General features: G+C 43.0%; 6 protein-coding genes and 1 long non-coding RNA gene across 12 annotated transcripts; 4 read left to right on the forward strand and 3 right to left on the reverse strand.

Moving 5' to 3' along the window:
• Positions 1-4,446: 4,446 nt before the first annotated feature.
• Hsd17b13 (hydroxysteroid 17-beta dehydrogenase 13) lies at positions 4,447-19,257 on the reverse strand. The gene is made up of 7 exons (XM_021163518.3): positions 18,944-19,257; positions 14,158-14,265; positions 12,377-12,508; positions 10,333-10,439; positions 8,182-8,319; positions 6,919-7,035; positions 4,447-4,846 (listed from the first exon to the last, which is right to left on the reverse strand). The coding sequence occupies exons 1-7, from the start codon at positions 19,151-19,153 to the stop codon at positions 4,756-4,758; spliced, it is 903 nt and encodes a 300-aa protein (XP_021019177.1). The 5' UTR covers positions 19,154-19,257; the 3' UTR covers positions 4,447-4,755.
• Positions 8,296-45,470, forward strand: LOC147005304 (uncharacterized). Its single transcript, XR_015046961.1, has 3 exons — positions 8,296-8,346; positions 9,882-9,969; positions 45,430-45,470. It is a non-coding gene; the product is annotated as an uncharacterized LOC147005304 (long non-coding RNA).
• Hsd17b11 (hydroxysteroid 17-beta dehydrogenase 11) lies at positions 31,555-93,395 on the reverse strand. Its single transcript, XM_021163520.3, has 8 exons — positions 93,239-93,395; positions 63,442-63,748; positions 60,139-60,246; positions 49,915-50,046; positions 48,713-48,819; positions 44,492-44,629; positions 34,629-34,745; positions 31,555-32,295 (listed from the first exon to the last, which is right to left on the reverse strand). The coding sequence occupies exons 2-8, from the start codon at positions 63,649-63,651 to the stop codon at positions 32,211-32,213; spliced, it is 897 nt and encodes a 298-aa protein (XP_021019179.1). The 5' UTR covers positions 63,652-63,748; positions 93,239-93,395; the 3' UTR covers positions 31,555-32,210.
• A 26-nt stretch (positions 93,396-93,421) lies between these two features.
• Positions 93,422-111,858, forward strand: Nudt9 (nudix hydrolase 9). Of its 4 annotated transcripts, none has more exons than XM_021163515.3 (8): positions 93,422-93,692; positions 97,399-97,638; positions 101,098-101,193; positions 102,304-102,390; positions 104,777-104,888; positions 106,330-106,476; positions 108,158-108,242; positions 111,448-111,858. In XM_021163515.3, exons 2-8 carry the CDS (start codon positions 97,442-97,444, stop codon positions 111,624-111,626), a joined length of 903 nt encoding a protein of 300 aa, XP_021019174.1. In that variant the 5' UTR covers positions 93,422-93,692; positions 97,399-97,441; the 3' UTR covers positions 111,627-111,858. The 4 variants fall into 4 exon arrangements, with proteins under 4 accessions (XP_021019174.1, XP_021019173.1, XP_021019175.1 ...); XM_021163514.3 differs by lacking the exon at positions 93,422-93,692 and adding an exon at positions 93,749-93,993; XM_021163516.3 differs by lacking the exon at positions 93,422-93,692 and adding an exon at positions 93,998-94,068.
• A 10,111-nt stretch (positions 111,859-121,969) lies between these two features.
• Positions 121,970-155,911, reverse strand: Sparcl1 (SPARC like 1). 2 transcript variants are annotated; one of them, XM_021162708.3, is made up of 11 exons: positions 155,512-155,911; positions 140,284-140,348; positions 137,129-137,257; positions 135,190-136,173; positions 133,233-133,302; positions 132,443-132,561; positions 131,378-131,498; positions 129,992-130,128; positions 128,661-128,809; positions 127,967-128,115; positions 121,972-122,473 (listed from the first exon to the last, which is right to left on the reverse strand). In XM_021162708.3, exons 2-11 carry the CDS (start codon positions 140,335-140,337, stop codon positions 122,445-122,447), a joined length of 1,941 nt encoding a protein of 646 aa, XP_021018367.1. In that variant the 5' UTR covers positions 140,338-140,348; positions 155,512-155,911; the 3' UTR covers positions 121,972-122,444. The 2 variants fall into 2 exon arrangements, with proteins under 2 accessions (XP_085693064.1, XP_021018367.1); XM_085836938.1 differs by lacking the exon at positions 155,512-155,911 and having other exon boundaries at positions 121,970-122,473.
• A 62,323-nt stretch (positions 155,912-218,234) lies between these two features.
• Dspp (dentin sialophosphoprotein) lies at positions 218,235-222,934 on the forward strand. 2 transcript variants are annotated; one of them, XM_021163941.1, is made up of 5 exons: positions 218,235-218,291; positions 219,106-219,192; positions 219,348-220,289; positions 221,069-221,721; positions 221,842-222,934. In XM_021163941.1, exons 1-5 carry the CDS (start codon positions 218,235-218,237, stop codon positions 222,932-222,934), a joined length of 2,832 nt encoding a protein of 943 aa, XP_021019600.1. The 2 variants fall into 2 exon arrangements, with proteins under 2 accessions (XP_021019600.1, XP_085692436.1); XM_085836310.1 differs by having other exon boundaries at positions 221,069-222,934.
• Positions 222,935-246,266: 23,332 nt separating this feature from the next.
• On the forward strand, positions 246,267-257,865 carry Dmp1 (dentin matrix acidic phosphoprotein 1). Its single transcript, XM_021163789.2, has 6 exons — positions 246,267-246,353; positions 250,675-250,749; positions 251,190-251,237; positions 253,490-253,525; positions 253,697-253,741; positions 255,397-257,865. Exons 2-6 carry the CDS (start codon positions 250,696-250,698, stop codon positions 256,726-256,728), a joined length of 1,515 nt encoding a protein of 504 aa, XP_021019448.1. The 5' UTR covers positions 246,267-246,353; positions 250,675-250,695; the 3' UTR covers positions 256,729-257,865.
• Positions 257,866-288,358: the final 30,493 nt, after the last annotated feature.

Genomic DNA, 288,358 nt, shown 5'->3' on the forward strand with positions numbered 1-288,358 from the left:
GCTTGCCTCCCAGGAGTGTGGACAAGCCTTTGAACTCAGGTAAAACCACCACTGCTGCTCAGAGGGACCCTCCTGGAACTCTCAGGACACAGGAACCAGGAGCGGCCTGGGACAGAAGCTTTCTGGTTTGTGTCTGTGCCCGGAGCTGATCCTGTGCCACACCGCTACATACCCAAATACGGCCAGGAGAGAGCTGGTCTGCCAGGATTGCTGACACACCCCCGAGCACAGGTAAGAGCACCACTTCTGTTCAAATTCGTGGCCCAAGAGAAACCGTCCCACCGCCATCAGGACACAGGAATCAAGGAACAACCAGGCACAGGATCCTTCTGGTTTCTGTCTGCACTGCAGAGCTGACCCTGTGCCACAGATCTCCATACCCAAATTCCTTCTGAGAGAACTGGTCTCCCAGAAGTACTAACAATGCAGGCTTGCAGAAGGGACAAGCCACAGTCAGAGACAGCCAGACCAGCTAACACCAGAGATAACCAGGTGGCAAGAGGCAAGAGCAAGAGCAATAAGCAACAGAAACCAAGGCTACTTGGCATCATCAGAACCCAGTTCTCCTACCACAGTGAGCCCTGGATATCCCAACATACCAGAAAAGGAAGACCCTCATCTCATGATGATGATAGAGGACTTTAAGAAGGACATAAATAACTCCTTTAAAGAAATACAGGAGAACGCAGGTAAATGTCTAGAAACCCTTAAAGAGGAAACACAAAACTCCCTTAAAGAATTACAGGAAGACACAACCAAATAGGTGAAGGAGTTGAACAAAACTATCCAGGATCTGAAAATGGAAATAGAAACAATAAAGAAATCACAAAGGGACAACCCTGGAGATAGAAAACCTAGGAAAGAGATCAGGAGTCATAGATGCAAGCATCACCAGCAGAATACAAGAGGTAGAAGAGAGAATCTAAGGGGCAGAAGATACCATAGAAAACATTGACACAACAGTCAAAGAAAATGCAAAAAGCAAAAAGCTCCTAACCCAAAACAGGCAGGAAATCCAGGACACAATGAGAAGACAAAACCTAAGGATAATAGGTATAGAAGAGAGTGAAGATCCCCAACTTAAAGGGCCAGTAAATATCTTTAACAAAGTTATAGAAGAAAACTTCCCTAATCTAAAGAAAGAGATGCCCATTGTACTGGTTAGTTTTGTGTCAACTTGTCACAGCTGGAGTTATCACAGAGAAAGGACCTTCAGTTGAGGAAATGCCTCCATGAGATTCAACTGTAAGGCATTTTCTCAATTAGTGATCAAGGAGGAAAGGCCCCTTGTGGGTGGGACCATCTCTGGGCTGGTAGTCTTGGGTTTTATAAGAGAGCAGGCTGAGCAAACCAGGGGAAGCAAGCCAGTAAAGAACATCCCTCCATGGCCTCTGCATCAGCTCCTGCTCCCTGACCTGTTTGAGTTCCAGTCCTGACTTCCTATGGTGATGAACAGCAGCATAGAAGTGTAATCCCAATAAACCCTTTCCTCCCCAACTTGCTTCTTGGTCATGATGTTTGTGCAGGAATAGAAACCCTGACTAAAACACCCATAAACATACAAGAAGCCTATAGAACTCCAAAGAGACTTGATCAGAAAAGAAATTCTTCCCATCACATAATAATCAAAACACAAAATGCACTAAACAAAGAAAGAATAGTAAAAGCAGTAAGGGAAAAAGGTCAAGTAAACGGCAGACCTATCAGAATTACACCAGACTTCTCACCAGAGACTATAAAAGCTAGAAGATCCTGGGCAGATGTCATACAGACCCTAAGAGAACACAAATGCCAGTCCAGGCTACTATACCCAGCAAAACTCTCAATTACCATAGACAAAGAGACCAAGATATTCCATGACAAACCAAATTTACACAATATCTTTCCACAAATCCAGCCCTATAAAGGATAATAGATGGAAAATGCCAACACAAGAAGGGAAACTACACCTTAGAAAAAGAAAAAGAAATCCTCTTTCAACAAATCCAAAAGAAGATAACCACACAAACATAAAAATAACATCAAAAATAACAGGAAGGATCTGTGGTCAGAAACTCAGACCTCACCCATCCTGTGGGGCTTTCTTTATCACAAGCATCTGTTGTGAACACATGGACAGGGAGCTAACTGGACTGAGGCTATGTGAGTGTCAAGGCCCCACAGGGCACTATCTTCCTGTGTTTTGTTGAATCTTGAAATGAAAGTGGTTTAGCAATGAATACAGGACTTCCCAAAAGCTAGATCCACACTTAACATGAAGACTACCTGATTTTAGTGGCAGCCAAGGATAGTTTAATCTCTTTAGTGTTCTGCTAAGGTGGTTGTAACTGGGTATTGAGTGTGGGGCTTTGTTACATGACATTCTGTCTGAATTCCATGGTGTCTTTGGGCTTTTGGAATGAGACATTGAGGGACTGAAAAACATCATGAGGACCCTCAAGACTGCTTATTTTTGAGAAAATGCCTTCCCTTTGCATATGATAGCTAGAGCTATTCAAAAGGAAATGAGAGGCAGACAGAGAAACAGATGAAAATAGATGATTAATAGAAGAAAGATAAGTGATAATTAGATGGTTAAAAGATAGATCAATCACAAATACATAAGTGATTGATATATTAATAGTTTGATAGAATGAAGGGGTAGATTAAAAGGTGATTGATAGACAATAGCTATACATGTGTGATAGATGGATAACTGATAGATGATAGATCTATTAGCTGACAGAGAGATTAGATAGATGATACATAGACAGACAGATGATAGATTGATAGAAAAATATACACATACAAAGGCAATTACACATATAAATGAACTCACCCTATAACAAAGGAGACTTGTTTCTAACAGGGTACCTCTCCTCACCAAAAGAAGCTTCCAGTATTCAAACTCAATTACATCTTACTGAGATGTTGTCCAAATGGTTCACATGGGAATCTGCAAAGAACTCAAGCGGTTACCATGGCTTTATGTTTCTCTCCACCACCTGTCAGCAAGGTCCTATTGCTAAAGACAACTGAACTCACTGAACATCTAGAAGTCAATCTGGTGACTGCATAGACTCTTCACTCCTATCTGCTAGTATCTTAGGTGCAGGAAGTCATTCTGCACGCTCCTAGGAAAAGAACAACAAACAAAGCCACAAACCCTTGGATCAACATTGGTGTTGTGCCTAAAAGATATGGTAGGAAGATGGTGGCCCAATGTTGTGAGAGTAACCAACCAAATCTGTTTTGACTTAAAGCCCACTACACAAGATGGAGCTTGTACCTAGCACTGCTTGGGTGAACAAAAACCAGACACTAGATAGCCCAGGGACTAGTATAAAAGATATTCTTCTATTCTTTAAAAAGGAAGAGCAATAAAATTATATGCTCTGGAAGAAGAAGAAGAAGAAGAAGAAGAAGAAGAAGAAGAAGAAGAAGAAGAAGAAGAAGAAGAAGAAGAAGAAGAAGAAGAAGAAGGAAACAGTGATACTTATATTCAGCTATGTTCAAAATGTGCTTATGTATATGCAATATCATATTCTACCATTAAAAAAAAAAAAGAGGAGATACTGTCTGCTTACCAAAAAGGATGTTTCCATGAAGTGAGTAGACAATAAACAAATACTTCCACCATTCCGAAATACTCATCAATAAATTATGACTCCGTGCTCGCAGGGACCTAGGAATTCTATGATGTGTCTCTAACTAAATGATTTGTGTAGATGGGGTCTTACTTAGGGATCTGTGCTTCCTGGGGTAGCCTCAGCGGCTGCAATGGTTGGCAGGAGTGAGAACTGTGACTGTGAAGATCATCATAGAAAAATATTTAGAAATGGAGCTGGACCTTGTAGGGAAGATATCTACACTCAAAATATGCAGACGTGGGCAAAAGATATCATTGTCACATGCTGAGGCGTCCCTCTGAGCTTCACTTGAAAGGTATCAAAGCAAAAGGTGGAAGTAACTCTGCAAGTTGATAGACAGGAGGTCGACGCAGACTGCCTATGTAACCTGCCTTAGTCTGTGGGATTGGTCCCCTGCAGCAAAATACAGAAGCCAAAGGAAAACTCAGGAAGGTTTCCTGCTTCATAAGGGGATCTGTGTGGGAGGTCATGTCGCTGTTACTATGTATACGGGTGGATATTTTCAGTTATTGCCTAATAGAATAAAAAGAAAAACAAATGTGTCCAAGGTCTTTCTAAAGCAAAGAACAAGGTGTTGAGATTTCACAGTTGCAAATCTGTGTCAATATTTGCTTCCCCAAGTTAGGTAAATAAAGTGACCTCATTATCCATTCACATGATGTGAAGAAAACCGCACACTGAGAAAAAATGTGGAACAAAAATACTCCTTCCTAATTCATATGTCAAGGACACCAGGCAGAGTTTTCATCCTGTCCACAAAGAGCAACCTTAAAACACCATCAACCTCTCCATTGAAAGAGAAATCACTACAGCGTGCCAACATTTGCCCAAGACTTTATTATCTTGCCCTTTTGCCCACATTTCTATTTAGTAATTTATTTTATAAAAACACACGGATTGCCTTTTCCCTCTTTTACATATCCATTGCCAGAACCCACTACCAGGAGCTGATACATCTATAAGTATAGGAAACCAGAGGACAGTTGACCATGCTTATTCACTCAATGGCTGCTAGGGTCAAGCCTACATGTTAAACATGTGGAACACTTAAAACATGTGAAAGAAAGCTGTGTGTCCCCTCTAAACTTGGCTTCACATCATTGGTGTCCACACGTCTCTGCATGCACTACTTCATCTTGGTTTTGTGGCCCACAATTGCTTCAAATTGAATGTTCTGTATACGACTGATAGCTTTTAAGGCACGCTCAGGAAGAAACCTACATTAAAAAAAATGAGAAATTTCAGTTTGAAATTTTGATGCCAGTGTTCCTTTATGTTGTCAATTTAAAAAGCGCCGAGAGCATACTTACTCAAGTCCAGTTTTCCACTACTCTTTGCTTATTGTTTAGTCTCCTCTCCCCCACCCATCTACAGTTATCTATATAGTGTTGTTCTCTCAGAATAGCAAAATTGGATTACATCTTCTACCAATGACAACCTAAAACCGACACCAAACTCACTTCCAAAAAAGTGTATTCTGGGGCCAAGAACTGAGAGTCCACCACATACACCCCCTTCCCCCCTCTGCCTGTGTCCAGACCTATTACTTTATAGAAAGAAAAACTAAAGAGTCTTTTCAAAAGCTGCTGCTTCTTAGTGTATTGTGCTGCCCAGCGGTTAAACATGGCCAACTGGAAATGAATACAGAAAACCATCAGCTGACTATAACAAGATGTGGAAGGAAGGGTTTACAGGGGCTGAATACCTCTCAGCATGTCGGAGGGTTAGGTCTGAGTTGACAGAATAGGGAAGGGTGTGAGTGAAGTGAAAGAGGCAGGAGGTGCGCTTTCTACAGAGAAAGCCACATTTCAGATCACATCGGTATTGTGTACTAAAGCAACATTTACTTCCCTGGATAGAGGTCAGAAGGTGGGAGAAGAGACTGAGAGGTGGGGACCCTGCTGTGAGGAGGTAAGGGGAGAGCTTACTCAGGCCATTGAACAACAAGCCCAGAGGCTAGTGATTGCTTCTGATCACAGAACTGTTTCTCTCCAAAAGGAGTTAAATGCAAGGAGCAACAAAAATCCCTGTTGCCAGGCTTAACAAATCACCCACAGTGCGGCAAGGGCTTTGAGACAGGTAACTGGTCCTATCCCAGGCAGAGCAGTCAACCATTTTTGCACTTTGGTCATATACATGCCAATTTTGGAATTTTTTTCAACTTTTAATGAGACCTGTTTTGAGCTGTGTTGAGGAAATTCGATTTGTGGGATTTTGCTGTCTTTGGGGGCTCACAAGCCTGAGACAGAAAGGAGAAGTGATTCTATCGATAAGCCTCTTGGGTTATAAATGAAGTGAAATAGAAACATGTGGAAGCATGTTATGAGACATTCGAGATGCACACTGTCACAAAGAACCGCAAAACTGAGCACCCAAGGGTTTTAGGGAGATTGCTGCGACAACAGGAAGACCTGAGTTCAATCCTCAGAACACACACACAAACACTTGGGCATAGCTGTCAGCACTTGTAACCCCAGTGCTGTGGGAATAGAGGGCCTGGGATATCCCTGGTGATGAATATCTATTCTAGCCAAGCTGGTGAGTCCAGGTCTCAATAAGAGATTGTATCAGAAAAAAAGAGAGAGAGGGAAGAGAGGGAGGGAGGGAAAGAGGTAGGAGGGAGAGAAGGGAGGGGAAGAGAAGGGAAGGAAGAGAAGAGAAGAGAAGAGAAGAGAAGAGAAGAGAAGAGAAGAGAAGAGAAGAGAAGAGAAGAGAAGAGAAGAGAAATAAACCTAAATCAGAAACCTAGGTGGATGGTTCCAGAGAGCTTCGCCTCTGCCTCCACAAGTACCACATCTCTATCCCCCACATGTACCACATGAACACACACACAGACAGAGCCTTTATGGTGTGCCCATACCCTGTAGTTTTTCTTTCTTTCTGTTAAATAGACTTGAGCAAAATTTGGGCCAAGATGGTAGATGTATTCCAGAAAGGGTATCAGAGAATCAAAGACTCATGGGTAAGGCAACATGGAAAATGTGACTTTCACTGCAGCCATGGGGAGTTTCCATAGCAACATTTCTTTTTTTATTTTTTATTTTTTATTTTTTTTTTAAGATTTATTTATTATATGTAAGTACACTGTAGCTGTCTTCAGACACTCCAGAAGAGGGCGCCAGATCTCGTTGCGGATGGTTGTGAGCCACCATGTGGTTGCTGGGATTTGAACTCTGGACCTTCAGAAGAGCAGTCGGGTGCTCTTACCCACTGAGCCATCTCACCAGCCCCCATAGCAACATTTCTAACATTTGTGTTTGAGTGTTTCAGGGTTCTGCGAGGCACTTACTTTTCCAGGATCAGAGAAATATTGATATAGGATGGAACGAAGATCATTTTCTTGTTGGTAAGTATTCCATTGATCAGACTCCTTGCAACTTCTTCTGGCTCTAATACAGGCCATAACCTGAAGGAAAGGGGGAAAGAGTTTATCTCCGTTTATATTTTATTTCTTCCTTTGGATGCTGGAATTGAATCCAGAACTTTCACATATACCCTGATGTTGAGGTAAAACCCCAGCCTCTTGATTTATATTGTTTTTAATTAACAAATGAAGGAAATTATCCTGTCTCTTCACCAAATTTAGAATTAGGATTTACAATGTTCCAGGCTTCCCCTTCCCACATCGCACACTGACATCTTGTTATCATGTTCTTGTGCTCTTGGGTTCAGTAGGTCTGTCTGTTACCTCACCAGGTCAAAATAATTAAATCACAACAAGGTACAAGATGGAGAGACTGAGGAGCCAGGGGACAAAATGGCCAGGAAGGAAACACCGGATCTCCAATGCCTGCTGCATGTAAAAAGAATATTCTCTGTCTGAGTACACTTCCTGTTGTGTGTCTATGTCTGAGTACACTTCCTGGTGTGTGTCTCTGTCTGAGTACACTTCCTGGTGTGTGTCTATGTCTGAGTACACTTCCTGGTGTGTGTGGGTATCCATAGAGCTGAATTGTTTTGAGGCGTCTCGTACTTACGATTTGCTTCTCCTGCAGTTTTAGGGAAATTTAAGGTTTGTATAAGGAGTGTTCTGTTACAGCTGGCAGTGGAGCATTTCTTGATTCAAAAGTTGCACCCGTGTATAATTGAGAAATGTGTATAACCTATGTCCAGTGTTGGAGTCTTGCCCATTAATGAAGATGAGGGAAAACTCAAAGCATAAAAATGGATTTTAGGTGTCACAGCAAGGTTAGCATGCCTAGGCATGGCTGTGTGGGTGTTGGAACTGAATCCCATGAGATAGTCTGTGGTTTCCGCAGACTCCCGTGCAATTGAGATGCCTGTGATGTGGACAAGCAAACCATCACACAGCAGCACAAATCAATACTTTTTAGATTATCCTGGCTCTGTCTCTCCCCTTCCTAATTTTGCAATGGAGTCTTCAATCCAGCCTTAGAGCCACATCTGACATGGGCACCTCAGTGTCAGCCTCGGGTTGAGGTCATGCTACTGGACTTACTTAAATGATTGTGACATACTTGTTAAGTACCTATGACCTACTCAAGACTCCACTGCCTGGGGGGGCTCCTGCTTAGAAGGTCTTCCATCTCACCTTGTACTCGGGTTTTTGGTGAAGCCAGTATTCACGAACACAGGGCAGAGACACGAGGTTTTGATACCGTTTTTTCCCAAGGTGTCCAGTTCTGCAGTCAGTGCTCGGTGGAAACCCACAGCAGCAAACTTGCTGGAGCTGTGAGAAAATCAGCCATCAGCAAAGGTGTGTGTGTGTGGGGGGGTGGGTGGTGGTGGTGGGGACAGTCTCAGCTGCCTGAGAGAAGGCAGCTTCATGTGTCCAGACATGCTAGCTGCCGCTCGAGTTTTTATGAGAAGGCAAATGACCATTCGGTTTTATTTTCTTATGTAGTAAGCAGAATTCTGAGCATGCAAAATACCTGTTTTTTTTTTCTTTTAGGGTGCTGGGGATTGAACTTTGACACATGCTAGTCATGTCTTCAACCATTGCTAACCCCGAAGCCCCTGTTGCTAATTTCTAACTAGCAGAGATAGCAAAAGGACCACTTGCAATAGGCTTAATGTTTCTCACTGTACGTGTGACCCTTCTCTATGGTCCAGGCAACCATCCAAGTGCTTCTTAAACAGGTTTTATTAGTTTTTATCTCCAAAAATGTGAGTCAGAAAAAGATACTTAAAACACTGTGAAGCCAACATCGACAACCGTGTGGGGCTGAACTCATTTCTCTTCTCTTGATTAAAGAGCTGATGTTTTCTCCCTTGGCACTGGCAACCTCATGGGTTTCCTAATGTCACAACGAGTATTTGGAGCAAAGGGGCTCCAGATGGCGTTGGTAGGGTTGTGTTTGCATGTGCAACCTTTAACCTTTTGTTCTTTCATTTTTCTGATTATAAAATATAGATAACAAACTATAAGGCTGTCTTTGAGAATTCAATAAATTAGCATATGCATATATGGATCTATATAAGTTTTAATTGTAGTTTTTGTCCAGCTGACAAAAAATATCAGTGTTAGAAGTTATTGCTGTCTCTGTCTTCCTCTCCTGTGTGCGTGTGTGGTGTGTGTGTGTGTGTGTATGTGTGTGTATATGTGTGTGTGTGTGGTGTGTATGTTTGTGTGTATGTGGTGTGTATGTGTGTGTGTGTGTGTGTGTGTGTGTGGTGTGGTGTGTGTGTATGTGTGTGCATATGTGTGTTGTGTGTGTATGTGTGTGTGGTGTGTATGGTGTGTGTGGTGTATGTGTGTGCATGTGTGTGTGTTGTGTGTGTATGTGTGTTTTGTGTGTGTGTGTGTGTGGTGTGTGTGTATGTGTGTGCATATGTGAATGTGTGTTGTGTGTGTATGTGTGTGTGGTGTGTATGGTGTGTGTGGTGTATGTGTGTGCATGTGTGTGTGTTGTGTGTGTATGTGTATGTTGTGTATGTGTGTGTGTATGTGTGGTGTGTATGTGTGGTGTGTGTGTATGTGTGTGCATATGTGAATGTGTGTTGTGTGTGTATGTGTGTGCATATGTGAATGTGTGTTGTGTATGTGTGTGTGGTGTGTATGGTGTGTGTGGTGTATGTGTGTGCATGTGTGTGTGTTGTGTGTGTATGTGTATGTGTGTGTTGTGTGTGTGTGTGTGTGTGTGTGTGTGTGCATGTAATGGAAACCTGAACTACACTGAAATTTAACTCATCTGTGACCATGTATAGTGTGAGAGATTGCTTAGTCCATGGTCAAGTTTAGCTTTGAATATGCCTATAAAGAAATAACACCTGCATCTGCTACATCCACAGATCTTGGTAAAATTGTTTCTGAGATCATCGTATAGCAGTAAGGAAACAAGATGGCAATAGCAGACTTCTCAGAGATATGCTGCAGACTGTGAGTGTGCCTGGGTCCCTGGGACATGGTGTGCAGTGTGTGCATCTCCTGGGAAGGCAGGGCTGCTCCGTTCTCTTCTCTCACACATGCACACACATAGACCACGCTATACCTCTGTGCTCGTGTTAGCTTCTGGGCACTTTACTAGTCTGTGGGCATGGAGGCCTGAAAACTAATAATCCCTAATTATTTCCTATAATTAATCCCTATAATTATTTAGTTATATAATATATGGATATATTTATAAAATTATAGTATATAATATTTATAAAACACATAAATATACTAATTATAATAATCCCTATAAATAATCCCCAAACTAATAAGCAGAAATGCACAGCGCCATGAGCAAGGGACACCTACCAATAAGGGATAAGATAAGGAATCACTCCGTGGCCGCACACCGAAGCCACTGTGACAATGTGGCCAGAGTTTCTTCTCAGCATCGATGGAAGGAGTGCTTTGATGATCTTAAGGTCCACGTAAAAAGAACAGAAACAATGACACTGTTATTAGGTGGATTCCAGGCCAGGCTCTTTCATTTCCAATGCCTCCACCATAGCAGAGGAGGGGGCATTGGAAATTACACACTTGCAAGACCCTGAGGTTCCTTACACACAGTGACAGAAAGAGAGAGTAACTGTGATGGTTGGGGCAGTTCTCAGAGTGTCCCTTAGATCATGCAGAGGACCTGTGCGAGCGTGCATACAGCACTCGGAGCTGTGACCCCTCGACTGTGCTGAGGACCTGTGCTAGTGGGCGAGCATGCCCCTTCATCCCTCCAGGAAGAATTAAGTAGCTCCTTCCGGGATTTGCCACATAAGCAACATTGTTATTTCTCTGCCGTGCTAGGAATTAGCCAGAGGACTTTGTGCATGCCAGGCAAGCCGGGTGCTGCTGAGCCCTAAGCAATATTGTCAAGGGAGAGATCCACCAGTGCGGGAACTGGAGGATGGTTTACCGTTTTACAAGTTCTTGGCTCCAATTTGAAGAATGGGGATCTTTACTCACATCAAAGTGATGGAAGTTCTATCCTGGCCCAAAACCACCGTGCACAGGGAGCAGACCCAAATCTCTCTCTCGTAACAGTATACATTATAGGATACATTATGGCAAACAAAAGCCTCACTGTACAGTGGGAAATATCAGAACATTTTATGAGAATTTTACAGACCTACTCTTCAAATTCTGTGTAAATTCCTAGAGCCCAGATGGCCAAGCTAATCCCCCCTATCAGCCCTGCCTGCAGATCTGTATGGAGGTAATGAGGGCTCCTGGTTCTCTAAACCTCTACCTTTTGATATATTTTGTGACATAGTTATAATTTCCTATTAATTATTAGATAACTAGTATATAGGGTCTCTGTATTGTGTGACTGTCATGTTAGCTGGGTCCTGAGGATGAAGGATGCTCTTCAAATCCAGGTTTGTTCCAGGTGCTATAGTAATTTTGAGGCCCCACGGTATTAATTCATACAAATGTTCCCTCCAAAGGGCTGAGAAGGGTACTTCAGTTTCTCACAAACTCCCAATAGTAAGGAATCGGATTCACCTCTCTACACTCCAGAATTAATAGGCATGCTCATCCCACCGCCCATAGGCTGCTTATGACTGAGATTCGCTATGAATATAGATCAATGCAAATTTGTGAGCTACAGTAAAACATTTTGAGATTTTTTTCCCCCTACTGGGAACTCAATTGTGAACTTCTCAGGCAGGAACTTTGTAAATAATAATGTTATGTCAAAATGTCTACTTATCTCAGAGCCTAACCCTAAGTGTCCCCAACTTCTGCACAGATCTAAGTAGTTACTCTATGTCCTTTCAGCTCTAAACACCTATGAAAGGAAGATGCAGACCAATGTATGCAGCATACCTTTCCTCTAAAATAGTGAAAAGATGTACAGAGGAAATATCAGTAAACCTTTACAAATATTTTTAATTAATAAATGTATTTATTATTAATGGTACTCATCAGGCCCTATGTTAGATTTTGTTTGACAAAATAAACCAAATGGCTCTCTCTTTTGGGTGTCCTGTATCTCCTTGAACTCTGAACCCTGCTGCCAGAGACCTGTGGCTCTTCTACTCAAACACATTACACGATTCCTGACTTACGAAACAAAAAACGAGGCTGGAGAGATGGCTCAGTGGTTAAGAGCATTTCCAGAGGTACTGAGTTCAATGCCCAACAACCTCATGGTGGCTCACAACCATCTGTAACGGGATCGGATGCCCTCTTCTGGTGTGTCTGAAGACAGCTACAGTGTACTCACATACATAAAATAAATAAATAAATCTTAAGAAACAAAAACAAAAACACTCCCACACACAAATATTGTGACCTCAATGAGTTTCCTGTACCGAAGAGATGTCAGACACACAACCCAGAAATGTTTCTGACTTACCCAAAAATGTCCGAGGATATTGACCTCAAAGGTCTTGGTGATCTCCTCATCCTTGGCACTAAGTAGGTCTGCTGGATATATCGCCCCGGCGTTGTTTACCACGATCTCGACATCACCTACTTCTCTCTTTACCTTTTAAAATGCACACATAGGACAGGTCATTCTCACAAAGCTCATGTTGATAGGAGACAGATGGATAGAGGCATTTTTATGTTCTATATTATAAGGATATATATACTCCACCATGTAAAAAGGAACCAGAGCATACACACTATTTATAGCTCAGCAATTCCACACCATGTGTTCTGAGCTAACCACTGCACACACCTATCCCAAGAGTCTAAGATTGATACCAGCAGAAACTAGGCCAACTCAACTCCAAGAAATGCCTGAGCCCAATGACACAGAAGGAGGAAGTTGTCCAAGGGATGATAATGAGAGACACACAGACATCACAGGATGACATGGAAGACAGATATCCAAGATATCAATCTGACTTCCAAGAATAAAGAATAGCTTTACGATGCAGTTTCTGTCTGAGCTCACTGGCTTTGGTGACAGCTAGCTTGGTCACTATACCATCTAAGTTTTTGTTATTCCAGTGTATGAGGTCTCAGAGTTCAGGTGTGAACCAGTCCAAGCAGTGACAGGAAGGGAAACCTGTCATGAGGTAGGGCTAAACTGTTTTGGTTAAAATCCTAAATTCTGTGCCCAGTGTGTGATAGGTAGTGTGAAAACTTATGAACTTAAATAAACAAGAATTAATGTTTGTGCTGGTAAATAATACTTAAGTTCTGTTAAGATATTTTTAAGGTGTTAAGTAATTAATCTTGGTTTTGCTATCCACTGGCCACGTGGTCTTTGTCTGGGCCAAACCTTCCAAGCTTTTATTTGCTTATCTATAGTGAGTCTAATGGGATTTTAAAAAATTAAATCAGATTAAAGAAGGCAGTAGCTTAGCGGAGGGTTTTTTTTTTTTTTTTTTTTTTTTTTTTTTTTTTTTTGTAAGCACTTGATGTTCACTTTTTGAAAGAGTAGGTATAGTGGAGACGGCTCAGTGGATAAAGGCATTTTCTTCTCCCCCTCCCTTCCTCTGTCCTCCTTCTCCTCTTACTCTTCCCCTCCTCCCCCTCCTCCTGCTCCTCCTCCTTCTTCACCACCACCACCACCACCACTACCTCCTCCTCCTCCTCCTCTTCTGTTTTTGCCATACCTGACAACCCCCAGGATCCCCATCATGGAAGGAGAGACCTGCTTTCAAAATTTGTCATCTAAATTCTACATACACATTGTGGGGTGTGTATGTGTATGTGTACCCACCCCCACCATGCGCGCGCGCGCGCGCGCGCGCACACACACACACACACACACACACACACACGATGCAGTAAATAAAACAAATACAATGTTTAAAAAGTCATTAACTCTGTTTTTCATAAAAGACTAGATTATACACAAATCAATAAAATCTCAGAGGGAATAAGTTAAAGAAAAAGCAGAACAAAATCTAATTTTAAAAAAGTTAGAAAAGAGATCAAATTTTCTGCTGATAAATCATCTTTCGTTTCCTCTGGGCCAAACTTTTTAGTCACAGCAGATTTGACTCAGAATATGAAACAGTGACAGAGGCCAGAGCTGAGTGGATATTAATACCCACTCCTTCGGTCACACAGCAACTTGACAGAGCAGCTGACGTCTACCGGAAGTCAAGCTTCCCTAGCCAACTTTTTCGTTTCCCAGCTCAGTGTCAGCTGATGCGACACCTGCACCCGGGTTCTCACCTGATCCACAGAGTTGTAAATCTCGGCCCGGTTGCTGCAGTCCACCACAAACACGTGCACGACGGCCCCCAGTTTCCTGCATTTGTCCGCGGTTTCCTCAACACCACGCTGGGTGGGGTGGGGGGTGGGAGGGGGGAAGGCAGGGGAGGCAAATTTGAGAAAAGATCAGGCTCTTTAAAATACTTTCGGATCCTTGTCCAATAAGCCTCGTTATGTGAACTCATTATCTAACTACATTAACTAATTAGCTGGCCATAGCAGCAGCGGAACCAAAGAGAAACAAACCCTTCGGGTTAAGGCTTTTGCAGCTTCGCATCTTGTCCTGGGAGTGCCTGTAGGTGATTTGTCTAGCGTCATGCTGTGGGAGCATGAAGGGCTTCCCATAAGTTCTCGAAGATGTTGCTCCTCACAGTGTCAGAGATGATGTCTGAGCACGGAGGACAGAAGGAAGACTAGTCCACAGTTGCCGGGCATCACCCATTGTTGTCAGTAGAGTGCTAAGCAGCCCTCTAGAGTGACACTAGATGGCTTATCACAACTCGGATTCACCCCCGCGGATGCGAGGAGAGAATCTTATCCAGGAAAAGCTTGCACGAGGAAACTGTAACTTACTACACGTGACAGTCTTTTTTTTTTTTTAATATTTATTTATTTTATATATGTGAATGTGCTGTCACTGTCTTCAGACACATCAGAAGAGGGCATCGAATTCCACTACAGATGCTTGTGGGCCACCATGTGGTTGCTGGGAATTGAACTCTGGACCTCTGGAAGAGCAGTCAGTGCTCTTAACCACTGAGCCATCTCTCCAGCCCCCACTGAGCCATCTCTCCAGCCCCCTCCACGTGACAGTCTTAACTGAGTATTTATTCTTCTGAAGCTCTGGAGGGAAAAAGGCCAAGAGCCAACGGCTGAATTCTCACGAAAGTGAGAATTGCACACAAGTCCTCCAAGACATGGAGACAGCTAATTTTTAGCCTAAATCCAGAAGCCTCTTACCCGAGATTGTCCTAATGTGGTGTGTGTGTGTGTGTGTGTGTGTGTGTGTGTGTGTGTGTGTTCTCTCTTGGTGTTTTAGACCAGGTGTCATTCTCTATCCCTTGCTTACTATGTGAACCCTAAGCGGGTCTCCAACTCAGGCCAATCCTCCTGCCTCAACCTCCTCAAGCACTTACAGGTGTGAGTCACTACCCTTGGCTTTTTTTTTTTTTTTAACCTACATTTCAGGAACATTTGGACTCTTTCCAAGTTTTGACACCTATTGATTTTATGGGGAGTATTATGGAGTTCAAATTCTTTTTTAAAATCATACTTTTCCCTCTGATGGTTGTCCCCACTTCTCTGTGAGAACACCCAGGATGCTCTTTCTTGTGCAAGCTGGGATGGCAATAGTGTAGCCATCATTTGGGCCGTCCCTGAGTGGATGGTAGGTTTGGCTTACACTGGTTGCCTCCCTCCGGCCCCTTTGCATTTCCTTATCTTGGCTAAACTACAAAGCAACAATAGAAGTCTTAAAGAACAGACTTTAAGGAGGATTAAGGTGTCACTACAAAACCAACATCGTCTTCATATAGACTTGGGATGGACTGCTGCATAGAGCATAGGTCCAAGTGGGGCTGTGGAATAGAGCTGTGCTTTGGGTAGGAGAGTTTTCCACTAATATTGGCTTCATTTCCACTAATGAAGGCTGCTTACTGTCAGATGGCCCAGCTGCCCTCCTCACTAGCCTCATACAGAAGTCAGAGCTGTAGAGAGAGGCAGTAACCAGAGCCTCAAGCAAAGATTTGACTGAAGAAGAAACAATATATCAGTGTTACTTTCTTCAGTAGCGTAAGCAAAAGATCTGACTGAAGAAACAATATATCAGGGTTACTTTCTTCAAGTAGCACCACCACCAGCAAGCCATCCTACTCCTGTAACAAGCTCTCGTTCAAGGTCAAGTTAGCAATCCTAACTAAAGTCATTAGCTCACACACATGAAAGCACAAGGGGACACTTAGAAAGGGGGTCAGCAAGAATGGGAGGGGATCAGAGATAATGATGGGTGAACAGTGAATATGACCAGAATATACACATCTATGAAAGCTCACGGTGAAACCTAGCATCATGTATGAGTGATAGATGCTAATAATTTGCAAACTGTCCAGCCTTATAATTAATCTGGAGCATGGAAGAATGTATCTCTTCATCACTTTTGCACAAGAAACACCTTCTGGGGTGTCACCCCCTCTGCCCATTGCTAATCCCCGTGTCCTTTTTATTCATGTACAAACTAGTATGTTCCATGATGGCATTTCCACACACGAGGCATGACAGAGCCCATGCTTGGTGCCTCTCCCTACCCTCTTTTGTCTCTTGCTATAATTTCGTCTGTAGCCAGGGCTGGGTTCTAACTTGCAGCAACCGTCTTGCCTTGGTTCCTCCAACGCTGGGACCAGAGCAGAGTGACCATTACCTCTCCCCCCCCCCCCCCACACACACACACACTGATGCTTCCCTTTGTGAGTCTGGCTCCCTTTTCACCTAAAGTTGTGACCGCCAGTTTTTCCCACTGTCTAGCAAACAGAATGATGTCATTCTTCCAAAAGACTGAACAATGTCCTGTGTGTGAAACCACATTTTCCAACCCACATCTCTGGGTGGGCACCTTGGCTGGGTCCACGGTTTTGCTATTGTGTCATTGCATTCTTCTTAAATTTGCTTTTCATTCCTTGCATACATATACCCTGTTAGCTTCCTGCAGCCCCTCCCTCTCCACTGCTGAATTCCCTTCCTAACAGTTGTGTTTCACATCTCTGTGCCACTGTTTTTAAAGCTGGGGGGGGGGCTTCTCTGTGGCCTTGCTTCTCAACTTTTAAGGAAAAGGAGCCAGCTTTGATGGAAAGCTAGCTGGCCCCTCAGTGAACAGGGAAACTGGAGTTACATTCGCAGCTTTTCAGTCAATCATTTGATGTCTTAAAGTTTCATCATGAAGTTCAAGAATTCAAAGAGAAATTTACAAGGTTGAGTTACTCAGTTTTCAGGCACAGGGAAAAAAAAGTGGAAGTTATCTTTATAATGTGACCTCATTCTAGTTTTACTCTTTCTGTGTCTGAAAACTTTCAAATTAAAGGCAGTCTACTAAGTATTGATGTCTTCCCACCATGCACACTTGGGAGGTGATCTGAAGACCCGTGGACCATCTTCATGATGTATTCTCATTCTCGTTTATATTTTTTATGAGGGACTGAGAACAGCTGACTCAGTTTTCTCAGCTCCAAGAAGACTGCCTAGGACCTGTGCAGGATTTGATAATCTCAGAATCATCTCCAAGTACCGTGTTAGCTCATCTTGCCCACCAATGCCTGTATCTGCTAAGCAAAGATGCATGGTGCCTCTCGGAATTCTTCACTGCTCAAAGGAACCAACTCGGATTTAGCTCCTTATGTTCAAGAGCGTTCTGAAGGCTGGGAAAAGTGGTGTTAACTGCAGATGGCAAAAACGTAACAGGGTTACCTGCAGCCGAGCAAAAAACCCCAAGGAAAGCTTTGGAAACTCTGCTTCTCAACAAACAAACAAACAAACAAACAAACACCAACACCCCGGGTCTCTCTAGTCTGAGCCACTGTATCCGGTACATGACAGCAGCGGTTTGTGGTTTCCTTGTAGTGCTGGGGCTCACACCCAGCCACAGCTGGATCTAATATCTAGTTTATGTATTCTAGATAATTGTTGTACCGCTGGGCTACATCCCCAGTCCAGTTCTTCAAAGATTACAATCCCAGAGACAGTTTGTTGTGGCACATCTTTTTCATGACCTTTCGGGAATGTGCGTGTTTAGGAGAAAGTGACACAGGACGTCAACACTTTCAGACTTAAGGGTAGTTAAGAGCATTTATAAATAAACAGAGATCAACAACCTCGTGAACGTCCTAGTGACAGCCAGGCACTGGTGTAGCCATCTCCATATGCGATGCTGCGTGTACCAGGCCATACTAAGCACTTAAGTACTATTCTTTTCTCTTCTTGCTCAGGACCTTGCAAGTCTTTTCTTTTTTCTTTTTTCTTTTCCTTCTGCTAAAGGTCAGATGTAAGTATTTTAGGATTGCTGGAGTGTGAGTGGAGGTACCATGGGTTTCTGCTGTTAGTTCTTCATGTGGTTTTGTTTGTTTGTTTTGAGAATCCCTCAAATGTGTAAAAACTTGAGCAGTTGCTCCACGGTAGAGTGCTTGCCTGGCACGTGCTAAGGTACTGTGGCTCAGTGGTAGGTACTAAGACCCAGCTTCAGTCTATCACAGAAAGGAACAAATGAATAACAGAATAAATGAAAATCTAAAAGTATAAAAGTCACCCCTAGCTGTAATAAACTGCATATTGGCCAATTTGGCTGCTGGCAATCATTACCTGTAGATTTTGTCTCCCTCTGAGATTTTATCCCAATGGTAGAGTTTTTTGTTTGTTTGTTTTTTGTTTTTTAAAATTGAAGTTGAGGTAAGTTATGTGGCTTGCCTAATTTCAGCAGCTGGGAAGCTCTCTGGCTCCTGCGTCTCTTGTTATCAAGTTGTACACCACAGTAGAACCAACCAACCAACCAGTCAAACAAAATGAAACCCCCCAGGCTTAGTTCTCCAGCTCGTTGGTTCCATCTTGTTCACCTGTCGCAGGGATCCAGAAAGGACCCAGGAGTTTATTAAAACTTTGAAAAAGGAAAACACAGAGAAAAGCCAGCACTAAGTTAAGTCACTAGAGAAACATATGCCTTGTTATTTGGTGACTTTAAAAGATTGTCAGAAACACCTATTATTACCTTATTGATATCCCATAGGACCAGTCTGCTTTTCTGCTTTGCAAATTCATATGCAGTCAGCCTGCCTATTCCGTGTCCGGCCCCCGTGATGAGAACCGTCTGCCCGGCCACAGATTTCCTTCTCCGGGGAATGAAGACTTTTACCAGTGACTCCAGGTAGGAGTAGATGATGATGCCTACCAGGAGGAGAAATTCCAGGATGAGGTTCATGGCTCTGCACTGCCCTCTCCCTCGGGCTCTGTTCTCACAACAGACACCTCTGCTCAGATCTCCACAGAGAGCCCTGTCAGGTATTATGGGCTGCTGCAGAAGAGGCAGACTTTGACTGTGTCCCCTGACGAATCAGATACACCTTTGGTTTTTGAAATGATGCCAGTCTCTAACACAAGCGCAGCATAGGTCAGGGAACCCAGTGGGATGTGCCCTTTGGACCTGGTTATCTGAAAAGCAGTCGTGCACCGTGTTTCGACATGAAACTTCACCTCTCAAAGCTATTCTGGAAGTATTGCATCAGCTAATGGTCAGTTATCATTTGAATGTGTGTGTGTGTGTGTGTGCGTGCACGAACACAAGTAAGCATATGTGTGCATTCACGTTAAATCAGGGTTGGGGGAATTAGAAATAGAAACATTATATTAAAGAAACTTTAAGGGATCAGTGACATGGCTTAGCAGTCAAAGTGCTTGCCATGCAAGCCTCTTACCTGAGTATGATCCCCAAATCCATAGTGGAAGGAGATAGCCAACTCTATACACACATACCCACAGAGAGGGAGACACACACACATACATAGACACACACTCACATACACACACAGACACAACTTACATACAGATGCACACATACAAACGTACATGCATAGATACATACATACACACTCACACACATACACACATGCATAGACACATATACATGTACACACACAGACACACATGCACACACATACACAAATGCATACACTCACATACATACAGACACACATGCACACACGCAAATGCACATACACACACACACATACACACACATGTATATAAAGTAAAAATGAGGAAGCTAAAATATGGGTCAACAAAGCCTAGCTATTCAACTCATGTATTCACAGTTATGCTCTTCCTCTGAAAGCCCTGAGGTGGAGGAGAATGTAGGTTATAGGAAACAGCCAGTTCTCGCCATAACACTGGGAAAATCACCAGACCAGATATCATACACCTCAACTTAAAAGTGCTGGCACTGTCTCAGCCTGGGCGGTGGTGACAAATACTGTGGGCTAGGTGGCTTATTACACAGTCCTAGTGTCTGTGTAACCTAAACTACACATGGGTTGTGTGTCAAGTAGGAACTGGCTTCTTGGTTTGCAGACAGCTGCCATTTCATGGCCACTGCACCCCAAAGAATGAGGAGGGAATTCTCTGTGGTCAACTTTATAAAGACCATAGATGGCCATCATGACGTAATCACCTCCCAAAATTCCAACATTCTAATTCTATAGTAATAGGAGCTAGATTCCAGCATAAGAAATTAAGGGGACACATTCTGCATAGGGTAACTTCTAATAGTGGAAAAGTAGAGATAACCCTTGTCCATCAATGGATGGGTAAAATATCAAACATGCATACGATGGAATAGTATTCTTCCTTTTAAGGAAGAAATTCAGATACATGCATGGTGATCCTCAGTTATAATATGCAAAAGGAAATAAGCCAGACACAAAACATCACACATTCTGAATCCGTTTATATGAGGCATCTAAGACAGTGAGAGGCCAAACCTACTCCATCTTGGGACCAACCTCCATCTTAAAGGAAAAACCAAAAGCCTGAGAACTTGATCTGCAACAGAACCCAAGCTGGACCCACGTACCAGGATGGACCCCACGGCTTGTTCTTGTTCTAGATACTTCCTAGCAACAGTTAATCAAATATCAGTCTGATTGTTTCAGATGTACTTTCAGACCATTTGTGATTGTCTACAGCCTTGCTTCAGAGCACCCACCTGTCGGCCTACAGTAGACATTCAGTTAGATACTTGCCAGGATAGACACCCCCTCACTTACTTCCATTTCCTATAAAACCTTGTCCTGCTGAGGGTTCAAGGAGGGCCCAAGCCCGAGCTTGTAATAAGGAGACCCTAATACTATTACATTTGAAACGGCTCCTTGGTGGTCTTTTGGCCTTGATGAACGCTTCCTGGCACTACAGTAGTCAGATGAACCACACATGTTCTGACTTCATTTACCTGAGTTACTGAAGGTATTCAGCTATATAGAGACAGCCACTACCCCGACAACCAAACCAAAGCTGTATGAAGCTGGGTGTGTGGCACTTGCCTGTAATTCCAGCATTGAGGGTGTGGAGACCAGAGTATTGAAGGTTCCAGACAAGCCTGTTTACATAGTGAGAGTCTGTACCTCGACCCACAAAGCTCCCCAGCAAAGTCAGTTACGAACAAAGCAAAGAAGAACTAACTGAAAAAGCATACACACACACATGCACACGCACATACATGCATGCATGTAGACAAAAGAAAATTTGTAAGTAGTCAAGGTTATAGAGATCAAATAGTAATGGTTTGAATTTACTAAGCACATGGTGAGCTGATTTAAGGACTTTTCACACATACATTTATTTACTCCTCACAAGATGAGTTTGGTGATATACGATTAAAAGCTGTACTGGGGTCTCGAGAGATGGCTCAAGGGTTAAGAGGGTATATGGCTCTTGTTGAGGAACTGAGTTCAGTTGCCAGCGCCCGTGTCTGGCAGCTTACAGTTGCCTCTGACTCCAGCGCCAGGGTGATCCAAGGTCTCTGGCCTCTTTATGCATCTGTACCCACTCATATGTGAACACAAATTCACATAATTAAAAATCATTAAAAAAAAATCTTTAAAATATGCAGGAATAGTCAGCTGTAGTGGTATATATCTTTAATCCCAGCACTAGGGATGCAGAGACAGGCAGATCACTGTGAGTTCAAGGACAGCCTGGTTTACCTACTGAGTACCAGGCTACCTGGAATAACACAGTGAGACCCTGCCTCAAACAAAACACCACCACCACTGTCTACTATATGTTTTGGGGCTGGAAGGCTGGCTCAGATAATAAGAGGGCCCGCTGCTCTTCCAGTAGACCTGAGTTCAGTTTCTAGCATCCACACTTGACAACTTACAACCTGAAACTCCAACTCCAGGGGGTCTGACACCCTCTCTTATCCCTGCTACCAGCACATGGACGCACATGTCATAAACATACACAAACACATAAGCAAAAAGAACAAGTCATTTAAAAAAAAATCTGCAGTGGCTACAGAGATGGCTGGGTGTTTATTACCCATGCAAATGACCTGGATTCAGCTCCCAGCACCTACAATCAGGCAGCTAAAACCTCTTTACTTTAACTCAGCTCCACGGAATTTAGTGTCCTTCTCCAGCCTTCCAGACACCTGCACACATAAGTTGCACACAAACTCACACAGCACATGTGATGGCTTGTATATGCTCAGCCCAGGGAGTGACACTATTAGAAGGTGTGGCCCTGTTGGAGTAGGTGTGTCACTGTGGGTGTGGGCTTTTAAGACCCTCATCCTAGTTGCCTGGAAGCCAGTGCTCTGCTAGCAGCCTTCAGACGAAGATGTAGAACTCTCAGCTCCTCCTGCACCATGCCTGTCTGGATGCTGCCATGCTCCTGTCTTGATGATAATGAACTGAACCTCTGAACCTTTAAGCCAGCCCCAGTTAAATGTCCTTACAGGAGTTGCCTTGGTCATGTGTCTGTTCGCAGCAGTAAAACCCTAACTAAGACGGCACACATTTCCTCATTTGGAAACAAGAGAACTCAGGCTAGCGTGGGAAGCAGCTGGTTGAAAGCCAATGTGCCTCTGGATTAGGGTTACTTTTGTACCCCAGGGCACGCTTTGAGATATTTTTGGTTGCCACAGATCAGGCATGCTATTGACATCAAACCAACCTTTTGTCACTAGAAAATGGCACTGTCATCTACAAACTACAAGCTGGAGAGCCACTTGAGCCAGTTATGAAGCAAATCAGAAAAAAGAAAATCTCATAATGTGTGAAGTTTAGGGTTTCTTGTTGGTGGAAAGAGGCCTAAGGGCGGAGGGTGAGCTAGGCTGGGCATGAGCCTGAACATCCAGCAGTGCATAGCACCAGACTGAAACTAAGACATGCTTTTACAGAGATCACAGAACTGTCAAACATTAACATGGTTTAGAGCAGACCTTGGGCTGAGCTGCCACGAAGCAGTCTGCCTTCAGCTTTGTGTGTAACGGCCAGATAGCATCCAAGGTGACACACTCTCACAGGCTATAGAAAGGCAGCCTTAGGTTTATAGCGAGACTTGTATCTTACTTCTAGAGGCCACTCAGTATCTAAGAATTGAGAAACACCAAGAAAAGCGCAAAACAGCTGTGTGTTTCTCAAAGAGCTGGGCTGTTAGCTTATGAGAGAAATCAGTGGAGCAGCTTTTTTCTCAGTATTTTCCATGGACCAGGGCATTGATGTTCATCATACACAGGATTTTTAACTGTTAGAAACAGATCTGTCTCCTGATTAAAAAACTTTATCTTTTGTGTGTTGTGTGGATTGTTTGTTTGTTTGGAGACAGAATATAGCTATGTAGCTCATTCCAGCCTGAAACTCATGATCTTTCTGCTTCAGTCTTCTTGGGATTACAGGCTTGCAGCACTATGCAGAGCATATATTTTTATAAAATCATTGTCTGTAATACATGTTCATTACAAGTTTAGTCTGTCCGTGATTTAGATCAATTGTTTGCTTCTGACATGAGTCTGGAAGCATAAGTGTTCATTTTTTCATAGCGCATCTCAGGCCAAGTCACGCTCTGTAAAACTTCCAAACTACGCTAGAACCATCAACCATACTTAGAATCTTATTAAACTGAAATAATTGCTGAACTCTGTTCTTTTCTTTTCATACTTGAAGGTCCCTGTTGGTCATACCTGTTGGTCAAGAAACCACTTGGATGTGTCTCTGAAGATCAGAGGAGTGCTGTGAGATTAGTGTCCATCTCTGCCTAGGGTGTGTGTGTTGTGCGTGTGCCTGTGTGTGTGTGTTAACATTCAGTAAATGAGTTTCCATTTTGCTGGTTTCATGTGTAAAAAAGGTGCTCACTTTGTATACTGCTCATTGCTAAAATTGTTAATTTCTGATGAGTGTTTTGAAAGCTAAAACATGTAGAGCCAGAACAGGGACATGTTATCTGTATCCTGAGCCACCTACTGAGTTCTGGAGGCTTCCACCTGACCACTTCACTGGTAGCTAAGGCTGGCAAGCTGGTACTCATATACGCTAGCCAAATGGATAAAGCTGTCTGGAGGCAGCAGAGGCTACTATCAGGCTCTTCACATCCGAGCCTCATTTCCTTTTAAAAGTAGGGTCCCAGGTATCCTGGGCTCCAATCACTACATAGCTGAGTGTGACCTTGAGCTGCCCCTGCCTCCAGCTGCAGCCTGATTTGGGAGTACTGGGATCAGTAGCTTGAGCCTGTTAGGTCAGCACACTACCAACTGAGCTACATGCCCAGTCTATCTGAAGTCATCTACAAAGACCATCCTTTAGCAGCTACTTAACAATCTACTAGCTCTTTCGAGCTTTGGCTCCAAGATGGCCATAAAAAAAAGAAGAAATAATGGTAGTGCCAACAAGGACCACAGCCTCTGCCGTGGAGCAACTGGGGGAGCCATCTTGGAAGTGACTAGTCTGCACAGTTGAGTGTGTGGACCACAGAAGCAACACAGCTTCTGGGACAGGCAGAAGCGACACAGCTTCTGGGACAGACCCCGTTTCGGGCTCCAGACATCCGGGCACCTTCCCCACCAGAGGAGAGGTGCACGCCCCGCTTGGGAGGGCTCTGCCGAGGAGCACCTGTGGAAGCCATCTTGGGTTCCGGATCCCTCAGAGACTAGTCTGTGCAGGTGAGAGTGCAGACTACAGAAGCTACACAGCTTCTGGGACAGGCAGAAGCGACACAGCTTCTGTGATAGGCCCTGTTTCGGGCCTTCATCTTCAGCCAGGAGGCAGGTCCGAATGCCAGATATCTGTGCATCTTCCCTGCAAGAGGAGAGCTTGCCTGCAGAGAGTACTCTGATCACTGAAACTCAGGAGAGAGCTACACTTCCATGTCTGCTGACAGAGGCTAACAGAATCACGAGAGGAACAAGCTCCAACCAGAGACAAATATAACAACTAACTTCAGAGATTACCAGATGGTGAAAGGCAAAGGTAAGAATCTTACTAACAGAAACCAGGACCACTCACCATCATGAGAACCCAGTACTCCCACCTCAGCCAGTCCTGTATACCCCAACACACCGGAAAAGCAAGACTCGGATTTAAAATCATATCTCGTGATGCTAGTAGAGGACATCAAGAAGGACTTTAAAAACTCACTTAAAGAAATACAGGAGAACACTGCTAAAGAGGTAGAAGTACTTAAAGAAATACAGGAAAACACAACCAAACAGGTGATAGAATTGAACAAAACCATACAAGATCTAAAAAGGGAAGTAGACACAATAAAGAAAACCCAAAGTGAGAGAACACTGGAGATAGAAACCCTAGGAAAGAAATCTGGAACCATAGATGCGAGCATCAGCAACAGAATACAAGAGATGGAAGAGAGAATCTCAGGTGCAGAAGATTCCATAGAGAACATCGGCACAACAATCAAAGAAAATGCAAAATGCAAAAAGATCCTAACTCAAAACATCCAGGAAATCCAGGACACAATGAGAAGACCAAACCTACGGATAATAGGAGTAGATGAGAATGAAGATTCTCAACTTAAAGGGCCAGCAAATATCTTCAACAAAATTATAGAAGAAAACTTCCCAAACCTAAAGAAAGAGATGCCTATGAACATACAAGAAGCCTACAGAACTCCAAAGAGACTTGACCAGAAAAGAAATTCCTCCCGACACATAATAATCAGAACAACAAATGCACCAAATAAAGATAGAATATTAAAAGCAGTAAGGGAAAAAGGTCAAGTAACATATAAAGGCAGGCCTATCAGAATTACACTAGACTTTTCACCAGAGACTATGAAAGCCAGAAGATCCTGGACAGATGTTATGCAGACCCTAAGAGAACACAAATGCCAGCCCAGGCTACTATACCCAGCCAAACTCTCAATTACCATAGATGGAGAAACCAAAGTATTCCATGATAAAACCAAATTCACACAATATCTTTCCATGAATCCAGCCCTTCAAAGAATAATAAAGGGAAAACACCAACACAAGGACGGAAACTACACCCTAGAAAAAGCAAGAAAGTAAACCTTCAACAAACCTAAAAGAAGACAGCCGCAAGCACAGAATCCCAACTTTAACAATAAAAATAACAGGAAGCAACAATTACTTTTCTTTAATTTCTCTTAACATCAATGGACTCAATTCCCCAATAAAAAAACATAGACTAATAGACTGGCTACACAAACATTTTGTTGCTTACAGGAAACCCACCTCAGGGAAAAGGACAGACACTACCTCAGAGAAAAAGGCTGGAAAACAATTTTCCAAGCAAATGGTCCTAAGAAACAAGCTGGAGTAGCCATTCTTATATTGAATAAAATTGACTTCCAACCCAAAGTTACCAAAAAAGACAAGGAAGGGCACTTCACACTCATCAAAGGTAAAATCTACCAACAGGAAATCTCAATTCTGAATATCTATGCTCCAAATGCAAGGGTAGCCACTTTTATTAAAGAAATTTTAGTAAAGATCAAAGCACACATTGCACCTCACACAATAGTAGTGCAAGACTTCAACACACCACTTTCACTAATGGACAGATCCTGGAAACAGAAACTAAACAGAGAGACATGGACACTAACAGAAGTTATGAAACAAATGGATTTAATTGATATCTACAGAACATTTTATCTTAAAACAAAAGGATATACCTTCTTCTCAGCACCTCATGGTACCTCCTCCAAAACTGACCATATAATTGGTCACAAAACAGGACTCAACAAATACAAAAATATTGAAATTATCCCGTGTATCCTATCTGATCACCATGGACTAAGGCTGATCTTCAATAACAACATAAATAATAAAAAGCCAACATTCACGTGGAAACTGAACAACACTCTACTCAATGATTCCTTGGTCAAGGATGAAATAAAGAAATTAAAGACTTTTTAGAGTTTAATGAAAATGAAGCCACAACATACCTAAACTTACGGGACACAATGAAGGCAGTCCTAAGAGGACAACTCATAGCCCCGAGTGCCTCCAAAAAGAAACTAGAGAGAGCATACACTAGCAGACTTACAGCACACCTATAAGCTCTAGAACTAAAGGAAGAAAATTCACCAAGAGGAGTAGACGGCAGGAAATAATTAACCAAGTGGAAACAAAAAGAACTATTCAAAGAATCAACTAAACCAGGACCTGGTTCTTTGAGAAAATCAACAAGATAGATAAACCCTTAGCCAGACTAACTAGAGGGCACAGTGACAGTATCCTAATTAACAAAATAAAAAATGAAAAGGGAGACATAACAACAGAACCTGAGGAAATCCAAAACACTATCAGATCCTTCTACAAAAGGCTATACTCAACAAAACTAGAAAACCTGGATGAAATGGACAACTTCATAGACAGAGACCAGGTACCAAAGTTAAGTCAGGATCAGATTAACGATCTAAACAGTCCCATTTCCCCTAAAGAAATAGAAGCAGTCATCAATAGTCTACCAAAAAAAAAAAAAAAAAAAAAAAAGCCTAGGACCAGATGGGTATAGTGCAGAGTTCTATCATCAGACCTTCAAAGAAGACCTAATTCCAATTCTTCTCAAACTATTCCACAAAATAGAGACAGAAGGTAGCCTACCAATTCATTCTATGAAGCCACAATTACTCTGATACCTAAACCACACAGAAGGTAGCCTACCAATTCATTCTATGAAGCCACAATTACTCTGATACCTAAACCACACAAAGATCCAACAAAGAAAGAAAACTTCAGATCAATTTCCCTTATGAATATCAATGCAAAAATACTCAATAAAATCCTCACAAACCGAATCCAAGAACACGTCAAAACAATCATCCATCACGACCAAGTAGGCTTCATTCCAGGGATGCAGGGATGGTTTAATATACGGAAATCCATCAACGTAATCCACTATATAAACAAACTCAAAGACAAAAACCACATGATCATTTCGTTAGATGCTGAGAAAGCATTTGACAAAATCCAACACCCCTTCATGATAAAAGTTTTGGAAAGATCAGGAATTCAAGGCCCATACCTAAACATAATAAAAGCAATCTACAGCAAACCAGTAGCCAACATCAAACTAAATGGAGAGAAACTCGAAGCAATCCCACTAAAATCAGGGACTAGACAAGGCTGCCCACTTTCTCCCTACCTATTCAATATAGTACCTGAAGTTCTAGCCAGAGCAATTTGACAACAAAAGGACATCAAGGGGATACAAATTGGAAAGGAAGAAGTCAAAATATCACTATTTGCAGATGATATGATAGTATATGTAAGTGACTCCAAAAATTCCACCAGAGAACTCCTAAACCTGATAAACAGCTTCAGTGCAGTAGCTGGATATAAAATTAACTCAAATAAATCAATAGCCTTTCTCTACACAAAGGATAAACGGACTGAGAAAGAAATTAGGGAAAAAAAACCTTCACAATAGTCACAAATAATATAAAATACCTTGGTGTGACTCTAACTAAGGAAGTGAAAGATCTGTATGATAAGAACTTCAAGTCTCTGAAGAAAGAAATTGAAGAAGATCTCAGAAGATGGAAAGATCTCCCATGCTCATGGATCAGCAGGATTAATATAGTAAAAATGGCTATCCTGCCGAAAGCAATCTACAGATTCAATGCAATCCCCATCAAAATTCCAACTCAATTCTTCACTGAGATAAAAAAGGCAATTTGCAAATTCATCTGGAAAAATAAAAAACCTAGGATAGCAAAAACTATTCTCAACAATAAAAGAACTTCTGGTAGAATCACCATGCCTGACGTTAAGCTGTACTACAGAGCAATAGTGATAAAAACTGTACCTGTACAGTGACAGACAGGTAGATCAATGGAATAGAATTGAAGACCCAGAAATGAATCCACACAGCTATGGTCACTTGATCTTTGACAAGGGAGCTAACACCATCCAGTGGAAAAAAGACAGCATTTTCAACAAATGGTGCTGGCACAACTGGCAGTTATCATGTAGAAGAATGCGAATTGATCCATTCCTATCTCCTTGTACCAAGGTCAAATCTAAGTGGATTAAGGAATTCCACATAAAACCAGAGACACTGAAACTTATGGAGGAGAAAGTAGGGAAAAGCCTCAAAGATATGGGCACCGGGGAAAAATTCCTAAACAGAACAGCAATGGCTTGCGCTGTAAGATCAAGAATTGACAAATGGGACCTCAAATTGCAAAGCTTCTGTAAGGCAAAAGACACTGTCAATAAGACAAAAAGGCCACCAACAGATTGGGAAAGAATTTTTACCAATCCTAAATCTGATAAGGGACTAATATCCAATATATACAAAGAGCTCAAGAAGCTGGACTCCAGAAATTCAAATAACCCCATTAAAAATGGGGTTCAGCTGGGCATGGTGGCGCACACCTGTAATACCAGCACTTGGGAGGCAGAGGCAGGTGGATTTCTGAGTTCAAGGCCAGCCTGGTCTATAAAGTGAGTTCTAGGACAGCCAGAGCTATACAGAGAAACCCTGTCTCGAATTAAAAAAAAAAGGGGGGGGGATTCAGAGCTAAAGAAAGAATTCTCAACTGAGGAATACCGAATGGCTGAGAAGCACCTGAAAAAATGTTCAACATCCTTAATCATCAGGGAAATGAAAATCAAAACAACCCTGAGATTCCACCTCACACCAGTCAGAATGGCTAAGATCAAAAATTCAGGTGACAGCAGATGCTGGCAAGGATGTGAAGAGGAATACTCTTCCATTGTTGGTGGGATTGCAAGCTTGTACAACCACTCTGGAAATCAGTCTGGTGGTTCCTCAGAAAACTGGACATAATACTACCGGAAGATCCAGCAATACTTTTCCTGGGCATATACCCAGAAGTTCCAACTGGTAATAAGAACACATGCTCCACTATGTTCATAGCAGCGTTATTTATAATAGCCAGAAGCTGGAAAGAACCCAGATGTCCCTCAACAGAAGAATGGATACAGAAAATGTGGTACATTTACACAGTGGAGTACTACTCAGCTATTAAAAACAATGGATTTATGAAATTCTTGGACAAATGGATATATCTGGAGGATATCATCCTTAGTGAGGTAACCCAGTCACAAAAGAAATCATTAGATATGCACTCACTAATAAGTGGATATTAGCCCAGAAACATAGAACACCCAAGATACAATATGCAAAACACAAGAAAATCAAGAAGAGGGAAGACCAATGGGTAGATACTTCATTCCTCCTTAGAATAGGGAACAAAATACCCATGAAAGGAGTTACAGAGACAAAGTTTGGAGCTAAGACGAAAGGATGGACTATCCAGAGACTACCCCACCCGGGGATCCATCCCATAATCAGCCACCAAACCCAGACACTATTGCATAGGCCAGAAAGATTTTGTTGAAGGGACCCTGTTATAGCTGTCTTGTATGAGGCTATGCCATTGCCTGGCAAAGACAGAAGTGGATGCTCACTGTCATCTATAAGATGGAGCACAGGGCCCCCAATGGAGAAGTTAGAGAAAGTACCCAAGGAGCTAAAGGGAACTGCAACCCCATAGGTGGAACATTATTATGAACTAACCAGTACCCCAGAGCTCTTGACTCTAGCTGCATTTGTATCATTTGTATAGGGTCGGCAACCCTATAGGTCGAACAACAATATGAACTAACCAGTACCCCTAGAGTTCGTATCTCTAGCTGCATATGTAGCAGAAGATGGCCTAGTTGGCCATCATTGGGATGAGAGGCCCCTTGGTCTTGCAAACTTTATATGCCCCAGTACAGGGGAATGCCAGGGCCAAGAAGCGGGAGTGGGTTGGTAGGGGAGCAGGGCGGAGGGAAGGTATAGGGAACTTTCGGGATAGCATTTAAATGTATATAAAGAGAAAAAAAAAAAAAAAAAGGGCCGCGGCCATGTGTAGTCAGTTCGCTGCGCCGGGTGCGTGACCAAGGGTAAGACCTTTGAGAAGTTCATCACTGGAACGTTGTAGAAGCCGCTGCTGTCAGGGGCATATCTGAGGCAAGCATCTTCGACACTTACGTGCTTCCCAAGCTCTATGCCAAGCTGCATGACTGCGTGAGCTGTGCCATTCATAGCAAGGTCGGCAGGAATCGATCCCGTGAAGCCTGGAAGAACGGAGCACCCCCACCACGATTTAGACCTGCTAGTGCTGCACCACAACCTCCACCAAAGCCCGTGTAAAGAGGTGGTTTCTCGAGGGCAGAAGGAAAAATACCTTGGAAAAAATAAAACGGAAATTATACTTAAAAAAAAAATCTACTCATTTTCAACGTGAAGTCCCACCTCATTGAACTTCACATCCAAGAAATTTTGGAGGCGCATGCACATGAGAGAAAGACAGAGGGACAGAGACAGAGACTTTATCGAGTCATTGATTTTCCTTTTATTTAAAGGTCAAGCCATGGTCTCTGCAGCAGATGGAGACACTAAGCGTGAGATTTGGTCCATTTATTATTTCCGTCTGTCCATCTGTCCGCGTGTTTTCCTGTACCCAGACTGCAGTCCCACGGACGCTTTTCCTCCAAGCTCCCTTGGGCTGGTATCTCAGCAAACAGCGCTGATCCACGGAATGGAACGTTACAGAGCACATGACTCCGCTGTGAAATGACACCAGACTCAGTCCTTCATTCCACCTTGAGAGGTTAAGGTTTCTAATTTCATATGGGGTAGAACAGGAAGTGTGAATTATACAAACTCAAAGTGCAGTTACAGATCCTGTAAATGAAAACCGACAGTACAAGCTCTGAAAACCTGGCGATGAGCCACAGAATCTGGGGAAATTATCATCACGAAACCAATCGTCCCCCGCCCCTTTTCCATAGGCGCAACTTCCTTAGGGCTGTTTGGGTCTAGGACATGAAACTGGTTTTCATGACAATGGTCACAGCTTCAAGAGGAGACAGTGAAGAAACAAGATACAAAGAAAACATTAAAAACATCAAACTTTTGATTAATATTAGAAGAAATCAACTTTGATCCAGTCAATCGGCTTTCAGGGAATCGGAACAGGCTGCGTCACTTGTCTTTGTACCCAACAACTGCATCGAACTTGACGTTGATCCTGTGTTTTAGGACTTGCAGGAACCTCTCAGGAACAATCCTGAAAGAGACGTGTAAATATGATCAGGAGAGGGATGCTAAGTGTGCTTGTAAAGCGTATTCATTTAAAAATGCTTAATATTTGATTTATGATATATCATCTCAGATTCATTATAGACATGATTATGAGACTTGGACTTAATTTTTTTCCATTTAAATTAACTTCCTTTTTTAACTATTATCTAAAAAGTTCTATAGTGCAATTATCCAGCCTTTTAAAAAATCATTAAAGAATGTTTGTAAATTACAAATAAAAAGGGAAGACAATTAAAAAAAATAAAATAAATTAACTTTCTTTTTAAATGAGAAACAAGGGGGGTTAACTTTCTCTAGGGTACGACAAATATCTTTAAAATAAACAAATATCTTTTTAGGTTCCCAAATACCTTTTAAATATACACATATATGCATTTATTTATTTTTGAAATAAATGTACTCTGTTCTTCTTTCCCAAAAGATCTCAGAGTGGAGGTATACAAAATTGAATAGTAGATACATTAAAAGTTTAAAAACAAACAAACAAACAAACAACCTAAAGCTGAGGAGAAAGTAAAATTCAGAGCTAATTTGATGTTTTATAATTCAGAACATCACCGAATGTTCCACTAAGGCCCAGAGAAGGGGAGCCATTTAAGGACAATGCAGGCAGTGCCCTTACTTTTGAGCATAATGTTGAACAAATTAATTGAACTTCGCATTTAAATTTCTCACATGTATACGAAAAAATTCATGTCCAACCGCTCTGGTGAACAATATTCATGTTAGTATAAAAGGTGATGGGCCCGCCTCATTTTTCTCTCCCTGTGCGCTCATGTTTAAAAGCCTGTCAGAGTCCAGGGAGAGAAGGTACATGGAATTCTAAGTCAGCATCATGACACACAGTGATCTACTAGACCTCATTTGCAGCGGGTTTGGAAGCTGCTTGCCTGGTAATCTAACACAGTTAGAACAGTGATGGTGGCAGACAGCGGCCATGGCTCCCAGGGAGTTCCCAGGGAGCACTTTAGTTTTTTTTTTTTTTTCAATAAAAGATTTCTTTATTTTTCTTTTATGATGAGTGTTTTGTATGTGTTTAAGTGCACTGTGTGTGTGTGTGTGTGTGTGTGTGTGTGTGTGTGTGTGTGTGTGTGTGCCTGGTGCCAGATCCCCTGGGACTGGAGTTATGGACCTCTGTGCATCTCCATGCTGGGAACTGAGCTGGGGCCTCCTGTAAGCAGCAAGTGCTGCTAACCACTGAGCCATTTCTCCAGCCCTTCCCTGGAGCTCTTCTACCTAAACCCTAGAGTGTGTCCAACTGGCTTTTGAGCAGAAGGTAGTAAAACACTTGTAATAACTTAAATCTCTTAAGTTTTATTCTTTTAATTTTTAGTTCAGTAATTCTTTTTTTTTTTAACATTAAAAGAAACACTCTTTTTATTACTAGCACAGAGTAGAACACTCAGGCAATTCAAAATTAACTCTCTATTCAGTAGCGTCTGTTTTAAAACATTTTTCTTCCAGCTATAACCCATTGTACACTTTTATTTAAAATGTGCATATGAAAATACATAAGAGTAAGGACATACAGTATAGCCAATGAAAGGAAATACGTGGATAAGTTCTTTCTGTTTGCATTTAGAACATCACCTCCACTGAGGGAAACAGTATTGTTTTCTTTGTAAAAACACAGTTATAATGTAGTCTAATATGTCTAATATAGAACTACACATGAACATTAAAAGAGACACTCTTAGTCACCAGCACAGAGTAGAACATCAGAGACATTCACAATTAACTCTCTTTTCTGTAGCGTCTTCTTTAAAACACTTTTCTTTGAGCTATAACGCATTGTACAGTTTTACTTAAATTTGCATATGAAAATACATAAAATAATGACATACAGTGTAGCTGACTAAAGAAAATAATAGGTCAGTAATTCTTAAAATATGATTTTTTTGGAACAGCTGTTGGTAGCAGTTACCTGTTAAGATACAAATTTCCGAGTCCAGATTCAAATGTCCTGAATTAAAACCTAAGAATCTAACCTTGTTCTCCTTCCAAATCTTATTGTCTGATGATTCTACTATCAAAGTGCTTTAAAAACATTCTTGCTCATTGATAAGGTACATACATAAAAACAAAACCAATAAACCTTAAAAAAAAACATGTGAGAACGTTTCAGTAGCTATTCTAGTCTTCCTTGGTGACCAGCACCCCCAGTTTTAAAAGCTGATAGAATCTCTCAGCCTATAAGTTTTTGTTGGTTTACTCCCACATAACTGCATTTTATCAATGGATGTTAAGTCTAACATGAGCGTGTTGGCTTCCCGTGCAGACAAACACGCTGTCGCTTACCTTTCCAATACTGTCAAAAGTGCTATGGAACTCGGAACGAAAATCATTTTCTTTTCAGTGAGGATCCCATGCATGAGATGTTCCACCACCTCCTCAGGTTCCAGGGTGGGTCCTAAACTGAAACACACACAGGCTTCAGAAACCAGGTATCTCACTGAAGCGAAACTTCTGTGTTGAACATGGAATTACGGTGTGGCTTGAGCCTTAACTAATCCAGGATGCGGACCCCACCACAGGCTCTCAGAGAGGCACACGTTCCCAATAACACCAGCCACCTAGTAAATGCCTGCTGTGGACCACACCCTGCATAAAGCCTTCCATGGAGGTGCTCCTGCTGAAGCCTTACAATGACCTAATGCAAGAGATAATACAGTCCTAAGCATGACAGTTAGGGAAATGGCTCGCTAAAATAGCTAACAAGTTCACCTTTAAGACTTCAGTCATCTTGGGAACTAATATAATTTTGAAATATTACCATATGTTGAGCATCTTTTTTTTTTTTTTTTGGTTTTTCGAGACAGGGTTTCTCTGTGTAGCTCTGGCTGTCCTGGAACTCACTTTGTAGACCAGGCTGGCCTCGAACTCAGAAATCCCCTGCCTCTGCCTCCCGAGTGCTGGGATTAAAGGCGTGAGCCACCTCGCCTGGCTATGTTGAGCATCTTTATTGGACAATGTCTAACGTCTCAGAGGGATGACTGTGTGGCCTGTGCCTGGCTCCAGGCCCCGGGTGTCCATACAAAGGCGTTACTTCTCAACAGCTCTCAAATCCCTTTCCAGCCTTCCTTTCTGGTCCATGTCACACCTTCCCTATATGTGCAATATGACACGCAAGTGTTCCCTCAAAGCAGCTTTTAGCAATCTAGGCATCGTTGTAAGTCCTCCTAGGAGAGCTTGCAGGAGAGCTGATCTTTATAAAGGGTGCATAATCACACACTCACTAAATATGTCAACACCCCCAAAGCGTGGTATTTCAGGAAGATGGAACTGAAATGTGATCAATGCAAAGAAATGAGAGTACTAGAAGTAGTTACAAATAGTTCATTCGGGAAAGAAAAATTACATTGTGAAATAAAACTGGAAAGGATGTAGCATTATACTTAAAAGTGAGCACAGTAATTGGACACAGAAAGGAGATTTTAGTTTAGCCATACACAATGTAATTCTTCATTCTTAGCATTTATTAGAAGGCCATGTTCACTGTGGGATTCTCAAACAATAGTATTACATATGACATCGTGGCCTGGTAGTGCACACTCCAGCCTGGTACCCACCATCAGGAAGTGCACACTGTGACCTGCTACCCACCACCAGGGGGTGCTGTAGCAACTGACTGAACACTGCTTGATGTACCTGCACTGCCTACGGTCAGACAACTTCTGCATGAAGTGCAGTAACTCTCAAGCCTTGTGGTTTAAAAGGCTGAAAGGACTTTGAGAAAAAGTTCAATCTCTTCCAGGGTTCTTATGTTGATAGAAAGTGCAATTATATTTAAAAGTGCTCACAATGGCTTTTGTACACAGTACTGATGTATGGTACACCACAGTACTGATGTATGGTACATCATAGTACTGATGTATATTACGTCATAGTACTGATGTATATTACGTCATAGTACTGATGTATATTACATCATAGTACTGATGTATATTACGTCATAGTACTGATGTATATTACATCATAGTACTGATGTATATTACGTCATAGCACTGATATATATCTCATCAGTACTCTGAGACAATCATTCTCGGTCAGGAAGGAGGGTGTTATAGACCAGGAGGAAGACTGAGAAGGATTTCCAGGCCTAAGAATTGAGTTTGATTGACTTAACACAAAAACTCGGGCTTTCAGGTTTGTTGTTTCTTAACCTGTGGGCACAAGGCAGCACGTGGTGGCTTCTCCAAAGGACAGACTTTCCAGTTTTGCAGGGCTTGGTGGTTTCCATGCTACTAAGGTTCCCCCCATGGAAGGCTTCAGATACACACAGGGCATCACCTGGTGAGTGTGGTGTGGGCAAGACCAACACTCATGGGTTGTGACGGTGGTGAAATGGCTTTTGCTGTTAGCACGCTGTACAGCTCTGCTGCAAAAGCACCACCTTGTGACATAACAACTACCTACAGGTCAGCTGAGATAAAGTAATCTTTCTGTCACACACACACACATACACACACACACACACACACACACACACACACACCCTTGTAAGTGTCTAGAGTAAGAAGAGCTATATTCGAGAAAATGGGATATTTTAAGAGTTGACTATGAAAAACCTAAGGGCTACCAATTACACCTCGTCTAACACTTTAGATTATGCTGCATTGTTTATCACACTAATTGAAAAAGAGGGGATAAATCTCCAGAAGGCTTTTAATTAGAAAAACAGCTTGCTCTTGAAACACCAGGGTCTCTAGGGGGTCCCTGTGACCACCAGGGCTGGCCGAGTATTGATCAGAGTAAGGAAAAGAAGGAAATTTGGTTCACTATGACTTAACTTAGTTAGCCAGTGTTGGCTCAAACTTTTACCGTCTGACTCGAAGCAGTTTATTGTAAGCATATTTAAGCACAGTGCGATTTGGTGGAGTTTCCTGGTGTAATACAATCCCCTGTCCACAAGGGGGCACAATGACATTAAAGCTCAATTTAGAGTCCATGTCATTTCTTCCGAGAAGGCTACTGTATGTGCTTATGGGCCTAGGGAAGGATTGGATGTGGTCTCAGTCATAAAGATAGTATAGAGGTCATTTGGGCTATGGTTCTGGTTGGGGGAGCTCCTGGCCCTACAGATAACACAGATAACCAGTCATCTCTATTTCCAGTGGAAGAGAGAGACTTTTCTCTTCCACTGTCTTTAGCCTGGAAAGACATGTCCTCCTCCTGAGTTTCCTAGAGCGGGGGGGGGGGGGGGGGGGGGGGCGGGCAAGTCTGACCCATGGTTCAAGTCTGAAAGCTGCCTGTCTTTATATTTATATGTAAATTAAGAATAGGTTTTATATTTTAAATGGCTTAACAATTCATGTGAGTATTATATTGTGTTCTAATTTCAATGTACATAAATAAAGTTTTATTGGGACACACACTCACAGAGGCGGGGGGGGGGGGGAGAGTAGGGAGGGGCTTGCGTGTATAACATTCCTGGTTTCCTTAGTGGTGACTGTAAGTCTAAGGACCCCTTTCTCCCAATAGATCTCAAATTATTGGAGAGTTTATTCCCCACTTTCAACAGTGTATAAAACCATGAGACAGAAGACTTCAAAAGTCTTGAAATCAGCTAGACTGACCCAATGTGGATAACGAACTCCCTTAGCAGTAGCAGACTAGATTTGCTTTCTAAGAGCATATAGAAAAACCCTCTTTATAGTAGTCCATGTTTAGGGCACAAGACAAATCTTAGTAAGAGCAAAAAGACTGAAATCGAACAAGATACATTCAGACTCTAATGGAAGAAAGCTAGAATGGAGTGTAATTAGAAATCAGTGACAAAGGGGACTGGAAAGTTCACAGTCACAGGAAGTGAGCGGCATCCACAGGCACATCCCGTGCAATAGAGAAGACGCTGCTGACAGCCAGAAATGCTTTGAGATGAAAAGAAGCCACACCATAGGAAAGTGTGTGACATATAGCACTTAGAGGAGAACCCAAGGCTGGGAACATCTGCATTAAAAAAGAAGAAAAATACCAAATCAACTGAGGTGAAAGTCCACTTTAAGAAGCCACCAATAGGGCTGGTGAGATGGCTCAGTTGGTAAGAACACTGACTGCTCTTCCAAAGGTCCTGAGTTCATTCAAATCCCAGCAACCACATGGTGGCTCAAAACCATCCGTAAAAAGATCTGGCGCCCCTCTTCTGGAGTGTCTGAAGACAGCTACAGTGTACTTACAATAAATAAATAAATAAATAAATAAATAAATAAATAAATAAATCTGAAAAAAAAAAGAAGCCACCAATAGTCCTCCCCCAAACTATGAACCAGAGAACCCTAAGGGGCAGCAGTGGCACACTCACTTACCTTGGGAGTAACCAACAGCTCTCTATTTGGACTTAAGTCTCATTCAACAAGAGGGAAATTGCGCTGGTACTGGAAACCTGGCCAACTATTGAGGACTAGTCAAGTCATGGCTCTCAGAGCACTTGTAACTGCCACTTTACTAAACCAGTAATTCCTAACTACATTCTAAATGGTTATCCTTCTACACACAGGTAAGTGTGGTTCTCAAGCCTCAACAAGGGGTGCTGATATGTTCTGTCATGTAACCATGACAGAAGTTACGGCCCATGAAGATGCAGGGTTGTGGAGCCCAGTCACAGCAGACACATCTGGAACACAGTCACACAGACACATCTGGAACACTACCCTAGGCCTAAAGCTTGGGATCATAGCAGAGGAGGGGGACAGAAAGATCACCACAGCCAGAGGAACAGACTGGGTCTCCTAGAAACGTCAGAGTCCACACCATAAAGCACTAACAGGTCTGCTTCAACAGAGCTTTACAAGAGCAACAATGAACTACTGTGGAGGGTGGAAGCTCACGAGCCCTCAACCTTAGGCAAAGAATTACAGGCAACCGAGGGCAGGAGAAACCACTTCCAAGTGGTTATCCAATACCAAATGGTCAGCCCTGAAACCAAGTAACATCATACAGGCTGAGCAGACTGTACTCATACATTAAAGAACACACACACACACACACACACACACACACAACTACTTTAACAATTAAGGAAAAGGAGGCCACAAATTTGAAGGTGGGAGAATGTTACATGGTGAGGGTTTGGAGGGAAGGAAGAGAAAGTAGGACATGATATAATTACATTGTAATATCAAAAGAAGATTAAAAAAGAAGCTACAAGTCATATTAAACCAAGCAGAAGGCAAGACGACTGAGAAACAGCAAAGACTTAATTATAGGGAAGTGGACAGAGACCGGAAACAGCAGAGAAGCCATGAGTAAGTGGACAGAGACCAGAAACAGACGAGAACCCAGGATTCTTTGAAAAGAACCACAGAATTAACGTTCTAAGTTAGGATGGCCAAGGGAGCTAAAATACACAGACTAGGAAAGCAGAGTACAGCACGGGCAGTACTAGGAGGACCTCACAGAATAACGACTCTGAGAGCACCGTGAACAGCCCTGGGACAAAGTCCACATGAGATACACAGACCTAAGGAATGGCAGCCACTGAAACTGACTCACGAGGAAACTAAAAACTGGAGCAGGCCTTTAGTAAGAAATTCAATCAGCACTCAAGACTGCTCGTTTAAGACAGTCAGGGTCTGACTGTGTAGCCCAGGCTGGCCCAGAGCTCTCTACATAGACACATCTGAACTGGAAATCCTAGCTACCATGCCCAGCTTCTTTTTTTTTTTTTTTTTAACGTTTAAAGGAGAACTGACAGAAATCTTTTAATAATTCTTCCAAGAACAGATGGCAAGGAAGCTTTCTGTTTTGTTTCATGTTGGATCTCAGTATTTAAGCCCAAGCTGGTCTTTAATTTGTGATAATGAGTTTAATGTGCACTAAAATTAGAGGCATGAGTCACCACACTTGGCTTACTGGCTGCTACCTTGAACTGTTACCTAGCTAAGTGCTGGAAACTGTGAGGCCAACCAATCACAGGCGTGAATCTCCAAAACTGTGGACAAAAATAAACGTTTTCTCTGTGTATGTTGATTATCACCAGTATTTTGCCAGAGTGACAAAAAGATGACCAGCTGCAGAGCTGTTATAGAAATTAGAAGCGGAAGAAACTGGAAGACGGGGCAGGCAGGAAGGGCAGAGGCTCATGTCATCTTTGCTTCATAGCGAGCTAAATTCAGCTTTGGCTGTATGGATAAGAGGGAGCAGGAGAAAGAGAGAGAGGGAGGGAGGAGAGAGAGAGAAAGAGAGAGAAAGAGAAAGAGTGAGAGGAAGAGAAAGAGAGAGAAAGAGAGTCAAAGAGAAAGAGTCAAAGAGACACTGAGAGGCAGAGGCAGAGACAGATTATCAAACCATGGCTGGAGGATCAAAGCTGGCATGCAGGATCAGATCAGAGAATAAAGGTAAACAGAAAGAACCTGGGACTGCTTTTGGTATTTAGCAGGTGAATATTTTGAAATAACCCTATTGCTATCCAAGCTTATTTAATAAAAATAATTCTTAGTTCTCAAGAACTTAATCAGGGGGCATGACAATATTTAATTCCCATAAATTCAGACTACAGTGAACTCTTGCCTTTATGGAAAGCCTGCTTCTTTGCAGTGTGTTACATGTGTAACACATGTAAACACAAGTGATAGATGACATATGAGTGCCCTCAGAGGTGGACTTAAGCACCAACAGTCATCTGGGACACAGCATTTCAAATCCATCCACTTAGAAGCCGTTCCAGTTTCTTCAGAGAGAAATCTGGCTCTGGGTAACTGGGTCTGAGATTCCGTTCTGCTGCTCACGGGGAATAACTGTAAGCCTCAGACGACTCACCTATCGGATAGCTAGACAGCATCTACCCCAGTGCTCCAGATGTAAGAAAGACTGTTTAGTGATCAGCCGGGGCACACACTGCTAGTCTCTAATTATTTCTCCTCGGGATACATTGCTCCAGCAGAGGGCGCTCTTGCCTTGTCCAGCCATGTCCTGGGGCTTGCAAGGTTAAAACAGCAATAGCTTTAAAATGTAGTACCAGGTTTTAACAAATGAAAGATCACCTGCTTTTTATTTTATTTTATTTTTTAAAAACGAATGCCAATATGCTATTTCAGCATCTAAATACTGAGATAGAGAGGAAGTGGCAAGGGGTATTTTGGTACGGCTGCTCCCCAACTCCAGCCTGACCTGTCGTTTCTTCAGGGTTAAGCTAGGGCGTCATAGTTCATACAGACGGAGTTAAGAACTGGCTTTCTGAACAGATTGTCTTGCCTTCTGTTGTGTGTTTCTTCTGTTGTTGTTGGCGACACATCTTACTTTGTTGCCTATGCTGGTGTGAAATTTAGCCTCCAGAGTGCTGGGATCATGGGTGGTGCTAGAAAACCTAGGTTTAGTCTTACTTGTATTTTCTAACAAAATTGTAGCTTAACATAGATTCTTTTGGGGTGAGGTCTTGTGACACTAAGAAATTCTGCCCAGAAAAGTTACCAAGTAAAGACAGATGGTGGCTGAGGAATGGGACACAATCCTAGCTTGCTGTACATCCGACAGAAGACTAATATCTAGACTGTACAAAGAACTTAAAAAACTAAAATTTCAAGATACCAAGTCCATGCAATAAATGGGTTAAAGAAGAGATATTTCTGAAAAGATAGAAGTCAAATGGCCGATAAACATGAAAAAAATAATTGCTCAGTTTCAGCAGCTGATGAGAGATGCACACGGGCTACACTGAGGTTCCCACCTCCCCCAGTCGGATTGGCTGAGTTTCAAAAACAACTCAGAGCTCAAGTGAGGTCCTGTCAGTCATTCAGAATGCAAATTCAAGCTCCTTCTCTCCTCACAGAGGCGCTGGTGAGAATGTACGCGAGAAGACAGACACTTGGCATGGTGATCTACCATAAGGCCCAGCTAGACTACTCCTAAGATGACACGTGGCAATGTTTATCACAGCTCTACTTACCGGAGCTAAGGGATGGAACCAACTTAGGCATCCGGCAACATGTGTGTGTGTGTGTTAACGAAGGTATGGTATACGCGCACTGAAATGTTCTCAGCCGTAAAGACCAAGTTACAGTGTTTACAGGGAAATGTGAATTGAGCCAGTCTCAGAAAGACAAATGTGCTTTCACTCATCTGTGAATCCCCAGGATGTAGATAGATACATACAATTGTGTATGTGCATAAGGCACAAAAGTACAAGCAAGGGCCGGAGAGATGACACAGGCAGTGAAGGGCTTGCTGTACAGGTATGGTGATGTGAGTTCCATCCCTGGGACCCAGGAAAACTGTAAAAAGCCAGGAGGAGAGAAGACAGAGACAGAGAGAAAGAGATAGACAGAGACAAACAGAGACACAAAGAGACAGATAGAGACAGAGACAGACAAAGAGACACAGGAAATGTAAAGTGTCTGTTACAAATTCAAGTAGCAACAATGAATACATTAGTCTTATGTATTTTTGTTTGTTTGTTTGTTTGTTTGTTTGTTTTCGGTTTTTCGAGACAGGGTTTCTCTGGCTGTCCTGGAACTCACTTTGTAGACCAGGCTGTCCTCGAACTCAGAAATCCACCTGCCTCTGCCTCCCAAGTGCTGGGATCAAAGGCGTGCGCCACCACTGCCCGGCTGACACATCTTTACAGGATGTTAAAAAATACATAAGAAGCCGGACAGTGGTGGCGCACACCTTTAATCCCAGCACTCAGGAGGCAGAGGCAGGTGGATTTCTGAGTTGGAGGACAGCCTGGGCTACACAGAGAAACCCCACTGTCTCGGAAAACAAAACAAAACAAAACGTGTCTATATTTATTAACAACATCACAAATTCCCTTTGTGAGGTAGACATCATAGCTATGATTTTATTAGGAAACCTAGTTGATTTGACTCAATGCTATTGATTTTTATCAGCCATTTCCCTGTAAATATCTACTTCTGGATTCCTAGCGTCATGCACAATTCTCTTAGTAACTAGAAGACAGGGAGGTTCTTTGATTTTCTGTGTTGGAATCCATTGACTGACAATGTAAGGTTTCTTTATTAACTTCTAACCACACTGTAAATCACCATGATGAATTTTACATTTCTAACTTTGTGGCAATCTGTTATTAGTGTAGACTGTAAAAGTGTACAAATTTTTGTAAAATGTTACTAGCTCACTATCACTTGCATATTGCTTTGCAAAAACTTAGTAGTTTCAACATGATTAAAGAAACAAGACAGAGGTTCCTAGGTTAAAAAATGTTTAAAAAGAAAGAAAATGTCCTTATTTAATATAATACCATGAACAATGACTACACACCAATGGAAAAACTAAAGAGAAAAACCTTATCCTACCGTCAGACTTAGATGGTTCAGGGCTTAAGCGTGATCTTTTATCTCTACAATGGTTATACATTCTGTACACACTGTTTCAAATGTTAAGTTTGGTCTTTTCCTGGCTGATATGGGTAGATTAAGTGTAGAAGGAGAGAGAGGTGTTAACCTCACATAACTTAAAGGCCATGGGGGAGCCCTTGGGAAAACTTTATGCAGCCAATGGGACATGTAAAGGGGTCTCAGATACAGGAAGGGCTATTAGATATTCGCTTTAAAATTCTGAGGCTCCCTAGACAAGTAAGCAGATACGGCGAGCCTGACGCGCGCCCACAGCAGTTGTGTGAGCTAATGATTACTATGCATACAAAGACTCTCCACCTAGGGAGTTGGCGGTGTTTAAAAGGTAAACAGCAAGGAGCTGATACCCTCTGGTAAACTGTAAGCTGGTGCTGTCCTTCTGGAGGGGCACTGTGGCGGAACAGCCACACAGCATCACCGGAATCACCCCACGTGGCTTTTGACCAGGGATCCAGGCGCCCTCCTCACCACTACTCTACTCCAACCAAGCGATGTAAATCATCTCTGGGATTCAGGAGCCCAGATTTTGTCCCAAGCACCCCAGGAGACAAAAAATGTGTATGTGAGTCTGAAACTGCTGATCCGGGGTTGAAGGAACAAAGGAAAGATTAACCAGTCGTTGTTTCCCCCACCCCGACCCGACCCTGTCATTCAGGTCTGCATTTACAGCTGTGACCTCCTGTCTTTCTCTCCTTGTTTCCCCACCTGTTTTCCCACAAGCATCAGGAACTGAAAGCATCAGGTATCAGGCGGTTCAGGGATTAATCTGTTTAGGAAGTCCACAGAGCGAAATCCCCAGCAAGCACCTGTGCTCCCAGCTTACTCTGGTCTCACCCTGGGCCAGCTTACTTGGTGCTAGGGTTCTTGATGAAGCCGGTGTTTATGAAGTTGGGGCAGAGGCACGATGTTCGCACTCCTGTGCGTCCCAAGGCAGCCAGCTCATCAGTCAAGGCTCTGTGGAAGCCAACGGCAGCAAACTTGCTGGAACTGAAAGGAAGGAGTTCACAAATGAATTCAAGAATAGTGGGGTTAGGTGAGCAGTTAGGTGAGCCCCTCCCACCAGCAGTGTGCGGTGTGGGGAAGCCCTGAATAACAGGCCTGGTGTAGCTTTAGCGGGCAGAGCTTCATTCCTAAGTACACGAAAACCTCAAGCACGTGGCACAGAACATTTCCTATGTGTTGAGTCCCTAACCAGGTGGATTTCTGTGCACTGAAGAAAAGACCAGAAACCTGTAGAGTGTTTGCTTTGATTGTTCTGTTTCCAGAAATTCCAGTGTCACCATAATCTGTTTATTATTTATCCTAAAATGGTGGCGGAATTCAAGGGGAAGTTCTTCTGTACACATCCGGTCTTCTTTAAGTCACAGCTTAGTTCCTCAGAGTCCTATCTTACCCCCAACCCCACCTTCATTACATAATACTCTTAAGTTTTCTCGGATAGAATATTTCAAATTTGTAATGCATGCATGTGCCTGTGTGTGTGTGTGTGTGTCAGTGTGTGGTGGGGGTGTAGTATGTATGTATTTGGGTAAAGATAAGATTTTAAGATTGGTGTTTTCCATTAATGCCTGCTCACGGTTAATCAGATGGTTCATTTTTATTTAAGCCTCCCAACAAGTCCACGATGTAGGTATTATTATGAGTGTTGTTTGCACTCATAATAGGAATTGAGGTTCGAAAAGCAAAGTAAAGTTTGGTAGACTAAAGGAAAGTAGAAGAAACCCCACAAGATAAATGTTTGTGAGATAAAACAAATTAAAAACTAACTACAGCTTCCTGTTTTCCAGAGCCTGGGTTACACTGTTCATTTCTGGAAGGCAGTTTGACAAGAGCATGAAGTTCGTTAAAGTGGAGTCAAATTCACCATGCCCTGCTCTGTGATTGAGAGTCACGTGCAAGTGTTTGCAGCAAGAAACTGTCAACCGGGCTTCCAGAGAGTAATGTTGGGGGAAATCTCATGAGAGTAAATAGTGGAGAACATTTAAAATGGCTGTGACGGGCAGCATTAGATCTCCCTGTTCTGGTCACATCACAGTCACCAAGCCGCCAAATCCAGTGATTAGATCCAAGTTGGTTGAGATCCCAGAGCCTAGAACTTGCTTGTGTGAAGGCGCTTTGGGGAAATGATGGTCTTGCTGAACCTGAGGTTTAAAGAGGTCAGCTGACCTGCTGGAGGCTAATCCTTACCAAGAGAGGGAAGAAGCCAGCCAAAGACTCGCTCTGAGCCCTTCCTGGGTCTGGAGGTTTGTATTCCTATTAACTGAGGGAATCATGCAAAAGTCTCAATAATTGAGTAGTGACATACATAGTATCATGTCACAGGAACTGAAAATGATGCTGGCATATATTATAAATATGTACAGCTTAATAGTTTTAGATTCAAAATGCAAGATTATAATGTAGCTGGGTTTTTGTAGGTTTTCCGTTTGTTTTAAGACAAAGTCTCACTATGCCCTGTATGTTGGCCTTGAACTTTTGATGCAGCCCAGGCTGGTCTTGAACTTGTGATCTTCCTGTCTCTGGGTCACTATACATTATAACTATAGGTTTCCTTTCTTCCTCTCTTTTATTCTCCCCACTCTTTACCCTGCCCCTCTCTTTAAACTTAGGACCTTGTACATACTTGGCAAGTACTCTATGACTCTAAGCCCTTGTTTTCGAAAGTATCTGTACAGCCTAGACAGGCTCTGAACTCATACAGCCTGATTTTCTTGCTTGTAGCTCCCACGTCCTGAGATTACAGGTGTGTACCACCCACCACGGCAACGACTCACTATGGATTATTTCTTACATGTATGGCTATGTGTCCAAAAAGGTTGTCCCCAAAGTTGTACCAAACACTTAACATGCTAATTTGTGCTTGGTGAGATTATCAATAATTTTTGCTTTTTTACTAAATTCTATTTTCTGATTTTTTTTGGTGAATCAAAATGCAAAAAAAAAAAAAAAAAAAACCAACCAAACAAACAAAAAAACCACTCAGAGTTTATAGTCTCAAGTGTCTAAGGGAGGAAGGGCATGATTGATTACAAGCATCAGGGATTAGCTCTGAGCCATCAATAACGCGTCGGTGTGGCTGTAAGGAATGGTACTTCCCCTTGGAGTCTGTCAGGCCTGAGCCCTGAGATTTGGATTTTCTACTTCATGTTCCTTCTGTCTTCCATCCCTCTGTCTCTTGTATGAGTCCGCGCCTGCCTGAAGGCTGAGAACTGTCCTTGTTTCTATCTTTGACAGTGTGTGACTGTGTGTGTCTGTCTCTATCTAACAAAGGACTTTGCTCTGTATTCATTGAACAGCACAGAAAATACCCCATGGGGAAGGGAATGAGGCTGTTACAGAAACTTTTACAGAAAAATGTTACAGAAATCTTTAACAGTTTTTACAAGGGATGAGGTCACTGGCTCCAACTGATGCAGATAACAGACATTACTGTTAATTAATCAGTATCTGTAAGTGGATGCTTTCAACCTTTATGGTAGGTTTTAGGACATTGCTTTCAACAAATGATGCGTATTCACTCTGGGTCAAGGGCATGGAAGAGGGAGATAAGCCTGCAGCTGTGCATTAGCTTTGCTTGTGCAAGGTGATTCCATGGGAAATCCAAGGCAAGTAAGGTTGGCTGTCAAACTGTTCTGCTAAAGGCAGGTTAAACGGTTTGAGTGCACAGTAGGACAGCAGTCTTAAGTGACGGTAAGGGGTGTTATTAACTCTGGCTGTGAGGTCCAGTCTCTTAGGATGTAAAAGATCTCTTCAGAATAGTGAATGGCAGTAGAGTCGGTTTGAGCTTTAGGGTGAACCTAGATACGAATGTGGGAAACCTAAGTGAGTAGATGCCTCCCCGCTTAACCTTGGCAATTTCACCTCAGTTCTTCATGATAGTCAGAATTGTTACTTCTTTTTAAATCTTTAAAAAGCAGCATTTCATTGTAAGCTAATTCTTATGCTGACTATTTGTGACAAAATAAAATTTCCAGCTAATTGTTCTCTTTTAAATGTCAACTTGGAGGCCAGGATGTGGCTCAGTGTAGAGTGCCCACCTAGCATGCCCAAGGTCCTGGGTGTGATTCCCCAGCACGGTGTGGACTAGGCACAGTGACACACCTGCAAGGTCAGGCCTTGGGAGGTAAAAACAAAGGGGTCAGGAGTTCAAGATCATTTCTGGCTGGGCTACAGGAGACCCTGTCTCAAAAAAACAAAAAGGAGGGAGGGAGGGAGGGAGGGAGGGAGGGAGGGAGGGAGGGATAGAGGATGAAGGAGGGAGAGGGAGGAAAGAGGGAAGAGAGGGGGCACAAAGAAGAAAAACGAAAGTGATGTGTTTGCTTAGAAGCATCCAGGTTCAGTTACCCACTTGTCAACAATATCTGAAGGGAAGGTTTTCTGCTAGGAGAAATCATAGTTTCTCTGTGAAAACTCTAGCACCGAGCAGACACTGATCAAAAAAATGGAACCAATGAAGACGCTGTGGTAGGTAAGGCCCGCAGCTGGGAACTGCAAGGGGCACTCTGCACGGCTCAGAAACCATGGAGCTGTAGTTGGCTGGAGGTGTACCCACTGCTCTATGCTTCCAGCTGTCTCAGACGACACCCTCTGTCGATTTTAAAGAGCCGTTCCTCTTTATAAGCTACTTTATACTGCCATCTTCATGGTGCAAAAACATTACTGTTGTGTTTCCTTATGGCTAGAAGTCATGGAAAATGTTTTAAGTGATTGTCTGACAAGTAATTCCTCCGGAGACTTCCAGAACAGCCCTTGAAGTGAACTGAAAGAGGGCTTAAGAGTTGATGACACTGGTAATTCCAAGACTTTGTGGCGCTCTTTCTGTTTTGGCAACTTTGAGTATATGATCAGGATGAAGATAACCCTCACTAGATAGGATAAGAAAAATTAAGCACCCAAACTCAGATTATGTATATATCTGGACACGTAACTATAGGTGTGTGTAAACATGCAGACATGTATATGGGTAGATAGGTAGTTTATTTTTATGTAAGATATGTGTGCATCTTATGTAAAAGTTTCCAAGCATACAAGTTAAATGTTAGAGTTGATGAAGGAGAAGTACTCACGTACCAGTAAGCCAGCAAGAAGGGGACCACGGTGTGGCCTGCTGCTGATGCCACAGTGACAATGTGGCCATGATTATTCTTCATCATCACTGGGAGAAATGCCTTGGTGGTCTAGAAATAATTTTTATTCAAAAGAAACCACGTATTATTTCTGGTTCATAGCCCACGGAGAATACTTTAAAACAAAGTCATACTTCCCAAACATTGTTCCTGATACAAATGAAAACCTCTGATTGCCAAGACCAGCTTAAGACAAATGGACAGCAGGTCACATCAGAAAAACTGCAACACACACCAAAGCGTCGAGAACTCATCTCATTTAAACTGCTAACTACTTATATCCCTGACCTCTTACCATTGATACCTTCAACCATTTTATATATTGAATAGACAGGACACACTAGAGTACAAGAAGTAACAATATTAAATCACTAGACAACAATTTGATCATGATCTCAAAATACCATGAAGAGCAATCTTCTAATGGCTACTAATTAATTTGTACATTAAACATTTATTGAGTAACCACTGTGTGCTGAGGATATATAGAAACAAATAAGATAATACACTATATGTTACCAAACACAAACATAGGCGCATTTTCAATAGCTCCAATCACCCTAAGCTCATAACTAGGAATATACCAAGGGGTCTTTTATAAACTAGCTCTCTGGGAACTACTTGGTGTCTTCAGAAACATACAACTAATGTCCTTGAATGGCGAGCTCCATTATAAAGTCTGAAGCTTTTGAGGAAATAATATGGGTCTGAGTCTTATGAGATTTGGAAAGCATGCCACACTCACCCTCGTTACATTGTTATAGACTTGGGTGGTCTTTGTCTCCTTGCTGTATTCTCTATATTATCAGAGTGGTGTGCAAATCTAGTTCAGAGTCAAATCTAGTTTAGCATGGTGATACATGCTTGCAAACCCAGAATTCTGAAGATGGGGCAGGAGGATCAGGAGTTCAAAGCCAGACTCAGCTATATATTGAGTGTTAAGGCCAGCCTGAGGTACCTGAGACCTTGATGCCAAAAGCCAGAAGGACCAAAACACACACAATAACTGAAACTTACAATGATTTACCACCTCATTATTAATTTTGGAAGTGCAGTTGTTGGTAAAACGTAGTCACATCACTAGAAACGAACTCTCAATCTTTGAGTCTTCCAACAGGAATGTTCTGTAAAGTCAATCACACTCACCCAAAAGTGTGCAAGCACATTGACTTCGAAAGTCTTTTCAATCTGAGGGTCCTGCGTAGCAAATAAGTCTGCAGTGTAGACAACACCGGCGTTATTTACCAGAATGCTAACATCTCCAACTTCTTCCTTTACCTTAAACCATGAAAGAAGAAAATGTATCCATTAAGTGGTTTGACTGTAGTTTTGCATATTCTGACTATTAAAAGAGCATACATTTTCTTTTTGAAGAAATATTCATTTATTTTATGTATGTGAGCCCACTGTAGCTGTCTTCAGACACACCAGAAGAGGGCATTGGAGGCCATGTGGTTGCTGGGAATTGAGCTCAGGACCTCTGGAAAAGCAGTCAGTGCTCTTAACTGCTGAGTCATCTCTCCAGTCCCCATGAGGATAGATACATTTTTATCTAGTAGACATGGGGGAAAAGCAATTTTGTTACCTCTATGTCAGCATGGCCTACAAGACACTTTCTGTCTTCCTGCTTAAGCCCAAAGTGGCTCTGTTTAGAATTCTTTTGTAATTTAGTCTCTTGACCTTACTCTGTGGATTATGGCTACAGGGATATTTGGATAAACAACAATGATTTTTAAGTGCTTCTTCAAAAGTTACGCAGAAACGAGTTAAGTCTATTGGCAGATTCTAGGCGCAGAAACGAGTTAAGTCTATTGGCAGATTCTAGGACAGCTGTGAGGCATCACGAGACACTGCTTACACTATTAAGACGGTCACATCTTATGCTCCCTTATTTTCATGATTTCTTTCCTCCATTGCCGGTCTCCATCAGGTGGCAAAAGGCTTAGGAGTGTCGGCTAGGGGATCTTGAGTAGAGTTTTAACTCTGTTCTCTGGACTTTAAGTAAGTGATTCTAAATTTCCATTGCTTAAAACAGTTAAGAATATAGCTTGTTAGCCGGGCGCACGCCTTTAATCCCAGCACTCGGGAGGCAGAGGCAGGCGGATTTCTGAGTTCGAGGCCAGCCTGGTCTACAAAGTGAGTGCCAGGACAGCCAGGGATACACAGAGAAACCCTGTCTTGAAAAAAACAAAACACAAAAAAACCAAAAACAAAAACATAATATAGCTTGTTATGGGGAGAAATGAAACATGTAAATGAGCTATTTGGTGTAAATGAGCTATTACTATTATGTCATCGATACACATCCATTTATACCTATGTCTAAGTGAGTATGTTTGTAGATTCTTTTCTTGGCCTTATGAGGTATCTAAGAAGGTCTTTATATGGAAATATATATGAGGTAAATAATATGAGTATTATATGTAGCTGGGAATGGTGGTATACTTCTTTAATTTCAGAACTCCAAAGACAGAGAAAGGCAGATCTCTGTGAGTTTGAGGCCAATATGATCTATAGAGAGAGTTCTAGGCCAGCTGGGGCTACAAAGCCTCAAAACAAAACAAAAGCACAAACAAAAATTACACACCTGGTTTCTCCCATGCAAGTCTTTGCCCTTGGTGATTAACTTCTTCCTTTGGTATTAGTCCAGAAGGAAGAACATTTAGGAATCCAAAGGGATTATATTGGAGTATTATATAAGCCACTGCAGCTTTCAAAGGTTATTGCAGCTATGGGTTAAATAATTTCAGTTGAGGAAATATAAGCAAGATAACAGGGCTGCCTGCCAATGGCTTCACAAGGCATCCTTTGAGCAGTGAAGTCTATTCATATTCAAGAAGGAAGAACTTGGGGTGATGTATTTTTTTCCCAAGTGATTGCTGCATCTTCTGGCGTCTACTGTAATCACTAACAGCAACTATAAATAAGAAAGTTTGCAGACTCCCAAAGCTTAGGTTCCCTTTCAGAAGACCAGAGCAGCATAGCGCTCAGGTCTAGCAGTGCAAGGAAATCATGTAAGAACTTTTGTTTAGCTTGCGAGCAGCTAAACTTATTGTGTACACCCTAGAGTCAGCAGCATTCGGATATATACTGGGCTCTAATAAACAGCTAAGCTTCTCCCAAGAAAGCTGTCATTGCTTAGCACTAGGGCCATGGTATGATGGGGACTGAAGGGAAAGTGGCGAACGCCCCGTGGGATCATTTGCTCCCCTGCACGGTTTTCAGGTGGTTTCATCTTCTTTGTATTTACTGTTCTCCACAATACTTAAGGTGATGCTCTTGTCTGCCCACCTGAGAGACAGGAATCAATAGAATGGTTTACGCTTCTAAAGGTTCAACCTGAACTGTTCCAGGTCTCCACAAAGAACTTCTCATAGAGAGGCTGCCAGGGAACAAAGGTTCACCAGTGCCCAGGGAAGCTTCAGTTGGCATGCCCAGGTCTCATTAGTAGGGCTGAATCACATCAGGGTGTAAGCAAGGTGGGAAGGGCCATGCTATAGTAAAGTATCTGTCCTCCATCCATAGTCACTCCTCACATCTCTATCACAGAAGGAAAATTATTAATAATGTCCTTAGACTGATGTCTCATGTTACTAAAGAATGTCACATTTTTCTCCTTTAGAAATATTTATTTAGAGGATGTGTGCTTAGTATATGTATCTAGTAAAACATTACAGTTCTGTGTCCGTACGAAAGATTTTTTAAACAAAACAAAACAAAACTTTCTCTTCTTCATTATCTATTCTCTTTTCAGGGTGGGAATGCTGCCAAATTTGCATTGTTTTCTTAGTAAAGAAAACAAGCTGACAGTTGAATTGTTAGGTAGTTCGCATAGCTAATTAATTTAATAATCACCAATATCCTTGTGGCTATGGTGTTCTATTCTACAGTCCAGTATACTTGGTAGACACAGATTGTTATACTACAATCTGAATAAGTAAACTTCAAACTAAAACTAGTCAGAAGAGATAAAAAGGGACACATTCTAATGTGTCCCCATTCTAATCAAGGGGACAGTTAGCAGAGAAGATGTTATTATCCTAAACATATATGTACCAAACTCTGGGGCACCCAATTTCATAAAAACAAACAAACAACTACTGCTGCTGGATTTAAAGACACACTTTAATAGCAATGCAATATTAGTAGGAGATTTCAATACCCACAGTCCCATACTCTCCATGAGCCTTTGAACCAGAGAAATACCATTATTAACTACATCATACGTTAAATGGACTTAATGGATATTTACAGAACATTCCAATCAAACACCAAAGAACATACAAGCTACTCAGTAACACATGGACATTTTTCTAAGTTGTACCACATCTGTGAACACAAAACAAACCTTTAAAATTCAAAAAGATTGAAATCACTTCTTGTATTCTATCTGACCACAAAGCAACGAAACTTAAAACTGACAGCGAACAGATCTTTAGTAAACACACAAACTCATGGAGATTAAAAAGCACATTACTGAATGACGAGTGGGCCTTAGAAAAAAATTCAAATATAAATAAAAAATGTCCTAGAACTAAACAAAAATGAGCATAGCTAAGCCCCGGGTACAGTGTGAATGCATCTCATAAGGGAAACGCACAGCTCCAAGTGGCTGTATTAAAAATCAGAAAGAGCATAAATAAATGACTTAGTGATACAACTAAGAAATGTAGAACAAGTACAAACCAATTCCAAACCCAATTAATGGGAAGAAAAAAAAAATCACAGCAGAAACCAATGAACCAGAAACAATAACAACAGATAATACAAAGAACCAACAAATCTAAGAGCAGTGTTTTTGAGACAACAACCAAGATAGACAGATCCTTGGCCCAACTAGCCAAAAGAGAAGACTCAAATTAACAAAATCAGAAATAAACATGGAAAATTTTTACAAAAGAGACCAAAGAAACTCAGAATAACACAAGGGAATATTTTTAGAAACCTGTATACCATTAAGCTATTTTTGAAAACATGAAAAAAAAAAAGATGAATTTTTATATTCAGTCAAACCACCAAAATTAAACCAAAAGAACTCAACAATCTAAACAGACCCATAGCAAACAAGGAAATCAAAATAATAATGAAAAGCCTTTCAGCTAAAATTAATAAATAAAAATAACAAAAACACAAAAGAAAACAAAAAATTCCAGGGCCAGATGAATTCACAGCAGAATTCTCCCAGACTTTCAAAGAAGACCAATGACCAGTTCTTCTTAATCCACTCAAAAAACGGAGACATTAAGGAGCGCTCCCAAACTCAATCCATGAGGCTAGTATCACTGGAACACCACAACCAGGAAACACAGCAAAAAAAGAGAAAACTATGTGCTAGCATGCCTGATGAACACAGACTCAAAAATGCTCAGTAAAATACTGGCAAGCAGAGTACAGACAGACATCAAAAGGATTACCCAGTATGACCAAGCTGACTTTATCCCTGAAACATTTTATAAATCAATAAATGTAACCAACCACATAAATAGACTTAACAACAAAAACCATACGATCATCTCAACAGATGCAGAAAAAAGCCTTTCACAAGATCCAATATACCTTCATAATAAATCCTGGAGAATGTAGGGCTAGAGGGACCACACCTCAACATAATGAGAGACCCACAGACAATGCCAGCATACATGGAGAAAAGTTTGAAGCAGTCCTACTGAAGTCAGGAACGAGACAGGGATGTCTACTCTCCCCACTCCTTTTCAATGCTGTGCTTAAAGCAAGAGAAGGAAATCAAAAGGATACAAATAGGGGGGAAATCAGACTATCCCTATTTGTAGATGGCATGATACTATATATTACAGATCCCAAAAACTCTGCCAGAAAACAAGAAATGATAAACTCAGCCATGCAGCAGGACACAGGATCAAGCTGTACAAATCAATAGCTTTTCTATACACTAAGAACAAACACACCAAGGAGATCATGGACATGCGAATTCCCATTCACAACACCCTCAAAAAAATAAAGTATCTAGGGTGTACTGGCTATTTTTGTGTCAACTTGACACAGCTGGAGTTATCACAGAGAAAGGAGCTTCAATTGAGGAAATGCCTCCATGAGATCCAACTGTAAGGCATTTTCTCAATTAGTGATCAAGGGGGAAAGGCCCCTTGTGGGTGGGACCATCCCTGGGCTGGTAGTCTTGGGTTCTATAAGAGAGTAGGCTGAGGAAGCCAGAAGAGGCAAGCCAGTAAAGAACATCCCTCCATGGCCTCTGTATCAGCTCCTGCTCCCTGACCTGTCTGAGTTCCAGTCCTGACTTCCTTTGGTGATGAACAGCAGCATGGAAGTGTAAGCGGAATAAACCCTTTCCTCCCCAACTTGCTTCTTGGTCATGATGTTTGTGCAGGAGTAGAAACCCTGACTAAGACAAATTGGTACCAGCAGAGTGGGGTATTCCTGTGACAACCTGGCCATGTTTTGGGGAGGACTGTGGAAGGACTTTGGAACTTTGGGCTTGAATATCCATTCATTGTTAAGAGCTCTGTCAGATGTTTTGTAGGAGCTTGGAAGATAATGTTGAGAACAGTGCAGAAGATGGAGGTCTGGTTTGTGAATTTTCAGAGGGAAAATTAAAGACTCTTTTCAGGGCCATTGCTGTTTTGATTGTGAAGATTTTGTAGTTCTGGTTAGCTGGGGCTGAAGAATCAGCTGTGATTAACAAGATACCAGAACTACTAAAGCAAAAACTTTGCATTACTGGGACTATTGATGCTGGTTAGCTGGAGCTAAGAAATTAGCGGTGATTAAGAAGAGACCAGCATTGTTGAGGTGACATCTTCTGGGAAGTGTTTTCTGAAAGCACAAAGAGGCTGTGTTCCAGAGATAGGCAAGGTTTTACTCCTTCTGCAGTGGGACTTGGTAATGTGTAAGGGTCACCCAGGTGGTACTGGTTTTGAAGGCATGAAGGGGTCATGCAGAGGAGCTGAGGCTCGGCACTGTGAGAGGCCATGGAAGGCCATTGGTGAAGGTGCAGCCTCAGTTGTAATTGAAGGCCCAGGACTGAAGGGGTCATGCAGTGTTTTGGAGATGCCAGTACCATGAGATGACCACCAAGAGCAGCAGCAGCAGTGGAGTACAGGCATCTGGAGCCCAGAGGACGACGTGTGTGCTACAAAGGGCATGGCTGGAGAAGTGACCCAAGCCCTTGGAGGAGCCCAGAAGATCGTGAGTTGGATCCCAGACATTGGACGGTTGGAGAATGATTTTTGCTTTGATTGTGACTGTGCCCTGATATTTTCCCTCTTGAAGGAAGAAACTGTTTTAGTGGAGCCCACAGTTAAGAGACTTTTAATTGTAAAAAAGACTTTGGATTTTAAAAGAGATGGATATTTTAAAGAGGTTGAAATTTTAAGAATATGTAAAGACTGTGGGACTTTTAAAGTTATTTAGATCTTGGGGATGAATAAGAATGTAAGGGTTGAGGCTTACTAGTGATGTGTTTGTGTGTCAAGTTGACAAGGGGTCAATTGTACTGGCTATTTTTGTGTCAACTTGACACAGCTGGAGTTATCACAGAGAAAGGAGCTTCAGTTGAGGAAATGCCTCCATGAGATCCAACTGTAAGGCATTTTCTCAATTAGTGATCAAGGGGGAAAGGCCCCTTGTGGGTGGGACCATCCCTGGGCTGGTAGTCTTGGGTTCTATAAGAGAGTAGGCTGAGGAAGCCAGAAGAGGCAAGCCAGTAAAGAACATCCCTCCATGGCCTCTGTATCAGCTCCTGCTCCCTGACCTGTCTGAGTTCCAGTCCTGACTTCCTTTGGTGATGAACAGCAGCATGGAAGTGTAAGCGGAATAAACCCTTTCCTCCCCAACTTGCTTCTTGGTCATGATGTTTGTGCAGGAATAGAAACCCTGACTAAGACATAGGGATAAACTCAGCTGAGAAAGTGAAGGACCACAGAAACAAAAACTGTAAGCTTCTGGAGAGAGAGAGAGAGAGAGATAGAGATAGAGATAGAGAGAGAGAGAGAGAGAGAGAAGAGAGAGAAGAGAGAGAAAAGGACAATAGAAAGTGGAAAGACATCCCATGTTCAGGGATTGGAAGAATTAACATTAGGAAAGTGACTGTTTTAGCAAAAGCTGGTTTCAGATTCAACGCAATCCCAATCAAAATCCCCATCTCATTCTTCAGAAAAATAAAAAAGTCAAAATCCTAAAATTCTTATGGAACCACAAAAGATCTCTGTTAGCCAAAACAATCCTGAGCAAAAAGAACTATGCTAGAAAGAATTACCAATCTAGACCTTAAGATACATCACAGAGCCATAGGAACAACAACAACATGCAGACAAGCAGACAATGGAACAAAATCAGAGACCCAAACATGAGTGCACTTAATATTTGGCAAAGATTCAAAAAACATAACCTGGAAAGAAGAAAGCATCTTCCACAGACGGTGCTGGGAGAACTGGAGTCCACATGCAGAAGAATGACCCATATCTATCGCCTTACCTAAAACTAACTCCACATGGACCAAAACCACTAAACCCGAAACACTGAAACTGGTAGACAAACACCACAGGCAGTACCTAGACTTTCTGAATTGTATTCCATTTGCCCAAGAAAGACGGCCAACATTTGAAAAGAGGGGCTTCAGGAACCTAAAAGGCTTCTGCATAGTTAAAGGAATTAATCATCTGAGTGAAGAGGAAGCCCACAGAATGGAAGAGAACCTTTGCCGGTTACACATCTGACAGAGAATTCATAGGCAAAATATATAAAGAACTCAGAAAACAAAGAATCAAGAAGACAAATTGTCCTAGTTGTGGTTCTATCTATTGTTGTGAAGAGACCAAATAGGTAAGTCCTTATTGCTGAAGATACCATGCATTTTAGACACAGGGCCTAGATGCATCTGAACAGGAACTGACCTGAATGCCTGTCCCTGAAGCCTAGCTTCTATGGTACCAGATGCCACCTTGCAAGCTTCTAAAGGAGGGAGAAAACCAACAGTCCTATCCAACTATGATACCCATGAACCGTATCAATGACCAGCAAGACATGAGAACTATAAGGTGTGGCAGTGGCACTCATATCTTGGGGGTGACTGTACCGGCTGGTTTTATGTCAACCTGGCACAAGCTAGAGCCATCAGAGAGGAGGGAACCTCAATTGAGAAAGTGCCTCCATAAGATCCAGCTGTAACACATTTTCTCATTTAGTGATCAATGTGGGGGGCCCAGCCCATTGTGGGTAGTGCCATCCCTGGGCTGTGGTCCTGGGTTCTATAAGAAAGCAAGCTGAGCAAGCCAGGGGAAGCAAGCCAGTAAGCAGCACCCCTCCATGGCCTCTGCATCAGCTCCTGTCCCGTGTTAGTTCCTGTCCTCACCACTTTTGATGAACTGTTATTTGGAACTGTGAATGGAATAAACCCTTTCCTCTCCAAGTTGCTTTTGGTCATGGTGTTTCTTCACAGCAGTAGTAACCAACACCTCTCTAACTGGACTGAAGACTTGTTCAACAAGAACGGAATCATGTTTTATACTGCAAACCTAGCTAAATACCCAGGGATAAGTAAAGTCATGGATCTCGGAGGGGAACCTACACATGTTACTAAGCCAGCATAATCCCTAGGAATGTTGTAAATACTTGTCCTTATCCCACAGATAAATGGAATCCTCACCACTCATGAAGGAAACCTCTCTTTGCAACAGATGAGACCACGACCAAAAACTGCAACCAATCAAAGCACAGAATTGTAAAGCCAAGTCCCAACAGGTAGATCTATAAAACTATCTTGATTCTAAGACTCAGGAAACCTTGTAGAAGAGAGGGCCGAAAGACTTTAAGAGCCAGAGAGTCTGTGAGTTCGCTGTGAGCCTGTGTCTCCTAATGTTAGAAACCACATCGATAGAGTCTCATCAACCCAACTGCCTAAACATGCATTTGGAAGAGACCAAGATGGAGTGGATGGGAAGTTTCAGAGGAGGAAAGAGAAGGGAGAAATGATGTGATCATATTATAATGTCAAAAAATTTCAAATAAAAAAATCCAAAATAACAAAACTATTTAAAACAGAAGGAAAAAAAATCAACCATATCTAAATCCAAACAAAGAGGCTCTCAGTTGGGTTGAATTGGGATCTTTGTGTCCACTTAGCTGAGGGAGAGGTCAGATTGCTCTAGTAGAAATGCAAGTTTTAGAGACCTTTGCCTATTACTCTGATGACCCTCCTCCACAAGGCACAAACGAGAGCACATTTCATACAAAGAGCATTTCAAGTGTAGGTAGAGGACAGCCATGCCTTGTGGGTCTAGATCAACCTGCCATTCAAACAAATCCCTAACACTGTGAGTTTCAGACCCATATCCTTGACTGGGCTTCAGAGGACACTGTCAGTGCTGGGATGTGGCTGGTGACAGGTAAGGGCGTTCCTCAGTGTCAGACCGTGGCAGAGTGAGGGAATTGCACAGGGTGCTGCAGTATAGAATCCTGGACTCTGCTCTACCCTTAATGAAAGAAAAACACTGGAGCATGTTATGCATGTTTCTACACACGCACGCGCCTGGTGGCTTTTCTTGAGATTGAGACTCAGGCCTTCTACTTGCTAAAGTTTGCCATATAGTACCCACCCCCAAATGTGTGTATAGTGTGTGTGATGTGATGTGTATTGTGTGTGTGATGGTGTGTAGTGTATAATGCATGTGAAGTGTGTGTAGTGTAGTGTGTGTGATGTGATGTGTGTGTTGTGTATAGTGTGTGTGTTGTGTGTGTTGTGTATAGTGTATGTGATATGTGTGTTGTGTATAGTGTGTGTGATGTGTGTTTTGTGTGTGTGCTTGTGTATAGTATATGTGATATGTGTGTTGTGTATATTGTGTGTGATGTGTGTGTTGTGTATATTGTGTGGTATGTGTGTGTATATGTGTATAGTGTGTGTGTGTGATGTGTGTGTAGTTTACATGTAGGTGCATGTGCCTATGTACACACACAGAGGCCAGAGGAGGATGAAAGAGTCCTGTTCTACTGCCCTTTGCGTTATCCCCCTGATAGTCTATCACTGAGCTCCAAGCCAGTCCAGCAGCCAGCAAACCTTAGGCACATGTGGCTGCTTCACATATGAATGTTGTCACGCTTGTGCAGCAGACATGCTTAACCACTGAGCCATCTACCTCCCCTACTGAGCCATCCCTCCTTCCCCAAGAGAGGGTACAGTCAGTGAGCACACCGAAGTATGAGTCTCAATCACTCTGTGTACTTCCAGGTCTGTCACTGACCGGGCACACAGTCTTGGGGAATACGAACCGAGCCGAAACATTTTTTCAATGATTCTGTGTAACGAGTGAATGCAACCATCTCCAACATACTTCCTAGCTGTCCCCCGTGACATATTTCTAAGTACACATGGGATCTCACCTTTTTTGCAGCACTGTAAATCTCTTCCCGCTGGCTGCAGTCCACCACAAAGGGATGGGCCTGGGCACCCAGCTTCCTGCACTTGGCAGCTGTTTCCTCAATGCCGTTCTAGAAAAAAAAAACCACGAAGAGAGCAAACGGAGAATGTAAATGATGGGGACACATTCCCCCAAAGCTGGGGATCAAGTAGGAAGACATACTAGTAAAGTGCCAGGTGGTTATTTAAACTAAGCTAACCTAAGCAGCTCACTGGTCTTTAACGATGAGGACAACTGGTCATCCGGGCGTCCACCCTCTCTTGAGTGACGTCAGCTGTCAGAGTCTTACCTGCTGTCCTTTACTCCCTCCTTCATGCTCCTCTCCACTCCCCTCTGCGTGGTGGTCAGAGGACCCCTCCTCAGTAGTAACCATCTTCAAACACTCCTCCAGGAGTCCAAACCAAAGTCCCCCAAATGGAGGCTCCTGGCCTTAGGCCTCCAAAAGGGTAATACGAGTCCTATTCCTCTAATTTTTCTAGTAGCATATTACAAAAATAAAATTTAACCCAGCAGAACATTCTGATGAGTGGAACAGTTTGTTTCTCAAGTGCATTTAATTAAAGACATTTCTCCCAAATATTTGTAATAAAATACTGCACGGCCAAAAGTCAGAATGGGACAGCACTCTGACGAGCGCAATAGAAGCTTGTCGGATCGGATCAGTCAAGTCACAATAATTAGGATAGTAAAGGGGACTAGAAGTGTTGTTTCCCAATCAACTGCAGGACACACTTTAGCTGACATACAAAGACCAGCTCCTTTGTGTGTGTGTGTGTGTGTGTGTGTGTGCACGCATACGAGTGTGCCTGTGTCCCTGTGAGCACATGCACTGCATGAATGTGCTTGCATTGATGTGCATGGTGTATGTATGCATTCATATTCACGTGCGAATGTCTGTATGAGTGGTTTACATGCACATAAAAACTATAGGTCAACAGTTTATTTTACAACCACTTTCCATTTTATTTATTTATTTATTTAGAAACAATCTCTCACTGAGCCTGGAGTTTTTCCTCTCTCCTAGGCTGGCTTGCCCACAAGGTCCACAGATTCTCCAGGGTTACTCCCGACTCCCCCTGCCCCCCCCCCCATAGTGTCACTCCTTCTACAGATCCTGTAGGCCCCACCCACCCACCTAATGCCAGCAGGGTCCACAGATCCTCCAGGCTCCCCACTCTGACAGTCCTTACAGACCCTGGCCCCCTTGCCCTTGGATCTTTAAGTGGGCACTGTGGGTCCAAACTTGGGTCCTCATGCATATCAACCAAGCTGTCTCACCAGGGCTCCTCTCCCAGCACCTCTCCGCCCTCCCCCCCCTCACCCCCCAGCGTTCTTCCCTCAGCATCCTCCCTCAGGGCCCCTGTGGCCTTGTGCCTATCTCTGCATTGTTCCCTTGGGTCTCATGTTTTGGTTGTATACATCACAGATGTTGGTAATGTTACAATTACCCTACAAATGTTAGAAAGCATGGTGAGGCAGAATTAAAACATTATGTGCAGCCCACAACCAGAGGGAATTAGTAGAAGCAGATAAAACAGGTAACGAAGTTCAGGCAGAACCATTACGATTTCTCAACATCCAACTGCCGTCTGATGGCAGTTTCTCCAAGCCTGTGTGTTAGTACACTCCGTCCTTTTATCTAACCCAGTTTCCCCACCAAACTCCTACTGCTTCAACATTATCAATATAGTATTCTGCATCCCTCTTTCTATTCTAAATGTTTGAAATCAAGTGGGTTATCCACACTGAACAGCCACGAGGGTGGGTGTTGTCTGCTTCAGCTCTGACCGTGATCAGATCTTAGACTTTTCCTCTCTTCAGTCTGTCCCAGGCTTTGAATTTGCTGTCCCTGTGTTTTTATGTTGTGTTGGTCCTGGGAACTGAACCAGGGCCTTGTGCATGCTGTGGTAGCACTGTAGTACTGTAGCACTGATCTGCAACCCCAGCCTCTCTTGACCCCATCTTCTGATGCCTTCCTTGGCCGCCTAGCCGACCTGCAGTCTGCCTTTCCTACCCCACAGTCCTAAGCTCCTTTCATGCTTCCTTTTGCTATGTCACCCGATTGTGCATTTTATAGTACAGGTTGCCTGTTGACTGCCTTTAGCTCATGCAGGCTGCTTTCATCACTGGTATCTGTAGTTCTGTATTATAATACTGTCCAGAAGGCAGTAAGAGTCATCAAACTTTTTTTTTGGATAAACACACTTTTTTAGAGAAAATTGTGTATATTAGAAATGATAAACCCAAATCATTCTTGTTAAAGAATAAAATTTCAGACTAGTTTGTGTGCTACCTGCTAGACTCTTGGCTAAATCACCTCACACATTAACTTACCATCTCCCTGGCCTTCTGAAACCTAAAGGCCTGGGAAGCCTCGTCTTTCTCAGTTAAGAAGCAAAGAGCCCATTTCATATGCCTGACCATATGCCTATGCTGGGCCTTGGCCAGCTGACCCATGCTGGCCCAGTTTGCATTGTTAATCCATCGTATACATACCTAATTATCTGTTTTCTCCACCAGACGTAGCCCATCTCCTGTTTGCCACCAGGTCTTACCATCTGGGCTGTAGATACTATGGAGCACTGGTTACTTGTTGTCTCAATCACTCTAGAGTTAGTTCTTATTTAATCTCATGAACCTTGACCTCTTGTTTATAGAATGGATGTACACAGTGCAGTCAGGGGCACGCTAAGCCAGAAGATGCCTTCAGATTCCCTCTGTCTTCCATCAAAAGCCAGACCAACACTTCACTGCTAGCTCCTTCTAACTCGCCTCCCACCTCAACCTGAAGGTACAGGAGACCGCACTGAAGTTATTTCACTTTTAACTATTTTTTCTATAAGGTGACTTAGATGACTCCTGTAGGCAACTGGCAGTGCAATGGTGATCCCTGTAGGGTGTCATTTCGAGCCCATCTCAGCAGCTGCAAATGAGACTTGACAGCTGCACACATCTAACTCTTGGCATAGCACCTAAAACTGCTGCATTTCCCAAGAGTTTATGAGGGTCAGTAGGAGGAGATTATAGGCCACTTTCAGGATGGATTTAATGTAGTGTTAATGTAGCGAAGGGAGGTAGCCAAGATTCTCATTGTCCATAGGTCCGTTCATCGTGTGGTCTTAACAGATATCAAATTATGCCTCTCTTGTAATCTGAAAAAATATGAATAGTTACTATATGCCGTATGGACTCTACAGAGAACTGCAAAGGGTGGTTGTTTGCCAGTGTGGACCACAAAGAAAAGGCAGCGACGAAGCGCGGTTACCTTATTGATATCCCAGAGAACCAGTTTGGTGTTAAGTTTGGCAAATTCGTAGGCAGTCAGTCTTCCAATCCCATGACCAGCTCCGGTGATCAGGACGATCTCTCCGGCGACAGATTTTTTCTTCTTGGGAATAAAAAGCTTGACAAGAGACTCAATGCAGAAGACGATGAGCAAAGGCAGCAGCAGGATCAAGTCAAGAAGATACTTCATCCTTTTGGAGGCCCGGTGCTCTCGTTCCCGGTCCTAAACGGCCTCTGGAGGGTGTCGGTTACGCACAGAGTAAAAGCTTAAGCAAGGCAGAGTTCCCCTATTAAAGAGAAACAAACAACTCAGAAACCATTCCTTCCGCGGGGCCGGGCTTCAGGAGGGTTTTTGCCATTGGCTCGGACTGCAGTCACAGCAACTGCTCGCTGGCTTGGAAATCTGGGAGGGACGAAGTTCAGAGGCAAGCCCTAGGGCGGTGCGACCCTGATAGCTTTCGCGGACTTCCTCCTAGGAGGGCTAGTTACCTCACGCTTTCCTAAAATGGAAAAATCCCCTCCCTGTCTGCCGCAGACCTAGGAGAGGAGAGGTCGTCACGCTGCGCAGCAAAAGATGAAGGGCAAGTGCTAGTAGTTCTCAGGCTGCGGTGGACAGTTGTCTGTTTCTGCATAAGGGTTGCAACAATGTGGAGCCACACCTTAAAGGACCAAGAAACAAGGAAGGGGACTCTTGGGGGAAAGGAAGAGAAGTAGCAAGAGGGGGATGGGAGGACGGCTATGGGGGAGGGGCGGGTTAGAACACCTGGCACGTTTGTGTATAAAAGTCACAAACCCATTTCTTTGCACGCTAACCAAAAATTAATAACAAAACAAACAACCCTTCAAGCAAAACAAAGCACAAGAGGGAAAACCAAGCTCCTGAATTAGAAATGACCCTACATCACATTTTAATTTGAATTGAGCATTTCTGGAGGGCAGAGGAGAGTGTATCCTCCCAAGGCATAATCAAGTTTTAGGAGAAGCAGTAAACCCATCTCCCCAGGGAAGAGCCGTGTAGCGGGGCAACCAGCTCCCACTCGGCCTCTGAGAATCTGAAAACAAGAAACAAAACATATATTCAAGAATGGTGGGTGGTTTGCCTACCTGTGTGCACACTATTTTTGCTCCCGGTGTGGGGAAAGGGCAGATGAGGGTTCTGGGTTTCCTAGAACCGAAGTTACTAGGAGCTGTGAACCTGCATGTAGGCACTGGGAATTGAACCATTGTCCACAGGAAGAATGGCCAGTGCTCTTAACCACGGAGCTATAGCCATCTTTCCAGCATTCTCGTCCCCAGTACACACTTTTTGAGACAGGGTTCCTCTGTGTAGCTCTGGTTGGCCTGGAACTCTCTCTTCCCCAAGTTGTTTTGAGGCAGTTTCTCCTCATTTAGCAGCAGGAAGAAGCTAACAGCCTGTCTGTTGAGTGGTTGGTTTAGGAACTATAAATGTTAGCCGTTGACTTTCCTCCTGTGACACTGAGGATGTGGCTTGCTTTGCTTGCTCTTTATCGTCCCGTCTCCTACCATCCCAATATAATTCTCTCTCCCTTTGCTACTTCTGTTAAGTTGTATTTGTAACTTTAGGCAACAAGGTTCTATTTTTTTTCTCTCTTTCTTGTTCCAACAACTATAGGCTACAGATGTTGGCAGAGAAAAAAATGTCCCATCCTCTCCAGGAGTCTGATAGGTTATTTCTCCACCTCCAGTTTACAGAGCCAATTTAAGCCAGATTAAATTATATTAAAGTCAGCTCATTGCTGCTCTCAGGAGGCTTAAGTTCACTGGCCCCAAGGACCAAGGCTAGAGACAGCACCATGGGTAAAGTGGAAAGTGGGGGTAGAAGGGGGGGGGGAGAGAGAGAGAGAGAGAGAGAGAGAGAGAGAGAGAGAGAGAGAGAAGAGGAAAAGAAGAGAGAGACCAAAATGTCTGAATTATACAGAGAGGAGCCTCTGGGGGAAGGGCAGCCCAGCCTCTAGGCTGGAAAGTTCAAGACTGGGGGCAGGGTATGCCAGGTAGGGACTGAAGGATGCTGGGGAGACTGAAGGCAAAGTCTGCTTTGGGTATGTGTAATGTGCACCTCAGCCCCTTGTCCCAGGGTCCGAGATCGAACAGTTTCTTTCTAACTCCCAGTTTCTGTCTTCGGTAGCTTACTTCCCCATTGTCAGGACGGATCAGACTTACTTTCTGTCTTGCAGCCATTGCTTTTGTTCCCTCTCCCGGTTCATTTTGAAAACTGAAAGTCAACAAGAAACATTTACATTCCTGTGGGTCAGAAGTGGCTTTCCTCGGGTGTGGCTCTGTCTAGAGGGTTGACTGCCTGGGACAGCACAGCAGAGGAAAGCAGTGTTAGCCTGAAATGATGAACTATGTAGACCCCCTGGCTGGACGTCAGATCTGAAGGAGTCTGGTGTGCAGGCCAATCTTCTTCTTATCATAAGTTAGGATTTTGGTTTTCCCGGGACATAGTGGCACTCACATACCATCCCAGTATCTGGAGGTGGAGGCAGGAGGATTCAAAGTTCCATGTCACCCTGAGCTACATAAACAATCCTGTTAGCCAGGGTTGGTGGCATGCTTCTTAATGCCCAACACTTGGGAGGCAGAGGCAGGAGGATCTCAATGAGTTTGAAGCCAGCCTGGTCTGCATAGTGAGTTCTAAGACAGCCAGGGCTATGTAGAGAGAATTTGTTTCAAAAACAGAAATATCCAAATAAATAAAACACAAATAAAGGATGCTGTTTGTGTCACTTTCTTGTTGGATGAATCTGAATTTAACAAAGCATTGTGTCTCGTTTCTTTACTCTTAAAATTAGGACATTAATAGCTACCTTATAGGGTTTCCAGAAAGATGAAAAGGCATTTATAAAATGTTCAGAATAATGATAAATTTTAAATGCCTTATAAATTTCGAGAGGATAAATACAAGAATCCTCTGGGGGAGTAAATGAGGTAAGATTTAAAAAGATTCTTATTTAAAATACTATTCTGCCTGCTGTCATTCGTCACAGGGACGTTCTTTTTTAAAATAGCCATCTTACGATTTCATGTGTATACGTGTTTTACTTGCATGGATGTCTGAGCACTACATGCATGCCTGACACCTGCTAAAGTCCGAATTGGGTGCTGAATGCCCTGAAACTAGAGTTACAAGATGACTGTGAACAACCACGGAGGTACTGGGAATAGAGAGAGCACGAGGTCTCCGCAAGAGCAGCAAATGCTCTTAACCACTGGGCCAACTCTTCAGTTGTTGTCTTAGGAGGTTTAATTAGAGGATTTGGTTTTTGCCTTCGATCACCTTAGCCCTAAGGCTTTACTGTGGGAATGCTGAGGAGCAGCCCAACAGCCACACCCAGAGCCCAGCCAGCAGTCGCAGGCTCTCGAAAAGAGGCGGATAAATACTAAAATATCAAGGCAAATTGTTCTGATTTCCAGTTCTCCAGAAGCAGGGCAGCTCCTCAGATGTTAACTATTGACAGCTTTTGACGAAATACAGGTGTAAGTGATTCACTTGCGGTGTCTCCGGAACACTCACACACAGAATTTGAGGTCCAGAGGCTCAGGGGTTGTTTCAGTCTTGGAGAGCTGCCCTGCTTAAAACAAAGAGAAAAGTGACCTCCGTATCTGGGGCAAAGGGAAAGAGGGGAAATGTCGAGCAGGGATTCCTTATCACACCTTAGGGCCAGGGAAGGCTGTAGAAGCTGCACGCAGGAGGAAACAGGGCCTCTTCTGCTGGGGCACTGCCCTTTGCTCTCCCTTGGGGGATTCAAACACAAGTATTCCCACTTCCTCCCCAGTTGAACAAAAGACTCAGTTTCTCTAAAATGTGGGATTTCCCCCAATCATGTTTCCAACCACATCCTGAATTTCCAGGTTTTAGAAGGGAGAGCTGAACTATTGTATTTCGGCCCTACTCCCCTATCCCCAACCACCACCGCACATCAAGATACAAATAGTCCCACAATAAAGATCATTCTAGAAAGTCACACGATTTCACTGATTCATCCAAGTTCAGAATTTACTTACTGAAAAATATAATTTTATGTAATCTCCTGGCTTAATTTTTTTAAACTGAAACTCAAAAATTAAAAATTTAGCAATTAAAAATGAAAGGAACCTTTTCTAATACAAAAGAATCAAGGAAAATGCCACTATCATGGGAGCCTCAGGGATTCTTCCTTTTCATTATTCTGAAAACAAACAAAAAATGTTTGTGTCTTTATTCTTCCTATAGCCCCCAAATAGGACAACTGTCGATTCCATCTAACCCACTTCAGTAAGGGTTGATATAAACGCTTCATGTAAGGCAACTGGAGGGGTACAAAGAAGAGATAAAGATCTCTCTTTAGGAGCCCATGGTCTAAGAACCAGGAAATTCATCCTAGAGAAAAAGGAATGAAGAATATTTGAGTAGAAACTAAAGCAACTGGAGGTGGAGGGGGGGGGGAGATGAGAGGAGAGAGAAGGGAGGAAGAGGAGGGGGGTGATAAGAAAGGGAGAGAGAATGGTTAATCCTAGTGAGGAGAGGGGCGTTTGTTTTGTTTTTGCTTTAAAATAGTCTTATTTTGTTCAAAATCATTAAAGGCTTTACTAGTTCAATATTATTAGGATTGCTTGTTTCAGTGATAAGAGATGACTGAATTGTACAAGGATTCAACCCCTAGTACCTTCAGTGTGGCTCACAACTCTCTGTAACTCCAGTTCCAGGAGATCTGACATCTACTGGTCCTTGCACACTGCACACACGGTGCACAGACATTCATGCAGGCAATATACTCATAGTTAAAAAAAATTACTTGTTTTAGCTCTAACAAAGTTAATTAAAGGAACTCCAGTCAATTGGGAATGAAGCTATACTAACATTCCAATCTAGCATTGTGAAATTTGTGCACCAACATCTACAAAGTTAGAGAATCAATTTTATTGCCAAATTAATTTAGAAGATTATACTTAGTATTTAATCAACTATGTTAATAGAATCTTTGCAGCAAGTACCCTAGGGTATTGATCGGTAAGTTCTACTGCGACTTGTATCTCACTTTTTATAAAGGGAGGTGGGGTCTAAGAGAGGACTTATGTATACACCTATTACAATGTTCACTTTGGAGATGACAGAGTGTTACTGAGACTAGTCTCTGGCGCTAGGTGGCGGGAGGATCAATCTTTGTTTAACTAACTACTATCTGTGGCCCAAGGCAAGTATTACTTCTCTTTGGGTTTTGCTTCCTCATAAATGAAAGAGGGGTAATTATAGTATTAGCTTTATTGTGGTGAATAAATGAGACACTTACAAAATGTTCAGAGTAGGGCTTGTTCCATGACAAGCTTGTTCATGTGACCAAGAGCCTCCTTCTTGCTGGGTCTGAGTGAGTTACCCCAGTACAACAGCCGCTTGACTGTTCATAATCACTTACGGTGAAGATCTAGTTGAGATATAGCCCTGGCTGTTTAGTTTCCCTTTCAGGAAGATAGGAAGAACATATATTGAACAAATGAGGAGAAAGATGTTTCTGAGAGAAGTTAAACAAAACTCAGTTTCCACAGAGACGGCTCTGGGAGAGTAAATGACTTGCCCAGGAAGTGACCGCCTTCCATGCGCAGGGCGTTTTAAAAGCAGCTTCGCTAAGTCACAGCTCACACAGCATAGCTCAATGGATCTTAGCATACCCTCGGAGTGAGTGTATGATCGTCATGAGAAATCAGATTAAACCCTCGCTGTCTCACAGAGAAACCTCAGGCTCACAGACAAGCTCATGTGCTTCCACGTTCTCTTCCCCATTGTAACACAACCGCTGGTCCATTCTCAGTGCAACACAACCGCTGGCCCCTTCTCAGTGTAACACAATCACTGGTCCCTTCTCAGTGTAACACAACCGCTGGCCCCTTCTCAGTGCAATACATCCGCTGGTCCCTTCTCAGTGCAACACATCCGCTGGTCCCTTCTCTCAGGATGCATTTGCTCATTCTGATTACTTCATACGGTTCAATCACACTGTCAATATAAAAACTACTCTTTTGGGGCTGGAGAGATGACTCAGTGGTTAAGAGCACTGACTGTTCTTCCAAAGGTCCTGAGTTCAAATTCCAGCAACCACATGATGACTCACAACCATCTGTAATGAGATCTGATGCCCTCTTCTGGTGTGTCTGAAGACTGCTACAATGTACTTATTTATGATAATAAATAAATCTTTGGGCTAGAGTGAGTGGGGCGGACTGGAGCATTCAGTGGTCCTAAATTCAATTCCCAACAACCACATGATGGCTCTCAACAACCTGTACAGCTACAGTATATTCATATACATTAAATAAATAAATAAATAAATAAATAAACAAACCTTTAAAAACTACTCTTATAATGAAATAAGAATTTATTTTGAGTCAAGTATAGGTCATCACTGCCTGGGAGCATAAAGTGAAGAAGTTACACTGACAACATGTTCCAACGTAGAAGAATTTAATAAAGTTTAGTAATCACAAAACAAGGACATAAATCAATATATTTGCCAATTACACTGGTGTGGCCATCAGATCTGGTGAGCTATAGAAAGGCAGGTAAGTCCTTTCTATATTTTCCTGATGTTATGCAGTCTTGGCTTTAGGGGTGATGGAGGTGATAAGTCTTTGAGACTTAGTCATATGACTCAGAAGTTTTATCTACAAGTCAGAAGGCTTAGGTCAGACACAGTGGTGACAGCGAATGCCTTTTGAAAGGTACAATGTTAGCCCAGTGTAAAGCTGGCTCTTGTTCGGAAATATTTCATTTCTCCTTAACTGGGGTGCTCTTGTTGGCCAATGTTTGATAGACTGCTCTCAAGTGAATGTGGCTTCTATAGAGAATGTTAGCTGACAACATAGTAAGTTGTCTTTTGAGACTGGTTTCTTTCACTTATCATAGGGTTCCAGGCGGTCTCAGATCCTACCCCTTGCTCCCCTCTCCAGATACTACTCCACTGAATAACTATAGCACGTTTGCTTATCCACTCAGGGGGGTTACTTAGTACATTTTTAATGCCTAGCTTTTACTAAGAGTTGTTCCCATAGGGGCAGCAGGTTGGCTCGGTAGACAAAGCCTTAGTGCACAGCCCTAGTGGCCTGAGCCCCATCCAAAGGGAAAGAAGACAATAGACTTTGCAAAGATGTCTTTGATGTCTACACATGTGCCATGGTGTGCGTGCTCACACTCACAATAGTGGTGTTAACAGAATTTTAAGTGTTTGTTTAAAATTGCTACTATGAACACTTATGAAGACGTTTTTGTGTGTCTTCAATTCTCCTCCCTCCTCCTGGCCCCAAATAGGAACAGGCACAGGAATAGGGGTGTAGGCCATAATATGGTATCTGTTTAACATTTTGACTGTTTTATATCTCCACCATCAATGTATGAACGCTCCTATTTCTCCACATCCTGACTTTTATTGTTTTCTATTTTAAAAATTATTTTTATATTAATCCTGTGAATATGATGTGATATCCCACTGTGGGTCTGGTTTGTATTTAATAAAAAAATGATGTTGAACATAACATTTTAATGAATTCTTTGAGGATTTCATACACAAACTTTGATGATATTCACCCCACTCCTGCCCAGACATCCTCCTAAACCCGTCCCACTCCTCTCAACGTTGTATTCTCTTTTAAACACGTCTTTACTGGCCATGTATTTTCTTTGACAAGTGTTGACAAAATTCCTTTTCTTTTAAAAACAATCTTTTAGTTGCTGAGTTTCCAGAATTCTTTATATGTTCTGGATGCCTATATCAGATATTTGCTTTGTCAATATTTTTTCCCATTCAATAGGTTGATTCCCCCCCCCCCCCTTTGTCAATAGTGCCTTTGGAAGCACTAAATGTTTTTAATTTTCGTAAAGTCTAATTCATCTATTTTTTCCTTTTGATGCTCTGCATTGGGTATTACAGTAGCCTAGTAAGGAATTCTTCTCAGCTGTAACCTTTACAAGCAGAGTGACATTGAAATCTTTTTGTTATTTGTTCTGTTTTTGCTCAACCACTCTCCATACCTTCTTTTTTACCGTGGGGAAGGAACCCAGGACATTGTTTATGTTGCATGTACCATTCCTCTGTAACACAACCACAGATTAGTCAGTATCTCCTCTGAGACCAAACTCTTTTACTTAACTTATCTGAACATGCTCATAAAATGAGATGCTTCCCAAGTCTAGAATTGCCCATGAAAGTCAATCTTTAAATGTGTTATTATTTTGCCTTTGATGTAAAGATATAATGAAAACATACTGCTACTTAATCTTTGTTTTCCTTTATCTCAGGTAAAAACATTTTTATTTGTGGATCACAGTTATGAGCAAGAAGAGATCTGAGTTAAAAACTTTAAGAAAATACCACTGTAGCTTGTTTTTCTTCATATTTTTACATAAGCTATACCAACTGTGATATACCTAATAAAACAATTTCACAAGAACATAAACTATGAAAGAAAATAAAAAAGCAAGGCCAGGTAGTTAATAAGATGCTAATTTATCAAAAGGTAATGCTGTCCAGGCTCTGCTTTCTAGCAGTGGTGTGAGTGCCCCACCACTGCAACCAGTGGAGGGCAAGCTGGTCTGGAGCGAGGTGACCTCAGGCGATGGTGAGCAGTGAAGTGGTGAGGCAGCTTCAGTGAGATAGTTCGGTTTCATGGGGGGAACAAAGGCTCTTTAAACCTTTGGGGGGGGATGAGTAGGGGCTCTGAAGTGAGTGTACAACATTGGCAGGGTTTAGGATGGCTCACTTGCATAAGGAGGGATTTCAGGTACCGCTGTACATGACCTTATAAGGAGAAAGGAACTTTGACTTGGCTACTGGTCTGACTTTCTGAGGTGGGGGAAGAGGCACGGATGGGAGTGAAGGGGAAAGTGTGCAAGGACACACAGGCCCGGGGGGTGGGGAGGGGGGGAGTGACCCTACTCTTGCTGATCTCAGGACAAGGTTTCTGGGGGTTGGACATGCCTCAACCTCATTCTTACTGCAGGTCTGCTCCCCCAAGTTCCACAGCTCCTCAGCCTCACAGGCTGGCTTCTTATTCAATTACAGTGGCTCTGTTTCTAGAAGACGCAGGTAGGGGAGAGCAGAGGAGTGGAGGTAACTGTCAGGTCACAGTACCTTTGGAGCATTTCCTATCTGGATGCACAGAGTAAATTACACTTAGACCTCAAACCTCCTGCAGAGCTGGTGCCTGGGTGCTGCCTCTGCTCCTTCCCTTGTGTCAAATACAGGAAGCATGTCAAGTCATCTTACCTACGGTTCCTCAGGCCCAAGACAAAGAACTCAGGATTTATTTATAGATGTTTCGTTTTAAAATTGTGATCCTTTGGATTTAAAGGTCTTTGTTTATTCTTTGTGCTTTCTTTTGTTAGCATTTTTTAAAATAATTTTTATTGATTCTCTGTAAATCTCACCTCAATCATGTACCCCAATGCCACTCATTTCCCCAGCCTTTCCGCATCTGCCCTCCATAACTAGTAACCTCCCCCATAAAAGAAAATAAAAAAGAAAATATATTTAAAAAAATCTACAGTGTGCCATGGGTGTGTCACACAGTACATCCTTTTGCACACACAGCTTTACATGCAAACGCTCATTGCAGTGAGTCATTGGTCTTGTTTAAGGCCTCTGACTTCTGCTACACTGTCAATACTGGATCCTCACAGGAACTCTTTTCCGATATCCTGTTGTTGGTCTGTGTCCTAGAGATCTTGCAGCTTTGAATCTACAAGAGTGGCTATTTCCAGGAGCTCATAGGTGGGGCGGATGTTAGGGTGGGCCAACTCAAAGTCCTGGATCTGAGCCTGGGTGGTAGTTGAGTTGGTCAGCCTGCCAGCTCTCCTGCTCCCACACCACCAGGGTCAGCAATCCTGCATTGCCCAGGTGAGAGGTGGGGTCAGCTCTCCTGACTGTCACAGTCAGCGAAAACCTTTAATAGTTTTTAAAAATGAATGAACAAAATTAATAGCTGTTAGGTTCCAAGAAATTCCTTTTCCTAAAGTTTGACATTTAGACAAAAGCCAACATCGTTTCTCAGATACTTAAGAAATTAGTTCCTACTTGCTTAAAAAAAGTCATTCTCTTCTCTCTGGCAAAAGGGACATATTGCTCTTCCATTAGCCTATGCCTGTGGTACCTCCCAGCATATTAAGGTCTTTGCTAGCCTCTAAGCTCCGTAAGTCCCTACCCACAAGAACTTGTTACAGAGTCATTCTGGTGGGCATACCTTAATCCCTGCCTTAGCCCTCTCCAGCCCCTGAGCTTCCCTTCCCTTAGCATCTCTGACTGCTATGTAACCCAGCCATTTTGGCTACATGCTCTTGGCTTCTCTCTTGGTTTTTCTCTTGGCACCTTTTCTGGATCTCTCTTTGTCTGCTTCCCTGGGTGTTGCAGGGTCTCAGCTGTTTGTGGTCTGAGCAGTTTGTCTCATAGTCTTTATACAGTGCATTTCCTCTCTGGGAAACTCTTTGAGAGTCATCCACTCTCTGGCAAGTCTGATGAAAACTCCTCAGTCTTTGTCTTCACATCTGATCATACCTTAGCTCCGGTGTGATGACAACAGAAGGGAAGGGAGCTACAGAGAACAACTTTCCACTCATCTGCAGCTGTTTCACTTTAATTTTATAGCATAATATGGAGTTATAGCCAATGTGTTTGAGTTTCTGTGTGTGTACATATGTGTGTATGCTCATGTGTATACTGGTACATGCATGTGTGCAAGGATATAAACATGTCTGCACTCATGTGAAGGCCAGAAGTCAGCCAACTTCAAATGTTCCTGAGAACAGTTGTCCATCTTGGTTTTTGACATAGTCTCTGGGGCCTGCCAATTAAGCTGGGCTGGCCCCAGGGATCCCTGTCCCTGCTTCCTCAGCACTGAGATTTGAACGTGCAACACCAGCTTTTTATGTTAATTCTGGGAATTGAACTCTGGTCCTCACACTTAATGTGGCAAGCACTTTGAGGACTAAGCTATCTCTCAAGCCCTTGACTGTATTTATTGGTAGCTGGGCAATGGATAAGTTGTGAGTAGCTTTTGGAGTACAGCTGAGCTGACATTCCTCGGGTTCTTTTAAAATGTACAACTGTCACTGACCTGGAATATCAGCCCTGAATCTATGTTTTAAAGATGAAATCAGAGAAAGGGTGGTCACACAAGCTTACATGTTAACCATTTTGAAGACTAACTCAGCCACAGAATAATTTCAGAAAATCATGATCGATCAGTTCTTAAGTATGGGGATACTTCAGAAGGACATTCATTGAGAAAAGTAAATTAATTCCTGACCGATTCTAAAGTGGTGAGGCCAGCATTGGACTATATACATAAAGATCAAGTGTGATGTGGATTTAGATCTAGATGTCTTATTTAAGAATTTCACTACACCAGGTATCCAACATATACCTCTTTGTTCTTATCTTTATTATTTTCAGTACTGAGTCAAACTATGGACTTGAGTATGCCAAGGAAACACTCCACTACCAAGCCCCCTATCTAGCCAAAATGAATCCATTCTTAACTAAAAACATTGGAAGGAATGAGCATTTATGCTTTGTGCCAGCACATCCAGATCCTGTGACTACGGACCCAGGCAGCACATGAGGAGGGTCCAGCCTTCTCTGTGTCTCCACCTCTTTAATCCTTGTCATTCCTTCAAGATTACCATGAATAGTCACCATATCTTACTTGGAATAAAAGCATTCCCACTTGGGGGGAAGTGAGAGTAAAGGAGAGGCTAAAGCCCTTGACCTGTTGCCTGAGGGGCATTCATTATTGAGCTTAATACACTTCCTCTTTCCTGATCCTGCTGTCACCTTAACACTGGGCCACCTGACACTCACTAGTCCTTACATTTTCAAAGATCACCTTTGTTTTTTGTAAACTTCCAAGCCCCTAAAGACTTATCTGTTTGATTTCCCTGAGGGCTTTAGGGAACTGACAGAACCCTTGGTCCCCTTATTATCATCACCATTAAATAAGAATTGACTTACTGGTGTTATCTGCCAATGATGACCTGTAATAACCCTTGGGAGTTCACTGCTCTTTGGTACACTGGGGAAGGGGGAAGCTCACTCTGGGTGAAAACATTACACAATATTATGCATTAGAGGCCAATCTATGTAGGGAAGTGTCCCCCTTGACCCCCCACTTTTATCTGGTTTTATTACTCATGCTTTTATTCATGACCTTGAGCCTCCCAACTACTGTACTGATCTCTAGTTCAACTTGGAGCCCCCCTTGCTCAGCACTCCAAGCCCTCTACCTTATTCACTTGAGTGAACCTACTAAATTCTCTGCTTGTCTTACTCTATTGAAGAGTCACTTCCACATTCCATCTCCTGACGTCTTCTCTGCTCTCCTGAGTGAACCCAGGCTGGTTGTTCTAATGTGCTTTTGTGGTTCTTGCCATTTTCTCATACGCCTGCTGTAAGCTGAACCCTCCCCAGACCAACCAACCCCCTCAATCACAGCTGATGGGAGATTTCAAAGCTCATGGAGAGACTGCTGTCACTCTTGGAACTGCCTGTGTACATTTCCCACCCTTACTCTCATCTTATGACATCATGGCCTATGACGAAAATAGAACTGATCCAAAGGAGCATCCCCATCTCATCACCAAACCCACCTGAGTCTCTGAACCAGAGTCCTAAGAACTGTCTCCTCCATTGTTGCCATGGAGAAGTGATCTGGCTTCACTACCCTGCCCCCCAGCAAGCATTTCTCATCCCTTCCAGCCTTCTGTAGATGCTCCCTCTTCCTGATAGAGCTGGGTTTTTGTTGTTGTTGTTTTGTTTTGTTTTGGAGACAGGGTTTCTCTGTGTAGCCCTGGCTGTCCTGGAACTCACTCTGTAGACCAGGCTGGCCTCGAACTCAGAATTCTGCCTGCCTCTGCCTCCCAAGTGCTAGGATTAACGGTGTGAGCCACCACCGCCCGGCAGAGTTGGGTTTTAAACAGCAAGTGATTTTCTGTCCTTGAAAGACAGTCTTTCTTCAAAGCCCAAAGGCTCAGTTGTCAGAGAGGAAATACTTTACACACTCTAGTTGCTGACGTTTGAGGGCCTGTGAACTAAAAAAAGACTATTTGAGAAAAAAGGTTTTTTTTTTTTTGTCCTTTATTTTGTTGTTGTTGTTTTTATTTTGTTTTGTTTTGTAACAGAAAAATGTGACTCTCAGAGGCAGAATTGAAGGTACACACACCACTGTTGTCAGGGAGGGAAGGTTGGGGTCCTAGTTTGCCTTTCTGCTGCTATGATAAAACATTAACCAAAAAGCACTGGGAGAGGAATTATTTACTGATTTTACAGAATTTGGAAGAGCATTTGTAGAATCCTTCACTGGGTATTAAATATTATTTTAACAACCTGATGGACCACAGTCACTTGAGTTCCCATGGTTGGCAACTGGTAATCCACTAAGGCTGTGTAACAGGCCTGGAGTTGGTTTCCAAATATTAAATCTGTGCCAAAAATTTCACAGTTGTGCTCCAGTGCCCCAGGACCTCCTGCTCTTCACTCTCCACTGGAAGATTTCATTCCATCTCTTATGCCCATTCACAAATTAAGTCCTGGGGCAAAACCACATCCTTCAGCAGAGACTGGTTTGATCTAGAACACTGAGTTCCTCTGGGTTTTATCCAAAAGTAAAACTGTTTTGAGATAATAAATCTGCCAAAGGCATTTCCCCAATGGTTGTGTGTCTGTGTGTATAGATATTCAAAACCTAAAGAGCCACGCTGTCACCTATTCTTAGTAGGACATGACAGAAAGAGCAACAGCATGCATCTTACCTTCAAGGACACCTCAGATTGTTGGGCATCTATACACTTTATAGATGTGACAGATGTTTGGATTCCAGTGGGGTTTAATCTCCTTTCTCTGGTACTTGTATGTCTCATTAGCACATACAGATTACAAGCTGTTTGCTGACCACTGAACCCATGCAGTTTGATGTTATCAACATAATGAGCCAGAAGAGTGCTCTGCAGAATGTCACTTGATGTAAGGTCTATTGGTGGAAGAGTTGAAAGGGTCACAGGGAATGTGTGTCTGCCCTTTGTGAAAGGAAACCACTTGCTACTCCTTAAAATGATTAAGACTGGAAGGAAAGTGTGCATCAGGTCAGCAGTTATACACTGAGTGCTGCAGTTGGAGTAAGATTGGTACCACAGTGGAAGAGCTCCTAAGATGGAGCTTCTGTCCGATTAATTCTGAGAGTCTATCTACTAGTACCTACCATCTGCCTCTGATTTGGCAGTGGAACTGAATAGAGATTCCGATGAAGATGACCCCCTTATGCTACAGAATCTCTTGATAGTGGTGCTATTCTTTGCAGCACTGTGAGATTAACTCTGACTCACTTGGCCCTTCTCTCCCCAATGGCTCTTCCTGAGCTCAGGTATCCTAATTTCTATTAGTGATCAAGAAAATAACTATAGGGTGGGCTCAAAGAGCCAAAAGACCCATTATGCCTTGAATGTAGCCAAGATTCCATGTATTACTTAGTGTGGGTGAATTTCTAGTAGAGAGATCATGAGTTATCAGAGCAAATACTTCATCCCTAATACTTCAGCCCTAATAAAATTTGTCTGTTACCTTTGCCTTATATGCAATTACTCTGTTGAATAGTCACAAACATGTTTGGAAAAGGACTGGAGGGATATGTTATCTGTATTTTTGTAGTGTCAGTATAGTACTCTCCTTTGATCAGTGACTCTGGGTCAAAGTTCACAGTGACCAACTGGGCAAAAGGTCATGATTATCTACTGTGACTTCTGATGGCAAGTCTCTCCTTCCCTCCTCCTCATTGCCTTTCATGTCCTCTTTAATTCAAGTTAAACCCAAATATGTCTTAGGAATCTTTTAGTGTCATGGTCATGGTTCTCTGTGGATTGGCAATGATTCTCCTTTGGGCTTGTTGCCCTTTGTGGCATTTATGCCTACCTTGCCTCTGTGGTGCTAGTCATTTTGAAGTCTTTTTTGCTCCTCTAGCAGAAGGATGCACAATTCCTTGGCAGCATCTTACCAGGAACTTGGCTATCAAGTTGCAGAACACACTAAGGTCTTCTTAACTTTCTGCTTCACCGAGGGAGTCTTCTGAGGTCTCCTGGACCGTCTTAAAGGACACAGATAGTGGGTTCTTTCAAGTCATATATGAACTCGTTCAAATATGCCCACATCCCCAAGCCTTCTGACAGTTTTTCCAAATGCTAAGACAATGCTAACATTTTAATCTCATTTCTGCAGGCTCTCGTGGCAAAGTTTAACAGAGGCAGGCCTTCCAGCAATATACTAGAACCAACTCCAAGGGTTCATGGACCGTAGAGTCACAACGGGGTGCTGCCAGGTCAATAGCATGTCCCTATCTATCACATCTGCAGTTACAGTTTGCTTCTACTTTTAGTTTTGCCTACTTGGGTGATATATGTGTGATGTGCATGTGTGGTATGTGTGCTTGTGATGTGTGTGCATGCATACGTCTGTGTGTGTGTTTATAGAGGCCATTAGTAGTGTTCCTTGATTGATCCCTCTCTACTCTATTTACTAAGGTAGGCTCTCTCCCAACTCTCCTAAGTTTCCCAATTTAGCTAGTTAATTAACCAGCCTTCCCTGGGGATCTCCTTTCCCTGCCCCATAAGCACTGTGATTATAGGTGAGCCACCTTGTCTACCCAGTTTTATGCAGGAGTTGGGGACCTAAACTCCTGTTCTTGGCTTGTGCAGCAAGCCACCTGCCCACCCTCACATTTTTCTTTCTGGAGTCTGTTCCTTGCTTTTATGCTGCCTTCTGACTTACTGCTTTTCATTCCAAAGTCACCCTTCTCTACCTGACTCATAAAAACACTTGATTCCTTTAGATCTTTTCTTTTCTGCTAGTTAAGCCTCACAGGTAAGTTATGAGAGGAAAACCAAACAACAACAACAAAAACAACAACAACAACAATAACAACAACAACAAACCCAACCAACCAACCAACCAACCATTCCTGATCCTGACTTCTCTCTGCAGGTTTTTGAGGCCACCTGTTTCCTGCAGTGCAAGAGCAGCCAGCTTCCAGAAGCTAGTGACATTCACTGTTAACCCTGGGGAAGAAACCAGTCTCTGGACGGATTTTTCTGGCAGCCTAGATGGTAGTCTCCATAAGACAGAAGGAGGTAACCTCCAGACGTTTCTGTGAGTGGATAAAGATCACTGGTCCCCTCTTCAAGCAGGCCTCTGCCTCAGCCTGTAAAGAAACGCTCTTCAAGACTTGAGCATCTGTTCCTATCATATCAGAACCTGCACATACCTGCTGTGCTTCTCTTCTTGGAGACCTCCATTTCTCAGGAGCCAATCCTGCATCGTGCTAGCTCCCTCTTAGAATTATTTTCTTCTTTGAATTTTTTTCTTTTTCGAGACAGGGTTTCTCTGTATAGCCTTGGCTGTCCTGGAACAATTCTGTAGACCAGGCTGGCCCTGAACGCAGAAATCCGCCTGCCTCTGCTGGGATTAAAGGCACACACCACCATTGCCTGGCCACTTTGCACTTTCCAGGAGGACAGATGGCCTCTAGCATAATCATATCGGGTCCTTGTGGGTACAACCTTGGCACTAGAAAAGCCCTATGGCAGATAGATATGTTGTCCAGGTGAGTTTGGTGTGTTGTAAGTTTAGGCCGTGGGCAAAACTGATTGTGGCAGCAGTTACTAGATAAAAGCTGTGATAAGAGAGAACATGGCTGACATAAAGGCTGATAAAGGCGGTGAGTGTCATAAAGTGAAGTTCTAAAATGAAGCTGAGGCCAGAGTATGCACGATCTTACAAGTTGTGGTAATTTGATTTCACTTTCAAAAATTGTGTGTCTGTGTGTGAGTTGCTGTGCATTTGTGGAGGACAGCTCTGTGCAGCTGGTTCTCCTTCCACCTTTACATAGGTCCAGGGTCATGTGGCAAGCACTTTAAGGACCCCTATCTGAATTCTAAGTGCATCTGAAATCATTAAGTCGGGGTGTGGGAGTGTGGGGTAGGGGTGGGGGTGTAGGGGTGGGTGGGGGGAGAGGGGCCTGGAAAGATGGCTCAGCTGTTTCCCAGATCCTTTATGGTGACTTACAACTCTAGTTCCAGGGGATCTGCTGTCCTCTTCTGGCTTCCATGGGCACTGCATGTACCTGATGCCCTTATATACATGGAAGACAAGTAAAAATAATCACAGAAGAGCAAGAAAAAGCTGATGATAGGTTTCACTAGAGTGACTGAGGTAGACAGAGTGAAAATGAATCTGAGCAATAAGAGTCTGCTAATGGCTTACATGTGGAGATTAGAAAATAGGAGTCCTCAAGGATAATTCTTGGGAATTCACATAGGTCATATACTACACATGGCTTATGGCTCCATTTAACCGTATATACGCAAAATAACTGAAGTGATGCCAGTCTTTTTTGAAATAGGTCTTGCGAGAAAAGCACCGGGGCAGCTGGGGCGCAGGGTCGGCTGACACTCGCCAGCTACCCACAACACCCGCCACAGGATCTTAAGACTGCGGGTGAGTGGAGCACAGCTTCTGCTCCAATCCAATTGCGCGGGACCTGAGACTGCATTAGTTAGGGAAGCAGAAACCGGCCTGAGTAGGGCCACAGGCCTCATCCTGCCGGATCAGCGCTGGGGTAGCGGGAGAGCAGGGTTGCCTGACACCCGCCAGCTACCCACGACCCCCGCCGCAGGATTTTGGGACTGCTGGTGAGTGGAACACAGCTTCTGCTCCAATCTTTAAACAGTGACAACGATAACAACTAACCCCAGAGATTACCAGATGGCGAAAGGTAAACGTAATAATCTTACTAACAGAAACCAAGACCACTCACCATCATCAGAACCAAGCACCCCCACTTCGCCCAGTCCAGGGCACCCCAACACACCGGAAAAGCTAGACACGGATTTAAAAGCATATCTCCTGATGATGATAGAGGACTTCAAGAAGGACTTTAATAACACACTTAAAGAAATGCAGGAGAACACTGCTAAACAGGCAGAAGACAATAAAGAGGAAGCACAAAAATCCCTTAAAGAATTGCAGGAGAACACTGCTAAAGAGTTACAAATCCTTAAAGAAAAACAGGATAACATAATCAAACAGGTAGAAGTCCTTACAGAAAAACAGGAAAACACATCCAAACAGATGATGGAAATGAACAAAACCATACTAGACCTAAAAAGGGAAGTAGACACAATAAAGAAAACCCAAAATGAGGCAACACTGGAGATAGAAACCCTAGGAAAGAAATCTGGAACCATAGATACGAGCATCAGCAACAGAATACAAGAGATGGAAGAGAGAATCTCAGGTGCAGAAGATTCCATAGAGAACATCGGCACAACAATCAAGGAAAATGTAAAATGCAAAAAGATCCTAACTCAAAACATCCAAGAAATACAGGACACAATGAGAAGACCAAACCTACGGATAATAGGAGTGGATGAGAATGAAGATTTTTAACTCAAAGGACCAACAAACATCTTCAACAAAATTATAGAAGAAAACTTCCCAAATCTAAAGAAAGAGATGCCCATGAACATACAAGAAGCCTACAGAACTCCAAATAGACTGGACCAGAAAAGAAATACCTCCCGACACATTATAATCAGAACAACAAATGCTCTAAATAAAGATAGAATACTAAAAGCAGTAAGAGAAAAAGGCCAAGTAACATATAAAGGCAAGCCTATCAGAATTACACCAGATTTTTCACCAGAGACTATGAAAGCCAGAAGATCCTGGACGGATGTTATACAGACACTAAAAGAACACAAATTCCAGCCCAGGCTACTATACCCAGCCAAACTCTCAATTAACATAGATGGAGAAACCAAAGTATTCCACGACAAAACCAAATTCACACATTATCTCTCCACGAATCCAGCCCTTCAAAGGATAATAACAGAAAAAAACCAATACAAGGACAGGAACCACGCCCTAGAAACAACAAGAAGGTAATCCCTCAACAAACCTAAAAGAAGACAGCCACAAGAACAAAATGCCAACTTTAACAACAATAATAACAGGAAACAACAATTACTTTTCCTTAATATCTCTTAATATCAATGGACTCAACTCCCCGATAAAAAGACATAGACTAACAAACTGGCTACACAAACAAGACCCAACATTTTGCTGCTTACAGGAAACTCATCTCAGAGAAAAGGATAGACACTACCTCAGAATGAAAGGCTGGAAAACAATTTTCCAAGCAAATGGCATGAAGAAACAAGCTGGAGTAGCCATTCTAATATCTGATAAGATTGACTTTCAACCCAAAGTCATTAAAAAAGACAGGGAGGGACACTTCATACTCATCAAAGGTAAAATCCTCCAAGAGGAACTATCAATCCTGAATATCTATGCTCCAAATACAAAGGCAGCCACATTCATTAAAGAAACTTTAGTAAATCTCAAAGCACACATTGCACCTCATACAATAATAGTGGGAGACTTCAACACACCACTTTCACCAATGGACAGATCATGGAAACAGAAACTAAACAGGGACACAGTGAAACTAAGAGAAATTATGAATCAAATGGATCTGGCAGATATCTACAGAACATTCTATCCTAAAACAAAAGGATATACCTTCTTCTCAGCACCTCATGGTACCTTCTCCAAAATTGACCACATAATTGGTCACAAAGCAGGCCTCAACAGATACAAAAATATTGAAATTGTCCCATGGATCCTATCAGATCACCATGGACTAAGGCTGATCTTCAATAACAAAATAAATAATAGAAAGCCAACCTTCACGTGGAAACTGAACAACACTCTTCTCAATGATACCTTGGTCAAGGAAGGAATAAAGAAAGAAATTAAGGACTTTTTAGAGTTCAATGAAAATGAAGCCACAACATACCCAAACTTATGGGATGCAATGAAAGCATTTCTAAGAGGAAAACTCATAGCTCTGAGTGCCTCCAAAAGGAAACTAGAGAGAGCACACATTAGCAGCTTGACAACACACCTAAAAGCACTAGAACAAAAGGAAGCAAATTCACCCAAGAGGAGTAGACGGCAGGAAATAATCAAACTCAGGGGTGAAATCAACCAAGTGGAAACAAGAAAAACTATTCAAAGAATCAACCAATCAAGGAGCTGGTTCTTTGAGAAAATCAAGAAGATAGATAAACCCTTAGCCAGACTCACTAGAGGGCACAGGGAAAGCATCCTAATTAACAAAATCAGAAATGAAAAAGGAGACATAACAACAGATCCTGAAGACATCCAAAACACCATCAGATCCTTCTACCAAAGGCTATACTCAACAAAACTGGAGAACCTGGATGAAATGGAGAAGTTCCTAGACAGATACCAGGTACCAAAGTTGAATCAAGATCAGGTTAATGATCTAAACAGCCCTATATCCCCCAAAGAAATAGAAGCAGTCATTAATAGTCTCCCAACTAAAAAAAGCCCAGGACCAGATGGGTTTAGTGCAGAGTTCTATCAGACCTTCAAAGAAGATCTAATCCCAGTTCTTCACAAACTATTCCACAAAATAGAAACAGAAGGTACTCTACCCAACTCATTCTATGAAGCCACAATTACTCTGATACCTAAACCACAAAAAGACCCAACAAAGATAGAAAACTTCAGACCAATATCCCTTATGAATATTGATGCAAAAATCCTCAATAAAGTTCTTGCTAACCGAATCCAAGAACACATCAAAACAATCATCCATCCTGACCAAGTAGGCTTCATCCCAGGGATGCAGGGATGGTTCAATATACGGAAATCCATCAACGTAATCCAGTATATAAACAAACTCAAAGACAAAAACCACATGGTCATCTCGTTAGATGCGGAAAAAGCATTTGACAAGATCCAACACCCATTCATGATAAAAGTCTTGGAAAGATCAGGAATTCAAGGCCCATACCTAAACATGATAAAAGCAATCTACAGCAAACCAGTAGCCAACATCAAAGTAAATGGTGAGAAGCTTGAAGCAATCCCTCTAAAATCAGGGACTAGACAAGGCTGTCCACTTTCTCCATACCTATTCAACATTGTACTTGAAGTCCTAGCCAGAGCAATTCGACAACAAAAGGAGATCAAAGGGATACAAATTGGAAAAGATGAAGTCAAAATATCACTTTTTGCAGATGATATGATAGTATATATAAGTGACCCTAAAAATTCCACCAGAGAACTCCTAAGCCTGATAAACAGCTTCGGTGAAGTAGCTGGATATAAAATTAACTCAAACAAATCAATGGCCTTTCTCTACACAAAGAATAAACAGGCTGAGAAAGAAATTAGGGAAACAACACCCTTCTCAATAGTCACAAATAATATAAAATATCTTGGCGTGACTCTAACTAAGGAAGTGAAAGATCTGTATAATAAAAACTTCAAGTCTCTGAAGAAAGAAATTATAGAAGATCTCAGAAGATGGAAAGATCTCCCATGCTCATGGATTGGCAGGATCAACATTGTAAAAATGGCTATCTTGCCAAAAGCAATCTACAGATTCAATGCAATCCCCATCAAAATTCCAAATCAATTCTTCAACGAATTAGAAAGTGCAATCTGCAAATTCATCTGGAATAACAAAAAACCTAGGATAGCAAAAACTCTTCTCAAGGATAAAAGAACCTCTGGTGGAATCACCATGCCGGACCTAAAGCTCTACTACAGAGCAATTGTGATAAAAACTGCATGGTACTGGTATAGTGACAGACAAATAGACCAATGGAATAGAATTGAAGACCCAGAAATGAACCCACACACCTATGGTCACTTGATCTTCGACAAGGGAGCTAAAAACATCCAGTGGAAGAAAGACAGCATTTTCAACAAATGGTGCTGGCACAACTGGTTGTTAACATGTAGAAGAATGCGAATCGATCCATTCCTATCTCCTTGTACTAAGGTCAAGTCTAAGTGGATCAAGGAACTTCACATAAAACCAGAGACACTGAAACTTATAGAGGAGAAAGTGGGGAAAAGCCTTGAAGATATGGGCACAGGGGAAAAATTCCTGAATAGAACAGTAATGGCTTGTGCTGTAAGATCGAGAATTGACAAGTGGGACCTCATGAAACTACAAAGCTTCTGCAAGGCTAAAGACACCATCAATAAGACAAAAAAACCACCAACAGATTGGGAAAGGATCTTCACCTATCCTAAATCAGATAAGGGACTAATATCCAATATATATAAAGAACTCAAGAAGGTGGACTCCAGAAAGTCAAATAACCCCATTAAAAAATGGGGCTCAGAACTGAACAAAGAATTCTCACCTGAGGAATACCGAATGGCAGAGAAACACCTGAAAAAATGTTCAACATCCTTAATCATCAGGGAAATGCAAATCAAAACAACCTGAGATTCCACCTCACACCAGTCAGAATGGCTAAGATCAAAAATTCAGGTGACAGCAGATGCTGGCGAGGATGTGGAGAAAGAGGAACACTCCTCCATTGTTGGTGGGATTGCAAGCTTGTACAACCACTCTGGAAATCAGTCTGGCAGTTCCTCAGAAAATTGGACATAGTACTACCGGAGGATCCAGCAATACCTCTCCTGGGCATATATCCAGAAGATGTCCCAACCGGTAAAAAGGACACATGTTCCACTATGTTCATAGCAGCCCTATTTATAATAGCCAGAAGCTGGAAAGAACCCAGATGTCCCTCAACAGAGGAATGGATACAGAAATTATGGTACATTTACACAATGGAGTACTACTCAGCTATTAAAAAGAATGAATTTATGAAATTCCTAGCCAAATGGATGGACCTGGAGGGCATCATCTTGAGTGAGGTAACACAATCACAAAGGAACTCACACAATATGTATTCACTGATAAGTGGATATTAGCCCAAAACTTAGGATACCCAAGATATAAGATACAATTTGCTAAACGAATGAAACTCAAGACGAATGAAGACCAAAGTGTGGACACTGTGCCCCTTCTTAGAATTGGGAACAAAACACCCATGGAAGGAGTTACAGAGACAAAGTTTGGAGCTGTGATGAAAGGATGGACCATCTAGAGACTGCCATATCCAGGGATCCATCCCATAATCAGCTTCTAAACGCTGACACCATTGCATACACTAGCAAGATTTTGCTGAAAGGACCCAAATATAGCTGTCTCTTGTGAGACGATGCCGGGGCCTAACAAACACAGGAGTGGATGTTCACAGTCAGCTATTGGATGTATCACAGGGCTCCCAATGGAGAAGCTAGAGAAAGTACCCAAGGAGCTAAAGGGATCTGCAACCCTATTGTTGGAACAACATGATGTACTAACCAGAACCCCGGAGCTCTTGTCTCTAGCTGCATATGTATTGAAAGATGGCCTAGTCGGCCATCAATGGAAAGAGAGGCCCATTGGACTTGCAAACTTTATATGCCCCAATATAGGGGAATGCCAGGGCCAAAAGAATGGGAATGGGTGGGTAGGGAAGTGGGGGGCGCTATGGGGGACTTTTGGGATAGCATTGGAAATGTAATTGAGGAAAATATGTAATAAAAATATTAAAAATCAAAAAAAAAAAAAAAAGAAATAGGTCTTGCTGTTCAGACTCAGCTGCCCTCAATATCATCATCCTCCTGCTTCAGACTCCTGGCTGCTGGAATTACAGGTACATGCTCCATGTCTGGCGTTAGGATGTAGTTTTTAGTTGATCTTAATATATCGATGGGAGTTTCCTTATGGAACACACACTACAGGGAACAAAATTATTAAAAACAAAATTCATGCATATTTACTTCCAACTAGTTGCTTAAATACTTTTATTTCTTTCATGTAAGAAATGTTGATAAAAACCTTGAAAAGTACTTATTTTCAACTACAAAAGTGCATTTCCTGAAATCTCTTTCTTGCAACACATAGCAAGCAACACACCATAAACACTGTCCTTGAATGAGTCTGTCTTGCCTCACAATGACTCTGAGAGAACCAAGGCTGTTCATATGTTTAGTTACAAAGTGTTTCTTGGGCTCTTTGAATATCCTTGATGTGTTCCATCTTAGAATGCCATGTAACTGAGAAATACTTGTTTCTTGGCATGGGACACTCAGGATTTGCTTTTTGGTTTCTGCTCTGCTTGGGCAACAAACAGTACATATTTATTAAAATTTACTCAACTATGAATGTTGGAGACAATGTTGTGTGGGGTGCTGCAGTGCAAGTTAGAAAAACTTATGGGGTGGGTACTCTACAGGCACACTGTACTGGTTAGGAAGACTCAAGGGGAGGGGATATTGTATAGCCACCCTGTATTGGCAATGCACTAACTAGACTAACCCTGCAACTGCTCTAGTAGATTCTTTCTCATTAGTAGCACTTTTATTATTTATTTTTATGTATGGATGTTCTGCCTGTATGTATATTTGTACACCAGGTGCCTGTTTGGTGCCCTATGAGATCAGAAGGTGGCTTAGGATCCCTCCAGACTGGAGTTACAGACAGCTGTCTACGACTATGCGGTGCTGGGGAACTGAACCCAGCTCCTCCAGAAAAGGAACCATTTTTCTTAGCCCCAGCCTTCTCGCCAGCAATGTCCTAGCACATTCTTTAAGGAACAGAGGGAAAGAGGGAACTTGGTTTTCTGAGCACTTAATGTGCTGCGTCTTCTGCAGCACAAACTGTTCAAGGTTTTTCATTTTCTCTACTTTATGTCCAGTGATCTTTACCCTTCCTTAAGGTCTCAAGTGTTGCTTCTTAGAGTGAACCTCCCCAGCCCTGACAGCTCTCTCATTATCCCTCCTCAGAGCAACGCGACTCTTTAGTCAGAACATATGTCATGCTTGAGCCTTGATGTTTCTTTGTGTGACTGTTATTTTCTTTTTAAACCACTGTCTATCCCCTCACTAGCCCACTGGTTTGTGGGGTAGCCTGATCAACTAGTGTGATTGATTTCACTCAGTTTACATCCACACTGTCTGCTACAGTACTTACAGAAATCAAGTGTTTAATAGTGAACACACACACATATTTGGTTAGGAATCGAAGCTTCTAGTTATTCAATCTAAATTTTAATCATGGCATAGTAAGCTGAAACACTATCCCCAAATGTACTAGGCACAAATCCCTGGACCCTGTAAATATTTACTGATATGGAAGTCATGGCTTTCATGGGTGTGATTAAGGATGCTGAGATGGGCTTTTAATCCTGGATTGCCAGGATGGAAAAGGTGGAAGGCAGTTGACCACAACAGCAGGGACTGGAGTCATGTGACCACAAGCAATGGAATGGTGAGAGTAGAGAAGGTAAGTATAGATTTTCCTGTAGAGCCTCCTGAGAGTGAGGTCCTGCTGCCATCTTGAATTTGGAATGGTGAAACCGATTTCTGACTTTTAGAACTGTGAGCTAATAAATTTCTGATTCAAATTAACAATTTGTTATGGCTATAAAGGAAAATGGCCACCCCAGCCCTTTCAAACTATTAGGTATTTTGTATGAACCTGAACAAGTTACCTCACGTACAACTTGGTGCTGAGTCTGTATCCTTTCTGGCTCCCCCCTGTCCCCACAGGGAAAACCACAGCAGAAGTCCTAGAGAGTGAGGTAGCACTTGAGTTGCATGGCTGTCTGTAGAGATGATACTGTACATCCCTGAAAAGCCCAGCTCCTAGGGTATTTATTCGTTAGGCACTTTATGACCTGTTATGCTTGGTTCTCACTGTTCCACTGTGCTGACCATCACAGCTCCTCGTTTTACAGGTGAAGAAGCAGACATGGGGAGGTTAAACAGTTTGCTCAAATTACATGATCAAAATGAAAAATACCACGGGAGTAATTTTTTGAAATATTCTAGATGTGTTTTTAAAATATTTTCGTATCTTATTGCCAGATGCACTCTGTCCATTGAAATAATAGTTGCAGTGTTTCAGAGGGAGGAAAGATATGAGTTAGAAACAAAGGCTTGACTGTCAAGTGGGATTTTCAAGTCTCTAGCACAAAATTAATCTTGAAAGCCAAGCTTTGTTAAGTGAAAGTTTAAAAAATTCTTTCATTGTCCATGAACTCACCAAAAAGCAGAACCTGTGGGTGCAAACCTAAAGAACACAGTAGGCAAGAGGAAAGTCTTCTTGTCATAGGGCAGAGAGGGAAGCGTCTGACCTGGTACATGATCTCAGAGGGGAAGTGAGAGTAAGTGATACACCAAGAAAACAGTCACTGTCCCCAGGAGGCCCATGTTCAAGCCTGGTTCCCAGACTGCATTGCTACTGAGAGATGGCGGAACCTCAGGGAGGCAGACCTGTTGGAAGGATGGTTTGGCCATTGCCCTTCAAGGGGTATTAGAACCTTGTCCCCAGCCCCTTCTTCTCTCAAATCCTAGCCATGAAGTGAATAGCTTGATTGTACTCTGCACACAGCGTGCTGCCTGGGCACAAGCCCAAGAGCAACAGGGTCAACCAGCCATGGGAAACCATGTGCCAAACTAACCCTTCCCATGTGTTCATGTATTTCATGGAGGTCATGGGAAGCTGATTGCCATGGAAACCCTGTGCCAGACTAACCCTTCCCATGTGTTCATGTATCTCATTGAGCTCACGGAAAGCTGAATACCAGGTTCTCAGCCCTACCATGATAAATTCTGTTTATCCATTTTTAACTTTTTTTTTTCTTGACTGCATCTCACTATTTAGCCCTAACTGGCCTTGAACACAGATCTGCCTGCCTCTGCTTCTGCTGGGATTAAAAGCAACACTACCATTCCCAGCCACTTCTCTATTTTGTGAAGGCTAAATCTGTGGTGTGGGGTCTTAATGGCTTTTAGAGCATGAGGATCTAGAAAAACTTCACTAAATGTTTCACTCTCATGTCAGAATTTCTCCCCCCCCCCCACCCCCGACCGTGTGTGTGTGTGTGTGTGTGTGTGTGTGTGTATAATCCACGATTTAGCCAAGTAGAAATTTGTTTTCCTCTGTTCTCCTGGCAGGTTGTCCAGGCCCGAGGCAAATATTCCAGGACCCATTAAACTCTCAATTTCCTTCTTATACCCTACTTGGCACAGCTTCTGACAGGGTAGTCAGATAGCTACTCCATTTTTAGGTGATCTGACCCCTTCCCAGCAGGGATAAGCATGGACTTAGAAAGTACTTGTGAAGCAGGTCAGACCCTCTCTCTCACCAGGGAAACAGCAAGTTCTCACAAGATCACAAGATCCACACAGTTTACACCTTAATGTCACTGACCACAGAGGGCCACGTGGCCCCTTAGCAGCAGGGAGTGTAGGAGAGATTACTTTCTACTGTAGGTATTCTCCACAGGAACCACAGCTGGGAAGCAGCTGCTGGTGTCCACCCAGGCTTCCCTCTCCGTGTCTTTACAGATTAACCTCTGATTATAATGGTTCACTGTGTCCACCCTCCTCTCTTTAGAAGGCAAGCTTTCCTACCCCAGAGCAGGTGACTTACAGCCCTCTTAAATGGACTGTTCTTCTCCCAGTTTGTCCAGTGGCTAGTAGCTTCATATCATTCCATCTCTGCCAACCATTACTGCCTCAGGAAAGCCTCAGACATTTCTTTTACAATGGAAAGTGACTTCTTCCTCAACCAGTAACTTTCCCCCACAGGAAATTATCTATTCCTTCATAGGCCTTCCCCACCTTCTCCTCCAGCCCTTCCTTCTCCTTTCTCCTTTCTTGAGGCAGCATAGCCTCTGAATCGTGCTTTGTGGTCAAGGATGACCTTGAGTTTCTGATCTCTTAAGATGGCCACCAGGCATCTCCAGGGCTTTGTGCAAGGAAGCTCCATGCTCAGTCACTGAGCACTCCCCCTAGTCTAATGTTACTACTTGCTTATCATTCATTTATTTTCCTTTAGTAGAGAACAGCGCTTTGTGATACAGGGTCTCTCTATGTAGTGCTGGTTGTTCTGGAACTCTCCATGTAGATCAGGCTGGCCTCAGACTTGGAGAGATATATCTATCTCTGCCTCTGGAGTGCTGGAATTAAGGGTGTGCACCACCATGCCCAGTTTGGTATTTATTTTTAAATACAAACATTTTTGAGACAAAGTTTTGTATGTAGCCAGGCTGGCTTTGATCTTCTGATCCTTCTTCCCCAGCTTCCAGAGAGCTGGAATTTACATTCATAAGCTACTAGGGTCTGCTTTCAAATGCACATTGAACTGATATTCCTAGAAAAATGTCACAACTACATTAATATTCTATAGGGCTGATTAATTAGGAATCAATAACTGTGAAGAGTTGGAATGTTGCAGGTCTAGAGTCAAAATATCTAAATAACTATTTACTGCCTTTCTTGTGACTACTATATAAATCCCATTTTAATGCATAAAGAGACTCTATCCCAAAGAAGAGCAGATAACATCTGAGGTCTTTATCAGCGATTTCACTAATTTGCTGTAACCTAGGCTTACCTGATGTTTCCATTCATGTATTTAAAATGTCTTAATTTAGGATTTTGTTCTATTGCTATTGAAACTTTATAAAATTGTTATCACCTGGGAACATGATATTTGGGATAACCAAAATCTGTGTTCCCGGGGCCAGAGGAATTCATATTTTGCCCCAGAAGAAACTAAGACCCTTTACAGTGTGAACTATGCTTTTTTGTATCAACAATACTTTAAGAAAAATGCTATCTGAAAGAGCTGCCAAAGACAATGCCTGGGCTACAGAGACAGCTCAGCAGTTAAGAGCACTGGCTTGCTTCTCTTCCAGAGGACCTGGGTTCAAATCCTAGCACCTATATGGTGGTGCACAGTCGCCTGTAACTCCAGTCCTGAGGAATCTAAAGTTCTCTTCTGGACTATACAGGCACTAAAGACTTGGGGTGCACAGATACTCAGGCAAAACCCCTGTACATATAAAAGTAAGTAAATCTTAAAACAAAACAAAACAAAACCAAAACCACTAGCCTGTTTGAGGATACTAGTTAAAGTCACAAGGAAAGATTTTATTGGCTACTGCTGCCTTAGGAAAGCCTACATTATGAACTGGATTCTAGTTTCATTAAAAAAAAAAAAAAAAAAAAAAAAAAAAAAGGATAGAGATCTTGAAGGCCGGGGAATGGTGCTAAAGGATCTAAGGTGTTCGTGTGTGTGTGTGTGTGTGTGTGTGTGTGTGTGTGTGTGTAGAAACAAACGTGTTTCTTATGACAGGAGCAGTGGAGCAAGCTGAAGACAACCATCTCTGGAAGGGGCTGGAGCCCAAGGTGATTTATCTTCCTGAGTGCTCGATCACACCTCAAAGACATGTCTACCACATCTCCAGGAAACTGTGGGGTGGTAGGCTTATGCCCCACAGTGCAGAGAAAGAAAATATAATCTTTACTTTGCTCCAGGAATCTGCCTCTATCTGTCACCAGGTTTGGGCAGGGGTGGGGAGGAAATTTCCCATACTTTTAGTTTTTCTAAGTGGACATTTTAAGGGGTGTAGTATAGACTCGAAGGCAACGCCCTTAAGTGTTACTGTAGAGTCCTTTCTTCTTGCTGTCCCATCCCAAGAGTGCTGTGGATTTCGGGATACTGTTAGAATTTGATTGGCCTGGCTTTAAGAGCCAACGCCTTACGGTGTGTTTTGCAGGGCCCAAAGTTGATGATAGGCTTAGAATATGTCTCATCAACAATTAAACGAATGAAACCTGGAGTGCAAGCCGCGATGCACGCCTACCTTTACCACTTTCAATCTGGCTAACTTTAGTCCTTCGTTCGTTATTATCCAGACCGCGTGCCAGTTTCACAGCTTGTCTACACGTTTTGGCTTTGGGGTTCGAAAGTGGGAAACCGAGGCCAGCTTTCCTTTTGGACAAGAGGCTTACCAGAGACACCAACACCAACGACAGCACCATGAAGGGGGCTCTGGGGAGCCCAGGCTGCGTTCCAGGGTTGGGGGGGGGTCCTTCCTTAAGGGTTGGGGGCCACGTGACTGGCCCGATCACGTGACCGGCGGGACACCCACATTTTGTTGTTCACAGGCGGTCTCTGAATCCGGTATGCGGGCAAGTTTCGAAAAGCAAGTTACTTGGCTTCTGGAAACCAAACCAAGGTGTTTCATGACTCGTCACTGACTCATCCTACGTCTTCTCAAACCTCGCATGGCTCACGTGACTCCTCCGTACCGCCCTCCTCTCCTGGAAGCACGTGGTCGCAGCGTCGGTCCCATCACGCCCCTGACCCTCCTTCCGCTCAGCCTCAGGGTTCTGGGTCTCCGCGTTCCGCCGCGCGCCGCGGCACTCCAGTTCGCCTGCGCAGACCGAGAGGCCTGGCACACAGGTTAGTTTGCGGCGTGGCCGTAAAGCGCGGTCGCGCGTCGGGTACGTCGTGGGGCTGTTGGCGCCGCGGGCCAGCGGTGCTGGGGGAGCGCGGCCGGGTCCTAGTGCCCGCTGGCTGCAGGTTCGGGGCTCGCGGCGGGCCTCCGGGCGAGGCCGGCCACCTCCGAACCCTCGCGGGCCGCGCGCCAGGCGCCGATGGCCGGCCGCTCCCTGGGACAGGCGGTAGCCACCGTGTCGCTCTCGGTGGCCCTCGCGTCAGTGACTGTCCGGTCCTCAGGCTGCCGCGCCGTCCCTGCACCCAGGTACCCCGATTCTAGGACGGACTGCGGTTCCGAGACCTAGAGTGGACCTGCGATCCCCTCCTTCCTTTTCCAAAGGTTATGTAGGCTTTACTGGATTTTGGGAAGCCAATAGCAAGGACCCTTCTCGATCTCTGACTTTTTAATTTGCCCATCCAGATAAGGCGCCAACGCTAATTCATAGGTCACCAGAGTTTGAAGAGCATTTATGGTGTGTTGCTCCGTGCTAGAGGTGATACCGAGTCCATATAATGGAATATACTGTTAATATATACTGTTAATATATACTGTTAATCTGAGTAGCAGACAGTGTTCTCTGTGCGCTGGAAGGCGCTGATTATTGGCTCTTGGGTAGACAGGAGATGAAGTGTGCGCACAAGTGCCTCAGTACTGGGAACCTCGTTCTTTCCCTTCTCTCCTGGGCGAGGTGGCCGCAACTTTATTTCCTAGTGACTTGGAAAGTTTGTAAGTTTGGTTCTGTTAAGTTCTCTGACACCAGTGTCTTCCTTAAAACACATACCACCCACGCCTCGAACTTGACTTTTATCCAGGAGGCAAACTCACCAAGCTTCGGTTCTGACGAGGAAAGAGGTTAGTTCCCTGGCAATTTGGTCTCCGTGAGTTTGGAATTTCTGTGGGCTTCCCAAACAGGAGTGGCATATTCCTTCACCTCATTGAAAATAGAATTACTTCTGCTGTGGTTTGTAGGCCCCACGGTGCCATCCCCTTTCTGCCTTCCTGACAGTGCTTAAAACCCCTCAATCAGAGTGTCCTCTCTCTGCTGGTGTGGGTTAACATCCTTTATACACCTTCTTCAGTGGGGTTTGCTGAGGGGAGAACTTCCTGCTCTCTGGAAGTCACTAATGGCATTTTTGTTGGTTGTTACCAGAACAGCGAAAAGCTCATTGGTGATTATTCTTTAGCACGACAGGGAAAGGAACACTTAAAGTAGTATATCCAGAACTGAAACTGCTTATTCCAAAGAAAAACCCAAAGCTAGGTCAACAAGTGTTTGTTGAGTGCCTGCTGGTCTAGCACTGATTGTAAAACATCTGTGGAGACACAAAAGTGTAACTTCAAGAGTTTCTTGTCTACCGTGTTCTTTAGGGGCGTGGCCCATGACTATGAAGGAAGCAATAATTAGACTATCTTAAAAGGCTATCTAAAAAGAAACAGAAGGAGCCAGAAGAGGGGGCTGGAGAGATAGCTCAGCAGTTAAGAGCTCTAGTGGAATGGAAGACGATCCCTGTTCATTCTTGGTTGCCAGGTCAGGTGTAAACTCCTGCTCCATTGTCAGCTCTGCGCCCCTGTGCAGGACCCATGCATGAACACACACATGTAATCAACAATAAAATATAAAAATGTAGGAGAACATGACTGATGGGGTGGAAAGCTGGGAGGAGTTGGGAGGTGGATATGATCAAAATATATTTATGTGTATGTATTCACTCCTAACTCCAGTGTGATACACCTATATGTATAGAATTTTCTAAGAATAAGTGAATAAAAACATATTAAAAACAATTTTGTGACTAACAATGGAGGGAAATCCAGGGCACAGGAGTTTTGTAGTTAGAATTTGTGATTTACGTAGTTTCAAAGATCTTTATTAGTAAAAACTGGAAAGTCAGGTTTCTGTTTCTCAACAGGTTTTATCAGTGACATAAGTTTGTTCATGTGCTCACATGTAACATGTGTGACCCAAAAATTAAGCAGAGGTGCAACAGGAAATATTAGACTTATTTCCAAAGCAAGGATTTGTGTGGGTCAGTTGAGTGGGCAAGTATTGCCAGCACTTAGGAGAGTGACTTGCAGGTGTACACTTACCTCTTATAAATTATAGTATTGAAGATTTTCTTCAGTTCATAGCAGCATGCAGCTATTGGATTCCTTTCCTTTCCTCTCCCTTCTTTTCTTTTTTCTTTCTTTTTTCTTTTTCTTTTTCTTTTTTTTTTTTTTTTTTTTGGTTTTTCAAGACAGGGTTTCTCTGTGTAGCCCTGGCTGTCCTGGAACTCACTTTGTAGACCAGGCTGGCCTCGAACTCAGAAATCCGCCTGCCTCTGCCTCCCTAGTGCTGGGATTAAAGGTGTGCGCCACCACGCCCGGCTTTCTTTTCTTTTCTTTTCTTTTCTTTTCTTTTCTTTTCTTTTCTTTTCTTTTCTTTTCTTTTCTTTTCTTTCTTCCTTTCTTTCTTTCTTTCTTTCTTTCTTTCTTTCTTTCTTTCTTTCTTTCTTGCCAGTCTTAGGAACTGATCTTTGCTTTGTAAGATGCATTTTAATAATTTCCTAGTTCCTTTCTGTTAATTGCACAGTCCTGTAATGCAATAAAAAAGATTTAGGCTCTGGTTATGTACATAGTAAGTATTCTTGTTCCAGTAGCCAGTGTGGTCCCATAATGGAGAGCAGACGTAAGTGGATTAGCATTCCTCTGTGGGGAAGATGTATAGTCTGATTATATTTTGCTATTTATTTTTAAAAAATATTTATGGGTGTTTTGTGTGTGTGTGTATGCATGTGTGCGGGTGTGTGTGCGTGCTCGTGTGCAGGCACAGTTGTGTGTGTCTGTGCACCTATGCGGTGCCCTGAAGACGATGTTGGTGACTTATTACTCACTGTCTGCCTACTCCTTTGGGGAAGATTCTCTCCTTGAACCTGGGGCTTGTGTCTTTTTGGCTAGGCTGGATCCTTGGGGTCAGAGGTGTGTGTGGGACTCCTGGCTTCTTACATCGGTACTGGGCTCTGAACTCTAGTCCGTAGTGATTGCCTAAGTAGCTGTCCTAGCGGAAGTGTCGCCTCTCCAGCTAATTTTGACAAATACGTGTGTTATATACACTCAGGTTTGAGTGAGGAAGAGTTTCATTTTTCAAAGAATTTGTAACTTGGATTTCCAGATCTAGAGCAACTGAAGCAAGCTTGTCCTCAGATAGGAAAATGGTGAAAACCTACCACTTTCATTTGTTTGTGAGGCAGCCTTGCTGAGCAGGCCAGGCTGGCTTTGATCTGGTGGCTTGTCCAGGGATTGTAACTTTCACTTTACTTAACAAGTCATCTGTCCTACCTCACACTTGCTCCCAGCCTCTTAGGGCCGCGGGCCTGCCTTGTAGATGCAGGGCACATGCAAATGAAGCAGCAGGGTTTTGAGAGCTTGCCTTAGAGGTCAGAGGCCTTGGATCCCTGGAGCTGGAGTTATAGGTGGTTGTGAGCTGTGTGGCTTAGGTGTTGGGAATCACACTTGGGTCCTCTGGAAGAGCAGTACACACATGCAGTTGTCGTTGTCGTGTTATTTTCTGATTTTTACAGGTTTTTGAAATTGACAAATGTTTCTGGATCTTTGAACTAGGTTCCTTAATTCACATGCTTTTGGAATGTCTATAAGATGCTTATCTTTTTTTTTTCTCTCTCTCCTTAGAAACACATTTCCATCCTGTGGGTTCCACCTTAACGCCAACATCATGTCTGGTTCTAATGGTGCCAAAGAGAATTCCCACAACAAGGCCCGGACTTCTCCTTACCCAGGTTCAAAAGTCGAGCGAAGTCAGGTTCCGAATGAGAAGGTGGGCTGGCTTGTCGAGTGGCAGGACTACAACCCAGTGGAGTACACCGCCGTCTCCGTCCTGGCTGGACCCCAGTGGGCGGACCCTCAGATCAGGTAAGCAGACTTATGGAAAGCCAGGGTTTTTAAGTTATCATTTGATATTTGAAAAAAAAAAATCACATTAATCCATGCTGGGTGTTGTTGCAAGTGAGTTTCTGCTTTTGCTTGAATCAGTCCACGCTTGTTTATTCTTCGCCAAATTTTGTGAGGACTTCCCCTAATGGGCAAATCTATTTGGAATCGCTGCTGTTTGTTTTGGAGTAATAACAACTGGTGGTATCTGTTTTTTGCATGTTCTTTTTGGGTAAACAGTTGTGCACCTCTTGTTTCTGGCAGAGGTAGGCTGGTATTAGAGGTTGTGGAAACATTTGTCACATTCTTTTCCAGATGACCATATCCGAGGATGAGCTTGTGAGCATGGAAAGATGGGAAAGAGAGAGGAGGGCTGTGCTTTGATTCTGTCACTACGAGAGCTGGACTGCTTCCTATTTTATGATTATATTCTCTTTCCAGCTTTGCCGAGCTGTAATCACAAAAATTATATGTATGTGCAGCTCAGGAATGTGATTCATGCATACATTGTGAAATGATTACCATAGTAAAACAGTTAACATAGCCATCTCTAGCCCATAGATGTCTCCTGCAGTAGGGACGTTCAAGCTCTGGCTTGAGCAAGCTTCAGGTGTTGTCTTCAGAACTAACTGTGGTCACTGAGCCGGACAGCAGATCTTGAGAATTAACCCTCCCACAGAACCAAAACCTCATTTATGCCTTTTCAGAAATGTCATTCCCACTTTGCCTGCTTTTATGTTTCTTGTAGCGATAAATATAACACCGTAGTAGAATGATTTCCTTCTAGACTAGCACTCAGGAGCTGGAGAGAGAGCTCAGTAGTTCAGAGGACTTGTCGCTCTTGGGGAGGACCAGGTTTGGTTCCCAGCACTCACATGTCGGTGCTCAGTCATTCATAACTCCAGCCTCAGGGGCTCTAACTCCTACTTTTGATCTCCATGTGCACCAGATGCCCACATGGAGCACTTAATAAATGCAGGCAAAACACTCATAAACATAAAATAAACTCAATCTAAAAGTTATCTTTAAAAGTTGTTTATTCACTCTCTTTATTTTAACTATTTTAGTTTACTTATTTTGTTGCCAGGCATTGCTAAGCGTCCAAGTGGTCTACCCCTACGGTCAGTTCTCAGCCTAAGTTTATAAGACTGCACATATTGATGTTTTGATGCACGTGCACATTTGAATCAGCTTACACAAACATAGCCTTCTCCTTACACATCCTTACTTTAAGTTGAATACATCCCATATAATTTCTTCTAGCCTTTTGCAATAGTCCATTGCTGCTCTGAGGTCACTGTAGTGTGCAATAGTACCAGGACCTTAACCCTATGTAAGTGTTCCTCAGTGACCCTTGAGTGGGCTGTCCACACAGTCCCCCAACCCCTGTTCTATTTTCAGTCTCTGGGGACCTCCAAACTGCCCTCAGTCTCCCCAAGGTTTGTAGGTTCTACAATACTGAGACCATGCAATGGTGATGTTTTCTTTTCTAATGTATTAACCATGAGCTAGTACTACATACCATCCTTATGAACATTGTTTTTATTTTCATATCTGGGAAGCAGACCGTCCATTGGTCTGACGTTTTAGGCTGGGTGGGGGCTGGGGGTGTTGCTCAGGTAAAGTGCTTACTGTGAAAGCAGCTGGGCTCCAGCACCAATGGAAGAAGCCAGGAGGCTGGCATGTAACCCCAACACGGGAGAGGCAGGGCTGTGGGATCCTAGAGCTTGGCCAGCAGCCCGGCATGTTTGGTCAGTTTAAGCCAGTAAGAGGCTCTTCAGTGAGTAGATGAGACTCCTGAGAGTGACCACCATTGGGGTTAACACAGCAACCCCAGCACCTCTAACAACGAAAGTCAAGCAAGCCAGTATATTGAGGTAGATGTTAGGAGAGTGCTAACTACTGGCTAGGAAGCAGAAGTGGACCACTAGATAGCCAGCAGTTCCCCACGTCCAGGCTGAAGGGAGAGTAAGTTCTGCTGTCTATGGCATAGTGGGTGTTGTTGTTCACAATACTTTGTTAGATATTCTATAAGGAGCTAGAGAAGAGAATTTCAGAAGTTCTCTATGTGAAGAAATGGCAAATGTGTAAGAAGATGCTAATGACTCTAATGTGGTCATTACATTAAAATCAGTTTTATGTGTATCAGATCATCACTCTGTACCCATAATATTTACAGTGATTGTCAATTAAAAAGACAAAGGGAGCAGCACTGTTTGCCTGGTGACGGCTGCGGTGTATAACTTGTAGGAGAGCCTCAGGTCTCCCTCATGCTCAGTCTGTCTTCTACCGGATGTCCATATGTAAACAGATGTCCATGTAGGGGACGGTATGGAGTGAAGAGAAGAGGAAAGGCTGAGAGTGAGGGACCAGGGAGGGATGGGGAAGGGATGGGTGCAGGTGGCAGATAGAGTTACAAAAGAGCACTTACAGCTAGTCTTCGCTTGTTTCTTCTAGTTCTCATGGAGTTTTTGGCTTGGGTGGTAGATAAGTACCTAAAATGTATTTGAAACAGAAAGTATAAATGCAATATAAAAATTCACAGCTTCTGTTCTGAATGCTTTTGCTAACTGTATAGAAGTTTATTGCATTGTGTGGGTTCTGGGTCTATTTGCAAAGGTGGTTTTGTTTTGTTTGTTTGTTTGCTTTGTTTTTGTTTGTTTTCCAAGGCAGGGTTTCTTTGTGTATCCCTGGGTGTCCTGGAACTCACTCCGCAGACCAGGCTGTCTTCAAACTCAGAGATCCCCTTGTCTCTGCCTCCCAAACAGAGACTAAAGGTGTGCGCCATGCCTGGCCTATTTGCAAGTTTCTTAACACTGTTTATTTACAAAGTGTTTCTGTTGAGGCATGACCTAAGTGTAGTCAGTGCTCATTTCTGAAGTGTGCAGGTGCAGCTCAGTAAATATTGAGGTTCAGTCCAGGATCTCCAGCATTTCCAGAGGATTATGTCTTTTTAAATATCATATTTCTTTTATAGTTGATGGGATAAATTCACTCCTTGTGAATTTTGAGAATACGAATATTTGACAGTATTAACCAATATGCATTAAACTAAAGTAACTAGGGTTACTTTGGAACAGTAGAGGAATCACAGTGTTCAGAGAAATCTTGCATGTGGAGTCTTGTGGGAGCCAGCAGTTGGCATAGTGTGCTCACAGACAGTTCTGTATTGCAGACATTTCTGTTCATGTCGGAGGGGCTTCCAACCTCCTTACAAGAAGCATACCACAGCTCATAACACTACATCCTTTTCTGCTTTGGCTGAAAGATTTTTTTTGCCCCTAGAGCTTTTTTTTTTTTTTTTTTTTTTTGACTAACTAAGATGATTTGTAAATCAGAACTCAGTCCTTCTGCATTTATTCTGAGTGGCAGTGAGTTATATTTTCAAGCTGCGGGTGACATCTTATCATTGCTCTATGTGCCTTGTCATTCCCACTGCAGTGAAAGCAACTTCTCTCCCAAATTTAATGAAAAGGACGGGCATGTTGAGAGAAAGAGCCAGAACGGCCTGTACGAGATTGAAAACGGAAGACCCAGGTAGGTGCTGGGGTGAAGGGGCCGAGTCTCAAAGGGAAGAGAAGGTGTTCAGAGTATAACTGTAAAGCCAGATGAGGTGCAGAATTTATATATGCGAAGTGATTACATTTTCGCTGAAGTCAAACTGGGAAAGACTTAGCAATCTGCATACAACTAGTTAAGTGTAGGAATTAAAGGCATGGCTTCACAATTTTATCTTGTAGGTTGAAGTCATTAACTGAATAAATTATAAAAAGGATTAAAATGATCTTTTCAGTGGTTATTTATTAAATGAACTAATGGCTGAAAGTAAGAATTTATCTAGACATCTAAGCCTTGTAAGACTAAAACTACTTTGTTTGTGTTGGGGTAAGATTGCCCAGTGGGTAAGTAAGGCCCGAGACAAGGCTGACTGCCTGCATTGGATCCCTGGGACATACGTGGTAAAGGGAGACATTGACTCCTATAGGTTGGTCTCCAACACGCACATGTGCGCACACACACACACACGTAATTCACAAGTCAAGTAAAGCCCAGTAATGTTAACATCAAGTCTCCTTTGCTTCACCTCCCATTCCTGTCCTGTGATTTTGAAAAAAAAATTATTGTCAGTTTTCCTGGTGACTTTAAAATAAAAACAAAAAAACAATGCTTGTGAGTTTAGTACAAAACAATCTAAGAAGTCACTCAGTTTTATCAGCAGTAAAATACATGGGCGTGAGTGCCTTGTGAACTAGATTAAGAAGTTAGTTGAAGGCTGGGAAGATGGGCTGTTGGATAAAGCTCTCATACAGGCTTAGAGACAGGACTTTGGACACCCAGAGCTCACAGGAGAGCCGGGCAGGCATGCTGGCTTAGGACTCAAGAAAGGAGCAGAGACAGGGTGTCCCAGGGGGTAAGCTGGCTAGCTAGGCTGCCTTAAACTGGCAGATTGCCCCTCTGTCATTAACTGGAGAGCTGTTGATAAAGACACCTCAGGTCAAACATCAGGCTCATGCCTGCACACATGTACACACACCTGTCCACACACATTCACATGTGTATACACGTGCATGCTGTGTCAAGCTAGATTTTAAAAGGTGAATGCATTCCATTGATTGTATGGTGGTCTTTTATTCTTTTCTACCCTAGAAACCCTGCAGGGAGGACAGGACTCGTTGGCCGGGGTCTTCTGGGGAGATGGGGCCCAAATCATGCTGCAGATCCTATTATAACCAGGTAAAGACCGGGAAAGAGCTTCAGTAGTAAAGAGCTAAGTGACCAGAAAAATGGAGGCAGCAGCTCTGTGTTTGTGTGTGTGTGTGTGTGTGTGTGTGTGTGTAGAACTATATGTTTGTTCTATAAGGACATGGGACTTTGAAATCACCGTGATGGATACAGACAAAGCTGTGGTTGTAGCTAGGTGTTGTGGCTTATGTTTGTAATCCCCACATATGGGAGACTGAGACAGGAGGATTGCTATGAATTTGAGGCCTGACTCCAAGCCTCAGAATCAGCAATCAGCAGTCCGTTAGTCCAGCAAGTGTTATCTGCCAGGCATGTCCAGCTACTGCCCACAAGCTTCACGATGTGCCCAGAGATTGTGGCCCAGCATAACAGGATACCCTCACTTTAAACATGACATGTTGTTGGGTGGGGCGGGGGCGGGGAGCGGTAACTTGAGAGCCCATTTCTCAAACATGAGGTTTGTAAATGACAAAGTCATGTTGCAGTGTCAAAACTTTGAATGCACCCAACAGATATTGATTAAACATCTGTCTTTTTCTTTCTTTTCAGCACTGAGGAGGTATATTAGAAGGTATAAAAAGTATAAGAATTAAGGTTTTAGTCATTGAAGAGCTATAGCTTCATTTGCAAGGTTGAAAATTTGAAATTTGAAATAAAAACCATGCAATTTGACTAAGTCCAGTCATGCATTGCTCAGCACTGGAGACAAAGTTCTAAGAAATGTGTCATTAGGCAATTTTCTCATTGTGTGCCTGTCACACCGTGTACTTATACGAGTCTAGGTGACCCAGCCCCGCCATTCAGCTCGTCCTCCTGATGTAAGAGACTTATTGAACATAGGGCGTGTGAGTCAGCTGGAATAGCATGGCTTAGTGTTCTCTAGTAAGCCTGTTTTCTTGTAATGCCAGTCGGGAAGGCGTGATTGCTAGAGAACTTGATGCCATTAGAAAGAATCCAGAGCTTTCAGTAGAAAGGCACAGGGAAGACCTCCAGGGGCTCTCGGGAAGGGACAGGTCACTCTTACCCACTGGTTTCAAACGTCTGAAAGAGTAAAGTTGTTTGTAAACAGTGTTACTTCTGAAGGGAGACATGGGGCAGCCATAGGGTACCCTGCTCGCACAGGGTCGCTGCCCTTTGCAGAGAATGCTGTAGAGGGAGAGGGCCCTGTGGGAGCTGTACCTTCAGTTTCCAGTGCGTTTATTACGGATCTGGCAGGCAACGGTAAAAGAAAAACAGCGAGTGCTGATGGTGGCAGTGTTTCTCCTGGCTTTAGGTCACTTTGCTTGCCCGAGTCACCCTGCCTCTGTGGCAGTGAGTGAGTTCTTACAGTGTGAACAGTACTCTCGGACTCTCTTAGGGACACAGAGTTGAGAACTGTGCTGTGTAAACATTCCCCTGCATCTTTAGCTTCGAGCTCCATCCTCCCTCTCACTTGCCGGACCTCGAGTTCCTTGGACCAACATTTCATTCTTCTGTATGACATTTCTGGGGTCTGGTATCTCGGAAACAAACATTGCACCAGCTCTTCTTTTATTTCTGTCTCCCGCGCTCTTCAGTCTGAAGCTCCTTGTTGTAATGCACCCCTCTGGTCGTTAGCTCTGCTCCAGAGCCCTGAGGAATTGTGGGTTAGATAAAGAACTGCGGAGAGCCCCCCAAACGGTGTGCTGGCACAGGCTTCCCCACAGTGAGGGGCGACCCTGGGCTTTCTTTGCCCAGTTCCTGCTGCAAAGACAAAATCCTTTCCTTTGTCTAGATGACCTTCAGAAAGATCCTGGGAGCTGGGGGTGTGGGATAGGAAGGGAAGGGGGATTTGTCTTCAGAAGGCTCAGAGGAGGTGTGCTCTGAGCTGATTGCCACCCAACCGTGGGATTTAACTCAAGACATAGGACAGTATAGGATGGAGCTTCCCCCTGTCCCCCGGGTTCCCAATCTAAGACAGCACAGAGACTGACATCACTACACTCAGCTGAAACCGAGTTACTGTTTTTCTGATATTACAGGGTGACGTGACCAATAAAGGCATTGGCAAGTCTCTTTGATCCTTTCAGTTTCTAAAGGGGATTCTCGGTGGAAAATACCACGCTACACCTTTTAAAGCTTTCTTCAGATTATGTTATGCTTTTGAGCTTTTTCTTTCTTTGACAGGCTTTAAGTAGTAAGAACTGAGTGTAATCTAAATTTTCCTCACAGAGAATACAGCACCCTTGTGTGAACTAAACTTCCTTAACTGGGGTGAACATAGCATTTGTCAACTAAAAACAGTTTTTTAAACTGGCCTATTTTAGGTAAATGTGTATTTTGTAAGAGAGAAGACATTATTCTGATGTCATCGAGGGTGGAAGCCGCAGCCTTTGCTGTTCTGTGTTCCTGTCCATAGGTGGAAAAGGGACGAGAGCGGGAATAAGATCACACACCCTGTCTCTGGGAAATGCATCTTGCAGTTCGTTGCCATCAAGAGGAAAGACTGTGGAGAGTGGGCAATCCCGGGGGTAAGCGTGGCGCCCCCTGCTGGGGATGCTGGTGCGGGTCACTGTGAGGCTCCCGTGTGAGGTGACTGATCTTTGTCACCAAGCTTAGGATGATAGACGGTTTCTAGAATTCAGGACAATTCTAGCATCTTTGGAAGGAACATGAACGTTTGGCTAGATCGAGGTTCGAGTTCTGTCCTGTGCACTTGCCGCTGGGTGATTCCAGGCGCTCATCTTTAAAATGAAGACAGCAATATTTACCTCAGAGAGATAGCCTTTGAACATCTGGCATATAAGGTTGGCATTCATTATGTAAGGTCCATTTCAATCCCCTACTTTAAACTCAGTTTTATATTTTTAGTATTACTTATGGTATTCTTACAATTTGTAAGCATAATGAAAAGGTGACACTTGTAATAGACTTTCTCTTGAAGTTCCACGTCCCCATCACTTTTAGCTCATGCTAATTTTGTACCATTGATATGGTTGAAGTGACCTTTAAAACATGTCTTCAGTGTGGTAGGTTTTGTAGTTTATGCCTGTTGTGAGGAGGAGGTGTCTGATGTGAACATGAACCTGCTGTGGGCATGAATATGTTTTTCTTTGTGGTGTCAGACCAGGATGAGTTACAGACAGTAGCTGACAGATCCAGTGTAGGCTGGTTACCACGAGCCGAGTCAGCCAGCTTCTCTCTCACGATAATGATTTCATGGATTTTATTATTTATTTCCATTTGAAATTCCGATCACGGGAGCAGCTGCAGTAGTTGCTGCGTTCTGAGACCTGTTGGTCTCCTTGACCGGTTCTGTACGTTTGTGAGTGAATACTGTAGAGGGTGAGGTATGACAGCCACATGAACACACACCCCTGTCTTTTGTTACATTCCACTGGGAAAGGCAGATAATGTCATGAGTAAGTATCTTGTGCCAGTAGGCGATAAAAGAAAACTAAATCGGACAGAAAGTAAAAGAGGATTTAGGGGAAGTGACATTTAAATGACATTTTGAAGGAACTGAATGAGTTATTTCTGTGGAGAAACATGTGGGTTCTGGGGAGACACATTCTGGATAAACCCAGTGAGGCAGCCCTTAGAAGGGGCATTTCTGGTGCTTTCTGCTGAAGATGCCATCGTGGCTGAGGTGGACGAGATGGGTGGGGAAGAGCCACTGTGCCGTTTCCTTGCCTCCAGGCCTTGTAGTCTGAGTTGGGAAAGTATCAGGAAGTGCTGTTGCGTGGACAGTTGGCCATAGCCTAATGCTCGAGCAATTACCCTTGCCCGTACCGTTGTATGAGTTGCCTTTCTTGGCTGCTTCTGCTAGAAACGAGTGTTTTAAGAAGTGCTTCTCAGAGAGGGCTGGGGTGAGTATTGTGGGCAAATACAGTAAGACACGTTTATTGTCCCACTCAGTAAATATGTGTACAAGGAGCCAAAGCTCACCGCTTCTCAAAAATGTGTCTGCAGGGGATGGTGGACCCCGGAGAGAAGATCAGTGCCACCCTGAAAAGGGAGTTTGGTGAAGAAGCCCTGAACTCATTACAGAAGTCCAGTGCCGAGAAGAGGGAGATCGAGGAGAAACTGCATGCGCTCTTCAGCCAAGAGCATCTCGTGGTAAGGAGCTCCCCCGCAGGCCCAGCCAGGAGGGCCCTGGGATCTGCTCACAAAGCACATTTGCTGAAGGGTTTATAGCCTGGCCTTAGCTCGTGTGATCACTCTCAACTCTCCCCCACCCACTTTTTCTCAGCTGAGGGCTGACCTCGCATGACAAATAGGCTATTTTCTTACACACTGACAATCTATTAAACAGATCTTGTTGTTTACAAAAATTCAGCTTGCTGTGAAAAGCCCTTTGCATATTAGATTTATTTTACAGTTTTTTTTTTAAATCACTAATCCTTTAAGGTTTATGTCTCTATGCCTGTATTGTCTGTATACTCTGTGTTAGTAAAAGAAAACATCACAGAAAGCCTGTGGCAGTCAGTGATGAGATGACAGAGCCTCTTTTCTTTTTGACTGTCATTTGGATTGCTTTGTTTTTCTTCCAAAATTGGGATCTCTTAACTTGGTGGGGTTTTTTTTGTTTGTTTGTTTGTTTGTTTTTTTAAGGGATGTAACACAAAGCTCAGCCTGGTTAGGTATTTGCTGTGTAACCTAGGTTGTCTTTGTATGTACGTGTGTGCTCACATGTGTGCATATGCGTATGTGTGCCTGTCTGTCTGTCCTTCCATGTGTAAGGTTGAGGGCAGAAGACTTCTTTAGCTGTTGTTCCTCTCGTGCCATTTACTTTCCTTTTGAGACAGATCTTATTGGTTAGGCCTGATTCCCGTCTCTGAGAAGCACTTCTTAAAGCATTCATTTCTAGCAGAAGCAGCCAAGAAAGGCAACTCATACACTGGGCCGCAGTAATTGGTCCAGCGTTAGGCTATGGCAAACTGGTCCAGGCAATGGTTGCCAGGCAATGGCACTTCCTGATACTTTGCAGCTGGTAGCTCGAGAGATGCACAGATCTCCCTGTGCTTGCCCAGCCTTCGCCTACTGCCTGAGCTCTCTCCAGCCCAGGACTGGGTCTCCTGAGTCCATTCCTCAGCCTCCTAGGGCCCTGCTGGTTTTATATCTGCTGTCAGGGTGTCTTAACCATGTTTGTGTAGGATGACTAGTTCTAGATTTTTTTTCTGGTATCAATAAGCTTTAAATTTAAATTTTTAGATTTATCTACATATTATCTAGGTTTATCAGGAACAATAAACCTCTCAATATATGAAGTTTTAATCACAGAAATTATTACAATAGAAACATGCTTATATTATGGAACCTTTGCAGAAAGTATAGCTCATATTGACTCCTCTCTCTCACTCTCTCTCTCTCTCTCTCTCTCTCTCTCTCACACACACACACACACACACACACACACACACACACACACACACACATTTAGATGTACACTGTAGCTGTCTTCAGACACACCAGACGAGGGCATCGGATTCCATTACAGTTGGTTGTGAGCCACCATGTGGTTGCTGGGAATCGAACTCAGGACCTCTGGAAGAGCAGTCAGTGTTCTTAACCACTGAACCATCTCTCCAGCTCCCATGTATATTTCTTTATAAGCATTTGTGTGTGTGTGTGTTTGTGGTAAAAACATGTAATATAACAGACTTTTTCACCATTTTAGACTGTCCAGTTCAGTAGTGTGGTGTGTGCAGCAGGATATTTACAAGTCTTAGCTAAGGAAGGAAGCTCCAGCCTCGCCTTCCACCCTCACCTGTTCTTCTCTCTCCCCTCTTGGAAGTAGATATATAAGGGGTATGTTGACGACCCTCGGAACACTGACAATGCGTGGATGGAGACGGAAGCCGTGAACTACCATGATGAAACAGGTAATTCTATACTCAAATATGACTGGAACTGGAGGACTAGCTGAAGCCAAGAGGTCCACTAGGCCAGCATCAGATCTAGAGTAGAGCCTCTGAAACCAATCAGCTACTGAGCTTACGGTTCTTGGTCTGCAGGCGAAGGCGTTGGTTGGTGTTAATAGAGGACTTGAGACAAAGCTTGTAAAGTTGATCAGCAGTGACTAAATGAATGTCTTTAATCTACTGATGGCATGTGACGTTAAGGCTGGATTATAGGCTAAAATAAAGCAATGTAAAACTAGCAGTTAGTGCAATTCTTGCAAAAGCAGGTGAGCCTCTGGGTGGGCCGTTTGGTGATGGGGTAAGAGACGGCGTTTCCGTTTGCCTTGCCGTGCCGCGGCCTTGGACTGGCTTGCCCTGTGTGTCGTGAGCGTAAGCGTGTGTTGTTAAGTCCATGCTTTGTTTTCCTGATCTCTGGGTTTAAGACTCGATCAGCAGAGACTGTCTGTTACTGCAGAGAGAAGGGAATCCCTGTCTTCAGCATGATTGGGATCTTCACACAGCCCCGATCCACAGGAAGCCTTTCTTGCTAGGCTGGGTGGTGTCTTAAGCATTTGGCATCCATTTGTAGGGGAATGAAACAAGGCCAGCTTCCAGAGAACTCCGTGTTCTTCTGGTCCTTGGCTGAGCTGCCCAATCTTATGCTAATCACTTGTCCTCCCTGGGCAGCCAGGACCTGGGAGGTCCCCTTTCTCTCGGCCTTTCCTTGGCCTTGGGAAACTCCAGCACCGTCTCCTTTCTCTCTGCAGCAGCTCTAGGAAGATGCTGAGCTTGTTCCTTAGTACAGGACCTTAGAGGATGTGTGCAGTGGAGCTCAGAATGGGGCTTCCACAGCTTAGCTGTGCACACCCCACTATTTATCTGTGAGGCTAAAAGCAAACGACCTTTCCTCCAGAGATTAAGGTGAATTATGTATCTGATGTGTGGTTGCTCTTTCTTCCTCTGTAAAAAGAAAATTCTTTGCTCATGAATTCTAAGGTCATAGTTTATCTAACAAAAGGAATTAAGGCAAGCAGTTGTAGACCTGTACCTGTTTCTCTGCCGAGGAGTGTGCTCCGATGACTTATCTCTTTGCCATAGCTGTAGGGGCTGGGCCTGTCCCCTCGTCTCACTGATCAACCCTCCCCACACTTTTGGGCGTCTCCTTGGTAAGGGAATGATCCTCTTTTGGTCTAATCTCAATTAGACCAAATTAATTATTTGGAAAAATAATTGTTCATGAGGACCATAAACGATATGTTCAGACTGGTTGCTGTTCCCACTCCCTGCTGTAAGAGGGGATTTTCTGCCCCAGGGGTGGCAGTGTGTCCCGTGACCCATGCTCTTTGCTGGATCTGAAAACTGTCTGTTTTCAGTTCAGCTTTCTTCTTGTGAGAGAGGTGGCTGTTGAACTCTGTGTATTTAAATATTGAACAGTTTTGTTTTGAGTGGTCGATCAGGTAGTTGGAGGAGTAAAAGGAAGCCTAGATATTATTGATTCCAATAAAACACAGGATGCTGGAGGCTGTCCTCAGGTAACAGCCTCATAATGTAGGCTGTAGAGGTGATAGATGTACAACTGGGGTGCCAGCCTGGTACTCAGCGCCTGTTGCCAGACATTATCTCCTAAGGAGGGCTTTGTTGTCTCACTGCAGTGGTGGTTTTTACACAGGTAAAGTAATTGAAACTTACTTAGAGAATAGATGTAGGGAAGACAGAGTAAACCACCACCTCTCACTAACATTGCGCCTCAGCTTCTTCCAGACGCTGGGTAGCGGCACAGTGACGATAAAAGGTGCTAGAGCTGCATGCTCTTCTTCCACTTGAAAACATATTCTGCTTTCTTTCTTTGTTTTTTGTTTCTGTTTTGAGATAGTCTTGACACATAGCCCAGGCTGTCCTGAGCTCACTCTATAGCCCAGGCTGGCCATGAACTCATGGGCAGTCGTCCTGCCTTTGATTGCCAGACACTGGGATTACAGTTCCAGATTACCATGTGAGGCTCAGTCACCTCCGTGTTTAGTGAATGTGGCACTCCATTGTACATCACTGTTGTTTCTTTAACCTGCTTCGTAAAGGTGAAAAATTTGATCCTGCCCACTTTTAAGAGTGAGAGGTGCAATGGTCCTGCAGTTAGAGCACTGGCTGCTCGTGCTGAGGACCCAGGTTCAACTCCCATTGCCCTCTTCTAGCACCTGGCACACATGTGGTACACAGACATACATGCAGGCAAAACACCCATACACATAAAAATAAATAAAAATTAAACAGTGTAGAATATAATACTAAATGTTTATATACGCACATAAAGCACACACGTATGTTTATATACATACATGCAAAGTACATACACATGTTTAGGTTCACACATAAAGCACACATATATGTTTACACAGGCAAAGCACACACATGTGTTGCCTTGAATAGCTTTCTCTCTGTCTTTTTTGGATAATTTTTTGAGACAGAGTCTCATTATATAGCCCAGGCTGTCTCTGAGCTAAGCGATGTCTCTGCCTCGGTCCTCTGGGGCACTGGCATTGCTACCCAGAACTTCATGTTTCCTAGGCAGGTAATGACCACTGAGCTGAATCCTAGACCTGTAAACTCCTCATATACCCAGTGCCTGCAGCAGAGTCTGGTATACAAGGCATTCACACCTACTGAGTGAGTGGGAGAATTTATTTTCTAAAACACTGGGTAAACACCATCAATATACCTGTGGAAGTAGCCATTTACATGTCTAGCAATGATGGCATTTATAAGTAATGATACAGCTGAATAGATACAGTTGTAAATAGATACAGCTGTAAATAGATACAGTTGTAAATATGTTATATTTTAGTTTGTGGTTTGGCATCGACTACATAGCATTGGACCACAAAATGAGTTAGAAGTTTGCTTTTAGGCTTTTTATATTTAATCCTTCTGGAGTTTATTGTAAAGGGTTTCAAATAAAATGGCATCTATGTCTCTCTTGGTCTAAAGGAGAAGAGCTTTCTTCTTAGTACTTTCATCTAATATTTCATTACAGTTCAGGCCTTTTGGAATATTCTGGTTTTTAATTCCTTGGTCACCTAATAATGATGATTTAATCTTATTTTTAATAAGACTTTTGATGATCCAGAATTGCATTAAGAAATGGAATAAACAATCCCTCCCCCTTTTTTGGTGCTGTGTCTTTGGAAACTAGGGGAGACAATGGACAACCTCACCCTGGAGGCCGGAGATGACGCGGGGAAGGTGAAGTGGGTGGACATCAGCGACCAGCTCAAGTTGTACGCCAGTCACTCTCAGTTCATCAAACTCGTGGCAGAGAAACGAGATGCCCACTGGAGCGAGGACCGCACCGCTGACAGCCGTGGGCTATAGCCCGTCCCCGTGAGCCAGCGGCAGGGCCACAGAACTGACACCCCACAGAGGCCACCTGGAAATGCTTGCAACAGGGTGAAACGCCTGGATACGATGAAGAACCCTGAATGTACAGCTTTCTTCTCAAAGGGATTAGAGACTGTCATTTTGTATAGATTTAAGCATGTCTGAACAAAATTTAAATAATTAATGTTCTTTGAAAAATTGTAGTTGCAATAAATATAAAACCCAACTGCTGGTGACTTGTGTTTCTAGTTCTCATCACTAGCTTTCCCCACTGCCCTTAGAGGCGAGTGATGTCCTGCTGAACTGGACTTCCCTTGGAGGGGTCCCCCTCACATGCAGTTAACCGTGCAGTCGATTCCTTTAAACTGTTTGCTTCATAGTGTTCCATGTGCATGCGGTGCCTGAAGAGGCCAGAGGAGGGCACTGGATCCCCTAGAACTAGATTTGCAGACACCTGTGAGCCTTCCTGCGTGTGAGCCTCCAGCCTGTGCTGGGAATCAAACCCCTGTCCTGGAAGAACAGCCAGTGAGTGCTATTAACTGCTCAGCTGTCCGTAGCCCGAGGTACCAATTTTTACAATGGAATTTCAGTTTTCCCACTGATTGATTATTGATTGATTGATTGATAGGCAGAGTATCACTGTGTCTCAGTTATTCTTGGAGTCAGAGATCAAAATGAATAGAAACTTATATTCTCATTTTTAGACTATCTAGGACTTAAAACTATGCCTAGATAAATTAGTAATTTATAGAGATTTCATTCGATTGTATTTACTGTAAGCGTGAGCAGGGAGCCTTTGTGGTTTCAGGTGGTCTTTGATAGGAGGATAAGGCTAAGGACTGGAGTTATTTGAGAGATATGTAGGTAATATTATAAGTCTTGGGTGAAGCAGAGAATGTGTGGGTGGGGTCCCTTCGAAAGAAAAAGGAAAGGAGATAATGCCATGAACTACTGTCAACTCAGTGTTCACAGTTACCCCGAGAGCCAGGTGTCACATGCTGGCCAGGGCTGGCCCTTGGCAAGTCCAGTCAGCTTGAACTGGGCACTCGCGCTTGCTTTATTCCGTCTGGATTGTGGTGGGACCTCCGAAGACTCGGGTGTAGAGAAAAGGATACGGTGCTTCTGTCTTCTCAGAATTTGACAATACTGATCACTCTGTAGCTAGACGGTAACACAAAGCGGGAGGAGTGTGTGTTGTTAGATAGGACCGGTTTGTGGTAAACCGGAGCTGAGCTGAGCAAGTGTGACGATGTCTTTGGAGGAGCTTTGAGATGTTTGATTTCAAAGTGAACTCTTTTTGACAGGTTATTTTTCAAAGTCCAGAAATGCCTGGCACTAGGGCATTTCACGGGTTCTTGGTCTCGGTGAGGATTGGCAGCTCAGGAGGGGTTGGGTGAACCTGATGCTGTTTCCAAGCACTGAGACCAAGATGCTTTCGGAAGCTCTCAAGAAACGGAGCAGTCACTACAACACCGAACAGGAATCCACACAGGTGTTTTAGTGAGAATTTTATTAAGATTGAATGGCTGTAGATAATAGATTTGCCTGTGGTATTGGATGTTTCACAGGACATTCTATAGAGTCTACAAGATGGTAAGACCATTGTTCCAAGCTGCAGAGAACAGAGCAGGTAACCTGGACACCTGCACCACCTGAAATAGAGGAAACATTGAAACTGTTAGCTTCCGACCTTCCCGTCAGGAGTGTCTGGTCGCTGGGGGTCTGTCCCCCAACCTCCTGTCCTCGATCACATTTTCACCTTTTAGAAGCGTTTTTTTAGAATCACTAGGAAAGCTAGGCCACTTTTATTGATTGCCACTCCAGCCTCAGGCATTTCACAGGTGAGGCAGTTGGGTTTGGAATGGTAGCTTAAGATCTTCTCCCCCAAGGGACCGAGCTAAGATTTGGTTTCCACCTCCCCAGTCCCAGAGCCTACTTTTGTCTGCTGTATTCTACACCACTGTGAGTTGTTCTTCGAGGAGGTTCTCATATGGACTATGTGTCATGATGTAAATTCTGTTACCTAAGCTGGACTTCATGAGCCATGGTGTACACAGTGTAAGGGCTCTATCTGATTGGCCTGTGCTATTGAAACTATGCGGAATTTTAGGCCAAAGACACTTTGTTTCATAATTTCTTAATCTAGGGATAATGGCCACAGCCAGTGTTTGTCTAACACAGGCACTCTTGAACTTTTGACAAAGTTTCAAACATAAATATATCCTCATTTTACTTAATGTCATAATTGTCTTAAAAGTTAAAAGTGTGATAAAGAGGGAACTTGAAAATTCCCTCTTTTATTTTTCAAGGCTACTCAGGTTTAAAATGACAAGTTTTAAATATTCAGAACATCTATGATATATACTCTAGGATATTTCTGGAGTCTTGCTAAATAAATTTATATTTTATTATATTGTGGCGCTATGGGTGGACCCCAGGGCCTTCCACGTGTTGGGCGAGTGGTTTTCCCCTTGAGCCACTGCGCAGCCCACTTACATAGTTTCAGGACATCCCAGAGAAACGCACCCTGTGCAGTTATACTGGTCCTCTGAGTTGCTTTTATCGTGGTAGCAAAACTCTTAATGATTAAAAAAATTGAAATATTTAATTTACATATTCATTGGTGGAAGATTTTTTTGTGGAGATTGTACTCACTGTGCGAGCCTTCTGATGTAGCAGTGAAGCTTATCTCTGTTGAGGTAGAGAGTACTTTCATTTACTGGGAGGATCTGAGACCTTTTCAGAATTCCTCTCCCACCTCCCCTCAGCCTCTCCCATTGATGTGTTAATACTGGTGTGATCAGGTGACTGGCATAGAAAGTCGAGTGCTTTGGTGATCTGTGAATGCCAAGAAACTGAAGTCCTAAGGATCTTCTATTAAATAGAAGGTAGTTTCTTCCACGTGGTGTGTGGAGGCCTGACAGAGGGGAGTCTTCACAGTGGTAAATAAAAAGTACGAGTAATATTCCAGGGCGGTGAAACTTATGACTAGGAAGGCTGGCGGGTGAGAACACACTTTTCCCCCTTAAAATTGGGGCTGGGCATTGCCTTGAGGTCAGGCCATGGCTGCGTTTGGTAATTTTACAGTAGGCTTTCCTCAGTCTGCTGCTGTGAGTTGTCTATTAGCCGGAAGCAAGCCCAAGGTAAAGTGTAAGTATCTGAGAGTTCATGACCTAAGGCTGTGCTGATGTCTATAATCTTAGACCTTGTGAAACCTGCCTTGTGAAAAGATACTTACTGTTAGAGATGCAGAGATTCTGATCTAAAGGTCTGGGAACTGAATTCATAACGCCATGCGCTGTGCTTGGCTTAAGGCATTGGGTTGATTTAGAGGAGTTATTCTCCCCCTTCCCTGACAATGGATGTCACCTTTATCAACATAACCAGAAATAAAATCTTACCCCAAGGAAGCCCTAGAAAAATAAGGAAAAAAAAAAAAAAACGTTAAATACTAACCACAGTTCACTTAGTGACTTTGTTGTTTATGAAAATAAGATTTACCTGCAGTTGGTTCAAAATAGAAGTGATTAACTGTAAAAGAAGAAAAGGGTAAGTACTCTTGGTGGGTTTGCCTTCCAATTTATATTCATCCTAGCACACGTGTCAGCGGAAATGTTTATACGTGAATGTTTCATTGGCAATCATACTTGACGTGTACAAGACTGAAGATAATTCAAGTTTCTTTGATTTATGGAACTTCTTTCCTCTACCTTCTCACTGTATTTACTGCATTTGAAAGTGAGAAAGCTGAAGAACCCCGGGTCCAGTGAGCAAGTGGCACTCGGGTTGGAGATGGGAATGTCCTGTTGAATGGTTTCCTGCTGCAAAGCTCTGAATGGGAGCTTTGTCTTGAGGATTTGCTTACACAGCTGTTCCACTGGAGATGTGTTGCTCTGCAGCTTCCTGAAGAGCTCAGCAGCTTCTTCAAGAGATTGGATTGGACTAATGGTGACTCCCTTTATGTACAAAGCTGCCTGCCCCAGAACACGTAGGAACAGTGAAGCCAACCTCTGCGTTCTCATGTATAAGCAACATTCTGAGTACTGAGTGTCGGGGGAGGGTGAGAAAGGGGTGAGGAGGGAATGGAGGGAGGGATATGGAGAGGGAGGAGAAGAGCGATTAGCTCTTGTAGTATTGTTGGGATTCTCTAAGAAGGCCCCTGGCAACTTGAGTGAGTCAGATTCTCTGAAGTGAGCACATGTTCAGAGATCAGGCAGGTCATTGCTGTCCATGCTGGCGAACTGAGCAAAGCCACGAAGCTGGATCAAGTCTACAGGTGACATGAGGACCTAGTTTCCCAGCACCGGATGCTGGGTGCCCCTGCAGCTGGGCTCCGACTGGAAGACCCACTTGGTGATGTTATAATCACCTGTAATCAGTCACGGAGAGAGAGGCAGAGAGAGAGAGAGACAGAGAGAGAGAGAGAGAGAGAGGCAGAGAGACAGAGAGGTGGATGGAGGCAGAGACAGATATCTTAGAAATTGAGACCAGCCTGGTCTACATATTAAGTTCTAGGCCACCAAGGACTATAGAGAGCTTGTCTTAAAAACAAACAAGCAAACCTCCTTTGGGGTTTAGGTTTGATAAGGTTTCACATATTTACATGCTGTGCCAATTCCTTAGTATTGGAATCTACCTTCTCTTCCTAAAGCACGTTATTCTGTTCCTCTAGGTTTTCTGACCCCTCGCTCTGTCACTTAACCCGCATCAGTAATAATGACCTTGTCTTGTCACGTTAGAGCCAGATGAACTGAGTGAATGGAAAGAACTCTTCTCATACACTGGCCTTTGTTTTGGCCTTTAGATGTACCAGGTGCCCTGCCTGTGGGTCGAGATGAACTGAATCCGTGCAGTGGTTTCCAGAATGAACTGGCTCAGTTATATGCTACGAGATGCATGCGTATTCTTAAAGACCCCATAGGTGGACAGAGCAGAATATATTTACCTCCAGAAGCTGATTAGGTGTCAGAACCTTGAATAAAAGAAAGAGAACAAGCCAAGAGTTACAATTTAGCGTTTCAACTTTGAGTTACAACTTTGAATTAACCTGGTAAACGGAAACATAGTTTTAAAACCCCCTAGCAGTTCTAAAATTCCTTCATTAATTCCTCTCACTGAGAGTTTACAACCCCTCCCACACCTTTTAAAAAACCATGTCTGGAAATGTGCACTCCACAGTGTGCTTTGTGGGAATCTCAGCACAGCGGGGGACATCTTGTGACGATAACCTGTGACGATAACTCACATGCTTGCTGCTTAGGGGAAACTGGTCAGGAAAGAGCCAATGGTTTCCTCTCACAGTTCCAATAGTATTTAAACATTGGATGATATGGTATAATACACAGCATAGCCACTTCAGCTCAGAGATATGAGGGAAATTGTACATTAAGTTCTTCAAATCAAACAAAAGTTATCAGTTTTAGTCATTTAAGTATCTTCTTAAGGGAGGTTTTAAGTACACTTACCTGATTTGGATTAAAAGGGAAGGGAAAGGGAATCGGGATCTACAAAAAAAAAAAAAAAAAAAAAGGAACGAAAGGGTGAATTGGAGTGAGACAAGTCATGCCTGTTTCCCTTGATGTTTTCTGTTCTTTATTCCCTTCAGCCTCTTGGTGTTCGGTGTGCGTGCGCTGAATAGGTTTATACCTCTAGGGCTGGGGCAGCAATAAACAAGACCACTGTCCTCACAGAGCTCTGGGTCTGATATGCTATTTTCCTTTTAGGAGCTGTAATTATTTTTGCTTGATTGATTATACTAAGTGCCCAGGGATCGCCCTTGCGTCCTTTTTTTTTTTTTTTTTTTTTTTTTTTTTTTTTTTTTTGCAAGCCAATCTCTCCCGTGTTCTCGGCAGGGGTGCACCTTCCGCTTGCGGCTGCCCTCTGCTGGTGGGAAGGAAGAGCTTCCACCATACACCATGGATTTCTTTTCCTTGGAAATTGTGATAACCATCGCCCAGCTGATGGCCTTGAGAATCCCAACACCCGACTTACCAGAGGAGCCTGCGGAAGGGGAAACGGAGGGAAGAAAGGCAGGATTTGTGGTGCGTACAAGTTAAATCTCTGTAAACAGAAATACGGCGTAAGCCGTTCCGATTGCGAACTTGACAGCTTTTAAGTGGCGAATGTGCCGTTTGAAGTACAGTGTACCTGTTCACTGGAACTTCCTCCGGATTGTCCAAGCTTGAAGACAAGAAAAGCAACAAGGTGAAGCAGCTGGAAGCTGTATCCGTTATCCAGCAAGTCGTTTTATTTTACATGAGAACAGCCTAAAAGTGTCCTGTGGGGCATTCTGCCTACAGCCTTGCATCCACGTCTGAAGTAAGCTTCATATTTAACAGGGAAATGCTGAATTGAGTTTTGTCCAATGACTTACAATGCCACTCATTTCTTGGCTTTAAAATTTTACTCCCCAAAGTTCTTATGATTACACGCCTTATATTGGCAAGGTATACATGCCTTACACTGGTATATTTAGCATCAGTACGGCTCTAGACTTGCTTTCGGTATGTAGAAGTTCAAAGTGGAGGGAATACGAGTCTTAAATTCTGTAGTCTCCCTATAACCTCTGAATAATCTCTCATTCCTTTGAAAGTCCCCTTGTTGCAAAAATGTGCATGGGAGAGGGTTTTATGCTTAGCTGGTGCTGGACACTATCTACAATAAATGTAAGTTGTTCCTACGGGTCTCACTTATTACAGATGTGGAGAGTGTGACTGTAGTCACTGCACAACGAAAGGTTCAGGTGGTGGTGTGTTTTATCGATATGTCTTATGTGTTCAAAGTGGTGTCATAAAATGCACCATTATTTCACGGAGCAGAGCAAGTGTTGCTGTTAAGGGGTCATGATGCGCTGCCACGCCGTGGGTGAGTCAATAAGTGTTTCAGAGATGCTCACAGTTAAAGAAATCACATGCCGGAACGTAGTGAAGTGTGTATGCTGCAACAGTCTCATTAGCACAGTGTTCCTATAGAAACAAACAGCGTCTCTCATTTGGTAGGTAGGAAGGTAATGCTTGTCTGGGCTGGGGATGTAACTGGGCAAAAGAGAATATGCCCTGAATGTGAAGTGCCCTGTGTTTGAGCTCCAGCTCTACCAAGAGTGTATTCCACCAACAGTTCTTATTAATGGTGCAAGGAGAGACGCTGATCTAATACAACAGACTGGTTCGTTATCTGGGCACACTGCATTCGGGCATAGGTTGTTATCCAAACCTCTTTTTCCAAGATGGCTCAGAAAAGACATCCAAATGTACTATTATAATGAGTTGTCATGCTCCTGAGCTGTGTATTTCAGACATAACTTTGTTTACTATTAGCTTAGAACTAGTGCAGGTAGTCTTAAATACTCCTCTTTGTAAAATCAAGTCTGACAGGTCAAGTTGGGCATCTTTGCGAGAAGCCTTTATGCTGGATGATGTAGGGCAGAATAAAGAAAGCTCAGCTCGACTGCTAACTTCCCACCTGAGTCCCTGTAGAGTACTTGTTTTATATTGCTGAAAGCTTTCTGTTGCAAGTAGGAGTTTTAAGTGTTTTAGAACCATTCTTAATCATTTACACACTCTGGAATCGTTCTGACTCATTTGACAGGGGAAGCGTGAGTTAGTCCCTGCCTAAGGTCCACCCATCTAGCAACCTGTCTGCAGAAGCTGAGCTTTGACACAGAGCCTTAGACCCGGGGAGACTACGGACCCTGAAATCCACTTTCCTCTTCTGCCAACTGTAAAGATACTTCCTAGCCCAGAAATCTGAAGGCTCTCACTGTGGCGGCTGAGGGAGGTGCTGTGTACTTACAGGGATTGGCAGAGCAGCTGCAGCGCTCAGCAGGGCGGCCAGGAGGAGGAAAAGCTGCATTCTGAAGGGAGGATCTGGAGGTGAAGGACTAGGTGAGCGGCTAGTTTCCTTCCTCGCCCTGTTTCCATAGTGAACGGATGATTGAGGTAGACATGCTGACAGTGGTCAGGCGAAATCCTGCCTGTACACTTGCATTTCTATTTATTTATTTTTTTTATTTTTAAGCTTGGAAAACCTCCACAAAGCTTTTAGATTAGACATTCTCTGGCTTGCTATATCACCTGGCATCCCACCCACATTCCCCCACCCCCTCCTTACACCTTCTGGTTCTGCCTACATCCAGCTGTGCTGCCCTTGAAGTGACTTGAGACTGTGATGTCTGTGCAGATCTTTTGACTTTACTGCTACTGTGAGGATATGGCCATCCCAGCTAAAAGGTGAGAACAATTTTTACAGAATGCACAGATAAAGCGTGTGCCTTCGTGAGACTGACCGGTCCGTATGCCCTGGATGCTGTTGACAATTACAGTTCTTTAGGAAGGAAATCATATGAGAAAATTTTGCAAGGCATAATAGGGTGGTAAGAATAAGGATAACATGAATATACTCGATAAAGCCACTGAAGGAGGTCTGCTCTGCCCTTCGGAACCAACATTTCTGAAGTAAACCTTCATGCTTGTAAAATCATATTTAGAATTAACTTACCCACTGCATTTTAAGCTACATCGCTGTACTACAGAGCTTGGTTATGAAAGAACGGCTTCACCATATTTTTATGAAGACTGGTCCCCGGCATTTGAGGCAAGTTCTATCCATCTACGGATTACCCGCCAGCTGCTGTGACCGACATACTTAAGCTTAACTCAGGCTGAGTTTATGTCATTTTCCTTGGGCTTGGGCTTCCTTTCCTGTCTCATGCTTTTCCTTGACTGATTTTCAGGATCCAACCTCAAAAATTCCTTTCTTATTTTAGTAAGTGGACATGGTATAGATCATTGAGCTACCCAACCCAAGAATATCCCACAGACTTTGAACAGTAATAAATTATATCGCTTTAGTTACCTGTGCTTCAAATGGTCCTTGGAGCGACAGATTCGGGAAGCAGTGTGGACTGACATCCCGCCATCTAGCTCGTATTTAAGCTGTATCACTAACACCTACATGGTCATGGGCAATGTGACTCACCAATTCAATGCTGAACCGAGCAATTGGCTTCAGACCAGGAACTCAGCTTTCTCAAAGATCACAATTACAGAGATAGGCTTAAAGACTGATTACTAAGAAGACGGCTTCATCTCCTTGGCTGGGGTCAGAGCAATTCTTTATCATAGTCAACTGGTTATTAAAAGCTCGCCGCCATGAACATGAATGTGCTTCTGTGACCTGTCTTCTAGGTCTGTATGTGGGGTTCTTAGGTTTGTGTAAGATTTGAACATCTCCATTCTTAGGATTTTCATTTGAAAAATGAAAATGATTTTCACATAATTTTTAAAAGTAAATGTTTATACGGCATCCTTGACAATATTAAAACCAGTTTTCCTTATTTTTAAAGCATTTTTACAAAGTTGCCTGAGAGTGAAATAAAATTTAGGTCTTAGTAACATGTTGGTATAATTATAAAGTGTAGTTTCTAAAACTTAGCTTCTAAAGATGGATTCTAATTAAGAAACTTTGGTATACATAAATGTGGTCTGAAGCTTAGAATTAATTTCCTATTTGATAAAAATAAATAGTTAGATTTTGGCTAGTCAAATTGAACCTAACTATCTAGAAATGACAATGGTTTGGTGTGGTTTTAGTTAAAGAACAAGCGACTTATTGATCTCATAAAATATAAAAACAACTGAAGATATTTGTATTGATAGCTTCGATTTCAATAGAAAAACTACATTATAAACATTATAAAAGCAGAATAAAATGGATTCATGGAACTTTTGGTGCCTTGATTCAGTTATTGGAATACCATATGGTGCTTTTATAATTATATAATATATAGTATATAATATATATTTATATTATATTTATATTAGTATATAATATATTATGTAGAATATATTTGTATTAAATATAAATAAGTAATATATAAGTATGTCGTTATAATTATATAATCATACTTTTATGCCCACGTTTGTAGCATAACAGGAAAGCCCAGCTAGAAGCACACATTTCTAAGCCACAATCAGGCCTCAGGCATACTGCTGCCATCATGGCAACCCCACAGTTCTTTGTCTCTCCCTTTCACTTTGAGAAATGAAATACAGGGAGTTTTCAGACCTCTGTCTTTCCGACACACATGCCCTACTGCACAGAGTTTTGAATTGGTTGGATAAAGCAGTGTAGAATCACCTGCATTTTAAACTGAACTTTGCTAACAAGCAATTGAATTCAACTCATTCCCCTCTCTCCCCATTACATCGTACATAGTGACAAAGCACATTCACAATTTGTTTGCCACAGAAAACATCTCTATCTTCCTTTAAAAGCACTTTTTATTTTCAGTAGTAAGCAAGCACAGTTCTGTTTTATTCTCTAATGTAAGCCCTGGGCTGGTCTTTTACATTTGACTGTTTAAAAACTGGAAATAATCTTGAGCAAACATTTGAGGTTTTATAGATTTTTTTTATTAGGACATCAAGACACTGAAAAGGAGGCATATTTATCTCAAAAGAGCAGTATCTCACTTCCTTAGCATGCATAAAGTGTTATGGACAATATGATCTTGTTTTTTAATAGTTTATAATTATCAATTATAAACACAGATGCACAGAGTGACATTGCCATGGTGGCTAACTGTCCCCAGACAGGACAGTCTTTTACAGACATAGACTCTACTTAATTTTAAAGTTTCATTTCCTAAGTTAATGTTAAGTTCACCAAGAAGCAATTGCTACCATTGTCTTCTCTCACATGCAAACAAATGTTTTGCTACATATGAATGTATAGTGTCACGGCTGCTCGTATTTCTGAAGCGGTTAAAGCAGGTGAGGCGGATGGAAAGTTTCAATTCTCTCAAATCTTAATTCAAAAAAGGAGGTTTTCATCTATGTCCTCTGCAAAAATAAATAAATAAATACATAGTTAGATAACTTGATGATAGGCAGACAAAGTTTTAGAAAGTCATACAAGAAGCCACAAATCCAAGGAAGGTTACAGTCATTAATAAACGAAACCATCTAAGAAGGTGGTGTGATGGTGATTTTCATCATAATTTGGACTTGAGAAACTGTTTCTAGGTTTTTACCCCTGGCTTCTGGAATCAGAATCCCTGGTAGACAGCTGTCATATGGATCCTTAGGCAGTTCTTCTGAAATTCTTCGTACCATTGAGAACCATCAAAGGAGGAAGGGCAGGCGATCAGGAGGATCAGAACAGGAAGTGCTAAGGAGGGCGGCTGAAATGCTGCACAGAGTCTAGGAGCAGCTCAGCTGAAGTTTGAGTGGAGACATCTGCTGCTATGCCTGTGGCTGCTTGGATGGCAGACACAGCCTCATCCTCCCAGCTCCCAGTGGACACTCTGTACCAGGGTAGCCTATCATGAATGCCTGGGCATCCCTACTTCTCCATCAATGGACCTGGGAACATTTTCTGCTTTTGATCTTCCTACAGTCAGCATAGTCTCCTCCTCTCCCTTGCACCACATTCTTCGATACACAGCTCTCCTGCAGCCCTTAATAATGGCGGTTATGCCTCATTCTCCTTTCTGAACCTCTTCTCCACTGTCTGCAGTTCACACTCTGTAACTCCTTGGTGTTTAGCTATAGACCTCTCCCTGATAACGCAATCAAGTTTCTTCGGCATTAATAATCCCCATCCTTAGTTTCAATTGCTTCCCATATGCCCAGATCCCTCTCTTTCTCTTGCCGGGGATAAACCCAGGGCCATGCTCATGAGAGGTAAGAATTCTACCACTGAATTATAGCCACAACTCCCCAAGTGTATATTTCAATTTCTAAACTCTCGATTGAAACCCAGACTCAAAGTTGAGCTATGGATTGTATTTGTCTTGCAAGTAATTTAAATTCCACCACGTCCAAATGGATTTTGTCATTGTCCCAAATCTACTCCTGGCCTTCTGTTTCCTACCGCAGAGCAAAGTGCCTCCAGCTATCTTCCTGGGCCCAAGGCGGGAATGGGGACACTGCAGCCACTCTCAGGATTCTCTCAGTTGTCTGCTTCCTGCCTCTGTTTCCCACCAGCCTTTACCTCCTTATATCCCAAGGCTGCACAGGCTGGGTATGTGTCTGTTTTTACGACTTTCTGACCAGATTGCTTTCTTCTCCACAACCACTTCTGAGTCAGGTTCTTGTCAACTCCTGGGTTTACCACAAGATCCTCAACTGTTCTTTACTCTCTCTGCAATGCAACCACAGGACTCTCCTTTTTGGTGATACCCCAACACTCTTTAAAGTCTTTAAAGGGCTTAGGAGACCGTGTGGTCTGACTTACTGCCCTAGTAGTTTCCTTTGGAAGATTCCCCCTATGAATAATGGGAAGAGATGTCCATAGGTGGAGTATTGGTTGGTTTTTTTTTTTTTTTTTTGTCAACTCGACATAGGCTGGAGTCATCCGGGAAGAGGGAGCATCCGTTGAGAAAATGTTCCCACCTGATTGACCTGCAGACTAGCCCGAGTAGACAATCATATCCTTGATTGATGACTGATGTGGAAGGACCCAGTCCACTGTGAGTGGGGCTGCCCTCCCAGCAGGTGGTCCTGGATTCTGGAGAGCAAGCCAGAAAGCAGCATCCTCCATGGCCTCTGTGTCAGCTGCTGCCTTCAGGCTCCTGTCCTGTTTGACTTCCCTTGAGATCACATGAGTTGTAAGATAGAAGGAGCCCTTGTCTCCCCTTGTTGCTGGTCATGCTGTTGATCATCTCAGTAGAAACTCTAACTAAGACACGGTACGTCACCAGTGCTAAATAAATGGAGACCCTCCCACAACTTTTCTGAACTTCATTTTTACAGCTAAAGATTAGATCAACTTAGAGGAGGTGGCATGTCCTGATGCACATAGCTGGCTAATGGCAGGGCTGTGTCATTTGGGCATAGCTCAGAGGGTTTAGATCACAGGCAGCTGAAATTCAGGAAAATGCTGGCTAAATCTTATCTTCTCTTTCTGTAGTCTTACTAGCTTCCACGGGGAGAAAAGTACAGTTATAACGAGATGCCATTCTCTCTCTGTCCCGCCCTGCTGTATCCCAACGTGATAACTTGTTTACTTATTCTAATGGAACATTTAATGACTGCCTTATTGGCCCGGTATGTGATAATCTTCTCCTGACTTCAAAATAGCATCACGCCAGCCTGACCACAGTGACAAACAAGACAATTAGTAGTTTTGCAAGTCACTGGGCTCTGACCTCTCTCGCTCCTCCCAGACAACCTCCCACTGCAGTGCTGGGAGAGGATGACATGTGGAAGAACTTGCAGACAATTTTTGCAATGGATCCAGAGAAGCAAAATCCCTTCCCTTAAGTAAATGGCCTTTATGCAAATTTGCCTTTTTTTTTTTTTTTTTTAAATCAGGTCTTTAAAATCCCAAGTCCTGTAAAAAGATTTATACAAAAATGTCCTGGCTCAGCTTAGCTCTTCACGCCAATGTGCATTGTCTCTTCAGCAAAGAGTTGAGCAGACAGACTTAACCATTTGAAGGAATATATTTGAATATATAAATATTCTCCTTGAAGTAGATATATTTGAGTATATAAATATTCTACTTGAAGAATAGGTGTTAGAAAGGAAAGTGATATTTTTGCTTCAGTCTGAGTCTAATAAGCTATTAGAAATATTAATTTCTTTTTTATCCTATTTTTTTTTCTTTTTGGGAGGGATGGGCTTATGGCTTTTGCCTTTTTTTTTTTATTGGATTTTTTAAAATTTACATTTCAAATGTTATCCCCTTTCCTGCCCCGCCAACCTTTTTTTTTTTTTTTTTAAGATTTTATTTACTTTATGTATCTGAATACACTGTAGCTGTCTTCAGACACACCAGAAGAGAGCATCGGATCCCATTCTGGTGGTTGTGAGCCACCATGTGGTTGCTGGGATTTGAACTCAGGACTTCTGGAAGAGCAGTCAGTGCTCTTAACCGCTGAATCAACTCTCCAGTCTGAAATATTAATTTCTTATCAGTACTAACAAGGTCCAGTTTCCAGAATGGTTCTGATGATCCCTCATGGTCCATATTTCCCCACATGAGAGCAGGGTTGACCTGTGTGATTGACAGAACATGGCTGGATGACATGGACCTCAGCTCCAGGTCACTAAGGGAGAAACCATGTTCCCTGCTGCTGGTGGCTCCACATGGTAGGGTCCTGAAGTCAGGGGTAGACAGCCCAGCGAATTACCTTAGAAGCTGATCCTGCAGATATCCACTGCACTAGCTCACAGACTGATCACATGACCCTAAGCCAGCCGGGTCTAAGTCAGTGACTTCCAGACTCCTGACCCTGGCAGGAGGTTAAGCTGCTAATCTGGGGGTGATCTGCCATGTAGTATATTGGGGTGCTCACAGAAACAGGCTCATCACCGTGTTTATTCAGAGAAGACTGATTACAGCAGTAGGATCTTACAGCAGCTGAGCTATAAACAACTCAGTTCCGATACTATCAGGTCTCGCTTTTAGGATGAAGGTCACACAGGTAACCCCTTCGAGGGAAATTCTGACCTTTGATGACCTTGCTTTTTTTTTTACTGCTTGAATGTGTATTTATCCATATGTGTTTTAAAATGTATCCATAAAACATCTCTGTGTGTGTGTGTGGGTGGGGGGTACAGACATGCACAGGCGTTCATGGAGGCCGGAAGACAACCTCAGTGTTGTTACTTATTTTTCTAGCTGTTGTTATTGTTGTTGTTTTGAGAGAAGGCTTTTCGTTGCAGCTCTGGCTGGCCTAGAACTCACTATGTAGACCAGGCTGGTCTGGAATCACAGAAATCTACCTACCTCTGCCTCCTGAGTTCTGGGATTAAAGGCCTGTACACACACACACACACACACACACACACACACACACACACACACACACAGAGGCACACACAGATACACACAGATACACGCACATACACACACACACAGCAAATATTATTTTGTCTTTTATGAGTATGCATCTGTGTGTTCCTGAGTGCAGATGTGTGCATCACATGTATTCAGGGGCCTTTAGAGGCCAGAACTATCAAGTCCCTAAGAACTGCATCTGCAGGCAGTTGTGAACCTCTACTTACTGCTGGGAGTTGAGCTGGGTCCTCTTCTAGAGCAGCAAGTACTCTGAACCACTGAGCTGTCTCTCCAGTCCCTTTACCCATCTTGAGATGTGGCCTCTCTATGGTCTGGAACTTTGTAAGGAGACTAGACTTGCTATCCAGGAAGCCGCAGAGACCCTGTCAGCACTATGATGATAAATCCTTGCCAACATGCCTGGCGTTCTTACACGGGTGCTAGGGACCAAACTCAGGTCTTCATGCTCACATGACAAATAGTGTATTGAAGGAACCATCTTCTTGGTCCAACAATTTTTCTCTCTGTCTCTGTCTGTCTGTTTGTATGTCCCCTTTTCTCTCAGATGTTCATATTGATTTGATTTACATTCTATGAACAGTTTCAATGCACACTGTTGGGGCATATCTCATAATTGATTACTAATAGAATTTTGACTCATGAAAGTCAAATCTTAAGAAAAGGAAAGGAAGTAGATTAAGATACAACACAGTACAATAGTGTGTAAATCTAAATTTGCTATTGTAAGAGTAATAAAAACCATCTTTGCTTTCACCTGTTACTGAAGATACAGCTATCAGCCAATCAAGGAATAATACCTAGGCCGTGCTTGTGATGTGAGATTCTGTGTTGAGCTGGTGGGTTCTGAGTTCCAAGTGTCACAGACACTTCACCCTGTCAGAAGCTTGCTCCTTTATCCCCGAGTGACTTTGAAAGGTTTGACCTGTCCTCAAGTTAACCAAGATGTAAAGTCTTTCCTTCTGAGATTCAGCACAGATCTCTGGCTTTGAGTGGCTTTCTCAGGTTTAACCACTGACTTCCCAGTGGATACTCATTTTCGCTGTGCACCAAGGCAGTGAGAAATGGCCTGGAGGTGGTGGCAGCTTGACCTAGCTCAGTAGGTAACATGCATGCTTTGCAAGCATGGAGATCTGAGTTTGGTATCCAGAACCCGCATAAAAAAGCCGATGTGGTAGTGCCTGCTTGTGATACCAGCAGTAGGAAGAAAATGGTAAATACTCTAGGACTTACTGGCCAGCTATTCTAGGCCTATGAAAGACTTGGCCTAAACAAAAACAAAAACAAACAAACAAACAAACAAACAAAAAAACCCAGAAAAAAGTAGATAGCACCAGAGGAAAGACAACTGAGGTTGTTTTCTGCCTCCTTGTGCATGTATACACATATGCATGTCCAAACGTGAACACATGCACACACTCACTCATGCACACACACCACACACACACACACACACACACAGGATCTTGCTGTAAGGCCACAGGACATAGTGATCATCTGAAGACATTGTTCTTTGGTGATGAACTTACCCTCTTTAATTCCAAAGCAGTGGCCCCATTCCTTCAAGGTGATGTGCTTATCCTTGTTGGGGTCACACTCCTCAAAGAAGCGAGTTATGCAGTGTTCCATGGGCACCAGGGAAGCTCGCAGAGGAGCAAGCTCAGAGTGTGTCAAGATCCTGCAAGAGGACAGTGACAGTCAGCGAACTGCCTGGCTTGTGCTTGAAGGCTTAAGTCTCGATCACCGAGGACATTCCCTTCTACAAAGTCACTGTGTGGGCCAACCAAAAAGCTGCGGGCAAGAACAGGTTATGGTGCCCGAGGCTCACCCCTTCACTGGGAACCCTCCAATCCCAGTCTCTGAATGTGCAGCCAGAGCTTGTGCTTGTGAGAGCTGCCTCTCACTTCCTGGCCAGCCTGGATTGTACTAGAAGTGGCACTTGGCCCAAGTTGGGCCGATAGATTACCTTGGGGGTTTAGTTCAAGAGTTGGGAACTGAAGGCATTTTTGTGGGGGAGCAGAGATTTAATAAGGAAACTCACTATGGTGATTCGGGAGCTGTGCTGTTGCCACGTTCAATTATTTTCTAAGTGATTTTTAATTAGATTCCTAACACGATGGTTTATATTTAGTATTTGAAAATGAAGCTGGACATGTTCCCAACTGGGTCTCAATTCTGTTTCACAGAGATATCATTACACCAGAAAATGTAAAGGGTTTCTACCTGTCTGCAGGATGCTGGTCCAGTTCATTAAACTGCCAGTGCACAGGATACACATACATGTGGTAGTTTTTCTTAAAGTCCCTCAAGAGAAGTTCAATGGGATGGTCTCCAGCCAAGAGTCTCTTCTCATCCAGGTAAATTTTCTTGACCTGAGATTAAGACGGGAGAAGTTGGTCAGCTACCAGGTGACTGTTGTAGGACTGTCACGCGCCACTCTTACTTGAAAGGTAACAGACAGAGGAAAACCTGCCCAGGGCATGAAGCCTGTTTCAAATAAATTAGATTCTAATCAATATAGCCAGCCAGCCAGCCAGCCTGCCTTTCTTCATCTTTATTTTTGTTTTAAAATATCTCATCAGAATAAAATTCCAGTTTATTGCCAGACATTGTGTATACACAAACATATTTTTTATAGTGATCTGTCCCTTTGCCTTGAATGTAAACATCTTAAGGTGGAAATTTTATGTGTCTGTTGCTGTATCTTCAGAACTTAGGTCAATTCTGGCATCTAGGATGTATTCAATAACTACCTGATGAATGAATCTTCTCTTGAAACTTCTGGGATCAATGTACTGCACTTTTAAACCTTAACATGTTGCTGACATTGTGAGCAATTAATTCTCCTTATGGCAGAATTCATGACTGGCCTATGAGGGCAGAAATGTTAGATTTAAACCTGTTGAGACTTGGAAAACAATGTCCTCCAAAGGCCCATGACTAAACCGCCAAGGACTTAGTCCCCAGCCCAGGGCACTCATGGAGGTGGTGGAACTGTTCAGAGATAGTGCCTAGTTGGAAGTTTCCAGGTCATATGGGGCCCACCCTTGAACGGGATATGGGGAGCCCAGCACCTCTTTTTTGTTTTACTCCTTGGTTCACCATGAAGTGAATACATGTTCCCAGCCACTGGATACCATCTCCTCACAGGCCCAAAGCAACACAGTCGATCTCAGTCACAAACTTAAACTCCCGAAACAGTGAGCCAAGGGACTTGTCTTCTTTCTATTAAGTTGTGCAATTTCTAGTATTTGTTCCAGTCATGGAAAGACTGATAAATGCTGAATTTGTTTACTTTGCTCCATCACAGCTTTCTGTAGACACAACTAAAGAGACATTTTCCAGGCCATGGCCCTTGAGTAGAATGTGGGCGGTTTGGCCATGTTAGGAAGGTTGTGACGTGGAAGGTGACCACTGCACAATGTTAATGTGTGTAGGCTAACCATACGCAGAAAAGCAGAGAAGGCTTCCTCTGCCAAGCAGTGCTCCTACCACGCCCTTCCCCACCCAGGTCCTGAGGAGACACACTTGGGCGGCAGACCCAGGTAGCTTACTTTGCTTCTTTGCTTTTCATTGAGATAGCCGCCATGTTTAGGATTTGGTTCATAAAGCTGCATGAGGATGTTTTTGAGCCAGTCTCTCATCCGCAGGGGAAACTGAGCCACTTCAAAGTCCGTACAGGGAGGAATAGCTGTGGTAAGCAGAAAACATGTGAGCATACTTGAAATAACAAGTCACAGGAGGCCCTTGCATACTCCAAGTTGTTGGGTATTTTTTGTGCTTGGGTATCAGGATGTTTTAAGAGAACTCTACATAATTTTAACATGCTGCAAAGGACTGAGGACCACTGCTGTAGAATTAAAGACCAGGAATTTAAGCTGGGCAGTGGTGACACATGCCTTTAATCCCAGCACTTGGGAAGCAGAGGCAGGTGGATTTCTGAGTCCAAGGCCAGCTTGGTCTACAGAGTGAGTTTCAGGAGAGCCAGGGCTACACAGAGAAACCCTGACTTGAAAACTCAAAAAGAAAAAAAGAAAGAAAGAAAGAAAGAAAACTAAAGGACCAGGAATTTAGAGACATGGAGATCACTCCGGGTGTTGTTGAGCCCCAGAAGATAACGTGGAGCTGAGCTCCGGTTCAGTAGCAAATCACGCTACATCTCTGCATTTAAAGAGGCCCACGCCTGTTCCCAGACCACCCAAGCCTGTACCAGCTGCCAAGAGGGTTCATTTCATCACTATCTCCCCGGGGCTCAACTATGTGGCTACTACCTCAACACAAGGCTTCAGAGTGTGTGGTGACAAGCTCAGAGAACACAGAGCAACATACCAGCCTCCATGGACTTCTGCTTAGAATGTGCATAGATGAATTTGTCTACATTAACAGACAAAGCAAGTCAGAGGCTAACATTTATCATCAAGTAACCCAACAGACATACTCTTATGTGTGTGGAAACTGAGGAGAAGCAGAAGCACTGAGTGGGCTGTACTAGTGTGGAAGAGGCAGGGGAGCCAGACACAACTGAGAAAATCCTGGGAGATGGCATTCCGCAACTTCTGGAAGAATTTACTGCCATACATTTCTCGACAAAGGAGTTAACTCGGGAGGAAGACTTCAGAAAATCCCCATCTTTCATGTATGTAAGTGCTTATTACAATGGTGCCTCTGAACTTGATGGGGCGGGGAGGATTGGAATTGTCTAAGTTTCTTGAAAAAACAAAAAACAAATAGTAAAGTAAAACTATGCTTCCCACGTGGTCTCGTAGAATCGGAATCTCCTATGATCAGGACCGGGAATTCCTGAGTCGGTCTTAATTTCAGTCTGCTCTCATAACTATATGAACTTGTTTTGGTCAATATATGTAGAATTCAGAGAGGCACAGACATCACCCCAAATCCACCCACAAGTGATGTTTGGCAGTTAGTGGTCAGTGTCTCACATTTGCAAGCTCCGAAGTAATCCAGCTGCAGTTGGTGTCCCTTTTTGGTCCCCTCCAGCCTGCACTTGGTAGCAAACAGGTGACAGGAGCTGGCGTAGGTCTGGTTATCAGTGCCACAAGCCTAGATAAGGAAAGCAAGGAGCGGAGATGGAACCAGATACTCACTGGAGAATGCTTACCTGGAACTCACAGAACACCTGGTAAATGTGCTGTGCCAAAGATGTGCTCTGGCAGAGTCTGTAAACATAGCGATTCTCCAATTTGGCACACATAAAAAAAAATCTACTAAGTTAAACTAACGGTGGTAACTTAGCTCCTGATAGATCTCCATAGAACTGTAATTGTGAATGTCCCAAGGATAGAAGGAATTCAAAATTTCTCCTCTTCAAATGCTAGCGCCATCTTTTAAAATTGAAATATAAATATTTTATGTGCTTCGGGTATAATGCACACACTTCACTCTGTGTTTCATATGTATGCACAGAGATGCACATGCATGTATGGGGGGGGAGGCGTAGGCTGATGTTGGGAGAACCTTAGCTGAAGATGGGCGGGTCTTAGACTGCTGGTGGGCGGGTCTTAGACTGCTGGTGGGCAGGGCTTAGGCTGCTGGTGGGAGGGACATATGCTGATGGGAGGGGGGAGTTCTCTTTGATCTCTCCCCACCTTATTTGCTAAGGCAGACTCTCTCAGTTGAACGCAGAGCTCGTCTATACCACTAGTCTTCCCAGTCAGCTTTTTCCAGTGAGTCCCATCTCTGCCTTCTGAGTGTCCCAGAGTTACCACTCCCACCTAGCAGTTATGTGGGTACTGGGAATCCCACCTCCCATCCTTAGACCTACACAGAAGGCTTTTCCCACTGGGCCATCTCCTCGGCCCCACTCTTCATTTTTTATGGCACAGTTGAAATACTTTGATTTCTGTGGTATCTGTTCCCTTTCAATATTGCTTCAAATATTAAATAACTTGCGTCCCCACTCATAAAACAGATTCAATTGCAAACTATTTCCACTCGAGAAACTAGAGTTTTGGTGTATCTCGGGGACCATTCTTCAGAATACTTACCTGATCAAGGATTTTTGCAGGGGGACAAGTCTCTGGATCTTGGCAAACACAGTGAGGTTTCCCTTGTGGATCGGTTTTGCAAATGTGTCCCCTTTTACATTGGAAGTTCGTGCAAGAACCTAACAGGAAAGATTGGAAAGGGAACAGAGACACAGAGAAATTGTGTATTAAACACGCAGTCAAACAGACTGTCGGCATCATTGTAACAAAACAAGACAGGAAGTCAGATTCCAGAGAACAGGAGAGCAGGAAGATGCTGGGAACCACTTTAATTGATGTGCTAATCTGCAGATGGACTCTCTGGCATCAGATGTGTGCACAGGAGTTTAGATACCTTCTTACAACAGACTGGGTTGGAGCTGGAAGAGGGCCAGAGCTTTTCTTGGCTTGCCTGAGACCCTCAGAATCTCAGGTGTAGGAAACGAGGTGCAGAGAGGTCTGAAGATAAGCCAGGGAATTTAATTTACTGAGATTAAAGATATTCATGGTAGGGAAGAATGGGTTTGAGAATAAGTAGCAGAATCAGTCCTTCTCAGAGCTGAAAGTGGGGCAGGGTCTGGGGGTGGGTGGGATACAGATCGTTTTGTATACAATCTCAACAGGTCTTTCAATTTGTAAGCACAATGACCCAAAGTTTATCAACACATATTAGAAATACCAACACTTTATGAACTATTTCCTTGGGGAGGCTGGAGACGTGGATTTCTGGGTCATAATGGAAGGGGTGCTAACCCAAATGGCAGACTCCATCCCTCCTGGACCAGCTGCAGCTCACACAGTGTCCACTCACCAGCACTGTGCCCCCTTGAGTTGCCCTCATCTGAAGGTTCAGCATTTGGTGAGCTCTCAGCTTTCTTGGCCTTTGAAAAGAGCAAGAGCAGAATTTCAGTGTTCTCAAGAGAGCAGTAATTTGCTTTCTGTCTTACTGTGTTAGGTACATACCTCCATGGAGCCATGCATACCTCTGAAGAAGCTGTGCCTAACACTACAGAGCCGTGTATACCTCAGTAAAGCCCTGCATACCTCCACAGAGCTGTGCATACCTCCACAAAGCTCTGCATACCTCCACAGAGCTGTGCATGTTCAGATCTCAACTGGGAAACCCCTGCAACTGCAGAGTGAGACAGTAGCCCTTGGAGAGCAAGAGTCTCCCCATGTGAGATAGGATCACTCCGTCAGAGTTGGGAGAGCATTGTCTCCATAATATTATCTTGGGATTCTGTCCTGAGAATGGGGGGTCCATCAGTCACCTACATGGATTCTTGCCACCCCAGACAGGGTCAGTTTCTATGGAGTGCTGCTAGGGAGTTGCCAGAAAGTCCAAGGCGATTAAACCACTAAAAGCAAAGCAGAATCCTTTCTCCCTACTGTAACTTCTGCGTTTTCATCGGGGGGGGGGGGGTTTGCTTAATAGTGCAGTACTTTTAATTTTTATGGTTAATTTTACAAATGTTGCTGTCTTTCTGAGTCTGTTGGGGGTTTTCTGAGAGACTCAGTGGCTCAGCGGGATCAGAGTGAGCCACTTTTGAGACAGCAGGCTCATTCTCCAGCCAGCTCCAGGGACGGAGTTTTTGTGTGATTGTTTTATTTCTTTATTTCAGAGACAGGGTTTATCTGAGTCCTGAAACCCACTCTGTACACCAGGATGTCCTGAAACTCAATCTGTATCACAGGCTGGCCTTGAACTCAGAGACCTGGTTGCCTCTGCCTCTGCCTCTGGAGTGCTGGGATCAAAGGGCTGCACAACCACCACCAGGCAGCAACAGGGATTTCTAATCCTACTGTCTGCACTTCTGAGCTCCCATAACTGTAGACATTCACGTGGTCTGTTCAAAGGACGGGCTGGACGTGCTGGGGAGTTATGGCCTCTCTGGTAAGGCAGCAAGGCTCAGACAAAACAAGTGTGACAGCTCCCTGGCTCCCGAGTGGAATAATGCTTAGAAGGGTTGTGTTTTGTTTGTTTGTTATTTTATGAACTTAATGAGGGTCTCCTTGTTAGCTTCTTTTCCTCCCCTGTGCAATGTTTAACATTTCTAGCTCTTTGTTTCTCGTACTTCTCAAATAACTGTCACTCAAATTCAAGGTCACCTTGAATTTGGGAGGCCACATAAAACATGTTGTTTTCAGTCTAATGATGGAGGCAGGCAGAAAAAGATATAATTGTACAAGGTGAGAATCCATAATCTGAGTGCTTGAAATATGTAATTCTCCAAAATCCAACTACTGGTTGAGTGCTGACAGGTCACAGTTAAAAGAGACACATAAGCCAGGCATGGTGGCGCACACCTTTAATCTCAGCACTCGGGAGGCAGAGGCAGGTAGAGTTCTGAGTTCGAGGCCAGCCTGGTCTACAAAGTGAGTTCCAGGACAGCCAGGGCTATACAGAGAAACCCTGTCTCAAAAAACCAACCCCCCCAAAAAAGAGAGACACGTAAAAATATCATACAAAATTACACGTAAGTTATATACAGCACATAGAGAGAGTGTGTAAAATGAAAAAAATTTGTGCTTAAACTTGGACTCTATTTTCCAGGTATTTCGTTATGTACATGCAATTTCCAAATTAAAACAAAAACAAAAAAACAATCACAATGCTTTTGTTCTCAGTCGCGTCAGATGAGGATGCTCACCCTGCCCTGTATTTTAGTAAGTCCTGCTATAAACACGCACACCAGGGTGCGGGGATGTGGGGAGCAGCTACGACTATTCTCGACCGACTGGACAAGCATCCTTGTCAGTAAGCTCACCTCTTGGTTGTCTGCAGATTCCCTCAGGTTTTCACTCTCGCCAGTGGTTGTCTCCTCGCCGCCGCCATATTTGAGGTAATAGGAGAGGGAATGCATCCTTTCAGCCTCTAGGAATTCCTGGCTGGGGATGAAGTAGTCATCGCCTGCACCATGCTTAGAGTCATCCCCGCCCCCGTTATCACCAGCTCCGTGACTCCGAGGCACCACGGCAGCATCGGTAGGTTCTGTGGAAACGGCCTTCTCATCAGTGTCCTTCTGGTTGCCAGTAGCTTCAAGGCCAGCTTTCCCTTCTTGGTCCTGCTGCTCTGTATGTGGAATGTGTTCCTTGCTGCCTGCAGCCTTGTCCTCCCCTTCTGCCTCAGAGTCGCTCTCCTGCCCTTGGTTTCCTTGCGCAGATTGATGCTTCTCTGTCTTGCTTAGCTGAGTGGGCTGACTGGACTCTTCTAAGGTGTCATCAGATTGGTCTCCGTTTCCTTCCCACTTGCTGGTAGGCTGCTCCTCCAGAGATTCTTTTCCCTCCTCTTGGTTATCCCTGGGGGCACCAATGTCTTCAGGCTCTTCCTCTTCTTCGTCCTCTTCTTCTTCCTCTTCTTCATTGGGAATGTCTGGAACTTGTGTCTGGCTTTCTTCAGCCACTAAATCTTGGGTTTGCTTGCTGCTCTCATTCGGTTGCTGGTGTGAGTCACTTACAGGTTGCTCCTGACTCTCCTCTCCCTTTGTGATGTTTGCACGTTGGTTAGGATCCACAAAGGAAGTGGACACCGTCGGGGGGAAATCGCCGTTCTCCGGGAGACTTTTCTGTTGAGGCTCACTTGTACCTTCTTGTAGATCCAGCGCTAGTGTTTCTTCCGTTGGATCTACACTTAAATCCCCATCTCCATCCTCCTCATCCTTCAGGTCCACCTCGAAGCTATAGGTTTTGTCCTGCTCTGTTGACTGTTCATGAGTTTCCTCTTCTGAATTCAGTGCTGAAGGTTTTTCAGCCTTAAATGAAACAAATGACATGGTATTCTTATTTATCTCTACAAAGCTAGCATTAAACATTCTTCCTGGGCTGGAGAGATAGCTCAGCAGTTAAGAGCACTGCCTGCTCTTCCAAAGGTCCTGAGTTCAATTCCCAGCAACCACATGGTGGCTCACAACCATCTGTAATGGGATCTGATGCTCTCTTCTAGTGTGTGTCTGAAGACAGCTACAATGTACTCATGTAAATAAAATAAATCTTTAAAAAAAAAATTCTAGCCGGGCGTGGTGGCGCACGCCTTTAATCCCAGCACTCAGGAGGCAGAGGCAGGCGGATTTCTGAGTTCGAGGCCAGCCTGGTCTACAAAGTGAGTGCCAGGACAGCCAGGGCTACACAGAGAAACCCTGTCTCAAAAAACCAAAAAAAAAAAAAAAAAAAAAAAATTCTTCCTTCTGTTTCTTCAGACATTATCATGTGAACATATTCATGTTGTTCTTTCCATTCTAGAGCACAGGGTTAGCCTGACTTTGACTTTTGTAAAAGGAAATGGTTGTAGAGTGCTTCACTGCAGCAAGCACACTATTAGTCACCACGACTTCTAGTGTTTACAGAGAATTTGTATGGTTATCGCACTTACAAAATGAAACTTAGAAATGAATATTGTTAGCATTCTTTTTTTGTTGTTTTTTTGAGACAGGGTTTCTCTGTGTAGCCCTGGCTGTCCTGGAACTCACTCTGTAGACCAGTCTGGCCAAGAATTCAGAAATCCGCCTGCCACTGCCTCCCAAGTGCTGGGATTAAAGGTGTTCGCCACCACTGCCCGACTATTGTTAGCATTCTGTCTAAACTCCACCCCACAGAAGCAATTTATCTTTTCATAAACACATCCAATATATTACCCTTGTAAGGATGCTTTGATACTGAATTCTCAGGAAAAATGATAAACGATGGCATTAATATAATGATTATTTTTACCTTGTCATTGGGATGGTTTTCTATGTCTGCTGTAGCTTCAACCCCGACAGTGGGGACTGTAGCGTCTTCTGGTGTCACCAGTGTTGCAGTAGTTGGGTTGGAATGGTCAGAGAGAAATCTTGTACTTGTCTGAAAAAGTGAAGACTTTATGTTACTAATATATAGAAGCCAACTGAAAAAATCTGAGTTTTTGCTATTATCACCAGCGCTGGGTTCTATCTTTACTGATAACACTAATGAATGGTATTCTCTAGAATTTCCTAGGCTACAAGCAAATGTCTGAAATATACTAAAAGATTATAGTCAAGTTTATGAAAGGTTTTATATATATATATATATGTGTGTGTGTGTGTGTATACATATATATCTTTCATAAATATATGTATATTTATGAAATACATGTATATACATATATACATGTGTGTATATATATATACATACATATACATACATACACACATAAATACATACAAAGACTGGCTGAAAACATTTCAATAATGATCATTCTTGAGTTTTTGGAATTTTCAAACGTTGACAAAAACAGATTTTATAACCTTGAAGAGTGTTATCTAACACAGAGTTGAAGAAGAACAAAATTAACCTTGGGATATAGCACTGTCCAGCCCCTTGCCTGCTTTTAAGTTCTCACAGATAATTAGCAGAAAAGATTATACAATTTTTGCTAAATGCTTATTTATTTTCTGGTCCCCACTGGTTTCAACATGCATCAGGACATCTTTGACTAAAAAGCGGTTTAATTTAGAACTAATTCAAAGATTTCGTGGGACAGGGCATGGAGCCTGGTAGGTAACAGCAGCCGTGGAGTCTGGCTGCAAAGAGCAATGGCTTCCCTCAAGATTGCAGGCGTCAAGGAAGAGATGGGCAGTGATGCACTGTGTCATAGGGAAGCTGAGGAACTAGATTTAGAGAGAAGTCTCCCTTCAAGTGGTGACTGCTTGTTACTCTCTGTTGGGGCTTGACAAGTGGCTGGCTTGCGTCACCACTGGCAAGGTGAGCAGAAACACAGAGTGAGCGTGTAAACTCTTTTGTAAAGTTCAAGGGGTTAGAATGACTCTCCCTGACAGTAGTGATGGTGGCGCATGCGCTATCAGTGTCCGAGGCAGCTATCTGAGGGCTGCCAGTGGGCTATGAAGTGAGCCGAGTGGGTGCAGAATCTGTGAGGATTCGGCTGCTGTTTTGCATCCCACCAGCTTCTCAGCTGAGAGGATTAACACTGAAAATGTTTTGAAAGAAGCCAAGGGAAGAGGGGAAGGAGAAAGAATGGGACTATTTTGGTAAATCCCTCTCATCCTCGAGTGTCCTGGGAGACAGGAGAGGTAGGGGAGAGGTTAGGCTTGTTGTATGCATCCGCGTTATCTCCTGAACCTCCACGTTCCTCCTAGCCCCAAGAAGTTCACACTAGTACAGCAGGCAGCTCATTTCTTTCAGAAGTTTCTGGTGATTGAAATCTATTTCATTATCATGGTCACGCCTATATTTATTCCTCACAGCCTCTTGAGAGTCTGCTTGGAATCTTCCTGTCATGCAGAAACTGCGAGTTGCTGAAGAATTAATTCAAGCAGAGCTGGAAAACACTACAGGATTTTAAACTGGCCAGTCTTGTGAAGTTACTTAGCTTTTAAGCATCTGGCTGGGTCTGCTTATAATAAATTGTCCCAGAAAGGAAACATCTGGCTTGTGTCTATGTGTGGGCATGCCAGCAAACATTTGGTTCAAAGACTCTGGGTGCCTGTTTACAAAGAGGAATCTGTGACCACTCCAAAAGGAGAACATATTTTCCGGAGAAAAACGATGTTTCTGTGGGAACTGTTCTATGTTAGTTTGTCCCATATTTCTAATTTCAGAGTACAGTGTGTAAATTCAACGGGACTGCTCCACATGAGTTAGGCATGGTTCTTAGCGTCTGTCATAAATTCTTTGTTTCCGTGAACTGCTCGATCAGGGTGATGGAGCTTGGTTTTGCTGACTCAGCTGTCAGAAACCAGCTCCCATTCATCTAAAACGCAAGGACAGAATTTTAGACCAGAGAAGAGGGAACAATTGCTTGTCTATTTAGAGGAGGTTGGTCCTTCCAATGGGTGAAGAAAAACAGACGGCACAAATAAAAGATGACACAGGCCATCTGTGGGACACCAATAATGATCACAGGATCTGTCTTAAAAGGAAACCTCCCTACAGTGCTCAGGCTGAGACATGGTCCCAAGAGTATGACTTAAGTGTAGCGCCTTTATCACTTGTAGATGGTGGCGGGGTGAGTGGGCCTGACCAGGAAGCACAGATGCTCTAGTCATGCCTACTTGGAGCACACTTTCTTGGACAGCCCAGAGATGAGATTGCAGCCACTCTATGATTACCACCATAACATTTATAGTCCTACCACATTGTTTTCATTATTATAGATTATCAGGAGAGAGTCTTAATCTGAGAAATCAGAGAGCATGCATTTGATCTTGGAGAAAATACTGGAGGAGAATGATTACATAACACATGTTAAATACTTTATTTTTCTACAGATCTGTAAGTTATTTCTCCCTGGCGGCCTGGAGAGATGGCTTGGTAGTTAAGAGCACTGACTGCTCTTCCGGAGGTCCTGAGTTCAATTCCCAACAACCACATGATGGCTCACAACTATCCATAATGAGATCTGATGCCCTCTTTCTGTGTGTCTGAAGACAGTTACAGTGTACTCACATATAACAATAAACAAATATTTAAAAAGAATATTTCTTCCGGGCTGTTTGTTTGGGGTGCACTGTGTCTAATAAGATGATAGACAGCATTTTGTGCTGTATATTTATTTTACCTTATTGTTTGAAAAAATAGTTTTAACATATATATATTTTTAAAGTATAAGTAATTATCTATATCTATATCTATAATCTATCTATCTATCTATCTATCTATCTATCTATCTATCTATCTATCTATCCCACTTATACTTTGGGCAATAAAGAATGTAATTTGGAAGAATCCAAAGCCATCCTAAAAGAACTATTTATTTTGTGTGTGTGGGACTGGGTCTTTCTAGGCTTGCTTGGAACTTGAGATGGACTCCTGTGTCAGCATCTGAAGGACAATGCTCCCAAACGCAGACAGAAGAGGGAGGGCTGTACCACATAAGAAAGGACATTTACCGGGATTGCCACAGTGGTTCCCAAGGCGCACAGGAGGAGAAGCACAGCCTTCATGCTGGCTAGATCTGCAAATCAAGAAGACAGCATCAGTGGCCACGGAGGCTTCCTTCAGGAAGGTTCCTAGATAATTTCAGAAGGACTAGTGTTGGACACTGTCCACTCTCCAGGTGACTACACTCTAGTAGTCTCATGCATAGGAGTGGGCAGAGTTATTTCAGTTCTTAATTCATTTTTTTTTCATATAAAAACTGATCCTTTATGTTTCCATGTACAATGAGAAAATGGAGACCTCCCCCCCCCCCAGCTCAGCTCCAACTGTAGTGTTTTTATTAGGAAACCGATAGCATCCCTATATATTTCATAAACCTCCAGACGATCTTCTCTCTGAAATATATTTTGACTATTTTCCCAGGGGAAGGGGATACCCAAGAGGAAGAAGAAGGTGTGGAAATGATGTAAATATAGTACTCACATGTAAAATTCTCAGAGGATAAGAATTTAAATAACAATGTTTCATTTATGGAATCAAGAGCAAAAATAAGATAAATTTAGAGTCAATACTAAATTTAGAGGGGACACAGAAGATATATCTGTGACTGATGATAGTTCAAAAATCCTTGATTGTCTCAGTAAGTGCTAATTGTAAAGAATCATTGAAAAAGGCAGTATCCTTTTTCTTTATTTCAAAATGTAATGTTTAATATGATGTAAAAACTATTGAAGATGACACACTACCAGTAAGCCATTGTAAATACTTGCTTGTCTAATATTTAAAAAAATGAGAGATGGTTCCTGTAAGCCATTGTAAATGCTTGTCTAATATTAAAAAAACGGGAGATGGTTCCTGTGTGTTCCTTGTCCTTAAGATAAGTCACTGGATGTGCTGACTCGCCAAGGGCACTGGGTTTATCTCACATGGAGGGGAACAATTTCATGGTCTGTGGGTTCTAATTTGGACGTGCTGATTTGTATAGAGAGGCGGACGACCATGCTAGGGAATTCAAGATGCTCTGAAAACAACTGCCAGCCTGAAGACTCAGGAGGCTTAATTTGCTGATGCTTGCAGAGTCCTTTGAAGATGAAAACCATGATGCCCTTGCTCAGTAGGATGAATACCATTTATTCTGGGACAAGTGTAAAAATTCTTTATTTTGAGGCATTCAGACTTGGTGCGCTGTTTCTACAAATGCAGACTTTGTTTTCAGAAAGACCCAGATGAAACTCTAGATGAAAGATGCAGAGAGAGACAAGATTTTTGCGTGTGTGGAGTTATATTTGATGACTCAATTTTGTGCCGTGGGCATAAGATGACAGAAGTTCTTCTCTAGCTCTATCAGCTAGCTCAGAGAAGTACATCGGAAAGAGCAGTGGGTAGGGAGGTAGAGTCTGAACTGCATACTGGAACTGCCTTCCAACAGCCCAGAGACTTTGGTCAAGTCATGTCTTCATCTACCAAACAGGGAAAGAAGTAGCCTTTCCCATGAGACCCAGATAGGAACATCTCCATGTGGGACTCCCACACCTGTGACAAGGAAGTGAGAAACTTGTCGGTTTCTTTCTTTTTTCTTTCTTTTCTTTTCTTTTCTTTTCTTTTCTTTTCTTTTCTTTTCTTTTCTTTTCTTTTCTTTTCTTTTCTTTTCTTTTCTCTTCTTCCCCCCCCCTCTTTCTTTCTTTTTTTCCGAGACCGGGTTTCTCTGTGTAGTCCTGGCTGTCCTGGAACTCACTTTGTAGACTAGGCTGACTTCGAACTCAGAAATCCACCTGCCTCTGCCTCCTGAGTGCTGGGATTAAAGGCATGCGCCTGTGAAACTGTCAGTTTCTTGAATCACTCCAAGGCAGAAAACAGCTTAGAAACTCTGGTCATTAATAATTCACAAACTTGAAATTCTCTCGAGTGCTCTCATGGTCTTTCCTACACAACAGTGTTTATGGACATAAACCCATAGAGGCTGAGGTTGGGGGGGATGATAGGGAGCCTTTTCACCCGGTACAGAACAGGATGCTCTTCCCAGATGGAAGACTTAAGCTGAAACTTTAAAAGGTTTCAGCTAGACTCATGCTATGGGTAAGGTTTTTCTAGGGAAACCCAGCCTTGAGAATCTAAAACGTCTAGAATTCTGCCACTGGCTATTCAATATGTGCCATATCCAGATGATGCGCTTGACAGCAGAAAGAGACAGCCTACTAGGGGTCAAAGCTGCAGAGGTATCAGCTGTATCCCAAGAGATGCTTGCTGTCTGGAGACCATTCCTCGCGTTTCTCTATATAGGGACATTATGGTAAGGAGGTGGTAAAGTCTTTGCTGCTGCTCTTCTTATTAATGCAGTCTCATTTCTGTCCTCAAATCTGGGCTGTCCTCAGTGACTTGCTTGATGAAGTGATCATGCTATCACGGTAGCAGCCATGTTCCAAACTTCTGCATCCTGGTCACAGAAGCCACTTGTCAGAGAAGGTTAAGCCACTGAAGACACCGCTCTCCACTCCTGACGGTCTCAGGTTTTCATGTGTCCTTGGTCAAGCTCTATGACATGCGAGTGACACTCTTGATCAGACCAGATTCCTGACCCATAAAATCTAGAGATGTTATTAGGTAAGTGCTATTGTTTGGGGTCACTGTGGTATTCCGCAGTAGATGATTGAAATAGAAGTTGAGTCTCTTAGTGCTTCCTAAAGTATAATTGTATTGAAAAAGTACCTTCTTTTCACAGTCTTAATAGTAGCTAATACTGCAAGCCAGTGCTCTCCCTGTGTGGCACTCAGGGACTCCACCTGTGACCTTACCTCCATTCCTCAGCACTGCCCATCAAGGAGAAGGCTGCCAATGCTTCACTTTGCCCCTATTTTGCCACTGTGCCCATCTGGTCATGGAAACCATACATACTCCAATGGGCGCTTTGCATGGACATCCTCACAGCTCCCTTCTCTCACTCAGAAGAAATGAACACGGCCCCTTTCTTCTGGGCCATGTTATTGAGGGATTACTTTAATTATGTTTGGAGGATCCCACAGGCTTTTCAGGGTAAGACTACAATGAGCACTTTGGCAAACCTCTTCGCCATCCCTCTCAAAGCTTCTGTCTCGTCACACCACATGCTAATCTCCCTGTGTCTCATCCCCACCCTCCACCAGGCATGGACCCACAAAGCAGTTCTCAGTGTTTTTCCCCCTCAGGAACTGGCCTTTAGCATGCCTCTGTCTTGCTCCATCTCCTAGTGTAATTAGCGATGTGATTTGGTCGTATTTACCCTTTGTCAATTCGGTTACAGCATTTGCCCTGTTCCCCTTTCTCTGTGCATGCAGGGCGTCTTCATTATTTCATTATTTACTGCTCAAAAGTATTTTTGCCTATATCTTCTAGATATAAATACCTGAAATTATCTCATCTATCTATCTATCTATCTATCTATCTATCTATCTATCTATCTATCTATATCAACTATGTATCTATGTCTTTATCAATCATCTATCTATCCATCTATATATGTATCTATCTATCCATCTATGTATCTATCCATCTATGTATCTATGAATTCTCATGTATCTATCTATCTATGTATCTATCTATTTATCTATGTGTACTGGCTAGTTTTGTGTGTCAACTTGACACAGGCTGGAATTATCACAGAGAAAGAAGACTTCCTTGAGGAAATGCCTACATGAGATCCGGCTATAAGGCATTTTCTCAGTTGGTGATTAAGGGAGGAGGGCCCACTATGGGTGGTGGCATCCCTGGGCTGATAGTCTTGGGTTCTAGTCCTGACTTCCTTTAATGATAAACAGCAATGTGGAAATGTAAGCTGAATAAACCCTTTTCTCCCCAACTTGCTTCTTGGTCATGATGTTTTGTCCAGGAATAGAAATCCTGACTATGTCTCTAACCCTCTATGTATCTATCTATCAATTATGTATGTCTGTCTATCATCTATGAATCTATCTATGTCTCTATCAACCATCTATCAACTTATCTATCTATATCAATCTATCTATCATCTTATGTAACATCTATCTAACTAGATGCTTGAGTGACAGATATATCACAAAACCAAGAAGCTCAAGTTGCAGAGTCCTCATTTGCATGCGAGCCTCAGGGAGTTCAGATTTTGATTCCTTTACTTTAACAAAGAAAGCTCCATACAATACACAAACTCTTGCCTGGCTTCACGAATCCTGTACAACTCAGCGTTGAGCCTCTGGAGGCCCTTTGCACTCGACACCAAGAATCATACTGTGGGACTTAGGACAGTGATGTATTCACGTTGCTAAAAGTCTGGCAGTTCCAGCCTGCAGGCTGGCTCCTGCTGTGATCAGATACCCTGTTTCTACCTTTAGATCTCTTTACCTCCCTCCTCTCTAGCTTTCCCCCCTCAAATGCCTGGGTCTGTCTTTTTCCTCTGACTGCTTTTATTTGAGTTTCTCTTAGTAGTTTAACTCCATGAGTATGAAATAAAGCTGTTGGACTCAGTGGAAATTGTTCCTTTCATTAAAGAAGTCAGTTGTCCAGTCCTAGTTAAGAGGCATTTCAAGTGCTTTCAACTGTGTGAATGGCCTAAGAATTATTCACTGGGGGAGTTCTCTTTCAGGATGAAGAAAACCAGCAAATAATACCTAGACACAGTTCCAAGTAGCCTGATTCTCATGGTCCCAGGCGCCTCTGGGGAATACTGGTGTGCTTTGAGAAGGTCTTGGCTCTGTGTGAACTGGGAATGAAAGCACTCCGAGTGGACCCTCCAGGACTTAGCACATGGTGGGAGTGTCTCCTGTTGCCTGGTCAGGGCAAACACCTTTAGGAAGAAAGCAGTTGCTTACCCAGTGATGCAGCATAGCTCACCACTCAGTTTTCGAATGCAACCAGCCCTAAAGAGCTTTAGGGCTGGAACTAGTTAGACAAATTCTTGGGAAAAGGGTAGAGGCTGTAGTTTTAATTCTATCTTAGGAAGAATCCCGTCTCAGCAAGGCAAAAGCACAGAGGATTCTCAGCAAGTTCACAGCCTGTGTGGCTATCCACTCTGGGAAGAGACACGCCCCGCTCCCCCCGAACCCCACATGGGATCAACAGGTTCCCTTATCCAGTTCCTGTTGGGTTCAGCCAACAGGGAGCCCTGAAAATTAGAGTTAAAGGCAAATAAGGTTCAGGTCTGCAGTGTGCAGCTCCCTCCAGGTGCCTGTGCTCAGTCTTGAAGACCATAGCCCTCCCTGATGACTCTCTCGCAGTATTTTTATCTGGGTTCAGTGAACTTTCCCTCCTCTTTTATTTACAAACTTAGTTTTTACTGCCCTGTTCCTAGAAGCTCCCCCCTTCTGCACGTACTGCCCATATTTTGCTAAATAACTCATTATTATATTCTCAAGTTCTCAAATCTGAGTTTCTCACCTGGAACCATTATTTCCTCTCTGTGTTTTTGATTGATAGCAACCTTTGATAAAAAATGCAGGAGTCGTGAGATTGCGTATCCTCTGATCGATCTTGTGTTCCAGGGGATGCCATGTCCTGGGCCCTTTAGATGCTGTGTAGTGTGTTCATTTTGTGTTGTTTTGTTCTGTTTACTTTCAAACTACGCTTAGTTCTAGGACACGTACAATTATAGCCAATCAAGAGTAATCCAATTGGCTGACTGCAAATATAATTGCACCTTGGTTAATTAATAATGGATATGGGAATCTTTTTTTTTTTAATGACAATTCTGGCTTCATAGTACACACAAAATAATGTGCCCACCACCTTCAAGAACTAGACTGTGGATTCCTTACTTTTTTTTACTCTCAAGATGCTGGAAGCTGTGTGGTAAATCAGACATTGTCTCCAACGTGACCCAGTCTCAGACCTTACTACAGTCAGTCTTCAAACTCTTAGGGTTTGAGAAAAACACAACGACAAAGAGCCAAATACAATGGAAGCATACACAGGCTTCCTGTGTCCCTTGTGGGAAGAACAACAAAACCTACGACACTTATGTTTCAGGCCATGGATAATATATACATTCTTGCCCAGAAAAAAAAATCAAGCGATAACAAAACACTGGGAGAAAACTCAGAATCTTCTCAGTACTTTCAGATCACAGGGAGACGTACTTGAACCCCGCCTCCATCTGTTTAGAAAACTGCTGAATAAAGGTGGTTGGTGGCACTGATGTTAGCATTTTATCTAGGCTCCGCCCCACAGTTACCTGGCAACAGCCAGGTGTGCCTGACTCACTATAAAAGGGCCTACTTGTCCCCCTCCCCTCTCTCTCTTGTCTTCTTACTTTCCCTGTGTCTTCTCCTCCTGCTTTTTCTCTCCCCATCCCCTCCCCCCCTCTCTCCATGAGCTCATGGCTGGTCTCCTCTCCTCTCCTCTCCTCTCCTCTCCTCTCCTCTCCTCTCCTCTCCTCTCCTCTCCTCTCCTCTCCTCTCCTCTCCTCTCCTCTCCTCTCCTCTCCTCTCCTCTCCTCTCCTGTCTCTTACCTTCCCTCCCCATGTCCTGAATAAACAGTGACTGGTCCCTCATGGGGATGGGGTGCCTCAGCATGGGCCCAAGGAGGCACGCCCTTCCCCTCACACCTGACTACACCTCCACCAAACATAGCCCTTCTCTCTTCTATCTTTTTATAAAACACAACAACCGAGGTCTAAACTAAAGGCCTCCCTTGCTTTAAACAAGTTTTTAGTGTTTTATTCTCCCCGAGTTTTAGGAAATTATTGGAAGTCTTTGCATAGAGGTTAAGCAGCACTCCAGTGTAAGGTCTTCAGATGTGATGATGCATGCTAGAGCTGAGGTAGGAAGGGGGAAAGAAAGACACTTGGGTTTTGTTTCTTCTGAATGCCAACAGAGTGTGGCACCCATTCAAAGAGAGTTAGCTCAACTTTGTTTGGTAGCTACTAAAAGGTTGGTGGAATGGGCTTGCTCCAGAATTACAAATGGCTCCATTGTGACAGCATAGCCTGGTGGTATGTTACAGGTATCCACTGCCATAAAGAAGGTAAATTCTTATGATTTTTTTTTTCCCAGCCACTAAACATCAGATGACCTCCCAGGGAATTCTTGTCATAGCCTGTCAGTAGCTTGGCAGCTCAAGTTGGATCATGTACTGGCTGGTTTTGTGTGTCAACTTGACACAGGCTGGAGTTGTCGCAGAGAAAGGAGCTTCAGCTGGGGAAATGCTTCCCTGAGATCCAGCTGTGAGGCATTTTTTCAGTTGGTGATCAAGGGAGGAGGGCCCATTGTGGGTGGTGTCATCCCTGGGCTGGTGGTCTTGGTTTCTGTGAGAGAGCAGGCTGAGCAAGCTAGGGGAAGCAAGCCAGTAACATCCCTCCATGGCCTCTGGATCAGCTTGCTTACCTGCTTGAGTCCCAGTCCTGACTTCCTTGGTGATGAACAGCGATGTGGAAATGTAAACTGAATAAACCCTTTCTTCCTCAACTTGCTTCTTGGTCATGATGTTTGTGCAGGAATACAAACCCTGACTAAGACAGATCAATACAGAAATACTTCTTTGACTTTAGAACTATGTCTCATGCCTAGCCACGTGTGTGTGTGTGTGTGTGTAGCAGATTTATTAACTCAGGGTAAAGTTTATGCATTCTGTTAGGGTACTTTACTTAAAGTAAAGTTTATGCTATTATAAAAAGCAAACAGTTCTCAACCTGCATTCCTTTGGTTTTTTGTTTAAAGCCCAGTAGTGGGATGGATGTTTGTAGGCAAACCAAAATTTTGCCTATTCTTTTCTTCATTAAGTAAATTCTGGATGCTAGACCCGTTCCAGTGGTTAGGTTAGTGTGTGACAGAGATTTGAATGGAATGTACAATTTCATTATTTTAGCCAATTTATAAACATTTATCTCTAATATTTATAAAATACATATTTCTATAAATAAACGTGTCTCCACTCTCTTCAGTTGGGCTTGAAGAAGTCAGGGAGACCATTCCCCAGACCACATCACTGGTCCTCACTATCCACCAGTGAAGAGGTATTATAATGGTAGTGTGGTCAGAAACAGGTTATGGGGAAATACTAGCCTAGATATAACTTATTCTAGCCATTGACTTACTTAACTTTGCCTTTCAGGTTCAACAGGGGAAAGCCATCTTTTAAAAATACTCATATTACCAAAAACAAACAGACAAACAAACAAACAAACACAAACAAAAGCCAGGCGTGGTGGCACATGCCTTTAATCCCAGCACTCGGGAGGCAGAGGCAGGCGGATTTCTGAGTTCGAGGCCAACCTGGTCTACAAAGTGAGTTCCAGGACACCCAGAGCTACACAGAGAAACCCTGTCTCGAAAAAACAAAAGACAAAAAACCAAAAACCAAAAAACAAAAGCAAAACACAACAACCCCCCCCCCAAAAAAAACCTCATATGTATTTATCATGTGTATGTCTGTGTGTCTGTTCACGCAAGCTGAGGCTAGAGAGAGTGTTGGATGCCCTGGAGGTGGAGTTACAGTCAATTTTGAGCTGCTAGCTGCTGGTGTTAGGATCTGAACTCCGGGTCCCTGCAAGAGCAGCAAGTGCTCTTAGTGGCTTAGCATCTCTTCGGCTCTGGAAAAGTCACCTTGCTTACTTAAAAAAAAAGTTGTGTGAAGGGACTAGATGCTAGCTCAAAATCTACATTTTCGTAGCTAACAGACCTTTAGAAAATTCCTTCAAATTCCTGGTATCCCATGTAAATTTTCTTTTTTCCTTTGCAGGGGCAAAGGGATAGCAATAGATCAAGACGATTATTCCTAATCAAGGTCCTGACAACCTACGGAGTCACCTGTGCAGAGAGTTTTGCTATGACAACAGGGACGAGCACACAGACCCTCTGTTGGCTTCTTCTATGTTAGGAGGACTGCCTTTCAACGCAGGAGAGGCTGTAACTGAGTTTCACCATGAAAGGACGTAGTGATTAGGTTTCTTAGCAGCTCCTCCAAGCTCCATGCTTTGGAAAAGGAAGCCATGGAGCTGGAATGTCCTATTCTTCAGATGCAAATGGAGTCCTGACAAGCCTGGAGACACAGTAAGGGGCCCTACCTGTGACAGCCACCCCTTGTATCTGGGGGAGCAGTTCTAGCTTTGGCCCATGAGAACAAGATGTGGGTCCTCCAGACTGAGGACAGGAGGCTGAAAGGGGACATTTCCCTTAATGAAAGCCCTGGATTCATCTCTGACTCTGTCTAGAATTGCCTGTCTCCTAGAAGGCGAGGTGTCTAAAGTTTGGCACACATGAGAACATCACTCTCCATCCAGATTAAATAGTCAATTCACTTTGTGTTCTTTTGTGGTTGTAATTGTTTCCATTTCAGTCTCTGTAACATTTTGTAGACATTTGTAGTAAGGGCATGGCAGAGTAGACTTTTTTTTTTATTATTATTATTGATTTCTTTCTAGTTTGTATAGTTCTTTTAGAACATTAATTAAATCATCATGTTAATTTAGGACATATATAGATTTAAAGTAAGTTAAATTTTATTTCTAGGCTACCTCAGCACTCAGGCTTTTGCCAGCTTACTGTTACTGCTCTTCTTTCTCTCCCATGCTTTAAAAGTCAGGGTGCCACTGCATTCTGTCCCACCTCTGAACGATTCATCTTTTCTTCAGGTCACATCGTGCTACGTGGAAACCTGGGTGCTGACAGTTTTGCCTCCTGACTGAACTAGCCTCATTTTGCCTTGAGTCACCAGACAGCAGAACCCCTTTCCTTCCTGACTGTGGAGACTGGCTTCAGGATCTGGTCTCCAAGGCAAGACAGCCATGTGATCTGTTCATCTTTGTTTCAAGTTGGGGACCTGAGAAAGACTTACCAGGGACACTAAAGCAGGGAGACACTTGCCTGAACTATATCTATCCTCTCTGCTGTACCCCTGTCTCCTTACTAACTTTTTAGTTCCTGGAATATAGAAATCCACACTTCCAAATAAGGCCAGGTATCCTCTGTTGAGGTTGTTTGTATCAGAGGAAGCCTGAAGGCCGCTATTTTTAGTAGTTAACTGTAGCTATGGAAAATTTCCTTTCTGGCTAGGTAGTAAACAAATGACCATTTAGGCCCTTCATAGTCAGACCCAGAGTGCCAGTCGTACATGAGAGGCACAGGCTTTGCTATTCCAGAGCAAAGCCTTTAGTCATATTTCAGCTACCAAAAGCGTGCTGCTACCTGATCTAGAGTTAACACTGGCACTTTGAGGCTTTTAAAGTATTAATGAGTCTCCAGGGAGGGGTCTACAGCTTGGCATTAAAACTCATCTGAAGGATCACACAAAGCTCGGCTGTTTTGAGTTTTCTGCTGAGTCACCGTCTGACATCAAGGTGGGCCTGTTCTGGGAGTGAGTGACATTCTCAGACTTTCCCAGACCACAGAAACCTATATCTTTCCCAAGTGAATCTCCTAGCTTGTGGATTTCATCTGGGGTAGACAAGCTCATGGCTCTCAGAGCTTTGAATCTAAGCAGAAATCCACAGGTTTGTTGAGCGGCACTTGCAACCTAAATCAGCCAGAGTCCTCGTATTCAGTGCTGAGGATCCGCTGTGTGGGAAACTGAAGATCTGCGTCTCCTTCCCTGATCTTTCTTGGACGGTTTGATTGGTAGTCCATCAAATGGTCACGTGGGCTGTGGTCCTTCCTGCTCTAAGGTCTGTGCACAAGATGTTCACATTTATTCCCCCCACCCCCCAGCTACCCTGCCACACACAATTAACCTCTGTTTAGCCCTTCAGATGGGGGAGGAGGGGAGAAGGGGAGGGAGGACGGGGAGAAGCCGCTTTTAACCTTGAATAGAGGTTAAGCTCCATCAAACTCTCTTAGAACAAGCATGCTTTACCAACGCAGCATAGGTTGTATCCAATGGGTGTACAGATACAGGGCGAGTTTTTCTTTTACCCACGCTGTATAAACAGACTGATTCACAGCAGATGCTACTGCAGTTTCTCTCACTAACGTACATGGTCTGGAAGACTTCATTTTGAGCCACAAAGTACTGTTCAGAAAACCGATCTGAAGTGGCCTCAAGCTTTGCCCGCTTTCATCCCCAGCAACCTTGACAAAATGGTGGAGAAAAGAAATAATGCAGATTTAATCACGATGCTAAGGCGTGACGTCATCACTGCGGGTGTCGAAATGACACAGTTCTAGAGACTGCGGACTTAGGCAGTTTTACATTAGCTTTAGCGAGCACTGCACCGGAAGAAGCAAGCTGGTAAGTAATTGAAATGCGGACCAGAACTTGTGCCTGGGGCTACTCGCAGAGTCAGCAGGATTTCAAAGGTAAGTGGTCATCTGCAGGATCAACTACAGGGTGGATCCAGTCCACACAGGCTCGGGGAGAAGAGACACACAGAAGACTCTCCACAGAACTCAGGAAGTGTGACGTAATAAAATGTAGAGAATGATTAAAGTGAAAAGATGTTTAAAATCTCCAAGAAATTAGATAGAGCTCCTACAGATACATTACTTTGCTCATTTGCACATTTAGTTCAAGCCAAAACCCACTAGAAAAATGAAGGTGGCTTTGTCCTCAAGGTCACCTTAGGCTTGCATCTGCAGTTTCCATTTCTGGGATGGTTTGATTAATGGCCATTTCCCTACACACAGAGGAGGAGCCCAGCTCTGCTCCAGGGCTGTCCCTTGCTGCCTCCCTGGCCTTTCACTGGATAAGGGGCACTGCCTGCATCAGTGCCTTGAGGCACCAGATAAAAATAGCACCTAAGCAACTGTCTGACCTAAAAGTCACCAGAGAAACAGATGCTGTGAAAGTTAACATTTCAGAGCAGACAAAATGTCTTACACCTCCATCTAAGTATTAGGACAAGAAAAGACCTTTTTCCTCCTCCTTAAATGTAAGATAAATAATAAATAAACCTGATCAGTTCCTAAATTGATAACTATTCCCTTTCTTCTTTTCTCTACAGATTCACTGGTCCACAGTTAAGCCATGATTCTTCTGAGGCCTTTTACTCTCATCCCTGCCGGCACTGACCTCCCTCATGAGGAGCATGAGGTGCCGGGTGGGTGTTTAGCAGGATCGTTTTATCATCTTTTCCAACCACAGGGGAAACTGAGGCTTTTGAAACGCAGGTTGGATGCTGAGTAATCATGGCTGTGTGTGTCAACAAGCAAGGGAGGTGACCGCCATTTCTCCTTCCCCTTAAGGGTTGTTTGCCCTTGCACCCATGAGAGATGGCTTCTGCTTCAGTTCTTTGCTCAATACCTCCTATTCACTGAATCCTTAAAGGAAACATTTAGCTACCGCTGCACATAAGTTGGTTGCATAATAGGAAAGAAACAAGCCAGGGCTGGAGACCTCATCTCCACGGAAGCATTGTAAGGCCAGCGAGGGCTGTTTTACAGAGCCAGCCATGACTTGGGACTCCCTCTATACCCTTTCATTACCATGACAACAGGCAGCTCCTACTTCACACATCCAGGAAAAGCAGCTGACATCTCAATGCTAGGAACACAGGGGAGAGGTTTACAAAAAAACCACAACAACCACCACCAAAAAAGCCTTTTTGTTTGCCTGTCAACAGAGAGAACACCCCCCCAGAGTAAGTCAAAACCTCTATTCTTGCCTTCAAGAAAGATCTGAAAGGAAAGTGTTGGGGCTTTTTCCCCTGGTCCAAGGGGGCCCCTCAAGCAGGACCGACTGCAGACTGGCATGGCTCCTCCGAGTCTCCAGGAGGGCTGGCACCGAGAATATTCCCTTGCCTTAGACTTGGCCATTGCAGAAGCTGCTAAATGACAGAGCAGTGAGACTTAACAGACACCTTGTGCTGAGGCCCTGAGATGGTTTCCTTTACATTTCTTTGAATAAAGGAAAGATAACTTAAATAATCTTTCCTTCTTCCTTCATAACTTTGCTACTAGAAGCCTCATTCCAAATTCATAATAGATAGTTTAGGGTATGGGATTTCCAGTGGTAGTTGGTAAATTTTTTGGTGAGTCTAGTGTTCTGGTCGGGGCCGTACTTACTTGTGTTCAATAAATATCTCATCTGATTCTTATAACAAAATCACCGGTGGGTATCCTTTGCCTAAGAGATGGTTAGCCGAAGCCTGGAGGTGTGACATGATGGCTAAGCTCACACAGCTTGCAGCAGCGGGTGTGTGTGTGTGTGTGTGTGTGTGTGTGTGATGTGTGATGTGGGGGGAAGGTGTTGGGGTTGGTACTCAGGTATATCTATCAGACTTGGCAACCATATCTGTCCACTCTCTATGCTGTCTTGGAGACTTCAGCCTGCTTTCTGAAGATTGTTAGAGCAGAGCGTATAAGTACAAGGGGAAGCCTAACGTCCACACCCTTCCTAGAGTTTAAGTAGTGAAATAAAGCCAGACCAATCCTTTCATATTTGCTATCATCAATATATACTAGGCATACATCCATTTTCCAGTTCATTCTCCCATTCAGTCTCTGCAGTATCTATCGATTTTAGGATTCTGATTCATGATGACAACAAAGGGTTCTTATGACAAAGTCATTTGCGCAGAGTCCCTGGGCTATTTCTTGTGACACTTTGCATGCATATAAACCATGCCTATGTAGTCTAATAGAAGTCAGAGCTGTATGGTCATCACGTATGAACCAGAGCCCTTTTCATCTTTCTCATGTTAATTGCATTGGCTGTCTTTGAGGCAGTCACTTTCGTGCAGAGTTCTGTACAACTTTTGATGTTCATGACAAAGAGACAGGCTGTGGCTAGGTGGTGGTCCTGTCACCCCTGGAGCCTCTGCAGAAGGTATCCTGGGAGACCCGTAAAAGCTTCTCCTGGATTTATGGCTTTTTTTTTCTTTTTTTTTTTTCACCCACTAAAGGTTGTTCCAGGGTGATAAGGAAGTCCAACACACCTCAAGCCTTTTGACAAGTTGTTTGTGTTATCCAACATGTTTTGGACATTGCGCTCAACTTAACCAAAGCAACCATGTCCATGTCTGGCTGCAATTCAGCAGAGAAAGAACACGAGTCAAGAGAGAATGTAAAGGACATTCTGGAGCCCCAGATGCTCCACCACGCACCTCATCTGTCGCCACTACTTATTGTTTTACTGTGGGCCTGTGCCATAACAGCCTGCTGGCAAGACACTGAAGGGCAAGGAAACCACCCCAGAGTTCTAACTGCTCAATGGCTCTTTGGAAAAAAGTGGGGGTGGGGGCACGATCTTCAAACAACACACACATTCTTTCCCCCAGATGTGGGAAGTCGTGTCCGGTGATTGACAAGCAGAGGAAACAGACTGCTCTACCTGATTGGACTTCACTAGCCGACCCAAACTTTAAATCTTTCCTAAGAATGGGGTGGGGGTGTCTTTAAGAAAAACAAAGGAAACCAGTCAGAAACAAAGATTTAGTGGAGCGAGCTGTAAACTGAAAACAAAATCCTGGGATCTAAGAGAAAGGCGAGGATATTCTTTTTCTCCCCACTGTGGGTACATTTCTATTCTGTGGCTGCAGTCTGCCCCAGAGGAGTCTGCAATGTCAAGGTGGCACATGTGGCCTCTTTGCAGACAAAAGGCACTGCAGATGAGACTCTACTGCAGGGCTTCTCTCGGGTACTTTTTCAACTGTATTGATTGGCAGCTGCAAGCAGGGTTATGGTTTTCTACTGCAGGGTGATCTTGTTCCTGAAGGATTGAGTGAGAAAGGCTCGCAGGAAGTGCTGTATTGGGGAAGTGCAGATGGGAGGACCTTCTCAAAGACAGCACAGTTGTTAGCCCTCACTTCTCCTGTAGCATTGTGTTTTTCTAGAGAGGATGTAATCAGGAACTGGGCATATTCCCTGTCCCCTTGTGTACCTCTTAACAAATGATAGGTAGTAGTAGGAGAGAGATCTGTGAAAACTGTGAGGGAAAGGATAATATGAAAATAACTGAAGAAGAATGTACTGTTAGAGATATATCCCAACTGAAAAACAAAAAACAAAAAACCAAAGCATTCTACTTCTACACAGCTGTCAGGTCCATGACAGTGACAGATGCAGTTAGGTAATTTAAACATGGCAAACACACATTTTTTTAAATTTTGAAGTCTATACTTCTGGTTTGGCCATTAGGAAAACTATGGTTTATTAGTGCTCGACACTTAATTTTGTAGGAGGAAAAGAGACATGACCACACAAAATAAAATTCTCTTTTTTCCTTCATATTAATCACTCCAAATGGGATTTTAAAAATAAACACATGGCTTTGAATTATTTAAGCAGAATCATCAAGCAGTCTTTTTAGATCAGGGAAGTCAGTTTAACACATGCAGTTGGGCAATATAAGCAAATTTAACATTTACCTGCCGAGAGGTGGCTGGATCCAGAGCCTTGGTAGCTTGAAGCCGAAGTTGAATCCCCTCTTTGCACACAGCCAGGAGGTAAAAGTTTGACAAATGCCCAAGAGGAGCTAGCTCTTCCAACCCCCTCCCTCGTCAGCTTGGCTGCTTTACCTAGAAGCACATTCACGTTTATTGGAGTTGAAATTCTGCTGCTCTGTCAGCCAGTCAGGGTCTGAAGTGACAGATGAGAATTTGGAGGTTGGCACCCCAGGGTGTTTCAGGCTGCCATGGTTTCTGTTGCAGATTCCTGGCTCTCGCTCCCTCGCTTCCTCCGTGCTGCTGAGCTTTGCAGCAGAGCAGACCCAGAGGGAGAGAACTAATTCTGCAGCGTGCATGGAGTGAACAGCCCTCCCCTAGCCTCTCCTCCTCATAGGCTCCTAACTTGGCCAGAGTGTAAGCATTTGGCTCTTCATGCATTTTTTTTTTTTCAAACAACTCTGAGAGATCGTATGATTGGGATCCCTTGGGGCTTGTGACTCTGAGACACTGCAGAGAGGCTTCACACTATTGTTTATTTCTAGGGCGACTGCAAAGCCAGGGTGAAAGGACAGAAGGATCACTGCAGCAGATGCGTTTTTATATTGCTCGATTGGAAGCTGTCCTCATGACCGCAGTCTGAACGTTAACAGAGAAGCGTTCCGGCTGCTTTAACCATCCTACACGTAAGCAGCTCTGGAAATTGAAGTTGCTGCTCTTTAGAGCATGCTGATTTAGAGAAGCTGTGGTTCACAGTCTGCTCTTCCCCAGCCCAGTCAGTCATCCTCTGTAAGCCTATGATGGCACCGTGCTGTACAAGAAGAGGTCTTCCTGTGTGCTTATTTCTGACTTTGCACTGTGGCATTCATCTATCGAGGCATGTAAATATTTATTTGTTTACCTGGCCCCGAGCTAATCTGGAGCCCACAGAGATCCGTCTGCCTCTGCCTCCTGGGTACTAAGTTTAAAGGAGGCCTGGCTCTGCTTCTGTATGTATGTGTGTAATCATTTCAATGGTTGTGTCTGTATTTATTGCACATTTATCGTGTGTCGGACCCTGCGCTAACAGCTTTCTATGCATCGTGTCAGTGGAGTCTGACAAGTCTTTGGAGGTTTTACTACGTTCCCATTTTAAAGATAGTACAGAGTAATGTTAACTGTACAGGATTTAAGACCAGACAGCTTGGATTTTCTTCTTGACTTTCCCACACCCTAACTGTACACCCAGGAGCTAGTAATAACCTCTCTCAGCATCTGCTTTCTTATTTATAAAATGAGGCTACAGATATGGGAGGAGTGACTATAGGGTCTATCACAGGCAATTGTTCTGAGTTTCAAGAATTTGATGCAAACCAACTGCATAAAACTCCTACTATGTAGTAGACACTCAACAAATGTTAACGATTTTGGTTTATGTCAGACGACAGCAACGTTCGCTTTCTCCCGGGTCTCTAACTGTAATAGCAAGGTGGTACTCTCCTTGCCTCCCGCCTGTGTTAGCTAACTGAGCAGGCATTTCGCTGAGGAGGAGATGCTGCCTCCCCCCTCTCCAGGTGACTAGCCCAAATGCTTCTGATACTATACACTCTCCACTAACACTGGATGAGAAGTTGTTATTTAACGTAATTTAGGCTCTCTGAGTGTGTGACAAAGTCAACAGGCAACCAGAATGATAAAAACAAAAGCCAAGCGAAGCAAATAAAAACCCTGAGCTATAAAAGTTTGCAGACGTGCCTCAGCCGGTTCTCTCTACAGACCCCAGAACATTTGCCACACTGATTTTCAGAACGCCAAAAGAGAAAGAGAAAGGTAACAGAACTTATCTCTGTCGTGCAGCAGGGAAGTCTGGGAGCAGAGGAAGCCAGGCAGTGAGCCAGAGCCCTTCCAGCTGGGAAGGGCGCACGTGTCTGGGATCAGGATTATAGAAAGGGCTGAGGATGTGACGCCTTGATGCCTCAGACAATGGGATGTTTTTTCCTCAGCTCAGGTCTGGAGTGTGAGCAGCTCCTCTGAGGAAGGGACAAGGGTTTGTTTCTTCCAGGGCCTTTGCACACATCTGCACGCTTCTCTCTGGTCTTAGCAGCACAGAGGAAGCTGGCGCCATTCTGCAATGGTGTCCCGAGGGATCATGGAGCGGTGAGACCAGCCAGGCCATATAGAAAAGGATTTGATTTTTTTTTTGGTTAAAGAATTTTCTCAAAGACTTCAAATATTAACTTATTTTAACTAGCATTCTCCATTTATTTGAGACGGCTTTATGAGCTTGATTCCACTCAATGAGATTAATTCCATGAGAACAAAGAGAAAGATTTAGTTGGAGAGTGCTTAAAAAAACAAACAAACAAACAAAAAAACCCATCTTGACCCAACTCAAATTTTTTCTAATACTGAATTTGACATATTTGTTGGAATGCTGAAAACGAAGTTCCTTGCAGACAAATTGTTCACGGAAAACTGGAATTAAGGCCTAAATGTAATTTATGTCTGATGAGAGCAGGTCTCATTTCTAAGATTGGGGATTTTCACTCAGTTGTATGACTCGAGAGATCTCCTGCTCAGGGATGAGAACTTCAGGGCACTGTAATATATAATGACAAACTCACACACAGGATGTAAGAGAATACTGACTAAAACAGACAAAGGCGTGTTGACTTCATGGTGTCGTTAAGCACGGCTTTATTTTTGGGAATGTTCCCTGGCAGAGACCCAAGCTCTTACTGTTTCATGGCACTGTCATGTCTAGAACAGTTTACAGCTTTCCATGCTGGGAACAAGGAACCTACAACAATAGCCACCTAACAGATGGAGCTGGAAGCCAGAGCCAGAAAGTTTACCGCTTCCCTCTATGAGGGTTAGCAGAACCTCAATAAAGAGCAGACTTTATGGTTGCGTGTGAGATGGCACCAGAGTGTCGCCTTTGGTTAGGAGATCCCACAAAAAGCCCACATAGTGATCTGTTGGGCCAGCAGAGTTAGGATGTCTGTGGATTATCTCCAGATTCCTGCCCCACTCAGGACTTCCAGGAAGGTTAGGAACCCCATTTCAAGGGAAAGATTAGAGAGCACACTTCCCCCAAGGTTTTCGTTCCATAACCATGGCCTCTGGATGTGGGGCAAATGGAACTGTGTCACCAGACAGAAAAGCTGGCCCAGACGGTTTAGCCAATAAGCTTCCCTTCCTGGACATTCCTTCCTGTAAAAGGTATTCAATCTTTAGTCTGCCCTTAGTACCTGGTATGCATCCATTTTCCAACGTGAATAAACAGTTTGAATAAGCAAGGACTGTCTCTCTCATCAAGAACTTCCCTGTTGGGAGCCTTTGTTACCGAGCTGTGCAGCCTAAGTCTCTTGCAGAAGGCCTCTCTGCACACCTGACACACCTTGAGCTAAGCCACACCACCCCTCCTCCTCCCCCTCCCCCCCAACCTCCCCCTCTGCCCCCAGTGTCCTGGACTCATCACAGGCCTGCAGCCCATTCTCAACTCCCAGTGGCATCTGAGTACATGGGAGTTAGAGAACCACCCAACTTAGACTTTGTTCAGCCTCCCCTGTGTGAGTGTTGGCACCCTGATGGCGAAGAGGAAGGCCTAGTGCCTCTGCGTTTCGATTCCCTGAGTGGCATTCACACACACACAACAGCAAGGCAAAACGCAGACCCATATCTGGATTGTAGATTCCACCATTCCCAAACCAAAAAATAGCATTCATAAAACGTGTCATTATTGAACATGCATAGACATTTTTCTCATCATTGCTTCTAAACAGCTCAGTACAATAACTATTTACTTGGCATTGACACTGAATTGGATACTATAAATGATCTAAAGTTGATTTAAAGTGTGCAATACGATGTGCATGAGTTATACGCAGGTACTCCCATGTTGTACAAAGGGACTGGCACAGTCACGACTTGGTATCTGTGGGTGCTGCAAAGAGTGCCTGCGGATGCAGAGAAATGGCCAAAATCAATCTTCAAGCATGCAATAGACTTCTTTGATTTTCCGCTTAAGCATTGAAGTGACCTAAGAGGACTATGAAGACCTTGCCTATTGGGAGCCTGGGCACAGCCGCTGTTAGAGTGTAGCACTGTTCCTTGAGAGGAGTAGAGGTATCATATCAGGTAGGAGGTGAGCGGGTGAAGGAAGGATGCTGGGTAAACAATGTCCACAGCAATGGGGCTGCTTGCCCTTTAGGACATTCACACTACTCTGCTAGGACTCCCATTGTTATCATTCTGTCTAGGCTCAGTCCCACAGTTACCTGGCAACAGACTCACTATAAAGCAATAGACTCACTCTAAAAGGGGCTGCTTGCCCCCTCCTCACTCTCTTGCTTTCTCTTGCTCTTCCCTTCGTCTCTCTTCCCATTCCCTTTCCCCCTCTCTTTCCACGTGCTCATGGCCAGCCTCTTCTCCTCCACTCCTGTACTTGTCTTCTCTCTCTCTCTCTCTCTCTCCTACTCTCTTAACTCCTCTTCCCATGCCCTTAATAAACTCTATTCTACAGTTTACCGTCATGTGACTGGTCCCTTAGTGGGAAGGGATGTCTCAGGATGGGCCTGCTTGACCACACCTCCATAAAACATATCTGCCCCTCTCTTTATCTTTTTATAAACACATCACTCATAATAAAATACCACAAATTGTGTGGTTTAAACTACAAGTCTGGAGGCTGGATGTCCAAATCCAAGGTGTTGCCATTTCTCTGGCCGCTCTTCTTGGTTTTCAGGGCCACAACCTCACAGTCTCAGTCCTTATTTGTTACCTCTTCAAAGTTGTGTCTCTAAACACAGCGACATTAGAGGTTAAAATGTCAACATAGAAACCTGGTGCGAGAAATGACTTTCCCCTGTAATACTGCACTGTGGCTTTGATATTCTCCTTGATACACATTCTCTGTGGGTCTTTGAGACTATGCTCTGGTCTTAACTCTGGCCCAGCTCCTGACCTGTGCCTGCATCCACCACTGGAAGATCCTGCACTGAACCATTTGTTTGTCTCTGCTTGGTCTTCAGCCTCCTGGGTTAGCTTCTAACTCTGCACAGTGGGAGTTTATCAAGGCCTCTCTCTCAGCCAGCCCCATCCATGGGAACGTTCATACTCTCTCTCTGTCAGGTCTGAATTGAAGCCTTGACACAGAGGAGCCGGTTAACATTAAGGGGATAGTCAGATGTATGCTGAGTTTCGCTGAGTATGGCGCAGGTATTGCAATTAACCACTGTTTTTCTAAGAATCATCTCCAAGAGCAATAAACAAATAGACAAATAAATAATAAAAATAAGGGGCTAGAGAGATGGCTCAGTAGTTACCAGCGCTGGCTGCTCTTCCAGAGGATCCTGGTTCAATTCTCAGCAACCACATGAAAGCTCTCAACTGTCTGTGACTCTAGTTTCAGGGGACTGTAGGCAGAACACCAAAGCCCATAAAATAAAAATAAATAGGTAAATAGCATTTTAAAAGAGTATATTAATAAAAATAGAGAAAGACTGGCTAGGATTAGGAACTTTTTATCGTCAGACTGAGCAGTTAGACCTTCATTAATTAGGTAAAGAGAGTTCTAGAAGGTTTTTCCATAGAAAACTCAGAAGTATAAGAGGTGCCTGGTGTGACAAACAGCTCTCCAATGAGAGGGACTTACAGAGGCATGGGTTTATATTGCTGTTTTTTTTTTATTTGAAATTTTTTGAAAACGTTTTAAAATATTTATTTATTTATTTATTTATTTATATGAGTACACTGTAGCTGTCTTCAGACACACCAGAGAGGGCATCAGATCCCATTACAGATAGTTGTGAACTACTATGTGGTTGCTGGGAATTGAACTCAGGACCCCTGGAAGGACACTTAGTGCTCATAACCACTGAGCCATCTTTCCAGCCCCACTGTTTTTTGTTTTTGTTTCTTAACTTGTGCTTCCTGTGTACTGAGGACCTGTCGCACTTGCACTGCGGACCGGCTGCACAGCGGACCTGCTGTATTGCGGACCCACTGCACTGCAGACCTGCTGCACTGCGGACCCACTGCACTGCAGACCTGCTGCACTGCGGACCCGCTGCACTGAGGACCCGCTGCACTGCGGACCCGCTGCACTGAGGACCCGCTGCACTGCGGACCCGCTGCACTGCGGACCCGCTGCACTGCGGACCCGCTGCACTGAGGACCCGCTGCACTGCGGACCCGCTGCACTGCGGACCCGCTGCACTGCGGACCCGCTGCACTGCGGACCCGCTGCACTGCGGACCCGCTGCACTGCGGACCTGTTACAGTTGTTTCTGGTCCTTATGCTGGCGACCAGGATGATGGTCTTCCCCTTTGGTGAAGAAAATAAATGGCAAACAGTTCTTAGAGCATCTGCCCGGGTATGATGCACACCACTTCTACCTGCATTACATGGACTACTGAGTCATGTGACCACACCTGACTTCAGTGGGAGGTCCTGGGTTATGTTCCTAGGCTGAAGAGGAACCATAGGCCAGAGAACCAGAAAACAGATTGTCACCAGGAGTGGAAGCTCTTCTGGTTTGAGTCTGAAATTGTTCTCATAGGTTCGTGTTTTGTGTACCCGTTGCTTAGCTGGTTGTGACTTTTTTTGGAGGCTATGAAAACTTCAGCAGGTAGGCTCTGGCTAGAAGAAGGTCAGCTGGGACAGGCCTTCCGGTGTTACGTCCGTGGCTCTATTTTCTCATCCGCTGCCGTCTGAACAGCATCTGCCTCACACATCCACCACCATACACGTCATGACCCCACCAAAGCTACCCGTCAGCGATTCACTGAATCCGTAAGCCAAATGAATCTTCCTTCTTTTCAATTATTTCCATCAGGGATTTAGGTCATGGACACACAAAAATAACTAACACAGAAACATAGAACACTGTGTTGAAAATAATGTCAGGAAAAGGGAAGAAAATAATGTAGGTGAAACAGGAGGAACATTTTACAAAGTAGAGCAAAGAGAAGATGGAGTGGGGTAGAGAGCAAGGAAGGAAAATGAGAGCAAATTCTATGAGCTGGGGATGCAGGTCAGAGGAAGAACACTGGCCTAGCATGTGTGAGGCTTGAAGATGAACACACACACACACACACACACACACACACACAGAGGGGGTGTTAAATTTGTAAGACACAAAAATAACTGAGTGGACAACAGAAATATAAAGTTTTGATATATAAAATACACAAAAATTCAAATAACTTAATAGCAAAATCACAAAGAAAACAGAAAAACTCAAAATGTGCAAACAACATTTTTCAGTAGGAGGCCTACAAATGGAGACATAGAAATGAAGTGTATAAAAGATGAACTTCTGATCATCATCAGATGCAGATAAATACAACAAAATGTCACTTCCCTCCCGTCAGAATAACTTGTGAGCTCCACCGCCTGCACAGCTTTGTTTTGGAAACTTGACTGAGATGATGAGGGAATTGACAGACACACAGACATGTACAGAAAAGTGGGAATCAGGTTCACCATGCTGCTTGCTCTGACATGGCACCACTGGCAACAGCATCCTGGAAACGCTGTGTATTATACACTTGACTGAGCAGGCAGGTTCCAGGTAAGGAGCTGAGCAAGTAGGCAGGTTTAGCTAATCTTGGTAGGAGGGCTCCACGGTTATCAGAGAAGAGGTAGCTAGCATTCTCTATACACACTGTCAACGTCTAGACACAGCCCAGAGAAAGACTTTGCCAGCTCCCTGAGCCTGCTCTGGGGAAGGCGTGGCAGCCCTATAGGTCTGAGTCTTTTGGATGTGTGACATGGCTACCCTCATGTCAACAATACACATTCATCTAGGACGTCATGTCCCCTTCCCATTCACTCAGGGCTCCCAACACTCCACACATTAGCTTTCACTTGATCTGACAAAATGCTCATGGATTGGTAGGATTAACATAGTGAAGATGACCATCTTTCCAAAAGCAATGTACAGATTCAATGCAATCCCATCAAAATTCCAACACAATTCTTCACAGACATGGGAAGAGCAATTCTCAACTTCATATGGAAAAACAGCAGCAGCAGCAGCAGCAGCAGTAGCAGCAGTAGTAGTAGTAGCAGCAGCAGCAGCAGCAGCAGCAGCAGCAGCAGCAGCAGCAGCAGCAACAGCAGCAACAGCAGCAGCAAACAAACCAGGATAGCCCAAACAATTCTCAATGATAAAAGATCTGCTGGGGAAATCACCATCCGTGACCTGAAGCTGTACTACAAATTAATAGTGATAAAGACCACATGGTATTGGTACAGTGGCAGATAGGACAATCAATGGAATAGAATTAAAGACCCAGAAATAAACTTACAAAACTACGGACACTTAATCTTTGACAAAGAAGCCAAAAAACACAGTGGAAAAAAAAAGCATCTTTCATAAATGACACTGATCTAACTGGAGTCTGCATGTAGGATGAAAATAGATCCATAGTTATTGCCTTGCACAAAGCTCAAGTCCAAGTAGATCAAGGGCCTCAATGTAAAACCAGATACATGGAATCTAATAGAAGAGAAGGTGGGAAAGAGCTTCGAACTCATTAGCTGAGGGGCAATGTTCCTGAACAGAACACCAATCTCTAAGATCAACGACTGATAAATGGGACCTCATGAAACTGAAAAGCTTCTGTAAGACAAAGGACACTGTCAATAGGACAAATTGGCAACCTACAGATTCAGAAAATAGTAGATGTTTTGTGCTCTCATCTCACCTCAGCATGGTAACAATGTAAGTTAACACGTTTGCTGATTTGTTAGATTTCACCATTGTGTATCATCAAGCATCATATACAATGTTTCAGCCAGTGATGGGGCAAACATATAGTGGTAGTCCCATTAGACCATATTGCCTTGTAATGTCATAGTGACCTTAGTTTGTGTAAATTCCTGTTTGCACAGTGATATCAACTAACATGTTCTTTCGAATGTGTTCCTGCCATTAAGCAACACAGGACTATATGTCAAAAATATATATATACATACACACACACACACACACACACACACACACACACACACACACTATACTATACGATGCCTATCATGTGAGGCACAGTAAAGATGTGATGTTATTTGTCACCTAAAAATTTGAAAAATAGGACCATAAATATGGCTCACTGGGTGATGGCACAAGTCACTTAAGCCTGGCAACACGACTTCATTGCCAGAACCAGCACAAAGGTGCAAGGGGAGAAGCAATTCCTTTGACCTACAAATGTTCATCACTGCATGCTGCCCCTCATGTTCATATCCAATAAAAAATAAAATAAAATAATACAATGAAGAAAAATAACTGGTTAATACTTCCAAATCTCTTCGCCTTGTAGGTTCTAAAAAAATAAAATAAAAAAGCTTAGCTTAGTTTAGAGCAGTGCCAATCACGTGATCCTATGTAATTTTAAGAGCCATATGCCAATTTCCTAGGATTGTCCTAACAGCTTTCTACAAACTGGAGAGCCAAAATGGACAGAAAAAGAAGTGAGTTCTGAAAGGTCACAGGCCACAGTTGAGATATCAGCAGGCACGTGTCCCTTCCAGGGGCTGTGGGAGAATCCCTTCTGTTGTCCTCTCTTTGCTGGCTCTGAGGACCCCTGATGTGCTTTGGCTTGTAGCTACATCAAGCCATTTCTGCTTTTCTGTTCACATGGATCTGTCCTTTTATATCTGTCCTTAATCTCTGTGGGATTGCTTCTCTTTTTAGGGACACCAGTCTTTGGAGTGAGTTTGTCATAATTTAGAAATGATGTAATTTTAAGTTGACCACATTTGCAGAGACCCACTTTCAAATGAGGTTGTTCTCACAGGTTCCAGAGTCAGAGACTAGTGAACTTTTGGGGGTTACAATTCAAGTATAGCCTGCCCTCTGGTCCTCCAAATTCACCTCTTCTCCACATGACATGGAAATTCATACCACCTCAATATCCTTAATGTTTTTCACTTTCAGTTTTTTTAGTTTTTTATTTCATTTTATGTGTATGAGTGTTTTGCCAGCACAAATGTATGTGTACCCCATGCTTGCCTGGTGTCTACAGAGGTCAGAAGAGGGTATTGGATCCCTGGGAACTGGAGTTGCAGGTGGTTGTGAGCGGTCATGTCAATGCTGGGAACGGAACCTCTCTTAATCACTGCACCAGCTCTCCAGTCCCATTCGTATGTTTCAAATGCTTAGTCCAGCAACCACCAATTTGAAGTCTCTAATCTCATGGAAATATGATCAATTCAAAAAGTACCAACTCTCACTATCTGAGACATTTAGACTAGGGATGTGGAAGACTTATTCCTAGCGAAAAGATATCATCTGCTTCCCAAACTATGATGAAATAGGGAGACATTCTTGTTCTGAGAGAGAGAAAATGGGAGGACTAGTAGTATCATTTGTCCCAAACAAATTCAAAGCTCAGCAGGACCAAGTGTCACTAGGGCTTCAGGCTAGTTGATCTTTGATGGCTCTGGGCTCTGGCCTGCAGAGGCTTTTATGGTCTCTGGATCTGCAGGGATCCCAGCAGTCCTTCTGTTACCTTTGAAGTTGCCAGAGCTGTCACAACAAACACTGAAGCCCAGATGGCCTAAAACAACAGAAACTTATTTCATCAACTCTATAAGACTCTTGAGATCCAGGTATTGGTCTAGGATCTCTATCCTTGGTTTGTGGAGGACTGTTCTATTCTTCCATTCCCACATGGTCTTTGTTCTGTGTCCCTCTCTTCCTCTAAGAACAGTGGCCATATTGGTTTAGGGATTTTTACCTTACTTACATTAAAGATCCTAACTCCAAACAGAGTGGAATTATGAGATATCCGAATGGATTTTGAGAGGAGACAAATTAACTTCAGTAAGAGCCATTCTTCCCTTGCCCTGACATTAGACACATTGGCAGCTACAAAGAATCTTGAAAGCCCCGTAGCTTTCCTTGTGTCTGCCCCTTTCACTGCAGGCCAATATATTTGCAGATGTAACATTCTTAAAAGCTTGCTGATTTATTATGCAGTTCATGGGGCCCAAGCCATCAGCCACGCTGTGTCCAAATCTGTGTTTCTGCTTTGTGCTGGAGAAGATGGTTAGATCTCTTGCCCAGAGTCACACACCCAGTCTCTATTGCTTAACTGCCTCTGTGCTGTTCTCCCGAGAACACATTCTCATGTCTTTACTATCTCATATATTGCTGAGAATTTTCAAAATCACCAAGTTGCTTAATGGTTTCTTGCTCTGTTTGTATCTTTCCTCTCACTTCTCCCTATAAACAGCAAATGGAAATCAGGCCACACTTCCCACGCCTCGTTTGGAAATATCTTCAGCTAATAGTGAAGTTTATCACTTGTGAGTTCTGCTTTCTATCCAGTAGTAGAACATACTTCATACATTGTAGTGAGTGTGGCTTTTTCTCCAGGGTTTGGTAACACACAGCATTTCTTTCTTAGCCCTCCCCAGAAGCGCACATATTTCTGTGAATGTTTGAGTCATAATAAAATGTAACTGAGATAACTAAGAGGACACATTTATCTTCAGTTCCAGCTCCTTCTTTTTGTGCCCTTAGTAGACTCTCTTTAATGTCTGTTGTTCGGTCTCACAGAAATGCAGGACAAATGGCTAACTGAGGTGCCTATTTAACGTATCAAAGCAGACACTGGTCACCAGGCTCCGTGGGTACTTGTGGAGGATCCTAGATCCTCTTAGTATTAGCACCAGAACCATCGGTGGACAGCCAGCTTCTGACATCATCCCTAGGTGACAAGGATCCTCCTGCATCCATTGCCATGACAACCACCACACACCCCCTGCACATACATTGCCTGCATTACCTCTATCACCTGTGTCACCTACGTCACTGCCCAGATAAAAGACATGGACCCTGACCCATAGCCCTCTCTCTCTCCCTCACTTCTTCCCCTCATCCCACCTTCCCTTCAGAGGCGCCTCTGTCGATAAAGGACTCTCAGGTGAGATCTGTGCTGGCTTGGCGTGATCTGTCCAGGAATGTGCTGCTTCACGTAAGACTCAGCACTTCTCACCCCAACCTTCCACCCTAACTCTTTCCAGGCCCTGGGCTTTGCTGCTTCTCTCCAGCTTCTCTTTCCTATATAACCCAGCCATTGTGGCTTTACACTTTTGGTGCTCCTGGCTGCTGGCCCCCTCTCTCCTCTCCTCTCTCCTCTTCCCTCTCTTTTCTCTTTCTCTCTTGCTACCCCCACCCCAACTCCTCTGATGACTGGTCTTTCTGCTAGCCATGTTCAGTCTGGACTCAGAAATCCGCCTGCCTTTGCCTTCCAAGTGCTGGGATTAAAGGCATGCACCACCACTGCCTGGCTCTCTAGGTCTTTTTAATTAAAAAATATTTTTATTGCCGGGCGTGGTGGCGCACGCCTTTAATCCCAGCACTCGGGAGGCAGAGGCAGGCGGATTTCTGAGTTCGAGGCCAGCTTGGTCTACAAAGTGAGTTCCAGGACAGCCAGAGCTACACAGAGAAACCCTGTCTCGAAAAACCACACAAAAAAAATGTTAAAAAATATTTTTATTTATGTATATGAGTGTGTGTCTAAGTGAGTGTATGCCACACTTGTTCAGTACCCATAGAGGCCAGAGGAGGACGCTAGGTCTCCTGAAGCTCAAGTTATAGGTCATTGTCAGCTGCCCGAGTTGGGTGCTGGGACCCAAACCTTGACCCCCTGGAAGAGCAGGAAGTAATGTGAACTTTAGAGCCGCGTCTTTCACCCCTGTCCTCCTCGTTTTTTTAAAGGACACCAGCCACTGTATGTAGGGTTCACTCTAGTAAAATCCAATTTTAGCTTGACAATATCTACAAAATCCTGTTCCTATGTCAGGCCACATTTGCAGGTCCCAGGAACGGAAGCTGAACACATGTTTTTTGTTTGTTTGTTTGTTTTTAAACATTTTTATTAGATATTTTATTTATTTACATTTCAAATGTTATCCCTTTTTCTAGTTTCTCCTCCGAAAACCTCCTATCCCCTCCCTGCTCCTCCTGTTCACCAACCCACCCACTCCTGATTCCTGGTCCTGGCATTCCCCTATACTGGGTCATAGAGCCTTCACAGGACCAAGAGCCTCTCCTCCCATTGATGTCCCACAAGGCCAATCTCTGCTACATATGTGGCTGGAGCCATGGGTCCCTCCATGTGTATTCTTTGGTTGGTGGCTTAGTCCCTGGGAGCTCTGGGGGTACAGGTTGGTTCATATTGTTGTCCCTCCTATGGGACTGCAAACTCCTTCAGCTTCTTGTGTCCTTTCTCTAGTTCCACCATTGGGGACCCTGTGCTCAGTCCAATGGATGGCTGTGAGCATCCACCGCTGTATTTGTCAGGTACTGGCAGAACCCCTCAGGAGGCTCCTGTCAGCAAGCACTAGTTGACATCCACAAGAGTGTCTGCACTTGGTGACTGTATATGGGATGGATCCCCAGGTGAGGCAGTCTCTGGATTGCCTTTCCTTCAGTCTCTGCTCCACACTTTGTAACTCCTCCCATAGGTATTTTGCTCCCCCTTCTAAGAATGACAGAAGTATCCACACTTTGGTCTTCCTTCTTCTTGTGAACACATGTTTTGAGGATACAGTTTATCCTACTACATGAGGGGCTGCAAGTCTGACTCTAAAGAATGAAGCGGAAGACTCAAAATCATGAGTTTCTTTTCTCGTTGTGACCAAATCCCTGACGAGCAGCTCCCGGAGGAGAAGTTTGCTTTGCTTCACCGATGGAAGGGCGTAGCTCAAGGTGGCGGGGTGGGCATGTGACGGCAGCATGAGATGGCTGGTCACACTGCATCTGTAGAAGTGGGGGACAGGCTGGCTCTTCGCTCATGATGCAGCCCACAATCAAGGGAGGGCGTCTTTCCTTCTCAGTTACACTTTTCTGGAGACACCCCCATAGCCACGCTCCCAATGCGTTACCATGGTGATTCTAAGTCTCGTCAGACTGATAAGGAAGGTCGGCCACCATGTAAAAACACATAAGCTACTATAAGGAGCAGCAGACCTTTAGAATGTTAAAGTTCCTCTTGTTGTTTCCTACAGCGTTCCCAGGAGGATGGGAAGTAAGGCTGAGGTCCAAAACTGTGAAAGAATTATCAGTTGTAGTTCACTTTAGTATTTAGTGAAATCCCAAATGATATTTGTACTTGCGGTTAGACTTGGATCTCTACTTTTGGGTCAGCTTGAGCCTTGTTTTGCACATTACTGCGTAAGTTTGGACCGGTCTGAAAGTTGACTGTGATGTCCATTTAGTTCCTTGGAAAGGCTCATTCTAAATGAACAGGAAGCTAAGCAGACACGATCAGCCCCACAAGGTCGTTGCTAGGGTAATGGTCTTGTTTAATTCTCTTAGATGTGACCCCACCCCGACTCTCAGAGGACTGGACCACAGTATCTTTGAAGGAAGGATGCTCCATTTAAACAGAGCAAACCATTTTAATTGAATCTCATGAGAATACACACACAGACTGTGGGACCCACTGTCAACATACATATAACCGAGTATAGCAGAAAAATAGCAAGCTTCTGCGTACAGATGGATCCGGAGCACACAGAGCCATTTTGGCATTGAAACTATGCTCTGAGCCTTTAGCAAGGTCCAGATTGGGTAAGAGGACATGGTGCTAATGCTCACAGTGACTGGCAGTGGTAGAACTCAGTGGAGACTGGAGTCCTGGGGAGGCTGGCAGGGGGCAGTAATGACAGCAGTGTCCCTTGGAATGGGGTGGTGTCTGGAGAACACAGTGGAGCTTGTCAGCTGGTAGTGATGCCTGATGATAGGTGACCAAACTAGGGCCTGAGTGGTACCAATCTCATGTAAGCAGGTGATGTCTGTGCCCAGAGGAGTTACAGCAAGAAATGATGGAGCAGGAGATGTTGTGATATGGACACAAGAGACACCTCTGAGGGTGTTCAAAAAATAGTGGCTGGGTATAACTTTGAGGTAGGAGACTAAAAGCTGAGAGTTAAAGAAGGAGGAAGACACAAAAGTTGACACAGATTTCCCCCTTGTGGAATGATGTAAGGCCATTCTCAAAGCCCATAGCTGCATCTTGATGATATGTTGCACGTGCATGTGAGCAGGTTTTCACTAAGAGTTCTGTTCTGTTTTCTGTTATTTTATCTGACCTCTTCTATTACAGAGGCAAAAAAATCTTCTGTCCAAAAGTTTTGATGACATTTGGCCCTAAACATGCTCTGTTATCTCCATTGCCAGCGTGCAAGACAATTCTGTCCACCCCAGAAACTTGCACGAAGGTATGTAGTCTAGCACCTTGATTTAGAACCCATTTAATCCTAATCTTAAGGGTATTTTGAGTTGAAATGCAATGTCTACCATTTTCTTTTCCTTCAGTCTTGATGGCTACCCTCTGACAGCATCAAAGAAGCCTCTGAAAGTGACCAGGAACAAGGTTCTCTGGCTCCCCAGCTAAATTACACACAGCTTCCCGAAGGCATGTTCCTAGCCTTTACTCTGTCTGGAAGAAGTTTAGCAGGAAACGATGAATCACGACTGATTTCACATCCTGGCTTCTGATGCTCCTGAGCTCCGTGACCTTAGGCGAGTTACTCAACCTCTCTGTGCTTAGACCCGGTCACCTGGCAAGGGTGGATAATGATGGCTTCCATCTGTTAGGGTCACTGAGAGGGGAAGGGACAATATTCCCACAGTGTTTTGCCTAATAGGTTACTATAATGAATAATGAGAATAATGATGTCCACCAACCAGGAGGCCAGACACTGCCAGAGACTGTCACAGAGGTAATAGGATACAGAACGCCTCCTCTTTTCGCATGAACTGCTGGTGCACTCTATGAGGAATGTTGGTTTGGGGCAGACAGGGATGAAATGCATCCAAGCCCTGACGTTGCAGCTGCTCACAGAGTCTTGTGTTGGCTGCACTGGCCACATGAGCTTCCCTCTTGCTCAGACCTTATGGGGACGACTTGGGTACCTAGCTCCATTTACCAACTCGCTTGGTGTTTCTACCTTTTGTCTGAGGGAGATGCAGCTGGATTCTGTTGTCTCTTTGCGTTTGACTAGCAGGGTGTGTTAGACACATGGAGACAGGACATTACAGCCCAGCCTTCCCGTGGGTGAGGTCATTTTGCAGTTATTAGCCAAAGCTTCCCTTCTCCTCCAAGTCCGTCTGGTGTTTTCTTAGCTGCAGTGTTAGTTCCCACAGCATGCTGTTTTAAACCAAGGAAGGGAGCTTGTAGCAGGAACTGGCTCCAGTCAGCATCGGTTTTTTGTTCTGAGAGATTCTGCTGGTTTAATGCACATGGTTACCACAGCTGAGCTCAGTCTCCAGCAAATGTTAGGAAATTCAGCTAAGGGCTTGGTGGCATCTATACATATCGGCATTAGATGGCTACTGGGAAGGAGACCAAATGTATGGTTGGTGTATTGCCTGCACTGGGTACTCCAGTGTTTTCCAGAAATTTATTTTTAGTTTCATTCCCTAAGGGGCCTTTTGAACATTTTCCCTAAATGTACTCCAACTCCTGCCCTATGACATTTAAGTGCCTCTTCCATTTCAGTTTTATTTTAAAACGCCTGACCTCCTCCAACCAGTTTTGCCTTCTTGACTACATAGCCTCACCAATTAAATGAAATATGTTTCACACTAGAAAACCCTACACATTTTAGGCTGACAACATGGCAGAGAGTCTGAAGGCTTTTCCTTCACAAGCAGGGGAACCTGGGAACTTCCTCTAACTCAGCTCAGGTGGAGGTGAGTGGAGAGGAAAGTTGACATAAAACTGTCGTCCTCCACGAGCTACTCATACCACTGCGCATGTACACACACACACACACGTATGTGTACAAAAGTGTACTCACATGTACATGCACACAATACATGTATATATATATACACACACATATATAAATATGTATACATATAGGTATCTATATGCATGAATTCAAGTACACGTGCTCACACACACTGAGGATGTCTGGCGTCTGGCACTGGCCTTTGCGTCAGGAGGACAAGAAAGAGCTCATAGGACCTGGGGACTAGGAAATGCAATCTGTATGAAGTTAGCAGTTGCCATCAACTCTCAGACTATGTCTTGGAGAGATCACAGCCTGAGGCTACCACATAGCTTTCCTGTGTTACAGAGACGTCAGAATCTACAAATTCATCTGCTAGACATGGACAGATCCGCCACGGGCCAGAGAAGACAGACCTAAGAGCTGGGTTGGGCCACCACACACTGATTTTTACCTCAGTCCCAGATTCTCTTCCCTGCTCCAGATCCGACCCATGTGTCTTACCCGTTCTTCTCATTTGTGAGACAGGTCACCTGACAAAAGGCACTTGAGGGAGGCGGGGAGGGAGAGGGAAGGAGGGAGGGAGGGAGGGAGGAAAGAAGGAAGGAGGGAGGGAGGGAGGAAGGAAGGAAGGAGGGAGGGAGGGAGGAAGGAAGGAAGGAAGGAAGGAAGGAAGGAAGGAAGGAAGGAAGGAAAGAAGGAAGGTTGGTTTATCTGGACTGACAGTTGGATGCAGGTTGTCATGGCGCAGGTCATGCCAGAGGAGTGTAAGGCAGGGTTAGGAACTGCACCCAGGGCCTCATATATGCTAAGCCACAGCTTCTTAAATCGAATGTGAGGGTCCCTAAAGTCTTGGCACTATAAAAGGCTTCTGAATGTGTAGGGCTAAACGTTAGTCCAAACATGAAATGAAGGCGCTACATCACATAGCTAGCTTCACTGTAGCCCTGGCTCTGAAACATGAGAGAAAGTGAGTTCACCCTGCATGCCGTCCTCCCATGCACAGCAGTGTCTCAACTGTACACACAGGGCTTCCTGCTCTGGCTTAATTACAAAATAATAATTTAAAAAAGCTGCGATTTTCTGCCTTTGTTCCTCAGCATGCAAGGGGTCATTGCTGCTACAGTTGCTGACTTAAGTTTCATAAAAATAAAATAATAAAAAATCAAATCCCATTTAATTAGTGTATAAATTATCTCATCTTTACCACATGGTAAAATATGTATGTCAGAAATTATTTTAAGTACTCTTATGATTTAATATTAAAGGTTTGAATAATATATCTATTTTTCTGCACAGTTTGCATGTATATTTGTGAGTGTGGAGTATTCATCCATCTGGTCAACCTCACGTCTTGATCCCCAGGAGCCACCTACCTTGTGTTGCAAGACAAAGCTTCTCACTGAGATCTGGGACTTACCAATTTAGGCTAAGATGGCTGGCCACCAAGCCCCAGGGATCTTTCTGTCTCTGCCTGGCTTTGTATGTGGGGGAATGAACTCAGGTCTTCAGGATTATTTGGCAAGTACTTTGTTGCATGATCCATCTCCCCGCTGTTCTATATACCCGGGCCAGGTAAAACTGTCTCATGTTGGAAGCAGCCCCAAGGAAGTTCAAATCCCTGTCTTAGGTAAGTGCTCCTCAACTCAGAATACCTGCCAAAACTAATTCTACTAACGTGCTTAGAATACCTGGCACAGAGTAGGGCTACACCCATATCTGTCCTGCACTTGATGGATTGGCTCAGAAGAAGCAGGTCATCCATTGCCCCCTTGGCATCCCACCCTGGGCTGGGTCCTGTGTCTTAGCAGAATGCCATTGTCTTTTCTCCTTGGTTCCCCACTTTCTGTCCTGTGTCGTGGTCATATGTACAGAGGACCTCTCTGCCCTACCAGGTGCTTTCAAATAGGGATTGTTTCTTAGAGAATTCTGACATCTTGCATTGGCAAACACTTAAATCTATCAAATTTTTTCTTCCCCCACATCATTTCTTCCTGATTAATGAAAATGTTCATGATTTTTGTTAACTGTGTTACATATCACCAAATTTTTTTAAAACGAGCTGAAATCATGAAAGGAGAAAGAATGCACAGTTCTCCTGCCTCCTGACTTAGGTAAACACACTTGCTTTCTCATTTGCTCCCATGTACAGGACACTGTGTTTGCAAGCAGCCACAAGAGGGAGGTATGAGCCTCTGTCAGCCCTAAGGAGTGAGTTGGACCTTGGCATCCCTGGCATCCTTTCACCAGAGTAAGTAGGGGAAGTTCAACCCTGAACCAAGAGCATTCACTGTGTTGATCCCACCATCTCTAGCTAAGGATGAGCAGGGTCTGAACTCTCCTCACTCACAGAGAATATGACCTTCCATTCTTCATTGTCCAGCAAGCCTATCCTGACTGGAAAGTTAATTTACAAAGAGCTTGAAGGACGTGTGGTCCCAGTTTTTCTGTTATTTTCCGTTTCCATTAAGTCGGAATTCTGAAGAAGATCTCCTGTCTTTGGAACCCTTAGAATTCCTCATTCTGAACTTTGACTTGACATTCATCAATCCAGAATTGTGTGTGTGTATGTGTGTATGTGTGTGTGTGTGTGTGTGTGTGTGTGTGTGTGTGTGAGAGAGAGAGAGAGAGAGAGAGAGAGAGAGAGAGAGAGAGAAGACAGGGTGTAAGTGAAGCTTTTGTATTCCAAGTTGCAGCACATGCAGACTGTACCTGAAACCAAATGAAGATACATTTCACACATCACCACTATCACCATCACCACCACCACCACTACCACTAGGCTCCCTCAGGCACATGGGTGTCATTCATGGCTGCAGGTATGCTGTTCTATGCTGGTGAGCCCATGGACCCCTGAAGTGGCCTGGGTTTGCTGAGATGGAGGCTCTGGTCATTGTTTCTCCAGAGCATCAGCATCTTAAGAGAGTCTCTTCGCCAGTCGGTGGTGGCACACACCTTTAATCCCAGCACATGGGAGGCAGAGGCAGGCGGATTTCTGAGTTTGAGGCCAGCCTGGTCTACAGAGTGAGTTCCAGGACAGCCAGGGCTATACAGAGAAACCTTGTCTTGAAAAACAAACAAACAAACAAACAAACAAACAAACAAGAGAGTCTCTTCAGAGAGAAGTTTATTGGTATTTAAAACTACAGCTCTGTCTTCTGGTCCTGTGAATGCTTCAAGCCATCGGCCTCTTTAAAAACCACATCAGGAATGAACAGGACTCGAGGTCAATGAGGCAGTACTTTGTGGTCTTACTGGGTCAGGAGGCTTTGTGCTGTGAGGTCTGCATGTGCTGGTAAGGGGGCTACTGGAGGTGTGTCTGGGCTCACGAGTTCTGGCCCTCATCTGCTATCTCTGCTCTCGGCATTGAGTTGATTGCAGACCATAAAGGAAACAACTCAGAGTGAGCTGAGTCCTCTTACCTTCCTGAGATCTGGAAAGAGCCCAGAGTCCTTACGCACTGTGACAACACAGTTTCTTTTACTAAAAGAGGGGAAAAGGAGGAAAGCAGAAGTGAGCTGGAGATACCAGGTAGAAACTTATGGGTAGAGTTGCCAAAGTTTCCCTGTAGCGTGGGAAACACACAGACACGTCTCAGCCATAGGACTCTCCTCTTGAACTCTCTCTGTACTGTGTATGAACGCAACCTTGATTTTTCCATCTTTTTTTTTCCTGTCTTGGGGCAGAATTTTTTTTTCCTATGAGGCCCCAATAACCCTGTGCTTTTTCTTCTCTTCTCTTATCTCAAGGGTGAACGAATTGTGACCTAGAAACACCTGTATCTGCAACTAAAGGCTTCCCAGAACAAAGCCACACTTCTATCGTTACATCTTGGACAAGACCATGGAGTTGAAAGATTATTTGGTCCACAAAGTCTAAAATATTTCCCATTCTCTATTCCCAGTGAATTCCCAGTGTCTTCCTGTTCTGGTTTTTGTTTCACTCATGACTCTGTGCGCTGAAGACATTTATAATTGTAATCACATCCATCCACGTATCTATATATGTATTTCGTGAGACAGGGTTTTAATGTATCCCAGTATCGCCTCAAACTTACTATGTACCTGAGGCTGGCCTTGACCCCAGATCCCCTGCCTCTGCGTCCCAAGGGTTGAGGTTATAGGAGGGTACTGCTATGTCTGGATATTCTTATTTTTACTAAAGATTTCTTCAAGGTCAGAGATTTTGTTCATTCATCAGGATATTACAGGGGGTGACTGTGCCAGCTCCTCTCAAGTATCCACTAAATGGATAAATGCTGACCAAATGAGTATGCAGAGCTCCACAAACTCTGTAAGTTACAGTCATTGTCATGTCAGCTAAAACTTTCATAAGGGAAAGGGTGCAGGACAGAAGTACACATCCTTGTCCCCATACGTGACTCACATGTGACTCACAAGCGACTGCTTGCACCCCACACTCAGCAGGAAGCGCAGCCACAGCTTGGTCTCCGAGCCTTATATACCCACTTACCCCTGCTGGACACCTACGTAGTCCCAAAATTATCCCCAGAGGAAAGTACTTTTTCACAAAAGTAAACATCCTTTTAGCCGTGAAACTTTTGGCTTTTGTTAGGGAAGGTCTATTTTCATGTTCAGACTCAGGGATACCTATTTTTACACTACAGCCAGACAAGACTTAATTACGGAGTCAAATAGGCAGGTGTGTCTCTGCACTATGACTCTATTTCACAAGAGACAGGAAGGAATAGCTTACCTTTTGTCTAAGGGTGGGGGAGGCATCCAGTCGGTTTGCACAGTTAGAATTGTCCCATAAGGGTTAGAACTCTTAATTAGCGAGACCTGATTAATATTAAGTAGCTCCTTATCTGTGTAAAACATTTATGTGGTCGCTGCATAAGCATGGAAGGTGGAGAGTGGCTTATCAGAATTCTGAAATTTAGCTTTTATTTGTTCAATAGATTTTTTTTTTTTTTTGGTTTTTCGAGACAGGGTTTCTCTGTATAGCCCTGGCTGTCCTGGAACTCACTTTGTAGACCAGGCTGGCCTCGAACTCAGAAATCCGCCTGCCTCTGCCTCCCGAGTGCTGGGATTAAAGGCGTGCGCCACCACGCCCGGCTGTTCAATAGATTTTTAAAAAAATTTTTATTTAAAAAATTTATTAGATATTTTCTTTAATTACATTTCAAATGTTATTCCCTTTCTTAGTTTCCCCTCCGAAAATCCCCTATACTCTTCCCCCTCCACCTGCTCCCCAATCCACCCACTCCTGCTTCCTGGCCCAGACATTCCCCTATACTGGAGCATAGAACCTTCACAGGACCAAGGACTTCTCCTCCCATTGATGACCAACTAGGCCATCCTCAGCTACATATGCAACTAGAGCCATGAGTCTCTCCGTGTGTTTTCTTTGATTGGTGGTTTAGTCCCAGGGAGCTCTGGGGTTACTGGTTAGTTCATGTTGTTCCTCCTAGGGGGCTGCAAACCCCTTCAGCTCCTTGGGTACTCTCTCTAACTCCTTCATTAGGGACCCTGTGCTCCATCTAATGGATGACTGTGAGCATCCACTTCTGTATTAGTCAGGCACTGGCAGAGCCTCTCAGGAGACAGCTATATCAGTCTCCTGTCACCAAGCTCTTGTTGGCATCTGCAATAGTGTCTGGGTTTGGTGGTTGTTTATGGGATGGATCCCCAGGTAAGGCAGTCTCTGGATGGTCATGCCTTTAGTGTCTGCTCCAAACTTTGTCTCTGTAAGTCTTTCCATGGGTGTTTTGTTCCCCTTTCTAAGAAGGATCAAAGTATCCACACTTTGGTCTTCCTTCTTCTTGAGTTTCATGTGTTTTGCAAGTATCTTGGGTATTCTGAACTTCTGAGCTAATATCCACTTATCAGTGAGTGCATATCATGTGTGTTGTTTTGTGATTGGGTTACTTCAGTTAGGATGATATCATCCAGATCCATTTATTTGTCTAAGAATTTCATGAATTCATTGTTTTTAATAGCTGAGTAGTACTCCATTATGTAAATGTATCATATTTTCTGTATCCATTCCTCTGTTGAGGGACATCTGGGTTCATTCCAGCTTCTTGCTATTATAAGGCTGCTATGAACATAGTGGAGCATGTGTCCTTATTACATGTTGGGACATCTTCTGGGAATATGCCCAGAAGTGGTATTGCTGGATCTTCCTGTAGAATTATGTCCAATTTTCTGAGGAACCGCCAAACTGATTTCCAGAGTGGTTGTACAAGCTTGCAAGCCCACCAGCAATGCAGGAGTGTTCCTCTTTAGCCACATCCTCACCAGCATCTGCTGTCACCTGAGTTTTTGTTTGTTTGTGTGTTTTTTGGTTGTTTTGATATAGGGTTTCTCTGTGTAGCCCTGGCTGTCCTGGAACTCTCTCTGTAGACCAGGCTGGCCTTGAACTCAGAAATCCACCTGCCTCTGCCTCCCAAGTGCTGGTATTACAGGCATGTGCCACCACTGCTGGGCTCTGAGTTTTTTTTTTTAATTAGGTATTTTCTTCATTTACATTTCAAATGCTATCCCAAAAGTCCCCCAGACCCTCCTCCCCAACTCCCCTATCCACCCATTCCCACTTCTTGGCCCTGGTGTTCCCCTGTATTGGGGCATATAAAGTTTGCAAGACCTAGGGGGCCTCTCTTCCCAATGATGGCCGACTAGGCCATCTTCTGCTACATATGTAGCTAGAGACACGAGCTCTGGGGTACTGGTTAGTTCATATTGTTGTTCCACCTATAGGGTTGCAGACCCCTTCAGCTCCTTGGGCACTTTCTCTAGCTCCTCCATTGGGGGCTCTGTGTTCCACCCAATAGATGACTGTGAGCATCCACTTCTGTGTTTTCCAGATACTGGCATCACCTCACAAGAGACAGCTATATCAGGATCCTTTCAGCAAAATCTTGTTGGCATATGCGAGGGTGTCTGTGTTTGGAGGCTGATTATGGGATGGATCCCTGGGTGTGGCAGTCTCTAGATGGTCCATCCTTTTGTCTCAGCTCCAAACTTTGTCTCTGTAACTCCTTCCATGAGTGTTTTGTTCCCAATTCTAAGAAGGGGCATGTGACCATACTTTGGTCTTCGTTCTTGAGTTTCATGTGTTTCGCAACTTGTAACTTGGGTATTCTAAGTTTCTGGGTTAATATCCACTTATCAGTGAGTACATATCATGTGAGTTCTTTTGTGATTGGGTTACCTCACTCAGGATGATACCCTCCAGGTCCATCCATCCATTTGCCTAGGAATTTCATAAATTCATTCTTTTTAATAGCTGAGTAGTACTCCATTGTGTAAATGTACCACATTTTTTTGTATCCATTCCTCTGTTGAGGGGCATCTGGCTTCTTTCCAGCTTCTGGCTATTATAAATAAGGCCGCTATGAACATAGTGGAGCATGTGTCCTTCTTACCAGTTGGAATATCTTTTGGATATATGCCCAGGAGAGGTATTGCTGGATCCTCTGGTAGTACTATGTCCAATTTTCTGAGGAATCGCCAGACTGATTTCCAGAGTGGTTTGTACAAGCTTGCAATCCCACCAACAATGGAGGAGTGTTCCTCTTTCTCCACATCCTTGCCAGCATCTGCTGTCACCTGAATTTTTGATCTTAGCCATTCTGACTGGTGTGAGGTGGAATCTCGGGGTTATTTTGATTTTTGTTTCCCTGATGATTAAGGATGTTGATCATTTTTTTCTATATTCCTCAGTTGAGAATTCTTTGTTTAGCTCTGTACCCCATGTTTTAATAGGGTTATTTGATTTTTCTGGAGTCCAACTTCTTGAGTTCTTAATATATATTGGATATTAGCCCCCTATCTGATTTGGGATTGGTAAAGATCTTTTCCCAATCTGTTGGTTGCCGTTTGTCTTATTGACAGTGTCCTTTGCTTTACAGAAGCTTTGCAGTTTTATGAGGTACCATTTGTTGATTCTTGATCTTACAGCACAAGCCATTGGCCAGCCTACCCTTGATCACTAAGTGAGAAAATGCCTTACAGCTGGATCTCATGGAGGCATTTCCTCAACTAAAGCTCCTTTCTCTGTGATAACTCCAGCTTGTGTCAAGTTGACACAAAACCATCCAGTATAGAGACTATTAATGACTGTTTGTATTTCTTTAGGACTGTTTAGATCATTAATCTGATCCTGATTTATCTTTGGTACCTGTTATCTGTTTAGAAAATTGTTCATTTCATCCAGGTTTTCCAGTTGTGTTGAGTATAGGCTTTTGTAGCAGGATCTGATGATGTTTTGGATTTCCTCAGATTCTGTTGTTATGTCTCCCTTGTCCACTAGATCTTGTTGCCAGTCTAGTTGTGGTTTCATGAGCTCATATATGTCACCCTCCACAGAGTTCGTGTTTAAAAATTAGTTGGATATCATTGGCTCTCCCTATAAAGTTATTGTTTCCTGTTTGTCATGTATTTATTTTTGTGTCTATGAATGTATAACTGTGGTGTATGTGGGTAGTACACACACACACACACACACACACACACACACACACACACAGGTGGGTGCACATGCCTGTACACAAATGGGGAGGCCAGAGAAAGGTGTCCAGTGTCTTCCCCCATCACCCTCTGCCTGTTTACTCTGAGGCAGAGTCTTGCTCTTGTCAGCTAGGCTGGCAGGCAGAGGCCTCCATCAGTCTTTCTGTCTTTGCTGGAGTCAGAGGCATGCAGGGGTATAGCTGCTTGGTTATGTGGGTGCTGTGATCACTTGGATCCTCCTGCTTGTGCAGGAAGTGCTTTTAACCACTGAGCCCGCTCCCAGCCCCAGTTGGCTGCTTCTGAGATTGTAAATGAACTAAGGCCAGTGTGCTGTGCCGCAGCAGGGCCATCCATGACTGTGGGGTCCCAACGAGGGTGACCTGTATTTATCAAAGTCTGGGGAATTTTTGTCTGGTTTTCCCAGGAAGATCTGGTAGCATCTCTGTGGGTAGAGATGTTTATCTGTTTATCTGGCTTGAGTACCCCTCACACAGCTCCCACCCCAGCCCTAGGCTGAGAACCTTTGCCCCATGACTGAGCCAGCACTTTCCTCTCCAACCGCTTGCTCGCTCGCTTGCTCCTTGCCTTGGTGAAGCCGGCATAGATGTCCCAGGATTCACGGGAAGAGACAGGACCACAGAGCCGTGTGAGACCCCGAAGCACTACTCAGGGGGCAGAAGGGTCTCATCCCTGTTTGTTACTTGGAACCGTGTCTACAAACTGCACAGCTGGATTTCTGAGCTGTTGCTTGTAAATGACACACATAGCACATATGTGTCAGATGCCCTTCAGTAGCTCATAGAGGGTCTCAGAATGTAAGGCTGCAGGAATCCACTGTGCCACACTGGCTGTTCTTGGCCATTTTATTAGAGTGTGCCAGCTTCTCTCTATGGTTTGTTTCTCAGCATTTTTGGCTTATTCTTAAAGAATCCCTGTTTCATCTTCTGATTTTTTTTTTTGGCCCCTGGAATTCATTACATTCAATGTTCTATCAGCTACCTTTTAATTAACCAATTTAAAAATGACCTATGTATTTGCCCGTGTGAGGGTATGATGCATGTATGGGCTCATGTTTGTAAGTGCATGTGCGCATGTGCACATATGGCTGCTACATAAATGGAAGATATAATTGATGACCCTAAAGAGTTGGATGCTCTTCTTATTGGTGTGAAGGCAAACACCATCTCACCCTGGCTGTATCTTGTTGTGCGGTTATATGCCCTTCTATACAGGTGGCTAGTAGGTAAGGGGAGGTGAGATGTTAGGGCAGACTCTTCAGCTGTGGGGAAGTCATTTTAGGGGAGATACACTCTGTGTGATGAAAACACTTTAGATATCATTGGCCCTCCCTACAGTTATTCTTTAAACTGTATGTGCCTCTCCAGTATGTGTGTGTGTGTGCCCTGCCCCAACATAACACACACACACTCTCTCTCACACACTGACACACACATTGACACACACACTGACATATTCACACACACTGACACACACTGACATACTCACACACACTGGCACACACTGACATACACACACTGACACACATTCACACTGACACATACACTGAGACACACACTGACACACTGAGACACACTGACACACTCACACAAACTGACACACATTCACACACATGCATACACTCACACACTCATATATACACACACTGACATGCAGTGACACACAGTGACACACACTAACACACACACACTGACATACTCACACACACTGACACAATTCACATACATGCATACACTCACACACTCACACACACACTGATGCACATACAAACTGACACATACATTGACACACACTGACACACATATATACACTGACACACATTCACACACATGCATACACTGACATACTCATACACACCTGCTGACACACATATACACTGGCACTCACACACACACACACACTCTCCCCCCACACTAACACCTACACACATACACATACACACACACACATATCACACACTGATATACTCACACACACTGACACACATTCACACACATGTATACACTCACACACTCACACACACACTGATGCACATTCAAACTGACACATACACTGACACACTGGCACACACACACAAACATTGACACCCACCCACACCCACACACTGACACCCACACACTGACAAACACTCACACACACACACATCCTTTCTACTGGCCTACAAGACACTGGTCCAGGGTCTTGCTGACCCCATCTTCCGCTATTCCCCACATCGCCACCACTCACTTGCTCTTGTGCACATGTTGCTTCCTTGTGGGTCCTCAAACCCTTCACAGCCCCTCATCTAAGGCCTTTCTACAGCTCTCCCCCTCTGCTTCACCTCTTCCCTCAGCCACATGCATGTTAGCCTTTAGTCTTTCCCCAATATTGTTTTTTTTAGTGACGTTCCTTCTGATTGCACTATTAAAGCTGCAAGACATGAATGTTCCTTCTCTCCTCGGCTCCTTCATTCTAAACTCTGTGCCCAACTCCACCCCATCTCTCTACATAGTACTAATGAGCTTCAAACACACTAGACAATGTAATCATTTGTACTGTATTGCTTACCTTCTGCCTGACCCCACTAGAATGTAAACTTCTCAAGTTGAGGATTGTTGTCTGTTTCCTTTCTGATGTCTTAAGAACCTGACATACTGCCTAGGTCATCTTAAGCATTGAGAATAAGCAAATGAGCTGGTTGAGCTTAAGCAGGGACTGAGGCACGGGGACGACGACCACGAAGAGGAAAGTTTGTGGATGTCACCAAGCTGGTTCAGAAGGGACACAGTGGTGGACACAGTATAGAATACACTTTATAATATTTTTCTAAGATTTGCCCCTGTGACAAGTGTCCAGAGTGTGGGAACATGCCTGGACATCGGGAGCTCCTTCTAAGTGATGGAGGATGCGTGCACATCACAGACATAGCAAGAAGACCGGCAGGTATTGTGATAGTTTGGCTAAGAAACTTCCCGCTACTCCTTATTTCTTATGCCTTCCACCTCTGCATGCTCACCCCATGTGCCAGTACCTGCAGCATGGCATTTGGTTTTATTTTTATAGTCAGACAAAGATGACAGACTCAGGATATCTCTAGGTACAACCTTAAATACCTCTCAGGGCCACATGGAGACAAAACAACATTTTTACCAGACAGCGGACAAAGATGACTCACCAGACAGAACAAATGTAGTTCTGCAGCCTTCTCCCCGCCCCAGAGCCCTCCACCCCCATCCCATAGTTCATGGTGGTTGAGTTGTTTTAATTTTATATTGCAGGGTGCTCTTGTTGAATTAGAAGGCAGAATAGAAAGATTGTTAGAAGATGAAACAAAATCTTGCTGGTTTATGCTGTTCTCCACTGTCTATAGTACTTTTTGTCTATATAGGTCTGGGCCTTGGCTCTGTTTTAGGCTGTGGGAAAGAATTAAGACTGCCTGGGTTAAAAACTGCTCTTTATCCCTTACTGGCTGACTGTATGACTTAAGCAAAGTTATTGAATTTTAAAAATCCAATTTCCTGTCTGTGAATGTACCACAAGGCTGTTATGAGAATGAAGCAGGCTCATCCACATGGAAAGCCTCTCGTTGGAAGGGCGGTAATGACATGCTCCGTTCAGTAGGTACAGGAAGACCACATATACCAAAAGTGTGACCCTACTGCTTCCTTGCCGGACATCTTGGGGCAAGATGCTTCACTTCCCTGTTTTATTGTTGTTGTTTTGTTTTGTTTTGAGGCAGGGTCTCATATCTCATTCTTCTTATTTTCCAAAGAGGTGAATGCCTTGCCACGTAGAGTTCTTACAAGTCTCCAATAGAATAGTTTAGATTTAAAACTCAGGAGAGACTTGGTGCCTGAAACTGAGCAGCAGAAGAACATTATTTTTCTTTTCACTTTGGTAAAATATCCATAATATAAAATGTTAATCCCCCAGTGTTGTTTTAAGTGTACACATTATAGTGTTGAGCCCCCAACAGCCGTGTTCAGGGCTCATGAAGTAGAGTTTATCCACCTAGTAAGCAGTGGCCCAGCCTTCCCACATGCCAGTCCCTGTTGTGTTGACTACTCAATACACACTGTGTAGAAGCACCGGAGTATATCTTCCTGTGTTGCTAATCTCATAGCTTAGTGTCCTTAAGGTTTATCTATGTCACAGTGTTTCTCAGATTCCCTCTCTTTAAGGCTAGTAACTCCATTGTCTGCATAGACCACATGTTGCTTATCTACTCATCTGTTGAAGGATCCTTGGGTTGTTACCAGATTTAAACTGTTGTGAATAAGGCCACTACATACAAATTTTAAGAACTTATGTTCAAATACTTTGGTTATTTGTCTGGAAATGGAGTAGAGACACTACACAATGATTCCATTTTAACTTTTCAAGTGGCTATCACGTTTGCCACAGTGGCCGCACCTTTTCACACTCACACGAAAGATGTTCAACAATTCCATTTCTTCTTGACACTTGGCGTTTCCTGTTTTTGTTTCTGTTTTTTTAATAACAGCCATGTTAATGAATATAACTCAGTAAGTTCTATCATGCTCACCCCCAACTGCAGTTGCTACCTTATAGCAGCCATGGCCACGTCCTGATGCGTCAGCTAGGCAGTGTGAGTGTCAAAAACACCAAGATCATGGCACCTGCTTCCTTTTCCTTCATCGGCCTCCTGTTCATGGCTGCACACTCTTCTCTCCTGTGGAGATTATTTTTCAGGTTCACTTGCAGCAAGCTATGCCTTCATAACCAGCAGTCGCCTTTTGAGCTATATCCTCATCCTTAAAAGAAATGCGAAATACACACTTCTTTCCCTTAGGGTATACTGCCTACGATGCAGTTAAGGTGGAGGGTGCTGGAGCAGTGTTTAAGACCCAGTCATGAAAGGGGCATGATGTGGATGGCAGGGGCACCTCATCAACCTCTCACCGTCGTTCCAGACTTCCTGCTCAGGATTAAAATAAAGCTCTGCCTTAATTATTAGTCACTGCACTTTGAGATCTCTTAGCCTATAACATATGGGACTGAATCAGTTCAATAAAAAGTGCCGTTTTAGTCAGCCACAAAAATAAAGGAAGAGGATTTCAGACATCCTGAGTGTAGTGAAGGCATTTTCAGGAAGGAACACCGCCTTCCCAGGCAGATCTCTTGCATCAGGAGCCACTTCAGGCTGGAACTTCTGAGCCCTTCCTGTCTTCCTCTTCTTTGTGCCACAGAGCAGGAGTGGCTTCCAGCTATACATAATGCTGTTAGTTGCTGGAGATTTTTTTTTCCCCCGACACAGGGTTTCTCTGTGTAGCCCTGGCTTTCTTGGAACTCACTCTGTAGACCAGGGTGGCCTCGAACTCAGAAATCTGCCTGCCTCTGTCTCCCAAGTGCTGAGATTAAAGGCATGCGCACTACTGCCCGGCCGCTGGAGCTCTTTGGAGTTAGTGTTTAGGTACTATTTTTCACACTGTAATAACTTTAATAAGTACCACTGTGATTATTGACATATCTGTTCTCAGTTCACAGTGAGATGACGAAGACATCAAAGCATTAAAGACTCTAAAAAGGTTGGAATGAAAGATATCTATGTAATCAACCCAGGAGGTAGCACGCTCAAGACCCGTGTATTGCTGTTTGTTTGTTTGTTTGTTTGTTTGTTTTTAAACAAGGAATCTGTCTCTGTCTCTGTTTCTGCCCCCACCCCCTCTTCCTTTGGGCTATGAGGCTACGGTACTGGTTAGTTATTTATAAGTTATCAGGTAGTATCCAGCTCCATCAGAATGAACCTAAAGCACCCTGTGTTGGTTTAAAATGCAGTTGATGGATATCAATTCACAGAAGTCGAAGGACAAAGGTTTGTGTTGCAATTCTTTTTCCCAAAGGAAGGGAATTAAAGGTGAGTCTTTTTCTTCCCAGCAGTCATAGGCCAAGAATGAGTTCATCATCTGGACTAAGACTTTGACTCATCAAGGGAGTCTAAAGAGAAGGATGCTCTCAGCAGGCCAGCCTTGCTTCATAAAGACTCCTCTGAGAAAACCACACACCCTACACTTTCCTTTGGTAAACATCCACCCTGCTGTTTGGGTTGCCAGGAAGACCCAGGAAGTCAGAGGAAATAGGTTCCCCCTCTGTGGGCAGCTTTGTGCCATATTGTTATATTTGATGTTCTAGCTTAAAGAGCAGTCTCTTGGGCAGTAAATGGCTAATGCACATGTATTCTTTGGTTCTTGGATCAATATATAAAATAGTTTATGAATTGTTAAAGCTGAAATCAGATCATTGGCCATTGATCATAATATAAGCCATGGGGGACATTCAATCTGAAATATACTATTTGTGAGTTTACATGAACTCTCTGTGAATCATGTTTTATAAGTACTGCTTTTAATGCCTGTATGTGCTCATTTATATGCATATATTCAATAGCACATGTGTGCATGTGTATATACATGTGCGTAAGGACAACTGGATGACCTCTTTAGGAATTCTGTCCACCTTTTTTGAGATAGTGTCTTTTATTGACCTGGAGCTGGTGAATTAGGCTAAGCTGGCTGACCAGGGAGTCCTAGGGACTCTCCTGTCTCTGCATCCCTAGCACTGGGACTGCAGGCACCTGGCACCATGCCTGGCTTTGTTATGTGGCTTCTGGGGTTAGGTCTTCAAACAGTAAAGGCAAGTGCTTTACTGACTGGACCAGCCCCTCAGTTAGCACTGGAGAACAAAGGTCTTCTAACTAAAGTACAATGTGTGAGACTTGAATTTACAAATGCCTTTTGATGCATGGGATTCTGGAAGGGACATTGTATCTCCAAGCTTCACGTTTTTCCCAGGGCTGAAGTTAACATGTGACTCCCACCTAACTTTCCCTGCTTCGGTTGCTTCTCTGCACTTGCAACACTGCATGGTTGAGATAGGAATCTCTATATTTAGGAGGGAGTTCCAGGTTCTCCTGAGGGGAGATGGGTTGCTGCTAGTTGTACCTACTCTGTTGGTGACCAGGAGGAAAGTCAGCTCCCTGCCTAATGTGTCACAGCATCAGTAGCACCCTGTCACAAACTCAGTGCTCCACCTCCTCACAGACATCCTTGTGTGCATTGTCTTTATCCTTCCTCGGGCTTCAGCTCTCTTAAAAGTTCCAGCTGCTGCTTCCGTGTCTCTGACTTTAGGATTGAGAGTTATGTCCTAGCGAGGGCAGCAGGTCCTATACTTGTTCTGATCTCCCAACAACCAACTTTCTTCTTGAATATAAGCAACCTCTTGACGTCTAAGAAGACTGTTCTCCTAGTTGCCTATTAGCATAGCATTCTTTCTCCTTTTATATGAGCAAAAAGACTTCATTAGAAGAAAAAAAAAATCCTCAGCTGGAATTCTGTGCTTCTTGCCCCCCACAGAATTGTTTATTGTTCTAAACAATATTCTCACTGTAGCCTGTATTGAGCAATTAATATGGTATTCTCCTTCTAGTTCCACCAAGGGCACTATGAGGAGGGACCTTCCATAGCCATTGGGGAATGTAAGAATGTATTGCTTGTCACTCTGACATCACCCTGTCCTGTGGTGTACACCCCAGTGACATCAAAGGAATTTTGATTTAGTCCACATAGGAGTGTTAAAATTGTTTTATTGTTAAGTTGTATTTTTTTTATTAGATTGTATTTTAAAATATTGTATTTTATTATTAAATATTAAATTGCCTTTTCTTGCTAAGACACTGGGCAAATAGGAATGATGGTGGAAACCCCCTCAGCCATAATGATACTGTTTGTGGGAACACAGAGATCCAGTCCTCCTGAGGCGTGCTATGCGTCTTTGTGTCGTGTGGTGATGTCCACTGACACTAAAAAGCATCCCTCAAATGGAACTTACGGCTTTTTGGTCACTGATCCTTTCCTCCCTGACAGTCTGAGAGGTACCACTTTACAGACTGAACTCCGACTCTGGGGGGTACTTCTGGTCACTGATGCCCTGGAAGGAGTCCAGATGTCCAAAACATCTGCATGCCTTTCTACAAGAGCACTTTCAGAGTAAACATGGAAGAACACCCATAGTGAGATGAATGCAGCGTCTAATGGCAAGAAGCCTGACTCATGAGGAGAATCTGTGAGGTGCTTGACTGTGCACTTGTCTTCCTCCCTGACCCTGCCTCCCCATAAACTCTGCTGTCCTGTGACTCGCTTGGTTCAGTGAACACAGGTGATTCTGTGACTCTGTGCTTTGTGGGTGACTTAGATTAATCCTAAACCACTGTCTGTCAAGACCTAGGAAGATCCAGAAGAATCTAGTTAGCTCTTTAAGGATGAGCCACACTGACAGAACTTATCAGCATCATAGGAGCCTTCCCCATGGAAAAGGCAGAATTCTGGGCCTGGATTTGGAGATAGACTGACACAGCTGAGAGAATGATTTGGAGACAGAATGACCCAGCTGCAAAAAAGAGTGTTCTCCTGGGGTGAATGTCACTGTCTGAGCTGTTTGATGTTGGGGTCTGTCCCCTGATGTCCTAAGGTAGTCAGTGCGGGGTGGGGCAGCTAGTTGCTGCCCTGACTTACACTGGCAAGTGTGTTTTAAGGTAGGAAAGTCAGGGAAGATATTGTGCTGACCACAGGTTCCAAGGGACCCAGCTGAAGAATTGTGTCTACAGGATTAATAGAATTTACAACTCCCATTTGCATGTTTTCTGCTTCATTGTGGCTGTCAGCAGCCTTCAGCAGTGCAGGGCAGTACTTGATGGATTCTCTGATGCCGTTTCTCAGAGGTTCAGTCTCTTCTTTCTTCTCCTCATCTCCATAGTTTTGAGGCTTGTCCTCAGGAAGCTTTATTTGTTCGGTCAATATTTGCAGGTAAATATCATTCTCTGTAAGGTTATTATCAAGCCTAGTGCACTGGGAACAAATCTGGAATTCAAACCATGGAGGGCACTTGTTCTCCTGTGCAGGTGCAGCAGTTAATGGGGACCTGAAGGCTGGGAGCTGGGGTGGGGGTGGTCAGAGGCAGGGGAGAGGCTCTCCCAGACCTTCAGCCTCCACCCCAAGCCCCTGCTCTCTGTGTCTTCTGGGGAGGGAGTAGGGGCAGCTTCAAAGCATCCCTTCTCCTCAATTGCAGAGAAGGCCTAGCTAGCACTTCTTAAATTATTAAAAATACTTCTCAGTCTTACACAGGACACACAAATAAGGGAAGAGAGCATCTTAACCAGGGTTACCCCTCTCATGTGTATTAGCACGTTTAAAATACTGAGAATTTTAAATGCTGTCAGTCAAAGGCATTCTGTGTTTCTGGGTGAGATGTAGTATCTCGTAATGTGGTATCTTCTAAGGAAATCAATTGTGTATACTTGCCAGATAGTATAGCAAGAAAAGTTTTGGGCATTTACCCTGGAGAAATGAAAGTTTATGTTCAAAGAACAATTGGACAGAGATAGTCTGTCAGCTTTATTTGTAACAGCCTGATTCTTTCAAAAGGTAACTAAAGAAACTGTGGTAAATTTATACAATGTAATATTGTATGACTTATTTATTTATTTATTTACTTGACATATTTGATGAAGAGTTATAACATCTAAGGAAAGTGGTGATAGTTAGTTATTTAATTTAAAAATCATAATTATCATCTATCAACTATTTATTGATTGATCTATCAATCAATCAATCTATCATGTGTCTGCTATCTATCATTTATCAGTCTGTCTACCTATCTATCTTTCTATCTATCTATCTATCTATCTATCTACCTATCTATCTATCTATCTATCATCTGTCTATCTATCCATCCTCTATCTATCTATCTATCTATCTATCGACAGAATCTTTGTATGTAACCCAGGCTGGCCTTAAATTCATAATCTTCTTGTCTCGCTTTCCAAGTGCTGGGATTACAGGTTCTGTCGCCATGACTGGCTTAGTCACAGTGTAGATGTGGGATCAGGATGGGCTTCCTTCTTATGAGGTTGCAATGCTAGCATATAGTTTGCTCCACTGCAAGGGAATGGAAGTGTTGGGTTTATCTTAGAAGTCACAGAGAAGCAGCAGTTTGCTCGGGCAGCAGGGACTCTTTTCTCCATGCCAGGGACCTTGGACATCCTGGGCCATGCAGGACATAGAGCTACGTGCTCGCCTAAGTATATTATTGTTATTAACATAATTATTTTACCTGGGCTCTGGTAGGAAAAAGAGGTCATCCATGAAGCTATGTAGTTTATGCCAGCTCCGGATCAGTGGCAAATGTACCACTTTTACAAATACTCACACCTCTTCCTGCCTCCCAGACTCCACTCTATTCTGTTCTTCTGAGCCGTTGAACGTGTTTTGGGGGTTGTCAGTCAGCCTGTGTAGACACTTTCCTTTTGCAAACACTTTTCTGATCTGATGGGATCTGTGTTCATAGACAAGCAGTGTGAACCCCTTACTCTCTCCTAGTCAGCCAGCCTCTTTACCCAGAGCACAATAGGTCTCCTCTTCCGGTGACTGAGTCTCTGTGGTGTCTAGGCAGGGCCTCTGAGTAATTACAGCGTTGACCTGTGGTCTTCTTTCAGGAAATGCCAAGTACTACTTGCCCAAGTGTGTTCCAGCTGACTTTGTTCAAGGGACAACAGGAAACAGACGCCCAATAAGGACATCCGGGAGCCGCTGCTGCTAGCTTGGGACAATGTCAAGGTCAACAGAATACCGTTGAACACTTCCACTGACCTCCATAAATCCTCTGGAAGCGCAGGGTCAGGAGAGACCTGGGCATGCACTGTGATGGGGCCCTACTGAATCAGCTGGCACTGAATCTACTGACTGTCCTCTGACTCCGCCAGTGTTTCTTCAGCTCTTTTGAGCTACTATCTTACTGCCAGTTCCCCTGCGAAGTTCTTTAGAGAGAAAGAACTCTCTGCTTTTATAATTTATTTGAGAGAACAATAGCTTTGTTAGCTTCTGGCCAGTAATAGATTTCAAAAGCCATAACTCAATATCTAGAATTCAACGTACTGGTTGCAGAAACTCAACTCTTCTTCGAAGTGTTAAATTCCGATGTGTAAGCAGAGCGGGAGGAGAGGAAGTGGGGGCAGGTGGGACAGGATCTTCTCAGGTGTCATTACTGGCTATTTCTCTTGGCATCTCCTCCTGTCTTCCCCTGGCAAGAGGAATTTTGCTACAGTGTGAAAGAAGCCATAGCCAAGGAGCGTTAGGTGACCATTCAAACCCCCCCCCCCCGAACTAGAGCTCATCCAAGTGATTTTTAGTGATTTTGATAAATTAATGTCACGTGAGGGAAAGAAAGGGAAGAGAAGGTGATTTCTCAGCAAAGTATCCAAAGTCAGTTCCTTTCATCTGCAAGGTCACCTTCAGCAGGGTCTTTAAGTATGTCAGCCTGGGCGAAAGGGAGCCCGTGCTTCAGACATCTTCTCTGCCTGGCCCACGGCTACTCTATAGCCTTGGCTGTGTGCTAGCATGAGTCACTGAGGGTAAAGGCTGACTGATGTCAACTTCTAAGTGGGTTTGTCTAGCTGGTTGCTTGGCACCCCAGTGTTTTGATGCTTCTAGTGGCTGTTGACCTGCATGGCAGTCAATTCCTAGTTCCCATGTTCTTTTAACTCCTCTTTCCAATGTATCGCTTTTCCTGATAGTGGGAACATTTCTTCTTATACCGGCGCTCTGCCCTCACCTCAGTTGCTGTGTCCCAGAACCTTAGAATGTGACCTGTGGAGATAGTGCCTTTGCAGACACAGTTGGCCCAATATCTAGAGAAGCACTAGAACACATTGAACATTGAAGAGGAGAGGACCCAGCAGTCCGCAGAGAAGTCACGTGATGGTAGAGAAAGAGATGAGTCCCTAAGTCAAGATTCTCAACAATCACTAGAGTCCTGGAATGTCTCCATCCCAGGCTACAGTGCGAGCCAACTCTTCTGCCCCCTTTGTTTCAGACATCTACGATCCTGGATATCACAGGAGTAAAATCCAGGCCACACACCTGTTGACCATTTATGTGTCAGCTCTTGGAAGTGAGGGTGGTCTCTGCTCAGCTGGACAAGGGGCTGCTACTTCTGTTTGTGCATATTCCAGACAACATCACTTTCCTTGTCACACAAAGTGGGTATCAGACATTTACCCGGAGGAATTGCCCTCACTATTACCCTTAAAGGATCCCCCTGAACTTTTAACCAGGTCAACCCTACTGAGAGGAGGTGAGACTGAGCAAGTTCATTTACAGACTAATAAGAAAAGTTTATAAAAACAAATGAAGACACAGACAAAAGCCATAAGGATAGCTGTAGTGAGAATTTTTGCTTCTTTAAAAACCACAGAGATAGGAACGGCTTTTGTTTTCATTCCAGGTGTGGCAACATGGGGCTGCTTCAGATTGACCATAGCAGCTGAATATGATTTGCCTCATGCTCTAACAGGGGTGTAATTTGGCCAGCTGCAAATACTTTTGCAATTATGTGATATTTGTAGTTCTGGGGACTTTTTAGAGGATATATAAATTCTAGGACTCCGAGAGGGGGGTTGGTTGGTTGTTGTTGCTGTTGGGTGCTGATGGCTGCTGTTGGCCACAGTTTGTTCAGTAGTTGTGTGCAAAAAAGAAAAAAGTAGAGGAAGATGTTAGATACCCTGAGAGTGAAACTTGAACTTGCCCCAAAGAACTTGATGCCCTAATCAACAGGAAGTAGTTTAGCAATAATGTCAGTCCCTTTCTTATCTTTCTTCCCTCTCCCATCTAGAGTTAGAGGGTTAAAAGGGTGGAAAAAGAATGGACAAGGGTGGAAGAAAGGAGAACCCACAAAGTATCAAAAGACTAGCCACAGATCGCTATTTCACAGAAGAGGTAAAACATGGCCAGCCAACTTGGAGAGAGACATACAGTGTCACCAGGGACCGGGAAATGAAGACATCAGTCAGTATCACAGTGAAACACTATTTCAAACCCAACCACACGTTGCAAATGCCTAGTATGGCCAGCTGCAGAGGCAACTCGGCACTTAAGAAATCTGTCACTCTTGCAGAGGACCTGGGATGCAACTCCCAGCAATCACATGGTTTTGGCAGCCATCCGTAACTCCAGTTCTACGGGATCCAGTGCTCGCTTCTGATCCGTGGGGCTCCATGCACACACATAGTTCACAGACATACATGCAGGTAGAATACTTATACATATAAAATAAATACATCTAAATATTTTAAAAGCATCTATTCCCATGGAATATTGAAAAGACGGTAGATTGATGGATTAACTTATACTTCTGGCAGGGTTCAAACCTTTTAAAAATAATTTGGTAGTGTTTCATAAACTGGAAGTTGATTACTGTATGGTAAGTAATTCTATGTTTAAGTGTGTATTGTGCTGGAGGTGGTGAGAAAGAAAGAAGGGAAGGAAGAAAGGAAGAAGGAAGAAGGAAAGAAAGAAGAAAATCTCGAGCTCTTTATTCACCATTACACTAGGAAGCATACACAAGAATTTCCAGAGAGATGTTCTTTTTTTCTTTGAAATAGCAACAATCTTGAAAAAGTAAATCCAACTGCATAGTGCCAAGGGAGCAGATAAATTACAGGAGATTTATATAATGAGTTATCTTACTGTAAAGACAATAGGCAGATATAATTAAATATTAAGAATATAATTTGAGTGAAGTAAAGCATCCAGGAGTTAGGGAGATGGCTCAGGAGATAAAACACACACTATGTAAATGTGAAGACTAGAGTGTGGGACCCCAGAACCCACATAAAAGGTGGGTGTGGTGTCCTGCTTGCTGTCCCCAGAAAGCAGAACAAGATGGTTAGCCAGACCAGTCCAAGCAGAAAGTTCTAGTTCAGTGTGGGACTCTGTCTCAGTATAAGGTGAAGAGAAGAGAAGAGAAGAGAAGAGAAGAGAAGAGAAGAGAAGAGAGGAGAGGAGAGGAGAGGAGAGGAGAGGAGAGGAGAGGAGAGGAGAGGAGAGGAGAGGAGAGGAGAGGAGAGGAGAGGAGAGGAGAGGAGAGGTCCTTGGGCCTGTACACTCACCTGCACTAACATGCACCCACACACACGTGAACAGGATATGCACACACTCCATACACATACATATATACAAAAGGTACAACCTCAAAATTACACCACAATACTTCTGTAAGAAATCTATAGGTACTCAAACTACCCAATCTACTTTCTGAAATTGTTATACAATGCCAAAATAGTATTTTTAAAAAGCAAAGAGAAGAGTAAGACAAATTGTGGGACAGTGGTCACTTTTAGTTGCAAGAGGGTGGACACAAGGCAGTGAAGACAATTTGGGCAGATGTTAAAAATTGCCAACATTTCCTGTGGTGTGCATGGATATTTGCTATTGAAAGAATGATATAAAAGATATTAAATTAGAGACAAAAGAAAACCATGGGCAAACAAAAAACGAGGTTGTGTCATAGACCCAGCATTGTGATTAATCAGAATGTAGGCACTAGGCAGGAGAAACACGATTATTGGGGTTTTGATTATACAAAGGAGTTTCTAGATGAATCAGTACCAGGAGGAAGGCAGGGTCAGGTTGTACAATGGAGAGAGACAGACTTGGGGGTGAGAGGAAGAGACAGGAATGCTAGGGAGTTACACAACTGGTCCGTGGAGAAAAGCTTATTCCCTTTGTGGGGTCCAGGAGCCTGGGGGCTGGACTGTTTCCTGTTCTGAGCTCTGATGTAGACAGCTTCTGGTGTCCAAAAATCCCACGCTAAAACTTCAGCCTGAGTATAAGACAGTGGATTGCATAAATGCAAACAACAGCAGTTTGTCCACTCAATCCTGTGGCAGTTACACACCCAATTACTGAGCATCTGTACCGTGAAAGAGCAGCACCAGTGGAAGGTTAGCAGGAAGCAACAACAAAGATGGTCTGTGTGGAAATAAAATATAACCTTGAAGATGAGCCTGAAGGTCATGGTCAAAAGTGAAGCCAGGAAGAGGAGACAGAGACAGCCATGCCATGTGACCTTGGTTTGAGTCTGCAGTGGAGAGAGGTAGTGTATGCTCAGGGGAGCCTGTGCTCCATTTCCACCCTCTTCTGGGACAGAGACATTTGGGGCAGCACCCTTTCGCAGTCTGGAACAGTGGCAGTGACCCTTGTGGTGATAAGGACAAACAGCTGATTTTCTATACCACACTATGTATCCAGGATTCTTGAGACGTAGTACATTATATGGGACAGAATAGTCTATACACTTTCTTATTGTCTCAGTCAGGGTTTCTACTGCTGCACAAAACATCATGACCAAGAAGCAAGTTGGGGAGGAAAGGGTTTATTCAGCTTACACTTTCCACATTGCTGTTCATCACCAAAGGAAGTCAGGACTGGAACTCAAGCAGGTCAGGAAGCAGGAGCTGATGTAGAGGCCATGGAGGGATGTTATTTACTGGCTTGCTTCCCCTGGCTTGCTCAGCCTGCTCTCTTATAGAACCCAAGACTACCAGCCCAGAGATGGTAGCATCTACAAGGGGACCTCACCCTTGATCACTGATTGAGAAAATGTCTTATAGCTGGACCTCATGGAGACATTTCCCCAACTGAAGCTCCTTTCTCTGTGATTACTCCATCACTGTAATGTTTCTGGTTAAAGTTCTTTGGATTTCAAGGTCATCCATGTTAATGATAATCAGGTCATGGGTGCTAGAAGAAAAGATAATTCACTATGACTTAAATGGAGATACAGAAGGTTCTGGACCCAACCAGCCCAGGTTTAATTATGGCTGAATCTAAATGCCACGTAGAACATGTCCTTGTGTTTCCAGATGATCCAGGGAACAAAGACCTCCAAGTAGGGGCTCATCCACTCTTGGAGGAGTTACCAGAAAGCTGAACTTAAGTGTTCCCGGAATACTTAGGAAGAATTTGGTCCCACAATACTGTTGTCCTTGTGACAGTTCCTTGTGACAGTTCCTTCTGAAAGTTCAAACTATTTCCAGTGAAACAATGCAGTTTTTTTTTTTTAAATCTTAAGTCACCCCTCCTCTTTCTAAAACTATTTTAGTATTTCCAGGATTTGACCTTCCTCCAACATCATTTCTTGAGAGATAGGGAGGGAGGAAGGGAGGGAGGGAGAGAGGGCTCATGAAACATACAATTTCTCTATGGGGACATTTTCTCTTTAAGTCCCATAACAACATTAAGGGCACCAGCCAGGAGTCTGTTCACAAGAAATACTTTTCACTCTCCTTCCACTCAAACTGGTTTGCCTGGTGTCCTCGGTTTTGACACTTGGAAGCTGCTCATGACTACAGGGATGCCCGGGGATGCATGCTAACCTAGTGTATACAATTAAAATAGTGCCACCCTGGGCCACTTAATCAATTTGATTCACTGTGAGTGATGATGTAACCTTGGAACGTATGTGGCCCCAGGTCAGCATCTCTGGCCTCATAGGTGATGGCTCTCAGCATGGATCATAGAGCTTTGCAATCGGATGCGTGTCCTGCTCCCACACAGACACTTGAAATCATAATACCTGGTGTTCATTCTGCCAAGGTAACAGATCAATAAAATAATTCGTACTGAAATTCTGCTATATCCATAGATCAGTGTCTCACTCAGCCATCCTCCAAGAAACTTCCTTTTGCAGTATGTGGGGACTAACACAGAGACCCACAATGGGACAATGTGCAGAGAGCGAGTGACTTTGGAACATTCAGTTTTAAATAGGACATCTCCATCAAACCCTGCCTCCAGAAGAGGAGGAAAAAAGATGGTAAGAGCCAAAGGGGGTGAATGACCCCAAGGAAACACCCTCTTCCAGACACAATAAGACTGATACACACATGAGCTCACAGAGACTGTGGAAGCACGCACAGGGCCTGTGCAGGCTCAAGTCAGGATGGGGTCTCAGTGCTGAGACAGGGAAAGTGGACATGGTCTCCCATCCCTAAAAATGAAACTATCAATTGACATCCATTTGCAAAGAAGAGTTAGTGGTCTCCAGTGGAGTCTCACTGGGTATATTAACCACATTTAAGGGGTGGCCCCATGCCCAGAAGAGGATGGCCAACACAAAGCAAACTCCACGACACTTTTGTGGATGTTTTGTGTCATATTGTCTTCTCTGGGCATTTTTGTCTTACTGATATTTTGCCTGGTACAATGGTTTCTGATATTATAACTTCTGCTCTTGTGTTTTATGGGCTTTTTCTTCTTCTCCCCCTCCTCTTCTTTCTTCTTCTTCCCCCTCCTCCTCCTCTTCTTCCCCTTCCTTCTCTTTCTACCCTTTTCTTCTTCCTTCCTTCCTTCCTTCCTTCCTTCCTTCCTTCCATCCTTCCTTCCTTCTCCTCCCCTCCTCCTCCCCCTCCTCCTCCTCTCCCCTCTTTCTCCTCCTCCCACCTCCTCTCCCCTCCTGCTCCTCCTCCTCTTCCTCCTGCTCCTCTTCCTCAAGCTCACGTCAAAGCAGAAAGTTAACCAGTGATAGAGTTGGAATCAAAGCCCTCTGTGCTAATCCAGCTTTCAGAATATCCTCACTTCTATCCTTTATTCAGAATTGGTATTATACCTCAACCCCAAAGCACACCCAGATTTAAGTAAGCCTTTGAAAATGCCCTTACTGTGTGTGATGCTCTGCTATATTCTTTAGTTCTGTTTTATTCTTTTAACCTTTTATCCTATTGAAAATAGATTTTTTATGCAATATTTTCTGATTAGTGTCCCCTCCTCCAGCTCTTTCCAGTTCTTTCCCACCTGCACTCCCCTCCCCTCCTGATCCACATCCTTTCTGTCTCTCATTAGAAAACAAACAGGCATCTAAGGAATAATGAGAAAATAAGATAACATAAGATAATATACAACAAAAACAGATTGTAAAATGAGGGAGCAAACAGAAGAAAAAGAGCCAAAGTAAAGGTGTGAGAAACACATGTAGACACATACAGAACACATATAGATATGTGTAAATTTATATATAGATACATATAGAAACACATATACATGCTGATTCACATGTAGACATAGAAACACATATAGACACATGTAGACACACATAGAAAAACATATAGACACATATAGAACACACACATAGACACATATAGAAATATACAGAGACATATAGACACACAGACACACAAGAATCCAATAAAAACACAAAATCAGAAGTTAAAATATGTACTCAAAGGACCCGTATGGTTAAAAAAAAAGCCCCTAGACAACATTACAAGACAAATAACCTCCAAAGATGTCATTGAGTATGTTTTGTGTTGGTATCTACTGATGGGTATGTGGCCTACCTTTAAGAGTAATTCGTTTTCCCAGTGAGACCCCCTTGAAAAAACTAGGTTTTCATTTGCAAGTGGCTATCCATTGGAGATAGCTTTTGGGTTAGGGTTAGGGGCATGTGTCCACTCCTCTCAGCTCTAGGACGCTGTGGTGGTTTGTATATGCTTGGCCCAGGGATTAGCACCATTAGGAAGTATGGCCTTATTGGAGTAGATGTGGCCTTGTTGGAGGAGTGTGTCACTGTGGGAGTGGGCTTTGAGACCCTCTTCGGAGCTGCCTGGGAGACAGTCTCTCCTGGCTGCAGTTGGATCAAGATGCAGAACTCCTAGCTCCTTTTCCAGCATCATGGATGCTAAAAGGCTTTCTGCCATGATGGTAATGGACTGAATGGCTGAAACTATAAGCCAGCCCCAATTAAATGCTGTCCCTTATAAGAGTTGCATTGGTGCCTCTTTACAGTAATGGAAACCCAAACTAAGACAGACCCCATTTGGTATAGATCCACACAGGCTATGTGTGTGTTGCCACGGTGCCTGTGAGTTCATATGTGTGGCGCACTTGTGTTTAGATGGCCTTGTTTCCTTGGTATCCTCTATTCCATTTGTCTCTTACAGTCTTTCCACCCCATCTTCTGCAGAGTTCTCTGAGCCCTTAGAGCAGACATTAGATGGAGACATCCCGTTTAGGACTGAGTGTTCCAAGGTCTCTCATTCTCTACATATTGTCTGGCTGTGCGTTTTTCCCCATCTGCTGCAAGAGGAAGCTTCTCTGATGATGACTGGTCAATGCCCTAATCTATAAGTGTGGTTCTATGTTTCTGCCTCACCATGGGGTGCGCTCAGGGAGGCAAAACACAGAGGTGGTAAGTTATATTCCATTCTCTCTGTTGGGATGCCAGGCTCATGGGACACCGACTCACCACTCAAGGGAGACAAAACATAGCCTAAGGTGAGGGCCCCAGCCCATGTTTCTCCGGGTGAGAAGTTGCACGGGTTGTGGTGGAGACCGTGGTTCAAGCTGCTGGGTACCCAGATGCTGCTGGGAACCAGGAAGAGTTGAGAATGGGGCTCAGGACCTGAGATGAGTCCGGGGCAGCATGAGTTCAGCTTACCTCAGGGTGAGTGTCAGGAATGAGAAGAGGCCTTTTGCAGGAGACTTAGGCTTAGGCTTCCCCTGACAGCAGTGGTGAGAGAGAGAGAGAGAGAGAGAGAGAGAGAGAGAGAGAGAGAGAGAGAGAGAGAGCTTGCTTGTCCAAGCTGTTTATTCATGGCAGAAAAGATGCATACACTTGACTCAGGGTGAACCCCCTTGGGGCCCATCTAGAAACCTCATTAGCATGGAGAACTCTAAGTTTCTATGCTACATGACCAGTTGTCATGGCCCTCTTAGTGGGGTGTTGTGGTCACATACTCCAGGACAGGAATCTGGTCGGGAGCTATCGAATTCCTGCTGTTCTCAGTTAAGAGTTTGGGGTTCTGAACGTTTGCTTCTACCTTACCAGCTCTTCTGTCTGGTGGCGTGGTCTACTGCCCCATATATAACTATAACAGATGTTCTTCAGAGTCACGTTATTGCTATGTTCCTTCATCAAAACAGTCGTATTTGGTTTCTCTTAGGTTCCCTAGGCTATCTAGTCTCAGGTGCTTGGTTACTTAAGCAGTTGGTGGAGTGCACCCTAAGTCAGATCAGATGTTGGTTGGTTACTCCCCAAAGCTTTGCTCTACCATTGCGCTAGCATATCCTGCAGGCAGGATGCCATTATAGATAACGGGTTTGTGTAGTGGGGTTGGTGTTTGCCTTTCTCTTGTGTAGTGTGCAGGTAGAGTACCCTTGGTACCATGAGTACTAACTAGCTTGAAGGGATGAAGGCCCTAGTGAGGCATCACCTCGGCTGCTCTATGTTCCATGAGCTGTGTAACTGTTGCATTCAGCAATAGGGGCTTTATCAGTTTGTGGAAAGCAGCCAACAGCTTTGGAGCTAGCCTGGGTGGTTTGAGTTTTCCCATGGAACTTGATTAGATTTGATCCATTCCTTCTGCTGGGAACTTCATTTGGCGATGAGAGATATCCAGGTGGGGCTCTGTTTCCCCTGTTACTTGGTAATTTCACTTAGTAAACCTCATACGTGTATATTTTAGGAAGCGTCTTCTGTATTAGATTTCCAGATGACCCTTCAAAATGGTTGCTGGTTTTGTCTAATCCTCCCTGTAGCCTCTCTCCTATTTTATTCTTCCCCCTTCCTCCTTGTTTGATCCTCCTGTTCCAGGCCCTCCCTCTAATCAATCCATAACTATATATTCTATTTCCCCTTCCTGCAGAGATCCCCCCCTCTCCATTATATTCTTAAAAATCCACTAAAATTGATTTTATAGCTTATTCATGGCTTGTGACTCAGTTTGAAAAACTCCGGATGTTCTGTTCCCCTTGCTTTGCTGCTTCTGGCTCGCCGTGGAGGGAACCGTCTTTTCATTGCTGTCCAAAAGTCCTCTTCTTTGTTCTGCCAAGACCTTGCATGCCAAATTCAAGGAGACTTTGTCCTGGTTAGCTCTGCTTATTTAAATTTATAATGGCTCAAACAGAAGTCTGTGACCTGATTTCTACCGTGGTCTTAAGTCATTCAAGGTCCTCTTCCCCGTCTTTCCCCCTCTTTCTTCCTGACCACATCCCCAGGAGTAGGGAGATAGACCTGTTAAATCGAAGCCTGTCATTTTCTGAACTGATGGGTGGCTTGCTGTCTGACAAGACTCCAAGGCCATGCCTGTAAGAGGCAAATGTAGATGAGTGATCCACTGATTTGCATTTGGCTTAGAACCTTCTCTCAGTGGGTGTGTTGTGTGGGAGAAGTGGTGGAGTTGGGCTCTGTATCATTTACCCTGGCAGTGCTCCACGAGACAGAGTGAGCCTGGGTGGGCTGCCATTGCTAACTCATTTCCTGGGGGATGTCATGACATTGCCATAGGGACCATCTGTGTCGCCTATCCACGGTCTTCCTTGGGTAGTGGTACATAAGTACTTCAAGTTCCTAGCCCACAGTGCTGTTACCTCTTGAGCTCAGAAATCCCATGGGTCTGTTAGTGGTGGTGTTAGCATTTGCTAGCTGTCATCACAGATTTAGTCTTTTAGGTTAATGGTATCACATGCTTTCTCTTATTGTACTCTCACAGCAGCCCAGGCAATGCAGTTGATAACATTTCACCCTGGCTGGCTTGCAGGTGTCTTTTATTTAGTAGGTTCTTTATAAGGGAATGAGAATTAAAGAACAAGAGAAGAAAGGAAGTGATAGAGATGAAATTCACAGACAGACAGACACACACACACATACTTACACACACACACACTTACACACACTCATACACACATACCACACACTCACTCATGCACTCACACACTACACAAACATAGACACACATACTTACACCCCCACATATACACTTACACACTCATAAACATACCACACACAATCACATACACGTACACACACACCACACATTCACACATACTTACACATTACACAAACACGACACTCACACATACTTACACACACAGTCACATGCATACACACACATATACCACACACACACATGCACACACTTGTACATACACGACTCACACAGTTAAACATACTCAATCATACATATACAGTCACACACACATACACACACACTTGCACATACACTCACACACTACACAAACTCAGACACACACATACACTTACACACACTGACACACACTTACACACACACACACAACACTCCCCCCACCCCCCCATGGGAGTTTCAGTGTCCAAGTCACAGCTGCCCTGTTTCCTTCTGTTTTGGGATTTGATTGTCTTGGTGCTGTCAACCTCTGCTGTAGCCCAAATTATGACAATTTTAAATTGTAGAATCTTGTCTTTGCTTTTTCCCTTTCAAAAGATGACTGAGTTTGGGTTTCAGATCTGGGCTTATTCTGTAAAAACAGGAGGACTCAGATTCTGGATACAAAGTATTTTATTTCTTGTTGGGTAACTGGGTCTTAAAATTAGTGCACACACAAAACACCTAGGAAGCATTTTAAAGTGAGATTTCCTGGACATCAGGAAAAATGTATTTAATATGCCAACAGACTAGTCTTGAACTCATGACCTTCCTCTTTCAGCCTCCTGAGTGCTGATATTATAGGTGCATGACACCACACCTTGCCCTGAAGTCATACTTTTTTTTTTTTTTAACACATTTATATCTAGTGGTTTGAGTAAAGTAAGTCATGTTACAAAAATGCTCACCAAAGGGATTATAAGGTATATGGAAAAGTAGCCCACAGACGCAATGTTCATACTCAGGAGACTAGAGCAGGAGTATCATGGATGACAGCAGCCCAGGGATATGTATTGATTTCTGTTCCAGCCTGGGATACATAATGGAAACTCTGTCTTAAGAAGGAAAGGCAGCAGTGTAATAAATAACCTTAGGTGATGAATCGAACAGGGTTAGAAAGGGATTTAAAGACATCCTTGGCCACAGTGATGATGCAATCAAGATAGAAGTTCTTTGCTTATGTGTGCCGATGAACATATAGGCTTGGAGCCTTTTGGGAGGACATGTTCTCTCACTTGAGGGCTCCCTCATGTTTCTTTACTTCCTCTGGTGTGGGGCTGACATGTGACTAGGTTCAGATCAATGGGATGTAACAAAAGCCCTTCTAGAATGATTGCAAGAGTTCTTACTACAGTGTTTCATGAGCCCTGTCTTCCTCTCTCTTTCTTCTAGACAGATGAAGCCAGGAGGCCGTGACGCTTGAAGATTGTGAAGCCAAGTGAAGACAGCCTGGGGGTTTGAGCCACTGCTTAGAGAAGAGCAACTTGGCTTGCACTGAATTGTAACATGAGCAACAATCAGTCCCCTTATGCTAAGCCACTGAAAACTGAGGCATTATTTATTTTGGTTACAAAGTTAATCCTATGTCCATAAATACAATGTTATGGCTGTGATGGGAATTTCCCATTTGCTACAGTAGAAGACATGAATTGTTACTTCAACCCACCTGTAGCCAGACTCTGGGCAGTCAGACCATTTCTTCTTTAAACAAATAGCGGAGGAGAACTTCCTAATCAAAGGTCTCTTGAAAAGTTTTAAAAATCTATGAAACCTTCCCCCACACCCCCTTTTTTTCCCTAAATCTAAAAAAGGTTTCTGGCCTTATTGCCTCAAGCTTAATCACAAATCAAGAGTTTTAATTTCTAGGATCTGAAGTCTCTCAAATGTTAGGAAGAGAAACGATGTCCAGGAACATTCACCAGCTTTGTGCATTTGATGAGAAAAACAAGGTTGGAAGATAATGAAAATCTTAAGAATTTGTAGCTGACACTGAGAAAATTCCTTAAGATGGTAACCATGAAGCTGGTCCCCATCCCCTGGGAAACATCTAGCTCTGACCTTTTTTTTTTTTTTGCCACCATGAAAAAGCCTAATTTTCTATATATAGTGGAGTAGATTATTCCAGTGTTTCCCGGTTGCCTGCCACGACTGATCACAAGACCAGGGTCAGGAGGGGAAACCATGATGGCCAGAATCCAGCAGATGAAGTAGACATTGCCAAAGTCAACAAGCAAAGCTCTCCCATCTCACAAGTGTCATTTCTGGTGTGCAAACACCCAGCATTTGTTCTTGCTATTGAAATAATCATGTTCTGTAGAGCCCATTGGACACTGAATCATTGCACCAAGAAGAAATACAGTCAAGTTCATGTTAGTTTTTGCTTGTGATGATCTGCATTGATCAATCAAGATAACACTTGTTTATGTGCATTTCTGTTTATTATGTACTATTGATCATTAACATTGAACTCGAACCCAAAACTCCATAACTCACTCAAGCCTGAATGGATTTTATCCAATATATATACTTCTCTGTAGTCATAACACAATCTTCTCATGTTTTTGAGTCAGTGGATAATAATCCAGCTCTATGCATGGGCCTGTTAGACAGTCAACTCACCAGAGAAGTTCAAACCTCCACACCCACCGACCCACACACTTAAAAAGTGGTACTAAGTAGACAGACACAACAAAGGGACATTGGCCCCCACCCACAATGCTGACATACTGCTTAGTATTGCTGTGAGTCCCATGGAGAAGTAGCTGTATTAGGTAAGATTAGAAATCATGCAAGAGATCTGAAATAAGCTGGTGTTTTCCTCCTTTAGGATCATCGGTGTTAGCCGGGCAGTGGTGGCTCACGCCTTTAATCCCAGCACTTGGGAAGATCATCGGTGTTGGGAGGCCAATATCTGAGTGCTCTGTGTGTAGGCATGTTCTCAGTCAATGGTACATCATGACATGTACTCTAAACTTGTACTAAAAAAGTAATAAATATTCAAAACATAGCACTTCTGACAATGGGAACATAAGTGTGCCTATGACATGTCCATATACATGTAGTATCAGATTGTGGTATACAACTCATTTCTTATTGTGGCTTATGACTCTAGTGCATGCCGGGAAAGTACTGTACCAACTGAGGCAAGTCCCCAGCCTACTTGGGCTTATGATTTATTTACAAAAGGAAGTTGGAAAGACCCTGCTGTAATGTCTCTATATTTATTATGGTTTTATAAATCACTTTTTTGTTTAATATTCATCATGTATTACTGTTGTTCCCTGTATGTGTGAGGCTGATAATAAAATCTCTTTTCCTAGATTTGGAAAAAGGATAAAAGCAAGTTTTCCAATTGCTGCGTCAGAGCTGATTTCATGTATGTGTTTAGATCACATGCCTTGTTAATGCCAGCTAAAAGTCAGTGAGAATATGAGATTATTTTCTTTTAATATCTTTCCTATCAAACAGATTGAAGACTGAGATGTGGCCATGGTTAAAAGAAGAAAGTTTTATGGCTTTTAGCAAATATACACAGTGACACTTAACAGAAGTAAAGAAAAATCTTGCAAACTATGTAAAGTCTGTCAAAACAGAGGTAATGAGTATATAACATGGAGGGATTGGGGGTTCAGCTCCATGGTGGAGTGAATACATAAGACTCTGGCTTCTCTATAACGAGAGAGAGAGAGAGAGAGAGAGAGAGAGAGAGAGAGAGAGAAGTAGTGAAGAAATGATGACGAATGGCGCAGGGCTTTCTTTAAGAGCAAAGACAAGGTGGATTTAACCTTAATCTTTGTCCTTCATGGAGTCTAGCATAAATTTTGACCATACATTTGCTGATTAGATAATGGTTTACAAGGCGTGATATAACCAGGCTCACGAGAGTTCCACTATAACCTAGAGCAGCAGCTCAGATGACGTCCAGTGATACTCATACCAAGCACAAGACCACTGGTGATCTTCAAAGAAAAAAGTCACCCAAGGACCACCTAAAAGCTGCCTCATATCTGCTGACAGAACCCAGCACTCAACCACCATGTTTAGCAAATAAAAACACCAAATGCCCAGTTAAATGTGGACAGCTTCTAATTGCCTATGCTTATAAACACTGAAGTAAAAGAAAAATATTTCCTGAGATGCAGTTAAGTGAAATTATATATATATGTTTTATATATATATGTGTGTTATATATATATAACATATATACATACATACACACATATATAATACCTATACATACATATATGTATATATTATAAATACTGAATTATGTAACTACTCCTTTAGCTCCATTTCCCTAATGATTTGGCTCTCCTTGCATCTACTTGTTTTGCAGAATTCACTCAGAAATTCTGTGGCAGTCACATGTGTATTTAATTTGCAGTATAGTATGCTTTGAACGGTGTCAGAGCCGATTCTTTTGGCTGTTGAATATGCGCTAATGAAAACCAGCTCTCAGTATTAGCATCTAGAGTGACCAGAAATCTATACGAAGTCAACAACTCTAAGGGCCCTTCCCGTTTGGTTTGCTGGAGAGCATCATTCACAGTTCACAGCATCACCTGCTCTCCTGCTCTGCATAACTGTTTCTCTTTGCTTGTTTGGTGACTTCAGAGTATATGTACTGACCAGAGCCTTGTTATCTCTGTCATTTCCAACACATGATGGTCTTGGTGTTTATAGCATGAAGGTGAAAGACGAATCTTCCAAAAGCTGAAACAGCTCTACCAGGTGTAGCTAGGACGGAAAGAGTCACCACTACTCTTTTTGTGAGCCAGGGTGTCCATTAACAATATACTTGGCACTGAAAAATATTTTTTCTCCCTAAATTTTTTTTGTTAAAGCTTTTGGCCACTGTTGTTAAAGACTTGAGCATTTCTGCCATGACTCTGATCTGTCTATTATAGCGCTGCTCTGAGTTACTCCATACAAGCAAAGCTATTTTTCCAGGCACGTCTTGCCCAGAGAGGCTACATGTCACAATCAGCTTTTGACTCCATTCTGAGCATTACACAGAAGCAGGATGCTCTGCGCTTTGCTAGACATGTAAATAACACCACGGGTCCAGCACTGCCCACCAGCAACTCGCTGATCAATTCCCTTATTACTAAAAGTAAAAAGGGTCTTGTCCTATAAATTTATCAGAGGAGACTGGGATCAGATGAGGGCACAGCCACATTAAAACCATAGCAAGGAAACCAGGCCCAAGAAAACTTACTGAACATACAGACTGTGAAGGGTGCAACACCCTAAGACTATGAGCATACAGGGTTCGAGCAACACTGTTACCTGGACACCATAAAGAGGGAATGCCGAACATTGCTATTTGGATGGCTCCACTGCTCTGTAATCTGAGTACCTGTTGCATACTTCAAGAGACTGAACTCAGAGACCTTGCAACTGCACCAGGGGCTTCTGCTTGCCTCAGTTTGTGCTGATGATATGGCCATTTGAATAGATGTCCGATGGTCTACCTGCCACACACACACTCCAGTGAAGCCCGCTTGACAGGCTGAGAAGCCTAAAAGCCACTCATGAGGCAAAGAGTTTCACAGAAACTCACCTCCTGGAGTTTTGGCGTTATCATTTACCCATATACTCATACCCTATTCCGTGTTAGTCTGGTGTATGAAAAAATTCTGTTGTAGTTAAGTCTCCCCAGTGTTCCAAGGTCCCAGAAGCCGAGCTTAAAATCCTATAAGAATGCAGTAAGGAAGTTACCTATTCAGTAACTAATTGAGCATTACAAAAGACAGAGCCAGTAGCTCAGAGCTGGTCTGCAAAATGTTTACCAAGGACAGTAGCAAATCTCACCCAAACAAGGGAATAATAGAGCTAGGGAATCCCACTGAGACAGAGATCTTCTCTACAGCTAGGTATAGCAAGCTTCACATTAGAAGCAAGTTGGTAAATTCTTCTGACAAATGGAGATTCTCCAGATACTTAAAAGTTACACTCATATAAGAATTTAGCAAGGCCTAGGAAATTAGGGGGGTTGTGATATTGCATTATTCATGAGGCCTGCCAAGAGCAGAATCCCCTGGTGCTAGCCTTCACAAGGTTCAAAGGTATAGCACTAGAGTGTGAAATCCTTACCTGTCACTAAGCTGACCCTAGGCAGGACTGCTTTATCTTTACTGTAAATATTTACCTGGTTCCTGTAAGTCCCTTTGTACTCATTCCTTTGTTTTGTATTGGTAACTTCAATGTACCTTGCCTGCTGTGACTTCCGACCCCTTGTATTTTCTGTACTATATAAGACTGGTGTTCACTTTGTGAGAATACATTCAGATTCTACACAATCTCCTGTGTTGATCTGTCTGTCACCGGCCCACTCCTTGTCCACCTGCCCCAGAGACTCGTTCCACGCTGACAAAGGGACCCAGAGGGTCTGCGGCATCTATCCATTTTTAGTCCCCGCTCTGCTTTTTGCCACTGTAGTCTCAAGTGTCCTCACCTTACCTGGCTGCTGTACTTGATCCTGAAGCTCAGTGATGACCTTGTAGGTTGAATCAGTAGCACAGCCTCCTGCAGACCTCCAGCTGGGTTAATTCAAATCTGCCAAACTTTTTTTTTTTAACTGATTTTCCCTTGTATCTACATCTGCTTCCTGCTTCTGCCTTATAGTATGTCCTCTTTGGAGACCCCTGAGCTCTGCCATGAGTCTTTAGATCATTTAAATACCATTCGGTAACAGATTGATTGGACAGATAGGTAGATACATAGAGGTAGAAGGCATGTTTGATAGATGATAGATAGAAAGATAGATGATAGATGATTTTCTGCATGATGTATAATGTATGCTCTGAGAATAAATATCAGCAGTTAATATTTGAATAAAAGAACTTGTGTTTGATTTTCCAGATATCAAGGGAAAGCTGAGACTACTCAGCAAATTTCAAGCCACAGAACCAACATAGCTTGTTAATTCACTGTTATTCAATAAATTCTGACATTGGGGAGCCACAAATGTCCCTGTTTCTGGCAGTTTATTCATGACAAAAGATCTGTCTGATGTGTGTCATGTGAGAGGGAAGAGGCCAGAGGCAAGAGAGTCTGTTAAGAGGCACTGCGTTCACTAGGCAAGTAAGAGACATTAAGCTATGTTTTCACCAATGACTAGTGATTTACTTATACAGTTAAATCAAATAACTCATTAAATTTGGCAGTCTTTTAACTAAGGATGCCACTTAGCCAGTGATTCTAAGGCAGTCTGGGAAAAAGCAAGACTGGTTTGTAAATTTTCTGAATCTGTATTCTCCAGAGAAACAAAGCTTCGTGTGTGTGTGCGAGTGTGAGTATGAGTGTGCAAATGTGTGAGTGTGATAATCTGTATATGAGTGAGTGTGTGAATGTGAGTATAAGTGTGTAAATGTATGACTGTGAGAATGTGTGTATGGGTGAGTGTATGAATGTGTGTGAGTGTGAGAATGTGTGTGAGTGTATACAAGTGACTGTGAGTTTGTGTGAATGTGTGTGATGTGTGTGAGTGTGTGTGAATGTGCGTATGTATGTGTTTAAAAGGTGTGTGTGTGTGTGTGTGCTCACGCGCTTTTGGGCTTATTTAAGGAACTGCCAACCTTCATCACTGAGACTAGAAAGCCCTAAATCTGCAGATGAATGGCAGATTAGGGATGAAGTTCACTAATGCTGTGGAAGAAAGTCTACTTTGAATTTGGATTTATATTTCTCTTTAGCAATGCTTTTTAAAGCCTTAGTTTTGACTTCTCAATTTTCAAGATTTGAAATGGGGTGGTCTTGGATAAATGGTAATTATTGTCTCCAGGAGCTTTATTGAAGAATAATGAACATAACAAAGTGTATAAGCTGATATGTCATACACACAGACACACATACCTTCCCCCCACATGCACATATGCACACACACATGCACACACATGCACATATGCACACACACACATCAGCAAAATGAAGACAATGATAAAACACTTCTTATGGTCCTTACAATTCTTTTCCTCCTCATTATACTTGACACCAGACAACCACTGATCTTCTTTCTGTCATTATATATGTAAGGTGCAGTGGGTGGAATTTTTAAGATATCTGGGTGGCCCTTACCCTTGGATAACACTACTTTTGAGTACGAGAGGCACTTGTAAAAATGATGTGTTCTTTCCACATTTCATCACATTAAATGGCAAATTTTGCAGGTATAATTGAACTTTAAATAAAGAATTAATTGGGTGAGTTTCATTCATCCAAACAAACCATGAAATACTGTCCCCCCTGTTTCTGAAAAGTTGCCTTGTTATTCCTTTAAAATTACAGGAATTACAGAAACATTTTTGTAGTCATTTTTTTCATATCTTCCTAGATTTTAATCACCACTGTATGGAATCTAAAGATAAGTTTCGGGAGAGTTGACTTCGCAGCATCAAGTCTTGCAGCCCATTCTCCTTTGTAGGCAGTCTTTAATTTACCTCAGCAGCATTTGTAGTTTTTCAGTGTTTAAGTTCTCAATTTTCTCACTATATCTTTTATTAATTTGGGATTGAAAATGTATTGAAAACCAGACAGAGATGGCTCATTCCTTTAACCCCACACCTAGGAGGCAGAGGCAGGTGGATCTCTGTGAATTTGAGGCCCATCTGATCGACAGAGCAAGGTCCAGGACAGCCAGGGATACGCAATCCTGTCTCAAAAAACAAAACAAAAAACAAAACAAAACAAAAAAAAAAACAAAACAAAAAACCCACCACCACCAACAACAAAAAAAACCAAGACAAAATAAAAGAGTATTTAATTTTTCGATTACTCACTGTTAGCACATAGCAATAAAATACTGTTTTCCTACAGAATTGCACCCTGCAACGTGTTATTATTGTTACTATGTAGGGACTCTTGTCTCTTGTAGATCCCATGAGGTTTTCCTCATAGTTACTGTGTTGCCACAGAGCGAAGGCAGTTTTCCTGTCTTCCCAAGAAGAGTCCTTTTTATTTTTTTCTTGCCTCAGAAGCTGGCGAGTTATTAGTCAATATTATTGAATAGTATTGACTATTCAGATTCAATAACAGATACCCTTGTCCTAGGGGGAAGGCATCCCATACTTCAGCATGAAGTGTAATGTTTGTTTGTGCCATAGTGTTATTTGTTTGTAACTGGATCTTGCTATGTACAACCTAGGCTGTCTTTGAACTCACAGTCTTCCTGATTAGTCATCTCTGTGTTGGGATTATAGGCATGCATCACCACACTTGGCTTATTTATTGATTTACTTGGAAAGTTGTCCCTGGGTCTGCTTAGATCCCTTTGTTTTCTGTGTCCGTTCACTGATTATACTCTTTTAGTTCACCACAAATTACATTATTTATTTTCTAAATGTTAAGCTTATGTTGCATGATCAGAATAAATTAGTTTGCCCATTGGGAATTAATTTACTAAAAGTTTGTTTAAAATTTGACATGTATGATGACATTGGTCAAGAGTACTTTGATCTGTGACGTTGCAGTCGGCAGTCATACAATGACTGTGTTCTCTCCCCTGCTGTATCCAGGATCTCTTTATGCCATTCAGTCTGTGTTTGGAGTTTTTAGAACTGTGTTGTGGAAGTGTTTTACCATTGTCTTCACCATGACATTTTCCCTGTGAGAAGGGTTAAGATGCTGCATTCAAATCCTTTCACAGACATTGGCAGTGTACAACACCCATTTTTTCTTGAGTGAGCTTGGTGTTTGGGGCATGAATCTGTTCCTTTTGTCAGCAGGACGGTGTCTATAGCTGTCCATCATGGGCTCTGCCATGATGCCCGATGCTGCCTCTCTCCCCTCGATGTCTGTCATTCAAATCTTCTCTTCTTTCCCCGAGAATGCATGAAGTAATCTCCATTTCCTTTAGCTTTTCAAAAACCACCCTTTGGCTTCAGGATCTCCTGTTGAATTAACTGGGCATTGCTAGTTCCTTTCTTTTGCTTTTCCCTCTGTCCTTTCTTTAAGTGAACATAGGTGTCTTAGTCAAAGTTCTTTGGCTGTGAAGAGATACCACGACCACAGCAACTCTTAGAAAGGAAGATAAATAATTGAGGCTGGCTTACAATTCAGGGGTTTAGTCTTTTACCATCATGGTGGAAAGCACAATGGCACGCAGGTAGACATGATGTAAGCAGAGAATTCTACATATGTCTGGATCCTATGGAATCAGAAAAAGAGAGACACTGGTCTGGCTTGGACATTTGAAACCTCTCAGCCCACCCCTAGGGACATACTTCCTCCAACAAGACCATACCTCCTAATCCTGTATGGGGGGGGGGGGGGCATTTTCACTCAAATTTCCATAACAGGAAATTGTTTCACATCTATTTTTTCTCTTCTCTTCTCTCTTCTCTTCTCTTCTCTTCTCTTCTCTTCTCTTCTCTTCTCTTCTCTTCTCTTCTCTTCTCTTCTCTTCTCTTCTCTTCTTTTTTTCTTTCCAAGATTTATTTATTTATTATGTATACTGTGTTCTGTCTTCATGTACTCCTGCAGGCCTGGAGAGGGAACCAGATCTCATTACAGATGGTTGTGAACCACCATGTGTTTGCTGGGAATTGAACTCAGGACTTCTGGAAGAGTAGCCAGTGCTCTTAACCACTGAGCCATCTCTCCAGCCCCTATTTTTTTCTTTTCAAGCACAGTCATTTAGCACTCTAAATGTCTTGCTAAGTGTTTACTACTTTATTGACACCCCACAAAATTTGCTATGTAATGCTTTTATTTTTATTCAATTCGATACATTTTGAGATTTTCTTTTAGTGAATTCTTTTCCCATTGGTAACATAGAAGACCACTACTTAATTGAGTTAGCTTATGCTCAACAAACAGACTTTATACAACTTAACTTCTTTCACATTTATGAAAAATTAATCAGTATCAGCACTGAAAAGGCAGAAACAGGCAGAACTCTATGAGTTTCAGGCCAACCTGATCTACATAGTGAATTCTAGGACAAGCAGGGCTAGGTAGAGATACCCTATCTCAAAAAACCAAAACCCAAAAACATTACATTTAAGCAGATTTAGTTTTGACCCTAAATGTTTGTCTTAGTGAAGGTCCCAAATGCTCTTAGCAAATGTTTCTTTGTGTAGTTGGAGAGTGTTGTGTGCTAATACAGCTATCAAGCGCTTCTGTTTAGACACCGAAGATCTTCTTAATTCTCCATCAGGTCTGGAGAGCTGTTCAAATCTGCTATTACAACCAAGTTAGGAAGAGGAAGCTAATTCACTCCGGACACTGTCTCCCACTTGGGTCTGTCTACCTGAGGAAAGTAGCATTCTTAAATATGATTGGCCCTTTAAGATGCTCAAGGAGGCCGGGCGGTGGTGGCGCACGCCTTTAATCCCAGCACTTGGGAGGCAGAGGCAGGCGGATTTCTGAGTTCGAGGCCAGCCTGGTCTACAAAGTGAGTTCCAGGACAGCCAGGGCTATACAGAGAAACCCTGTCTCGAAAAACCAAAAAAAAAAAAAGATGCTCAAGGAACCAAGAACCATGCAGTGTAAATAACAGCAAAGTGTTTACTGTGGAGGTGCAGCTTCGAGGAAACTCCCTTCCTATCATTGGAACCTGTCCAATCCCTACCTACATGAATATGTTGTTTAATTCTCTCTGTATAAAGTTCTGAAGATGCTGTTGCTGGATAGTGATTTAATATTTCTGATCATATGTGGTTGACATCTTTCAGTAGTGTGACATAAAAACATGGACACATCCCTAAGCTGGTACACAGAGCCTCCAATTGCCTAGTGTGGAGCTCATAAGCTCGAGAAATGGTTCAGGGATCATCTTGTATATCCAGGGCTCAAGAGAATGATGGGTTCAGGCAAGTTCTTTTTCCTTTCTGGAAGCACAGCCTGTTTTTCTATTCTGCACTCTATAGTTTACACACATAGTGGAGCAAAGACTGAAAGCTGTGTCTGTGGTGTGTGTGTGTGTGTGTGCACTCTGTACTTACGCATAGATACCTTACATCATGTTTCACCTTTGGAACAGCTATTTTTAAATTTAGTTTGTATTAAATTAATAGATTATAAAAAAAACCCCAAAATCTTTATGTCAGTGTTTAGATTAAATCAGAAAGGTTTCCTGAAGTTACTGTTTATAAGTTCTTTTAAAGATCCCTTAGGCAATGTCAAGACTGTTGCATGCGGACAGCCGCTTGAATTATAGCACACCAACTTTAATATGTACCTCAGGAATGATAGGGGTCTTAAATAGCCAGTCGTATTTACTAGAGAAACCTAGAGTTTTCTTAGATTGCCGACCTAAGCAAGAGGAGAAATGCAGGGTGACAGAGTCTAAGTGGCTCTTTTCAGATATATCACACTGATTATCTATATTTAAGACACAAAACAGTCTTCCAGGAGCTATTTAATTAAGTGAAAGTAAGTCTAGTCCTTTTGGAACCAAAGGTCTCAGTGAGCCAACATACCAGCGAGTGAGGGAGTGGGGAGCGAGGGAGTGGGGAGCGAGGGAGTGGGGCGTTATTACAGCCTCATAGGCACAGTGACTCTTTAAACCCCCACATCAGGGATCCTAAGCAGTGATTGGTTGAGAAAATTATCAAACTGAATTTAAATTTCAGCAGGTACAAAATTGTCACGCAAAAAGCCCAGGACAGTGTGCCACTCTCAGCCTGGAAAGAGAGATAAGGAAATCTGGATTTTCAAAGTCCCCTCGAAGGCTTTGAAGGTAAGATGGACTCCCTCCTGCCAGGAGCCAACTGTCTCCTGTTGAGAGAATCTCCAGCTGCAGAGATGAGGGTGACTTGGGATAAAGTTTTCCGACTTTTAACTCTTCAGGTCTATACTATATATTAAAGATAATGTGTGATTCAGGAAGGGGTGCTAAGCCATCTGATAAGACGACGAATCACTGGGGAGTAGAACTGATTTTGCCCCAGTGTATTGTTGAGACTTTATCTCCTATAGGAAAAACCTAAGATGAGACAAACATTCTAATTGTATTAATTTAAAAACCTGAAGTGTTTTATGTTTAGTTCCCTATAGCTCTATTATTGTTATTTTCATTCAGGAAAATACTTTTAAGAGCTTTACATCTAGTCAAAGGTGTTTTACAGCCTTGTCCTTGGAATGTTGGGATTTAACAAATGAGAATCACACACTGTCTTCCTCTTTGAGACAGAGACAAGGATGATGCAGTGTCCAAACACCAGCTCTTCCTGAGAGATAAGCTGGGTTTGGGGATTTGATTTAATCATGGCTCTTCATGATTTCAAGGTCTGTCTAGTGTTTACAATTAAAGGATTGTGGTTCCTTCCAGGGCTCAGTATCTGCCTGATATTAACCTTACGACGTTCACTGACTGGACCTAATAAATAAATCGCCATTTAAACTTAGTATCTTGACTCAGAATCAACTTAGGATCTGGGAGCGTAATTTTCTGGCATGTGATGTGAAGTTTCTAAAAGTAGACGCTCAAACAGTTTTATGTAGAAAACACACAGATCTGTCATGCTGATTTTTTGGCTTCAAACTTCATGATACTAGGTTTAGGAAAACAAAGACATATTGCCTCGAGATGGCAAAAATTGAGGTGGAAATTTGAATGTGGTCACTTTGAATGGTTTTGATTTAAGAAAAAATAGATAACTTGTATTTTAAATATCTTTAAAATATTATTATTGGTTCCCTGAGGAATCTGTGTGGTATGTTCTGATTGTATTCGCCCAGCTCTCCCCAGACCCGCCCCTCCCCCAGCTCTCCCCAGATCTGCCTTTGTTCTTTTCTCACACAACTTTGTGCTCTTTTTGTAAAGAAACAAAACAAGAGCCATGCACACCAGTTTGTGCTCCCCAAATGCACTCAGCTGTGTGGCCATCTGCTGGGTTCTGGTTGCCTTACCAGGGGCTACACTCTTGGAGAACACTGCCTTTCCTTCTTTCCCACCACCTATTGCTAATTGCTCTTCACCTAGGGGTGGAACGTCATGTCCAGCTTTCCTCTCCTTGCTGAGATTTGGTCTGAATTGGGCTTGCATGGTCGGGTGCAGGCTGTCAGAAGCGCTGTGAAGATAGCTCGGGTAGTTTAAGTCTACCTCAGGCATTCCAACAAGACCCTCACAATGAGGCCTTGCATTTCCTAGTCTTCTTAGTGATGTATTCACTCTAAGTGGCTATCATATATTTCATTAAGTGTGGGGCAATAAATGGGACAATTTAAAGGAGCCTCCTCAATTCTAATGACTGGTTATTTCCACCGGGGTCTTTGATATGGTTGACCTGCCTTGCCAACAGGTGCAAGTATCATATATGTCAGTGCTGGAGTGGAAATGTATGTGTGTGTGTGTGTGTGTATGTGTGTGTGTGTGTGTGTGTGTGTGTGTGTGTGTGTGTGTGTGTGTAAGGAGGGATGGAAGGTGGATGGTGGGAGACAGGAAGTCTCAGATGGTCAGACTTCAGTTTAGAAATTATATGTGTGTGTGTGTGTGTCTGTCTGTCTGTCTGGACTTTATTGCAGGTACCTTTCCAGGATCAGGGATCCCCAGGTCACACTGGGTTTAGACTTGCCAAGCTCAAGTATAAGCTTGGCTTGGTAGACAGATGGCCTTCACCTCAACCCCTGGCCCTGGGGCTCTGTCTCAAAGCACCTCATTTTAGTTTGTAGAATAATTGAAGGGACCCCAACTTTTCTTAGCTTTCTCTTGACAGCTATAAGGGTGAAGCATCTTTTTCAGAGATCCTGGAATTGTGTTCTCACTTCTGTCAAGTAATAAACAATATATATTCATTGATGTTTTATTCTATTCCCCTATTAACCTTGGATTTTAATCAAGGACATTTTATGACGTGCAAGATGGTAATCATTAAATCTTGTGGAAGGTCACAAAATAGGAGAAAACAATTCTTTCTATAGCAAAACACTATGATACAAATAAATTTATTTTTAGAAAATAGGAACCTGAAGTTTTGATTCACATAGATTTTTATAGTTTTACAGGCTCCATTCCAATGTATGAAAAATATGTTTCTGATTCTGTGAATTTGCATTGCAAAGGGTGAAAGATTACATTCTTGAAGCCTCTCTCCTTCAGCTCCTCCCTCAGCCAGAGACTGCATAGTGCCCGGGTAAGGGTGGGGTGTCCTTTGTCCCCAGGAGTGCTTGTTCAGCAGCAGGCTCTGCAAGGTGACCTTTGCTTTGCTCAGAAGACACTGATGATCAAGATGCTGGCCTGGGCTCTGGGACCTGATGCCAGTGAGGAGGAAGATGGGGTAGCTAGGCAACTTCAAAACAGTGCAATGGGCTGCCAGCATCGAGGGAGCAGAGGGTGCACAAGCTGCTGCTGTGTGAGGAAGGGAGCTAAAGATGCCTTCAGAAAGCTTCTCAGGGGTGATTCTTCTGCCACCCCCTAGGATATTCTGAGCTACAGGGTTATTATTCCAGACTGAGGAGACAAAAGCCCAATAAAGCTACTGAAAGTGCCCAAGCTCCGAGAGCAGATAGCAGGGGAAGGATTTGAATTCAGGGATCTGAAACCAAATCCTGTGTTCTCTCTCCTAGCCTAAACTCTCTCTTCCTTAAACACCGTAAGAGGAAGATTTCTTCCTCTTACTGGGATAACGCCCAATTCTATAGACCAGGTGGGAAATTACAAGTGCTTTATCATTTAAATCTACTTTTATTTAACGATGCTTAAGGCTAGCCCAGGAGAGATGTTACCCTCATGGATAACAGCATAGGGCCAGAGCCACAAGCTATGTCCTCTGTATCTTCATGGCTGTTGCTCCCACAGGCAGGAAAAGTCAGAAGCCATGACAGTCCTGAGCATGCTGAGGCCTCCACATACCAGGTTTACTGGAACCTGGGGTGTCTTCTCACATTAGTACTTTCTCATTGTCCTAGAAAAGGGCCAAATGTAAGACCAAAATACTGGGTTACTGTGGTTGTCATCTTTCATTTTATGACCCGTTTTGTGGTGTTCTTTGTTCTAAACAGACATTGATTACTATTCATAATGAAAATGAAGATAATTATATATATATGCATTTGGGCAACTGCCTGGGCCATTCCGGTAAGTGCACCTTCCCAATCAAGCCTTCTTACTTTGCTGTATCTTTCAACCCAATGTTGAAATGTACATATTTCCTTATGGTTTTACAGAGAAGTTGAGTCTAAACACTTAATAGAAATGTTAAGATTTGCATTACAGCTATTATGTGATATCATATGGGGTCTCGATGAAGGCAAACACATGCACCAATGCATGCTCCCTCCCTTCCTGTTGAAACATCCTAATGAAAGGATGACCCATTTTTTTTAAAAGTTTATTAAAATTAATTCAATGCTCCAAAGTCATGAAGCTTGTCTGCTCCATTCCACACAAATTTCACTGTAATGTCAACACACTGTATTCGGTTTGGGAAAAACTGAAGAAAGATCAGGGGCTAAAAGTCAGGTTTTTCAATGTTTCATGTGTGCTATTTGTGTGTTCACTGTGGGAAATCTGGAGCATCAGAACAAGTACAAAGGCAGGAACATTAAGAAAGTCGATCTGTTTGTCATTTCATCAGCTGGCTTCCACGTCTAACATTGTCACAGGGCGTCACATAACCAGATTCTGGGTTGTTCCTGTGCTTGAGAAGTTTTGTAAGCACTCCGGGCTCACTCTTGTAGGGCGACAAGTATCAGCTACCCGGGGCTGCTTCTCCAGCGGCCCATGCTCATGTTGCTTTAGGGGTTTGGGGCTGATCGACAACAACATTATAAAAATCCTCATTTTCTCTGCCTGAGACCCCACATAAGCACCGCAGCAGGCTCCTTTTCTTCTCTACATGGTCAGAGTGTGATCTGACCTTCATGTAATATCTGTGTCTTAACCTCTTCAGGTTCCCCAGTTAGTACCATTGGAAAGAAACATTGCTGAAAAATCTGTGACTGTGCCTCTTCTAACGCATCCAGGAACCACAGCACAGGTAAAAGACAGAAATACGAATGGTCCTTTCTTTTTCTGTTTTCAAGGCCCTTTTGCACTTTATCACTTTCTCTAAAATTTCCACCCATTTTTTTTCAGTTGGCCTTATTTGAAAACGATAGCCACAACTGACTTTCAATTGTGTCTCCTTTTCAGAATGAGTTACCTATCAACAACACCACTAGCAACAGCAATGACTCCCCAGATGGCAGTGAGATAGGAGAGCAGGTACTTAACGAGGACGGTTACAAAAGAGACGGGAATGGCTCCGAGTCAATACATGTAGGAGGGAAGGATTTTCCTACTCAGCCCAGTTTAGCAAATGAACAGGGGAGCACCGGTGAAGAACACAATGACGTAGAAACATACGGTCATGATGGGGTACATGCGAGAGGAGAGAACAGCACAGCAAATGGCATCAGAAGCCAGGTAGGAATTGTTGAAAATGTGGAGGAAGCAGAGAGCAGTGTCCACGGACAGGCTGGCCAGAATACAAAAACCGGGGGTGCTAGTGATGTGAGCCAGAATGGAGATGCTACCCTTGTCCAGGAAAATGAGCCTCCAGAAGCTAGCAGCAAGAATAGCACCAACCATGAGGCTGGAATACACGGAAGTGGGGTTGCTACACATGAAACGACGCCTCAGAGAGAAGGGCCGGGGAGTGAGAACCAGGGGGCTGAGGTGACACCAAGCATCGGGGAAGATGCAGGTTTGGATGATACTGATGGGAGTCCTAGCGGGAACGGAGTAGAGGAGGATGAAGATACAGGCTCTGGTGATGGTGAGGGTGCAGAAGCAGGAGATGGAAGGGAGAGCCATGATGGCACTAAGGGCCAGGGGGTGCAGTCTCATGGGGGAAACACTGACCACAGAGGTCAGGGTTCAGTTAGTACTGAAGATGATGACTCTAAAGAACAAGAAGGTTTCCCAAATGGACGCAATGGAGACAACAGCAGTGAGGAAAACGGTGTTGAAGAAGGCGACAGTACCCAGGCAATGCAGGACAGCCAGAAGCTCAGCCCCAAAGACAACAGAGATGCAGAGGGTGGGATCCTCAGCCAGTCAGAAGCATGTTCTTCTGGGAAGAGCCAAGATCAGGTAAGTTTAGAGGGCGGCGACTTCCATTCTTCCCTCCAGACTGTGATGGCTGTACCAAATAACTCCAGACAAACACGAGAGAGAAAACCCCAAACAAGCATAAAAGTACCATGCTAAGCATTTGGGTTCTATTTTAGCTACATTGAGTATTCTAATGAAAAGGCTGGAATTCTTAAAGACTTTCATGTAGGACAATTTTTAAAAAATATTTATTTTATTTTATGTATAGATGAGTATTCTGTAGCTGTCTTAAGACACACCAAAAGAGGGCATCAGATCCCATTCTAGATGACTGTGAGCTACCATGTGATTGCTGGGAATTGAACTCAGGGCCTCTGGAAGAACAGTCAGTGCTCTTAACCCCTGAGCCACCTCTCCAATATGTCTCTGATATAGGACAATTTTTAAAAATTCACAAACTTCTGTAAAATTAGTCAGAATGCTAGAAGTCAAGCTGCATAACGGTTCCATGATGTCTTTGTAAGACATTTTATTAGTTTGCATTCATCACACAGAATGACCAGCTTCACTATGACACTTTCATTACCATGCTTCAAGCCCTTACGAGTTAGAAACCTGGGTGGCTTATTAGAGGATCCAAACCCTGATACAGAGCACATTTGCATTCAAGTACTAGATCAGCAGGCACACATGAATCACTGCACTGGCAGCCTATCATCCTGCTCCTAAGGTCACTTCCTGAGACAGTTCTCCTCGGACCATGATGTTTTGTAGCAAATATTCACTAATTATCCATTCTTATTTACATCGTTCCACAGGGAATAGAAACTGAAGGTTCCAACAAAGGCAACAAAAGTATTATTACCAAAGAACCTGGGAAACTCAGTGGAAGTAAAGACAGAAATGGACACCAAGGAGTGGAGCTGGACAAAAGGAATAGCCCAAAGCAAGGGGAGTCTGACAAGCCTCAAGGCACTGCTGAGAAATCAGCTGCCCACAGTAACCCGGGACACAGCAGGATAGGTAGCAGCAGCAATAGTGACGGGCATGACAGTTACGATTTCGATGACGAGTCCATGCAAGGAGATGATCCCAACAGCAGTGACGAATCTAACGGAAGTGACACTAACTCTGAAAGCGCCAATGAGAGTGGCAGCCGTGGGGATGCTTCTTACACATCTGATGAATCAAGTGATGATGACAATGACAGTGACTCACATGCGGGAGAAGATGATAACAGTGATGACTCATCTGATACAGATGACAGTGACAGTAATGGTGATGATGACAGTGACAGTAATGGTGATGGTGACAGCGAGAGTGAGGACAAGGATGAATCTGACAGCAGTGACCATGACAATAGCAGTGACAGTGAGAGCAAATCAGACAGCAGTGACAGTAGTGACGACAGCAGTGACAGCAGCGACAGCAGTGACAGCAGTGACAGCAGCGACAGCAGTGACAGCAGTGACAGCAGTGACAGTAGTAACAGCAGCGACAGCAGTGACAGCAGCAACAGCAGCAGTAGTAGTGACAGCAGTGACAGCAGTGACAGCAGCAGCAGCAACAGTGACAGCAGTGACAGCAGCAGTAGTAGTGACAGCAGTGACAGCAGCGACAGCAGCAGTAGTAGTGACAGCAGCGACAGCAGCAGTAGTAGTGACAGCAGTGACAGCAGCGACAGTAGTGACAGCAGTGACAGCAGCAGCAGCAGTGACAGCAGCGACAGCAGTGACAGCAGCAGCAGTAGTGACAGCAGCGACAGCAGTGACAGCAGTGACAGCAGTGACAGCAGCAGCAGCAGTGACAGCAGTGACAGCAGCAGCAGCAGTGACAGCAGTGACAGTAGTGACAGTAGTGACAGCAGCGACAGTAGTAACAGCAGCGACAGCAGTGACAGCAGTGACAGTAGTGACAGCAGTGACAGTAGCAACAGTAGTGACAGCAGTGACAGTAGCGACAGCAGTGACAGTAGTGACAGCAGTGACAGTAGTGACAGCAGTGACAGTAGCGACAGCAGTGACAGTAGTGACAGCAGCGACAGCAGTGACAGTAGCGACAGTAGTGACAGCAGTGACAGTAGTGACAGCAGCGACAGTAGCGACAGTAGTGACAGCAGTGACAGTAGTGACAGCAGCAACAGCAGCGACAGCAGTGACAGTAGCGACAGCAGCGACAGTAGTGACAGCAGCGACAGCAGCGACAGCAGTGACAGTAGTGACAGTAGCGACAGCAGTGACAGCAGTGACAGCAGCGACAGCAGTGACAGTAGCGACAGCAGCGACAGCAGTGACAGCAGCGACAGCAGTGACAGTAGCGACAGCAGCGACAGTAGTGACAGCAGCGACAGCAGTGACAGCAGTGACAGCAGTGACAGTAGTGACAGCAGTGACAGCAATGACAGCAGTGATAGCAGTGACAGTAGTGACAGCAGTGACAGCAGTGACAGTAGTGACAGCAGTGACAGCAGCGACAGCAGTGACAGCGACAGCAGTGATAGCAGCGACAGCAGTGACAGCAGTGATAGCAGCAACAGTGACAGCAGTGACAGTGACAGCAAGGATAGCACTTCTGACAGCAGTGATGGTGACAGCAAGTCTGGTAATGGCAACAGTGACAGTGATAGCAACAGTGACAGTGACAGTGAAGGCAGTGACAGTAACCACTCAACCAGTGATGATTAGATCAGAGAGAACCCATGATATCCTCTATGTGACCTCTTGGTGAGTGATGGGAAGGCAGTGAAGGTTCCTAACCCAATGATGACAGGAGAGATGTGCAGATTGTGTGGAACCCATGGAGCTCATAGGGAGTAGAGCCAAACTCCAGCTCTCTCAGAGAGAATCTGGGTGTACCACCATTGGTACATGTGTGTTAAAATATATTCATGTTCAGAAAATATTTTTTAAAAGGATAAATCTAAACAGTATTTTAACAGGAACTGAAGAAAGCACTAAGACACATAGCTTCGATTTGAATGGCGGGTGCTTTAAAGAGCAGAGCTAGCAACATCACAGCCTGCTGCAGCCTCCTCCCTCAGTGCTCCAGGCAACAGAGAGCTAGTCTTCATGTTGTGCAGTGAGTGATGCTGTTCTGTGACATTCAACTCAACTACTCTGTCATTTACTTATTCCAGGGGAAATTACATTTAGGGCATGATCAAAACACTGCTGCAACTACTGGCCCTATCCAAGGTGCTGAGATAATCTTTGTGATGAGACAATAGCTATACATTATGAAAATTCCGAAGAATGAATGAGAAAAGAGCCCCAAGGATGGCTTGGACAGGATCTGACACATGCGGTTAAATTTCTGCATGGGCTGGATATGTACTAAGTCCCCAACCCCTGCACTTTGAACAGTGTCTCCCTTCCATCAGTGGCTCTCAAACCTTAAATAAACGAACAACATGGATGGATGATTTCAGGAGGTGGGATCATATTCTGGCTCTCCATGTACCACTGTGTTATTAGTTTTCTTCTAATCACAGCTCAAACAGTTTAATCAAGAGCTGTAAGGCTGTGCGTGTCAAGAGTGGGACCCTCTCTCTTTGGGCTCTAGGGCTCCTCAGAAAGCAAGAGAGGTAGTGAGAATAAACCACACCAAGACAGGAGGTGTGAACTGGAATTGTCTCAAGAAAACCTTAACCCTCAAGCCTTAAGGATATTTTTTGAAGATTTAGGGTTTTCCTTTGTCATTTCCCTATTTCCCCACCTAGGCAGTTATGCCAAATTTGGGTTAAATAGAAACTATTAAATACATTATAATGATAGTCGACTCTATTCTCCTTTTAGGCTTATTTTACCCAGAGTTTTGGAAGAGTTTCTTTTCTCAGGTGCTCACCTCCTTTTGTGAGAGTTTCTGAGTTAAGGGATATTGCTGAGGCTTTCACACGCTGCTATCTGTAAACGCGTTGTAACGCCCACACTGTAAAGCTCCAGGCTTCTGAGCTGCCACAGCTGTGACGTGACTCCAGACCCCCTCACCAGAAAATAAAGGTTCAGTCTTTGCCTTCTACTAGACCCCAAACTCTCCTTTGTTTGCTGTAACTTATGAAGCACCTGACTCTAGTAACCCGCCACACCCACTCGTCGAGGTTGTGATCACTAAAACCATGGGTAGAAAACTCATCGTGAACTGTGTAAGAAATGTAATGGAAGAGATAATGAACTTCAGTGTTATAATAAACATCTATTTATACAATTACTCACTGGGTAAATTCTTTATTCATAGTCTGCAAGCATTGTCCCCTCCCCCATTGTAAAATCTGGTGTATAAGATTATACTTCTTACACATATTTAGCCATTCTTATTAAAATAGGTATTTGTGAACACAAAATACAAACTTCAAAATACTACTTAAAAACGGTGCACATAATACTAAACCTTTGTCATCCAACCCACAGTTTCTTTTTCCTAGAGGCAATTCCTCTTACTAATGTTTTACAGATATTCCAGAAATATTATATGACTATATTCACCTATGTAACACACACAATGCACTCATCTTACATGTCAATTTAGCAGTATGCCTCGAACATTGGCTCATAGCACATAGATCAACCTCATTTCCTCGTAGTTCTGCTCATTTCATGAACCAATATAAGATATTTATCCTGTGCTCATGATATCTAGATAATAGCCCAAGTAAGTGTCATGGTCACTGTTTTATTTCTGTGAAGAGACACCATGACCACAGCAACTCTTATAAAGGAAAGCATTTAATTGGGGCTTGTTTACAGGTTCAGAGGTTTAGTCCATTATTGACACAGTGAGGAGCATGGTAGCTGAAAGTTCTACATCTGGATCTGTAGGCAGAGGAGAAGGAGCCACTATGTTGAGGTTGATCTTGTGCTGCTGTGCATTCAAATACTGGCCCCTGAGATCTGATTGCCCCGATGAGATCCTCACATACACCAAGTGATGCAATGTAAACCTTGCTTCCCAAGAACTGGTCAGTAAAAGACTAAAGTCTGAAATTGGGCAGTAGAGAGAGAAAGGTGGGAGACTTGAGGATCAAATAGAATGAGGGGTCTCAGGAGAGACCAAAGATGGAGGAGAGAAGGAGGCGACAAAGAGAGGAGGAGGCTGCCATAAGAGGAGATGGATCATGAGCACGTGGACAGGAGAAACAGCAACTGACAAGGGACATATGGCCTGGATGTAAGTTACAGTAGCTCAAAAACTGCCCAATATAGGCTTACAGCTTGTAAATAAAATACCAGGACTGTGTGGCTTTTTTTTTAATTGGGTATTTATTTCATTTACATTTCCAATGCTATCCCAAAAGTCCCCCACACACTCCCCCACCCACTCCCACACACACCTACTCCCACTTCTTGGCCCTGCCATTCCCCTGTACTGAGGCATATAAAGTTTGCATGACCAATGGGCCTCTCTTTCCAGTGATGGCCGACTAGGCCATCTTCTGATTCATATGCAGCTAGAGACACGAGCTCCGGGGTACTGGTTAGTTCATATTGTTGTTCCACCTATAGGATTGCAGATCCCTTTAGCTCCTTGGGTGCTTTCTCTAGCTCCTCCATTGGGGGCCCTGTGATCCATTCAATAGCTGACTGTGAGCATCCACTTCTGTGTTTGCTAGGCCTCGGCATTGTCTCACAAGAGACAGCTCTATCTGGGTCCTTTCAGCAAAATCTTGCTAGTATATGCAATGGTGTCAGCATTTGGAAGCTGATTATGGGATGGATTCCCAGATATGGCAGTCTCTAGATGGTCCATCCTTTCCTGTCCAAGTAGGTTTCATCCCAAGGAGGCAGGGATGGTTCAATATACGGAAATCCATCAACATAATCCACTATATAAACAAACTCAAAGACAAAAACCACATGATCATCTCGTTAGATGCAGAGATAGCATTGGACAAAATCCAACACCCATTCATGATAAAAGTCTTGGAAAGATCAGGAATTCAAGGCCCATACCTAAACATGATAAAAGCAATCTACAGCAAACCAGTAGCCAACATCAAAGTAAATGGTCAGAAGCTTGAAGCAATCCCTCTAAAATCAGGGACTAGACAAGGCTGTCCACTTTCTCCATACTTATTCAACATTGTACTTGAAGTCCTAGCCAGAGCAATTCGACAACAAAAGGAGATCAAGGGGATACAAATTGGAAAGGAAGAAGTCAAAATATCACTTTTTGCAGATGATATGATAATATATATAAGTGACCCTAAAAATTCCACCAGAGAACTCCTAAGCCTGATAAACAGCTTTGGTGAAGTAGCTGGACATAAAATTAACTCAAACAAGTCAATAGCCTTTCTGTACACAAAGGATAAACAGGCTGAGAAAGAAATTAGGGAAACAACACCCTTCTCAATAGTCACAAATAATATAAAATACCTTGGCGTGACTCTAACTAAGAAAGTGAAAGATCTGTATAAGAACTTCAAGTCTCTGAAGAAAGAAATTAAAGAAGATCTCAGAAGATGGAAAGATTTCCCATGCTCATGGATTGGCAGGGTCAATATAGTAAAAATAGCTATCTTGCCAAAAGCAATCTACAGATTCAATGCAATCCCTATCAACATTCCTACTCAATTCTTCAACGAATTAGAAAGGGCAATCGGCAGATTCATCTGGAATAACAAAAAACCTAGGATAGCAAAAACTCTTCTCAAGGATAAAAGAACCTCTGGTGGAATCACCATGCCTGACCTAAAGCTGTACTACAGAGCAATTGTGATAAAAACTGCATGGTACTGGTATAGCGACAGACAAGTAGACCAATGGAATAGAATTGAAAACCCAGAGATGAACCCATACACCTATGGTCACTTGATCTTTGACAAGGGAGCTAAAACCATCCAGTGGAAAAAAGACAGCATTTTCAACAAATGGTGCTGGCACAACTGGCGGTTATCATGTAGAAGAATGTGAATTGATCCATTCCTATCTCCTTGTACTAAGGTCAAATCTAAGTGGATTAAGGAACTCCACATAAAACCAGAGACACTGAAACTTATAGAGGAGAAAGTAGGGAAAAGCCTCAAAAATATGGGTACAGGGGAAAAATTCCTGAATAGAACAGTAATGGCTTGTGCTGTAAGATCGAGAATCGACAAATGGGACCTCATAAAGTTGCAAAGCTTCTGCAAGGCAAAAGACACCGTCAATAAGACAAAAAGACCACCAACAGATTGGGAAAAGAGCTTTACCTATCCTAAATCAGATAGGGGACTAATATCCAATATATATAAAGAACTCAAGAAGGTGGACTCTAGAAAATCAAATAACCCTATTAAAAAATGGGGCTCAGAGCTGAACAAAGAATTCTCACTTGAGGAATACCGAATGGCTGAGAAGCACCTGAAAAAATGTTCAACATCCTTAATCATCAGAGAAATGCAAATCAAAGCAACCCTGATATTCCACCTCACACCGGTCAGAATGGCTAAGATCAAAAATTCAGGTGACAACAGATGCTGGCGAGGATGTGGAGAAAGAGGAACACTCCTCCATTGTTGGTGGGATTGCAAGCTTGTACAACCACTCTGGAAATCAGTCTGGCAGTTCCTCAGAAAATTGGACATAGTAATACCAGAGGATCCTGCAATATCTCTCCTGGGCATATATCCAGAAGATGTTCCAACTGGTAAGAAGGACACATGCTCCACTATGTTCATAGCAGGCCTTATTTATAATAGCCAGAAGCTGGAAAGAAGCCAGATGCCCCTCAACAGAGGAATGGATACAGAAAATGTGGTACATTTACACAATGGAGTACTACTCAGCTATTAAAAAGAATGAATTTATGAAATCCCTAGGCAAATGGATGGACCTGGAGGGCATCATCTTGAGTGAGGTAACCCAATCACAAAGCAACTCACACAATATGTACTCACTGATAAGTTGATATTAGCCCAGAAACTTAGGATACCCAAGATATAAGATACAATTTGCTAAATGTATGAAACTCAAGAAGAACGAAGACCAAAGTGTGGACACTTTGCCCTTTCTTAGAATTGTGTGTCTTTTATATGGGCTAGCTGGACTATATAATTCCTTTTCCAAATTGGCGCCCAACATGGGACAATAAGAGCCCAAGCTTACAGCCTGAGAAGGCCCAAGAGAAGGGTGGGGGTGTGGTGGGGTGATGAGGTGGGAGGGTGGGGTGAGGTGGGATGGGGATAGTCAGACTAACTGGACAAGAGGCCTGGTCTCTTTTAAAAAGGAAAGAAAGTAGACAAAAGCCTCAGATACACTAGAAAAAACTAGGCCTGGAGCTATGGGTGAAGGCCTGAAACAACGCAGAAGCATGGAAGATTGTGGAGGCATGGTCAGGACTGAGCTGAGCGTGCAAAGCTGGTTGCTATAGATATTTGCTGGCCCAAGGAGTCCTTAGACACACAGCAGTTTATAATAGAGTACTTTTCCCTAACTGCAATAAGACTATAAGGTCCTAAACTTCTGAACTGGTAAGGTCTTAAGTTTAAAATTGGTAAATTGATATCTTTAAGGAAAGAGTCAGAGATAAAATGGAAAAATACTTTCCATGTTAAAAAAAATGGAAAACAGGACAGCAGAAGGCCCTTGGATTCTTATATCATTTCATTTTAGTTGTCATGGAGCTAGTTACAATATGTTCACTAATGATCACAGTTTTATGTCCTTGCTCTAAGAATGTTCAAAATAAAACAGACTTACATAAGGAGAGAACTGAGACGTGGGGTGGTGAATTACAAGCAATATAGATAAAGAAAAAAGGCCCTTCCCGATAGAAAAAAAGGACATTGGCGGGGCAGCTGGAACTCAGATCTCTCTGGCTGTGAGATGCTTGTCTGCTCTTTCTGCTAAGGGCTCACTGATACAATGTTGCAACACCTTAATTCCGAGGAGTAACAGACAAGGTTTTGCTGCTACATATATAGTCAATAAATTTTATTATTTTATTGGCTACAAAATCTTCAAAACTTATCATGCTATTATCTTGAATGGCATAGATAAAAATTTATATTGAAGCTTGGTTACATACAGTCCAAACTAGTTTCAGAAAGGTAGGTGTCTTTCACCTGCTCAAACAACAAAAATCTTCATTGACTGACCTGTACACCTTGCATAGCCCATACATTGTTGGTACAGAACTGTATATTACTTGTGAGAACTTACTTGTTCACTTAAAATAACAACCAAGGAAGCAGCCCCAACAAGATATGGCCTTGGGGATGCTGGTATGCCTGTTCCTGCCTCAGATTGCCTTGATGATGTTTCCTTGGGAGACTTTCTTCCAGAATAGCTTCAGGGAGGGCTGCTGACCCCAGATGACCTCAGTTTGTTCCGTCTTGCAGATGGATCCAGCTAGGACATCAATTAAGCCCTGCAATTTCCTATCCCACAGAGACTGGACAGCAAATGATACAGCTACTGCTCCCAGGATTTGGCCAGTATCCTAATTTTCTTAGGCTCCCCAAGAAATGCCATCAACCCCAAACAGCAGAAAGCAATTTAAAGAGAACATGTCACCCCATTCCAAAGAGATAGGGTATATGATTTTTAGTTATTCTATTGGGTGATGGATGCTTGTTGTTATAAAGGGGTTGGTTGCAAGTTTTTAAATGGTCTTGATCAGGGAGAAAACAAAGTATAGCAGGTTAGACTCAGGGATTCCCCTTTTTCCTTTCCTCTATCCTTCTTTCTTATATAGGGAAAGAAGGGTTCAAAACAAACAGGGAGATACAGGAAAATATAGAAATAATAAGTAGATTATTAAATCTACTCTTAGAGTTAGTACTAGCCAAAAATCTTACATTATTATAGATCTTTGTATATTGATACAAAATTGAGGTTATATTTTGTTATATTGCTATAGATCTTTATTATATTGATACAAGATTTGAGGTACTTATATAGGCATCGGACAGATGCAACTCATTTGAAGATGTTGTGTAAAGTTCTAGTCTCTTTTAAAGCTGGTATTACAAACTCTTTAGGATAATTAAGAAATACAAGTTGATAGACAGTCAAACACATGGTAATATTAGATACTAGAATAGTTTATTACAATAAAATACTTCTAGCTAAAAACAAGTTTACCTATTCAGATATTCTGATTAGATAGATGATCTTCAAAAACCTTGGAGGCCTACAGAATATGAAATTTTAAGATTTTTTTAAATTAAATTAAGACTTTTCTTGACATTGAGACATTTCAGCTCCTTGCAGTACCCCATTCAACTTGGGAAAATACGATGGGCATTGGAGGACCTTCGTTTGGAGATGGATTCTGCTGGAGTCCAATTCTGAGTGAGGACCAGGGCCTGAAGCAGGCAGATGCAAGAGCAGAGAGGGAGGAATCAGAATGGGGCACCTTTTAGTTTTGTTTCACGAGAGACTGGACAGAGAACAAGCACATCTCGGTATGACTTGATCCACTCTAACAACCTGTCTCTCTTGCAGTCTTTACACAAAACCATTTCCTCAAAAAACTTTAATCACTGATTGCATCTTAGGCTCTAATCTTCCTTACATAATCTTCATTACATAAGCACGTAAAAGAAAACTAAAAATTAACATTATGATAAAAATCAGTTTTCTTTTAACTCAATGTCTTTTCTCTTATGATCAGTGTTGTAAAGACTTGTGGTCACAGAAATGTTAGATAGGACATCTCTATTTAAGTTTGGCTAAGTTAATAAATCAGAAGTCATTTCCTATAACATTTTGTATCAAGTGTATCCTGTATTATTTTATTAACTGGAATATTTAATTTTTCTATGGAAATACAATCTCTCAGTTCCTTTTTTAAAATTCTCTCCTTTTCTCCTCTGATTATCTTCTACATTTGATATATGACCACCATCCCTTCCTTTGAGTTTTAAAGTATTTTGTGGCCCCTTTGGCCACACATAAGCATTGCTTAAACAAGTATAATCTTTTTTATTTTTCTACTATATCACAAAAAGTCCTGATCTGACAAATCTGCTTAGGAAGTCAGGCAGTTCATAAACCCTATTTCTGTGTCATGTGCCCCAGCTTCAGTGTGATCCACATCTTTTTCACACTCCTGTAAAGGGGAGAAGAACATCAGAATTCCTAAAATTGCTGGCTCTGCCTTCAGTATGGCACAAAGGTTTGTCCTCAATCGTATAATCAAAACCTCATCCTGACAACACTAGTTCTGAGGTTCTGAGGCTGGCCATCCACAGAGTGACAAGAAAACCTAACGACTCAGTTATGGTTTGTTAACTCCTGAAATTTTCCTAAGTTTTTATTCTTTCATGTTTTTCCCCCTCAGATACTATGTCTCATGCTCATTAATGCTACTTAAGTAATAGGTTCTATGGAAGACTCAATTTCTGCATAGCTGACTCTCCCAGGGAACTACCATGAATTTTATTCTTAGTAACACCAGATTTTGTAAGAATTGTTACATTATCGCAGCCCCAGCCTTCCATGAGGGGCCCTTAGAAGCAAGGAATTCAAATATTAATCAGAAACACAAGCATAGGTTGTGTAGCAAATTTCCACCAAGAGCAGCAATGGGTCAGTTCCGGTTGTCCCAGCACTGGAACATTGTCAAGCAATGACTGCAAGAGCTTGGCATGACCAGGCTTTCATTATGACAAACTAGTCACTAGGCAAAGAGAATGTTCTAATTTCATCTGCAGACAAAATGCTCTTACAAAATGGAGAAAATTTGGATGCAGGCAAAGTTGACTGCCAAGCACTGCCAAGACAGGTTGAAGATTATATAGTCATAGTCTCACAATGAAACATAACAAAGAATCTAAGAAAGTGTATTAAGGTCTAAGGAGGTGTTTTAAGGTTGGTAAATGAAGATCATAGGATTAGATGGTGTTTTATGAAGGTTGGAGGAAATTGTAAATGGGTGTTTTAGGTTGGTAAATGCAATTATGAAAGTTAGAGGATTTAAATGCTTAAGATGGTAATGGAAAAAGTAATTTAAATACAGAACTTTGAACTCACCAAGATACAATAGATAAAAAATATTTTCTCCTAAGTTGCCAAATACAGATGGACTGGATGTTGTGAATATATTTATTACACCATGGATTTCATAATTGCTCTTACTATATATAGTTCCTTATTGTAAGAGAAAGAGCCTTTTTTATTTAGACAAAAAAGGGGAAATGTTGGGGTTGGTCTGGTGCTGCTGTATACTCAAATACTAAATACTGGGTCCCAAGATCTGATTGCTCCCAATGAGCAGCAGATCTTTACACACCAAGTGATGCCATGTAAACCTTGCTCCCCAAGTTATTGGTTGATAAAAGGCTAAAGTCTGGGATTGGGCAGTAGAGAGAGAAAGGTGGAAGACTCGAGGATCAAATGAGGGCATCTTAGGAGAGATCAGGGGAGGAGGTAAGAAAGAAGTGACAAAGAGAGGAGGAGGGTGCCATGAGAGGAGATGGATCATGAGCACGTGGCCAGGAGAAACAGCAAGTGACAAGGGACATATGGCTGGGATATAAGTTACAATAGCTCAAAAAGTTGCCCAATATAGGCTTACAGCTTATAAATAAAATACCAGAATCATGCATCTTTAATGTGGCTTAGCTAGAATATGTCATTCCTTTTATACCACTGGGATTGGAATGTCACCCCCAGTGACACACTTCCTCCAAAAAGGCCACACATCCTAATCTTTCTCAAGTAGTGCCACTTTCTGATGACTAAGCATTAATGTATTGGGGCCATTCTTATCCAAACTACCACAGTCATAATACATCCATCAGGTTCTTAGAAAGCTTTCTCCCTAAAGAATATTTTTATGAGGTTAGATGCTTAGGACCTAGAATTATACTGGAACTCATGAAGGAAGATTATGACCTTGCTTTTCTTGTATAAACATTTATATCTGAATTTGGAATTTCAGGGCAAAAATGGAGGAGGCACAATTGAAAATGTCTCAAGGTTCAATCCTTTGAATGCCAGAAAAGTATTATCAGGGAAAAACCTTACTTTACTTACCAGAGTAAAGATTAATAAGCAATTTCCTCATACTGTTCATCAGGGCAATGGTTTTTAGGTTCTATTTCTAATGACCTGTGTCTGTGTTAGGGAATTCCCATGAGCACCAAGGTGTTCATGGAGACCAGAAGAGGATGTCAGATCTCCTGGAGCTAGAGTGAAGCCACGTGTAAGCTGCCTGATGTGGATGCTGGAAACCAAACTTGGAACCTTTATTAGCCCTTATACTCTTAATTGCTGAGTCATCTCTCCAGTCTCTGACAGCAGTGTTCCCTAAATCCCAGATTGTTAATCAACTAGTCACTTATTATAATTATATCAATTTAATGAGTTACAAAAAATACTTAAGGTGAAAGAGTAAGGAAAAATCGTAACACAGTGGGTTGTGAAACTATATACATATACATATTGTCTTAGGATTTACTGCTGTGAACAGACACCATGACCAATACAAGTCTTATAAAGGGTAACATTTAATTGAGATGGCTTACAGGTTCAGAGGTTCAGTCCATTATCATCAAGGAATGGCAGCATCCAGGTAGGCATGGCGCAAGAGGAGCTGAGAGTTCTACATCTTCACCTGAAGGTTTCTAGCAGAATACTGACTTCCAGGTAGCTAAGATGAGGGTCTTAAAGCCTACACCCACATTTACACACCTACTCCAACAAGGCTATACCTACTCCAACAGGGTCACACCCTCTAATAGTGCCACTTCCTGGGCTGAGCATATGCAAACCATCACACACATATATATACACACAGAGATATGTTGAAGTGCGCCTATGCTAGAGACACGTGCAATGTCTTTTTAACTGTTGGCTGTGGTTAGGAAAAGTAGAGAACCATTGGTTTAGGAAGACATTACTGCCCTGGTAATTTGATACTGATTTTCAACATTAACTTTTCTCCTTACAAACCTCTAACTTTCTTGCCCAACTTTGAAGATCAAATTGAAAAGAAAGCACAAGAATATTGGGGATGTAATTGAATGGGTGGAAGGGATCTATCTCTAGCATGCATGGAGCCAGCATTTGGTCCCTGGCACCTCAAGCAACCCCAAACCAGACAGAGTCCCATCCTTGTCCTCTCAGCACTGTGAAGGCAGAACCAGAAGTTCAAGGTTGTTCTCAGCAGCACAGGGAATTCAGGGTAGTGTGGATAGCATGGCGTCCTCAAGACCTTGGGGAGGGAGGGGGAAGGAGAGAGGCTGAAAGCTAGAGGGACAGGAGAGAAGGCAAGAGGGAGAGAAAGGAGGATGGAGGGAGGGGAGAAAGAGTGAGAGAGTTGGGAGGAAGTGAGAGAGGGAGAAAAATGAGGGCATGGGGAGAGAAAGAGAGACAGACAGATATGGAGGCAGAGAGGAAGGTGGAGGGAAGGAGAGAAAGAGGGATGGATGGAGGGAGGGATTCAGAAAGAGACATAGACAGTGATAGAGTCAGAGTCAGACAGAGAGAAACAGAGGGACAGAGAAATGGATACATTCCCTGGGTTTACTTATGTCATGGAGGAAGGACCAAAGTTAACAATTGTCATTCTTGAGTCTCCTATATGTCCTGGAATTCATTGGGAAATTAAGCTATCTTCTCAGTTGCATACATAAGCTGTTCCCTGTATGACCAAAGACAAAAATCGTAAGAGTCCATCACAGCTTGTTCCTCCCTACTAGACCTGGTAATTCCTCCTACACCTGATCAGAACATTGGTTAGGAAACAGTGAGGGTTTTCTGTTGTGATAGTTGATACTTTCATTTCAAAATCTAGTTCTCACACAGCAGGATAGCATTTAGAAAAGTCATACTTCATCGTATAAATACATTTACAACTATTAACCAGACTGGAATTTCCCAGACGTAAACCTTGCTTTACGGTTTGCCATGGAAGTTTTGAAAAGCCATAGACCAAAATAACCAGGAACAATTTTCCTCTCCCTAAAAGGAGCAGAAACAGAACAGATTTGAACAGTCACAGATGAAAAACACCATCGTGGTCTCCCAGGGTTCTGTTCTTGGCTGCCTGGGAGCAAATCCTCCAGGGAAGGAAATAAATCCTACAGTGTTCCCTGAAAAAAGGTCCCAAGCTTCTAACGCCAGGAGAGTGGGGAGAGAGGAGCAGGCAGTGCCTGTGTGCAGTCACACACCCGGGCCACTAGTTCAAAGTCTAAATGCTTTTCCTCTGAATGCTTTCTCTGTTGTTTATAAGCCATTCAGTCTATGATACTTTACTATAGCAACCAAGACTGGGACAAATGGTCTGCCAAAAGCAATAAAGACATAGAATAGTCGGATCAGTTCTCCCCTCTCGATACCCAAAGCAACCCGAGACTCTGTGTTGTCATCGCTACATCTTGTTATGACAAGAAGTTTATGTCCCTGCTTAACTCACCAATGAACAGACCCTCCTCTCGGGTTTGTATTCCCACCATGGTGCCTAGAAACCAATTTGATCTATAAACACGGGCTACGGAGTGAGTGAAGGCAGGCAGTAGTTGAGACGGAGTCTCCTGAGGGCACCAGTTGGGTGTTCCCAATATTGTAAATCCCTCATTAGAAGCAGAGTCTACCTAGGGGTGAATGGCCAGTTCAGCAAGACCTGAATGCAAATTCAAAGAGAAATTAAGAGAAGGAAGATGAGCCGGGCAGTGGTGGCTCACACCTTTAATCCCAGCACTCGGGAGGTAGAGGCAGGTGGATTTCTGAGTTTGAGGCCAGCCTGGTCTACAGAGTAAGTTCCAGGACAGTAAGGGCTACACAGAGAAACCCTGTCTCAAAAAAGCAAAAGAAAGAGAGAGAGAGAGAGAGAGAGAGAGAGAGAGAGAGAGAGAGAGAGAGAGAGAGAGAGAGAGAGAGAGAAGGAAGATGAGGTAGGGAGTTAAGAGGAACTAACATATTGTACTTGTCACATCTCAACATCTCAAGTGTTATATTCTTAACTTAAAAAACAAAAATGTCATATAATATGTTGTAAAGTAATAATCAACATGATCTGAGACAAACCTATTTGTTTCTTTAAAATTTGCAATGAACGCGTAACCGTTTCACAAAGAGCCCACAAGGGGTGGGACTGTCCTGGTGACGGACACACAATGAGGGAAGGAAAAGAAGGTGGAGGTGAGGAATAAAATACAGAGACCACAAACATTCAGGGAAAAGGAAATTAAAGTAAGTTATTGGGAACAGGATTAGGAACTATATAAAATGGGTACATAATTAGGTTACAATTTAAATCTATGTATATAATTTTACATTCTAAGGGAATAAAACTAGTAGATATGCAGAGATTTTATTGGCAAGAAAAAAATTATTTTTCTGGCTTTGATGAGAATGTATGAGAGCTTTAAAAAGATAATATGTGTGTGTTGTGGTGTGTGTGGTGTGTGTGATGTGTGTGCCTGTTGTGGTATGTATGTATGTATGTATGATGTATGTATGTGTGTATTTAAGAAAGGCAGATCCAATTTAATTCACACAGACTCTCACATACACAGATCAAGCTAAGGCCTAAGGACACAGTAATATCCATGCAAGTTAATGTGCGTGTGAATGAAGTGGGCTGTGTCTATGTAATAATTACTGTTGTCAGAGAAGCCCTTGATGGCTATGCTTCTCCTCATCCAGTTCAGCTACCTCAAAGTGACATAGTGACGTAACAGCCAGGTGAATTAGAAACCCATTTATCATCCAGTTTCTTATATTCCTCTGGCATGTTGATGGTGCAGTTGATGAATATTTTTTCCATCAATATAAACGGCTTATGGGAATATAAATATGTGCCTAATCTGTGTTTTTTCAAATAAATATAATTTGTTCTTTTCACACGCTACAAGGAAAAGTATGAATAATTGAGAAAACACACTCCACCAGATTTGTGTGCAGACAAGCACCTGAGATCCAGTGGGCTCCGAGGTGCTGCAATCAGCTTGTCCCTCTGTCTGTCTGCACTTCTCTGTTTTTGCCAGCATACACACTCAGGCTTAGACAGACCTCCACATGGTTGATCTCATTCTTAAAACACACTTCTCAGCTCAGGGAAGGTCAGGAGCCTAATGCAGGAACATGAACAGCTCTGTCATAATTTGGTCTAAGCATCATTTAAGGTTGGCAAAGGAAACACATGGCTGGAATGGAAGCAACATCATTTATTTTTATTCTAGTAGCAATTTTCTTGAGATCAGAACATTCTGAGGTCTCCAGATTGGAAAAGAATCAATTTTTTTGTGCTAGATTTAAGCTCAACTTTTCCAAATAACCAATTTATGACATTGTAAATTCGAGAATAGACTCTAGGTAGCTGTAATTTTCAGATGTTTAAAAAGAAAATTGGAAAAGTTCTTATATAGCTCCCAAGGGTCAAAGCCACCACCACCACTGCAACAGCAAAGATCAATGTAAGTGCAGGACGGAGAAAAGGAAGGGTTTCAAACTCCGAGATGTATGCTGCTCCCAAACTACTGTGGGCGTGCAGGCAGGGTCTGAAGTTGGGAATGATTGTTGGTGGCTTTCTCCCAAAGAGCCTGCTTCCCACCTCCTGACTGAGGACACCAGCCAGTGCAGAGGACCTTTCCAATCTGATTTCTCAGCGACATAGTACTTTCATAAAGACAGACAGTTCCTTACCTCTAATTTGGTTCAGTTTATACAGGAATGGCAGGTGCCTCAGCTGTCTATGTATCTGAAAACCTTTGAGCGAATTAGCTGCTTACACATCTTCACGCTAAGGTGACCCATAGCTCTCTGTTTTATTTTTGTAAGGGCATTGCAGATTCAAAGGTTCGGTTACGTGCTAGCCTTCAGTGTGTTGTAGTTTCATTGTTTCCTTTGTCGCTGGTGAAGGCTATTGAAGCTGCCTCCCGCAACAATCGCCAGATTATGAATTTTCTTCTTCACCAAATCTGAATCCCCTGTTCTTCAATCTTAAGATCACGAGTCTCAAAAAACACATTGGTCAAAAGAAAAGGAGCAACTCAAAATAACGAAATCTCTTTATCCCACACTATATACACAACAGTTTTAAGGTAACAATAATATCACGATCACTGGTATAATTAAGAACAGTCTAAATTACTTTTGTGTAAATATTCTTCATTTCAACTTTCTATGCTGTAAAGCAGGAAACGTTTACTTTAGTCTATTTACTTTACTTATTGAATTTTATTCCTCTAGGGGTGCAACCCCTCTACAACCTCCTGTCTTTACATTTTCAGAGAGTTCTAAGCTGCTGCTGCTGCTAGGCCTTGAATCTGTAACCAATTCTTTTGGCCAGTCAGAGTTTGTCAGCTATCTGTTTGCCCTGCATCAATTACACTGCTTGAACTTGCTCAGGGAGAGATATTCCAAGAAGATTCCTGGAGTAATGGCCTCCTCTAGCTCTGTGCTTAATGATCTCCAGGACATAAGGAAGACTTCCAAATAGTGGCCAGATAAAGTTAAATTTCAGATTTCCTAAGAAGACTCAGACATAATTTTCTCAGGAAAAAACATTAAAATGAATCATAATATAGGAAGTCCCCAAGACTGCAACACACAGAGACCAAAACCCAAAAGTCAGAGAGAGAAAGAGTGACTATAGCCATCGCCAGCTTTGCTGGAACTGTGTCCGGCAGCTGTGCTGGCCTTGTGCCTCTCACTGTTTCCAGTGGGTATGGCTGTGCCAGAGTAAAAGCCAAATAATACTGGTCTATGAAAAGGACATACTAGTCAAATGATCACTAATGACATTCTTTTCCACTCGTGCATCAAGGCCTTGCTTGGCTGTCACCAGAGAAGCTTCCTCCTGCAGCAGATGGGAACCAATACAGAGACTCACAGCCAGACAATGTGCAGAGTGACAGACTTGTAACACCCACTCCTAAATGGGATGTCTCCATCAAATCTCCCCCCTCAGAGCTCAGGAAACCCAGAAAAGGAGACAGAAAGAGTGTGAGAGCCACAGGGGATAAGAACACCAGGTAAGCAGGGCCCTCTACTTCAACAGGATCAAAGCTCATATGAAATTACAGAGGCCAAAGCAGTATGAACAGAGTCTGCACACCTCTGCACCAGATGGGGCCTTAAAGATGAAAGAAGTGGACACAAGTCCCATTCCTAACCCAGAGGCATCTACAATTGATAACCTCTGCCAATGAAAGATTAATTTTTTTCCCGAGGGAGTCTCACCTTAAGTCCACCCTTAAGGGTAGGATATATGATCAGCAGCAGATAGCCAACAGAAAATAAACTCGAGAGAATCTTTGGAGGTTCCTTGTCTCATCATGTCATGTTTGTTTGTTTTATTGCATATATATAGATATAGATACACACACACATATATATACATATATATAAATATATAATGTTATATGTATTATATACAATATAAACACAATATATAACATGTAATATGTGACATGTGGTATGTAATATGTAAAACATACATATGTATATATAATATACATACATTTTACACATATAAAATATATAAATATATATGTATTACATATATATATGTGTGTGTGTATGTGTGTGTTTTCTTACCCTACCAGTTTTTTGGGTATGTATATATCATGACTTCCAGTTTAGTGTTTTTATGGCATTCCTGAGTGTGCAAATGAGTGGGTCTTGCATCTATATCTGTTTCTTGTGTTTTTCCCCTGGGCTTTTCTTCTCCTATTTGCTTTTTTTGTCCTATTCCAATGTGTTACTTTTAGCTTAATTTAATTTTCTTATTATGCACTAGAAGCATGTTTGATTTCTAATGAAAGACAGAAAGGGGGTGGATCTGGATGGGAGAGGAGGCGTGGAGTAACTCGGGGTAGTAGAGGGAGGAAAATGGTAATAGAGTTCAGTACATGGGGGGAAAAATCTAATTTCAATAAAAGGAAAAAAAAAAGAAGAAAAAAGAAAAAAAAGTCTCACAAAGCTTGGGATGCAAGCCCAGCCATCTTAGTATCAGGGACACCACCGAGGCAGGATACATTTTCCAAGTTCAAGCTAGCCTGGGCTACAGAGTGAGACTATGTATCAGAAAACAAAAGTAACAAGGGGGAAAAAAAGAAGAGTGTTGTTGTACAGCCCTGTGGGGAAGTAAAGGCAGGCGGGCTAGGAAGAGTTATCTCAAGGTAGCTCTGTAAGTATTCAGTGAAGTCTAGCCTCCGGTGGATAGAGGTGACCTCATTGGGAAATAAAAGAACCTGGTCAGTAAGCTGGGAAGGCATTGGACAGAAGTGGTATAAGAGACAAGAATAGGCTCTGGGTGTTTCTGAATCCATAGCCAGTGCCTCCTGTAGAGCCAGCAAGGCCACACCCCCCAGGACCTCTGTCTGCCCTGATCCCTCAGTCAGCTTGAGGAAGTGGTTGCAGAGTTTTCCTTTCCTATTAGAATCCAGTGACTTTATTAGCGTATGTCCTGGTGGACTGTGGAGATAGCTCTGTATTTCTTGTGTAAGTATGAGGACAAGCTTTGTACAGGCATAATCTGTGCAAATAAGGCAGCCATGAAGGCTAATGCTTTTAAACTTTGTGCTAGGGAAGTGGAAGGCAGGCCAGTCCATCTAGCTTGCTTGGTGGCCCCACGGTTAGTGAAAGGTGTGTGTGTGTGTGTGTGTGTGTGTGTACAAGTATGTACACACCCCAGCACTCACATACAGGCCAGAGGCAACTTTGTGAAGTCACTTTCCTCTTTCCACCTTTGTGTGGGTTCCAGGGCTGGGACTCAGTTTAACAGGCTTGTGTGACCGGGTTCTGAAGTGTAAACTTATGGTTTTTTTTTGGAAAGTTGATTGTGTAGGATGGTTTTTCACTAAGGCAGACACATGAAGGAATGTTTTGCTGAAGCAGGCGCAGGTGAAAGGATGTTCTGCTAAAGCAATCACGTGAAAGGATTCTTCCCTAAGTGCCAGGGTGTTCATTAACCTTGCATTGTGTTATTGAGGTCCGTTTGTCATGACTCTATGAAGAGAAACACACCAAAAACCTTCTGGCGGTGTTCCGGTGGCTTCTTGCCACGGACTTAGGCTGATTGGCAGAGTGATGTCAGCTGATACAGACTCACATGGAATTTTGCTAAGACAGACTCACGTGGTGAGGCAAGACCCATTGAACATCAAGTGATGTTTGGAGGGAGTAGTAATAGAACCCGATGGACAGTCATGACAGGCTTGCGTAGCTAGCTTTGCGACAGTTTGTGTTGGTCTCGTGTCTTTGCTGAGAGAGGCACAGCCAAGAAGTTCACTTGGCATCCTTGCAGGTCCTTGGTCCCTCCTGCTGACTCATGCCGATTCAGGGGAGACCTGGCTGTCTCTGCCAGGTCTTGCCACTGCTGCCGATTTGTGTCTGCTATCCCAACATGACGGAACTGGCTTGCTGGTATATCCTTGAAGTGTTTGCAAGTGGACTGAGCTGCTGCCGCTGCCGACTCCTGTGAACTGAACTACAGATTTCCTGACAACGCAGGTGGGATTTGCTCCAAAGAACAATTTCTAAGCAGGTCCACTTCTCCTGTATCCTTAATAACCTTTCTTTTCTACTACCTCTGGTGGGTGGTGGGCTAGAAGGGAGGTTAAATTGTTTAAGAAGCCTTATTAAAAGTAAGTCTTTGAAAAATCTAAGCCTACAGGGCTCTACCCACTGAACCATCTCTCCAACCTCCTTAAGATATTTTTGGGCAGATATTTTGTCACAGCAGTGAGAAGAGTTACTAATGCAGTGCCAAGCTTGACCTCTGCCTTCGACACACATGTGCACACACACACGTACTCACACACATCTGTACGCACACCCCCTCACGTCCTCACCAGTACAACAGGCACATGCACACTCACCAAGACTGTGTCTTCCTGGTGGTCATTTTAGACCAACGCTTATGCTCTTTAAATATTGGTTTTTAAATCTTTGTCAGCTGAAGAATATTTTAATTAATTTCTTTAATTATGAAGTGTTTGGTTTTGGTAATATATCTACTGTCACTTATGAAAATCCTCAGGCTCCTGTTGTCTAATCCAGATCCTTTGTGACCATTTTCAATACGTCATTATCTCTTTGTGTGTGTGTGTGTGTGTGCACATGTATGTGAATAGATATAGTCACTTGTATATGATTGTGTGGAGGTCAGAGGTTGACTTGGGGTACTTTCCTCTCAATCTCCATTTATTTATTTATTTATTTATTTATTTCTGTGTGTACAGACGTGTATGGGTATATAAGTAGTGATGTTGGGTATCTCCTTCTAGCTTGTTTTACTGTCTTTCTTTCTTTCTTTCTTTCTTTCTTTCTTTCTTTCTTTCTTTTCTTCTTTATTATATATAAGTACACTGTAGCTATCTTCAGACACACCACAAGAAGGCGTCAGATATCATTACAGATGGTTGTGAGCCACCATGTGGTTGCTGGAATTTGAACTCAGGACCTCTGAAAGAGCAGTCAGTGCTCTTAACCTCTGAGCCATTTCTCCAGCCCCTCTTTCTTTCCCCTTTTTCTTCTTCCTTCCTTTCTCTCTCCCTCTCTCCCTCTGTCTGTCTGTCTCTCTCTCCCTCTCTGGTTTGGCTTTTATTTGGATTCTAAATACCCAAATAAAAGAGCCAAATTCCAGTCTTGGTGCCTGCACAGCAAGCACTTTGCCCCCTAAGCCATCCCTCTACTGTGGCCACCTTAAGTTTTGAAAGAGAGTTTCTTCAGTGAACGCAGAACTCATGTTTCAGCGAAACTGATTGACCGATGAGACCCAGGACCCTCCTGTCTCTGCCTTCGAACACCAAGGTTACAGTGTGTACCACATCTGCCCATATATCGGTGTTGAGGAGCCAAACATAGGCCTGATGTTTGCACATGAAGCACTTTATACATGTCGCCATTTACCTGGTCCTGTCCCATTATCTTTTTTTCCCAATTTTTTTATTAGATATTTTCTTCATTTACATTTCAAATGCTATCCCCAAAGCCCCCTATACCCATCACCACCCTGCTACCCAACCCACCCACTCCTGGTTTCTGGCCCTGGCATTCCCCTGTACTGGGGCATATAAAGTTTGCAAGGCCAAGGGGCCTCTCTTCCCATTCATGTTTTTTTTTTTAATTAAATTTTTCTTTTTAATTTTTTATATTTTTTCCCATTATCCTTTAAACCATTTCCCACTTTTTATTTCTTTTATGTGTAAAGCATTTTCTTATTTTTTCTATTTCTTTAAGGGATTTTTATAATTCTTCCCTTCTTGCTTTCATTAGAGATGTCTTTATTTCCAAAATAATTTTTCTTCTTATTTTAGATCTTTTCTTGATTCTTGTCACTTCATTTCTAGGTAATTCAAATTTTAACTTGCTTTCATAGCTAAGTGTGTGTTGAGGTCTGGTCTGTTGCTATGTATTGTAATGCTAAATATTGGCCCTGGCTGCCCCCAGAGATGAGGAGATGCTCATGTAGACCAACTGATGCTATGTAACCTTGCTCCCCAAGTTATCCCTGATTGGTGAATAAAGGTGCTTATATCCTATGGCAGAAGAGATGTAGGCAGAGTTTTGGTTCCTGGGCTTTGGGGCTGAGGTGGAGATCAAAAGGAGAGAAGAGAAGAAGGTGGAGAGAGGAAAAGACAACATGGGGTAGGTGAATCATGACAACATAGCCATGAGAGCTGGCCAGTTGGAGCTAAGAGCAGCCCAGACAAGACATGGCTAGTCATATCTCGAGGTTATTGTTAGGGAAGTAGACATAATAGTATAGAGGGTAGATATCTGCCCAGCACCAGTACTTGGAAGGGTTATTATAAATATACAGGTTTTGTGTCTTTTATCTGGGAGCTAAGTGATTCAAGGCACAGTAGAAACCCCCAATTAAAATATTTACATCAACAGTTGTGTTAGTTTATTTTTTACTTTTAAAATAGAAACTTATAGGACCCCCCCACCAAAAAACAGGACATTTTAGCATACTTTTATTGTGTATCAGTTACATATTGAATCTATGGGGTCTATTAGCTGTCACCATCTGTTTCTATTTTTCATGCTTTGATAGTTTCGTGGAAGTCCATAATGAATTTTAGTCATTTTCTTTCTGTTGTTTGTCTCTTGTGCTCGTGGCCATCAGATGGTGCAGTGTTGCACACTGCTCACTGATAGGCAAGCCTTCAGGTAGTTTGTCCTTTTTCAGTTTGTATCTTGTGAGAATAATGTGCCATGCCACAGTGCAACATCTCAAACCCTACCTCCTCTTTTCCTGTTCTCTGCATTCTGTTCTGACCTTCAGATCCTGAGGTAGGGCCCGAGTTCTCTACTGAATCTGAGGTAGCTCTCTGACTGACGTAACCAATGGAACGTGGAGAAAATGATATCCTGGGTGGCTGTCAGGGCTCTGGCATCATGTGATGAGGATACCAAGCTATTCAACCAGGTCGAAGCCAGAGCGCAGTGACAGTTTCAGCTGAGATCCCAGGCAACCGTCCTATGAAGGAGGACCCTGAATGTCTCTCCAGTCAAACCTCCTGATGACTTCAGGCTACTCTGTAAGAGGTGGTGAACAATAGTTGTTTTAAAGTTACAAAGTACAAACTACAAATTATCGGTTGAGGTTTTGAAGAAGCAATAGATAATCAAATACAAGATTCGTTTCAGCTGTTGTCTCCTTTTGACTTTGCTATCGAGTTGGTTCTTGGCTTGGGTGTGGGAATTTGTAGAGTCTCTACAGCAATGTCCTCCTCCCAGCCCTTCCCAGAATCCACTCTCACATGAGATTATAGGATAGACCTCATTTAGGATAGACCTCAGGCAGGGCTGTGGAGCCACCAAGGAGTGTAATTCAGAACCAGAACAGAACACGTGTCCTTTAGAGCTTCTCCCCATGAACGCTGGCCTTCTGACCAACTCTGTATGAAAATAGTCTCCTCCTCTTCATATCCTGCCCCGCCGCCCAAGTTTATGCTTACATTGTATAAATCTAATAATTTACATATTTGAAAATGTTTTCCAGGCTGTTGTATCTAAAAAAGCAAGTGAGTCATGCAAGTGTTTCAGTCGAGGTAATTGTATACCTCAATCCATCCATTCATACAAAAATATATTTACTGAGGACTTATGATGACCCAAGAATTGTCCCTGCCATTAGGGGCATTGTGGTATTGTGTGTACTTCACTTAACAAAACAAGCATCCTTACCCTTGGGGAAATTAAAGCCTGGTGCTGTATATTATATCATTGAAGCGTTTATTTAGTGGTATGCGATTGTTACTTGAGTATGCTCCTGAATAGGTGCCAAACCCACTTCCAGAAGCCTCAGCCAACTTCAGCACACTCCTCAGAAAGACTCTAGCAAGCAGCGTTTTCATTTCGGTTCTGGTGATGGAGTAGATGCTCTTTGGCAACACTTCTCTGGATGCGATCCACCTGGTTAGCATTCCTCTAATCCAGTTCTGATTTCAAAAATTACTAAAATGTGCTAAGTAGTTTCAGGGGATAATGGAGTATTATTTTGTTGTTGTTGTTAAAAATAAAAGTTACCGAAGGGAGGCACTTTAACATTTCCTGTTCACATGGAATTTGTGTGCGAATGGCACTTCCTTAGATCAGTAAGAATTTGCAGTCTTTGTGTATAGATGGGGTAAGGGGTGTTTAGTAGAGACTGTTACAAGAGGAAGAGAAGAAATACAAGGTCATATTCTCAACACTAACAACTTAGGAAAATGTAGACTTTTAGTAGCTTCCCTCATATACCACCTGGAAATAAGCACCAGCAGGAAGGTCTCTACCCGCCTCTGACTCGCCTTTCCCATCCCTGGGTCTTCTGGGATCTGTTAGTGGGCGGGAGACATGGTCATTGTTTATAATGCTCACAAGCCTGCATGGATGCGAAAGACATATATTTAGAAAGCAAAATAAAGCTTTAGGAAGATCTTCAATTTAATGGAAACTAGTCTAGTCATTTGAGAACCACAAGAGCTTTTTAGAGAAGGCCCACTTCTGCCAGCTGGAGGAAGTGTGGGTGTATGGGGTCCCGGTGACACCTGTGATGTCAGTCACCCCGAGCCTGAGGCTCATTGGCTCTGAGGAGCTGCAGCAGAGTTTAAATTCTGCACTGTCAGACAAGCCTTCTGAGCAGCAGCTGGAGAGTGACTTCTCTGAGATCCCTCTTCGAGAACTTCGCTGAGGTTTTGACCTTGTGGGAAAAAGACCTTGGGAGCCAGAGAGGGTAAGGCCATTCCATCATTTAATTCTTAAAATGACTTTAGCTTTGGAGTTTAAAAATATGAAATATGAACATGTTACAAGGCATTGATTTCCAGAGGAAGATGGGGAGAGCTAAGTTTGAGTAAAACCTATTCTTATTTTTGTGTTTTGGGGTCACTGTCACAATAGCCAATGACACTGATATTAAAAATGACATGGTAAGTCAAAAGAGCCAGGTGTTTGCCTGGTGATGCCTTAATTAGATCTCTGTCTAATTATTTTGAAAGAGAACATTTACTAAATAGGAGGCTGATGGGAAAATCCTGTTAGAGTTTAGCTTTCATTAATAAAACACAAATTTTATCTGTAGGCTTCTTGGAGGTGGTGATGCGAAAGCATCTAAAACAGTGTAGCAAGTGTTTCAAAACGCAGTCAGGTAACTGAATGCCTCTCAGCCTGGCTTGTTCAGAGAATACGGTGGCCATTATGAATTGTGTATACAACTGAAAGGTGATCATGACAGTGTGACTTTGGGTAGCTGGATCCTCATGGTAGTATAGTGTTTTGCATGCAGATGGACTCCAATAAATGCTGAGTGGGATTACCTGTTAGGTAGGACATACACACACTACACACACATACACATACGCATACATACATATGTACGTACATACATACAAATAAACATACACATACATTAGGTAGGACACACACACACACATGCTACACACACATACCACACACTACATCACACACACATACACACACACATACCACACATACATACATACACATAGATGGGCACACACATACATTAGGTAGGAGACACACATACATACACATACCACACACACATGCCACACACACACACATACACACCTTGTACCACACACACATATACATTAGGTAGGACATACACACACACCTATACACAGATACATTAGGTAGGACACACACACACATAGACACCTACATTACATAGGACACACATATACATTAGGTAGGAGACACATAAATACTACACACACATACACACACTCCCACCAGACATGATTTTACTCTACATTACTTTACTTCATCAGTAGCTGGAGTATCTATCCTTCTGTCAGAGAGTGGTCAGGCCATGTGTCCTACGAAGTTCAGAAGACACCGAAGGGAGAAAGTGAATTGTCCTCTTTGAGACCAAAGACTCTTGGTTTCCTCAGGTTTCCGTTTGACTGACACTCTTGTGGCCTGCCTCTATTTAACCCTGTTGATTAAACACATGAGAACAAAGAATTTTCTACAGATCCTTTAGTCTGTTTACTGTTCACCAAATGGTGATGTGGACCAGGGTGTCTCAGATGTTTAGAGGTTTCTACAACCTGTATTTGGGGCACTTTGTGATTATCCTGCTGTGGAGGAAGGAGTATAATACTTGGGTTGGTAGCAATTGTCCTAGAGACACTCACAATTACTGGAAAGATGGGAAAGCTTTCTTTGTTCATTTAGTTCTCTGAATTCTAGTAGAGTTTGTATTCTGAACAAGTTGCACTTTATTTTCAAAGAGTAATGGTGAAGAAATTAAAACAATTGCTGATTAGCTGATTATAGTAATAACACTATCATTTATTATTTTTATAGGGTAAGTATTATATCTCAACACTTAGAACAGTCCCTAACATATTGGATGTTCTCAATAAATAATTATTAGTGACTCATAAATGAATATGTTGTTCATTATTATTTTCAAGGTTGACAATTATATATATATATATATATATATATATATATATATATATATATACCTTACGAGTGAAACTTAGCTTTGAGGAGATGCTAAAACAAGTTTCTTACTTAACATAGAGTTTTGAACAAATTTGGAAACACAGCCCTTTCCAGATTCTGACAATTTAGATCTTTTTCAATTCCAGGTTAGCCACCCAGAAGGGCTGGATGTCTCTAGGGCAGTGACTTCTGAACAGTCATGATTCAAGTCATGGCTGTTGAGTTCCATCACTTGGATGCTCTTATAAAACAACCACATATCAAAGGTAGAAATTCTATAATCAGTTATGGGAGGAGAGCTTGTGGCTCTGGCTTCATGGTATGTAGGCCTGGAGCTACCTTGTTAGCCTGATAATCAGAATTCTGAGCTGATTTCTGCTTCTAATCTTTCTTGAAGAGTAGCTAAAAAGTTTACAAAAGTTTGGTAATTTCATTTGGAAATATTCTTCACAAAAACATCAATATCACAACAAAAATACTAAATGAAAACCCAACATAGGCTTTAGGGTGTGACTTTGTTCGGTGGGGCTATATTCTCTGGGAGCCGACATCAACTCTCTTGTGACGCTAGGTTGTCTTGGTTTGGCCTCCTTGTCTTCTATTTGGGAAATTACTGTTTTAGGTTGGGATGTAAATGGTATTTCTAGAAGCCTGAGCACGTTAGGTCATCTTCCTTACTCTGCTCCCTATTCTACTCCTGAGAAACTTGAGCAATGACATCATACACCTCCTGGTGGAAAACCCAGAACCTTTATTGGTTTACAGTAACTGCTTATTTTATCTCCACACTTTTCAGTTATTAGGTAGTAGAGAAATTAAAGAAAATGCAAGAGAACTGAGGCATCACTGGTGTTTTCTGGGGGATGTTTCGTAGAGTTATGAAGTTACACCTCTACTCAAACTGTAAAAATCAGGAAATTGTAAAATGCAGGAAATCTGCACAACTTTCCTTTTGCCCATAAACCAAAGTGGCTGATATGTAGTTATTTTGAGAAAATTGCACCTGGGAATTTTTTTTTAACCTTTTAAAAAGAATGAATCTAAGAACTTAAAAACTGTTTGGTTGTGAGAAGCAGCATCTGTTGAATCAGACTTATTTTAGCTACAGTTGCATGTCGTTTAATATGGTCTTCCCAGTTGATATTATGGAAAGAACTTAAAAATAAATCAATATAATATGAAAGCTACTTATTGTAGCCTGTTAAATGATAGTAAAGAAAATATTTTGAAAGATTCCCAAGTGGTCCTAGTAGATATCCCGTGTTGCAAACCTGTGGCTTACATGTATTTTCACTATCTGTTGCGCATTTCCATAGAAACAAAGAAACTGATGAGTACGGAATCGGAACTGAACTTGCAGAATTTCTTAAAGCACGTGGAGTTCAATCAAGTGCGCCTGTTAGAGCAGCTGTGAGGGTTTACCCGAGTAGGGAAATTATTTCCCATCAGACCATTTTGATAGCTTTTTTTTTTTTTTTTTTTTAATATCAGCATTGGGTTGAGATAAAGAACTGGTTATTTTTGAAACTACTGGCTCACAAAGTTTGGAACAAAGCAACCTCCCAGAGGAGTACAGCTTGATGTAGCCTGTTCCCCTTGGTGTGACTCACAAGTGTTTCCCTAACCTCTAATCTTCTCTGGGTCCTCCGGTGCCGTGAATGACACTTGAGAGAATTTAGCGCAATCATGTATAATGTATGGCTGAATGCATCACGGTAGGCATTAAGAGCTTTCTGAGGCTATAATATGAAGCCTGCCACAGCATGTGGCTTGAAGATCAAAACGAAAAAAAGTGCAAAACCAAGTTATTTTTGTCTAGACTTTATTATATAGCTATAAAAATGACTGAAGACACACACGCACACACACACACACATGTGCACACACAGGGGTTAGTATTAGGAGAATAAAATGTTAGGTTGCTCTGTAATACTGGCAATGTGTCTGTCCTCTTTTCTTTAACCCCTTTCTTTTTTCAGCTTCTGAGTGGGTGAAGAGATACCTGTAGGCCTCCTCTTTAAGATTTCGTTTCTCAGGAGTGATGTTTCTCTTGACTTTTTGAACAGCTTTAGGAAGTATAATTTACATGGCACTTTCCTATGCGAAGCATCCAGTGGAGTGGTTTTTGCACACTCACTGGTGTGAACAACATTTACCACAATCCCTTGATATCTTGATCACCTACAAAAGACATCTGCACCTCCACCCTCACTTCTCAGCCCCTGCCCCCTGTAACTCCAAGCCCTGAAAATCACAGATCTGCTTCCTGTCTCTAAAGACTTGCACATTCTGAACAACGTATAGAAATTAAGCCGTACAACTGAGGTCTTTTATACCTGGCTTCTTTTTAACCTGTCTGATGCTGACACGGCTCCTCTCCTTTGTGTCATCTCTTGGCATTTTGTTCTAGTTTTATGGCTGGATGCTATTCCATCCTACAAATGCAGTCTATATTCTTCGCTCTTTCACCCACATGTTCAGGTGAACATATTTATGTTTTTTTAATTAAAAATGTAAAAATGAAAGCATCCTGATTACTGTATCATGAAGTGAAACATCTATGACTTTCATTACAGGTAGAGGAATCACATCCCAATATGAAGACTGTCATTCTCCTTGTGTTCCTTTGGGGGCTGTCCTGTGCTCTCCCAGTAAGTATAATGATAGAGATAATATCCCTCTTATACCTAAAATACCACCATCTTTAACAACGATGGACCAGGTGGCTCTGTATGTTTCAGTAAGATGAGAATCATAGCCTCTTGTTTAGGAAGTTGTTTCTTTAAACACAGCCAAGTTATTTCTTATTCTGCCCAACTTTGTTCACCCAACTATGTTTCTTTTCTTCCCTGAGTTGCAAAATCAGCATTAATCAGGACTCTGTTAGAAATTCATATTCTTGAATCCTACCTCAGATCCGCTGCCCAGATTCTCTAGGAGCAGATACAGAAAGCTGAGTTGTTGCAAGACCTCTGGGTGATCTTATTATAGGATAAAGGTCGACTATTACTGCTCCCCAGTATGTGGGGGCTTGAAAAGTGCTGCCTTCAGAATTTCCCTGTGGGTTTATTGTGTGTGTTCTGTTTTCTAGGTTGCCAGATACCAAAATACTGAATCTGAAAGCTCCGAAGAGAGGACGGTGGGTAGAGATAAGACATTCTGGAATACTTTAATTTTAATATGTGATTAGTATAACCTAGTTGGCATGATGGCAAATCATGACCATGATAAGTAAGTTAAGAGCATATAAATGCCTAAGCTGTAGGTAGTATGAACTTTGATTCTTAGTTCATAGAAGAAAATAATTTTCCAATTCCTATGTGGTGTAATTCGATGAGGAAACCTTTTCTGGTTTTGTTCTTATAGTGATGTGTACCATGGTGCAGGGAGATGACTAACAATGGCCCAGCTGTTCTTGAGAGATCAGAACTTGAAGTCTGTGTACACAGGAGGTGTCTATTAGGCAAGGATACCTAATAGGGTACCAGGTAGTCCTTGTCATGATGGTGACGTTTACTGAGTGCTGAACTCTTTTTTTTTTTTTTTTTTTTTTTTTTTGGTGTTTTGAGACAGGGTTTCTCTCTGTAGCCCTGGAACTCACTCTGTAGACCAGGCTGGCCTTGGACTCAGAAATCCTCCTGCCTCTGCCTCCCAAATGCTATGATTAAAGGTGTGTGCCACCATTGCCCGGCTATGAACTCTTTATTACTCTATAGTAGCTACCAACTGAGGGGCATTCAAGGATCACTGTCAGATAGAGTTCTGAGTATTTTGTATGTGTCCTATTTCTCATTTTCCTATCAACACAATAGATTAGACATATTTTATTCCTTTACTCAACAGAAATGGAGGCACAGAGATTAATTCAGTCTGTCCAGGCTATCTGCTTAATATATGTTAGGGGCTGACTTCAAACTTATGATGCTGTGGCAGAAAGGTGTACATTTTTACTCAGTGTAATAGGTCCCTCCCAGAGGGGAGCCAGGGCCAGGCAGTCTTCAATTCTTAAGACTGGAGCTAGAGGTGAAGGCTAAGCCAGAACACTATGTTCACTGTCTTGTTTCCTGTTGCCTTATCCATATGGTGCAGTACAGGGACCCATTTCTCTTGGTACTTAGCAAACAAAGTCAGAAGCCCGGAATTGAGTCCTGTCCTGCCTTAGGTGAACAATAGACCTCGCAGAATGTATTGTGATCTTTTGTCCTCTGTCTGGCTAATTTAAAAGCATTCACTGTAGATCTCTCTCATTTAAGAGAGATCTTATGTTTCTCATAAGAAAAACACCAATGTTTCCTCTCTTCTGACTGTTAATTCCAAATGATGGTTAGCCAGAGTAGGTCTCCGTTGTGTCTGCTTTCTGTATCTTGGAGCATAGACAAATACATGGTTGCATCTCCTTTCTCTGAGATACCCTAGACTAGCACCATTGAGAGGCAGGCGGAAGACTTGCCAGTAGCAACTGTTCCCTTTTCTATTGAGTGCACTGAGCATGTCACATGGTTTAAGGAGAAGAGTGGAGACGGTGGGGTAGGGGGACAGAGCAGAATCTGCTTAGCAATTATGAGCAAATGCTCATAAATATGTTTATCATGGGACTAGGAAAGTGAAAGAAATCACAACTACGGTTGTAGCGGCTACATTTAACATCTGCCTTCGATGTTGGTGTCCTCTGCTGACCCCACAGGACTTAATTCCTTTCTCGATTCAACTTTGTCTATGCTTGAGTTTTGTAAAGTGGAAATACTCAAAAGCGAATCAGTTCTTTGATGTATATCACACTGAACGATACCAACGATAGTCACATGCCATTGGCTAAATCTACTCTCACAGCCACCTTGTATCATCACACAGTTCGTGGTACTTTTCTTAGTGTGTGAATAAGAATCTGGAGGTCAGGAGAGGTGAGCTGCCCACCCTTTCCTATGTATACAAGCAGCCAATCCAGAGTACCTGAGCCTTCAGGGTTTCATGGGCATAGGACTGTCTTGCTAACACCAAAACAGCTGTTTTTAATGTCAAAACTGGAAAGCCATCAGTTAGTTGAGACTTAGCTCTGGATTCTGAGTCCCAGTGTTATCTTGTATTATATATTCTTTTGCTTGTAGGAGTATATGTCTGTCTGTCTATCTATCTATCTATCTATCTATCTATCTATCTATCTATCTATCTATAGATATATGGATGTTAGGTTAAAGTGTCAGAAATATAGTAATCTATGTCTATTTCAACATATTTCAGGTTATTACTTATTTTACCTTAGATTTTAGATATTTTATCATGAAAGAATGATACCCCTCCCTCAAACTCAGGAATCACCTGAAGTTATTCCACACATTTGCAGCTACCTAACCTACCCCTGAAGACTAACTCTCTCTCCTTCCTTCTACACAGGGTGATTTGACTGGGTCACCACCACCACCACCCACGGTAAGTATCGCATTTGTTTTTGTCAAAAATGGCTCATAAAGTGACTTTAGTTTTCTTTTCCCTTTTACCATCCTGAAACTAGTAAATATAAATGTTGAGCGAATGATGAGTATCATATTTTTCCTTGGGAATGGCAAGAAGGAAGACAAACATTTTTCTTTTCCCTTTCAGATCAGTGAGTCATCAGAAGAAAGTCAAGCTAGCCCGGAGGGACAGGTAATTAGACACACTTCCTCAGCTTCTCCGTCTGCTTGGGACCTGGACGGAAGTGACAGGAGATTAAATTACCTGGCGACAGTTCTAAATATAATATTTTCTAACCATTGGTTATGCAGGATAAACAGTTCCATAAAATAAAAAGGGAAAAGGGGGTGAAGAAAATTCAAATGTGGACACACTGTTCATTCCATTTTTATCATCTGAGACACTGTGTCCCTAAATGTCCCTCTTAGTTGAAAAAAAGAAAAGACAAAACAAGGGGGGAAAACAACTAACACACACACACACTCACAGACACACACACACACACTCACACACACACACACACACTCACACTCACACACACACACAGACACTCACACACACACACACACTCACACACACTCACACACACACACACACACTCACACACACTCACACACACACACACACACACACACACACACACACACACACACACACTCACTCCCTGGCCAAGTCAGATAAGTAATGACTTTCTTAAAAACAGCTATCTCTTTAAGGCAGTTCTATCATAGTCCTAAGGGATAAGAAAGGCAGAAAGCTAATCTATTTTATTTAAAAGTATCTGCGTGTGATGTGTGTGTGATATGTTTATGTACATGTGTGTATGTGTGTGTGTGTGTGATTTGTGTGAGTGATGTGTTTGTGTGTGATGTATTTGTGTGTGATATATTTGTGTGTGATATGTATGAGAGAGATGTGTGATGTGATGTGTGTGTATGTGTGTGTGAGAGAGATGTGTGATGTGATGTGTGTGCATGTGTGTGTATGTGTGTGTGGTATGTGTGATGTGTGTGTGAGATGTGTTTGTGTTTGTGTGTGTATGTGGTGTGTGTGTGTGTGTGTGCGTGCTCATATGTGTTGTGTACTGGGGACCAAAGCCAGGGTCTCATACTTGCTACATGAGGGCTCTATTACTGGGTGGCCTCCCTAGTTCTGTCCTATCATTATGCCCAGAAAGTCCTTTAGGGACCCCAGAAAATGCAGGCTTTGGTTCTTTCTGAAGTGCAGACTCACTTTCTTCGCAAACAGGGCCAGACCTGGGAGATGAGTCGTTAGCCTGCTTATTCTTACTAAATAGTCACCAAAGAATGTTAGGGAAATTTAAAACCATAGCATTTGGGAAGATAACCGCTTAGGGGAGACTGTGATGTAGTGTAGTGACGCCACGTCCTCTCACTTCTCACGGGAGGATCGGAACTGCTGCTTGAGGATGGTTTGATAGATGTGTAACAACGCTAAACAAGGCAGGGCAGGTTGCAGCACTGAGGAATATGCATACAAAATAGGCAGTAGCTGGGTCTGATGGCTCATGTGTGTAATTCCAGCACTCAAGTGATTGAGGCCAGCCTGGGCTACATAGTAAGTTCAAGGTCAGCCTAGGCTATTGGATAAGACACTGTAGAAAGAAAGAAAGAAAGAAAGAAAGAAAGAAAGAAAGAAAGAAAGAAAGAAAGAAAGAATTCACTTGAGTTTCAATCTGTTTGTTTTTTTTTTTTTTTTCTCGTTTAAGTTCTGGGAGGGATTTTGGAGCCTAGGGAAGAAAGGCAGAGAGAGCCAGTATCATTTCTAGATATCTCCCTCTGCTTCAACCCCTGGACACTGACCCTAGCTGTTTACCTTGACTTCAGGCAAATAGTGACCACACGGATAGCAGTGAGTCTGGAGAGGAGCTGGGCTACGACAGAGGCCAGTATAGACCGGCTGGTGGACTCTCTAAGAGTACGGGGACCGGAGCCGATAAGGAGGATGATGAAGACGACAGTGGAGATGACACCTTTGGCGATGAGGACAATGGTCTAGGGCCCGAAGAAGGACAGTGGGGAGGACCCTCCAAACTGGACAGTGATGAGGACTCCGCAGACACCACACAGTCCAGTGAAGACAGCACCTCTCAAGAAAACAGTGCTCAAGATACCCCCAGCGACAGCAAAGACCACGACAGTGAGGATGAGGCAGACAGCCGGCCTGAGGCAGGCGACTCCACTCAGGAGAGTGAGAGTGAGGAACAACGGGTGGGAGGTGGCAGCGAGGGGGAGAGTAGCCACGGGGACGGTTCTGAGTTCGACGATGAAGGGATGCAGAGCGACGACCCCGAGAGTACCAGGAGCGATCGAGGCCACGCCAGAATGAGCAGCGCTGGTATCAGGTCGGAAGAATCTAAAGGGGACCACGAGCCCACGAGCACTCAGGATTCAGATGACAGCCAGTCTGTGGAATTTTCAAGCAGGAAGTCCTTCAGAAGGTCCCGCGTCTCTGAGGAAGACTACAGAGGTGAGCTTACTGACAGCAACAGCAGGGAAACCCAGAGTGACTCCACGGAGGATACGGCCTCCAAGGAGGAAAGCAGGAGCGAGTCTCAGGAGGACACAGCCGAGAGCCAGTCCCAGGAAGATAGCCCAGAGGGACAAGACCCCAGCAGTGAGTCCAGTGAAGAGGCTGGTGAGCCATCCCAGGAAAGCAGCAGCGAGTCTCAGGAAGGGGTGACCAGCGAGTCCAGGGGTGACAACCCAGATAACACAAGTCAGACAGGAGACCAAGAAGACAGTGAGTCCAGTGAGGAGGACAGCCTGAACACATTCTCCAGCTCAGAAAGCCAGTCCACCGAGGAGCAAGCTGACAGCGAGTCCAACGAGACCCTCAGCCTCTCCGAGGAGAGTCAGGAGTCGGCCCAGGATGGGGACAGCTCCAGCCAGGAAGGCCTGCAGTCCCAGAGCGCATCCACCGAGAGCAGGAGCCAGGAGAGCCAGTCTGAGCAGGACAGCCGTTCTGAGGAAGAAAGTGACTCTCAGGACAGTAGCCGATCCAAAGAAGAGAGCAACTCCACAGGGAGCACTTCCAGCAGCGAGGAGGACATCCACCCCAAGAACATGGAAGCTGACAGTAGGAAACTAATAGTTGATGCTTACCACAACAAACCTATCGGGGACCAAGATGACAATGACTGTCAGGACGGCTACTAGCATTAGCTTGTCTAAGAAATGGCTCTCACAGGACGGAGTCTTGGGGGCTCCAGAGTAGAGAGTTCACTATAACTATAATTTATTGATGTTTTGGTCAGAAGGAGAACCAGGGGCAGGTTTTTTTGTTTTGTTTTGTTTTTGGTTGGTTGGTTGTCCCCCCCCCCCCCCCCCCCCCGTGAGGAACTGTTGGACATGACACTGTTTTCCAGGGTGTCTCCCACTCCTTAGAGGCTTAAGTATGCGGGATGATGTCAGAGCACACATGGTGAGAGTAGGACACAGGAATCACGTGCACAGTCGCTTCACAGATGCTCTGGTTCACCAACCTGACAGTGACTGAGGTTCTGGTACACATCAGGCACAGCACTGGGCGGGGGAGGGGGTAGTGGTGCTTCAGGCTCAGTCTTGTTAGGGAGCAGCTTGTTCCAAGGAGAATCTCAAAAGTAACACATTAAAGGATACAAAGAAGGAGCCCCTGGAGCTGGGCTACATTGCTTTGGCTCCTGGAGGGTAAGAAATTACTGCAGCAAGCCCCTGCCACAGCTGAGGCGAGTACCACAGGGAATGGGAGCAGGACAGGGAGTTTTGCTTTGGAGAATCATAGGTTCCACAGTAGCAAAGCCTGGAGTTGGAGGGTTACATAGGATTTCTCCATTGAAGACAATATAACTCTATTTATTCTTGAGATAAACAGTATTAAATCGTATGCAATTAAATATTTAGTATGTAAAGGCATTCTCAAATGATAGCACAATGGGATATCTTGGGTAATATACTTTTCCCAACGAATTTACCTTATTGAGTGCTTTTGTGGGCCTTCTGTAAACATGGCCTCAATGATGATGAGGAGGAAGAAAATTTGGTGGGGAGATGGGAGAAAAACATAATTAAAAAAAGATTTATAGCTTTATTTTTTCCAGATTATTTATGTGCAGTGTAAATACTATCCCTGAGTCCTTCCTATGTGTTGCACATAGAAAAATTCTGCACATAGGGCTCAAGTATTTTGTTGTTGTTTCTTTATCTTTTCTTGTTTTTTTGTTTGTTTTGTTTTTTGTTTTTGTTTTTGTTTTTGGTCAAGTGCCATTGAAGCATTACCTCATGAAAAATATTTGTTTTGTAATAAAGATAATAATTCCCAGAGGAATTGTGTGTTTATTTATTACGGCGCCTTTGACTATTAAGAGATATTCATGGTAGACAATTCTTTCTTTAAAACTTTCCAACTACTTAGTTTTTTTTTCTTACTAAGATAAAAGTATTTTTCTTAAATTATTTCATGAAAGGTTCCTTTGTAATTAAGGTAGTGGCGTTCTAAAACTGTATGTTGAAGAGGGCTGGAGAGATGGCTTACTGGTTAAGAGCTTATCCTGCCCATGTAAGAACCTGAGTTTGGTTCCCAGCACCTACGTGACTGGTGACTCGCAGCTGGCGGTGACTCCATGTCCAGGGTGCTACTGTGTCTCTCCCCCAAGTGCACTTGTGAGAATGTGCATACACCCCCACCCACATAACTAAAAATATATGTGCTTGTGATAGCTCAGTAAACATACCTATTATAGACAAGAGGAGAGACTAGAGTAAAATCTTAGCTTTGATGAGACCTTATGAAAACCTTGTAATGTGTGAGATTACTATTCATCCTTACTATTCTGTCAGAGGCTCATCTGCATATTCTGGGAGGTATGGGAAAACAAAATCCTTCAGCTTTTGTTTCTGAGGGAAATGATTTCACCTCAGCTCTTCTGTCTTACCAGAGTGTTTACCTTCAGGTGCACACTATAGCACATGTGAGTTTTCCTACCAGGTCCCTACCTATCCCTACCTATCCCTACGGTTAGAGAATCCAGACTTTGGTCTGATCCCCTTTATCCTTCCTTCACAAGGACAAAGCTGTGTTCCATTGAGGATATATACATGTGTGTGTGTGTTTGTGCATTTAAATATGCATACACATTCTCTGATCCTTTCCTATGAGATGCTAATTTAGGGGGTCTAGAGCAGGACCTGGAATTACTCTACTATAGCCCAGCCCTGGAATTACTCTACTATATCCCAGTGTCTGTCTGGGTTCTGGGCTCTTTATAGTAAACTGCAGGGTTCCTGCAAACTCACAGCTCCTTCAAAGATAACTGTCCCACCTGGGTCTCTCAGGAGTTCCAGGCATAGGTAACTTGTTCTCACTACTCAAATATCCCATCTGATCCTGAGTGGCTGGACCGGATGAGTGTCTGACACGGGGGAGCCTGTCTCTAGTGGCTTGCAGCCTCTAGGAAGCCAGCGGCAAGGCTTTCCTTGAATGTGATGATGCTATCAGGTCTAACTTGGCCTTTCCTTCCTGGAAACCTGGATATACAAAACGAAAGAACCCTGAAAGTGGTCAGAACAAAACCAGGAAGGGATACACAGAGAAGCAGAAATGGAGAGGTGGTGTGGGTTGGCCTGATGCTGTTTGTCTTCAGATGTTTACTCGGCTTCCTCAAGAGGGGTTGCCTCCAATAAGCAGTCCATCTCATACTCAGCTGATCTCATGTGAACCTTTTCCCCATTTTAACCTGCCAGGAAAGGCCAGAGTCTGTGATTGGGCAGTAGAAGGGAGAGGGGGGAACTGGAGGTTTGAGAGTGGGGACACATAGGAGAGAGAAGAGGAGGAGAGGGGAAGGAGAGAGGACAGAAGACTTGATGGACCTGATCTATGTGGCCAGGAGAAACCACAAGTAGCAAGTGGTCTTAAAGGTGGGGAATAAGTTAGTGTAGTGTTAGATCTACCCGATCTAGGTATATAGCTTACAGTTACAATAATTGGATTGTATGCTTTTTATATGGGCTTATTGGGGCTGGAAATGATAGCAACAGAGAGGGGTACACACACCCCATTAATATAAAGCATAAAGGAAAGCATTGTATTCCCAATGCTGAGTAAAATGGCCTTCTTCTGATTGCACACCGGACTGCCTGTCTCCTGTTGGTCACCAGGCTTTCCCAGACTCTTCTCAAGTCCCACTTCCCTCCTCACCACACACCCACCATCTTAACAACTATTGTGAGTCTTTGTTTCTTTCAACTAAGCCTAATGAGCTCAGGTTCATAAGTCAGTGTATTAAGTTAGCCAGTTGCCTTTAGCCTCGGACTCCTCAAGGAAGTTAACAAGGAAGTTAATACACACACACACACACACACACATACACACATACACACATACACACACACACACACACACACACACACACATATATATTAGACATTCTTGCATCTTGCATCTGGAAGTGGCATAAAGTGTTGACTGAATGTGGCATCAGAGAAAAGTTGACTGGATGGTTTTAGCTTGGAAGGTACAGAAGTTTCTTCCAGAAATTCCTCACTGGAGTATGTGGCATACAGTCTATTTGGTTAGACAAACCATATTAGTGTGTTAGGCTATTTCAAAAACGAAACTTGATTGAAAAGGAACACCCATCTCTAGAAGTGTGCGTGAATGCGTTTCCAGAGACAATTAGATCATGCGATTTCTGACCTGAAGAATGGACCAATCATTGCCTCATTACTTGATGACGTCATCTGGAGACTAAAAAGTAGGCGGCAAGGCCTTTGGAGGAAGGAGTGACAGCAGGTATTGGGCCTGCACGCTGCCTCTTGCCCTTTCTGAGAAATTCTTTCTCTGCTTCATGTCTGCTGTGATGTGAGCTGCTTTGCCCTACCCTCCCACCAGACAGAATAAACCCTTTAAAGCTACGCACCCACATATATCTTTCCTTCTTGGGTTGTGTCTAGTGGGTAGGCTTTCGATGCAACGGGAAAAAGTACCAGGTAATTGTAAGGTGCAGCCAGTACAGAGAATTTGTACTATCATATAATGCTCAATTCTAGACCCTTTGACTGTTCTTAGGCCTCTGTCGGGTGAAGGGGAAACTGTAAGGGAGAACTCTAATCCCAGTTCATTGGATGGATTGGTCTCCGCCCCTCCGCCCCAGGCTAGCTGGATTCTGCTGACAGGGAGTTACTGGTGCATCATTTGGCTATCTGGTGAATGCACCTCATTGGCTTCCAGAGAATAACAATTAAGACACAGCTAGTCATCAGAATAAAATGCAAGGATGTTTTGTGTCTCGAAAAACCGCTCATCTGAGCGTTAGTTACAGTAGGTGCTGCCCGAGTTCTCTCGCTGTTTTTCTATCTGCATCAGCTTCACATCAAGACAAACCACGATTTAAATCATAAAAGGTCTCCCTCTGCCTTTGTACCACGACACACCAGACAGAAGACATCCCTGCCAGAGAATCATCTGACTGGAGCAGGCACGATCAGGAAGCCCGAGTCCCCCTTCCAACACAGATCAGGACTGTTATTTTAAGCAACTGAATATACATGAAGTGATTGCTCAAAGGTCTCCTTGTGCAGCTGACAGGAAAGGCAAGATCGGGCCTGGAGACCTGCTAGAGTTTAGTTCCGGTGGGGAAGAAGCCCAGGCGAGCGCAGGGGAAGCTGAACAACTCCCGCTATCATTTTATCTTTGCACCCTCGTGCCCTTCCTGCCGTGGGCTGTGCTCTACCCCCATTCCGGCCCGCCGTGCTAAGTAGGCTTCTACTTTCTGTGCTTTCAAAAGGCAATAGTACAAGTAAGGGCAAAACGATTTTTCTTCAGATGGTCACGCTGGTCCTCAAAGGACTACTTTCCTATTTCTTTCCATTTAAGGCAGAAGGGATGTGAATCTCTGCCTGGCCTTATCAAGGGGAAGGCTTGATGGAAGCAAATGACCTGGAGGGATGAGAAAGTTCTAGAACTACAGAGAAGGAAAAGAGACACGCAGACAGAGGGAGGGGAAAAAAAAAGACTTGTTCCCTCGAGAAAGGGATTTCATTTGGGTTGTCTTTTGAGAGGAAAAAAAATGAAGAACTATTTCTACCATTTTTTAGAAACTGTGTGTAAGGTAAGGGGCGCTGTTGAGAGTTTCCCTTTGGGAATAGAACGTGCTTACTTTTTGCTTTTCAAACAGGAAATAATCACGTGAGCCATGCAGGAAATGGCGGCCCACTCACCGGGATGCAGAAGGTTCCTGATGTCATTTACCCAGCAGCAGACACAGTTTGGCCTCTTGGCTCTGCTCTGAAAACATGGGCAGTTTTCATAGTCGCAGTCAGAGTCATTTTTATGTGTTTATCAATATACATGTCTTCTTGTGTTTTATAGTTTTCACATCCCCACAAATTACCCAAATGATCTTTTCATCTTTCTTCTTTTCCCTTAACAATATTAGTGGTGAAGCTGCAAACATTTTTGTGCTAATATCATTTTGCTGATTGCCAACCTTAGATGCTCTGTTCTGAATTAACTAAGCAAGAAGAGCACCCCTAATCCAAATTCCGTCAAGATCCCTTACAGTTATTCTTCTGGCCAGTCTGGGTGGAGAAACAATCACACAGGATCTGGAGTCTCTTCTACGCAAAGCACGTTTAACTAAGCTAGGTTTTTTTTGGCTTGATGCTGATAATTTTGTGCTACCACGTGAGAGTAAAAAATGCAGCTCACTCAAAGATGACACAATTCCTAAATTGCAGCCTTTCCAGAGTTCAGTGTAGAGTTACAAGTTAACAATATCATTATGATTTTAAAAGATGAACATTATCATTACATGTAATTGGAACCAACCTCCCTCCCTTTATCCCTCCCTCCATCCCTCCCTCATTCCCTCCCTCCCTTCTTTCTTTCCTTCCTCCCTCTCCCAGGTTTGCTTCAAGTTCACTGTGCAGCTCAGGATGGCCTCTAACTCTAGACCATTCTCAAACTGCCAAGTTGTGGGATTACCTATGTACATCACCATACCCAAATCTTTATTTCTTTTTTTAAAAAGTAGGATTCTTCATAAATCTTCCATTCCTGAAGCTAACGTTTGAATGAAAAATGACCCAATGGTGTAATTTCTACAATCTCCAGAAGATGGCAGCATTGCCTGCTGTTGTAGCCTCTGAACATCCCGACCCCTTCACCCCCATCCCCGAGGATCACGGGATCCAGAGCACAGGAGGTTCTTATATTGGAAGGTTCTGGTCCTTTATCTATCACCAATAACTTTATATATTCCTGTGCATGCTGTCACAATCTCTGTCAGTTCATACGTGTGTCAGGCTGATATGTGAGGAGGACACCATTTCCATCACCTCTGGCTCTCAGTCTTTCTGCCTCCTCTACTGTACGAAGCAAAAATCAATAATAAAAAATTTAAATAAACAAACACCCCGCATCAACTCTCCTTTGCAAGTGTCCACTTTATTATCGAAAAAGCTCCCACTTTTTAAACTAAAGTCTGGTGTTTTCATCCTCTGAGTCGTTTTACCTGCCTGTGAGTAGATGAGGGGTTAGGATACACCAGCCCTAAATTTGCCGTTCAGATGACGCCGCTGCATCAACTGTGTGGGGATTATACTCACTCTGCTCTCTTGAGAGCAGAAGATAAAGTTCACGTGTGAAAGATGCCCTTGCCAAAAGGAATGGGTGGTAGTGCTTATCATCAAGGGGTGTGTGTAGGGGCCGAGGGAAGCAGGAGGAAATACCTTTGACATTAACCTCATTTTCATTGTCACTTCTCTACCTGGATAGCTGCCCTCCTCGAGCCCCCTTCCCTTGTTCTGTCCCCTCGACTTTCTACTCTGTGCAATTCAGTGTTTGTGTCCAACTCCATACCTCCGGGTCTTTACTCCCCTGCTAGGTTCTCAGGTCTGGCTGAAAAACCCAAGTATAGAGATAAAGTTTTGCTTCCCTCACAGAGGCACACAACATAGAGACAGGAAGCAAGAAGCACAATTAGGAGGTTGCCATGGTGTGTTAGTTAGGACTGTTTAAGTGATGGGAAGAATAAAAAAAGTAAATTATCGCCAGGCGTGGTGGTGCACGCCTTTAATCCCAGCACTTGGGAGGCAGAGGCAGGTGGATTTCTGAGTTCGAGGCCAGCCTGGTCTACAGAGTGAGTTCCAGGACAGCCAGGATTACACAGAGAAACCCTGTCTCAAAAAACCAAAAAAAAAAAAAAAAAAAAGTAAATTATCATAAGGAAATTAGAATGAAATACAAGAGGCCCAAGAAGGGAGACATCACTGGAGGTCCGCCTCCTACTCTCAGAGCTCCGCCTCCTGCTCCCGGAGCTCCGCCTCCTGCTCCCGGAGCTCTGCCTCCTGCTCCGGGTCTGTCTCTACCTTTTGTATGCTTCCCTCCTCTTCCTCAGCCACAGGCATTTCCTACTTTTGTTGACATGTATGGAGAGAAGCAGGGCTACCAACATCCAAACCCAACATTTCCACCAACACAGATGATTTTGGTTTTCGTCAGGTCTAGGGAAAGATTTTGCCTTGCCTAACTTTGACCTACCCAATGTTATCAGTGGGACAAGATCCAGTAACTTAAAATGGATCTATTGAGCACATACTTAGAAACAGGCAGTTTCCAGATGTGAGTTGAGGTGCGTAGATCCAAGAACGTGTCTAATCCACATCAGGACCTAGACAGAAGTCATAGCATGTGATCCCATTGTGACATGGTGACTTGGTCTGGCAGTGATAAGGTGATTGGTGTAATGGTCACACAGTATCAAGCTGGTGTGGTGTCAAGGTTCCATGGTGTGACAGTGTTAAGGTGTACGGTGACATGGTAACATGGTGTCATGGTAACATGGTGTCATGGTGACATGCTGTCATGGTGTCATAGCAACATGGTGTTATGCTGTCATGGTGATATGCTGTCATGTGACAAGGCGTCATGGTGAGATGGTGTCATGGCATCATGGTGTCATGATGCCTGGTGTCATGGTGTGACAATGATAATGTGATTGGAGATGTGGTACCATGGTGTATGCTGTCATGGTGATGTGTTTTGATGGAGATATGGTGCCATTGCCATATGGTGCCATGGCATGTGGTGTCATGGTTCCATAGTGACAGGCTTCTGTGGAGATATGGTACCTATACTGGTTGGTATTGTGTGTCAACTTGACACATGCTGGAGTTATCACAGAGAAAGGAGCCTCTCTTGAGGAAATGCCTCCATGAGAACCAGCTGTAAGGCATTTTCTCAGTTAGTGATCAAAGGGGCAGAGCCTCTTGTGGTTGGTGCCACCCCTGGGCTGGAAGTCCTGGGTTCTATAAGAAAGCAAGCTGAGCAAGTCAGGGGAAGCAAACCAGTAAGTAACATCCCTCCATGGCCTCTGCATCAACTCCTGCTTCTTGACCTGCTTGCGTTCCAGTCCAGACTTCCTTTGGTGATGAACAGCAATGTGGAAGTGTAAGCTGAATAAACCCTTTCCTCCCCAACTTACTTCTTGGTCATGATGTTTGTGCAGGAATAGAAACCCTGACTAAGACAGTGCCATGATTCATGAATTGTGTCCTAGTGATTCGATGGCAAGGTGATATGGAAGAAATAAATAAAAGGACACATAGATAAGATATATTTGGAAGACATAATTGTGGGAATGCAAATGATTAGATAAAAGGTGAAAGACTAAATATGCCATACCTTGCAGATACCACAAACCAAAACAAGGAAAGCTTACACTTGGGAATATGGACAGAAAATTTGTGACTTGGTGATGTTGATAATTTTAAACTGGCCTAAAATGTCTACCTAGATTTTTGTGGCAGATCATAACATATTTTGAGAAGATTTAAATTTAGTTTTTACAACCTCTAATTGAAAACTTAGTAAGTTGCCTTACGTAATTGGATCTTTTGATGCAGCAGAACAAAGACACCAAGCTGGAATGTTTTCTTTGCTATTGCTTGCACATACAGTATTTTAGGGCACACTACTTGGAGTTGGGTAAGCAGTTAGGGTGCTCATCTTTGGGGAAGACTAATTCTCACCCCCTCTGGAAGGTTTTAATGATTTGTAGCTCTTCATCTAGGGGTTTAAAAAAAATCTTAACTCCATGTTCTATTCCATTGGAAAGATACTGAACTACCTCAGACCCAATTCTGAAGTATAATTTGCTATTTTATAATCTTAAAAAAATAATAAAGGTCTTTAAAGAGGGGCCTTGTCTGGTCTTGGGCAATGGGAACTCATGGCTGAATCCTTAAATAAGCACCATTCTCCCCTCTGCCCTCAGTGGGAATCTGAGCAAGGCTTGCTTCCCCTACGTGTCCACTCTCTTTGTTCAAAGCTCTTCTTATTGCCCTTGGCTGAGTCAGTGGGGTTAGGATGTTCCTTCGGCTACCCCAACACAGTAGTTGACACTATAGTCGGCTCCAGGCCACCTTCAGCTTCCTCACTGGTGGCTTCTTCACGGGTTACCAAGAGAGGATGAGCAGGGTGGAACAAGAGTTTCTCATCTAACCTCAGGAGCGACATCTCGTCTCCTCTGCTCTCTAAATGTGTGCCACATGAGTCCTTAGTGCCCTCAGAGGTGAGGAGAGACGGCCAGACGGCTGACACTGGAGGTAAGAATACTTTTCAGCTGATATATGGGTGCTGGAAGCCAAATCCCAGACCTCTGCAAGAGCAACAAGTGCTCTGAACCACGAGGCCGCACAGAACGGTGATTTTTAGTGAGTATACCTGGGGATAGGTCTATGACATGGTAGTCACCACTGTCTACTATGGACAATGTTGTGGAGGAAACAGCTTCTTCCAGTCTCTTTTATGTTGGTCCATAACAAGTTGTTTGGAGCTCTCCTTACCAGGAAGGGCTGTGTCTCACAAGCAACCGATTTATTCTAAACTCACACACCCTCTGAATTACAGATAGTGTTTCTCTCTTTGCTCACGTAACACGGGGTTTAACACATGCCTGTGGCCAGCTGTGAGTGAATAGTAACTTGGATGTGTTATGCCTCGGGTGTATTGATACCCTAGCTGCCCCCTTGGCGTAACTTTATTTTCTTGTCCTTATTTCCCCTTGACTCAGATTTGCTCATCCGTTTGGCTTCCCCTAGTCTGTGTGGCTTTGCAAGCTGCCTTGGATCCTTTATAGCAAAGAGCCATGTTTCTCAGAAGTTCTCACAACACACACAGCTCCAGTCAGACTGCTGTCACTCTGTGAGCATGCTGGTGGTGAATCCCATGACACTGAGGGGACACTCTGGGTCACAACCTTGGACAGTCCTTTATATCTGACAGAAGTTCACCACTACCGTGTGAGACATTTCACAGATGCCTGCTCTTAAGCGTTTGGATGGCTATAATTTTACAAAATAAAGATTCCATACTCTGGATGCGTTCTTAGCAGACTGCTAGCTCCCACCAACCCCAAGGCTAAGAATGTCAGCAGAGACCTTCTGAAACCTACAGCAGTGTCCTCTGCTTTGCTAAACAACACCTGCCTATGTCCTGACCAAATCCATTTAGTAAATGCCCTGATGACCTCTTTTGTCCTGTAAGTATAATAAGAAGTTCATGAAATCATTCGCACATTAGAGAATGTTATTCAGGTCATTAAAACAGGACATTATAACAGGACATTATAACATTAGAGAACGTTATTCAGAACATCCAAAACCCTTTTACACAGGTCAAGATCACTTGAATTTGGCTCAGGAAAAAAACAAAAAATAAAACAAAACAAAAAACAAAATCTTCTTATTTCCTTTGAGGTAAAAGCTGTGTTTTATACCAATAGTTCTAGATCTCACTTAGGGTCCCACTTTTACCACAGAAGCCATTCCAGTGAGCACTGGGACCCCAGGGACTTCTGTGGACATTTAATGAATTCTTTCTGGAGCTCAGGTTGTTCCTTTGGCGTGGGAAGGGTCTGTTGGTTTTCTCTGAGCTGGACGTGGGATGTCCTTTTGTTTGTGGGAGTGGTGGATCAGAGCACTTTCCTGGTTTTGTTTTTCAAACATTTATCTTTTGGCTTCCAGCCTTTCCCCGTCATTCCTCCAGTGACCTAACTCTGCATCTTTTCCATGGTCCCTCCCACTTCCTGTGAGCTTGTCCCTCTTTCTTTGGAGATTCCATGAGGGGTTGATCATAAAGACACAGAAGGACAGAAGCCCAGGTTCCTTCCAGAGCATCAGGGTGGTGATTTAAACAATGCAGATTCTCTTCCTGTTTGATAGATGGCCGTGCTGAGGAAGATTGCTAGGGACCTATCCGCCAGGTCACTAGGGACCTATCTGCCTGGAGCCTCCTGACCTGGAGTGGGTTGAAACTAGACATAGAATAGGACTCTGGTGTGGCTTTAAAGACTGATGGTCTCCGGATGTTCTAGCTCTCTAACTATACTGAATGCTGATGATAACTTCTAAGAAGTCCTATGGACTTTCTTGTTCATTCTGAGGGTTAAAACCTTCTGGCTTAGGTGATTAGCACCTGTAGCCTAACAGCAGGGGATTGAGTGATGTAGCCTTATTTCTGAAGGAACTGTGTGGCTCTAACTTTCAGCCTGCTGGTTGAAGTCTCAGGAAGAAAAAGGGACACTTTGAAAAGTGAATTTATTGTTTATTTCTCAACTGTAAAAATTTCCTATGAAAGCTCTCTAAGAAAAGGGAAAACATGGAATGGTGATCTCTTTTGTCTTTCAGAATACATGATCACATGGTAAAAAGTTCATCAGAAGTTTACACATAAATCAAATCAGAAATCAAATAAGAAGTTTACAACAGTGAATGTATCTGGGTAAGCATACATCACCTGTCACAGCTCCACAGGTTCATGGAGAGTTAAAAACCAAAACTAAGTTATTAGTGAAGTTTTATATAGATAAACCCAGTCAATATTTTATCTTCTGCCCTAGCACTTATAGTAAATCATCCGTTCCCTTTTTATGGCACTTGGTTAATGGTTTAACAACCTCTTGGAAGGTGCTCTGAGTAGGAGAAAGTCTGGTTACTATCTAGAAGCAGTCAACTGGTGACACATGGAGACTGACAGAGTTCTCACTGAAGTTTTGACTATCAGAAAATGTCCTAATGACAGTCTCACTATAGAAGAGCTTAGTCTCTTCCGGTCAGAAAAGCACCGGGGCAGCTGGGGCGCAGGGTCGGCTGACACTCGCCAGCTACCCACAACACCCGCCACAGGATCTTAAGACTTCTGGTGAGTGGAGCACAGCTTCTGCTCCAATCCAATTGCGAGCGGGACCTGAGACTGCATTAGTTAGGGAAGCAGAAACCGGCCTGAGTAGGGCCACAGGCCTCATCCTGCCGGATCAGCGCCGGGGTAGCTGGAGCGCAGGGTTGCCTGACACCCGCCAGCTACCCACGACCCCCGCCGCAGGATTTTGGGACTGCTGGTGAGTGGAACACAGCTTCTGCTCCAGTCCAATCACGCGGGACCTGAGACTGCTCTGGTTGGGGAGAGAGAAATCCGGCCTACATAGGGCCACAACCCTCTTCCGGTCAGAAAAGCACCAGGGTAGCTAGGGCGCAGGGTCGGCTGACACTCGCCAGCTACCCACAACACCCACCACAAGATCTTAAGACTTCTGGTGAGTGGAACACAGCTTCTGCTCCAATCCAATTGCACACGGGACCAGAGACTGCATTAGTTAGGGAAGCAGAAAACCGGCCTGAGTAGGACCACAGGCCTCTTCCGGCTGGACCAGCACCGGGGTACCGTCAGCTACCCACGACCCCCGCCGCAGGATTTTGAGACTGCTGGTGAGTGGAACACAGCTTCTGCTCCAATCTTTAAACAGTGACAACGATAACAACTAACCCCAGAGATTACCAGATGGCGAAAGGTAAACGTAATAATCTTACTAACAGAAACCAAGACCACTCACCATCATCAGAACCCAGCACCCCCACTTCGCCCAGTCCAGGGCACCCCAACACACCGGAAAAGCTAGACACGGATCTAAAAGCATATCTCCTGATGATGGTAGAGGACTTCAAGAAGGACTTTAATAACACACTTAAAGAAATACAGGAGAACACTGCTAAACAGGTAGAAGACATTAAAGAGGAAGCACAAAAATCCCTTAAAGAATTGCAGGAGAACACTGCTAAAGAGTTACAAATCCTTAAAGAAAAACAGGATAACATAATCAAACAGGTAGAAGTCCTTACAGAAAAACAGGAAAACACATCCAAACAGATGATGGAAATGAACAAAACCATACTAGACCTAAAAAGGGAAGTAGACACAATAAAGAAAACCCAAAATGAGGCAACACTGGAGATAGAAACCCTAGGAAAGAAATCTGGAACCATAGATACGAGCATCAGCAACAGAATACAAGAGATGAAAGAGAGAATCTCAGGTGCAGAAGATTCCATAGAGAACATCGGCACAACAATCAAGGAAAATGTAAAATGCAAAAAGATCCTAACTCAAAACATCCAAGAAATACAGGACACAATGAGAAGACCAAACCTACGGATAATAGGAGTGGATGAGAATGAAGATTTTCAACTCAAAGGACCAGCAAACATCTTCAACAAAATTATAGAAGAAAACTTCCCAAATCTAAAGAAAGAGATGCCCATGAACATACAAGAAGCCTACAGAACTCCAAATAGACTGGACCAGAAAAGAAATACCTCCCGACACATAATAATCAGAACAACAAATGCTCTAAATAAAGATAGAATACTAAAAGCAGTAAGAGAAAAAGGCCAAGTAACATATAAAGGCAAGCCTATCAGAATTACACCAGATTTTTCACCAGAGACTATGAAAGCCAGAAGATCCTGGATGGATGTTATACAGACACTGAAAGAACACAAATTCCAGCCCAGGCTACTATACCCAGCCAAACTCTCAATTAACATAGATGGAGAAACCAAAGTATTCCACGACAAAACCAAATTCACACATTATCTCTCCACGAATCCAGCCATTCAAAGGATAATAACAGAAAAAAAACCAATACAAGGACAGGAACCACGCCCTAGAAACAACAAGAAGGTAATCCCTCAACAAACCTAAAAGAAGACAGCCACAAGAACAAAATGCCAACTTTAACAACAAAAATAACAGGAAACAACAATTACTTTTCCTTAATATCTCTTAATATCAATGGACTCAACTCCCTGATAAAAAGACATAGACTAACAAACTGGCTACACAAACAAGACCCAACATTTTGCTGCTTACAGGAAACTCATCTCAGAGAAAAGGATAGACACTACCTCAGAATGAAAGGCTGGAAAACAATTTTCCAAGCAAATGGCATGAAGAAACAAGCTGGAGTAGCCATTCTAATATCTGATAAGATTGACTTCCAACCCAAAGTCATTAAAAAAGACAGGGAGGGACACTTCATACTCATCAAAGGTAAAATCCTCCAAGAGGAACTATCAATCCTGAATATCTATGCTCCAAATACAAAGGCAGCCACATTCATTAAAGAAACTTTAGTAAAGCTCAAAGCACACATTGCACCTCATACAATAATAGTGGGAGACTTCAACACACCACTTTCACCAATGGACAGATCATGGAAACAGAAACTAAACAGGGACACAGAGAAACTAAGCGAAATTATGAATCAAATGGATCTGGCAGATATCTACAGAACATTCTTTCCTAAAACAAAAGGATATACCTTCTTCTCAGCACCTCATGGTACCTTCTCCAAAATTGACCACATAATTGGTCACAAAACAGGCCTCAACAGATACAAAAATATTGAAATTGTCCCATGCATCCTATCAGATCACCATGGACTAAGGCTGATCTTCAATAACAAAATAAATAATAGAAAGCCAACCTTCACGTGGAAACTGAACAACACTCTTCTCAATGATACCTTGGTCAAGGAAGGAATAAAGAAAGAAATTAAGGACTTTTTAGAGTTCAATGAAAATGAAGCCACAACATACCCAAACTTATGGGACGCAATGAAAGCATTTCTAAGAGGAAAACTCATAGCTCTGAGTGCCTCCAAAAGGAAACTAGAGAGAGCACACATTAGCAGCTTGACAACACACCTAAAAGCACTAGAACAAAAGGAAGCAAATTCACCCAAGAGGAGTAGACGGCAGGAAATAATCAAACTCAGGGGTGAAATCAACCAAGTGGAAACAAGAAAAACTATTCAAAGAATCAACCAATCAAGGAGCTGGTTCTTTGAGAAAATCAACAAGATAGATAAACCCTTAGCCAGACTCACTAGAGGGCACAGGGAAAGCATCCTAATTAACAAAATCAGAAATGAAAAAGGAGACATAACAACAGATCCTGAAGACATCCAAAACACCATCAGATCCTTCTACCAAAGGCTATACTCAACAAAACTGGAGAACCTGGATGAAATGGAGAAGTTCCTAGACAGATACCAGGTACCAAAGTTGAATCAAGATCAGGTTAATGATCTAAACAGCCCTATATCCCCCAAAGAAATAGAAGCAGTCATTAATAGTCTCCCAACTAAAAAAAGCCCAGGACCAGATGGGTTTAGTGCAGAGTTCTATCAGACCTTCAAAGAAGATCTAATCCCAGTTCTTCACAAACTATTCCACAAAATAGAAACAGAAGGTACTCTACCCAACTCATTCTATGAAGCCACAATTACTCTGATACCTAAACCACAAAAAGACCCAACAAAGATAGAAAACTTCAGACCAATATCCCTTATGAATATTGATGCAAAAATCCTCAATAAAGTTCTTGCTAACCGAATCCAAGAACACATCAAAACAATCATCCATCCTGACCAAGTAGGTTTCATCCCAGGGATGCAGGGATGGTTCAATATATGGAAATCCATCAACGTAATCCAGTATATAAACAAACTCAAAGACAAAAACCACATGGTCATCTCATTAGATGTGGAAAAAGCATTTGACAAGATCCAACACCCATTCATGATAAAAGTCTTGGAAAGATCAGGAATTCAAGGCCCATACCTAAACATGATAAAAGCAATCTACAGCAAACCAGTAGCCAACATCAAAGTAAATGGTGAGAAGCTTGAAGCAATCCCTCTAAAATCAGGGACTAGACAAGGCTGTCCACTTTCTCCATACCTATTCAACATTGTACTTGAAGTCCTAGCCAGAGCAATTCGACAACAAAAGGAGATCAAAGGGATACAAATTGGAAAAGATGAAGTCAAAATATCACTTTTTGCAGATGATATGATAGTATATATAAGTGACCCTAAAAATTCCACCAGAGAACTCCTAAGCCTGATAAACAGCTTCGGTGAAGTAGCTGGATAAAAAATTAACTCAAACAAATCAATGGCCTTTCTCTACACAAAGAATAAACAGGCTGAGAAAGAAATTAGGGAAACAACACCCTTCTTAATAGTCACAAATAATATAAAATATCTTGGCGTGACTCTAACTAAGGAAGTGAAAGATCTGTATGATAAAAACTTCAAGTCTCTGAAGAAAGAAATTATAGAAGATCTCAGAAGATGGAAAGATCTCCCATGCTCATGGATTGGCAGGATCAACATTGTAAAAATGGCTATCTTGCCAAAAGCAATCTACAGATTCAATGCAATCCCCATCAAAATTCCAAATCAATTCTTCAACGAATTAGAAAATGCAATCTGCAAATTCATCAGGAATAACAAAAAACCTAGGATAGCAAAAACTCTTCTCAAGGATAAAAGAACCTCTGGTGGAATCACCATGCCGGACCTAAAGCTCTACTACAGAGCAATTGTGATAAAAACTGCATGGTACTGGTATAGTGACAGACAAATAGACCAATGGAATAGAATTGAAGACCCAGAAATGAACCCACACACCTATGGTCACTTGATCTTCGACAAGGGAGCTAAAAACATCCAGTGGAAGAAAGACAGCATTTTCAACAAATGGTGCTGGCACAACTGGTTGTTAACATGTAGAAGAATGTGAATCGATCCATTCCTATCTCCTTGTACTAAGGTCAAGTCTAAGTGGATCAAGGATCTTCACATAAAACCAGAGACACTGAAACTTATAGAGGAGAAAGTGGGGAAAAGCCTTGAAGATATGGGCACAGGGGAAAAATTCCTGAATAGAACAGTAATGGCTTGTGCTGTAAGATCGAGAATTGACAAGTGGGACCTCATGAAACTACAAAGCTTCTGCAAGGCTAAAGACACCATCAATAAGACAAAAAAACCACCAACAGATTGGGAAAGGATCTTCACCTATCCTAAATCAGATAAGGGACTAATATCCAATATATATAAAGAACTCAAGAAGGTGGACTCCAGAAAGTCAAATAACCCCATTAAAAAATGGGGCTCAGAACTGAACAAAGAATTCTCACCTGAGGAATACCGAATGGCAGAGAAACACCTGAAAAAATGTTCAACATCCTTAATCATCAGGGAAATGCAAATCAAAACAACCCTGAGATTCCACCTCACACCAGTCAGAATGGCTAAGATCAAAAATTCAGGTGACAGCAGATGCTGGCGAGGATGTGGAGAAAGAGGAACACTCCTCCATTGTTGGTGGGATTGCAAGCTTGTACAACCACTCTGGAAATCAGTCTGGCGGTTCCTCAGAAAATTGGACATAGTACTACCGGAGGATCCAGCAATACCTCTCCTGGGCATATATCCAGAAGATGTCCCAACCGGTAAAAAGGACACATGCTCCACTATGTTCATAGCAGCCCTATTTATAATAGCCAGAAGCTGGAAAGAACCCAGATGTCCCTCAACAGAGGAATGGATACAGAAATTATGGTACATTTACACAATGGAGTACTACTCAGCTATTAAAAAGAATGAATTTATGAAATTCCTAGCCAAATGGATGGACCTGGAGGGCATCATCTTGAGTGAAATAACACAATCACAAAAGAACTCACACAATATGTATTCACTGATAAGTGGATATTAGCCCAAAACTTAGGATACCCAAGGTATAAGATACAATTTGCTAAACGCATGAAACTCAAGAAGAATGAAAACCAAAGTGTGGACACTGTGCACCTTCTTAGAATTGGGAACAAAACACCCAGGGAAGGAGTTACAGAGACAAAGTTCGTAGCTGTGATGAAAGGATGGACCATTTAGAGACTGCCGTATCCAGGGATCCATCCCATAATCAGCTTCTAAACGCTGACACCATTGCATACACTAGCAAGATTTTGCTGAAAGGACCCAAATATAGCTGTCTCTTGTGAGACGATGCCGGGGCCTAGCAAACACAGGAGTGGATGTTCACAGTCAGCTATTGGATGTATCACAGGACTCCCAATGGAGAAGCTAGAGAAAGTACCCAAGGAGCTAAAGGGATCTGCAACCCTATTGTTGGAACAACATGATGTACTAACCAGAACCCCGGAGCTCTTGTCTCTAGCTGCATATGTATCGAAAGATGGCCTAGTCGGCCATCAATGGAAAGAGAGGCCCATTGGACTTGCAAACTTTATATGCCCCAATATAGGGGAATGCCAGGGCCAAAAGAATGGGAATGGGTGGGTAGGGAAGTGGGGGGCGCTATGTGGGACTTTTGTGATAGCATTGGAAATGTAATTGAGGAAAATATGTAATAAAAATATTAAAAATCAAAAAAAAAAGAAGAAAATTCAAAGAGTATCACAAAAAAAAAAGAGCTTAGTAAATACTGACATAACTTTAGGAATTCTTATAAGATTATCACTAAGAATTAAGAAGTCATCTTTTTTTAAATTTTTTTTTATTTTTTTTTGATTTTTAATATTTTTATTACATATTTTCCTCAATTACATTTCCAATGCTATCTTAAAAGTCCCCCATAGCGCCCCCCACTTCCCTACCCACTCATTCCCATTCTTTTGGCCCTGGCATTCCCCTATATTGGGGCATATAAAGTTTGCAAGTCCAATGGGCCTCTCTTTCCATTGATGGCCGACTAGGCCATCTTTCGATAAGAAGTCATCTTTTTGTCTATATGGCATCACTACAGGACAGTACATCTTCATAGATCTGCAGAGACCTGCTTAAAAGGGTGGGCTAATTCCTAGTGATTGTCATCCATGTTAAATAATAACAGGAAAAGCATATTAATAGCAAGAGTCTTTCCTAAAGTGATTATCTCTTGGGCCTTGTCTATTGGAGTAAATCTGTCATGGATTATTTATTAATACAAGTTAGACTCATCTCAGGAAGATCACCTGCTAGTTATTAGCTTGTTGGTTCCTGACACCTATCCTTTAGTAATGCCTGTCACCACAGTCGGAGAAGCTGAGATAAAAGGTGAAACAGCAATCCTTTAGTAGTGCCTGTCACACACAGCAGAAGAGGCTGAGATAGAAGGTTGAACAGCAACCCACAGAACAAAGGAAGTTCCTACTTCAGAGGTCTCTGTATATCACAGCTTAGTGTAGGCACCGGGCAGAATGTAGAGCTATAGAAAGGAAATAAACAGAATAACTCCTTAAATGGAAAGGCAATAAGTTATTACAAACACTCCAAGCATTAATAAAATATTTCACAGGATAAAAGTAACTATAGACACAAGAAAAAAAGTGGGGCATTGTGATTAAGGAGAGTGACCCAGAGTGTGCTTGCTTGGTGAGATCAGCTGCTTCCCTCAACTGCTACCTTGCTACTTCATTATCTTAATTTTAGATGTCATATTCCCATTGTGTGTCACATGTAGTGTGTTATGTCATGCTCAGAGGATGAAAGCAAATCAGTACTGGATCATAATAGCTAACATTGTAACACATAAAGACTAACACTGACAAGTTTTGGGGATGTTCTGCTTGGCTCTGCCAACAGTTTTGCTTTCTTTACAGATTGCTGTCTTGCCTACGTTTCATTTGCCAGTTTTCTGCTGAGGTTTTTTTGTTTGTTTGTTTGTTTCCTCCTAACTTCATTGTGCTGTTCATATTATTGAGTTGGAGGAGCTTACATATACGATACATTTAGTATAGTGTATATATGTCTTTTTAACATTGTCACAATGTTTTTGCTGTCAGTCAGTCTTAAAAGGAAGTGAAGAGAGATCACTGACTTTCCTGTGACAAGTCTAGATAGCTTGTATTTCTGCATGTACTTTATTATCAGCTGCACATCTCATCAGGGTGGTGTTGCCTATAAATTCGGGAAGGTTTCACTCCAGAAGCTCACATCCATGTGACATCTGCCTCTTTCAAACTATGAACCCATAATTTTAAATTCCTTGTTTAATATCTCTGAGTAGTGTCTTCACAGTTTTTAGATAAAACATCTTCATATTTTTGTTTAAGTTTACTCCTAAGTATTTTATGTTTGTTTGTTTTTTTGTTTGTTTGGTTTTTTTTTTGTGTTTTCGAGATGTGGGTATTCTAGACTCATCTTTGTAATTTGTAGATTTTTTTCCTTTACCAGTCTAACCTGAGACTTGTCAAGTAGATGAGCAAGATTAACTGTTGTTTCCATCTATTTTTCTTGTGTCTCCTTTTTGTTTTTCTAAGTTGATCACCAATATCTATTATTTTAATCTTCACCTCAGTTTAATATGCTTCTGTCTTCTTTTTCAATGCAGAGCACAAGCCACTAATTAATTTAATTTTTATCCCACAGTCTCTTATTCTCTGCAAAAAAAAAAAAGTGCAGAGAATTCGGCCAGTTGTGTGTCGTATTAATAGTCATTTGCTGAAGAAGTTTCTCTGGTGAGGAGAAGCTCAAAGCTTGGGTAGAAGGATAAGTCAGCAGAAGGCGGTTTAATACTGTGTCAATTTGCAGAGTAACAGCAGTGTATTCTCTAGGCCCCATGACCTGCCTAGCACCAGGTTCTTGGCCCTAGTAATGGTGACTGGGATGGGTTTTAACTGTACAGTGGTCCTTAAATCCAGCCAGGAAGTGGTTGGTCACTTCTGTGACATTCACACCACTGTCATACCAGTGGGCATGTCTTGGCAGGATAGTCCCTGATGGCTTCCAGGGTTCTTAGCTGGGCAAGGCTACCCTTTCCCTTTCTTCTGTCACTATGAACAATGACAGTAGGTATGACACTTCCAGGTGACAGCACCCGCTTGATTGCTTCACATGACTCAAGTGTGTTGTGTCCTCAGCAAAAGTGTCTTATTGTCATGTTCTGGAGAATAATCAAGAGCCATGTAAGCCATTGATTTTAAACCTTTACACGTAAGCATTCACTGTAATTACTACATTGGCTGCTTCTTAAAATACTTTCTAAAATTCCTGCCTAGATTCTTGTCTGATATAGGCTATATCATAAATGGTTGATAATCTACAGACGTGAAGATTGTCTACAGATGTGAAATTTTCTTTTTGATATATTTTGTTTATTTCTAATTTATTTCCCTGTTTTCTCGACAACATACTTTATAGTGTCTCAATCCTTAAATCTGATCTAAGTCATTTTTAAAAACTCCACCTGTGGTTTGTATTCCATAAACGCTGATTAGATTAGGCAGGTTGGTAGTGTGTCCACTTCCACACCCCGACTTTTGTTTTTCCCGTTTAGTTTTAATAGTACAGGGGGAAGGCTGGTCTGCTACCCAGCTGCAGGGATAGATTTGCCCATTCCCCAGGTTTCTGCTGCATTGATTTTGAACTTCTTTTAGACTGTGAATACTTTTAAACATGGCAATGCTCTAGAAGTTCCTCTGGTAACATTTCTTTCCCTGGAGTGAATACTTAGACATTAACAGCCCTCCCTTCCTCCTCCCCCTCCTCCCCCTCTTCCTCCTCTTCCTCCTCCTCCCCCTTTCCTCCTCCTCCTCCTCCTCTTCTTCCCTTGTTTTTTTTTTAAAGTTTTAAAAAAAGATTTATTTATATGAGTACACTGTAGTTGTCTTCAGACCCACCAGAAGAGGGCATTAGATTCCATTACAGATGGTTGTGAGCCACCATGTGGTCTCTGGGAATTGAACTCAGGACCTCTGGAAGCGCAGTCAGTGCTCTTAACCTCTGAGCCATCTCTCCAGCAAAACAAACAAACAAACAAACAAAACAAAAACAAAAACAAAAAAACCAACCTCTCTTCTTACAGCTTCTGTATGGTTACTGGTTTTGCATATCACCCTCTGCCCCGTCCCTTTGGCTATTTAGAGCTTTTATATTTTATGTACTTATTTATATGGTTAGGTAGTTTGTTTCTGAATTGGCCCATCCAGCTCATTCCATCTTCTATAGTTTTCCATACTTTAAGTGTTCTTCTTTTCTTTTGACTTACATCACTCACTCTTTTGCCTATTAACAATTTCTGTAGAGGATACAATATGCATTCTTAAGACATCCTCACATTCTACTTCATACATGATGTCGAATGTTTGTATATTCCCTCTCCTCTCCTTCCTGTGTCTGCTACCATACAGTTCAAATTCCACAACTTACTTTATTATTTGTGGCTCAAATACTTGATTTATTTTTTTATTTTTAAAACACACACACACACACACACACTCACTCACACACACACACACACACACACACACACACACACACACACACACACGTTTACTCTTTGAGTTTTGAACATTCACATAATGACTCTGGCCATTTTCAGCACCCCCTCCCAGTTACTTTCTTTTATCCCGTCCTGCTCCTGCTGAAGCCCTTCCTGCACATAAGCCCCTCCTACTTTTAAGTCTTTTGAGTGTGTGCTGCCCACTGAGTTAAATTAGAGTTACCACTGTGAGCATGCGCAGGAGGCTCTTACTGGAGCATGGCTGCCTATCAGTGGCTACACCCTGGAATAGAAGCAGTCTACTGAGTTTGAAGGAATTATGCAAGTAGCAGAATGAATCACACTCTATTTCATGCCTATTGGAGTGTCCACTTCCTATAATTTATTTTTAACTTGAAGAAATTTATTATATACTTCTTGATGTGCTGGTCATCATATTAGTCATGTGGAAATACCTTTACTTATTAGGGAAAAAATTCATTTCTTATAGTTCTGATTTAATGGTACAGCGAAGCCTAGTGGCATAGGCCTATAATTCCAGCTACTTGAGAGGTTGAGACACCAGGACCAAGTCGAAGGTAAGAAAATGAGACCCTGTCTGAAATTGTGAAGAGTCTGGGGATGAGCTTTTGTTTGGAAGCTTGCTCCAGTGTACAAAACCCTGGGTTCCATTTTCAATATTTATCTCCCCACACAAAAAACTTTTATTCTGGGCATTTAAAAAAAAACCCGACTGTGTTATAGTTTTCTGGCTTGTATTGTTTCTGATGAGAATTCTGTGGTTTTTCTGTTGCTACTTTGCTGTATGAAATGTACCCTTTTCTTCTGGGTCCTTTGAAGGGTCTATTTTTAACGTGGGGTAGAGCGGCTGTGCTGGGACCCACCCAGATGTGGTTCTCACCGTGTTGTTTGAGGCCAGTTTCTCCATTGTGGTCCAGATCAGATGTTGGGATTTTCAAAGGCCAGTTTTTAAATGTCTTTTTTCCCTCATTATGAAGAAACGAGTGAACGTGCTGAGGGGTATTAGTTTATCTGATGTTGGACAATGCACTCTGTGTTGTTATTTTCTATTATGCTTGGGGATTCTTTTCTAGAATATGAGTTATTTCAGCTCATTATTTATTTAAGTGCCAGGATGTCTCTCCTTCATCTGGGACTTCTCATCTACAGGTGTTGGGTGATTTCCCCACTCCTCACAGGCTGCTGAAGCTCTGCGCTGTTGTTTTCTTGGTCTTTGTCACTGGACTTTGTTCTGTTTGGACAGTTTCTATTTAGTTTCTCTCTCTTTCTCTCTTTCTTTCTCTCTTTCTTTCTCTCTCTCTCTCCCTTTCTTTCTTTCTTTCTTTCTTTCTTTCTTTCTTTCTTTCTTTCTTTCTTTCTTTCTTTCTTTCTTTCTTTCTTTCTTTCTTTCTTCCTTTCTTCCTTCCTTCCTTCCTTCCTTCCTTCCTTCCTTCCTTCCTTCCTTCCTTCCTTCCTTCCTTCCTTCCTTCCTCTCTCTCTTCCCTCCCCCCCTTTCTTTCTTTCGGTTTTTTTTTTAGACAGGGTTTCTCTGTATTGTCCTGGCTGTCCTGGAAATCACTCTGTAGACCAGGTTGGCCTCAAACTCAGAAATCCACCTGCCTCTGATACCCAAGTGCTGGGATTAAAGGCGAGCGCCACCACTGCCTGGCTTCTATTTAGTTTCTTCAAGATCTTCTGTTTTTGCAGTATCCAAAGTGCTTCTGAGCCTCGCTTGGCTCTCTGTTACCAAAGCTGCGCTTCTTACTGCTCGAGCTCTATTTGCTCCTTCTCTACTTTTTTCCATTTATTTGCTGAAATTCTCTGTCTATGCATTCACCTCTGGCTTTAAATCTCTGGCCATGGGCTTTGCCCAAGTAATCACCATGCACATCTTCTGTTTCTATTGCTTATTTTATCTGTGATTTGTATAAGCAGACAGAAAATATAGATATACAGAAACACACACACACACAGACAGAGCCGCATAAAGACACTGACACACACAGACACAGACATACACAGATCCAGACACTTATACACACACACACACACACACACACACACACACACACACACACACACACACACACACATTTAGGATGCTACATAGCTGAAATTCTGGGTTTTATTCTAACAGAGAGTTAATTTATTGACAGCTCAGCTGTTTGGTTTCTGGTTTTATTAGTATAAGTCTACAGAATTCTATATTTCAGGGTTCAAATTGCCCTATTTCCAAATCAGGATTTCTCTGGGGCCTCAATTCTGGGTTGTTCTTATTCTATGGGCCATTTGTACCCTCTGATGTTTCTACTTAGGTGTGGTTCTGAAGCAGCTACTGGACCTCTCAAGGTTTTGCATATGTACAGAGGCAACATACATGCAGACCCCTTGGGCTTCCTCTCCATAAGTTGCCTTGGAGATGGCTACATGAGCTACAAATCCCTGCTGATTCAATAGTTCAAAAACTCTGTTCGCTGCTTCATGTGGCCAGTAAGCCTGTCACTTTCTCTTTAGGTTCCTTGACCTGGGCATTACGTTCTATCTGTAAACTAAATTAGCTAATTATGGCAGTTGGCAATGCTCTCTCTGTATCTCTCAAGGCTCAACACCCAGAGCTGTGAGTTCACCAGGGCATGGAAACAGTTGTTTTGCCTATTTTGTTCAATGTCAAAAGTAATCAGTTAGGGAAGAAAAGTCCAATGTTCATTCCTTCCGTCCTGGCCGGAGCCTGAAGCCAGGATTTCTTAGTCGGTGAATGCTTTGGAAGACATTAGGAATTTGGAGATTGACCAGTATCATCTACTCACAAAGCATGTTTATTGGGTGGTTTATTTTGCTAAGCTTTTTACTAAGTACTAGACATATATTTTACATTTTAATCTTGCAAATAAACTACTAAAGTATGGCCATTTCTTTGAACTCCATTATCTAAATGAGGAAAACAAAAATTTAAGAGTATCAAATTCTTGCCCAGGAGCTCATATCAGATAAATTTGGTAGGCACAAGAACTGGACTCAGATCTAGAGTCATAGGCTTAAGAAACCATGCTATGGGCTGGGGAGATGTCTCAGAGGGTCAAAGCCCATACTTTGCTTTGCAGAAGACTTGATTCTTGGCAACCACATGGCATAGCACACAGACACCCGGGACTCCAGCGCCAGAGAAGCTGACACTTCTGGCTTCTGTGAGAACTTGCACTCATGTGCACGTACCCACACAAGGCATACACATGCACACATAATTAAATATAAAGATAAAAATAAAGAAGCTTTGATAGGTTGATTCTTCTGTACCTAAGAGAACTGCCTATTTAATGAATGCGACCCTTCAATGATATTCTCCACAATGAAAAATACAGCCACCATCATGGGTTTTGAAAGCCTGCTAGATGTAATGGCTCTAGAATAGTCTTATTGTACCCAAGAATAGGGAAGCAACATGTGTCTTTGGTTGCTTTTAGAGATAAGATACTTGATTCCTTAAGCTGGGGTAGGAAAGAAGGACAAGCGTATGTCTGTTTGTCCAGAAGAACACGTCTGCCTCTTCACACCATCAGGTTCATCTGCTGGAGCAGTTTCAGTTTCATAGTACAGCTGAGTAGAAAATCAGAAATTTTTATATATTCTTTTTACCTAATTCATGTGGCCTCCTCTACCATCAGCATGACAGTTCCAAGGTGTTGCATGTATTATGGTTGGTGAGCCTTGATTGGCAACACATCATTATCAGTCAAATCCTGCCCTGTGAATTTTGAGAAACATATACCACATTCATCACTATAGTATATCGTATGTTCTAAGTGAGCAAAAGAATACAAAACCAAGTACCACTATGTCTAAGTTTGTCTTGGACTTGTTTGTTTTTTTTTCTTTACAGCAAGAGAATTATAGGAAACTGATTATTGTATAAAATAATCACATTACAGTGGATTTTTAATTAAATACAAGGAATTTTTGTGGGTACAAGCTAAATATTGAACAGGGTCTAAGTGAGGGAGGCTATTGTTAGTAGCATGTGCTCTGGCTTCCAGTAACGTTCCCACTTGAGAAAGGCTGGAGGCTAACAGTGGTCTTTCCTTTTCTTCACTGCCCATTCCAGTGCTTTCTCATTTTAAGCATCTTCCCCGAGATTCGCTCTCTTATGATTGTTCTTTCGTGATAACATCCAGCCTCAAATTTACATATTGAAATGTTAGCATTAATTATGTTTCCTTCTCTTCCTCTCCTCTCCTCTCTTCCTCCCCCTTCTCCTTGTCATCTTCTTTCCCTTGTATTTCTCCCCCACCCTCTTTGAGATAAAGTCTCATTTTAAGCTGGCCTTGAACTCACAGCCATCCTGCTGACTCAGCCTCTCAAGTGCTAATAGATTGGAAGCATGATCTACCATTTCTAACTTTCTTCCTTCACAAACAGTTAAAAAGGCCCGTAGGATTGGTCTCCCGTCAGCCTCTTATTTTCCTCTAGTTTGCAAGGGCCTCAGTTCAAGCCATCAGATACTGTCACTGCCAGATGGTCAGCCGTGTTCTCCACCAGCAATCTCTTTCTTTACGGTTCATCTTTCAAACTAGTGTTAGTAGAAAGTAGTAAGAACATAACGAATGCTGATACTGAATTCCACATAAATTCCTTGCTTGTATGGACTGCCTAGTACAAGTTTGCCAGAAGTCTCAAGCCATTGTTTTTGAACCTGTTTTCTTTTTGAATTATCATCATGTGCACCATCTGAAGAGCTCTGCATCCTTACTTTTTGAGTACTTTACTGGGTCTTATATCTACCTCTCTACTCACCCTATCCCTTCCAACACCCCAACACTAGCTATGTAAGAAAGAAAGTTAGAGAGGAAAGGGGTGTAGATCTCTTTAGAATCAGTCCTTCTGATTAGGGGCATCGAGTTCCTTGAGGCAAGTTCACTCTTCATTGTCAGGATAGCTCCAGTTTCTTTCTTCTCATCTCTTTGTTCATGGCCACTTGACAAACTGCAGCAACAGGAACTACCACAAGTAGAGGGGACAGCTGCTTCCACAGCCTCTCAGGACTCTGGCATTTTTATACCTTCTCAAGAGACCCCAGAATTCCACAAGTAAAAATCTACCTTCAGCTGGAAGAATCACGCCTTTGCCAGAGCATGAGACAAATCATAGTTAGCTGCTGTGTATGATCTGAAGCAGCCCCACATCCCACACCTGGGATTAAAACAAGCATATTCACAGAACATAACTGGGTTTTTAAAGAAATCAGCGTTCCTACTACACTAACTTTCCTTGATTCCACTCTAACCTTCGGAGAGGAAAAAAATCTTTGAAGGGAAGGAATCACCCTTTCCCTCTACAGGATAAGGCGTAAGTAGTACACATTGAGGGCTCAGGGAGGCAAAATCTATAGAACTACAGTACTACAGAATAATCTTTCTAAGACTAAAAGAATAATGATGAGAAAAATTACAAATACAAATATTTTTCTACCATAACAGCCCTGCTGTTAATGGATACATGCATTTATAGACTCCTTTTTAAAAAATCTAAATTAGATGTCGATCATTCATCTGGTTGGGCTGGTAGAAAATTCAATTGTACTCACTCTTAGCAGCCACTTTTCTGACAGGACTGTGAGAAGTTTTTAGAGCTTACACAGGACCAATGTCTGGTGAGCTTGCTTGATACAGCACTGTGTCTTGCTTCTCTTAACACAGACTGTGGTGGTCAGGAAAGCTGGAGCTCCCACGGTGGCGTCTCAGGTCTCAGGGAAGAAGTCTTATTTATCTGTCTGATGTGTTTCCTTCCAAGCTTCCAGCCTCATGTCAGTTCTCAATCTTGGAGGGAGATTCTTTTGTTCTGGGATATATAATTCTCCTTTTCTTTGCAATTTTCTACAAAACATGGGCACAAGATCTGTCTTTTTAGGGAATTCCTTTGAAAACAAGAGCCATGAAGGTGAAGCCGTGCTTCACAGCATCTGTGAATGGATGGTGTGAACCATTTACCTCCATGAATGAGCAAGGGAACAAAAGAGTAGTGACTGAGAACTCGAGGAGAGAATGTGACTTCTTAAGAGCAACCCGGGCCACATAGTTGCACTGACTGTAATTTACCACTGTTTCCCACCTATTGTCCTAATGATTTGACATCTCAACACACAACCTGAACCTTCTTGTCCAATATCAAGGCTTGTCAGAGGGAGAACATGTCCATTGGAATCTTGGTTCCACGAATGCATTTATAACCCCTTCTTACGTCACATGGGGGCTTCATTATACCTCAAAGCATGGTTTTGTGGCTTTCAGACTTTTAATTCTTTCTGGTTGATATCTCTTACTTTGCCCATTTTTAGTCTTTTATCATAAAAACCCAATTTGCATACTTCAAAGTATGTTTATGATGCTATTTCATCTTGCAAGTGTTCCCAACTACCACCAAGCACCTTGGAGCACCTCTTTGAACCTGCACCGTGTTCATGTATAGCGAAAGATCTCAGAAATAGATCCCACTTTAGGCCTCCATTTTACTTTGGTCTAAACTTCACTGAGAAAGTCTCTTCCAGTCCTGGATCATCATCTGGCAAGGGCAAAATGATGTCTTATTCTCAGATACAGTCTTGTCTAACAAGACACATGACAAGTGAGAACTGCTCAAAGATGATATTTCCCCGCTAGCTCAAAGCACTCTCATGGCTCTGAGTAGTAGCTTGTGGGTGCACACCTCTAGTTTCTGTCTGTGTTTTCTCAAGACCTCCTCTTCTCAATTTGGTCTCTAATGATGGGGATTCCCATTGAACCAAGAACCCACCAAGGGGACGTAGGACGATTTTATCTCAAGAAGGGAGAGGACCTTTACCAGTTTATACATCTGACAAAGGATTCATATCTAGACAATAGAAAGAACTAAAAACAAAACAAAACAAACAAACAAAACCCAGCAAAACCATAAAGCAAAACAAAATGCAAGAAGTCAAAGAAACAAATGACCTAATTAACAAATAGGGTCTAAATGGAGTTCTCAATAGAAGAAATAAAAATGGCCATGAAATACCTCAAAAAGTCTTCATTATCATTAGCAATCAGGAAAGGCAAATTAAAGGAAATTTTATCTCACTGCCATCAGAATGGCAAATGTCAACACAATGATTGACAACAGATGCTGGTAAGAAAGGGGACGCACCATGCACTGAGGGTGAGCATGGAAATTGGTGCAGCCACTATGGAAATCAGTATGAAAAAGTCCCTAAAATTCTATAGCTTCGTATGGCTCCATGGCACAGGACCCACGGCCTGGACATCCTACTCCTCAGATCCCTGTTCAGCCATGCTCACTGCTGCTCCAGTTATAGTCGATAGGAAAAAGAAACAGCCCAAGTGTTTTATAACTGGAAAGGTAGACGAATAAAAAGTGAATACTGTATATACATGCTTGCTCATGCAAAGCCAGAAAGAATAGAACGTTGAAACATCTTTATTGCATTCTTCTTTTTGAAAACTTACCTACAGATAATACTTCATGCCTGTGGCTCTGTGCATAGTAGCAGAGCTCTGTTTTTCTAGACAATTGTGGCTCAAAAATAAAAGCTGTTAAATCAGGAGACACACTCAAGATCTATATGGCTTTCTTCTCAGACATGACTGTATCTTTAAAAGACTATTATTATTATTATTATTATTATTATTATTATTATTATTATATATACAACACACACATGGGTGTTTTGTCTGCATGTATGTATAGGCACCACACACATGCCTGGTATCTGAGAAGGTCAGAAGAGGGCATCAAATCCCCTGGAACTAAAGGCACAGCTAATTGTGAGTTGCCATAGAGGTGCTGGGAACTGAACCCAGGTCCTCTACAAGAGCAGCAGATGCTCTTAACTACTGAGCCATCTCTCTCCAGCCCATGACTATTTTTTTTTTTTTGCAGTTAAACAAATCCATTCATATCTGGCTTCCTTTCTTTCTCCTGGGATGGAGCATATATGGAGAGGCAACACACAGAGAAGAATACTCACAAGGCTTCTGTCTGTGAGGATCCTCACTCTGGGTCCCTTAAATGAAGTCCACCTTAAGAGCCGGAGATGGTCTAGAGCAGTGGCCTCCTCTTGTGCAGAGTTATATTTGTATATTTGCACAAGCAGGACAGGTTGGGAAGTCACAGACAGGGAAAATATAATAAAAAGGGCCAGATTCGTTTTCTCTTTGGTTTCAATATAGTAATTTTCTTCTTTTCCCTTTCAATATGACCAAAAGATTTAATTTGAGCCATGCCACAGGAATGTGGTTTCCAGGAGGAAAAATTTTCAAATATCCACCTCCCTGCCCCTCACTTTAAGAATAATGTTCTATAGTGTGTACAGAAATACTTTTGAGACATACTTTTTTCCCTGACGTTTGCCTCCTTTGTTATGTAATAAAACAAATAAAGATATATTTAAATTGGAATATTTCTTCCAAAAGAGAACTGTAAGCAAGCTACAATGATTTTTTTGATTTTCTTTGAAAAATAGAGCCACTAAATTTTGTTATTAAAAGAGTAAATTTAATGTGAGTATATCTTTTTGCCAAATTCAATATTTTATTTTTCAATATAATTTCTCCTGAAATATTTTTTGAACTTTTTCTGAGAAACTCACAGTCTTTACAAATAGCAAATTTCAAACAGGAGCTCATAACTCCAAGTGTTTCTTGGTAGAGTTGGGACCAGTTGGGCTGATGAACTCTTGGTTGCCCCTAACGAGGTCACAGGCTGGAGAAAGGAGCTATCCAAGATAGCCATAGGCATATATATATATATATATCCCTCTATCATGTCCTGAGCTTCGTTGAAATGCTCTATTTGTATTACTTCTCTCTTTCCTTTTATGCCTCTGCATTTGCACGGACTTTTACAATAGCCCCTTACTATTGTAATGTGTCTTGCTTATTTCTAAGCCTGGCACGTTTCCTATATAAATCCAAGATTCACAACCTGATTGCTCTCACTTCTTTCCCCACTGCCCTGGAAGATTGCACTTATGGGGCACCATTTCTTGTTCTTTTGTTTTGTACCTCTCCCCACCCCACACCCAGCCTGCTAAGCTTAGATTTGCTGTCAAATACAAGGACTTAGAAATTGTATAAGAGACAAAAATCAATGCATCCTTTTGCTTTTCTTGTCTTAATTTGTGAGATGGAACTCATAACTCATGAGCCACCAGTGGCTAACCTTCCTCCCCTGGGAGGCTGTTCCTTGTTTCTGTTTTTACCTTCCTATAAGTTGGGGGTCCAGCTAAGTGTCACAGTGTGGCATGTGCTGTGTCTGGTTGATATCTGTCACCTGTGCTGCTCTGTACCCTCAGCTGTGTGTAGAGGCAGGGGTGTGTGTGTGTGTGTGTGTGTGTGTGTGTGTTTGCGGTGGGGCTGGAGGATGGAAG

The sequence above is a fragment of the Mus caroli genome, unplaced genomic scaffold, assembly GCF_978045245.1.
Source record: "Mus caroli unplaced genomic scaffold, Mus_caroli_1 scaffold_4, whole genome shotgun sequence".
NCBI classification, from domain to species: domain Eukaryota; kingdom Metazoa; phylum Chordata; class Mammalia; order Rodentia; family Muridae; genus Mus; species Mus caroli.

Coding starts and splice junctions, on each gene's coding strand:
- Sparcl1 (XM_085836938.1), bottom strand. CDS start 140,337: ATGAAGGCTGTGCTTCTCCTCCTGTGCGCCTTGGGAACCACTGTGGCA. Junction 133,303..135,189: donor AATCTGCAGACAACCAAGAG/GTGAGCTTACTG, acceptor CTCTTTTCAAAG/GCCAAGAAAGCTGAGAGCTC. Junction 128,116..128,660: donor GACCAGCATCCTGCAGACAG/GTAGAAACCCTT, acceptor GTCCTCTTGCAG/GATCTTGACACACTCTGAGC.
- Dspp (XM_085836310.1), top strand. CDS start 218,235: ATGAAAATGAAGATAATTATATATATATGCATTTGGGCAACTGCCTGG. Junction 218,292..219,105: donor CAACTGCCTGGGCCATTCCG/GTAAGTGCACCT, acceptor TAACCTCTTCAG/GTTCCCCAGTTAGTACCATT. Junction 219,193..219,347: donor ATCCAGGAACCACAGCACAG/GTAAAAGACAGA, acceptor TCTCCTTTTCAG/AATGAGTTACCTATCAACAA.
- Hsd17b11 (XM_021163520.3), bottom strand. CDS start 63,651: ATGAAGTATCTTCTTGACTTGATCCTGCTGCTGCCTTTGCTCATCGTC. Junction 60,247..63,441: donor TTCTCTGGGATATCAATAAG/GTAACCGCGCTT, acceptor TTTTTTTTCTAG/AACGGCATTGAGGAAACAGC. Junction 50,047..60,138: donor TTTACAGTGCTGCAAAAAAG/GTGAGATCCCAT, acceptor TCATGGTTTAAG/GTAAAGGAAGAAGTTGGAGA.
- Hsd17b13 (XM_021163518.3), bottom strand. CDS start 19,153: ATGAACCTCATCCTGGAATTTCTCCTCCTGGTAGGCATCATCATCTAC. Junction 14,266..18,943: donor TCCTATGGGATATCAATAAG/GTAATAATAGGT, acceptor CACCCCACCCAG/CGTGGTGTTGAGGAAACCGC. Junction 7,036..8,181: donor ACCAAAAACCCGAGTACAAG/GTGAGATGGAAG, acceptor CCTTTCCTTCAG/GTTATGGCCTGTATTAGAGC.
- Nudt9 (XM_021163514.3), top strand. CDS start 93,887: ATGGCCGGCCGCTCCCTGGGACAGGCGGTAGCCACCGTGTCGCTCTCG. Junction 101,194..102,303: donor ATTGAAAACGGAAGACCCAG/GTAGGTGCTGGG, acceptor TTTCTACCCTAG/AAACCCTGCAGGGAGGACAG. Junction 108,243..111,447: donor GAACTACCATGATGAAACAG/GTAATTCTATAC, acceptor TTTGGAAACTAG/GGGAGACAATGGACAACCTC.
- Dmp1 (XM_021163789.2), top strand. CDS start 250,696: ATGAAGACTGTCATTCTCCTTGTGTTCCTTTGGGGGCTGTCCTGTGCT. Junction 250,750..251,189: donor GGCTGTCCTGTGCTCTCCCA/GTAAGTATAATG, acceptor TCTGTTTTCTAG/GTTGCCAGATACCAAAATAC. Junction 253,742..255,396: donor AAGCTAGCCCGGAGGGACAG/GTAATTAGACAC, acceptor CCTTGACTTCAG/GCAAATAGTGACCACACGGA.